Source organism: Pseudopodoces humilis, chromosome 1, assembly GCF_049639895.1.
Source record: "Pseudopodoces humilis isolate 2021_Gansu_Grassland_sample_001 chromosome 1, ASM4963989v1, whole genome shotgun sequence".
NCBI classification, from domain to species: Eukaryota; Metazoa; Chordata; class Aves; order Passeriformes; family Paridae; genus Pseudopodoces; species Pseudopodoces humilis.
In genome coordinates, this window is record NC_142200.1 from 3,046,650 (window position 1) to 3,335,007 (window position 288,358).

A 288,358-nucleotide genomic window follows, 5' to 3' on the forward strand; every position below is an offset into this window, starting at 1 on the left:
TGCAACTGAAGCTGGGTAAACCATTGTCAGCTTCACTCCAGCCAAGTGTGCCTCAGTTTACAGGTAGATTGGACATTAGGAAGAATTTCTTCTCTGAAAAGGCAGTCAAGATTTGGAACAGACCGCCCAGGGAAGTGGAATCGCTGTCGAGCAGCCAATGAAAGCCACAGAAATCAGTCTCCAGGGCTGCCAGACAAAATGGAAAAGTTGATCTCACTGATTTTAATTAGAATGTAAATTTCTACACCTGAGCCTTGGTCTCTGTTCTGCAGCCCATGGAATGACCTATGGAGCTGCAATCAGATCTATTTCATCTATTCTAAGGTGAGAGGAAGCCCTAGACTTCACCAAGTTCATTGACTCACTCTCCATCACTATAAAGATTTGGAGGGACACAGTCCAGGTGTAGCAACTTGCCCTGAAAATCTCCACATGTCATTAAATGTCTCCTCCCTCTGGCTATGAAATCAATAAAAAGTGGTCAGTACCTATTGAAAACTCTTTCACAGATATTATGATTTCTTTTTTTAATTCTGCCCATATCACAAACCTGGATCAGGCAAACTAATGGTAATAAGTGTTCCAGAGGACTGACTTTGTCCCTGGACAAAAGAAACAGAGTAATCCTCAGACTTCATTCTCATTCCTTCCACAACCTTTGTGTACCACTCATGTGTCTGCAGTCTTGTATCATTTTCCCTTTCAGTCACTTATTTTCCAGGTTGAAGATTCCTAATCTGCTCATTTATTCCAAGCTGGAATTTATTTATTTATTCTGAGGTTCTGCCTTATTGCTCTGCTCTGAACCTTTCTTAGTTTTAATACAAATGGAATTACACACTGTCCTTTCTAAAATCATTGGTGTGTTCTCCCCATTTTCTTTTAATCTGTTTTTTTGGGAGACTCTTCTGAAATATTTAGTTGCCCATTATCCATGAGGTAATTTTACCTCTCCTTAAGGAGGAGAAAGTGGCAAAAAGCCAGTCTACATCATGGCTTTCATCACACAGACAGAAGTGTGGTTAGAAAAGCATAATACACAAATTCAGATAACAGTATTTGTATAATTTCAGTAGCATTGTTAACCTGTGAGATTATAAAATCAATACAGTCAGAGACATGGATGATAAACTAGAGAGCCATTTCGGGAACAGCTGGTTAGTGGCTGTTTGTCCCTGAATATTCCCTTTCTGATCACCAGGTTAATGGTTTTGGAAATCAGGGGTTTGCTACAAAAACAGGAGGATTTAAAGGAGGTGTTTCATAAAAATAAATCCAGGACAAGATTTAACCACTGATTCTTTACTGGGCACAAATTCTGGGATGCCAGGCTCCAAAGCTGTTGAACTTCCTTCGGGAGAAAAAGAAAAGAGCAAAGTAAGGGAAAAATATCAGGGAAGAAGCTCATCTATACATCCCTGATATTTGCATATGAGGACCAAGGGAAATGGAGGCAGAGGCATGTTGTGATTGAAAGCAAGATCCTGTAACCAGAGAACAGCTCCTCATGGAAAATGACAAAATAGTGCAGAGGGAGCTGGGTCTTTACTGCCACCTTTGGATCCAGCTTCAGTGGGAGTCAGAGCCAGGTTCCAGCTGACAGGGAATTTACAAATTCACTTCATTTCTCAATGTGAGACAAGAACCCCCAAAACAACCTTCTCCTTACAGGCATCCAGAAATGAAAACCGCAAGAAACTGCAGCTGGCCTGGAATTAGTGATTTTATTGCATTTCAAAAGTTTTCATGCCTTCCTGAAAACTTGGTGAACACGTTGGTGAGGAAAAAAACCCAAAAAAACTGAAACAAACTACAACAACAGCAATAGAAAATCCAAAAACCAAAAACACACAAAAAAAAAGTAGTGGATGGCATTTAATATGAAAACACAGGAATGTGGCTTCCCCTTGCATCCTCTCTTCCCTTTCAGCATTGTGCTCCCCATTCCCAGCATCGCCATCGTGGCACCAAACTTGTCCCACACAGCTTGATGGAAGACACAAAGCCACCCTGAGAGGGAGTTTGCTGGAAGATCCACAGGCTAGCAGGAAACATTGTTCATTCAGCTGAAAGGCATAGAGCACTCCAGAGGAGGCAGTTACTGAGAAAAGGTTTCAACACACATGAATCTCTGGCCAGCAGTAAAATGGGGAGAAAGTTCACCCTGAGCTGAATTGATGATGTGGATGTTGTTCCCAGGTCAAAAAAGCAGATCAGTGAATGGGACTTTGGAGTGGGAGTTTTAAGAAAAGCCAAACAGTGCAGAGTCAAAGAAAAAGAACAGGGTGGGATATGGGATGTGGATTTGGAGGATATTTGGGAGTTTTTGTGCGCTGGCAGACCCAAATATTTCTGTATGTAAGTGCTTGACTGATCTCACATGCTGAAGGGTTGCTCTGGCAACCAAGGGCAAGGCAAAGGCTCAGCCCACCTGGTTCCTCCTCACTAAATGGATCCTGTGTTCATTACAACTCCTTTCACTTCCACTCAGAGCTGTTCCTGACTTAACCTTCACAGATCACTTCTGAGCAAAGGGGGGAGATCGCTGGGGAAGGGATCATTAATATCATACTCATAAAAATACACAACACTGTATAAGGGACCTGAGAAGCTGGCACTGCTTTTCCAGGGTGTTTGGTGGTCTGGTATAATCCAAGGCAAATTCCAGTGGGCTTCTGTTGCAGCTGGGAGAGCTCAATCCAAAACAGTTCTTTCCTTGGATGTCTTACACTCTCCATCCAGAAGATGAAGATGCAGTCAGCAGTAAGTGTTCAATTCAGGGTCAGAGACAGGAAAAATATTCCACCCTTCAGAATATCTTCCAGTTTCCTGTAAATGAAAGTCAGCCCGTCTCTTACCCTGTACACTTCCCTCTTTGCACCATCTTGCTTAAATATTACATTATCTAAATAGTACTACAAAAATGCTACAGACAACAAATTATATAATTATATGGTTAATACCTGTCCCTGATATATCCCCAAACTTAATCCAATCCCTCTGAAGTTCCTCTTTTCCCACTCACGCCTCTTTCTGCTTCCTCTAAGACCTGGGCACCATCAAACTATTGGAAAAGCAACTGGAAAAACAGTATTTTCTAGATTATTGGTAAGAATTGTATGAAAAGGGCACCTGAAACGTCAATCGATGTTCATGTGGGGATTCACTGATTCACTGGAAATGGAGCACCTGGCAGTTTTCTTCTGCAGCAGGGCAGCAAAGAGATTGTCTGAATATAATTAGTTTTAAGTCAACTTCCAGGTGAAATTCACAAATATGAAACCAGAAAAACTCCTGGCAACTTCCAAGCCCCTACACAGATTGCAAAAACCTGTTAGCAGTAAAATAAAAAAATGCTGAAAAAGAAAAAGAATGTGTTATGCCCAACCCCCTTGATTAAAATTATTATTGTGTTCCTAGGTGAAAATCTGGAAAACCAATCAGACAAAATCAATAAAACAAAATATCTCATCTTGGGGTAGAGATCTAGAGAAGAAAAACAGCAGCCAGAGAAACCAAACTAATGAGCCAAAACCAAACACCTCAAAACTTCACAGTAAATATAGAAATCTTAAAAAGACACTAAGAAACTCAAATGCAGCACACGTTGTAATGTGTTTAATGACCTTAATCGTGTTTTTATAAATTGATCCATTAGACTTCTCTCAAATGAACGTAGCACACAACATTGTTTTCCCTAATTATGTTCACAATAAATACTTAAAATGTGTGACATTTTCAGCTACCTAAATTTATAGAGCAAAAATAAAGTCTGCATTTTACAAAACTTAGAAAAATACAACCCAGTGAAATTTATATCAGCTCTGACTGAATTATAGAGTAACCTGGGCCCAGCACTGAGCTATTTGAAGCAATCTGGCATTTGTTCAAGACATATGTCAAATTCCTGGAGGAAAATGTGTTTATGGGAAAGGAAATCAGAAAATTTCCACCAGGAATTAAGGCCATGGAAGCAGAGATCAGTACTATATCTTTGGTTTCATTTGCTTAGCAAGGAGTAACAGCTTCTATTTTATTCCATCACAGCAGGGTCATCAATAGCATCTTTTTACTCCACTTAGATTCCTTTTTGCCTGTTGAGGCGTCCTAGGGATTCCCAGCTATTTTCAAAATGATTTTGACTAATTGCATTAGGCCCCATGTTGGAATCTTAAATATATTGTAAATAACTGGAGTTTTCATGTCAGGGTATAACATGCTCCTGCTTTCAGACCTTATCTAATGACGCTTGGTTGTTGATGTTTTATTAATAACAGCAAGTGCAGTGGTAATTCACTGATTCATCATGATTTCAAGGGAGAGGCTGCATGCCCAATGTCTGAAAGTCCTGCTGCAGTGTTTGGACACTGGAACAGATTCCCCAGGAAAGTGGTCACAGCCCCAGGTCTGCCTGGGTTCGAGTGTTTGGACAACGCTCTCAGGTCCATGGTGGGACTCTTGTGTCCTGTGCAGGGCCTGGAGTTGGACTCAGTGATCCTTTTGTGTCCCTTCCAACTCAGGATATTCTTTGATTCTGCACTTCTATGAATCACCTTCTTTATCCATTTGTCCCCCCTTCTTTTTTTGGCATAGATGCCTTAACAGACTCAATATTCTGAAACAGAACATCATTGCACAACACAATGTCTGAGCTGAGTTTTCCTCTCAGCTAAATCACCCATGTTCTTCTGAGATGCATGGAAGGAAAGGAATGGTCACCTTCCTGAGAAATATGTTGGAGAAGAGGTGGTTACTCTGTGGCTGGACCACTGGGGTGCTTTCTGTGTTAACACAAGTGCACACACCCCCAAATAAATTCCTTTATAATGGTCAGCTGAACACCAGAGTGCACACTGCTCTGCATATGCACAGCACCCTTGCACACGACCCTGTCCTGAATCTTTCTTTCTCCTGAACTTTTATGAATGGGGAAAACTGCCAATGCAATTAAAACCTTGGCTCCTGCATCATCCTTTTTCCTTTTCCAAGGGCCAAACCACTCGCCTAATCAGAATTCTGCTTGCTACTGCTGTTGAAAACATAATTTTATAAACAATTCTCCTTCCTGGGAGAAAGGAGAAAAGGCTGATGGGCTGCAGATATGTAAGGTCATCTCAATCAGCCTTCCAGTGCGTACAGGGAGCAGAAAGCTTTTCAAGTCAAGGACTCTGAAAGCTGCTTTGCCATGCACCAGGAAGGGAATAGCATTTGAAGCATGGGTGCCTTGGTTATTCAGAATAAAATGAAAATTTCTCTGTAGATTCATCCAGCTAAGCTAAAAAGCTCATTTCAGAGTGTCCTGCTGGTTAAAGTAAAGTGGAAAGTTCTGACTCTCTGATCCTCTGAGTTGGTACCATTTAAAGTGATTGGAGAGCATGGCCTTTATTTCAGAGAATGATCAGTCTCGGTGCTGCTCATGTTGGGATGAAGACTCATATTTATCATGGGAGGTTTTCTGAGCTTTGTCTAGCTACAAATTCTCCTTCCTAATCACAGATCATAATCTAAATGTCTCCTGAGTGGCTCTTTCATCACTCACAAATTCCAATTCTGAATATGCTAAATTCTTCAGCATTGTCTCCAGCTGCTCAGAGGTTGAGACCGGAAAGGCAGAGCTGAAATGCTTAAAGAGGCACTGGAATTCCTAATTGTGCAAAACTCAGGTGATTTAGCATGGGATTTCAGTGTGTCCTGCACCTAATTCAGGCATTGTGCTCATGAAAGGTGGAGTTTTTCAGTTCAAATAATAATCACTCTGGTTTCACTAAGACTGCATTCATTACAATAAAATTTATGTCTTTATTCTAGTGCCAAAAAGCTGGAGTTTCATTGCAGTTAGAGGAAAATCCAACTTTATAAAAAATACTTTTGCCTCATTAAGCACCAAAATTTCATCTTGTTGCCACCATCACAGATGTTCCAGTGGTCAGTCCTTGGGCTGGAAGGCACAAAAGGACCTGAAGTGGTCACAGAGATGACCCAAAACTTAGAGGGGAGAGTTGTCATTCCACAGCCTTCAATTGGCCTTGGATCAAATTCCCTTTTCCTTACTCACATCTCCCCAGATATGCCTGGTTTCTTCTCAGGGCATGTGCTCTTTCTAGGAAAATGTTGTACTGCTTGAGGCCCCACAACATAAATAATGTTACAAACTTCATGAAGCCTTAGGGAAGTGAAGAATTACACCAGAACACATCAAAAGTTGTAGGCAAAGCAAGACTCTCCATTCTCATATCATTGAAACCCATCATCTTAAATTTATATTTAGTCATATTAAAAGTAACAAATGCATTCCATTGCATAATTAATGCTGGCCTTGAGCAAAAAAAGTTTGGGCAAATTCTATTTTCTCCTGCTGTGCAAAAGACACTGAAATTACATCTGGTGGAGTTTTCCCCACTCTGAATTTCCAAGGCTTGAGAGGAATCTCAGTCATGAACCTGTTGACACGTTGGGAACAGTTGTAATTGATGACTCTGACTCCCTCCTCTACTCTGCTCCTTCAAAGCAATCTGCTGGAATGGACGTGCTGCTGGAAGCACAGACCTCTGATGATGTATTGCCTGCCTGCTAAAGGTTGTCACGAGGGGGCACTCAAAAAATAAATACCTCTGCACTTCTCTAAAATAGCCATTTTCAGTTTGGGTTCAGAAAGTCATTTGATTTCTTTTCACTTTTTTATATATCTTTTTTTGTTGTTGTTGTTTAAAAGAGAAAGCACCAGCAGATGCCTTTTTATAAAAAACAGGGAAAAAACCCACAAAACTTTCCTATGAAATAGATTTTATTTTGCCATTTAAGTGTGTGTTCAGTGTGCTGGTTTTGCCTCTTTTCAGAACTTGGAGACTACACAGTAACATTTCAGTCCCAATGAGTGGGCTTGATTAAATGTTCAGAGAGAGATTTATGCTAGCAGACTTCAAACCCACAACTTTGTCAAAGCAGTTCCTGGTTACATATCACCATAAAAATATAAAAATTAAAAATTTTAAAAAATAATCATAGAAATAAAAGACAAAATGAATAAACACCAAAAAAAAACCCAACACACCCACACCACACAGAGAGCAAACACCACCTTTCAGCTAAATGCACAGATTTATAGACGTAGGAGTTCACAGCATTTTAGGATTTTACAGTGACAAGGGAAGGAATTTCCTCTTTTTAAGCCTATTTTTCTTCTTTCTCTCCCACACTCTAAGTCTACATCCAGCAATTACTTCAACTCCTCTTCCAGAACTGGTTGTAGGAGGTGAACCTGATTTTAACTCAGGTCCCACTTCCACACATGGGGTTAAGAAAAGCAGTGTGAGGGTTCACCACCACCACAAAGCCACACCGTGAGACAGGCCAAGCTCATCTCTTCCCAAACACAGCATTTTTGGATAAAAAGGAGCAGCAATAAAGACAGCAAGGCAGAGAGTGTGGGGGACACAATGCTGTCACTTCACACCAAGGAGCTGCTTGAAGAGGTCCCATGGGGGTTTGGTGTTTGAAGATAAAGTTTAGTTTTGATGCTGACGTGGCCATGTGTGTGTGTGACCCCTCACAGGGTGGGCAGGGGGTCACAGATTTTGTCCCTTGAATAGCAAATTTCTTGGCAAACTGGTCCATCCTCTCAGGAAACTTCCAGGAAGGCATGACCTCCTCTTCTCTGGGAAGAGCAGCTCCCAGATTTCACCTTGTGGTGAGTAGACACAGAAATTGATTTCTTCCATTACTGAAGAAGAGCTGAGCATTCCCAAAGGATTTCCTAGTCACACTGTCTGAAATGCCCTAAACAATGGAAATTCCCTTGGACTTAAAAGAATAATAGTCTAACAGCTTTCTCTTCTGAGAACTAACCTCCTATTCATCCACCACTAATTTCCTCTCAGGTGTCTTTCAATGTGCAGTAAAGACTATACACTTCAACAAATGTTTAGATAAAGTTTCAAAATTATCAGGATTTTTTTTATTCTTTTTGTTGTTGTTATTGTTGTGTTTTATGTTTTTTGGGTTTTTTTGTTTTGATTTATTTGTTTTTTTATTTTGTTTTGGGGTTGTTTTGTTTTGTTTTGTTTTGTTGTAACTGAGTAATTTCTAATAAGTTCATCTCTCATTAGAATTTTACCAGCCAGCTTGATTTTATTTCAGAAAATAATAGCAGCTCTGTAACTTCAACAAATTAGATCTTATAATTAGATTTCAAGATAATTGCTAGAAAAATGATTAAGAAGTTATTCTGGGACAACTGCTGGAAATCAATGAGGCATAGAGATGTCACTATATTTTCCATACATAATCGGTTAACACTTTGAAGGTAAAGTTCTAATGTGTGTAAAACCACTTCAATCTGAACTGAGAAAAATTATAAAAAATACAGCACACTGCGGATAAACATTACATAAATTTATTGCATTGTTGTAATAATCAAGGTAATAAAATTTCATTGAACTTTTAACTAAGTAACGTTTCAGCAGCTCACACTGAATAGAGGAAATAATGATTTTCTGGCAGGGAGTGAGTGGGAGGTGGGAAGAAAGATATTTGACTTTATAGATATTTAGGATAATCTAAAAAAGAGCCCTGGTAATTTATATAAACTGATGAGGTAAAACAACAGGATTCTTATAGTGTGGCAATTATTAAACTCAATTTCAGTAACCCTGTTGATGTTGATTCATGGACTCAGTAGCCTGTGGCACAGAAGAAACCTCTGGCTCTGATAGATTGAATTAAGACTGGAAAAGTGTTAAATGAAAGATATCAAGAGGCTACTGCTGGAAAATGCAGTCCTGTGTCTAGAAGGACAATGATTTGGAAATCTGAATGTGCTACACATGCAGTCAAAGTAGCCGTGACTCTTGTGGGCATTCTTGGAAGAACTTAATGCTCCCTTGTACTCAGATTTTGTTTTTAACCCCTGGGCATTTTCTAAAATCTAGATATTGGCTGGTGGAGTAGTAAAATCATAGGATGAATCAGAATGATTCATAGAATGGTTTGTGTTCAGGCACCTGAAAGCTCTTCTTGTCCCAGCCCCTGCCATGGGCAGCGACGCCTTCCACTAGACCAGGCTGCTCCAGTCCCCGTCCAACCTGGCCTCAAATCCAACCTGGCCTTGAAAGCCTGGCCTACTCCAGTGGAGAATATCAATCCCAGACACTCCCAAAGCAATGAAGACTTTTCTGCTATGCAATTGTGCAAGTTACCCAAATCTGAATTAGTTCACACCTCCCTGAAATGTAGCTGTGTCCCGTGTGCACCCTGGCTGTTCCTCAAATAATTTACTTTGGAAGAGAGTGAAACAGTGAAGCTGCAGACAAGAACTGCTGCAACACGTGGGGACATCTGGCTTTCCTGAGAACATGCTGTGGAACAAGATGCAAATGTGTTCCATACCTCTTACAGATCTGTTCTTTATCAGACAAATTGTTTCAATTTTTTTCCCTGTACAATGGGAATAGACAAAAAACACAGACATAAAAGGAGTAAATTAATGCTTATAAATCTTCTGTTTATCGATGAGGACATGAGGGAGCTATAAGCTAATGTTTGTTTTCTGTGTCTGATGGGCTGAGAATATTGTTTCCTAGCCAAGGAAGCAGCTCTGCTAGACAATGGAAAAACAGAAACTTCACCATTTTTCACAATCCCTTAATTCATAAACATCTGTGGCCACAAATCAAGCAATAGCTCACAACAACAATAAAAACTCCTCTCTTTAGATTTCAGAGGCTATAAAACATGAAGTTTGCAAGAAAATAGATAATTTATCCTCCTTTGTTTGTTTAGATTGGAGAAAACACAAGGCCCTTCATCTTGAAAGAGCTAAGTTGGACAAGACTTTTTTTCTTCTTTCTTCTAACAAACCAAAACCAGAAGGGAGAAGTTGTTGTGTTATAGGAGCCATCCAATGCCTGCAAAGGAGGTTGCAGAAAATAGAAATTTTGGATTAAATCTACATGTTACTGGAAGGATTTGTGCTCAGATCTCTGTGAAGCTACAAGGAAATTAATTCCTGATTCTCCACAGAAAAATGTTTCAAACATTTATATTTGACAAATAATTCAACCCTTTCTTCCTGTCTGTGCATAGTAAAGGTCAATACCCCACCAGCATCTGATGTGCAACATCCCATCTCCAGCCTTCAGATTCCAAGTTTAAGTGGCCTGAATCATGTTGTCTAAACTGGATTGTGATCATGCTTCTTTTTGCCCTTTCTCTTTTGGCATCAGAGTTCTTTAACTGGATGAATGCAGACCACTACAAACCCCCAAAAAATCACTCTGACTAGTAATGCACATCCTAAGTCTCTGGTATTGGTATCAAATCAATATCCCATCATATTAAATGTTGGAAAAATAAGCAATTGTACTCGGGAAAAGAGGAGGGTTTTAATGAATGAGGTGGTGAAAACATGTACTGCCACAATGACCACCAAGAAGGAGATGGGAATTCCCTTTGTATTTCCCTCCCTTCCATTCGAGTGAGGGGAAGAAACATAAATTCCATTCAAGCACAGGAGAGCAGAGCAGTCAGCAGCTCCACTCTGGAACAGACTTTTGTCATACAGAGATCAGGGGACAGAGAAGAGCAACAACAGACCAGAATTCACATGGAAGACTGAGAAACATGTCCTAATCCTGATTTTACTCTAAAGGATGACAAATATGAGAGGAAAAAGTGATGGAATATACTCGTGAACATTATACAGAAGGCAGACAGCGGTAGTTAATTTTTCTTACTTCACCATATGCGAGAGGAAAACCTTCAGAAGACTGAAAGCTATAAAATTTAGAACTGATCAAGTACATTTTTTACTCAATGCATATCTGAGCTGTGAATTTCATTGTATGAGGTGCTGTCAATGTAATCTGCTTATCAAGACTTAAGAAAAATATGGGATATTTTTACCCCATGTATATAAATAATTTTATAGCAATACATGTAAACAGAGTACAAATGTTTTACTGTCAGAAATAAAAAGAATGAAGCTGAATTCATACAATCATCAAAAAATCACAGAATGGTTTGGGTTGGAAGGGACCTTAAAGATCATCCTATTTCAGTCTCCCTGCTATGGGCAGGGACACCTTCCACCATCCCAGGTTGCCCCAAGCCCCATCCAGCCTAGTCTTGGACAAGACCATCTTTGCACAAGATGATTGTGATTCTTAAACTTCCAGAGACTATCTCTATATATCTAATATCTAAAATGTATACTCCAAGTTCTATATGATTAGAACTGAAAAATAGCTGAAAATACCCCAGTGTTGGGGAATACTACAACAAAATCAAATTTAGATGTCATTTTTTTGGGTTGGTTTTTCTCCTTCACAGTTTTTTGCTTAAGGACAATATTTGCCAGCATAATAGTTACAAGGAGTCCATTTTAAATCATTATTTATTCTCCTAAATTAACATTACCACTTTTCTATAGGTTTTCCTGCTCTTTGGACAAGATAGTTCAGCTGTATACACAAACCTCTAAAGTCACCCCAACACCTCACAGCTATGGCAATCAATATATGTAGTTTGACACTAAATGTTCAGGACTTTAAAAATTATTCAGAAAATCCTCTCTCTCAAGTGATATCCCTTTGGTCAGAACTGGGTTTTGACATTTTTAATACACATCTCTAGGTGCTTAACAATATTCTCCATCTAAATGATGTGAGGAAATACAACTAAGTTTTAAGAACATTCATATAGGGAAGAAAAGCATTAAATATCTTCTTAAATTACATGTACATTTAGCATGTTAAAATTCAGCTGTCTGATGAAGTGCATTACTCTTGTTACTAGGATTTGATCTACCCTAAGGACATGGACCCTTCTGGTAGATTCAGAATGGGAGAGCTGATACTAAAAAAGGGTATTTCTGCTGCTGAAGTCTAACTTGTCTAATTTAGAACTATGGATAAAGTCTAAGAAAGTTTCTAGGCTCTATCTGCAGGCAATGCAGATAAAGATGAACACTTCCAGATGGCAGCGTGTTCCAGTCTCAGGCAAGGTGTCGGTCTCTCCTCACTGACTGCAAAGAGAGCTCGAAGGTAGGGTTTTACGTGGGTGTTTTCTCTGTTGGGCATCACCTTTTAAACAAGCTTCTATGTGCTCCTTTTTAGAGTTAGAGTCATGAAATTATTAAATTGTAAGTGCAATTTATCTTACCTCACACAGGATGCCTGCATTTGGTCAGAGGAATTTTTCTCTCCTGCAGACTACACTGATGTCGTGTGCTGTCCTGTTGAGCTTTCCAGTCTTGCTCTCAAGGATGTGGGTTCTTGGAATCACAGAATGCTTTGGGCTGGAAGGGCCTTAAAAGGTCATCTCATTTCACTTCCTTGCTGTGAGCAGGGACACCTTACACTAGACCAGGTTGATAAAGCTCCATCCAACCTGGCCTTGAGCACTTTTCTTCTCTGGGATGAAAAATCCCAACTCTCCCAGCCTTTCCTTATATAAGAAGTGTTCCATCCCTCTAATCACCTTCATGGTTCTTTTGTAATAAGTTATGATAGAACCAATAGAGTCCAGGAGACACTTCAGCTCTGCTCTGAGAATACAGCCACTGCCTGGTGGACAGAATTCTGTCCTTGACTGGGGCAGTGATACAGCTTCTGAGAGGAGAGATGCATTTGCATTTCCCTATCACTGAGACAGGCTCACCAGACCCTAAAATATCCAAGACACGCCAGCCCTTCTCAACCCATTTCCACCAAGTGGTCCTGGGGAAAACCATTTGCAAAATCAGAAGGTTGAAAGCATCATCAGAGTCCCTGGGTGATTTTGATTGCAGGGGCTGCCTGAGAATTTATATAAATAGGCAGCCAACCTGATAGTTCGAGGATGGTGCTCAGGATTAAAGCCAGAGTTTTTCCTAAGCGTAGACACAATCTGTGCAGAGCACACATTTAAAGTAAAAAATTAAAAGTATCAGACAAGCACAGAGAGCTATGAGTTTTGGACAAGTTCAGTTATTGATTTAACCTCAGGTGACCCACAGGACAAACCTCCACTCAGGTCAGCCCAAAGGCCACCAAGGAACTTCATGAGATCAATTGGAACATCTTTTAATGCTCACTGAAGGGAAAGGGAGTCAGTAAATTGTGGATTCCTGCGCTGCCTGGGACATCGCACATTGCTGCCAATAAACATGTTGTGGTGTGAAATACGGGATGGCGTGAGAATAATAATAACTCGGAGCAGAAGAAAGGCTATAAAAAGAGGGAAGTTGTTGTGGGAGAAATGGCTCAAAAAAACCCCAAAGTGTTCTTCTTTTTGCATGAACTTTTTTTCAGGTAGATGAATGGTCGCCATGTATTTGAGCAAGTAGGTATTTATGTCTCAAGGAAGGAGCACTTTGTGGAGGCAACAGAGATCATAATCATAAGTAGCCACACTCTGGTACATCATACAGCAAAACATATTATACATAAAAAATAAAATATTATAGTTCTTGAGTGTAACCCACCAGTATGGGTTTAAGATGGAAGATATATTTTTAAACAGAAAGACATATGATCTGTGTTTAAGGGCACAGAATGGTGCTGAAATCCACAGCCTGTGGAAGTTATACTTATGAATATTGTTGAATACCAGTATCATACATTTTGGTTCCATTTACCTGGCACAGCTTCAATTTTTTCTTGTTGTTGATGTCCACTCAGTGCACTGACTTTTGCTGCTTTCTGTTAGGTTAAAATGTAATCTAACATTGTGTGTTTTCTCTTTGTGAGTGTTCTCAAAGGTCATGATAAACCATATCCTAAATCCTTTAATGCTAAATGACATCTGTATATTTATGCCAGGAATAATACTCAGAAAGAATAAAAGTACTAGCTTTGCCTATGAAACCTATTCAATATGGATCTTAAGTACCACAAGGATTAGGGTGCTTTCAAATTTAATTTCAAGCAAGTAATCTATTGAAAAATCAAAATCCTATGACTCCAGAGAAAACTATTCCAATATTTTAACTGTTTTCTTATTGCAGTAACATAAAACTTGGATATATCTATATTAACTCAGGTTACAGAAGTCTCATGAGGTCATCTGCTCCAATGCACAAGGAAAAACAGGGTTGGCTGGTTAATATTAGGTCAGGGCCCAAGGCACCTCTATTACAGCAAAAACAGCAATCCTGTTATAAAGTGTGCAGGTAATAATCTCTAAAAAATAGCTATAGTGGTTACATATACATTCTGTTATGTTGTCACTTTCAAATGGAAAACTTTTCTATCAGAAAATTTCAAACCCCTATTATTCGCTTTCTCTTTCAACTGAATGGATGGTAAGAGCAAAACAAAAGAAGATAGAAAATGAGGAAAATTTAAAAATTGAGAAAAGGACGCATTTGAATGCCTAAATCTCCTTATGAGTCAATCAAAGTATCTATGATGAAAATTTGTCTTTTCTGAGACAATTATCTTGTTATCTACAGGTAGTTTAGGTGTTCAGAAGGCAAACAGACAAATTCCTGCTACTGCTGCTCAAACTTGCTCAAAAGAAACCATGTGCCCCATGTGTATGAAATTAGAAGGAGCAAATGCCAATCCCCTCCCACATCAGAATTCTTCTGTGCTATTAGTAAAGGTAAATCAGTGATTCAGTTTCATGTCTGTAATTTTAGGAATGCTGCAATCCTAATAACTGGTACAGAGTAGCAACAGAAACAGAATCTGTAGTTGTTGCTTAAATGTGACACAGATTTCTGTAAGACAAAAACAGTAACTTCCACTTCTGAGCCCAAAAGAACACAGGAAATGACAAAAAAGAGTTGGATGGAAAAGTCAGTTATAAGAATGATGATTTTTCCTGTAAGCATCACATGTTCCAGGCACTCAATTAAGGCATTAGCTGAGAAATGTGGAACAACTTAATTACTCTTGCTAAAGGCTTAGATTCTCTTTGCAGGCTATGGTGCCATGGGCTTCCCTGCACTGATGGTTTTGTTGAGCCTGTTTAGAGGAAAAATGCAGGCAGGAATTTAACATCAGGATTAATAATATTTATTTTCATATCTACCTAAATAAACAAAAAAAAATTAAATTCTCCAAGGGAAAAGTTTCTGTTTCTAATAGGCAATAAAGTAATAAAAATATGCTATGATTCTTTAAAAAGGTATATTTATAATATAAATACTCTTAAAAAAATATGTTTCTATAATATATATATTTATATCACAGGTCCATTTAGACTATAACAATGTTATTTAATGTGTATATATATTTTTATGTAATACATAGACTTTATATATAGTATATACATAATTATAAAACATCTAAAATATATATAAATATCTATAACTCACAGAGAAAAATCCTAGGTTTTTAACCCCCTTCTGTAATATTTCAGAAACTGAACTGAGGATGCATCATGTGAGATGGATGTTTGATCTAGTTCTGATTAATTGTGGCAAAGTTTCTGAATAAAACTACTTCATGTACTCAAAGTAGGAATGTCTTGCTTATTTTTTCACCTTAAATAGTAAAGTGACTGCAATGCCTCAGAAACCAGGATTTTCTGGAGCCTCTCTGGGCACCCTCTATCCTGCCAGTTCCTTCTCCAGGATGTTCCAAATGAACAGAGGGAAATTGTTATCCAGCTGCTGACTTCCTCCTGCAGTGGACAAGGAGGGATCACAGTCCCTGCTGCAGAACAGTTCTTTGAGACTGCTTTGTTTAGAAATTCACCAAACAGGGAGAAAAAGAATGAAAAACTTTCCAAACTGTTCAAGTTACCGATTTGAATTGATACTTCCTGATAATGAGGTCGACTTATGCATCAGGATATGCTTGAACTCTTTATTTTTCATTTTGTGTTCTCCATTTTTCCAGTACCATGGAGGGACCATAAATACACTAAATTAAGAGAATAATTCTTATACATGGGAAATTTTTAATTCACCGAATTGTCTATCCTGATTTATGGATCAGGAGAGAAGAACAACAGAGGGAACGGAAAGGAATTACTGACTGACTGTAATTAGTGCATTTTCAGTCAATGCACAAGCCTTAATACTGAGAGCACTCCCTATTAGAAGTATTCACTAAAAAAAACAGTTAGTGTGACAGCTTTGGAAAGTGTCTTTAAAGTAATATTTCCTGCAGATAAAAATCTGCGCATATCTGAGCACTGAAGATATTTTGAGGTGAACTGGGAAGTGAAAAAAAGACAACTTAATTCAGAGGCCAAATGGGTACTGAGTAAAAAATATATCCAAGCAGAAATCTCTGAATATTTTGACAGAAGAAGGACCAGGTACCACTTTGCTAAAATTTATCCTAGATCTGCAAGTTTCAAGCAGTAAATAAAGGGTTGTTCTTCTGTCATCTGAGTACTTTCTCAGCCAGGTATTTTTGCCATCTGGAGCAAGCCTGATTGCCCATGATTTCTACCAGACTTTTATCCCTCTGTGCATGTGTGTGTTTGGACTTTGGAATAAATTTTGCACTTCTCTCCACAACTCAAAGTTCTTCTAGAAGAGAATAGCTGGAATTATAACAGCTATTCTCTTCTATTTTTTATTCTATATTTGAGGAAGCCTGAGGAAAACATGCAGACTTCTTATATGCCACTGGAAGCAACAGAATTAGCTGCTCCCTCAGAGCAGAAATAACTTCAAAGTCAAATAAATTAAGTCCTAAAAGCACATGTTCAGCAGGTATCTGACCAGTATCTTCATGGAATTCTCTTCATGAGAATTCCCATCTTTTCAGGGCTGTTGGATGTAGCACCCTTTGAAGAAACATGCAAGGAAACTTGGATATTTAAGACTGAACTATTACCTTAGGAAGAGGAAATGGGATATGGATAACTCTCCTATGTCATTTTCCCCTGCTCAAACAGAACATCAATGATTTGCTTTGGCACAATGTGGAGCTTCTGGAGTGGGTTGCATTAATCACAGTTTTGAATTATTTGGTGATACCCATAAAATATTATAAATAATAGCTGAACAACTGTGCCTTGATTTATTGCCTGAAATCCCGACAAAGTGACTTGTTCTCTGCTAAAATCCTGGCTGTTATTGCCCTATAAAATGGGGCTCCTATCTCTCCTCTGTAATTTACTGACTGCCTAAAATGAATAATAGAACAGGACCAACATGTGACTGCCATCTCTGGGCCCTGCTCTGCAGCCCTTGTGCTAGCACAGCTGCCATGCAGGCCATAATTAAGTGCCACAGGAGAAGACTCCAGGACTGATAAAGTGAGATTCATTTCTATATCACTGGTTTAAAATACATATGTTTGACAGTGCCAAGACTATTATTTTCCCTTCTGAAGGAATAGCATTGTTTGTAGAGGGTTTAAATCCAGGGCACTGTGTCTATGATATGCACGAGGGTGCTCCCCTTTTCCACAGGAGTCAGCTGCAAGGAGACGGAGAGAGGAGAGAGCAAAGACATCTCTAGGGTGTATCCTGGGCAGTCAACTTTTATTTCTTGTCTGATCAGCTGAGAAAGCTGTCCTCCTCCCTTCAGAACCCCCGATGAAAGTGCTGCAGAGTGGAAAGATGCAGCAGTGGTTCTTTATCAAAATGGAAGGATGGATGCTGTAGCCATCTGCTGAGTCTGTCAGTCAGCTTTGACCATTTCTTCTGTTGGCTGGTTCAAAATGGAGTGTGTTTCCTAAGATCAGGGTGATCTTAGGAATTGGAGACCAATATTAGAATTCCGAATCACCTTGGTGTAAACCAGTACAAGAAAGAAAGGATGTGATTCAATAAGAGAAGAATAAAACACAGTTGAGTTTGGGCTTAACTCTGACCTTGCCCAAGTCACCAAAGGGTGAAGTCTTTGGTCTCATTTGATCATCTGGATCCCTTGGAATAGATGAACACTGACTCCTCCAGGAACTGAATCAGTTTTCCCACTTAAGTTACCTGTTTCATGAAGGAATAGCACTGGCCTTTAAGATGGGTAGTTATTTCCAGGATGACCACTGAGACAAGAAGCTTGTTAAAGCAGATGTTGGATTCTGTCTGCTCTCGAGCTGGTGGTGACAGAGCAAATAATTTCCATTGTTTTGGAATTTAGGAGATATAAGTAAAGAAGTGGAACTCTGGGCAGCAGTTTGTCAGCAAAGGATTGGGGGATTAGAGTGGATCAAGGGCTTAACAGGAATCAGTGTCAGGCTGTCACAAGGAAGGGAGGACGTCAGAGCTGGTCCTTCCATTCCCCTTAGCACTGGAAAGCTGTCAGGTGAACACCTGCATTCATTTCTGGCCACTGAAATCCCATAAAAATGTAAATCAACTGGAAAAGGGCCAGACAGCAGCACTAGGAGAGATTGGAGGTCTACAGCACACAACCTTTAAGGGAACATTGAAAAAGATGGAATTGGTTTTGCTAAAAATCAGGAGAATCAAAAGAAAAGATGTGATAGCAAAAATTTAGTTTGACCTAAAAGAAATCTCACAGTTTTTGAGGATAGTTAAGTACCAGGGAATGCTGTCCATAAGGTGGATGAATCTTGATCACTGGTGATTTTGATAAACTGCACATCTACATAAATGTGAGTTATGAGATCATTTTGAGAGGTGGAACAGTTCAGTGATGCCTTTGGAGGATTATATTCTCTGGGGAGTGAAGCAGAGTTTTCTTTATGCTGTGTTGCCAAAACTTTTTATTAATTCACTCAACTAAGGATGTGTTCATTACTAAAAGTTCATTTATTACTTTTAAACCCTTTCCCTTCAGCCTGTTCTCCTGTTTCCTTGCACACAGGAGGGTTTGCACTAGTGTTTAAAATACTTGTGGTTTTTTTTTGGATTACCACCTTCTAACAAACAAAGATTCCCAGAAGCCACAGCCCACAGGCTGGGACTACAGGACATCTCAAACAGCATTCTATACCTGTCTTACTGCAAGGTCAGAGTCAGTAAAAAACATAAGAGCCTCTTTCCATCAGTGGTATCACACACATTCTGAACTTCACCACGTGCTAAAGGACTCCACTCAACAGAAGACTAAAACCTCAGTAATTGGGTGGTGAATCAGGTTTCACATTTAATCTGTATATATAAAAAAGGTGAATGCAAAATTCCCTTCTCATGCCAGAAATATGGCTATTTTTGGACTTTTATTGCATTTTTAATCCCTCTAAATATTTCATCTTTATAGATTGTATTATTTATATATTACGAGCCTTGTCATCCCCTCAAGCTGTGCCAGGACACCACTTCTCCCTGTACAAAATAAATTGCTTATAAAATTTTTCTTCAGGGGAACTCAGACACAAATAGCAATGTTCACTCCTTCTAAGTCACAGATAACAGGCAGATAAATTGTTGTTCTTAGCACCTGTATTGAATTTCTTGCCCTGAAGGATCCACATTCCTGTGCATACTAAGGTGGCTTGTTATAAAACGACAACTGCTTTAGGAGAGAGCTGTCTCACCTAACTTTGTACAACTAATTTTGATGTGCCTAGCCTAAATTAGTTACCTAGGTTCCCCAAATACTCAGAGGAGAAAGACAAGCACTTCCAGCAGGTGTTTTAGCACAGCTGATCTATGTTATCCTCTGGAGATGCTTGACAGAGAGGCAACCAACTTAGACATCTTACTTTATTTCCTAAAGTGTTCTGGGAATGCACCCAAAGCTTAAAGAAAGATTGTTCCTTAGTTTTGTCAGATGGTTGGGCATGTGGGAGTGAGTAGTTATATTAAGGTTTCACAGCTAGAAGCTCCCAGACTATTGATTTTAATGGAACAATGCGAATTTGTCACCTAAGGAATCCAGCTCCACCAGCTTTCCTCTTCCATGTCTGACTCTTGCTGGATCTTGTGCATCAACTCATGTATCTACTCCATGAAGAATTTTTTGTTTCAAAGTTAGACCGCCACAAATCAGGAAATACCAAAAGTAAGCCTAGAAAAGCATCCTTAATTCTGCTATTTCAATCTTCCTGACCAATTTACTTCCACAATTAACAAATTTGGTCAGACATATTTGACAGAAAGGCCAAAATGACAGAGATTCACAAATCACAGGAAAAGGTGATGAGAGAAGAGAGACCCTATCAATGTCCCTGTTCAGAGAAAGAAGCAAAATGTTCTCATTCTTAATAAGAGAATCCATCCAGGGAAAGGACTTTGTAAAAATCTCAAACATCAAAAAAGACTTCATCAGCCTTTATGCTTTATTAGATAACCAGGAATTTAGGACCCAAATGAAGTAGAAAATCAGTTTCAACAGCTTCCCTGCTCTAGGCATAGCCTGTTTGTGCATGTTTTCCATGTTTGTCCATGTTTTCCATGATTGTCCATGTCCAGGAATAACATTGCTTCATCTTGGAGTGAGCCTGGCATTCTGCAGAGAGGTACAGATCCAGATTTCAGCAGGCTTTGAGAAGTGAAAATTTCCTCTCTTTGAAAAATATTTTCCAGGAATTTGGATGTTGAGGCATGTTAAATCATGGTGAGATTAAAGCTGAATATCAGTGTAGAAAGAGTGAGGACCAGGTAGCGAGACCATATGATGAGAGACTAAAAAAACATTTCCTGCTGTTGTCATTGCAGCATTGCCTTGATTGTGAGTGTGCAAAATATGCAAAAATTGAAGATATTAATTACCAAGATGGGTGGTTGGGTGGTTGTATCTGGTGTGGCCTCTGAGTCCCACAGTTATGCTTCTTCATCAAGTCATTTTTAAGTCAGTGTTATCTATTAATTTTACCCATCTTCTGTAAAACTCCACCTCAGCAGGAGTCCAGCACAGCCTTTGCTTCTTGTGCTTCTTTGCTCATACAGCATTAAGTGCAAAGTCCTGAGCAAATTCCTAAACCATGAGATTCACTAAGTATTGAAATGGATGCCTTTGGCATCTGAGCTTGAATAATTCTTAGGATGACTTATTTGGGCTGCTGACTTTTGAAAAGTTTTACAGAGTTTAGAAACTGTTAGAAGATTATTCTCCTTTAGTTGTTTTCTTTCAGCCACCCAGAAAATAAAAACTGCTGACTTTCAATCAAGGTCACTGGTGTTTCCAGTTAAAACATTTAGTCTCTTCCTGCACCCCAAATGACATCAATTCCTTTATACTGGAGAAACTCTATAATAATACTTACATAGAAATCATTTATGAGTAGCTGAGGTGGTCAGTGGCTCTTTTGCAAAGTCAGTAGGTGCCATTTGGAAGGCAAATGAGAGCCCTGAGATATCCAAAAGACCAATGAAAGTGATCCTGGTCAGTGGAAAGTTGAATGTGAGTCAGCAGTGCCCTGACAGTCAGGAGGAACAACCCTGTCCTGGAGCCATCAGGTACAACATCACCAGCTGGGCAAGGGAGGGGATTGTTCTGCTCTGCTCTGCTCTGCTCTGCTCTGCTCTGCTCTGCTCTGCTCTGCACTGGGGTGGCCTCACCTTGAATATTGTGTGAGGTTTTGGGCACCCCGATGTACGGAAGATATAAAACTCTTAGCATACAAAGGAGCCCACGAGGATGGTGAAGGGTCTGGAGGCGAAATCATGTGAGGAATGGCTGAGGACACTCGGTCTGTTCAACCTGGAGGAGACTGAGGGGAGACCTTGTTGCAGTTACAACTTCCTCCTGAGAGGAAGAGGAGGGGCAGGCACTGATCTCTGCTCTGTGGTGACAGTGACAGGACCTGAGGGAATGGCCTGAAGTCATGTCAGGGAAGGTTTAGATTGGATATTAGGAAAAGGTTCTTCACCCAGAGGGTTTTTGGCCTCAGCAACAGGCTCCCTAAGTGATCACTGCAGCAAGCCTAACAGAGCTCAGGAAGTGTCTGAAAACTCATTCAAGCACATGGCAGGATTCTTGGAACTGTCCTGTGCAGGGCCAGGAGATGGACTTGCTGATCTTTGTGGGTCCCTTCCAACTCAGTCTCTTCTATGACTCTATGATCCCATGATCCCATGATTCCATGATCCCATGATCCCATGATTCCATGATCCCATGATCCCACGATTCCATGATCCCATGATCCCACAATCCCATGGTCCCAGGATCCCATGATCCCAGGATCCCACGATCCCATGATCCCAGGATCCCACGATTCCATGATCCCATGATCCCACAATCCCATGATCCCACAATCCCATGATCCCACGATCCCACGATCCCAGGATCCCACGATCCCATGATCCCACGATCCCATGATCCCAGGATCCCATGATTCCATGATCCCATGATTCCATGATCACATGATCCCATGATCCCACGATTCCATGATCCCAGGATCCCATGATTCCATGATCCCATGATTCCATGATTCCATGGTCCCATGATTCCATGGTCCCATGATCCCATGATTCCATGACTCTATGAAATAAGGTCTCCCTGGAGCCTTCTCTTCTCTAGGCTACAAGACCAACTCTCCAAACCTTTCTTCACAGGACACCCATTCCAGCTGGATACAGCCATCCAGGCAACTCCCAACCCCTCAAACAATCCATCCACCAAACCCAAACCTCTCCATCTTAATGACAAGGAAGCTGTGCTTGACTGTGGAAAAGGCCTTACAGTAGCTGAGGTAGACTAAATCAGCTGCTCCTCCCTTATCCTCCAGTCACTCCATTAAAGAAGGCAACCAGATTAGTCAGGCACAATTTGTTGTCTGTGAAGCCATTTTGGCTGTCTCTCATCACTTCCCTGTTGCCTGGAAAAAAGTGATTATATAATTTTTATATATTTTCACAACGTTCATTTAGAGAGGCCTGTGAAGTGTATATTTGTCATTACTTCATTATGGTATTTACATGAAAATGATGTGTGTGGTAGTTCTTTTGGTTTGATTTGGTTTGGACTTTCTTATTTTATGCAAGTAAAAGCTATTTATTTTGGGACAATGTGTGGCTCTTTTGGAAAATCACTGTTTCACCAGCAAAATTTTATTGAATTTTTTTTTTTCTTTAATTAGCTTCCAACTGAAATGTGAACATTTAGTTGCTAGAAAGCAAATAACAGAGCTCTTAATTTTCAGCTTTTTAGTGGAAAACATTTCACAATTGCTCCTAGTGCTGTCATGCTGCCTCTGCTCATAAAATTGTTTTTTTCTCTTAATTCCAAGGATTGCATTAGCAAATAAAACTGTGTAAGAGCTGTTCAGCTGGATCAGGCAGCAGTCCCTCTTGCCCAACATTCAGTCTCTGAGAGCAGAATGTTATAGATGTTGATGGAAACAGCATCAGAAACAAGGCAAGTATAGATTAATGTTACTCTCTGTACAAATCAGAGATTTACACCTGCTCAAGGAGTTGATTGAATCTGAGTCACCAGACTTCACAACTCCTGAATCTCTTTACTCTGTGAATTGGTCCTAACCCTTGCTGAGTCTCTGTATACATTTGCCTTACTTAACAGCCCTGATGATAAATTCCAGAATTGAATCATGCATATCATGTAAAACCATGTAAATTATTCATTTTATGTAAAACTGCGTGAAATTCTTTCAGTTTTTTGCAGTCTGCTGCCTGTTCACTTAAGAATTTATGCTAAAGTGAGGGAGAAACTTGCATAGAGAAGAAGGGAAGCTATGTCCAAGTAAATGCAGAAATATCTGATGATTTTGGTCATTGTGAGATCTGTACTGGGATTTCCTATGAGTGTGTGTATAGTGCCGTGCACAAAATGTGTTTAAAATTAGGACTTTCTGTCATGATTTCTCACTCTTTGTCTTGGTGCCTTCCCTCTGCAATCTCAGAATATTCTAGGAAACCTAGCAATGATCTGTCGAGCTCTCTAACCTCCCTTTCATGAACAAATGCATCTGCTCCAACAAAGATTTCTAACCTTCAGCTGTTTTTTGCTTCATCAACCTTCATTTTACTCTGGTTCATATCAGAAGCCTTTGGGCAACTCTCTCAGGCACAGGGGGGGATTTTTGGGAATGTTCTGTGCAGGGACAGGGTTTGGACTCAATGATCCATGTGAGTCCCTTTGCAACACAGGATATTCTACAACTCTCTGATTCTGTGATTTTATACACCCTTCCATTGCATGGAGTTGGACTAGACAATCTTTAAAAGTCTCTTCTTACCCAAACCATTCTGTAATTTTATTATTCTTGCAATGCCATAGTCTTATTCTGGCATATCCATGGGATTTTTCATCAGCATAGTTCACACAATTTCCCTGGGCAAACAAAGTAACATTGATCTGCTAAATTGTGCACCTTGGACTCATCAGAGCGAGGGTGCAGCAGGTTTTCCATGCACAGAGAGGTGCTGCTCATGGCAAGATCTCACTGGATGAACTGGCACCCTGGTGAATCCGGAATTTTTGTAAATATTGGAAAGTTCCTTAAGATTATTTGGCACCCCTAACTTCCCTGACTTTCCATAATGTACTTGTGAATGTTGTTTGCAATACCTTAATTTTCCAGGCAATTTTAGGCACATGTTATTATTTAACTTTATAGTTCAATATTAATTATATTATTATGCAACTGTGGAAATGCAAATATGAGATTCCTGACACTCTGAGGATTAGCCAGCCTGTCTGCTGTATAAATAGAAGTATCTGGGGAACTGTTTTGTCTTATGATTTTTGGTAAATGGCTCATACAAAACCAAAGTGCCAAAGGTTGCTCCTGGATTTATGGTTCCTGAAGGAATCACTTTGTGTCTGCAAAGCATCCAGTTAATGGAGCAATTTCTCTCTGAGCAGGGACATTAACAATTCTCTCTCTTTCATTAGGCTATTTTCACAAAGTGTTTAAGAATATAATGTTTGTGACTTCTGGCTCTCTGTTAAATTTGTCTGAAATTGGCCCATATTGCAAATACAGCTGAAGACAACATTACTTACAGATTACAATGGCCTGAAGATGAAGGAGGGCAGGTTCTGACTGGATATTAGGAAGAAAGTCTTCCCTGTGAGGGTGGGGAAGCCCTGGAACAGATTTCCCAGAGAAGCTGTGGCTGCCCCATCCCTGGAAGTGTCCAAGGCCAAGTTGGACAGGGCTTGGAGCAACCTGGGATGGTGGAAGGTGTCCCTGCCCAGGGCAGGGGGTTGGGACAAGATGGTTTTTAAGGTCCCTTCCAACCCAAACCATTCCGTGATTCTTATTTTGAGACTCAGCTCCTGGTCCATGTCAGGGCACGGTAAATCAATAATTTAGTTGGTCTATCTGCCCTGAATTCAATAAAATTTAGTGGGGATAAGCACAGTGCAAATCTTTGCTCACATCATGCAATGTGCTGCTATAGCGGTAACATAGAATAAAAACTATTCTAACTAGTAGAACATAGAAACTAATAGAACATAGAAATTATTCCTCTTTCCCCCTGAAATCCACACTCCAAAACTGGGTAATTTTAAGTGGAAGGGATGGCTTGACAACCCTACACACATAGGACAAAAAGAGGAAAAGGAGGAGGAAAACCAGCCATGAGTAAAATTGACAAGACAATTTTTCAGCAGAAAGTGCAATTTAATCTAAACACTTCAAAGAAATGTGCCCTATTTCTGTGGCATTTTTAACATGAAAATGATAAAATGAACCATCATCACTTCATCTTATAGTTCTGACAAAGTCAAAATGTTTTCCATTCAATAAAGAAAATGCTCCTTTAAATTTCCCTCTGAATGAATAGTTTAACATCACCATTGTATGGAGTCCTTACTATTGTGCAGAAAGGATTGAATAAAATATACTTCACACTAATGAAATATAACTAATAATGCTAGACAGCATTTTTTCATGTGAAAAAATCTACAGGTTTTTGGGTTTTTTTCACTTTTTAGTAATCAAACTTTCACATCTTGAAATTCTGGCAAAAAATACTTGGGGTTTGATCTGCTGGTGATGCTAAACAGGTATGAACCAACATGCTGCTGGAGGATGCCTCTTCTACCAGGTGACAAGTGACAGGATGAGAGGAAATGGCCTCAAGGTGCACCAGGGGACATTTGGACTGGATTTCAGAACAAACTTCCAGGATTGGAACAGGCTGTCCAGAGAAGTGGTGGAGTCACCATCACTGAAAGTGCTCAAAAAAATGTGTGGATGCAGCTGCTGGTGCTGTGCTGCCTTGCACTCGGTCTTAAAGGTCTTTTCCAACATTACTGGTTCTATGATTCCATGCCAAAGGTGATTTTCCTCCCATGGCAGGAGCAGAAGGCTGAATCAGCAGCACTGTGAGGTTAATGCAACATGTACTGGGCTCCTCTGCCTCACAGAAAGTGAGACAGCAAAGATATTTCACCCCAGTCTTTTAAAAGTGCCCCCAGACTGTTCTCCAGCCCTCTCCTTTCCTTCTGCTCCGATAGCAAATGCAATCAAAATATCAGCCCTACCAAAGCGTTCCTGGCAGTTAAAGGAGGAAAATTAAGCACTGAGGACAGGTTTTGCTGGTTGTGTTTGAACAGCAAAGCCATTTCTTTATAAATAAAATAATGCAGCCTCAAGCTGTTTATCTGAACATGATTGGAGCCAGGGGATTTATATGGATACCCCCAGTTATAAATAAATGCTCTGGGTTTTCAACACACATCAGATTTTGTAGTCATGTAACTGATCCCTCTCAAATAAGAGGGACATTCTGATAACCACAACTCTCATTGTATTTTCAATTTGGCCATTATTATTTCTTGAAAAAATCTGAAGGAGACAATTGCAATAAATGTGATGAAAAGACCATTAGTTACAGCAGTGAAACCAACCTCTGAGTAGACTGGGCATTTAACTCCTGCTGCAAGTCAAAACTGCCAAAGGTAAGCTGGGTGACAATTTAGGCATAATTGCTGGGAATTACCATTTTTTTAAGAGGATTGACAGCACTGGCATGCAGAGCTCTGCTTTCACAGTGTGCAGACCCTGCCTTGCAGTCTCATATACTTCTTTGTATATTTCTACTTATGAAGGAGAAAAATGATGAATTGACTGCCATGGTTTAATCCCTGCCACAATTACCAGGCAGCCACTCACTCACTTTCTCTCTCAGAGTTGGATGGGGAGAATCAGAAAAAGGCAAAGGGTTGAGACAAGAACCAGTAATTGAAGTTATTATTATTATTATTATTATTATTATTATTATTATTATTATTATTATTATTATTAATATATTATATTATATTATATTATATTATATTATATTATATTATATTATATTATATTATATTATATTATATTATATTATATTATGCTGATTTGAAATTGACATAATCATTATTATTATTATTATCATCAATAATAATAATAATAATAATAATAATAATAATAATAATAATAATAATAATAATAATAGTAACATTTCCTCAGGCCCTGACTCTTCCAAAGAAGTCTGTGTGCTACAGGAATGTAGAGTGCCTGCAGGTTCTGAAATTCCTATGTTTGTGTCCCCTCCCAAACTTTTGCTCTTCAGTTTTATTTACTAAATATTTTGGCTCTTTCTCTGGGTTTTGTAAGTGTGTGGGAATACCAGAAAAAGTCTTTAAAAAAAGGCACTCAAATGATGTAAGGGCATATGGATTTTTTAATCTGCTCTCGTGGGAATAGACGAGGGACCCTGACACTCTCAATCGTTTCTCTCTTCTTCCACAAAACAATCAAAAGGTTTTTCCCTTTAATATTGCATTCATCTTAAATTAGGTATCCATCTTCCAGTTCATTGCAGAGCTGTGCTATTGTGTGGAGGAAAAAAAGGGGTTTTTTTTTCAGTAATCATTGGGAAGAAGGAAGACTCAAACACACAAAGATACAAACATGCAAAGCTCCAGGAGGGAGAATCAATTCTTGCTGAAGACCATTTGCTCATCCATCTCTGTTTGCCAGGTAATTTTGGCCTGGGAAAAAGTACTGTTAGCAAACTGAAACTGCATTACTTGCTACTGTTCAGGGTGAATAATGTGGCCTTCTAAGGCCAGGGTCATTATCTCCCTGAGCCTGCTTGTGGCAAGGCAGAGGTAAGAAATATAGTGTCTATCTAAGAATACCAATATTTTCAATTCAGATGTGGTTTATATGAAACAGAAGCCCAGTATTTTATGGAGTATGTCATCATTTCCAGCATGCCTTTAATATTTGCTTGGGGCTGGCAGAAAAACTGATACCATTGAGCCAAACGTTAGAATTGGAAAAGTTAATCACAGCAGCGGTTACACTTTTCCATATTAATCACAGGATATCCACCAAGGATAACAGGCAATAACAAAAACAAAGGAGCCCAGTATCAGCAGGCCAGAGCCAGGTGTTAGAGCTGAGCTCCCCGTGTCACCATCGCTCAGCAGGAAATATTCAAAGCACCTGAATTCAATCCTAGCAGGATTCATCCCCACTAAATTCAGATGCCCACAGTGTAGGTGTCTATGCTGAACCAAGTTATCTGGGATTGTGCTGTAGCTGGAGGACATTGTGTCCACAGAATGGCAGGAGCACAATTCCTCTGATTCACTTCCTGCGTTAGGAATTGAATTACACATTAAGTCTATCGATTCTGTTGCGTACAAACTCAACTAAGGCAGCTCAACAAAAACACCAGCGCAGCTGGAGATGCCCTGAAATATCCCTTTGGGGGTCTATTTGATGGTCCAAAAGAGCTTGGGTCTCTTAAAGGTCTGTGGTTTATCAATCTGAGGTCTCAGGTGCCTCAAGGCATTATTACCAGATGCCAGTGTTTCCACAACTGATTTAAACTCCAGCTCTTCAGTGGCAATAAATGTAGCTATGGGTGATTTGTTCAGATGTAGAAAGGTTTCAATAAATGGATTCCACCTTCTCCTTCATCAGAGGTATTGTCACATCTTCTGTCAGGGCATGACTGAAGGTTTGTATCTCTCACTTCCCACTTCTCACTTCTCACTTCTTACTTTCTCTCCAGTCTATCAGAGAAAAAACATGGAAGTTAAATGTGCCACTTAATAAGAATGATGGATATTTTCCTATTATTTACTATGGGGTGAAGTTGAAAAAATTACAATTCTTCCATGACTCTTTAATAAAATACCTACTGTTCTCTCCCATTCCCATTCCTCTGCAGGGAGCCAAAGCTTGTCTGTCTTAAATATCAAGACATCCTGATTTACTTACTACCTTCTTATTATATCATTGCTGTGAAAATCATTCAGTTGAGTGGTAATTCAAAAGTGGCCCAAAGTAGTTTTGGTCAATGAGATTTTGACTTTTCCATTGGTGGTTTATAAAGAGGAATTGTTTACCTCTTTGCTGGACTGTAAAATAGTTGGAACTTCTGAAGGGGAAAAGATCCAAATAGCAGAATTATCATTCTCTCATATGAGTCAGTCAGAGGTTCCTCTGTTTTCAGCTTTCATTTTTTTAGCAAGCACTGGAGAGACTGAACCAACATCGTGACTATGTTGTTGAGGAAATCATGAAGCAGATTCAGAAGAGAAAAGTACTATAGCAGCACTGCTAATTGGGGTACTGACAGCTACTAAATCCCTGACTGTTGACCTTGCCATTACTTTACAATGGAGCTACTATAAAAATAAAAAAAAAAAAAATTAAATGTTGCAGGTGTCATCCTCAATTTTTAGGTACATCCGGGGATGGGGCAGCCACAGCTTCACTGGGCAACCTGTGCCAGGTTCTCACCACCCTCACAGAAAAGAATTTTTCCCTAACATCTGATATAAACCTAATCTCTTTCGATGTGGAGCCATTTCCTATATCCTGTCACTGCAGTTCCTCATGAAACTTATTGTGATCTACATCAGGCCCTTCTCTCCCAGACTCTCCCAGTCCTCTTCTGCTTTTAAGCCTGTCCTACCTCAAGGTTATCTCTTCTTATTTTGTCCTAATACCTAAATACTTAAAATTTAATTCATCCTTTGAGAAATGCAGGTAAATCTCTGACAGAGGTGACCTGCTAGATTCAGAGTCCTGCCTCAAAACATTGAAGGAAATAAAATATCTAAATCAAATCAGATCTATGCAAATCAGATAATCTTGATATAATTTATTTCGTAACAGAGTTGGATTAGGATCCATAATCCTATTCTTAGGAAAAGACTATTTAATTGAATACATCAAAATTTCCATAGCAAGTGAAATAGAGGCTCCCATTTTGAGAAATCATAATTCTATGTGACATTACTTGTTTCCTGATTGAAATGAAATATATTAGCACTTGAGCTGTTCAATTTCAGCTCCTGAGACTGTCTCAAGAGCTGGAAAGATGCTGATTGTCAATCCCAGTTCTCAGAAAAACTAAACCAACAAGGATCTGATACTGTGGACGTGGTTTATTTTTCTTGAGATTTTGCTGCATGCTCATATGTTGCATAATCTCTCTGAGGAGTGCTGGGTTTGCAATAAATCATTATCTTAAAACCATTCCTGCAGCTGTTTCAGTCCTGTATCCTCCTTCATATGTGATACCTGACACATGGGTTTCATTCATATGATAATTTTGGGGTGTGGTTGGTAATATCAGGAATATTAACCACTTTACCCCACAATTATGTCTCCACAGGAAAGTCGTCATTATTGCAGCAGAGTTGGCTTCAGCTAAAAAACCGGGTAATTTTGGATTTCTGGGGTGAGCCAACTATCTTCCTTGCCTCTCAACTGCCATTTCAATGCTCTATTGAGGTGGAAAAGGGCTGAAAAAAGCCTGTGTGGTTTTATCCCCCTACCCCAGAGCGTGCACTGCACACCAAAGCTCACTTTGCATTCAGCCTCAACGTGTCACTCTGAAAGGACTGTGTCAGCAGCCTTAATTGCTTGGCTGGTGCCACAAGACTGATGGATTGTAGGCTCCTGCTTTTCTAGAGGAGGGATGAGAACAGATGGGATTTTGCTAATTTAAACTTCTGTACATGTTTAATGTCCTATTTATCTCTTCCAGTGAGCCTGAAATGGTAATAAATGAAGTAGATTTTTACTGAAATCTGTTAATGTCGTGAGAAGTGTTTGTGAAGAACAAAAAGCTCTATTAGCCTACATTGACCTGCAAATAAACAACAGGCTGTGAGGAGTGGTTACCCACTTTCTAATTTGCTTAATGGCCTTTTAATGAGTGGGCTTATGGCTGTACAGTAAATACACTGGTCCAGCACCCCAGAGTCCTCTATTCAGGCTATTTCCTGGAAATCTGAGACACCTCCTGTTCTTTCTGTCCCTCTATTTTTCACTCGGATAAGCCTATAACAATACACCCTTAAACTGTTTTTGGGCTGGAATACAAATAAGAACACCAAGACATTCCTGTTACAAGTCTCAGACCCTCAGTGGCCCGTTCAGGGCTACCAGATTGGTTTTCCCTATCTAAATCTTAAATCTAAATCTCTGTCTAATGAGTTCCTGTACCTAAAGTGGATTTCACTCTTCATATGGAAATGCAGCCCATTTTTGTCATATAGATATTATGATTTACTAAATGTCTTTGATGGATTCAGAGCTGTGAAAACCATAATATAATGGAATCAATGTTGTCTGGGAAAACAAGCAGAGGAGGCTGCACACACCTGGAAGAAAAGGATGGAAGCAGTTAGGGTACATTAAATTTGCCAACTGAATCCATAACACAGTTTTAGCACAGATACCTTCTAAGATGTTTATTTATCCCTTGGAAATAGAAATCAAAACAGAGTTTTAATTCTGCCACTACTGGTTAAGGTGTAAGGGAAGCCACCCTCCATTTTGGTCTGTAAGAACCTTCAAGGATCCTAAATGTAATTACATCTAACAGGGGAAAATAACAGGAGAAAACATCTTTGCATCAGTTTTACAACGCTAAAAAAGTTTAGGTGAATTCCAGATTGAATTTTAGGTGATAAAAATATTTTTAAACTTGGGCATGTTTATTAGCAAAGTGTAGCTTATCCTGCAGGTTTTTAGGATTTCAGGAAAGAATTACAGCTCGTAGTGCCCTGACTTTATACACTGTAGGCACAAAAATCACACCATTGGCCTCCTCTCCTACAAGTCACACTTTTTTTCTGGATTAATTACTTTTTAACTGAAGTAAGACCAGCAGTGTTTGAACTCCTGAAACTACAAAGCCCTTTTTACATACTTTGATTTAGTCATGCAAATTAGAAAATGTTGGCTCAAATAATTTATCTGAGACCACACAGTCAAACAGTGACACTTTCAGGAGTAGGTAAATCTCCTAAAAGCCCCAGCTTAGTCCATCCTCCTACACACAAATAAAAAGCATTAAAAAATAGCATTCAAATTACCTCAACAGGTAATTTATTCTTCCAGGCCTTACTGAGCACATTTGCTAATGATTTAGTTCCAGAACACTAAACCAAAAACACTTAGCAAGAGCAAAAAGTCTGCAAGTAAATTAAAGAATAGCAAGTTCCAGTTAGTCTCCTAATAGAGTCAATGATTAAATGGCTCCTATTTAAGCAGCAACAATACCAAACTCTTTTATGTAAAATTGTAAAGGCTGCTAGATTCAACAAGCTTTAGACAAAAGAGGAAAAAGGGAGAAAGGAAGTATTCTCTCATCTTATATGAAGTGCATTTCAAACATTTATGTACAAAAGTTTTTATTTAAAGGACGGTAATGGCCTGGCACAGATTGTCCAGAGAAGTTTGGATGCCCACAGATGTGCAGAGAAATAAAGGTTTCAACTTTTCCTTTAGTGGTTTGTTTTCTCATCTGAAGCTCATCATTCATTTTGTTTCGTATTTGTCTGCAAAACACAAATTTTGGGCTTTGTGAGATCAAGCACAGTGCATTGAGTGAAAAGTGGGCAAGAGGACTGATTCAAAGGCCACATTATTACAGTCAGAAAAGACTTTCTAAGATGAAGCCATTCAGCAGCAAAGATGACCAGTACAATTAGAGCCAAAGAAGTGCAGAAAAGTCCATTTATGTTTGTATGAGTTCAGTGACTCTGCTAAAAGTAGAGAGACGTTAGAGATAAATCATGTAATCCTGTTGTATGAGACATGTCTTTACAGGCACAAGAAGAGGAAGGCTAATCTTAATAAAACAATATTTAACATAGTAAAAAAAAATGTGTAATATTGCCATTAACCGTAAGTGTCCAGCAGAATATATTTTAAATAGTTAAATGGAAATATATTGCTACAAACTTTAAAAGAAAAGATAAAACCTGGAGCTGGAATTCATTCCATATAACTTTAACCCATATAACTTTATTTGCACTAATTATTTTCACATTCAGACAGCATACCTGAAGAGCTGGACTGTTTGGATGATTGATAGCATGTCATGAGACAGACAAATCACTCTCCTTTAGATAGTGACTGTAAAATATTGGAATAATCCTTTACTCTGTAGTGAATAATGAAGAACAAAAACAAATTGAAGGGAATTTTATGACCAACAGCAAGATAAGTTTACCATAGCTTGCTTCATTAGCTAGCAGGAAAGGGTTTGCAGCAAATAGGTTCATTTTTTAATATGAAATTAGAGAACACAAAGAAACATGTAAGTAACTGGAAGTGACAGAAGAATAGATTAGATCTCAACTCACAGATTTCACAAATAGTCCTTAGAGTGGTGAACAAGTTTTCCTGATGTCCAAACTGCAGAAATCAGATTGAATAATGAAGTTTTGTTGGAGGTGGTGGGGGAAGGATTTTTGCCTCATTAATCAAAGAGCCTCTGTGTACATATATGGATATTTGCAGTTTTGTTCATCAAGTGGGGAAACCTGTTTTCTGAAATTCCATCTGTTTGTGCAAGTTTTGCAGGCCCTTTTTGGAGTAATTAAGCATTGGCTGCTGATTAACAGTGAGGTTTGATGCTGTAAAGAGCCTCTGCTTCCTGCTACCCCCGAATTCCTGATTACACCTTGGGATGCAGATTGGCCTCAACCACCAGCCTGAGTTCACTCTCTCTACTTGTTGGAAACTATATAAAGTTTAATTTTATTTTTTTTTTATGCAATAAAAGTCATTTTTGTTCTGCTTTGTGCTGGGGGAAGGGAACTGAAGCTCCTTTTCAGGGGACTGTTCTACCAGGCGAGGTCTGATGAGCTGAACATCTCAACAGCCTGGGGGTAGCACAGAAGATACACAAAAGATAATGACCATTAATGAGCATTAATGAACATCAACTCCAACCATCACCCCTGGCAGGGTCCCAAACACCTGGTCTGGGTAAAGAGAAGTAAGAATGAGAACCTAATTAGCATCGGAGGCAAAGAAATTCACATCCAGTAGGAACCCAAATACTAAGAACTTTACTACGTGGGACCAATGAACATCAAAACATTGGATTTCACAGAGTTTTGAGTGTATAAAATATGTGAAAAATCTACTAAAATCCATGTGTGATGGAAGGATTTTCTCTGCACAACCCAGGCAATGTGTGGATGAAATTATTTCTGTTGCACATCCTGGCCAGAACAACACCCTGGCCAGAATAAATGCCTTGATTCTCTAACACTAAAAATGTTGTTGTAAGGTTTTGGGGTTTTTTTCCCCCACAGTTTCAGTGACATACTTATTTCAGTCCCTTTGTGCCTCTGAAGAGACATAATGTGTCTGCTTAGTTATTCATTCCACTTATGTTAGACATCCATCTCAGACTGGGATGAGTCACCCTCTGGAATTACAGATCCCTCCTGTGCCATGGCTGAGGAAGTTTGAACAACTTGTTGGGAATTGTTCTCTACTTAAAGGGGAACTTTTCTAGGCTGCAGCCATATGTGTGTGATCCTCCTATTGCCTGCAATCCTTCCAGGCTCAAAGGGATTAGAGCAGATGGAAAGATCTGTGTTTTCCTCTCTCATCCTCTCCTTAGAAATAAACTGACCATGGACATGTCTGATATCACCCAACAGCTCACCAGGAAGGGAACCAGCAGACCCTGTTTGAATGTTTTCCCAAAGAGGTTAAAAAGTACAAGATATCTTCAGTAAATAATGATTTACCAGGCCTTAGAGTTGATCTCAAGTAACTTCCTCCTTCCGTGTTATTGGAAGAAAATTGGAAATCCTGAGGAAAGATAAATAAAAAAAAAAAATTTAAAAAAAGCCTCACAATAATTCCCTTTGTGCAACAGCAATCAAACCTCCTATTTATGCCCCACCAAAGTGTCTCAGCCTCTTGTTGAAAAAGTGGACAAAAATTCAGTACCATTTCCACAGTTAGGATTTCACCTATGTGCTGAGACTACCAACAAGAGGATAATTATGTGCCAATTTACACTTGCAGCTTTTATGTTGTGAATATTTCTTCTGCAGTTCCTAGTTTTGTTTCAGCAAAAAAGTTGATGTGTGATAAATATTTTGAGTCTGTTTAGGTCTAGGCTGGGCTTGAATCAGATGTCTCTGATGAAATTTCCTACCTCTCAACTAAGGCTCAGTAAATGTTGCCCACAGCATCAATATGATTGCAATAAATGACTCAAGTGAATGCCCTCAAGCACCACCAAGACAAAAAGCAGCTGTTCTTAAAAAATTCTAAAAATATTTTGGTTATTCTTAAAGATGAATCAAGGTCCAAAGGAACAAGTTCTTAATTTAAATTGAAACTCATTGCAGAAAATGACTGATTGGTTACCCATTAGTCAGAGTTAGGAGATATTCCACTTCACACTAAGTTTACTAGATTGTTTTCCACCTCCTCTGATTTTAGGTGTTTAAGCCTAAAATAATTTGTCAGACTTTGTTTAATCAAGACAACTTGAGATGGACTCAATACTTTTACAGACTGGCACCATTTTGCCCTTTAGAGATAATGACAATGACACTCTTATCTCCATCCTGAACAAGTTCTATTTCACCTTAATATGAAGCTCAATTAAGAAGTAAGTATAACTAAATCAGTTGTAATGAAATATTCTGAGCCTACATCTATCCCCAAGATTTAAGTACAAAAGAGCACTAATTTAAGATTATAAATTATTTATACATTTGACATGGTTTCCTATTAATCAGAATCAGAACTAGAGCAATTTGCAAAATTCCTGTGGCATCTATTAAATATTTTCTTCTAAGCAAGTAAATGAAAGAGATTTACTAATTCCAGTAGAAATTTCATTGGTATTGGGTGAGAGATGCTAAACACAGGGGGATATATTAAGTCTCTACAAAATGCTAAATATTCCTCTGATCTCTGCTAAATTAATTTAATCCCTTTTTGTGTGTTTTAAAGCCCATCAGATTTTATAAACATTGATATAATGTAGTGAAAAGCAACTATTTACAAATAAAGGAAAAAAATCACAGGGATTTGTTTAGCATGACATCAGTGTCTCACTGGAGTTAAAAATTTCTGATCTTCCTTTTCACTGTGACCCTAAACCTGCCTCTAGAGGCTGGTTTAACTGAATATTTTGGGGTAGGAGACTGTGCCTACTTTAGAAATATCTGGGATTTGAATAGCTTATTTCTGTCATAACTATCTCTATGAATTTATGGATACCTGAATAAAATCCATTCAGACAAGATTTAGACAAAGTCTCTGAGCTGAAAAACACCATTGAACAATGGTTTAAAAGAAAATTTCTGAGCTTTTTGGACCATCATCATCAATGTTCAAATTTCCTGCTGGATCAAGATGAACTTTTGACATAAAATGTTCAGTTAATGAACTTGTTCTACTCAATCATCTCATAGTATCATGAAAAAATAAAATCACAGAATCACAGAATTATGGCCTGGTTTGTGTTGGAAAGCACCTTAAAGATGATCTAATTCCAACCTCCATCCATGGGCAGGGATACCTTCCACTGGGCCAGTTTTTTCAAAGCCTCATCCAGCCTGGCCGTGAGCACTTCCAGGGATGGGGCATCCAGAATTTTTCTGGGAAATCTATTGTTGTGTTTCATCACCCTCACAGCAAAGATTTTCTCCTTATAAATCAGCAATTAATTAATATCTGGTAAAGCTTGTGCAGAACATAAATCAGGGCCTCCCTCAGCCACCATGAGGAGTGTGAATCTTGGAGCTGCATCCATTCTCTGTCCTGTCTGTGCCTTTGATGTGCCCTGGGGAAGCCAGCTTTGTTCATTTGGTTTAGAAATCCACCCTCAGTTGCTGGTCATGCTTTTTTGACCTCCCTTTGTTCTCTACTTGAGTTCTCATTTTGCCAGGAAGAAAAGCTCATCCTCTCCCATTTTTAGATGTTCACGTGTTCTTTATAGAGACATAAAAGCTTTATGAAAGTCACATTTTGGAACATGCTCACTTCAGCAACTTTGCACAACAACCTTAAAATGCATGGTAACAACCAAATCTGATTCTACATTGTAGTTCTGCTCAACAATTCCCCCAGATTTTCATTCCGTTTCAAACTCTTAAGGGAACATGGTGGAGTTTTCAGTCCTCCTGAGCAGGAAAACCGATCCAGAATTAAACTCTATGTCCATTTGGGCCAGTTGGTGACTTCAACACAGATCAACATAGAATCACAGAATTTTTAGTTGGAAGGGACTTCTGGAGATCATTTAGTCCAACCCCCTGCCAAGGCGGGAGGTGGAGGTGAAAAGTTACCTCCTGCAAGAAGAGTGAGATTATTCCTGCACAAAACAAGTGGAATAAAAGAAACATTGACTTCCATCTTGGCTAGAGGAAGGTGGGGATGTTTCTTCCAGCTGTCTCCTTACCATTTCCTCTTTTCCAGTGGATGGATAGCTGAGTTAGTGATGAGTCTGAACTTCCACCAACTATAGCACAGAATTTCCACGTAATCCAAAATCAGAGAAGGCTTTCCTGGAATTCTTGCTGGTATCTGAAGCCACTTAGAAATGACTGAACTGCACTGTAGGAAGGGAGGGCAGGATGGCCAAGCCAAGGGCTGTTTTCCATTGCCCATATCATGATTCCCTCCTTAACAGACAGAACATGACCTTCACATCGCTTGGTGGGAATACCATGCACTGCTTTAGGGAAATGCTAACCTTGGGGAAACAAGAAAACAAAGAAAATCCCAAACAAAAGTCTATTTCCCCTTTGCTTATAGTCTCCCAGACTTATTTAGCTCTATCTAGCAAGAAATGGACCAAATGTAAAATTCAGTATTACTTTATGGTTCTCTTATTTGTTTTAATCAGCTTTACAGCCCTGTGGTGCCAAAGTATCATCCCAACTTATGCATTATTTACTAGTTAATATCTCAAAACAGATGTCTCTAAATAAAATAATTTCCTTCCTCTTGCTTGTCATGCCTGAAGGCCAAATCAAAGGAACAGAGCACCTCTCTGATAATGTGCACTGCACTCAAATCATGACATCAGGGTCACCGAGCCTCTGCCAGAGCTGGGTCCTGGGGTATTGAGAAATTTGTAGCTACTTGTGTCTCTCAAAGTCAGGGTCAGTGTTTCTCTGCTCAGGGCGCTCTCATGTCTCTGCCTTTCAAACAGCCATTTCAGCCCTGCACACCTTCTGATTTCAAGGATCATCTATTTCTTGCAGGTGTCTGTGGCATGAAAGTCCAAGTGTCACGGGATGGTCTGGCTGGGTCAAAAATCAATTTTGTCTGGAACTAGGCAAGTATCTATAAGAGCAGGCACAACTCTGCGATTAACCAGTTTAAACACATTTAACAAATGCATTTAACCATTTATTTGGCACACTTTGCCTTATCTCTGTGCTTTTGAAGCTGATGCTCGAGAGTTCATAAAATATTAGAATGGGGTCTTTATGCTTTCTTCTTTTCCTCTGTGGTACCAAGGTTTAACTCCAGACCACAACTAAGCACCAGCAGCTGCTCATTCCCTCCTTCAATTCTTTTTGGGTGGGAAGGGGAAGGAAACCAGACAAAGGTAAAACCTGTGGGCTGAGAAAAGAGCAATTTAATAATTGGAGTAAAAAAAAATAATGATGAAAGGAGATATTAAAGAAAGAGACAAAAATAAAATTAAATTAATAATAACTAGATGATGGACAATACAATTACCATTCCAAGAAGCAACTGATCCCTTTATGCCAGCTCCCACACACTTTATATACTGGGAATGGTGTTGTGTGGTGTGGAACATCCCTGTGGCCAGGTCAGCTGTCCTGGACCTTCTTCTTCCCAGCTCCCCATGCAGAACACAGGAAACTGAACAGCCCTTGATTGAGGGTAGACTAAATAACAATTAAATTATCAGTGTGTTATCAATATTTTTCTCATCCAACACAAATAATGATGTGTCTCTAAGTCTGTCAAACACTGGGACTGCAGGGAAACATGTCCTCAGCTGACAGGGGCTGATCCTCTGGAGGACTTTGATTTTCAAGATCAAAGTCATGAATGGGGTTGGCATTTCACTGGACCCAAAACAAATTTGAGCATGTGATGGAGGGATACAGGACAGATAAGTGAATTTTGACTTTGTCCACAGGTGGAGTCTTTGCCCTCAGCTTTAATTAACTCTGAGAAGCACATGTGTAAGGCAGGATTCTGTAGTTTTCCATGAGATCTGGATTTTCTGTCCAGATATGAACTGAAATGCACAATTTTAGGGATTCTCTGAAAGGAGCCAGAGAGAATTTAAGACTTGTCTTTGGTAATTTGATTGTAGGTGTTGATTTTTTATGGATTTATTCAAAACTGAAAGTTAATCTGTAGGACACAGAACCCATAAAATTATTTTCTTAATTTTTTTCCCCATTTATGTATTTTTTTCTGTCATCACTTGCCTTATATTCCCATAGTCTTTACAGAGAAAGTGGGAGTTTTGATAGTGTAAAGTGAGTAAATAGAAAAAGGGTAAATAAGTGTAGTAGGAGAAAGGTTAAGTTTCTTCAGCAAAGGATCAACCTCCCAAACTCTCTAATTGTATCTAAATGAAGCTTAAGATGAGATATCCTACAAGATATTTTCACTTACATAAGATAATTTAATCTATGCAAGACTTGGTTACTATACACAGTAAAGAGGACTCCCAGCCTGAAAAGGTTGAAATTTGTGGAAAAGAAGGTCATGAGTGGAACAAATCAATTAATCCTGTCCCTATTTTTTAGGATGAGGCCTAAGGGAGTAGGCACAAGTAGGCCATGGCCACTCATATGACCTTTGCAGGAGAAAGAGGATGCTTGTGGGGAGTGCAGAAGATATTACACTGATTTGGGTGGTGGTAGGAGGTCAGTGTTAATAATCTTGGTACTAAAAAGGGGAAAAGACAAGAAACTACTGCATGAAAGAGCATTTGGTCACAATAACCCCTGCAACATTATAGGCTGGTGACAGCATGGCTGGACAGTGCCCAGGCAGAAAGGGACCTGCTGTCACCTGGTGACAGCAGCTGAACACGAGCCAGCCGTGTGCCCTGGTGGCCAAGAAGGCCAATGGCCCCTGGCCTGTGTCAGGAAGAGTGTGGCCAGCAGGAGCAGGGAGCTCATTCTCCCCCTGTACTCAGCACTGGTGAGGCCACACCTCGAGTGCTGTGTCCAGTTCTGGCCCCTCAGTTTGGGAAGGACCTTGAGACCCTTGAGTGCATCCAGAGCAGGCAATGAGGCTGGAGAGGGGCTGGGAACACAAACCCTGAGAGGAACGGCTGAGGGAGCTGGGGGTGTTTATCCTGGAGAAAAAGAGACTCAGAGGTGACCTCATCACTCTCTACAGCTCCTGAAAGGTGGCTGTGGGCAGGTGGGGTTGGTCTCTTTCTCCAGGCAGCCACTGACAGAACCAGAGGACACAGTCTCAGCTGCGCCAGGGGAAATATAGGTTGGATGTTAGGAAAAAGTTTTTTATAGAAAGGGTGATAATGGAATGGAATGGTCTGCCCAGGGAGGTGGTGGAGTCACCATCCCTGGATGTGTTTAAAAAAAGACTGGATGTAGCACTTGCTGCCATGGTTTAGTTGAAGTGTTGGGGCATGGGTTGGACTCGATGATCTTGAAGGTCTCTTCCAACCTTGTGATTCTGTAATTCTGTGATTCTGTGAAAATAACATGAACAGAGTGGAGACAGCTTAGACAAATATATACTTTATAATCTACTGCTTTGGGTACAGAGGACAGCCTGGAGTGATGTGCCAATAATCACAGAGCAGAGAGAAAGCAAGGTTAGGACTAATACCCTGCTGAGTCCACGGCCAGAGCTGTATCCACACAGTCTTGTGCCCTCAGCCACGCTCTGCATCCCACCATTTACATAACTTCCCTGGAGATTTGCTTGCCTCTGCAACACCTGACAAAGCACACAGTCTAAACTTTATGAAAATTCACACAAGAAACAAAACTCGGCCATTTCAGAGTTTAATAGCTTGCTGGAAAGGGTAGGAAAATGTTAAAAAAAAACATAAAAGCAACTCTCAGAGTACCTAGTCACTAAGAGCAAATTATATAATTATGAAAGAAACAAGACAAAAACTAACTAAATTTTCACAGATTTCTCAGCCTTACCCTTGCCAGCCTCTAATATATGTGTATCTCTAGCAATCACCTGGCAGTTACCCACAGAATTCACAGAATTAAACAAATTACAAATGAGTCCAGGATGGGCAGAGCATGCCAGTCTTGGCTCTCCAGTGAGCCACATAATGCTCTGCAGCATTTGGCTTCTCTCAGCAGATCCATTAGTCAGGGTGGATGAACCTCATCAGCTGAGGGGAATGCACACCAGGAAGCGTGCTTGGAAGAGTGGAGACATTTGACTTTCATGAGAGATGAGGAGAAACAGAACTCTGGCTGCTCTGCTTTGGCCTCTCTCCCCTCCAGTGGCATCTATGCAAACGCAATCCGGTCTTCAGTCTCATCCAGAGTGAAGTCATCTCCCCATGTTCTGTCCTGGTCTCTGTTGTGCATGTCCAGAGTAGGCAAAGACACCTGGAAGGGACCCAAAGCAGGCCAAGGTGATTATCTACCTAGTTCTTGCAAAAGAACTGCTGGGAATTCAGAGGATGTTGCTGTTGTCACTGTTCACTCACCAACCAGGGGCAGAAATGATCACAGGTATTGGGGAAAAAAGCCCTGTAATTTAATAGAGGTAAGATGGAAATGTCTAGGTTTCAAGGACTGTATTTCAATATCTCTCCTGAGTCAGTTCAGCCTGATCTGCCTCTGGAAGCCACACCTGGCTTTTTTCCTGAGTTGCTGTTTAAAGATGGCTGTGGGAAATGTGCCTGTCAGATGCTTTTGGTCTCTGTTGAGAGTTGTGTTGCTCTTTCTCAGCCTTGCTAGAGCGTTTTTCCTCTTGACCTTCCTCTTTACAGAAAGTCCAGCACCACCAGAGAGAGAAAACTGATCAATTTTTGTCTCTAGCCATACTTCACACACAGAAGAAGTCTCCAGTTAGATTGGCATTTCATGCACACTTATGTATTTATTGACTCTTTCTGAACACTTTAGCAGAATGATTTAGAAATGGTCTCCAGAAAGTACTGACCTTTAATTATTATTATGGTTATTATTAAAAGTCACTGTTAATCACAGTGGGAGACAAAAAAAAAGGAAAAGGAAAGGTGTTTGTGTGCTTCTGTCATATGGAAAATATGGGATCATGTATTGGGAACTTCAGAGAGATGGAGAGAACATTCAGCAGTTGCTTGATATTTTTTTACAACATTCTGCACCAATAACTACGTTGTCATTTCATCATCAACTAAAATCAACCAGATACTAATGTGAGATATTGTAATCCCTAAAGTTTCCTAGATCTGTTTGCCAGGAGTGCTCTGAATTGTTTAGAAAGCAAAAATGACTCTCTGGGGATAGATAATTTAGTCATTCTGAACACCAAAATGTTTCTGACTGGTCTTCACAGGACAATGTATGGGTTGCCAGTATCTAAAAAATAAGAATTGCAGTTATACTCAGAACTTGCACCTGAATCAATGCAAAAAAATGGAAGGAATAATAAAGTTCATATGAGAAACCCTTATAACTGCAAGGTGGAGTCCATCCATACCATCTATTCTATTTTTCTTTCTGTCTCAAAGTTAGGTGTTTATTGTTACTTGTCAGCCAGAATCCTTCTCTGGTCAAGAGAGATGAATAGGCACCTACAGAGGGTGAGTCACCCAATCTATCTTAAGAAAGGATGAATCACCCACTAGAAGTGCATTCTTTTCTCCATCTTCAGTTTCAGATCTGAAGTGTGAGAACTGAATGATGTGTTTAGGTTTTTCCAACTGTGTAAAATGACATAATAAAATTATTACCCCTCCCTACAAACTCTGTCTTGCTTATGTCTCCAAACAAGCATGATGACAGTGATAATGTTCTGCTCTGGAGGGAGAATTCAGTTTAGCTTAGAGACTTATTGTCCTCATTGATGAAGTGGCATGAATCCCATGCAAACTGTTCACAAAATTTTGTCTAAAAGTTATACATACGTTTTCAAAGGCTATAAAGATTGCTTGGAACACTTTTAAGTGTTTTTCTGATCCAGAAAGCATTTATCTGATTAGCTCTCTTTCTGGGAAACTTGTCTAGGCTACATTAACATTTCTTATCAAACTTTGCATATGATTGCCATGAGATTCAATCTGATTAAAAATAAAATGTTTTGAAAGGCCTTTGCTTTGTTGTTTTTTTCACCCTTCCCCCACAGAATGGAAATTGTTTTCTGTCCAGTTTTGAGTAAACAGCGTAAGAAAATCAGGGGGAAAAAAGGTGTCAAAGAACATGTCCTTTAATTCATTAGCAATTCAAACAAACTCAGAAGCTGGGATTACAGTTTCTAATATGGAAGTAATCCTCAAAATGTTTAGCATACATGGTCTAACTGCATCCAGTATTCTTCAAGATCATTCAGTTCCACCCCCTGGCATGGGCAGGGACAACTTCCATTAGACCAGATTGCTCTGAGTTCCATCCAAACTGGCCTTGAGCATTTCCCTGGATGGAGCCACCACAGCTTCTCTGCAGAGCCGGTTCCATGGCCTCACCCCGCTCTGAGTAAACAATTTCATCCCAATATCTAATCTACACCTACTCTCTTTTCAATTTGGAGCCATTCCCCCTGGTCCTGTCACTATATGTGCTAGTAAATAGTCCCTCTCCATCTTTCTTACAGGCCCTCGTCACGTCCTGGAAGGCCACAATCAGGTCAACCCGAAACCTTCTCTTCTCCAGGCTGAACAATCCCAAATCTCCCCGCCTTTCCTCACAGCAGAGCTGCTCCATGCCTCTGATCATCTTGGTGGCCTCCTCTGGGCTCATTCCAACATCTCCACATCCTTCCTGTGCTAGGACCCCAAAGAAGGAGGCAGCTCTGCAGGTGGAGCCCCAAGAGATCTAAGCTTCAGATCTGTTAAGCACAAGAAGAGGAAGTGCACAACACAAGTGCCAAGCAATTCACCGTAAAGTTATGAACATTCTTCTTTAGTTGATTTTTTTTGCCTATCGTTAGGCAAAAAATGAAGACTGAACTGGAAGTACAGCTGAGTTCTTTGAGACTTGTTAATGAAAAGGACGACAAGGTTCAGCTGGTGAAAAGTGACATATTTCAACTGGCTCCGTGGGTGTCATGTCAACATGTACCATCTGAGATCCTGGCACAAAAAACCAGAGATATTAAGATATGGCCTGTTCTTTCATGCCGAAAGCCAGGATGCCAAACCAATGAAAAACCGTGGAAAAGTCATTAAAAAGCATTTTAGCACTTTGGAAACCAAGAGACCACATTAGAAAGTTTAAGTGGACTAATTACTTGAATTACATTTTGTTACAAACCTAAGCTGGGCTTTTACAGCCCTGTATTTCAGTCCTTGCTGTTTCTTGCTAATGAAGTTAGCTATAAAATAAACAGGATGATGCTCTGGTTTTTACTGACCTGCCAAACATAAAGACTTTTTACAGCTCAGAACAGGGGCAGAATGCAGGGGATGAGGACTGGAGTTAACAAGCTCTGTGAAAACTTGTCTTCTCCAAGCTGTGGGGAGAAGCAATATTTGTGCATACCACAAAAATTTGGCTCAGCTCACAGTCAAACACGTCTGTCCCCCAATCCAGCAAATATGCAAGTCATGCTTTGGCGCTTGTCCTGATGCCAGATGGTTACATGTGTGACAACACTAAAAGCAGGATTGATGTGATCTCTTAGCAGTCAGCATAAGGAAGGTTTAGTAGGATGAAGAGCTGGGGCATTTGAGTTCACTGTGTCTGATAGAACAGATCGGGGAAGGGAGCTGTCTTTATCTGCAGCAGCAATCCTGTGACATTGCATTCTCACACAGCACTCTGAAACACTGTGCCTGGTCACAGGGTCGTGTAAATAGAGCCACACTACTAAAATCTGCTCCTCAAAGCATAGCTCTGCTTATGTCCAGTGATATCCTTCCAAATTCCAGTCATAAAAATTCTTCTTAATATCATAAAGAGCAAAACGGCTGCAGGGAGTGCAGGGTCGTTTTGCTTGGAGCAAAGGATCTCATTTGACAGGTTTGGAGGATTTTTAAAAACACAGCTGCAGTGATCTCAGCCTTCAGCTATCAGGTGCAAGCAGTGTAAAAACTCATTCTGTCCATTAATGGGTTGATCACCACTGATGAGTATTTGTGCTGAAATACAGGTTTCAAGAACATCAGGATCTTTTTGCTCCAGTCTTCCCACAGAAAGGGTAAACCTGTTAATTGCTGGGCGGTATTTCTGTTCTACTCTGGACAACAGGGTTCAGCTGGATGATTAGAGTGATTAAAAAATAAAAAGCATCACCTGATAGAAGTGGCTACAATCATTAGAAGTGCTGGTATGGCACAAAAGAAACCTGTAGAGGAAAATCTGACTGAACTGGTTTTTGGGGAACCTCTAGAAGAAATTCAAAGGTGATTATCTGATTGTGATTCATCTGATTTGATCACAATTACATTTATTTAGCTATTGTTTTTTAAAAAGCTCAGGAAATTGCTGAGCCCATACTCTGTTCACTGTACTTAGAGATTTTCTGTGCATTGGGATGTTTCTTTACAGAGAATTTTTCTTTGCAGAGATTTTTTTTTTCAGTGTCACTGAAAACAAATTGAAATTCATTTCAAAACTGATGTTCAGACCATTTGCTCTTGTTTTCTTTTATTGACCTTAACCCTAAACCCTCCTTCTATTTCATAGAGCCAATATGAGATTGATGATTTAGGGCAAACAGAGAGAATGTCACAAGCCACCAAAACAATTTGTTCTGAAGAAAGAAATGAACTTAGAAAGCAGTGATAATTGTTCATCTTCCAGTAAGTTTGGGGAATCAAGACCATGAAATTAAATCTTGAATTTATAGGCAGCCCAGATGAAAGTTCTAAATTGTTTATTAAAAATAAAGAGAAATTTTATTTCACAACCTCTCTGGATAGATTATTTCAGTTTAGGAAGCTATCCAAGACTTAATGCATCTTGCATTCTCTGTGAAAGGAAATTTGCTCAGGACAACCTGCTTGTAGAAAGAGAAGGAAAGCAAGAAAATGGCCCATGTAGAATATTACAAGAATGTTGTGCAGAAATTATCAGAGAGATTAATACGTGGATGGGTGTAAAAATGCATTCAAATGCTAATTTTCTTCCTCAGACTGCAATGCATAGCATACACCAAACCAGCTGTATTCTGCTGTTCATTATCAGCAGACAATTAATTTAGTTCAAATGCAGGCAGGAAAAGTAACTCCAAAACTCTTCAGGCACACAAAAAAAAGAGATAAAGAAGTGTTGTATATTGCATATTCACCAGAAGTAGGTACCACCTGGAGCAATGTGACTAAAAACATCTTTGCCTCATGATCATGTTGGGGTTGCATTAGAAGGAGGTGTCTCTGGAAATATTTGCCAGTTACAGAGATGGAATTTGCCTCAAGGCATCTGCTTGATGATATTGATCACTGTAAATGTCCTGACAGGGAAAAACAAGACAGTAAAATGTCTTGGGTTAAATGCCACTGCACATCCTGCAGTGAATATCCTCTCCACCAGTGCTCAGCTGGATGGGAGGGCACTGTTTTGAATCCCTGCAAGTACAAAGTGAAAGTTGGGTGAAAGTTTTGGCTTCAGGGCTGAATGAACCTTTCCAGACTCACCAAAGCTGTGTCTTGCCCTTGCTTTCAGCTGAGAGAAATTGATGCTCTTGTCTCAAATTCAGAATTTCTGAGTTCTCAAGAGCAATGACCCCCAAGAACATCTTTCTACCATAAAATTACCAGAAGGGATGGTCCTTGGGATGCCGTTCCTGAAAGTACCATTTTAATGAATAGGTGATTTGAGGACTGGCAAGATATAGTCTGTTTGAAAAGAGAGTTAATCTAGACACTGAGAAGTTCAGAGGTTTAAGTTCAATTTCTAATTTTTGCAATCTTTTTATTCCAGGAAAGCAGCTGCCATTTAGATAAGCAGCCCAACAACCTGATGATGTGTCTGAACAGACACTTCAGAGGAATGTGAAAAAGAAATAAACACCTCAAAGTGAAAACATTTTCCCTGCAGGTAAAAAAATAAGAGTTGGATGGAACATAAGCTTTAAAGTGTTAGAGCTGATTAGTTTTTTCTCAATACTTTTCATTTAAGCACTAATTATTCTTTCCAACCCTTTCAATGTTAATCCATTATTAAACGGGTTAAAGAGGCACCAAAAAATTCATGTCAGACTTTATAACTGCCAAAATAAGACTCTCAGAAAGAGGTTTTAGGAGCAAGAAATCTAATTAGTTCATTGGTTAATGAAGTAAATCAAAGGAGATTGGTTCCGTAGCCAATCTCATTCACTGCTTTCACTAACTCCTAAACCAGGGTGGGATGTTTCTCTTCATGGCCTGGTTATAGGCCCTGTGCAAAGCAAGAGGAAAAATGTAATTAGTGTCTGGGCTAATTGGTGGCACGTTTTGTGACAGGCTGCGCTGACAAACACATTGTGATGTAGCACAGTGCCGGATTACCTCAACCATAGTATGACACAGCCCTTTATGTTACAAGGGGGAAAGGAAGGAATGTTCCAGTTCCCATTGTATTCTGGTTACAAAAGGTTGCTGGAAGCACTGTCCTCTGATCATGTTTGGAACTGTCTCCCTGTATCTGTGCTAAATTGATTTCTTTATTTGGATACTGCATGTTTGCTGCCATTCTACGTTTCTGATAAATAAGAGTTTGAACCAATCTGCCAATTTACCAAGGGTAAATCATTTTCTCATCTGGGCAAGCTTACAGGTGCAATAATGCAACTGAGTCCAAATGGGGATGGGGTTCAATTTCATCTGCTTAAACAGTCCTTGTTCAACCAGCGATCTCTCATCCCAGGAACTGGAACAGCCACCCACCTCCCCAGCACCACTGACAGAGAATTGAGGAACAAATGGGTAGTGACAGGACAAGAGGGAATGGCTTTAAACTGAAAGAGGCCAAGTTTAGATGAGATGTTATGAGTAAATTCTTCCCTGTGAAGGTGGTAAGGCTGTGGCACGGATTCCCAGAGGAGCTGTGGCTGCCCCATCCCTGGAACTGCTCACGGCCAAGGTTGGACAGGGCTTGGAGCAACCTGGGCCAGTGGAAGGTGTCCCTGCCCATTGCAGGGGGTTGGAACAAGATAATCTTTAAGATCCTTTCTAAGCCAAACAATTCAGTGATTCTGTGGTGATTCTATGATTATGAATCTCTTGTATTTTTCTAGTGGAAAAGCTCTCTGAGCTGGTATCACTGATTTTATCTTTCAGCAGAACTGGGCTGTGGAAAGGCAGTTGGGACTTAGACAGAACCAGCTGTTGCCTGGCACTACATATATTCCAGTGGATGGAAGAGGAAGCCCAAGATGATGGCTATGGCAACCACATCACTGCATGTAGAATAAAACAGGCAGCTGTGGCATAGAGTGGTATAAACACAACACTTATAATGGACCTTTGATCCCTTTTTAGAAAGAGATGCTTCCCAATCACTTGGAACAAAATCCTATCAAGCCTGAACTAAATTCTGCTACCTGGGAGCAAACCTTTATCTCACGAGGCTGGAGTTTGGGTCTGAATAGAGCCATGGGTAGGATATTAGTGGGTAATTTCTATACAGAAATGACAAGCACACTGGAAATTTTGCAGCTTGGCCTCCAGAGAATTCATCAGATTTAAGTATTACTGCGGCATTACATTTGAGTGAAAGGGCAAAGAGAGGGAGCATTTATCTTATCAGAATATTGACTTACTTGCAATACTGTTGTTCTGCTTTCTGGGGATATAATAACACCAATTCGTGTTTGCGTAGCAACAAGGTAAAGGTTTCTTTTTTAAATGTGTTGTTCCGCTCTGAAAAAGAAAACCTAACACCATGGCAACACACAGTGATTCCTCCATCAAATATACTCTCAAAAAGTGCTTTGCTAGATTTAGGAATTATTACTAAAAAGAAGAGAGATATTAACAAGCTTGCTTCCCAGCTTTGCAGCGGTATATATACAGATATATATATATATATATATATATGTATATATACTCACAGGCATTATTATCTCCACCTTATTTATTAGCTAATTATTTATATATGCATAGACTCCCACAATATTCTTCCTGCTAACCCTCCTGCTCTTTCACCATCTGTCCTTCACTTCCAAGAGTAAAACTGAATTAATTTTTTTTTTAAGCCTGCTAAAATACTGTTAAAAGCAGACAAGTTCCACCCATGTGAGCTTTTAGTTAAACAGCATGTGTGAGTCTTTATGAACCGACCTAGGAATAAAGTAGGCAATATGTGCACATCTGCACCAGGAACAGCAGTTTCTCCACTGGATCAGTACGTGCTTCACCTTCCCTTGCAATCTGTGACTCAGCCTGTGCCTTGTCGTGCCGGTGTCTGCACAATTCTGGGACCGGATCAGCCAGGGGTTGTGGCAAGAGAAATAAAAGGGTTCCACGAGGGTTACCTGGAAAATAAAGATTTTAATAAAGGAGCAAAAATAACAAAAGGGGTAAAAGCTGTACATGGTATGGGGTGATCCACAAAGACCCTGAAATGGGGGAAATGTAACAATATATAACCTTTGTAACAGAACCCTGAACCAATGAACAACTGCATTACCATATATGTAAAACATTGCCAACCAATCATTAGCAAGAACTCAAAAAACATTACCTTATATGGACCAATGGCATTAACATAACCATTCCCATAATCCCACCCTAGTCTTCACAACCTGACCAGGTGTTTCTTTCCTAGCAGCCCATCTCCCATGGCCTTGGATTGATGCCCCCTTCGCTGTCAACCAGAGCCTGCTCCCAGGCTCCAGTCTCACAACTCCCACAGTGCCTCAGTTTGGAAACTGGAGATGACAACTACTGAGGAAAACCAGACCTTTCAAAAGCCTGGATCTCCCTCCAGTGACTGACTTCAGAAAGTAGCAAGACCAGTGGTTTTGAGACATTTCAGATTAAAAAATAATCCCGAGAATCTCCAAATGAACAAAAAGTATAAAAATCCAAAAGAACAAAAAAAACCCCAAATACCCCCATATTAAAAAGAAAAAATCAGATCTTTATAGCTCTTTCTTCTTTTAGTAAATTCAAAAAAAAATTCTTAAAAACACTTTATTTAGTTAAACTTTAATAGCAAACTACTATCACATTCAATTAAAGAGAAGTTTCTCTTATTTAGCATGCATTTCTCCCCTCTATTTGCATGTGTGGGGAGGTGATTGAACCTCTTTATTTAAAGAGGTTCTGTTATTTAAAGGGCTTCTTGCTAATTGAAAACACCTCAGGAACCCTGAGCAGCCTGAGATAGTGGAAGGTGTCCCTTCCCATGGCAGTGTGGTTGGAATGAGATGATCTCTAAGGCCCCTTCCAACCCGTTCTATAATTCTGTGATTTATAGCCTGGCTGATTTTGGCTGCTGTGGTCTCCCTTTGAGTCACTGGTTGGATGTCACTAATTTTACATTTTGATCAGCTCTGATGGGGAGTCAGACAGACAAGTTCAAAGCAGGACAAATGAAGAAGGGTTTCAGCAGTGACCTCTCTGACTAATTACTCAAAAATGTGATTTCCCTCCAAATGTTTGCCACAGTCTGGTCAGAGCCTCCCTGATGGTGACAGGTCAGCCCCCAGCCAGGTTTTCATGATGATTTTGCAATCAGTTCCAGCTTCACAGCTGATGCTGCAATCAGATCCATCATGCCTGCTGAATATCGATCATTGTTACTGACAAGCAACAGAGGGGAGCAAAATCCAAAGATAGCAAATAAGAAAAATGGCCCTGTCTAGAGCAGAATTTCCAGGCCTTTCAAAAGAGAACCATGGTACTGGGCTTTCCTTTGCATCCTTGTCCCTTCTCTGTCAGTCTTAGCTTTGAATTACTGACAAGGGAAAGAAGGGGAAACAGAGAAAAGAAAAAGAAAATAAGGCAAGAAAATTGAATTTTCCTGAAGCTAAGCAAGTCATGCAGGAAACATGTCCTAAGAAGTGATCATAAATAACTCTTCTTTTTAATGTTATCCATTTAGAAAGATCTTTTATGGACCATTCATGTTGTTGCTTGAGGCAGTTGTTCTTCTGGTAGGTATAGCTATAAAATGCATATGTGGTGGAAGCAAAAGGACTTTTTTAATTATCTCTATTAATGAACAGATTAATTGGCAGTTTCAACCCCCATATATATGTATGATCAATACTTCCAGCCAAGACTGAGCTGACATCATCTCCAATCAAATATCATTAGACAAGGCCAACCAGTTTCAGGGTTTGTACCCAGCTATTGTCAGGAATTCTGAAAAGTCGGAAGAAACCTCCTCTCCATGTAAACTTGTCAAGCAGGAGGCAATTCCACAGTTTTATCCAAAGCTGTATTAGCATTTGAATTCACTTTTTGCAACTGTGTAATCCCCCAGAATTCACAGATTCCATTAAAACTAAAGATTTGCCACATTTCCAGAGGCAATATTTCCGTAGGGATCAGATAAAAACACTGTTTAATATAACACCTGGCCTTTTACTGCAAAGATGTTTGCATCAAAGTGCTGCATATTCAGTGCATTTGTAATTTTTAATCATTGAGTTTTTCCTGTACTGAAAGTTTTATTCATCTAAAAGAAAAAACGAGCGTGGGAGTTATAAGGAGGATTTAGCCTGTCTTCTGAGTCTCAGTTGGAAAATATAATTCGGGATTTTTAGGAGAAACTGCTCTTCCAGAAAGATTTAATTCTGTGATGTATTGCTTCATTTCCCTCCTTCTATCTTTAGGTACGAGCCATCTTCCTCTCCTCCACTTAAACCAAACAGGTTTGCTTTTATATATGTATAAATATGTGAATATATACAGATATTTACACTCCACATAGTCATCCCTGATTCATTTTATAAAGCAACAGAGAGAAATCTGCCCTTTCAGGGTGAAAATCAGATGAACTCTTTTGCACAATGACTTTAAACCAAGATGCCTTGCAAGTCATTGCACCTCTCTGACAAAAAGTGTTCCAAAAACATGTGGAGGTAACACTTGAGGATGTGGTTCAGTGGTGAATGTGACTGACAATTGGATATGATGATCCTAATGGTCTTTTCCAACCTGAATTATTCTATGATTCCATGAAAAAGGGAACCAGATTCCAGATCACTTATTGAATTCTACATTTAGTAGGATGAATGTGACTGGGCAGAGTAAAGGACAGATGGACAGAAAGTTATTTACAGTGGTCTTGGGAGGAATTTTGGCTTGCCTTAGTCTTCTGCATAAAGGGCTCCTGTTGCTGTATGGTAAATAAAATGTGAAATTTAAAAAAGTAGGACAAAGGGTAAAATCATGTGAGTTGCTTTGTCTCATTGCTTTACCCTGTGCCACTTCAGTCAAGTTAATCTCCTGTAGGGCTTGGTGGATTTTAGGCAAGGTTTAAGCCAGTTTTGGGGTTAGGGTTAAGATTAGGGTCCTGGGACAGGGAGGGGCCAGGAAGGTCTGAGCAGTACCACTGAAAAGTAGTGCTGGCCTACACCAATCCCTGTGTCCTACCCAAAGGAAATTGCACAAGGTGAGAGAAGGGTTAACCAATACAGACCTGAATTTCTTTTCTTTCTACCTCAAACTAATACCTGGTCCACCCTAGGATATGTATCTCCTTTCAGGAGACACTGTGGATTCTTTGCTGTAAATCAATGCAACTTCTTATTTCTTTCCCACAAAATAATTTCTTATTTCAAGGTATTTTATGGGTGCTCTTAACTATCCTGGTTTTCGATGACAGGTTACCTCCTTAAATCTTCTTTCATCAGCTGCCCATTCTCAAGACAGTATTGTGACTTTTTGGGTGCCACCATTTCAAGGAGCTGTGTGCATTTCTCTCCTGAGAGTGGAAGTGTGGCAGCTGCTTTAGCTGTTGCTGTCTAGATGCAGAATGTGTATTTATACATCTATAAATACACCAATGGGTGCTAATAAAGCCCAGCAGGAACCCAGCTTCACAAGTTCTTTGGAAAAACAGGAAAACAAAACAAAACAAAATCAATTCGTGCTTTCAGAGCACACAAAAATATAAGATTTCTGCATTTGGGAGAAGCCAGTTTCAAACACTGCTCCCATCCAAAATCGGTTCCTAAGTGTGGTATAATCTGCCTGACACCCTGCAAATACACAGAGCACCTCTTTTCTGTCTCTCTGTGCTACCAGGTTGTGCAGTTCAGCTCTGCCATGACCTGCCTTTTAATTTCTGAACAAACAAGGTCAAAAAAGCTGGCAGCAGGTAGTTAAGTCAGTATAATAGGATTTTGATTGCTTTCCTACACCAGGGGAGTATACAGGGAGACATGTACATTATACTTCTGAGTGAAAGCACAAGACCTATTTCAAGGTTTTCATTAATTGCATTTATCTTTAAAGATAGGAATACCAAGTGATGCTAAGGTAAATAATGAGACCTTAGCTTCACACACTGAGCTGCAATAAACAAGCAGCCAGCACTAGAGCCTGCAAGAAGAAGAGATTATTTTTCTTTATTTTAATGGGGAGGATGACTTGTGTATTTCTTCTGGACCCAAATATTGCAGAATAATGCCTTGCTTTGGCACTGCAATTAAAAGTAAAGGTACCTTATTCTGCAGGAAGGACAGGGAGGCTCCCTCCTTGCCTACATCTGACTCCATGCTTGGCATTGGCTAAAATCTTATTTTAAACATGACTAGGAACACCCAGAGATCTACAGAAGAATCACATCCACACTGACATGAGGTGGCTTTGTTTGCATTTATTCCACTTCATTCAGAGCAAAACATCTGCTATGATGGCTGTCCCACCCCTGGAAGTGTTCCAGGCCAGGCTGGACAGAGCTTGGAGCAACCTGGGATAGTAGAAGGTGCCCCTGCCCATGGCACGTGGCTGGAACTGGATGGTCTTTAAGGTTCATCCAACCCATTCTGTGATTCTCAAATAAATACAATATAAATGAAATAAATAACAGTGATGGAGGATCTTCCTGTGAGTGTTCAAAAAAAACCCAAACAAACCAAACAAACCAAACAAGCCAAGCAGACACTTTGCAATGTGGTTGCAATATGGTTTAGTGGACATGTGGTATTTGATCAAGAGTTGAGCTTGATGATCTGGGAAGTCTTTCCCAACCTCAAATGATTCTATTATCTCTTAAGTTCTTTCGTTTCTAAAATTATTTTTTTCCTCATCTTAAGCTTGCCTTAGGCTTTATTTCTGTATTTTTCAAGACTATGAGAACTATTCAAAAATCTTACTGAGCTGGCATCTATTGGCCTGAAGTTACAATTCCCTTGACAGTTGCAAGATCACAAAGAAATATTTAGGATCAGGCTTCGTTTTAATTTACACCATTAACATTGCAAACTCCCCACTATTTATCTTGCATCTGGATTCCTGTCTGAAAGAGAGTGGGGGAGAAGTTAGAGGGCTGGAAAATGCAGATGAAACAATTTCTGCTTTAGCTGTTGCTTCTTCCTTGTTCCATAACCTCAAGCAAAAGGATTCAGCTCCCTGTGACTCAATTTCTTCTCGTTGTAGCACAAGTTCTGCAAGGTATGAACTATTTTCTGCAATTCTACAGCAGGCAGAGCAGTAATATCCCATTCCCACATCAAGCCTCCAGATATGACACCGTGGTGAATAATAGTGTGAGAGAAATCAGCTCAAAACCACCTTTTTTTTTTTTTTTTTGTTTTAAAAAGAAAAAAGTTCCAATACCTCCTTGGCATTTGTTTCTGCAGTTTAGGAAACATACGTTCCACAGTGCACCGAGCTGTTTCTAATATGCCCAGCTGTGCAGGTTGATAGGCAAGAGATAAAACCATGCTGCTAATGAAAAACAGCTGCTCATTAGTCAGGAGAAAACTGGTTAGGGTGTTTAGAGATACAATTATTTTTACTGTTCTTGTCCCTTTTACGCTTATACAGAAATTATATTATTATCAAATCATGCTAGACGGCGTCTCAGGTTGAGCATTTTAAAAATGAATGTGGTTCATTAACAACATGATGAATATTTAAGCAGGATTACAGAGCATAATGAACTTCCTTTAAATTTTTTTTTCTCAAGTAGAAAAAGCCCAATAAACTTGCTAATATTTCACTGGTTTGTGTTGTAATTAGGTGTGCAGCATCTTTTTCCAGATTCCCGAACATCTTCTTTTAATGCTGACTCTGAATTGCAGTCTGAGGCACAGAACTGGAAAGCTGCAATTTTTTAATTTTGAACATTAATCAGGTTGATACCTGAAGTCACTCACATAAGCAGTAACCTCATCAGCAGGAAACCCCTGACAAAGGAAAGGAAATCAAGCCAAATGCTCAGTACCTCAAAAGTAAAACAAAACTGAAACCTCATTCTCTGAATTACCATTTTTGTGACCTTATCATCACAAAATTAATAATTTCTCAACTGCAAAACATTTTAATCTTTAAGATTCTTCTAATTTGTTACAGAAAAAAAAGCTGAGAAAATCAAGTAGAAAGAAACAATTGAATATTGTTATTTCTAAATATTCCTTTAAAAATTCCTTTATAAATCTGATTATCTCATTGCCAGAGACACATTTACTTAAGGTCTGGACCTTTATCCCAAGAGATTTGTTGTGGAATTTGGAGTCTTTTTGCCATGAGCAGGGTGGGCTTAGCACTTCTGAGCTTGCTCTGATCAGACAATCTTCAGCTCAATTTACTCAGCGAGGAAAAGCAGCAAAATGAAAGAGAAAAATAAAGGAGATTGATTTAAGATCTGCCTGAGAGCAGTGGTGGAGTCACAGTCCCTGGAGGGTTTTAAAAGATGTGTTTAGGTTGCACTGAGGGACTTGGTTTAGTGGTAGCTTGGCAGTGCTTGATGGTTAAGCAGACTTGATGATCTTAGAGGGATTTTCCAACCTCAATGGTTCTATGCCTCTAAAAGTCTCTGTGGCCAAATATTTCTCTTGTGCTCTCTCCCTCTCCAGACTTACAGGTGGAAGGCAGGGATATCCCAAGACTGAATTTTACGGGCTCAGATATCCACATTGGATGGATCAGTAGAAATCTCCTAAATGAGATAAACCTGACAGAAAACATCCATATAAAAACACCTTACATCAACCTTAATTATTCGATACCAAAAAACTGCTTTTTTTCCCTCTCATGAAAAGATTAATTCAGGGAATTATTTCACTGGCACATCTTGAAGAGGAAAAAAACGTTATTTCCAAGTTGTCTCCAATAACAAATCAACATATCAGGAAATATGCAGAGCTTCCCTCTTTGCTGGAAAGATCAGAACTGGAAACAGTTCCACCGTAATGTTAATTCATTTGGAACATTTGGAATTTACCAATAAGTGTCTGCAGCAGAGAAGGAGCGAGGAACTGTATCATGAGCAAAGTTCACTGCTAATAAGTGTCTTGAGGCAAATCCTTTTTTGTCCCTTATGTTGTAGAACAAAATAAACAAGAGAATTATCAGAATTCCAACCCAGGGACAAAGTCTTTGTGCAAGATGCTCTACAATCATCAGTTCAAAAGAAGCTTACAGTCCTGGGAATTTAATAGACTAAGTAGTTAATAAAAGACAAATGAGTAGAGATGGAGACCGGGGAAGGATGAGAAGGTAATGTTTATCTCGAGACAAAAGATTATAATTATAATGTGCTGACAAGCTCTTCAAGTCAATTTTTTCAGTTTCATAAGAGTGAAGAATTTTGAAGCCTAAAGAAACTGCTTTTCAGATGTGGAGGGAGAGTTACTGCCCCCAAATAAAAGCCTAAACAGTAGAAGGCACAAATCTGGGATGGCAAGTGACATCTGCATGGCATTATTGGGTTTTACCTTGGCTGTGACTCACATGAGCTCTGTGTCCCCAAGTGTTTGATGCATCACTGGCATCTCATTATGTGACTGAACTTCTGGTCTTTGGGACCACCTCAGCAAAGTCCTGGGGCTCCTTCACAAATGTCATCAGTTTGCTGTTGCAGGGTGGCCCATGGGACAATCCAGCTGCCCTGGGAAAGAAAATGCACTTTCAGAGTCCATCCTCTCCATTGTTACACAGTCCTGCTTAGGTAGAAACACAGGTAGTAATTGTGTGCACGTGTGCAGCACACACATCATCCACATCTACATCTGCTTATGGTAAATATTTCCACCAATTGCCAAAAAAACCCTCACTAGACTCATTCAACATTCAAACCTCACCTGCACTTGAGAACCTGGGACATTGCCCAGAGGAAACCACGCCGTGGTTGCTGTCAGTTTTCCCTCTGAGTGTTGCCTCTGTTCTCTGCTCCCAGATCAGGTCTCAGGTGAGTTGTTCAGTCTTTCACCACATGTGCACAGCAAGTCCCCAGGGCTGGCACCCCCCTCATGCACCCTGGAAAAGAAATCCCCCAGGCCAACAGCACATGGTGACTCAGACACCAGAGGATGCTTTGGATTGGGGTCACACATTAATCAGAACAACAAAAAATAGATGAGCATAATTTTGAATTATATCAGCACAAGCTACAATAGCTCAGAGTGGGGAGCTGATTATTGCTCTGCTACTTACTGAAAAATGTCATGCTATTTATAGTGCTGAGTAAATAGCAAATTACAATCATCTACTTCAGATCCATGCAGTGTGTTGCTCTCCAGGTGGTCTCCTCTTGTGCCCCTGTGCTGTAGGGAAGTGGTCAGAGACCATGCTAAAATCTTGGCACAGCCATGGCCAATTGCAAAAACAAAACAATTAATTTTGCTAACTCCTGGTCTCCAGGGAGAAGGAGGCTCAAGCCTGGCTTTGCAGAATTATTCTGCCGAGATGGGACAGGTTATTTGCCCCTTTCAAATGAGAGTAATAAACTTTATAGCATTCAAAATAAATAATAGTGTCATACTCTGATTAAACACCTCCAACAACTTAAATCACCTGATTAAAAACCAGAAGAGGGCTACAAGAATTCTGCAGAGGGACTTTTTACAAAGCCATGTAGTAATGGGACAAGGGGAATAAATTTAAGGTGAAGAGAGCAGGTTTAGACTGGATATTAAATAGAAATTTGTCACTGTGAGGGGGGTGAGGCCTGGCAGAAGTTGTGCAGGGATTCTGTGGCTGCCCCATCCCTGGAAGTGTCCAAGGCCAGGTTGGATGGGGCTTGGAGCAACCTGGGATAATGGAAGGTGTCCCTGCCCATGGCAGGGATGTGGAACAGGATTTTTCTTAGGTCCCTTGCAACCCAAACCAATCTGTGAATTCCAAGCACAAACAAATTTTGGGTATATTTCAATATTTATTTTTGCAAATTTGTAACTTGATAAAGTAGAGGGCTGCAATTCTCTGTATGGTTTCACTGCTGGTTTAGTTCTGGAACCTCCAGGAGTTTTGCAACTCAGTTTTCCTCATTATCTCCTCTGCTGTTCCTCTGTCCCAGGTTTTACATCAGGGCTCTGTATCAGTAAATTGAGTCTATCTTGGAATAATATATTGACTCATCTAGATGTTAGCCAACTTTCAAATTACTCAAGTTGTGTTTTGTCAGTGCTCTGAGGGTTGTAGTCAGTCCATCTCAAGCTGTAGCAAGCCCTTGGGGATGCAAGGGATGCAGACTGAGAATGAAAGAGAAGTTACCAGGCTCTAATATTTCAGGGAAATAGGCAGTGAAAGATGGGACAAAAATCCTGGAGAGGAAATAAATGTACCAGAAGTAGAAGGTGATAGTAGGAAAAATTATTAGACCCTGGAGAAAAGCTGGCAAAGCTCTGTTATTTGCTCTCTTCTGTTTTGCCATGCCAGAGGTGAATTTTCATAGGTCATGAACGCTAACAGGAAGGAGAAAAATTTAACTTAGGCTGAAATAACCTTAGAGAGCAGGTAATCTGGGTTTTCACTCCATCAAGCAGCTAAAATTCAAGCTGATGTTTCCCACAGGCAATATCTGGAACTGCTAAATTGAATTCAGATTTACTAGATTGGTACCAGGATTACAGCTCTGGTTTTTTCTTTCCAGAAAGACTTATGTCATATTGCTTTTCCCTATTCATCTCTCTTCACAAATCACTGTCCAAAGGGGGAGGAAGTACAGTAACTTCTGTGCTCTGAACATGACATTATGTGGAAATTTCCTCTTTAAAAAGTACCTTACAAGCAAATAGTGTACTTAAATAAGGCTTTTCCAATAATCACATTTGTAGGCAAGAAAAGGTCAGAGATGGAAAGTATGAAGAGCACAAGGAAGTAAAAATCCCTGGTTTGTTTGTTTGTTTACACATGTAGAATTTTGAACATATCAGCTGGAGACTTCATGAAAGAACATAACCTGATTTGTAAAAGAAGTAGCTTTTTGCAAAAAGGACTGCTAAATGAAGCTATCATCTTTTCCCAGGTGGATTATATTCTATATTTGTGCTCCCAGAAAGGGAACAGAGTTAACCAATCTCCACAAGCACACTTCAAACAAATGGTTTTCAATCTGGTTTTAAATACTTGCTCCTGGGGTAAAGTAAAACTGTCTTGAATTGCAAAATGAGGGCATTGAAACAGAAATATAGGTTTTTACTCCTTTCTGCAGTAGTGGCTTTGACATAGGAATGTAAATGAAAGGCCAAGAAAGAGGAGTTTGTATTCAGAGCCCTGGTTTGTGTTTATTGTGAGGGACTGGAGTGCCCACAGTGTGAACAGTTCCTCGTGGCAATGCAAGGTCTCATGGCTGCAATGGCTGGATTTTACTTCTGAAAGCAACTGAGGACTAAACCCCCAAGGGGAAAAAATAGGTAGGAGCACAAAATTAGGCAGTTTTGTTGAAAATATTATTTATTTAGGCAGTGAGTCATGGAATTCTCATTGGAATATCTTTGACTATTGATGTGCACTTAATAAGGATTCAGTGACAAGATCCACAGGACCAGAGGAAATGGCTGCTGATCTGAATTAATGTTTTTTATTTTATTGTTTTCCCCAGGGAAGCCCATGTTGCCACTCTAGTACTCAGAGGAAAAATGTTACTTCTGCCAAGTTCTTTAGCAAAGTTGGAACTTTTCACCCTAAAGCTCTCCCTGGGGTAAATCTTTAGGGAGCAGCTGCTTTCATCTTTCTCTCCTGTTTTCTACAACCTTTTCCTTTGCAATTAGTCCATAGTAGTCTCCAAAATAAATGAATTTGTGTTATGTTCCCTGCTCCACCCAAGCTTCAAGCTGGAAAGAGGAGCTTGATACATCTTACATTTGTTTCCAAATCTTCCAAGTGCTACAGAAAGGAGATGTCTCACACCACTCCCTCCCTCCGTCCCTCCCTCCCTCCCTGCTCCACTCCTCCACTCAGGAAAAATACACCTCCAGGAAAGATACTGTGCCCCTTATAGGACCAGAAAAGGAATTCTTGTTAAACCTTTCTGGATTGCACTTTAGTTTTCCTCAAAAACAGGGGAATTTTGGCTGCCTTGAGGCTCATTCAGTCAGAGTGAATCAGCTGAAGGTGCTGCTGTGAGCATTTTTGCAACCACGAGACCCTTCCCCATCTACGGAGAAATTGCTCTTCCTCTTCAGGAGAGATTTTCATGGAATCACAGAATGGTTTGGGTTGGAAGGGACCTTAAAAATCATTCAGGTCCAAACCTACTGCCATGGGCAGGGACACCTTCCACTATCCCAGGCTGCTCCAAGCCCCATCCAACCTGGCCTTGGACACTTCCAGGGATGGAGAAGCCACAGCTTCTCTGGACAACCTGTGCCAGGGCCTCACCACCCTCATAATAAGGAATTTCCTCCTAATACCTAACCTACACATCATTCTACTCATTTTCAACACAAGCATTATGTTTTTCCAAAATTATGTAAATAAAAAGGGTATTTTAAAAAAACACTTTGTGTCTGTCCAACATTGTCCATTTCTGGAGAGCAATGCTCCCTACACCAGCACCATCAAAACCTTGACCAAAGGGATAATGCCAGATAACAAAGAGTTAAGAAAGAGGTAAGGACACAGGTGAGTTCCAGTGACATTTCCCTGATGGATAGTTTAGGGAGGAGCCTTCACTTCACTAAATCTAATCAGAGTTTGTTTCGGATTCAGCTCTCCTACTGACTTAACAAGCTGCTGGAAAGTCTAATAAATATTGACATGATCCTTTTCTCTTTGTCAGGTCCTTCTGAGAACTCCACTTTATAGCTCAACGATGCCTCCCTGTGTTGCCTGTGTCACAATGTAGAGGGAAAAATCCCATGGTCAGCACCCACTTCTACATGGAAATTTAGTATTTCTAAATTTCCTCCAGACAGTTTAGCTGAAGGAGTCATGAATTTGATTTCAAGCAGAAAGGACTTTGAACCCCATTTCACAATGGCTATCTGGTACCTGGCTTGGGTTTTACCCTCCCAAAAGGATAGGACATGGTGTAATTGCAGTTAATAATTGCAATGGTTGCCCTTTTGTTATTGCCTACTTACTCAATATGATTCCTCTTCCATCATTCCACTAGAATTAAAAGTTAAATTAACCCTGGTGACAGAACAAGAAAATTCTTGTTGCTTCTGTGTGTGTCTCAAGGACTGGAAAGAGAGTTGACCAACGCAGGGAGAGAGCAGATTTTGTTTTGAACTTGAGTTTTATTTACTGATGCTTTGGAAGGTATAAAATACAGCCACACATACATCCATAGGTTAGAACAGGTTTAGACTCTCAGCTAAAGACTATTCAGTGTCAGTTTGAAAGCCTGATAAAAGTTCACAGTATAACAAGAGAGAATAAGTAGACTGAAATTGGAGTGAGGAACAGCTCAGAAGAAAAACACAATCTGTGTAATTTTAGGTGAAGATTTAGGGGGAAAAAAAAGAATAATCACTGACCATTTTACAAGACCTTGGTAATTCCCCTCCTCTGGTCTCACCTGTGTCCTGAAGCCCACCCTCATGTTTATTTCTTCATTCTGTGCCTGCCAAGACCTCACTCAGCCCCACAACACCAGGTCATGCCACACTGTCTTTGGGGTTGCAGCTCTGGAGCAAATAAGGGGTTCTTTGGAGACCACTGGAAGGGGATGTGATCTGCATTTGAAAATCACAGATCTGTGACCATGCACTCCCTTCTGGCTGACTGCAAAAAAAAATGGCTTTTTCAGGTGTTGGTGTCTTTGCAGAAGGAGGAATCAGCATCAGTGGGATGGAGGGAATCTGGACAAGCACATTTGGGTAGAGGGAAGTTTCCCAGAGTGTCTGTGGACTTTTCATCCCTGGAAGTCTTCAAGGCCAGGTTAGATAGGGCTCTGATCATCTTAATCCAGAGAAAGGTGTCCCTGCCCATGGCAGGGGGTTGGAACTAAATCATCTTTGAGGTCTCTTCCAATCCAAACTTTTCTGCCATTCTATGAGAAAAGGAGTTAAACTTCGAGACGTTAGGTCTGTACTTGTGACATGACTTCTCTGTTCTTTCATGTGCCAAAGAGCTTTGGAGCACAAAACTAGTGCTGTGTGTCTGTTTCCACCTGCCAGAGCAGGACCAAGAAACACTGAATGAAATGATGCTGCTGAACTTCCACAGTTTTTAGGTGACACAATTAAGTGCTGCTTCTTCTCCACGGGATGTGTGAGAATGAAGAATCACACAGATGGCCAAATCTCTCAGGTTCTTTTGGGGGTAAAATAAGGAGAAAAATTCAATCCAGAGGTTATTTTATTGCATAACAGTAGAAGTTTGTGTCTTCAAAGAATTCAGAGACTGGAGGAACAAGAAAGGGAAGCAATTTAATACTGAGAAGTGCCTCAAGCAGTACATCTTACAAAGGTGTCTTGTAGTGGCACTGGTCTGCAAATGTTTGGCCCTCTTATAACAAACTGCTGAGATTCTGTGCTTTGATCTCACAAGTACTGACCCTTGTTCATGAGTTTCCAGCCGATAAGATGCCTGTAATAATCCAGCCCCTCAGCCCAGCCCTACCTGAAGAATAGACTCTCCTACCTGTGGAGGGGGTGGAAACCAGTGGAGCTTCCCATCCTCCCTTGAAAGTCTTAGTTTTGATCACCCTTAGTCATTTCCAGAATATGCAGGAGGTGGCCCAGCAAAAGCAGTTCTAAAATCAGCTGACTGCTAATTAGAATTACCTTTGACAAGCTCATCACTTTACCCTCTTGTCCCTACTTAGAGAGGGGACACGTTGGGGTCCCCATTGCTGCCCCTGCTCCCTGCTGATGTCCATCCTACATCTCTCACTAGACACACCCTCTAGGGGTTGTATCCCCTAGGATAAAAAATCCTAGCCCTAGGATAAAAAATCCTAGCCCTAGGATTCACCCCTCTTCTCCTGACTGTAATTCCCAGCCCAGCAATGCTCTCTGTCTCTGTTCCCTGGTGATGAGTGTTCACAAAATTACAGTGAAAGCTGCAGACAGAGGTCATTTTTTGCTCTGCCTTCTACACCAGAAAAAAGCTGAGATCCCCGTGATGGACTACTTGGTTTAATGTGAGCATGAGGCATTTTGTTTTTCAAGTCCATGAAGTTAAGAGCCATTAAAAGGCAGCTGCTTATTGACAAGCTATCAAATAAATTTGGAACGCATCCTGCTGTGTAGCCATCTGATGAAGCTGAATGGGAAAGCTAATGACCCTCACGCTATACTTGCCATAAAATACGGCCTTTATTTCAGCACTTGAGGTTTATTCTGTAGTGGGGCAAGGAAGGAAGACAGAATGTATCCCATTTTGCTCCAGCATGGAATTACACATGCACATTTTGGTTACAAACTGCTCAAAAAACTTGTTCTGTACATCCTGCCGTGTGCTCCTCCTGCAAGCTCGAGAGCAAAACAAGCTGTGGCAGGCAAAGCAGCTCCTGACTTCCATGAATTATTTGGAGTTACTCCTCAAATACGAGCTGGAAGATCAGTTGGGGGATATCAGTTAATTAGCTCTGCCAGTTTTCTCCTGCTGAGAAGCTGACACAGTTGTTATAAATAATTCAGAGCCTTTTCATGCTCCCTGTGCTGCAGTGGTGTAACTATCTGTGGAGTTTTGCTGATAGTGACATCTCAGGCTCATGTGACTGGCTGGGATAGAATCAGATATTTGTTTTTATCAACAGCACTCCTAACATGGCATTACTTCTGTCCTCTGATTGGATGGAAATAACTGAGAATGTGATTTCCAATAGTGAAAACACATTTGGAAATAATCTTCCTGGCACAGGCTACTTTTTTTTCTCCTTCTTCTGTATTGCACCCAACACAACAGCAGCCTGACTATGCCTGTAATGATAGCAAAATTCAGATAATAATGTTGAACTGAAATATTATCTACCCCAAGTGCAGAGGGTAATCCTCTGTTTAAACTCTCAGAGTGAAGGATGGGAGCCGTTTGTTCTTGCAATGGGGCACATTACAGGCACTGCAAACCTTCCCCACTATTTGCTGAAGTATTGACTGTTTTCTTTAACGCTGCTGCACAAAGCAAGAAGCAAATACAGTGAAGGCATTGGGCACATTTTACCCAGGGACACTGAACTTAAGCTGACAGCAAGAGCAAACACTCAGGTGTAACCCTGCACCTGCCTCCAACCCCATGCACTCAGACAATAATCCTGTAATTTAAGGCCATACATTTCTGATTTCAGAAGTCAGCTCAATGAAAGACCAACAAATCAAAGTGTCCATGTAAAATGACTCAACAAACTGGAATATTTTTATATTTTATGAATAACATCTGTTGATGAGAAAGGTCCCTGTGGCACTGGAAGCGAAGGCAAACACAGAAGTGAGATTTTGGAGTAAAACTATTTCTAAGAGCAGAAAGAAGGATGGGGAGGGATAAAATCCAAAATATTTCTCTGTCTTTGTTAGCCACTGACACTGATGTTGCCTCAAATCTTCCCCATCTTCCCTCATTCACATGAACTTTTCCTGATTATGGAATTATAGAATAGTTCAGGTTTGAAGGGGTTTTTAATATCATTTCGTTCCAAGTCCCTGCCATGGGCAGGGATCCCTTCCACTACCCCAGGCTGCTCCAAGCCCCATCCAGCCTGGCCTTGGACACTTCCAGGGATGGGGCAGCCACAGCTTTTCTGGGAAACCTGTGCCAGGGACTGTCCACCCTCACAGGGAAGAATTTCTTCCAAATCTAAATCTATCCTCCTTCAGCTTAAAGCCATTCCCCTTGTATTGCCATGTCAAAAGTGCCCCTTCAACGTTTTTGTTGTTACCATTCAGGTCCTGAAAAATCAAAATAATCCCCCCAGAGCCTTCTCCAGGCTGAACAACCATAGTTTTCTCAGCATTAAAACTTTTTGCCAGCATTCAGTGTTACTACCCCTCTAAACAAAGACACAACATATGTTACTGTGCATCTTTGAGCTGACAATAATCAGTTTATATCCATGTCTGGATGAAAGAAAAAGGAAATATGGTGAAAGGCAAGCGAATTAGACTCCTTTAAACCCCATGTTCAGAAGAAAATAATAATCTCCACAATTTTCCAAGCCATTTGCAGGCAGCAGCTGGGAGGTTTACATCAGGGAAGGAAAGTTATACTCAAAACATATCTTGCTTTCCACACATTTTTCCCCCAGTATGGATCACCAGCCACAGGCAGGGATGTGCTTGTGAGCGCTGCACCAAGGGCCACCCTGATATCTGCTGTTCTCACATGATGCAAAGCCAAGTTGGTGCTGAATTAGTGGTCTTCCAGACTCTATAAAATCCATCTCAGCCAGCTGTGGCCATCTAGGCAGACTTTTAGGACCTTGGCTATTTCTCACATGAGTACATGTGGTGTCTGCAGCAAAATCATCAACATCCACAAACCACCTCAGGATCCTCTGACAGCCAACTAAGTCCACCCCCTTCGTCAGCTGAGACTAGGGAGAGATTCCTGGTTTCCTTAAGTAGTTCTGCATGTTTTATCAAGACATAAAATCACTCTCTTGGTGATTAAATCTATCATAACTAAAATGGGAGCTTAGATTTAGACACCTCAAATCAGATGGAGTGTGTTACCCATCACCTTATGTAAGAAACAAGGAAGAATTTGCAGAGATCAAGATATCCCAGCTTTGAGGCTTTGCAAAGGAGGCATTATCCATGTTATATTTATTTGGTGTTCTACAAATCTTGCCTGATTTTAGTGATTAATTATATTATTGTTAATGATTATTTGTACTGGAAGGCTGGAGAGGGATTTTTTACGAGAGCATGCAGCGACAGCACAAGGGGGAATGGCTTCAAGACAAAAGAATGTAGATTTGGATTGGATATTAGGAATAAATTTCTTATGATGAGGTTACTGAGGCTCTGGCACAGGGTGTCCAGAGCAGCTGTGGCTTCCCCATCCCTAGAAGTGTCCAAGGCCAGGTTGGATGGGGTTTGGAGCAACCTGGGGTAGTGGAAGGGGTCCCTGCCCATGTCAGGGGCTTGGAACTGAATCATTTTTGAGTTTTTTTCCATCCAAAACTATTCTGTGATTCTCTTTGTAAAAATGAAGAACATTATGAGTCTTCTGACCAGTTATATGACTACAGAAGTGGAAAACAAAGGAGGCTAAGAATAATACCCTTTAAAACCTGGACTTTTGGTTAACAGGATGAACTGCTGAAATCTGTCCCTGCCTACTGAACCTTCCGTGTCACATCTAAAATGCAATACTTTAACTTTCCTGTAAAAGTCCTACTTTGGGCTAATTTGAGATACCAGTTCTTGAGAACTGAATATTTGTTTTTACTTCACTGCAGGCTGGTCAAACACAATTCAGCTCTTTTTTTGGGTTTCCCCCACGTCATCGCTCCTCAGGGCTGTCAGGGTGAGCTCCTGTTGGTGACCCTGCACTCAGTCTGATCATCTCAGCCCTGGAGGCATCTGGAGAAAAGCTCTGCCACTTCCCCGAGCTCCAGGTTGCTCTGCTCAGTGTCCCAGCAGTAAATCTGTCCCCCAACACTTGGCTGCTCTCTCCCTCCAGGCAGAGCAGCCCCTGAAGGAAGAGCACTTCCCAACATCCTTGGTTTTTGCCAGAAAACAGCCCGAGTGTTTTGTGCCTCTGCTTTGTGCCAGCTCCAGCTGTAATGGCTTTGCACACCCTGGTGCCAAAGGCTGGAGATAAAACTCTGTCCTGCATGAATCTAAACCAGTAACCACATATATTTTTATGATAAGGCAATGTCTCCACAAATAAATTGAGGAGATCAGACAGCATTTTCCAGCACTGAGGCCAGAAATGAGCTATGTTTGTACAACTAAACCTTTTTATACTGGGGTTTGAAGTTGTTGCATCCAGACTGACCACTGGGAAGGGCTTTGGGCCTGTGCCAGCCATCCATCAGCATCCAGGAATTATAAAGATAGTGCCCAGGTGAAAAACCCCACCAGGGATCATTGTAAAAATGTTTATCAGGAATTTCCAGTGCCCAGCATTGTTTCCTAGCAGTTTTATTTCCTAGTGTAGCAGTAGCCCCCTTATGGCCTCACTGTGTGGGGGCCTGGGCTCTGGACACCCTGGTAGCAGGTGGCCTCTAACACTCCATGTTTGTTTGAAAATAAATATTTCACAGTGGTTGCAACCACAAGCTGAGTTTTCATGCGCAAGGGGTGGAGCTGGCCTGTGATTCCTATAAAACTCTGGGCTCCAGGAGCTCTTGGTGACTGTAAATTCTTGCCAGGCAAAAGGAGAATTTCTGAGGAATGAGGGAGATTATTTTCTTTTATAGATGCTTCACACACTGGGTGTTGCCTTCAGAAAACACCGCTTTTTGCATGTAGAACATTAAGTGATCAAAGCATCTCTGAGCAAATGGATTTGCAAGTGCACCCAGTATGTTGCTATGCTATTAACATGCTGAAAGGCCCTTCTGTCATCAGTTTTGTTATAGCTGATTGGAATTAAAGCTCTGCAGAGTCAAACTTTGAAAGAAGGTGGCTGCTTATTTTATTTCTTTTTTTTTTTTCTTTCCCCACAAAATTATGCTCTAGAAACTCTCATGGTGATAATTGTTAAATAACGAAAATATACAATAACAATTCAGCTCTCCCCTGCGTCGTGAGCTTTATATAGCACAATATTATGAATATTCTATGCGATTTTTTTGTTGTTGTTGTTGTTTTGAATGTGATGGAAGTGTGAGGTTATCTTAACAAAGCACAAAGTGAGCCATGAATTGTTATTTTTAACCTCTATGGGGGGATGGAGCAAATAGCCCACCCACCCAGAAGGAAACAGCAATGCTTCATATTAAACCTAATTGTTTCCATGGGATTTTAGGGCTCAGGGCACGGGAACAATGAAGTTCCAAAACGTCACTTCATCTTCCCACTTTATAATCGCTCATTGTACAGCTGTTCCCCTCACAGTGTGGGTGGCAGATGCCTGTAACAGGGCTTTAGAATCTCTAAACTTGCTAATGAAAAGTGTTTAATCCCTGCTCGCCACGGGCAAATCCTTAATTGGTGAGGCTGCTGGTGCTGCAGGCAGCGTGTCAGGAGCTCTGGATGCACACATTCAGGCACCATGGTTACCAGGAATGCTGGGCATGGGGAGCCCAAATCCCAGGATTTCATCATCACCAATGCTGGGGGGATAGTCAGTGATTTGTACCCTTGCTCCTGGAGTGTGCTTCCATCTCCTCAGCGAGGCAGCAGCTGAAATACCAACACAGCCCCTTGGAGCTGATTCACTCCTGGTTTGGGGCATCATCTTTGCACACTCCATCCCCAGACTCCTCTTCTGCTGCCTGAGTCACAGCACTGAAATCGAGCAAGATGCTGAGATCATGCAGAAAGCTAAAAATCCTGCTGGTGGAATGGCAATTATGATGTGCTGGGTTGGAAGGATCATGAATTTCCAGCAGCAGCAGGATGGATTGGAAGGTGCAGATTTTCCACTGAGCGTTTCAGGGTGGGAAATTGAGGGAACAGAGACTCTACAGACTTGAACCTGGGGTGGTTTCTTCCTGAGAGGTTGTATCCTGTGCATCCTAAACTATCCTCCAGGGGTTGCTTTGCCCATGAGACAACACAAAATATCCATGGGAAGGGGAAGAAATCTTTTATCTTGTACTTCAATGAGTTGTTTCTTTCTAACCACAGACACATCTCCAGCTTTAACTTATTTTTCAGTTCAGTCACCACATACAACATATAAATCTATCTTTGCTTTGAATTAAAAGCACCAGTGAGGAGAAGCAGTTCCAAAGGTTGGGATTCTTGGAGCTGTCCTGTGCAGAGCCAGGAGCTGGACTCTATGATCCTTGTAGATCCCTTCCAACTCAGAATATTCTATAATTCTATGATCCCCACATAATCCAGATGGAGGCATTTACTCCAAAGGCACCTAAAAATGGGATGTGAATCCCACCCTCCCTGTCTTCACTGCCAAATAATCTTATTCATTCTTTACAAGTGACTCCCTCTCGCTCCTTTTTTTTTTTTAGACTCGTACATATTTAAATATTTTAAGCAATATGAAGCAGCTCTGCCAAGGACCATGAGAGCTGAAGTAGCATGGGCTATTTTACAGCTCTGTGAGAATAAGTCTCTCTTCAGACCTAGATGGGAATTCAAGTCCCCACAGTCAGAAAATAGTTTGAATTCCATGAACACCATCCATGAACATCCAAATTTATGTATTAATATGCACTGGAATATCCAGATTTCACTGGTATCAAATAAAGCCTGCCACAGCTACAATAGTTCTTAATTTAGCATTTATTTATTTATTTATTTATTTATTTATTTAGCTTGACATTTACAGGTACTTACCCAAATTTAGATGAGCCAGTTAAACCCAGCTTTACATAATCTTAATTAAATGTGATAAAAATGCTGTGGAATCAGAAAACTTGTGCTGGATTGCCTAGCCAGGAATAATCACGTGCTGGGGATAGAGATGCATAGATAGACATGCAGCTACATTCATTCCCTTACCAAAAATGATCAAGTGGAAAATAAGGCAAGCTTACAATTCTATCACAGATAATATTTTATTTTTTTTTCCTTCGGAGCTCAAGAGAGTATTTCTGGGAATAAACTGAGAATGATAAAAAGTCCTTTTCACTCTCTGATTATTCTTTACTGATATAGCATCTAATATAAAAATAGCCCATAGCTTTTATAAAATTCATCAAAGTGATGATTTTTGACAGAAATCATTTCTGAATAAAGTAATGTATTCTTTTATTTACAGTCAGGATTGAAACAAGGCAGAAAAAACCCCTCACCAAAACCTTTTATAAAACCCACAAGTTTCACTGCAACAAAATTAAATGATACAGATTTGACACAGGAGCAAAAGATGTGATAACAATATATGTGCATTTTTTGGGGATGAGGGAAATGAAAGAATGAACTAATTGCATTTTTATCTTAAAAAGAAGTTAATAAATTACCATTTCAAAGTGGGATTTGCATATTCCAACACTTTGCAAAGATTAGCTCTTTCTTTGATAGTTTTTTTCTTTCTCATTTTATTATCCTGCCTTTTGGATGAGATACTCAAACAAGAAAAAAAAAAAATTCAAAAATAAATTCCAAAGCCCATTCCTTGCAGTCATTAAAAGGTCCTGTGGCACTTTCCACAAGAGCTGGAAGTGTTTTAAACATCACTGTTCTGGCAGAAGTCCAACTTGGGTAATTACATTCCATCCTGCCTCAAAGAAATCTTTTTCTCAAGCTATAATTTCATTTCGAGACACTGTTCCACACTTCTCTGCCTGGAAACAATTGCTCCATGATCTCAGCTGCCACGCTGCAGGCAGGAAATAGCTGCATTTTAGTGCAAGGAAGTGTTTTCTGGAGACTCCCTGCCATTCAGCCTCCCCACTGCACACCTGGGTCCAATCCACACTCCAAAACCTGCTCCCAGTGTGCACCTGGGTGAAGCCCTCAATATTCCAAATAAAGGTGATTTCTATAGGAAGGATGAGGAATAATGTGCTGCATTTCACCAAAGGACAACTGCAGTCATTCGTCATCTGCTGTACACGGGCACCTTATGGGTGCCACGGTTTGCAGCAAGGAATTTAGAGGTAAATAGAGTTGACAGCTTATATCACAAATTTCCTCTAGGATAAAACATCGTAATAAATGATTCACAAATGCAAAATGGCCATGAGACTTTAGAGAAAAATGTTTTCCTATAAGCATAAAGTGCATCATTATATTATGTTTGATTTCTGTCACAGGAACTGAATCCTCTTCACGTTGAACAGGATGAGAGGAGATCTCCCCGTGTCTTTTCAGATTGTCTCCATGGGATTCAAGCTGGAGGTTCTGCTCCTCATCTGCATAATTTTTTCTCTCACAGAGTGGCAGCACCATGTCTAATGGTAAACACTTAAAAGATCTATATTTAAAGTAGGTTTGAAGAGCTACTCTGCTATCAGCAAACCTGCCCTTCCAAAAAGAGAACGTGAGTATATGAGTATCCTTGAAGTTCTTGTAGATTAATTATGCAAGATCCTGGGCTCAGCTGAGGTAAGTTAGAGTCAGAATGGAGAAAATTTGAATGTGACTCAAAACATGGGGTGTTAAAATGAAAAAAAAAGGTTGTGCTGTGGGACAGCATGAGTAAATGGTGATGAAAGCTGCCTCTCACCCTGAAGACAGGAAACCACACAGGATTGTGGTCCTGCCCTCTCTGGATGGATGACTCATAGAGCATTTTATCAGTCTACTTAAGGGAAATTATCTCCTGAGTCAGAAATGCACCCTCTGATCCCAAGGTCCTGCAGACAGCTCAGCAAAAACCTCTGGCTGTGGCATTCCTCAGCCTCCAGAAATTTCTGCCATAGAAAAGGATTCAGCACCTAAAGCATAACACAGAAACAGAAAGAAAGATTTTCAGTCTGCAACAGGTACTACATCATAACTCAGCTTTATATTTTAGGAGGGAATTTTCCTTTTCCTGGATGGGACTATGCCAGGAGGATTAAACTCTGACTTTGCGTGTTTGGAAAGAGATTATGTCCTTGACTTGATGTCACTATTTCCTTTCCCCTTAATTAAGCAAAAATCTCAGAACAGGGGTAAGAACGAGAGAGAGAGCAAGAGAGAGAGAGAGAAAAGAATTAAGGAGAGCTGACCGGAAAAGCCAAGCAGTTAAAGTCTTTTAATTTAGTATTTAAAAGCTTTCCTATGAGTCTGCTTCTCAGAGATATGACTGTTAAAGAAAATTAATTTTTCTACTTCCAGCCAACCAGAATATATGTACATATTTATACACACCCACAGCACGGACACACGAATGTACAGAGAGGAGGAGGAGGAGAAAAATTTATACTGAAAAAGATGTTGAAGTTGTATCAAAAGAATGAAATGCATAAAGAAATTTTCTGAGAAAATCCATTTTGTGAATCCATGCCTAATCCCCACAGAACACCCAAACACACACAGAGAAAGGTAAAGAATGAAGCAACATGGCTACACTTTAAAACATATTCAATTCTTGGCATGTACACTCAACAAACTCCTCCAGGCTGTAAATTTCCCATTTGTTTTTAAAACACATTTTTAAATAATCTATTTTACCACTCTGTTAGGAAGATAAATAAATGGTTGTCCAAATCCCACCAAAACCCAGCACAGGCATCTTTTGGTGGAGCTGTGAGTAAAAGATTAGACCAGACTTGAGTGGGGAAGGAGCTCACTGAAGAGTTTTTGTAAGAGTTTTATCAGATATTTGTGATGCCACGTGCAGCTTAAATCTAAGTAAAACCTTTGGGGAGGGAGGGAGGGAGGGAGGTCAGAAGAAAAGAAATCAGGGGTTGATTGCTTGGCTGATATTCCGATGCTCAGGCCATGAGTGTTTCTTTCTCCAAGGAAGCCTTGAGTTATTCTGAAGTCCCTCCAGCCCATGCAGTCTCATGAGGGTCCCTCTTGTGATTGATTATTACAGATTTCATTGATCAAAAAACCTTCAGAGAGTCAAATAGCTTGAGTTGTGAGAGATTCCTGGAGGTTTCTGGTTCAACCTGTGACGTGGAGTAGGGACAGCATCAAAGTTTTATGCAGCTCAAACCCCTCTTTGTTACATTTTGATTCCATGAGAAGATCCAAATATAGGCAGAAGGGAATAATCTCTCCCTTTGCCCTAAGGCATTTGGGTATTTATTGCAGCTGATTGACTTCTCCAGCAGTGATTTCAAGTTAATAAATAGTTTCACACATCAGTCTACACACAGACATCCTGCATCTGAGGATGGAGGGACTCGTGCATAAATGAATGAATAAATAGATGTGATACCTGTTCCCTTATTCTTACACACATCAACACAATTATTCTCCACAGTTTGGTTTTCCATCCAAATGAAAGCAAGAGAGGCTGTGATGACCCAGGGTCACCAACAGACCAAAACCCTGTGGATTTTTGGGGTGACATGGGTGGATTGGGGAAGGCAGCACTGAGCTGGCACTGCCATCCCTCACACTTGTGGCTAAAGGTCTCCTACCAGTTTTCCACCATTTACAAAACTCACCAGCTGTGGCCATGATGCTTCTCCTCTGGGAGGGTTCAGTCCCTAAATCCATCTTATTATCACCTTATCTGGAAATGCAGAATTTCCAGAAGAACTAAAAAGCACTGAGTAAATAAACACAGCACCTACAGGAAAGAGAGACAAGATCTGGCTTTTTCAAAGAGATTTGTAAATGTAGGTCACCTATTGCTGGACTTGGAATGGTTTCCATCCCAGCCTTTTTCTGATAATTTTTTTGCTAGCCCCTGTCTTTCTCCTTTTAGATCTTGCTTTTCCCAGCTCCAGCCTGCCTCTTCCCAGCCAGCTGTGTATATGGAATAACACTGGGATATGCTGGCAGGGAGCAATTTTAAAAATAAACATGGTGATATGCACCAATAAGACACCACAGGCTGCCAGCTCTTTTCTGGGTGCTAAAGATTTAATCACGACGTGCTGGTCCTCTTTGCCTTCTTACCAGCTGTTACAGGTGCCTGGATTTCACCTTTCTTCCAGCTTTTTCTCAAGGTAAGTAAAACATTATCCTGGAGATAGGTATATTCAAGTATGTGAGTCTCACTGCATTAAAGGGAGACATTTTTATTTTTTATTAACTCTACTAATCAGCCAAGAAATTATATATAAACTAAGCTACAGAGGCTACAGGGAATTCTAGGTTTTATCTGGTACTGTGTTTGCCTGTAAAATGATTCCATTCTGGGGAAACCTGCTATGGTTTTGATTTTAAGCAAAGGTTGTGTTCATTTTGTGATCCTGACAGCTTTATTCCACACAACCCCGGGATTTAGTTCTAATCCTGAACAAAATGATTTTTCATGGGAGAGAAAGAGGCTGCAGCAATGAGGACAAAGCCCTGGCCTGCAGCAGGATTTTTCCTCAGGCTCATTAAGTGACTTGGGGCAGGACCCTCCGTGGTAGATTTTATAATGGATCTCAATTCACTTTGATCGTGGTGTGATCAGATGCTCCTAAAATCCCTCCATACTCCTTTTTACCAGACATTTGACTACATGGGTTGTGAAAAAGTAGAGAATGTAAAACAGCCCCATTAAGACTCCTGGACCCCAGGAATGTTACACATAAAACTTGTAAAGTTGGGCTTGATGATCTTGCAGGTCTTTTTCAACCTTAATGATTCTATGACTCTCTGAAGGATAAAAATGAATCTTTACAAACTCTCTAATGGCAAACGACTGGAAAAAAGTTTGTTGGGAGATTCACACTGAGAAATTCAGGTCAAAGATTGAGTTTGGGACTGAGGTGCTGTGTTAATTTAAACAGACTCTGCCCTCTTTACACACATACCTCCTTCTTCAAATGAATGGCTTGACATAGGATGTCACAGCAAAAGATTTATTAAATCAATTTTGAAGCACTACATCCATAACAGAAATCACACTCCATGCAGCAAGTCATAGAATCATGGAATGGTTTGGGTTGGAAGGGACATTCAAGACTATCTAGTTCCAACCCCTGCCAGGGGCAAGGACACCTTCCACTTTCGCAGGGTGCTCAGAGCCACATCCAGCCTGGCCTTGGACACTTCCAGGGATGAGGCATCCATGGCTTCTCTGGGAAACCTGTGCCAGGGCCTCACCACCCTCTGAGTAAAGAATTTCTTCCAAGTATCCAGTCTAAACCTACTGTCTGTCAGTTTGAAGCCATTCCCTCCTGTCCTGTCATTCCACACCCTTCTGGAAAGTCCCCTCTCCAGCTCCCTTAGAGCCTCTCTAGGTACTGGAAGATGCTCTCCAGGCTGAGCATCCCCAAATTTCCCATCCTGTCTCCACAGCAGAGGTGCTTCAGCCCTCTGAGCATCCTCATGGACTCTTCTGGACTTGTTCCAACATTCCATGAAACCTGAATATTAGTCCCTAAGAGGAAACAGCTGTGAGCTTATGCTCCTCTGATGATGTCAGAGACAAAGGAACAAGCTGAGTAGATTTTACTCAATCTGCCCTTTTTTTTTAGCTTTGTAAACTCTACTGTTAATGGAAATCATACAACAATATTATTTCCCCTGCATGAGGAAAGAGAAGTGGGATGATTTCTGACAGGTCATTAGGCAAACATCCAACCCCAGTGTTTTATCTTTATGCTTTGAAAATCCTTGTTCAGTTCTTAAAGGCATATGACAAATGAAGCCAAATGACACTTTTCCTCTCCCTTACTGTCCCATACCTGGGAAAAGAAGTCATTGACAAAAAAAAAAATCACTGACATCAGAGACAGCCTAGGAGGCAAATTGTGGGATTCAAATGTTTCCCATATAGAGCTAAGAAAGGGAAGATGAGCAAGAAACCACCTTTGGTTTCTTTCGTGTTTTTCAATAATGAGCTATTTCTACTGGCCACTGAATTTAGAAACATTGTAGATCAACAAAGATTCAAAATATGTTCCATATATTTCTTCTTCAATGCACTTGTTACAAGTTCTTGAGTTGTAGAATCAGACCCTCAGCTGTTGTAAACTTGTGTGACTTTTCAGCTCCACTGAAATTTGGTTCACCTGACACATGTTCAGTACCAAGGTACCACATTGCACAACCTTTTGCTTCAAGAGCTGCTTTAGTGTGAAGTTTCTGGCAGTTTCATGAAACCCTCAGGGTAACAACATCTAATTCTCCTAGTGCAAGCCTGTATCACCCTACTCCTTGTAGATATTTATCAAGCATCATAAAGCCTCATTTTGGCTCCTTTTTACCTCATTGTTCCCACCGAAAATCAGTTTCTGGAACATGAGTGTGCTAATGATTAGGAATGTTCTTCTAATTGCCAGCCTAAATTTATTCATGGGTAGTTTAGTCTACAAACATTGCCTCTGCATTTATTTTCTTATTATTACCCCTTCTTGACTTTGTATTTAGTTCAGAGTTTGCAATGAACACTCTCTCTGTTTTGAGCAGCATTTAGAGAAACCTTCTCTGAGCAGGAGCTCCACTCTGAGCACACAACTGGGACTTCACTAGGTGCTCAGGAACCTTCTGAAGTGAAGCTTTAAAAGGTGGGGTTGTACCAATAAAGGTAAGAAAATGTTCTCCACTAAGTGTTTTCTCCCAGAAGAGCATAAAAAAGTGAAATAAAGCAACTGGAGCTTGGGGAAAGGAAGAAGATACAGTTTCTTGCTGTTCTTTCTAACTTCTCTTAGTTTAACTTTGGTGCAAGTCACTGGTTGTTGCTAGGTTAAAAATCTTTCATCATCCAGCACTGGGGCACCCAGCACAGGGAGGACATGGACCTGTTGGAGCAAGGTCAGAGGAGGCCATTAAATTGATCAGAGGGATGGGCCAGCTCTGCTATGGGGAAAGGGTGAGAAAATTGGAATTGTTCAGCCTGGAGAGGAGAACGGGGAGAGACCTAAGTGCCATCTCTGGGGTGACCCAAGTGCCATCTTCCAGTACCTGAAGGAGCCGGCAGGAAAGATGGAGAGAGATTATTTACAAGGTCCTGGAGTGACAGAACAAAGGGGAATGGCTTCAAACTGACAGAGAAAAGGTTTAAATTGGATATTAGGATGAAATTCTTCTTTGTGAAGGTTCTGAGGCCTTGGCACAGAGAAGCTGTGGCTGCCCCATCCCTGGAAGTGTCCAAGGCCAGGTTGGATGGGGCTTGGAGCAGCCTGGGATAGTGGAAGGTGTCCCTGCCCATGGCAAGGGCTGGAACTGGATTTCTTTAAGGTCCTTTCCAACCCAAACCATGCTGTGATTCTAAGATCTCCAGTTCTATGGTTCTACTGGAGCTGCTGCTACTGGCCCATGTCAGAGAAAAGTTGCAAGACAGGACAAACCTTAGGTCCACGGTCTGATCTAAGTGAGACCATTTTTGTAAAATTAATTTGTATCAGCAACCTGGTCTAGTGGAAGGTGTCCCTGCCCATTCCAGGGAAACTGGAACTGGGTGATCTTGAAGATCCCTTCCAACCCAAACCATTCCATGATTCGATGATTGGCTTAAACAGTTAAACCAAATACAGAGGAATTATATCCATTCACATCAGAGATGGAATTTTCTTTCAAAAAAGAGCTACCAAAAATCAAAACACTTGCAGGTAAGTTGTCCACTATTAAGGAAATAAGAGACATTTTTTGTTTGATGCTATTTATGCTTTTCAAAGGATCATAGTTTGTAGGTTTGGTCATAAATAGCACTTAGTTAAGACCATTCTTTTTATTACAGTCCAGGGAAAGATGTCATTTTCATATGAGTTATCCTCCAGAGGTGTCTGGGAAATAGAATTTTTGTCCTTTGGGAAGTTTCATCTTCTCAGAAAGCAATTTTCATTTGTCAAAGAAAATTTCAAAATTTACCACACGGTCTAAATTGCCCATCCAAACTGTTTCAACCTTCAAATATTTCAATTTACAAAAGCTGGATATTACAGCTAATCCACAAAAAGAAATTATGTTAAACATAATTTTGATACAAAATTAGAATGATTAGAATCATTTAGCAAAATGAAACAACCCTTATAAAATTAAATAGCATTGGGGATTGATCTGTTTTTACAGTTCAAAATTGCAATGTTTCAACAAAAGTGTTTTTTTAATGTAAGAAAAAATGCTTGAACAAAGACGTTTCATCAAGCTCTGCCTGTCTGCATGGGGACTAAGAGATAAATAAACAAGTGCCAAAATGGGACAGTCATTTGCAGAGAGCTGAAGAATCCCAGAACATCCTGAGCTGGAAGGGACCCACAGGGACCAAGTCCAGCCCCTGGCCTTGCACAAGTGTATCAGGATGCTTCACCCTGGATGCTCTGGAATGTGGTCAAGCAGCTCAGACAATATCCAATTTTCAGATCTGTCAGTGTGGATTGAGAAGGGCACCATGAGCTGGGCTTGGTGTTGATCATGCTAAAATTCTGAATTAACCCTGAATGAACATCCTGATAAAAAGGCAAAGATTTGGCAGGTGAGCTGCTAAACTGACCTGGAGGCACATGACTGGCAGTCAACACCTTTAGACTACTGAAGTCTGGTCCTCTTTCATTCTGCTAGGTTCTTCTAATATATTCCACCTTGGAGTGTGTGGAGATACTTCTCTTGGGTTTTGGGGTCACCTACCAAGGATACTTCTCAAAGTGGAAAGAAAGAGACCTGCCCACAAGCGTTGATATGGTGAGTTAAATCAATCTCTGCCTAATATTTTCTTTTGCTAGCTTTAATATAGTTGCTTTAATAAAACTGTTTTAATATAGTGCACTATATTATACTATACTCATCTAGTAGTTCTAGCTTTCATACTGTGTCATAAATAATTCTGATTAAGATATTTTTGTTTAATCATTTATCATAATTTATTTTTATACAAATTTATCTGATGTGCCATCATTAAAAACTGGGAAAAAGTTTCAAAACTTAAACCACTGACAGTCTGAGGCCAAGATAAGATCCAGCTGCCCCCAGGCTCCTCTCTCTGGGAAGGAGTATAGAAAACCAGGGAATCCTCTCTACACCTCATTATTCAACATCAAGGCTTCTTTAATAAACTTTTCTGAAGCTCCCACTCCACCCACGACACATAGTAAAGGACGTCTTCTTTTGTCCTTCTTTTTCATCCTGAACTTCTAAATACCAGTGTTGGTGCCCTGGCTCTCTCTGGGTCACCAGTGAAAGCCATCGGTTGGGTCTGGGTTATTAATCCACACAAATCTGCATTTCCCTCCCAAACTGGCACAGAAAATAATCCACAGTACTAAATTTGTCCAGTATCTTATTTGAAACTCACAAAACCTACTGAAAACCTGTTTCAATCACCACCCATTAGGGAACAAACCTATTGTCAGGTGCTTATCAGGAGCTGACCTAAATATTTTGCTCAGAGCTTTATGTTATAATTACTTCAATATTCCTTCTGTCTGGGAAAGTGACAAAGAGCTAAAAAGAAGTCTTTAAATCTCAGAATGGGGAAAAAATATCCCCAACAGCCCTTTTTAGTCTCATCTGAGTCCAGACGGGTAGAATGACAGTGATGCTGTAAGGTAATAATCCCTACCTCTAAAATCAGAGCAGGTATCAGTGGAATTTCCTCAGGTGACATCAGGCATGGAGGTTTCATTAGACCACTTCAAGGAGAAGGTCTTTAGCTGTCATTTTGATGCTTCTGTCACAACATCTTTTTATTTTATAAGTCATTTCATTCTCTTTGTCAGAAATATCCTTTTCCCACAGGTGATCCAGACTTCCTCAGGAAAAAGTGGAGGGGATGCAGCCCATTTCCCCTTGGTGCAAATAATGGAAGCAGCTGAAAGCTTTTGGGTGAGAGGCAGCCTAGGGCTGCTGCACACCACTTCTGAATGTACCCTGGGGTGGCATCTCTGTGTGATGAAGACTGGTACTCTCTGTCTTGCTCTGTGAAAACACCCATGGTGAAAGTATCTAGTACAAAAACTTATTTGGGACACAACAATTTGAGACCTTTTAAAATAGACAAGAGGAAAATTACCTTGTTGCTGTATCCTTGTCGGGATGTAACCCCAGGTACTGAGTGACTTGGGCAAGCTCCAAGTCCATGAAAAGTTCAGATAATTTCATGAAAATGGATCCATCCTCAGTGCATGACCAAGTAATGAGAGGCTGAACAACCCCAGCTGTCACAGTCTCCAGAGAGGTGCTCCATCCCTCTGAGAATCTTTGTGGCCCTTCTCTGGACCTGCTCAGACAATTCCACATCCTTCCTGTGTTGGGGGCCCTAGAGCTGGATTGGATTTTACCAGAGCAGACCAGAGGGGCAGAATCCCACTCTCACCTGCTGCCCACCCTGCTTTGGGTGCAGCCCAGGACACATTTGGCTTTCTGGGCTGCAAGTGCACATGGCCAGGTCACGCTGAGTTCCTCATCCACCTGCCTGCAGTGTCAGCATGAAGCTCACAACCCAGCTGGTTAGAGTTGAAGGTACAGCTTAGAAATGCAATTCAGCAGCTGGAAGAGGCAGATGAAATAAGCTGAGCCTTAGACATGCTGGTCTGTGAGGACTGATTCTGCAGAGTCCTGCTTTCCTGGGGGACTCGAGATGCTACGTGCAATTTCATGCACATTTCAATATTGAAAGGGAAGTTTTCCTTCAAAAATACGTGTATCAGAAACTTCAGCACTTCTGCCTCTGTGGAGAGTGTTGAAAGTACTCTTTAGACTGACTCCTCACTCAAAACCACTTCTGGTTGAACTTTCTGAGGAAAAAGGGGTTTTTTTTACTTGCTCTAATTAACTTTCTGTCAACCACTAGAAAAGCAAAAGGATAAGTACTTTTTTTTTCTTTTTTCAGGAGAGATAAGGCTGAGAAACTGAGAGCAAGGCTTATGCTGACAGGCATTAGGCACTGTTAGACTGATCTATCAGCCTGAATGATGATGGTCCTGTGGAAGCAGTGAACACATCACCACTTAAAGCATTTAAAACTGATCTGGACACAGCCCCAGGGGATATTCTGGCAGAAACAATCCCAGACTACATTGAGGATTAAAATATGTGGCCTAGTGATGCTAGTGTGGGAGTATTTTGCTTTGGGGTGGTTTCTGTTTCATTTTTAAGGGTTTTTTTGTGCATCTCTAAATGCCAGGAGCCACATGAAAAGGAATACTGAGCTCCTGCACCCATCACAGAAAAACTCTCATCACCATGAATTCATAACAGGCCCAGAAGAGCAGAAGAAACCCTCCAATGTGGGGTTAACTTCAAGCATGTCAGACATCCCAGTGGAAGATGTTTTATCACCAGATTCAGCTGAGTGTGACACAGAACATTTACTAAAGAAACTGAGAAGAGCAGACAGATTAATCACTCTGAGAATGTCTGGGGCCAGTTTTCTGAACATGCACGTTTTCTGAGCATTAACACCCCCACGTCATGGCCTTTCCAGGCACAAAAAACACTCCTTGCAATGAAAGTGGGATGCAAATTTTGGATTCAGCTTAGATAAAAAAAGACACAGATACACAGGAATAATTGACACCGGTACTTTAAAACACTCTAGGTAAGAACAGCTACCAGGGCACTGTATTTTTCAAGAATATTATGATTGCTCTACAAAGAGTCCCAGAAAAAGCAGTAGTCCCAAATCTAGCTGTAACAGGATCAAGTTCCCAATCTCATTTTGTTGAGCTCTACTCCATTGCCTGAAAGAAAGGAGAATGAAGCAGACAAAAGGGTTTATTTGGTGAGGAGCTGCTTGTGAAGGAAATCTGATTTAGCCTGGTGGCACCTCAAGACAGCACCATATCACCTTATAGCTGCTATTAAGACAAGAACATTTTCCCCTCTAATATTCACAGGTTTCTTTTGCTCATCAAGGCAGTGATGAGGCTGGATAAATAGTTCATGCAGTTTATATCCTCTGGCTTCATGGTGGTAGTATTTGAAAAGGCCTCACGCAGAAGACAATGATCTCTTTATCAAAGCCTTGACTCTTTCTGTTGTGTGAGAAGAAATATCAACTCATATAATGACATTTGATTCATGTGCTCACCAGGGCCAGAGGAAATACAAGGTCTCTTTGTATTATTTATCCAGAAATACCTGGGGAACCTAAGGGGAGTCTGTATCTTCCAACATCAGGTGGAAATGTGTCATTGTTCTACTGGAAAACATGGCAAAGTTTAATTAAACCTCTCAGTCAGGAAAAGAATCTGAGGAATCTGCTGTCTGCAGAAGAAATCTAAGTCAAATAAATCTTCTGAGAGTAGAGAAGATAGTTTACCTAACTAATGCTGATCATGCTTTTGCAGTTTTTAGATTAATTTAGTAGGCCCTAATTCAGCTCTTTCTTCAGTAGCTGCACACCTTTAGGCATTTCAGCATGGTTGTTGTCACACAAGTGTATAAATGCTCTCCTAACTCAGGATTATCACTTAATTTGGTGTTGAAATATTGTACCTCTGTGGGCTTTTTTTCTGCCTTTTCTGATTTTAAAGCCTGTGGTCACTGCTAGTCAGAAGAGTTTCAATGCCAGCTGCGTAAAATCTAAAACCTGAGTTAGGTTTCTGCTGCTTGTAAATGAAGAGGGAGCCATGAATCACAGCAACAACCTTAAGTACTTGCTCTGATCACTTCATCATTCCTGAGGTTGCAAAGTTTTATGTTATCTCCAGTAAAGGCAGCACTTTGGGTTCATCAGCCACACAATGGTGCAGAGTTTTGGGTACTAAGAGTAAGCTCTGGGTCAAGTTCACAAGATCTTTTAGTTATTTTAAAGAAGCAGATGGTGGAAATAATAAACTTCTAACACCCTTATTTTGAAATTAATCCGATCACAGGTGTATGAAGTGGTACAATATTACTCTTGTGCTGATTTTCATCAACTCCTATTACTACAGTTACCTGAAAGGAGGTTATAGACAGGTGGGAAGTCAGTCTTTACTCCCAGGTAACATGAGACAGGATTAGAGGAAACAGACTCCATTTGAACCAGGGAAAGTTTTGAATGAATATTAGAAAAAATTTCCTCACTGGAAGGGTGGTCAGACATTGGAATAGGCTGTCCAGGCAAGAGATGGAATCACCAACCTGGAAATGTTAAAAAAATGTGTAAGGTGCCTTGAGAAATGATTTATTGGTTGACCTGGCAGTGTTGGGTTAATGGTTGGACTCCGTGATCTTTGAGATCTTTTCCAATCTCAATAATTCTATGCTTTACATACTATTTACCTATCTACTCTCCAGCCTTCCTGATTCTCTTCCTACTGGTGCTCCAGGAGGATTTTTCTCTCACACATCCCCTGTTCCACCTGCCAGCCTTGCAGAGATGTCTCAAATATCCAAATGTGGCTCAATAAATGCTGATTTTCAGACAGACCAGTAAAGCTCCCCACACAAGGGCTGGTAGGTCTGGACATTGTGAGGATGTTCTGAGTAAGAGGCACAGAGAATCCTGTATGGGAACTATAAAAAAGTACATCAGAGCCAAATTCCCACCTTTTTCTCACTGTTTGGTGCCAGTAGCAACACGAGGGGGGAGGATCACAACTCATGACATGTTATGGACAAGGTGAATGCTGTCCACAGCTCACTGAGAAACACTGCGCTTTCTGCCCACTCAGCAATTAAAGAAAACCCATCTTTACACCTCCTTTATTGATGTTAAAGGGGAAAACTCAGTGGAAGCTCCTTTAACTCCAGCAGTGCTGTGGTGCCTGTCCTGAGCTCACAGACTGAGGCTGTTCCCTCTGTCAGAGAGGGGAGGTCATAGATTCATAAATTATGAAAAAAATATTTATCCATGATTTTGTCAGCACTTCAGCAATGAAGGATTCGGTCAAATGAGGCCCTCAGCAACCTGGTCATCCCTGCCCATGGTGTGGGGTTGGAACTAGATGGACTTTAAGGTCCCTTCCAACCCAAACCAATCCTTTGATTATATGAGAAGGATTACTAAGCACGGTGTCAGCAAAGGACAGATTTGTTGGAAGAGACACTTTTGAAACTGCCACAGACAAAAAACAAAGAACAAAAAAACCCACAAAAACAAACAAAAAAACCCCCCAACAAATCAAAGCATACAAACTAAAAAACACAAACTAAAAAACACAAACAAACAAAAAATCAAAAAAACCTCAAACCAAAGCAAAATCCCAAAATAATAAATCACCATGGTAGAGCTTTTTTTATATATTTGGAGGGTGCAGAGCACAATTCCAGGGTAATTTAACCTTGTAGCAGCAGTGGTCTCTCCTCCAAAGAGGAAGGCAGCAGTTTTCCTCTAAGCCTTCCCACACAGGTGCTGCCCAGGAGGAAATCTTTTCCAGTATCCCCTTCTGAGTGTTCTTCTCTCTCTACTGACTTGCAAACAGAGATGGCATTTAGAAAACAGCATTCCTGACTACTCACAAGGCCCTTAAAGTACCTGCATGGCTCCTCATTACAAAAGTTGCTTCATTATTTCATGCCCTCAAAAGGGATGTAAATTTTCATCCTGTCCTTTGCCATCTCCTGAGATCAACACATCAAGAAAATTGAGGGGTGGTGGAAAGGAACAGCTGAAATACTCTTTCCTTTTACTTGCTCTGATGTTGTGAGGGTGTCCAGTTTTTCCCAGTTAGGATATAATTTGCCTTTATTGCTGGAAGATGCTATGGGTGTGTATCCACACCAGACTAACTCTGGCACTAGAAGATGCATGTCAGCTCCAGTCAAAGTCATGCAGCATCTGTAGGTAAAGAGCAATAACAAGGTAATAAATCTATGGAAAAGAAATGCCATCAATTAATGTGAGGTTATAATGCCAGAAAAATAATAGAGCTTAACCTCCAACATGTGTTGAAATAACATCTGCCTCTGTTAAAGACACACTCCTGGGCTGGGTGGACACTGATATCAGCCCACAGGAATTTTTGCACATCCATATCTAACTCCTAAATAAGGATATTTAACATTTTAATAAGAAATCAACACAGATCAGATGGGGCAGTTGTTGGTCAGCAGATAGCTCCTGTCCAGCAATTAGAATGCAGGACTATTTTTAGCATGGTCTGCCTGTAGTAGTCTTAAAGATTGTCTTTCGTGCTTATTGTGCAGTGACCTGGAAGAAATTCTTACTGATAAGGCTGTCAGAGGACCTATGAAGAGGAAAGGATGAATAATGTGAACTCTCCCCAGGGAAGATATGACTCTGAAAAAGATTTGTCCCTACCTCACCCAGGCTGAAGAAGCAGAAGATGGGGTCTAACCCTTGCCTGGCTTTTCCTTCAAAGAGCAACTAGCTCTCTTTATTTTATCAAAAAAAGGAAAGAAATGGCTTAACAGGGCCATGCAAAAATTCAAATGTGAGCAAAAGTTATGATAGTAATGCTGACTTCTGTAGAAAGGATAAAGAAAAAAAAACAAAAAACAAAACATTGCCTTAAAATGTAGACAAGGCCAATATGATATTATAATAATTGATCACCTGGACAATGTGGCAAGTTCTCTCTTGTCAGATATTTTAATCTACAAATGTATTTATTGGTGAGTTGTGGTTTTGGTTTTTGTTTCCTTTTCCCCAAGGAATGTATCCTAAAAAAAAATATATTACACCCAGTTTTGGCACCCCCAACACAAGAAAGATGTGAATCTGTTGGAGTCCAGAGAAGATACATGAGCTTGATCCAGGCACTGGTGCTCCTCTGCTATGGAAACAGGTTGGGAAATTTCGGGATGTTCAGTCTGGAGAAGAGAAGGCTCCAGGGAGACCTTAGAGACCCTTCCAGTGCCTAGAGGTAGATCTGGAGAGGGGCTTTAAAATAGGGCATGGCCTGAAAGGACAAAGGAAAATGGCTTTAAACTAAAAAAAGGTAAATTTAAATTAGTTATTAGGAAGAAATTCTTCCCTTTGAGGGTGCTGAGGCCCTGGCACAGGTTGCCCAGAGAAGCTGTGGCTGCCCCATCCCTGGAAGTGACCATGGTCAGGTTGAAAAAGGCTTGGAGCAACCTGGGATAGTGGAAGGTGTCCCTGCCTGTGGCAGGAGGTTGGAACGGGCTGATCTGGAAAATGTCTTCCAACTCAAACTGTTCTATGACTCTCTATGACTCTATGACTCTGATTCAATGAATTTGTGATTCTGTGAGTCAGACTTCCATCAAGGGAAGTCCTGCATTTTAGAGGTGGCCAGAAAAGAGAGTAACAGTCATTCTCTGTGGCTTCTAAATAAAATTGGGTTTTTTTTCAAACTCTCTTCTCATCAGCTGCTTCAAAGCACGCTGTGAGGGAGGCTGGTTCCATCAGAAATGGGACATGCAGAGCAAAGGGGTTTGTTCCACGGCACTCAGGAATCCAGCAGCAAAACTGGGCATGTGCCCTCATCTTGTGCATCCTGCTGGAACCTTAATCCATTCTGTCTCCAGACTGCTCACAGGAAAACCCAGCAATGATATTTCACGCTTGCCCTAGTCTCCTATATCATTAACAAAGGAAAGAAATCTTTGCTCCAGATGCTGGCAGCTGAACTGTGAGGGTGAGGGAGGAGCGGAATTACACCCAGAAATATCAACTCTGCTTTGATGGATCCTTGTACCACAAGGGAAAGCACTCCTTCATATGCATTTCTGGTTTGCAACAGCCTTGTGCTTATTGTTTTTTAAAGCTAAAATAACCATCAAATAGGTTCAGAAGTTCAGTTTGGATGCTTAGAAAGCTGAATCTCATTCCAGAGGAAAAATGAGATGTTGGTCATGCAGCCTCACAGGAGATTAATTTGTGCAGAAGTAGTAAAACTTCATAACACTAAAAGTTAATTTTTGTCAGAACTGAGTAAAACATAGAAATAAAAAACTTAAATCCTTAAGAAGTGGTCAAATTAGGAGATGCAGATTTTTTTTTTCCTCTTCTGGGACTGGAAATAGTTGTTATGGGTATGTAGTGCTCAGACCAAAAATAAGATGTGACATTTTGAAGTGCATACAATCTGGTAAAATATAAAATATTTAATAAATATGTAAATTGGTCAAGCTGCTTCCCCAAGGAGGAAAGTTTCAGTCGTGTTTTACAGCCCTCATTCACTTACACAAATACTTTAAGAGGATCAAGGATGGATTTTAAATGAAGTTAAAGTTTAACGAGAAATATATAATCCTTTAAGGAAGAGATATTGTCATCCTCATTTTTAATTTCTTGCAAGTTTTAAAATTAAGAAGTTGAGGGAGTAGCCTTCTGAAGCTTTGTGTGTGCAAACTAAGAGAATTGCAGCAGCTCACCTGAATCCTTCAGTCAGGGATGTACCAAAATTGACATTGACAATCATTCCTTGAGGAGTTCTAGATTTTGCTGAGGATATATGAATGCTCACTGCTCATTTTTTATATATATATATATAAAATAAAAATTCTGTGATAGACAAAACACAGAAGAGGCTAGAGAAAGTTTTCCACACTCTTAAGCCAGCCCTGACATCAGCCCTGCTTTTATGTTCAGTCTCTGGAAGCTGTTGATGAATTGGAATCATAGAATGGTTGGTGCTGGAAGGTATCTTAAAGATCATCCCATTCCAACCCCCAGCCATGAGCAGGGACAGCTTCCACTACCCGAGGGTCCTCACAGCCCCATCCAAACTGGCCTTGGACATTTCCAGGGATGGGGCAGCCACAGCTTCTCTGGGAAACCTGTGCCAGGGCCTCCCCACCCTCACAGGGAAGAGATTCTTCCTAAAATCTAATCTAAATGTACCTTTCTGCAGCTTAAATCCATGAGTCAAAGAGAGTTGTGTATGTCATGTCCAGTAGCATTTTCTCATGATGAAGGTTTTTTAAAAGCCTCTTATAATCCTAAAAAAAAAGCTGTGAATACTAGGTAAAGAAAATAGAAAAGAAAATAAAAAATAACCCAGAAAGCATCTTTGCACTGGGGAAACCCCAGCAGAAGGACATACTACATTTATATTTTCCTAGATCCGGGCACAAGGAAGAATAAAAACAAATACACCTTGAGAGTTGTTGGAGTTGGAGAGTGTTTAGAGCTAATAAATGAGTTGTTTGGAGTTGGTATCAGGAGAAGGCAGAAATTTCCTTTGACATCACTTTGCTCCCACACTTGTGCATTGCTCTGTTGATTTTCATCTTGTTTTTTACACTAGAAATTAATGTTCTTCCCGCTTCATGTGCTCACACTTTGCATGCTGGAGAGTTTGATACAAGTTGATAAAGGACTTAAAAACCTGTGGTGTTCAAAATTTACTTTTCTCTCTACCAGGGAGAAAAATAACATCATTTTATCATGTTTCACTGATGTCTGCGCAGAGACGAGCATTCTGCCACCCTTGACAAAGAGGTGTTGTGGTGCTGAGGGAGGTGGAATAGAATAGTTTCTTTTATTCAAAAACCAAATTAAATCTGTATGAGCATCACCTCATTTTCACAGCACAGCAGTGAGATTTTCTTACCTCCTCTGACTTCAACTTTGCTGGCCTTGAGAGAACAAAAGAAGAAAATGGAGAGTGGAAAAGAAGGACTGTGAGAGCAGATGATGACAAACCCATGAGCAACTTTATTTTTCTCCTCAAAAGCAGCAGTTCCACAGAATCCATTTCATTGCTGTCTTCATCAGGTTGCTGTAACACCGCGGAATGCTCTCAGGAGTGTGGCCTATGTCCACATCTAAGCCACACCCACACATCCATACATACTTACTAAAAATAAAAATTTCTGTGGTAGACAGAACATAGAAGAGTTTAGAGGAAGTTTTACATACTCTTAAACTAACCCTGCCGACAGCCCTGTCTTTATGGTAATAAACCAAATCCCAGTTTCTTGACATATCCACCCCAGCCAGAATCCCTGCCTCACCACCATATCGACCTGTTTCTCATCTTTCACTCTGAAATCAACAGTCAGACACAATTTCTACAGCACAACAGTGAAGATGAAGCTTGGTGCTTCTCCAGGTGCTATTGCTGCCAGATTCACTCTCCCTACCCAGCTGCACAAGATCAACATAGAACCTTCTGGAAAGTTTCAGCTCCCTTCACTTTAGCAGAACAAAAACAGTTCATACGAAGTGTTTGGGCAGCTGAAACTCCCCCAGGTATCAGTGTGGAGAGACAATCACTTCTGGAGCAGAGACACAGTAGTAAACACATGATTTTCCCCATGGAAACCTTCTCAGACTTCAGCTGCTGCTGAGGACTAAATTAAGGTTTAAGTCTGACTATGTATCTGTTACCTAGCCAAAGTTCAGTGTAATGAACCTAAATTCAAGTAATTTGCATGAAATGTGTTCTTTATAACTAACATTTTGCTACCACCTCCTTCAGTCAGCATAGAAGTGTGAGCAATAATTAAGACAACGGGCTTTAGTTTGGTGTTTTATTAGTATTATTTTGTTTGAATTCTTATCTTTTCAGACCTTTTCCCTTTGAAGAGTGCCAAAACCATCTTCTCTGCAGTCACCCACCCTTTCCCTGTGTCTCACCTGTGCCTGTGCAGAGCAACAACCAAGACATTTCCTTTGATGCCATTGTAGCTTAATAGCAAGGGGAAACTAGAGAGAGTTGTACAAGTGCTTCTCCTGAAAATTAGTCCCACAGGCTGGCAGTCAAGCAGTTAAACCAGGCATGGAAATGGTTTGCAATCTGTTCCACCCGTCTCTTAAGCTCCCATTGTCAAAGTGGATTATTTTTCAGTAAAACAGCAGCCCTCGGGAATCAGTGTAATTAAAGACAACAACAATGACAAAAATTTATTGTTTTTAAATATATCTCTGAGCTACTGGGTAAAGGGAAAGAGAAATCTATTGCAAATTACAATATTTCTCCTTACTATTCACACTTATCAGTATGTAACCAGTCATGAGCCAAAGAAGCTGGGTTTGATCTCCAGTACTTGAGACAGCCTTTGGTTTTTAACAGGAATCCATCCTTGGTGTTTATTCATGGGGATAACAAAATGTTCTTTACCACTGGCAACTGCTGGGAAGAGCAGAGAGGGTGCAGCTTTCCTGGGCTGCTGGACCACAAAACATCCCAGATTTAAACGAGTGTCTGCCACGACCTTCCTCAAGGACACCTCACTGCAGGAGGGAGCAGGGATGCTGATTTCTTGGTTTGCCATGTGTTGGGTCCCTCTTAATGGGATTTCATGTCAGTCCCAGGAGTCTGGGGGAGGTTTAATGAACATAAAAGGCTAACCTTCCCTTCTGCTTTCCCCTGAAATCCACTGCCTCTGCTCTAGGTTAGCCTGAACACTCAGAACAGTCAGGATGATGCTTTCATGTTAAGTTAAACCCTGTCTTTGGAAGGAAATTTGCTGTTCCCTAAGCAAGGAAATAACTAGTGAAGATAGAGAAAAACTGAAGAAAAAAAATTTAAACTTCAATTTTATTTCAGTCACCTTCCATCATATGAAATCTTCTCCTGTGTACACAGTTGAATGTCCTTTTTGCCATTTTTAATCACCAACCTCAGAAAGAAGGAGAAATTAATAAAAACATTGGACTTGATGATCTTGGAGGTCTTTTTTCAACATCAGTGATTTTATGATTGCTTTCTGTGATTCTATTCTATAAAAAATAAATCCACCAAGATGCATGGGAGGCCTCTCCTCACCCAGTCTAAGAGCTACAAGCCACTAGGTACTGGGAGGTGGTATGGACAAAAAACACTTTCTAAGGGCTAATTTCTCCTTAAATTCCTGCCCAACCCACTGCTGCAGGTCAGCCTCAGGAGCAGGGTGCTGAAGATCAAGATCCATTAGTGCCACTCAGTATTTTTTGTGTTATTTTCCACCCTCAACAGATTAGGTGTAAAGCTGATTTTTCTCTATTGGTTCTGCAGGAATTTGGATGCTTCCAGCAGGATGTTTTTGGGCGGTCAATAATGCCATGGCACAGCTTCAGCAGGAGCTGAGGAACATTTTTATGCTGTTGTAACAAGAGATGAGAAATCAGATAGAGATAACAAAATGAAGCAAAACAAATTTAGTGAAGACATGAAGCCCGCAGCATCTGATTCTAAGAGGAACAGATCATCACTGCTCAGTTTGAACGGCCAAGGTTATTGGGGTAGATTTTCCTGCTGAAGGGACTGTGGTTCAAAAGGAGAAGCAAAGAGCAGAAAGGAAATGTGAACGTTTTAAATCCCAGCTGTGTCTCTACAGAGGATCCTAGAATCACAGAATGGTTTGGGTCGGAAGGGACCTTAAAAACCATCTTGTCCCAACCCCCTGCCCTGGGCAGGGACACCTTCCACTATCCCAGGTTGCTCCAAGCCCCATCCAACCTGGCCTTGGACACTTCCAGGGATGGAGCAGCCACAGCTTCTCCTCACCACCTGCACAGGGCAGAATTCCTTGTCTCTTCAGACAGCAGGCAGCAGATTAACTCCTATTTCTTCATGGAGCCATGTTGCAAATGGAATTAACTAAACATCTGCAAGGGAGGAAAAACCAGCAAAATACCCACCTACATATTCCCTAAAAATGCAGCAATCTCTGATTTTCAGAGCCAGCTTATTTCATTGACTTGTTTTATAGCTGCATTGACATAAGTTTGAAAAATACAGTCCTGTACAGGAAGAAATGACTGGGAGTGGGGAAAGCTGGAAATCACTTAAATCCACTTTGCCACAGAGAACTTTCAGGCATGGAAGAAAACCTAACAAAATGTTAATGAGTTGAGAATTTAGTCTTTAATGTTTACATGATATTATAGCAAAGTGCTATTCTGTCTTTCCTGATGGCAAAATAAACTTGCAAGACAGTCGTTTTCATGGAATCACGGAACCATGGAATATCCTGAGCTGGAAAGGACCCACAAGAACCATCAAAATCCAGCTCCTGTCCCCTTTTCAAGGAAACTGAGGGGACAACAGCCACCATCCCCCACCAATCTCTTAATAAAGGCATCTTTTTGTGCACAGTCCTGCTCCCATGTAATTTAAAGATTTATGAGTTGTGATATTGTCCTCCAACCCCTCAGCCTGCCTCAGCCTGCCCAATTTAGACAGTTGTGGAAAAAATAGCACTGTGTAGATCCCTACGGATAATCCACCCCTCCCAGATTCTGGTGCTCATTTGGATATTGGCTCCAGTTTCAGCAGCAGCTGTGGATCTGTTCCCAGTAGTCCAAGAGCAGGAAGGCATTCAGACATTGGAACAGGTTGTCCAGAGAAGTTGAGGATACTCCATCCCTGTGGATGCACCTCCACCTTGGAGATGTTCAGGTCTAGGTTGGATGGGTCCCTGAGCAACCTGATCAAAGTTGGTGACATCCCCTGACTACAGAGGGTTGAAATAAGATGATTTTTCAGGTCCCTTCCAATCCAAACCATTCTATTATTCTGTGATTCTGTTATTCTGTGATTCTGTGACTAATATACCATATATGCACCATAAGACATATATAACATACTGAATTATTTATAATATTGCATTATATAATATATCATTACTGTGTTTTTTTGTACATACATAGATATATGTATAATGTATAGCATATCAACAAATAAAACTTCAGCAAAATAGGGACTTCTCTGGGAGAATAAACCAATATTTTCTTATCATAGTGGCTTTGATCTGTCATATTTCATAATCCCTTCTTTTCACTTGTTTCAATATTTTTTTTCATGAAGAAATTGAAGAACACTCCAAGTCTGACAGCTGAGTAGTGCACTAGGCACAACCCCACGTATCAGGAATTTACATATGGTTTCCCTAAGGTTTAATTAAAAAAAAAAAAGGGAATTCACAACTATCACTTGCAATTCTTTCAGCATTTCTCAGCATTCCTGGATTCTGTCACTGACCTGGGTCTCTGGTTCAGCACAAAGCCAGGAGGAGGAATGTTGCCAGCCTGGCTTATGTCAAAGGACCCCAGCCCAAACCCTGTGGTCTAGAAAGAGATGACAAGAGCCTTTTAATGAGGCAATGCCCAAGGCCACTCATCCAGCAGGTGTAAATCACCAGCTGGGAATTTGGCCCTGAATGTACAAGTTAATACATAATGCCAATATTTAAAAGTATTTTATTCTGTCTCAACTAATTGCTAAATGAAATTCTAGTCAAAAATTCAAAGCAAAAGGCAACACCACTACAAAGCCTTTTTTTTTTACCTGAGTGGCTGTGCAGGTGTTCCACTCTCCAGAGGATGGAAATGTTTGACAGCAAAGGATATTTGTGTTGGCAGGATCACTTGATCCATGTTTCAGGAGCCAAATTGAAAATGTGTTTTCACAAGGTGCAACTGTAGATCATTAGAAGGAACCAATTTCTGCAGTTGCACAAGTACTTCTGAGAGAGAACAGATGTATTAATTAAAATATACCCTGAACCTGATAGAAATATATTTGGGGATAGGAAAATTCAGTAAAGGCAGTAGATTTTTGTGTTGCCATCTTTGTTAATGGTCCAAGACTGTTTGGACTTTGCTGTTTCTTCTGCAGTGAAAGCTCTACAACACCTTTCTCAACATTCTTTTTAGTAAAGAATCTCTCATCTCTCAGTGACTGGTCTCATTGCAGAAGACTCACATCACCTAAAATGAGCAATCCTCAGAGAAAAGAGACATTTGAGGCATCCATAAGTTTCCCCAGGAAAGTGACAAAACAGAAATGCAAATTTCTGTTTGCTGGGAGTGAGTCCAACATGTTACAGCCCTGCAAACACCACCTGGAGCAGGGGATTTGCTTGAGGGAAGTGATGGCACCCAGAGGGACCTTGACTAGCCCGTGAGAACATCATCAAGTCCAAAACTGTGGTCACACCACGCAAAGACAGACACTTGAAGAACAGATCAACCATAGGCACCTGCCCAGTTAAAAATTGGTGTTAAAGGGTGTAAACCAAAGCTGCCCAAAGCCTGTGACCCATGACCAGCACTGTCAATCCCATTCCTCTGTGCCACATGACCCATGGCCAGCACCACAGTGACCACTGGATCCCTAAAGATGTTCCATCATTTTTCCCCCGTGGTGATGGCATCAGTCACACCTGGGAGCAGGTTTTGATTTTGCAGCATAAAAAGAACATTCTCATTAAGGGAAATTGGACTCACACATTTCCTAGCACTGTGTAGAGAGACACCTTATTTCACTTTTTAACCCTACTGTCCATGACAGTAATTCTCAAGGACTCCATTATCCATGTCAGGAACAAATCTCTGAAGAGAAAGATATTCAAGTATGGCAAATGAAGTGTTCTTATCATATCAAGAAAATAGAAAAGGAACTCAAGCATTACTAACTTTGTAGAGCTCAAGCCATTTTGACATAATCAAAGGAACCTCCTGGTATTGCTTCCATTTGATTTGGAAGTTGGAAATTTATTTTTTTATGTGAAAAAATACTGTTTAGTGTTATTTCCTATAAAGAAGCCATCAGCCTGTACTTCTTTAAAAAGCCGCTCAACATTTCTTTTCCTTACAGTAACATTTACTTGATTATATTTCTTAATATATTTATTTATTGTCCTACCACATGCCTAATATAATATTCAGGATCCAATCCATCTTGCCACAACTTTTAAGGTGCTTATCATAAGCCTTTAATACTATCAAGTGTTTTAAAAATGTCTGATCAGGACAAAAATCCCAAATACCCTCATTAAACATGTGCTTTTGAGTTTCAGATTACCTTTGTCTGCTTTCAAAAACTAGATTGATTTTTTCACAGTATTTCTAAATGCAGCAAAAATCTATTGGATAGATGAGAAAATTGCTTGTTAATTATCATTGTTAGCATTAATGATAGTGATTAGGTTCTAGAAAAGAAACATCAGACCATCTGAATCATAACTTGTGAATCAGAGAACTGCATTGATGAAAACTGCTATTTATTTTTAATCCTCTGTGACAGTATTTCACTGTGTCTTAATAAAATTTGTGACTTTGAAATCCAAGCACCAAGAGAGTTTTAAAAGTACTTTTCCAGCTGAGTTTTTTCTTCACAGTCATTTGCTTCTCTGGCACTTCCTAAATTTGTCAGTTCTCACGGTGATCCCATAAATGATGGAGACCCCCAGAAGTAAAGGTGAGCTGATAAATCTGCACTGTGTCACTTTGAACCTTTCCAACTCATGGTCCTGCCTTAGAGAAAGTCCTTTCTCAACAAACCAGCAAGGCCCAGACTTTAAGGAAATCTGGACATCTGAATTTCACCAAAATATGCAATGTCACAGTTGCAGGTGTCAGCAAACTGCCAGAGAATGGAGGGAAATGTAACATTACTTATGTTTCTCTAGGTGTTTATTATTAGATATGACTAGAAACTAAATGGTGAGCTCCATAGTTTGGTGTCATTGTTGAACTTGCTGACTGGACACTCTTCCTCATCATCCAGGTAATTAATGAAGCTGTTAAACAGGACTGGACCCACTACTGACCCTGAGATCCACGATCCTTTGAGACTTTGTCCCACTGCACAGCACCCTCCATGTCCATTCAGCCAGTTTTGAATCCACCTCTCTGCCACCTATCAGCACCTTTTTTAGGAGGATCTGATGTGAGACAGTGCCAGGGGCCTTCCTGAAGCCCAGGTAGGCAATACCCTCTCCTCTCCCCCCACCTGTTCCCTCTCTCCCCTCACCTCCCAGGTCAGTCACTTCATCACAGAGCTTTATCAAGTTGTCAAGCACAACTTCTCCTGGCGAAGCCATGCTCTCCCCCTGATCATTTCCTCCTCCTTAATCTGCCTGAAATGCTTTTCAGGATCAACTTCTCCACCACATTCCCAGGAACTGGGGTGAGGCTGACCAGCCTGTTGTTCCCTGGATCCTCCTTTTTGGCCTCTTTGAAGGTGGGCATTTTATTTTCTCCCCTTGTCTTTCAGCACAGCTTCCAATCACCAAAATCAATCAAAGATTTTCCCCTTGTGTCCTTTGGCACAAACTTCATCTGTTGGCTGCCTTTTTTGGAAGGTCCAGTGGACCAAATCCATAAATTCTCTATCTCACTTCCTTTTTTAACTGTTGACTTTGATGTTGAGACAATCATTATTTGGGCAGCACCATGCCTTGTTGTATTGCCTGACACATATTGTGACCACAGTTTAGTTTAGATAATGTGAGCATCAAATAACCTGCACCTTATCAAACACAAGCCAGGAATCACCATGAAAAAGGCTAAAGGAGCTCATGGGAAGTGGAAACCTTGCCAGAGAAGAAGAAGGTTACGAGGAATAATGATTTTAAGACAAATTTCCATGGTTTCCAACCATGTCTAGCAGCCATGTTACTGTTTGTATCAGGGATCTGTATTTTTTTATTTTTTTCTTCTTACAAATATCATACTATTAATCAGTATTGCAAAAAATGGTGAAAAGTTTACTAAGTGGTGATTGAACAGAAACTTTTCTCAGGTTTAGGAAGTTTTCTAACACAGAACAAAGGGCTCTGCCAGCAAATTACTTTCACACAAGAGACAGTGGTTGGCAGGAACGCAAAAAAACCAAACCATGGCACAAGAAAGGGATTCACAGCGCATAGCCTGGAGTCCTGAGCAGTTATTTTAATTTAAAGGACTAATTAATTTAAATTGTTGTCCTCCCTTTTTGTTTGTAAAAATGTCAAAGTCCAAAGCAGCCTGAAGTAAAATCTGTCCATCATTTTGCAATTCTCTTTTCTGTTCTTTAGCTGTGCAGCACTGGTTTTCAAACCTCTGCTGTCTGCCTTGCTTTCCTTTCTCTGTTAGAACTCCAGTGTGGATGTGCATTTATTTCCATTTTTGGAACCTAATCTCTCTGCCTGGCTGTGATTTATCACCACAGCTGGTCCAATGATAATTGTCCTGTTTCTTTTAAGCATACTTTTATCTCCAGTAGCATTCACTTAATGAAAGCAGAGACTTTGGGTTTGAAATATGTGTTGGGGATGGATGCATAATGAATATTTATAGATATTTAAAATATTTAGAATGTTCAGAAAGATGTTTAATTTTTTTTCTCTTCAGCATAATTCCATTTTTATAGTGTTTTCAATACTAAAGCATTTTTGGTTTACTTTGGCATTCATCTAACTCTATTGTCCTTTTTCCATGGGTCTGTTTGACTGGACATTTAAATAAAGACTGAGACTACTAAACAAAGCAGAAATGTTCCTCAGCTCACAGGAACTCTAGGAGGCAATAAGGTCAGATGGATTTTAAAGTTTCTTTCTCCTTTTTAATTATTTATTCTTAAGAAAATTTATTCTTAAGAAAAATTTTCACATATTTCCATAAATGGCCATGGAAAATGGTAGTTCTGCAACTGTGGCAGACTCACAGTAAATACAGAGTAAATGCTGAGAAAACTGATACATAAATTCAGATATTCCAGATACATAAATTTAACTACTTTATTAAGAGCAAATGGTTATGACTTTAAACAATTTCTTTATATAGGACTTAAAACTTGAGGGGTTGTGTGTTTTGTACTTGGTTTTTTATTTTCCTGATTTGTGAGCAGGATTTTCCTGACCTCAATTTGACACTCTGGAAGTGAGATACCTTAGTTAATGTAGCCCTGCAAATTAATTTTGTCATTATCACCAGAGAAAGGATTGAGCAGAATTTGCTCTGGAGATCTCTGTGCCTCACCAAAGGTGTGTGGACAAATAGTTGCAAGAGACACCCCACTTTTCAATTGCCAAAATGAGTTAAGTCAGTCCTGGTAAGAGCCCTGACCCAGAAATAATATTCTCAGGGATTTTAAACATTCTGTAGACTTCTGATGAATAATCTTGTTTCCAAATATTATCCTGACTTGATGTTAACTATTTTTTTATGAGCCACAATACCACAAATGTAATAAACAGTTAGAGCTGTCCTGACTACTTTGTGATAAATAGTCTCCAATTCAAATTTAATAGAAATGCATTTTAGATTGAAAAGTGCAGCACACTCTAACTAAACTCCAGTGAAATTCATTATGGGTGCAGGATTTCAAGAATAAGGAAAATTTTTATATATTGATATTTATTGACATTAATTTTGACAACTGCATTAGGTGTGTATAGCTCAGTATCCTCTAGATAGTATTCTCTACATTATACAGTGTAGATAGATAGAGAGTATCCCCTACATTATATAGTGTATTTTACATAATATTATTACTTATTAATATCTAATACAGTTATGAATATAAACACGGACATGCAAATGTCTGATGTAGCCAGAGATACCTTTCCACCTGCAGCTGGGCTGAAAAGCTGGAGGCACCTCTTCCCTCTGATACATTCTTTGATTTAGATATTTTTTCTCTTTTTTTTTTTCAAACTACTGAATCATTAAAATACAAAAAAAAAAGACAAAATCACAGCACAACAGAAAGGTATTTGTAGCAGGGTGGCACTGGACGGTCCCGTGTGATTTTTCCCATTTATGACTTTATTTATCCTCTTCTACCACTCCTTTGGATGTGGTGGTGGTTGTGGTGGATAAAGGAATAGAATCACAGAATCATAGTTGTTAAGGCTGGGAAAAATCCTTTAAGATCATGAAGTCCAAATGTCAGTCCAACACCATGCTCACCACTAAACCACGTCCCCAGATGTTTTTTTGAACATGTTTTTTTGAACACTTCCAGGTAGGGTGATTCCAGCACATTTTTGGGCAGCCTGTTCCAATGTTTGATCACCCTTCAGTGAAAAATTTTTTCCTAACAGCCAATCTTGGTGCAACTTAGGGTCATGCCCTTTTGTTCTGTCTCTTGTTACCTGGGAGAGGAGGCTGAACCCCACCTGGCCACACCCTCCTGTCAGGGAGTTGTAGAGAGTGAGAAGGTGTAATCCTGATATTTCTGAGTCTGAAAAGGTTTTCAGCCTGCCAGTGGCTGATTTCTTTCCAAGGGAAAGTTTCTCGGGAGAGTCTTTCTCTCAAGGACAATTTCTGTAAATAATTTATGTTTCTCAAGATAAATCTGTACAGCTGTGCTGATTGTGTTTCTCTTGTTCCACCAGTGGGACTAGAGAGGTGTTGCTCCCTTTTACTAGTCATGTTAAGTCTGCATCGGAACACCTTATAAAAGGTACTAAAAAGTAGACAATAAGTTCTTCTGATCTTCTTCTTCTGCCTTTGAACTGGTGTCAAGCATCTTTATTTTGTGTCCAACAGCAACAAGAAGGTTCCCCTTGAACCTCCTTTCCTCAAGCCTGAACGACCACAGCTCCCTCAGCTGCATCTCATCAGACTTGTGCTTCAGACCCTTCCCCAGCTCTGTTTTCTTTCTCTGGACACACTGCAGCCCCCAAAGTCCTCCTGGTGGTGATGTGTCACTTTGGAGCTGTTGCTGAGTGAGTGCTGCCACCTTGTCTCTGCCCACAACTGCTCATCCCTCCGGCTGAAAAGCGTGTCAGAAAAGAGCCACCAGGCAGAAGCAGTGACATCCCTGCTCTGTGAAGTGCAGAGCAGTGAAATGCACAGAGGAGAGGATTTAGCCTGTAAGCTGTTTGTCTCTGTTGTCATTGCCATTAATCAATCCGTGCTTAATGCCATTTCTTTCAATTCACTAACTCTCTGCTGCCAAATCAGTATAATCCTGTTCTCCTCACTGTTTGTGTGTGTCTCCTGACTTCACCTCCTTCCTGCTGTCTCTTCCTCTCCTTCCACCCACCTGTCTCCAAAAAGCCGTGGGAGGGGCAGTTTAATGGAAAGACAAATATTTTATACAAGAATCTAAGGCATTGGTTTGGATGCCAGAGGCTCCTTCAGGCATGAAGCATGTGGCAAAATGTCTGGGGATAAAAAGATAAGAATATATAGAGGAAAACACAATTTGTATTCCCTGGATGGAGCAGGGTCAGCACACCCAGCTTCCCACAAACACAATCTAAGGGGGGCTCAACAGAGGATGGAGCAGAGTGGAGACCCCACAGCCAGACTGTTCCCTTGCAGGGGAGGGAGCTCAAGTGGAATTCTCCAGATGACAAACCCCACACAGCAGCTGAAAACCAAGGCAAATAAAGGAGAATGTTCTGCTGCTGAATCAGCAGCCCATGAATCATGACAAAATCCCTCTGTTTGGACTGACACACATCCCCACCCCAAAGTTATCTCAGAGGTACCTATCCTGTGATACCCATCCCCAAGGTGTAACTGCAGTGAGGATTCTCCTCAGTCTCCTCCAGGGTGAACAGACCAAGTGTCCTCAGACACTCCCCATGCAGCTTCCCCTCAAGGCCCTTCACCATCTTCGTTACCCTCCTTTGGATTCTCCCTAACAGCTTTACATCTTCCTTACACTGAGGCACCCAAAACCACGCACAATATTCAAGGTGGGGGCTCCCCAGTGCAGAGCAGAGCAGAGCAGAACAATCCCCTCCCCTGCCTGGCTGGTGATGCTGTTCCTGATGCCCCAGGACAGGGTTGGCTCTTCTGGCTGCCAGGGCACTGCTGACTCACATTCAGCTTCCACTGACCAGGACCCCCAGTCCTTTTCTGCAGCACCAGTCCCTGTGCAAGAGAGGACAACCCACCGTGATAAACAGGTCAAATATAATTTTCTAGAGGAAAGGGGGGTGTAAATGGATGATCTTTAAAGTCCCTTTCAACCCCAACCATTGTGTGATTCTGTGATTCTGTGATTCTGTGATTCTGTGATTCTGTGATTCCCTGATATGTGCAGTCCTTGAAAGTGTGTTGCTGCTGTTGTAAGCAAGCTGTAAAACTGCTCAGTCCATACCCAAAGATGTCCAAAATGTTTCTGAGTGAGCAAGAACTGAAGAAAGTGGATAATTTTCAAACAGAAGAGTTAAGCATGTGTCATCCTAGGACATATTTGTATTTATTTCACATCTTGTTCTTTTTCTCTAAAGATGTCCAGAACATTAAAATTTTTCTGCTGGATTTCGCTTTTGGCAATGAATTCCAAAGAAATTTGTGATAAATTCCTACCAGCTTATATAATATTATCTTTGATTTCAAATCAAATCTACCAGTTCTGATCCTTTTCTTAGAGAAGAGTCTTAAAACTCAACATATCAGAATTAAATTTACAGCTGATTTTGAGAGATGTAAAAATATTTTGAGAAAATCAGTCAGGAATTGTAGCATTTTCTTCTTGCAAATAAAGGTGGCTATTGTTTTAAATTATATAAATACCTTCTTTCAAAAAAGTTCATGGAATTAAATTTCCCTGGTATAGTTACAGGAAGTCACAGGGACACAAAACACTAACAATGCTAAAGTAATTTTTTTAAAAAAGCACAAAGGAAAACAATTCCTCTATATATACACATTTACTAGAAAATGTTACAATGATGAGATACAGGGAATGAACAAATTTCAGACTAATCAGAGTTCCTCTGTTCACTTACCTTCTAAGGCACAAAGAAAGGAAGAATTTAAATTACAATAGAAGTAGATTTTAAAAAACATAGAAGTTCATAAAAATTTTAACTTCCTTAAAGGTAAAATCTCTTTCTTATACAAAACTATACCATTTACATAAACTACGTAAAAACTATACTGTGAAGGTAAGAAAATATAGAAACTTCCTAAGCAAAAGATTTATCCTGAAGAAGAGGAAAGCTAATCTTTATAAATAACTGATAGCAGTCCCTGAAAGAAAATTCCTTTAGACATTTATAATAGGTGAGATGTCAGGTGATTTTCACACAGGTGATGTACTTTTGTCTGAAATTATTGCATCAGCAATTTTTGCAAGAATATAAAGACAAAAAAGCAGCAGAGCTTCAGATGCCTTCCAATTTTCCTATTAGGTATCCTTAACAATATTAATCTTTTACAAAATCTGCTTTTATGACATTCATGATGATTGTATTGGGGACACACTGTTTTTTTGTCCCCCTGATATTAACTCTTCCAAAAATCTCACAATTAGGAGATTATTTCACACCACCTGGTCCTTGATGCCCCATGCCCACACTGTTCCTGTACAGTTCACTGCTCAGAAGAAGGAAAAGGAGAGAGGCCTTGTCTCCAAAACAATATCATCCCATCAAGACCAAAACAAGAAGAAAACCCAGCAGGAAGGAGAGGAACAGAAACAATCATTACCTTGTTTAATTTTGTTTGTTTTCTTTCCATTTTCTCTATGTCTATTTGTACAATGGGCTCTTGTTGTATTTTGGGTCCCAGTGTCTGATTTCTGACGCCCTCACTTGCGTCTGTCACAGATTTGCAACACCCAGGGCTGGACAGGGACTTTTCACAAGGAGAAGGCAGGGCAAGGAGGAGTGGCCTTAAACTGGAGAAGGATTTAGATTAAATATTTGGAATAAATTCTTTATAAGGGTGGTGAGACACTGGTACAGTCTCTCAGAGAGGTTGTGGACTCCCCATCCCTGGAAGTGTCCAAGGCCAGGTTGTGTGGAGCTTGGAGCAACCTGGTCTAGTGGAAAGTGTTCCTGCCCATGGCAGGGGGTTGAAATAAGAAGATCTTTAAGGTCCCTTCCAACCCAAACCATTCTGTGATTCTATAATTCTGTAAATCTGGAGGCTGCTCAGTGGAAAAGGAGAAAATCTCTGCAGAACATGGGTCTGTGGAGGTTGAGGGCAAACACCTCAGCCCCTCAGTGGGGATGTGGTGACACTGATTAGTGCTGTGCTTCCTGCACCTGCAAATTGGAAATGGAAATTGGGTGTGAGAAGTTAATAATATCTGTTTAGCCAACCCTGTTCATAAATGGCCTGTCAAAGGGTGTTATGTCTAATTAGTGTCTTTTCTTTTTACTTAGGGTTATTTTTTTTCTTTTCTTGTTTGTATGTGTTTACTGAATGTTGACAACATCCAACTCTCCCCATTTTAGGAACGCGTCACTTCGAGTCAGCATCTGCTCAGTGTTTCATTTTTAGCTCAAGAACATATTGGCCTTCAGACACAAACAAGTGAAACCCCAACATCTGAATCTATTTCTGGGAAAGCGTGCTGAGGGATGGAGCAACGAGAACATCTTTCACAGGGTTTATTAAAAATCAATATGGATATTTTTTTACTCCTTCCCTGAAGTCACAGCAAGATAGGGAGTACTGTTGCTCCAGGCCAGTTGGATATTTGGCATCCCCACCCTGATTAAACTATATCCACTTACACAAACACGTGTTAATACTCCTTCATGCCTTGATGGCTTTATCTTATATCTTTGTCAGATTTCTGAAGATTTATTTCTCTAAATGTCAGAAATCATCCCTTGACCAACAGCTAAATGAATTACAACCTGGTAATCCGTGTCGAGTTGAGCTGAGCACGCTGTATTTCAGCAGGAGAGAGGGAAGCTGCCTCTGATGGTCTCATTAGAGTTCACCATGTCAGCTTTGAAAAGCTCCTCTGCTGACCTGAGCACTCACACTGCTGGCACACGTGGCTGCTTAAAATAGACTGAGCCAAAGTTCATGGGCAGCTTTTTAAAAAAGAAGAAATGAAGACAGAAGAATAAGAGGCATCAGGATAAAGCCAATAAGAATGTTACTGCAATTCTAATTTCTCTTTTTCAGTCACTCTTTAGGGGGTTTTTGGCCTGGTATTTTTAAGATCAGTGTCTTGACATAATGGCTTAAAAGGGGTTGAAAAGCTCCAGTTCCAACTATGAAAGTTGTGGTCCAGATTCTTAATTTCTTAATTCTGAATTTAATTAATCTTAATTTAGTCAAGACATGTAATGCTGAGTCTAGGAACTTCAACATGCAAAATGAGGAAGAGGCTGCCCAGGGAAGTGGTGGAATCTCCATCCCTGGTACAAAAAACAACACGTGGTTGTTGTGCTTGTGGACATGGTTTGGTATGGTCTGGGAAGCACTGGGTTAATGGCTGGAATTTATGATCTAAGAGGTCTTCTCCAACCAAGGAATGTTCTTTCTGAATGGAAGAGAGAGATCATGCAAAATGCATCTATTAGCAGCACTAGTCAGCTACAGAGAAAGATGGGAGAGAAAATCCCTGCTCAAAATGCACAGCCCAGTAAAACCTGGAGAACAAAGCAGGTTATTTTGCTATCCAGGGTTGACATTAATTAAGTGTTGACACAGACTAATTTTTTTTTCCTGGATATTTATCTTTATGCAGGTGGATAGAAAGATATTATAGTCAGCTCCCTCAGGATACCACATGGAAGCAATCAATCCAGTTCTTGCACAATTTATCCATGCTTCTCTCTAGCTCTCTATCCTATTAAAACAAGTGTTTAAAAAAAAGGTCCTCCTGGCTTTTAATTGTTTTGGGTCACTTCATGTATATTTAGATGTATGTTTTTTTCCTTGGGTGATCTCTGTGAGTGCATGAATCCATCACATCCCTAAAAAAATTTCTCCTATCTTTTGCTAACCTCACTGTGATGCTGATTAATTTCAATCAACTTAATCTAAGATGGCGAAATATTTAACAGACATGGGTGGCACATCATTGTTATTAATGTTGTCAGGGCTAATTGGAGTGTTGTTGCATTCTAATACTGCCTCAAGTTTGTCAGCTTCTTTCAAATCCAAATAAATATGTATTTATGTATTAATCCAAATAAATATGTACATGGATTAGGTCACAAGTAAGCAGTGCAGGTAAAGAAATAGCATTTCAAACCATGTCTCCAAGCATTTTTTTATTGTACCAACATTAATAATCTAAAAGGAGATCTTTATTTTCCTTTTTCTATTTCTTTCTGCTTCTGCTGTTTTTCAAGTAGGCTTTTTCCCTTTTAGACTCATAGAAAATGAGAAGCTGGAGGCACCAGATGTTTTACAGGAATGTGTTATTTCTTCTACAGTGACAATTTATAACAGATACCCTCTCCTTCCCTTACCCTCTTCCCAATTGTTAATCATTTGGCACTCTGTAAAAAATGACATTTTTACTTTACACCTCTGCATGGATAGTCAAAGATCCAATTCAAGACAGTATGAGCACAGGTTTACTTCACTTCCTTTGAGCACAATTCTGTTTAAGACACACTTAACTTTAAGAACATAGTTAAGTCTCTCACAGCACTTTGTTGCAAGTGGGACAGAGAACAAAAAACCTTAAAAAACAGACTTAGCAAGAGAAATATTTTTGAAAATGTTTATCTGAGTGTATATGCACTTCAGTTTCCTTTTAATTAAAGAAGGGTGAAAGAAGAGCAGAATTTTTCTTGATAGAAATAGTGCAGCTGAGGCCTGAGCTATTTGAAGTTTTTTTTTATTTTCAAAGACCATGGTGTGCAGTTGTCAGATGTTTCATTTTCTTTGTTTACTTATTATTACCATGACACTTATTTATTTTGCTTCTGCAAAGTTTTCTCAAAGAACACAAAAGTGTGAGGGTTTTTTTTAGTATGTAGTTCAAGTTGGAAGGGAAGGACTGGAATAAAATTTCCATCCCTGAGCTGTAACAGTCATACCCATTCCAATCATCAAAGTCTGCCTTTGAATCACCTATGCCGTGGTTCATAATTTTTAAACAGAACGCATCTTTTACAATATTAATAAAGAAAGAGATAACCAAAAGATAAATCAAGATATAGTAGCTTTACCGTAAAAGAAATAAAATTGGTTTGAAATGTGGATCTCATAAAAGACCCCAACTTTTCTGGTCTCCAAAAAACCCAAAACTCTTTTGTTGCAATCCTTTGAATATTCATTTCCCATCCAGCTATCCTCTTTGGTGGGATAAAAAATAGACTGAGATCATATTCATTTATTTTTGAACCATAACAATTAACCCCTTCTCCTTCAAAGTGTGTATTTCAGTTGAGTTAGGAAATGGAGAGTACATGGACTGCCAGGTCTTGAAGATTTTATCAAAATTGTTCCCAAGTATATCCTGTCTGTCTCAATGACTGATATTTTATAGTATGCCATGGGAATTTCTTTCTTTCTTTCTTTCTTTCTTTCTTTCTTTCTTTCTTTCTTTCTTTCTTTCTTTCTTTCTTTCTTTCTTTCTTTCTTTCTTTCTTTCTTTCTTTCTTTCTTTCTTTCTTTCTTTCTTTCTTTCTTTCTTTCTTTCTTTCTTTCTTTCTTTCTTTCTTTCTTTCTTTTCTTTCTTTTTCTTTCTTTCTTTTTCTCTCTTTCTTTCTCTCTTTCTCTCTTTCTTTCTTTCTCTTTCTCTTCTTTCTTCTCTTTCTTTCTTTCTTTTTCTCGCTTTCTTTCTCTCTCTCTTTCTTTCTCTCTCTCTCTCTCTCTTTCTCTCTTTCTTTCTCTTTCTCTCTTTCTCTCTCTCTCTTTCTTTTCTTTCTTTTCTTTCTTTTCTTTCTTTTCTTTCTTTTCTTTCTTCATTTTCTTTCTTGAATGTCCTTTGTCACATGGATGCACTCCTTGCATCCTTAGTTAAATTTTAGATTTTCAAAGAAACCATCCTGGTTCTGAGGATAGCAGGAGAAACACATTACCAGGGAATACCTCACAAATATGGAGAGGGACTTTAGTTTCTGTTATTTACATCCATTACAGCAATACTTGGGACAAGAAAAAAAATTCCCCAGTACCACAGATTAGTCCAAATAGCACTGCCCATGTCCAAAGTTAATTATTATTTATTTCGTGCTGCTTCTTCCCATTAGTTTGCATCCTCCATCCACTCCCTGATTCCAAGTTATGAAAGCCAGGGGCAGTGTCCTGCTGTAAATGGGTAGGTATTAAATACATAAAATATCCTCTCAAGGCATACAAGAAAGGCAGCATCTCTTAACTCCTGCCTTTGAATGAGTTTTTGATTTGAGACAACCTTTTGCCCACTTATGGACAAGATGTCATCAATCAGCTGTTTGGAAAAGTCCTGAATTTCAGAATCTCTGTCTTCTTTCTCCCGCCAAGCAGCAAATAAATGTTTCTCTAAACACACTGTTATGAGAAAACCTTGAAAGTTTTCTGGGATGTGATTAAAAGTCCTACATAAAGCTGGGGTGTATCAAAGCTGTAAATTCTTGATTGATAAAATTATGGGAGTTTATACTGCGACAGTTCATATAGCAAATTTTTCATTTGGTGCTTTTCAAGAGGGAATTACAAACTCTAATCCAGCAGAGCCCACAAAGATGGATTGCTGCCTTGGACAGATGAGGCCACACGTTGCAAAAGCTGGGCACAAGTTTGGTTTCAGCAACCAAGCACAAGGACATGCAGTGATAGGACAAAGTGGAAGGGTTTTAAGCTGAAAGAGGATAGATTTGGATTTACTGTGAGGGTGGTGAGGCCCTGGCACAGGTTTCCAGAGAAGCTGTGGCTGCCCCATCCCTGGAACTGTCCAAGGCCAGGTTGGGCAGGGCTTGGAGCAACCTGGGACAGTGGAAGATGTTCCAGCCCATAGCATGGGTTTGGAACGAGATGATCTTAAAATCCCTTCCAGCCCAACTCATTCTGTTAATCTGTGACCATCCAAAGGCATCTTATTTGGCACACTAACAGAAATTACACAGATTAATCCATCCATCCATCCATCAATGACATTGCCATCAGCACCTCTTGAAAGCAACCTGCATTCTTTCCACCTCAGTACTGTTCTATCTGCACATTTAAATCCTCCTAGGGAACTGCCATTTGCAGCATCTGCAGAAGGTGGTTATGTTTTAACCTTACTGCCTCCATTTCCACATACCACTAATTTATTTCATTTCCCCATTGCTTTTGCAAGCGTGTTATGTTCTTTGACCAGTTCCTCTAACCAAACTAATTTTCCCTACTTCACTTCTACGAATTTTCCCCATGATAATGGTTCTGAAAGGAAAACATTTGTTACAGACATTAGTTGATCTCAAGATTCATTAAGTCCCAGAGGACTTTCACCAAATATTCCAAAGGCATAATGGAGAAGATGAGTCTGAGATAACTGAAACATAAATGGAATTGATAATCACTTTGTACTTAAGATCACATCCCAGACCTTTTGCTTGTGCTTTCAGTGATATTCTAGGAAATGCTCATTCTACTGCATCTGTTCTAGTTCTTTGCAACATACTTGTAAAAAATATTTAGGAAGTTGACTTTTTTAATTTTTGTGGGGGTATATCCTTATCTTTATCCATTTATCCACCTTCCTTAACTTTATAAATTTAAAAAAACATTCAGTATATCCAGAAAAAAACATTCTTCTCTAGCAACCATTAAAAAAAAATGCTTAATAACTGCAGACACCTCCTCTTTTTTGTTTATGGCTGAGTTAACAGAGACAAAACTTCCTTCTTAGTTCTGAAATTGCTATGATTTGTATTTGAACACTAATTTGCCTTAAGGTCCCTTTAAATCAGTTGTTCTTCAGCAAAATACACTGAATTATCAGGTGCCCTGGCCATGAATTTTGGTAGCTGGGCTAGTCATTAAGAGTCATAAGAACTTGAAGCACCCAGACACAATCTGTTCTGGCAATCAAATTTCAGCTCCCATTCCTGTTCTGTGTCATTCTGGCTCATCACAGCTCTTATTCGCTGACCTCAAACAAGAGTCAGAAATCTTCCTCCTCCTCAAACAGTTCTTCCTGTGTTTCTTCAGTTTTGCTTCAGTAGTAACGACAGCTTGAATGCAGCTTTGTGTGATGTCAGAATATTGAGTGATTGTGTCTCTGGAAGGATATTTACCTATTCTGGATGAAATTTGTCCCAAAAATAACTCACTGCAAACCTAACTACTCTCAGTGACACAGTCAGCTGACAACAATAAATTGAAGCTCTGCCTTTCCAGCCCAGGGTTGCCCTCATGGGACACCAGCCCAGCTAAAAAGAACATGGAGCAGGGTGTTTCTGCTTGGTACAGCTCTGCTTCTTTTCAAGTTTTCCAGCACTCATAACCCAGGAAAGAGTGGGAAATCAGTGTCTGTCAGGGGAAACAAAAAGCAATGATTATATGATGGTGAGGATGCCAGGTTTGTTCTCCTGGCGTAATGCTGCTGTGCTGCATCTCCTGTACAAGATAAGATGGAAGCACATAGGGCATTAATGGATTTGACTGTAAAAAATACAATTTTGAAGGTTTGTCTGAGTTCATTGACTCCTGCAGGCTGTCAGGCCAAAAAATTCCTTGTGCCAGGCACTCTGCTCCTCCTGGGTGAGAACTGCAATATTGGAAACCTGGTCCTCAGATGGAGACAGGCAGCCACCAGGATATTCCCCACTGTGCTTGTCCTCACTGCTGCAGCAATTCCTAAAGGAGATCTGTCCTTCAGAGCAATGATAGCAGAAGATTGGAGGCACTGGAAACTTGTCCATCATCTCTATTTTATCAAATGAAATGTTTCAGGAAGCATGTTTCTTGTAATACATTCATGCTAAATAAAGCATTCATGTGTTTCCACTTTTTACAAGTGGGGATGAGCACAGTGACAGCAACTCTGAGGCTCCAAGCTGTCTGAGGACATCCATATGAATCTGCACAATCCTCTCAAGTATCCAGGCTAGGACACTACCTAAAAGTGATATTTAACACACCATCTGAATCCATTGCTCCATCTTAATTTGTTTATCTGGTACTTCAGTGGTTCCCTTGGAAAACTGCATGTTTAATATCCCCTGCTTCATTTTACCAATACAGCAGAGAAAAATCTCTCACAGACACCAGCTTCAGCTCATCAGCTCTCACTTAGAAGACATGAGTTTTCCACCCTGGAGATTGTTTCTGCCACAGCTGCTCCATCTGTTCTCATTTCTCACCCTAAAAACAGCTGTGGAGCAACTGCCACACACAGCACCTCACTGGCACTGCCTTCCAGCAAGTGAAAGGTTTTGGGGACAGAGGCAGATTCTGATGGGACCCTTTCTAAACTAAAATCTTTGTAAAGCCAGGCCCGAGGGCCACTGCCCTGGAGTAAATTCCCTGACAGATTTATGGAAAAAATATCATCAGATTTTACATTTAGGAGAGACTTAATCTGCTGCCTGGGTTGAGAGATAAAAGGAGACCAAAGGAAAAGTTGCAGTAGGCAATGATGACCATAAACCTTTTATAAAGAATCTAGGCCTCCTCTGAGTTATCTTTTGAGATACAGATGCACAAAAATGTCATTTTGGAGGTGGATGCTGCAGCCTGCCATAGTGAGGCAAAGAAAGGAGCTCTTATCATTGTAAAGTGATTTTTTTGCTACAAAACACCAGTGAGATGCCTGATGGCTTCATCTACTCATCCCACTAACTAAACTGTAAAGTTTCTTGACCTGATTGGTGAAGCAAATTGTTAGGCAAATAAACACAGCAAGAAACTCCACACCTCCTTGTGCGGATAAATAGCTGCCTCTGCAGTGGGGGAGAGGAGAGGAGAGGAGAGGAGAGGAGAGGAGAGGAGAGGAGAGGAGAGGAGAGGAGAGGAGAGGAGAGGAGAGGAGAGGAGAGGAGAGGAGAGGAGAGGAGAGGAGAGGAGAGGAGAGGAGAGGAGAGGAGAGGAGAGGAGAGGAGAGGAGAGGAGAGGAGAGGAGAGGAGAGGAGAGGAGAGGAGAGGAGAGGAGAGGAGAGGAGAGAGGAGAGGAGAGGAGAGGAGAGGAGAGGAGAGGAGAGGAGAGGAGAGGAGAGGAGAGGAGAGGAGAGGAGAGGAGAGGAGAGGAGAGGGGAGGGGAGGGGGAGGGGAGGGGAGGGGAGGGGAGGGGTAGGGGAGGGAGGGGAGGGGGAGGGGGGAAGGGAGGGGGGGGAGAGGGGAAGGAGGGGAGGGAGGAGGGGAGGGGAGGGGAGGGGAGGGAGGGGAGGGAGGGGAGGGGAGGGGAGGGGAGGGGGGAGGGAGGGGAGGGAGGGGGGAAGGGGGGGGAGGGGAGGGGAGGGGGGGGAGGGGGAAGGGAGGGGAGGGGAGGGGAGAGGAGAGGAAAAGGAGTCATGAGATCACAGGATAATACAATTGCTGAGGTGATTTTAAAAAAAAATCAAACACACTGATGGATGCATAACTAGACAAATAAGATTATAAGAGAGTGGAGACAAAAGCAGAGAGCACACTGAACAGGACATGTTTTTGATTATTAAAGCAAAGCTTCTCTTTAGATTTCCAGCCCCCATCTCCCAGTTTTCTGCTGGTGCTTTCTCAGTTTTGGAGAGGTTTCTGTGCTGTGTTTGCCACAGAAAGGACTGAACATGATAAGCCAAGGTTCACATCTTTCTTTAATCATGAAAAGCCCTCTGAATTCCCTCTGCAAGGTTCGTCTCCACCAGCACCATGGAGCTTTACCTTCCAGCCATCACTTCCAGAGCCTCTGTGTCCCTTTTGCACAGGATGACCACAAAACCAGAAACTGAGCAATCAGACCACAGGATGCCAAGTGCTCTGGAAATATCGTAGAGAGAGATCTATGTATCAATAAGAAGGCAAATGAGAAGATAAATTTGAGCAGGTAAATAGTGACAGGGATATGGCTCTGCCTAAATGCACAGATTGAGATGGATTGAATTGTTGATCCTGTTAACTATTGCCTCCACAGTAATGGATATTCAGGTCTCTGAAAAGGCTCTTTTATTAAATATCATCCGGCCATATTTTCCATATCTTTTCCTTTATTTATCTTTCAACAACAGTGGAGGAGTAATTCATAAATACAACACAAGTTTTGCCTTCTGTTTCCATCAAGCATCTGCGGCAATAACCCCAGTGATTAACCAGCTCCACTACTGGCACTCTGCTGAATCCAAGTGCTACCCAAAGTCGTAGAACAAGCTAAAAACCTTTCACCATTAATCATTCTGATTAACCTTTAATTAGATGGCCTTTTGAGACTGGTCAGAACACAGTCTTTCCCAATATTATGCAATGTCAGAGACTGGATCTTGGCCTGGTTTCAATTAGAGAAATGACCTAATAGCTTAATGGATTAAAATTCACCCAGACTGTCAGGGTTTGGATATTGGCATCTGACTTGAAGATTATTTGTGGTTATATCTGGCTCTAGGTGACCTCATGGCTGGGTTTTATTTGAATTCTTCCTCAGAAGAACTGTAAAGAAGACTGGTGCACCTTTCTGTCAGCCCATCAGATTTCACGTTCAAAATACAGGAATTCCCATTTTCACAGGATTTTGTTCCTTACATTTCCTGTTGTAGATGAAAGCTGAAGGCTGAATTCAGTGACCCAGCTTAATGTCATTGAAACAACCCCAGAAAATATGGAAACAACCAGACCCCTGGTTTCTCTAGTGCCCAGGTTTCTCTAGTACCCTGAGACTTATGTCTCCATTGACTGCTTCCCACAAATGCATCTTCAGAGAGGAAAATAAGCAGGCACAGGCTGTGAGGGACGAGAAATGACAGCCCTTCATCCTCATCTCTTCTCCATTCTCTAATGTTTTTTCTTCCCAATCCATCCTGACCCCTTCTTCTCTCTGCCCTTGTGCCCTCACTGATAAAGAACTCACCCTTAAGGGGTTTTTTCCCTCCATTTGTCCCAGTTTGACCATAGCCATACTCAAATTTGATATTTCTGATACCATCACCTGTATAATCCCAGCCTGCTTTAATATTACTGATACGGATCTCTAGGCACTCTTGGCCTTGTAAGGTCCCAAAGGTCTCCAGCATTTCCCCCCAGTTAGTGCTGGAGTTTGGTTTTCCTTTGGTTGTCCTTAACTCCACCTGTGAAACCTGGCCATCCACCATGATGGTCCCTGTAACTTTTATATGTTGCTCACTCTGTTATATTTTGCAATTTCTCATGTCATGTCCAAATTTTCTAGTCTGTTCAATAATGCCAGGCTAGAGCTTAGTCATCTGCTTAAATACCTTAATATCTACCATCCTTATGGCTGTATCCAACAGAGAAAAAAATTAAAAATAATTTTTTTAAAAATAGGAAGAAAAAAAGGAAAATGTGGGGAAAAAAGGACAATATGATGAATTGTATAATGTCCTGCCAAGGTGATAACATGGGGAAGAACAGAAATTTTTTCACACAAGGTCAGCTTCTGGGGATGTTTCCTGCTACACCACACTCTGTGGGATGTAGAGTCGGTAGTCCTGGATCAGACAATGATTTTTAGAAGCAGAGATTTTAATGCCAGAAGGAGCACACACTGACAACATAATCTAACCTCACATGTCACACTGTGCACAGCTATTTGCCAGGTTTCTGCCACAGAAAAGCAAGTGGGTGTTTAGCTGCAGCACTGCCTCATATTAAAGCTGTACATTTTTTGAAAAGATATCAAGAAATGGAAATTTTATTGCTTTCTGTAGTGGTTTAACCACTGGAACACACCCTCCTTGCTTTATGAAAAGAAGTATATCCCTCTGTTGAACCTGTCTGATATGAAAATTGTGGATTTTTCCAAGACTTAAGCACCCCTATTAAGCCTGCCATTTTCTGCCCAGTCCCATCAAGTCAGTTCTCACCAGTTTTCAGGAAGCAAACTGGTATTTACAGGTACTAACTGGTATTCACTTTGAGACAAACATCTTGTGACTCCTCCATGCACTTTCTCCATGATTACACATCCTTTATGAGTGCCTGGCAAACCAGAAGTGTTGTGACATCCCAACATCTGCACTTTCATGGAACACAAGTCCTCTGTTTATCTCAGCTAAGCAAAATTCTTTGAATAAACCCACGGGTGATGTTATCTTTTGACCACCATCTGATTGGAAACACATTTTGTTCCAGATTTTTGTTTATAGCAGCTGATTTTTTTTTTTGGTAAGGTTTTTTTTCAGTATTTTGTTGCTGTTGTTTTTGTTACTTGGTTTAGAGGTTTTTTTGAAGTACCACATCCTGGTTTCAGCTGGAATAGAGTTAATTTTCTTCCTAGTGATTGGCACAGTGCTGTGGTTTGGATTTAGGATGAGAATAATGTTCAAGATACACTGATGGCTGTTGCTGAGCAGTGTTTACACTAAATCAAAGACTTCTCACACTCCTCTGCCAGAGGAAGGTTGGGGGTGCACAAGAAACTGGGAGGGGACAGAGTTGGTTTGGCTGACCCCAGCTGCGCCAAGGGCTATTCCAGACCATGTGGTGTCATGTAAATCAATAAAACTGGCAGGACTTAGGTGGCAGACACTGCCCAGGGACTGGCTGAGCACCAGCCAGTGATGAGCAATTTCATTATATATATCACTTATTTTATATAGTCTTTTATCATTATTATAATTTCCCCTTCCTTCCCCATCCTACTAAACTGTCTTTTTCTTAACTCACAAGTTTCACCCTTTTTTTTCCCACTTTTTTCCCTGTTCTCTCTATGGGAGGGTGAGTCAACAGCTCTGTGGTGTTTAGCTGTGTTCCAGGTTAAACCACAGCAAACTGCTTCAGTCTCTCCTGGGAAACTGTACTGACCCCTGTCCATGCAGCAAGGGCTGCATTTATGCTGCCAACACGTAGGATTCAGCATTTGATGGTCTTAAATCACTTTTATACGTATTCTACCTACCAATGGACCCAGACTACACAAGTGTCCTGTCCTAATCTTTACTTTCCTCTTAGAAGTCTTTTTTAAAACCACTCACTTCATCAGCAATGGGTTTATAAAGTCTTGTGAAGTCCACAGCCTTGCTGACACCAGCGCTAAAATAATCTATACAAAGACAGTAAATAAATCCAAGCATTGGATTAGATGTTCAGCTGTAAAACCATGCTGTGTGCTCTTCTTGGTTTTAACCTTGAATGGTTCATAAATCTCTCTCGAGACATGGCTTTCCTTTCATTTTAAGGTGGCAAACCATTCCATGTTCTGGGAATGCACATCCCTCTTCATTTGGCAATAAAAATCCTGTCCTTGACTAATGGTACCCATGTTAAGAGACCCCATATTCTGTGAATAAACAATCTGGTATTGTGCACCCCATCAATCCATACACCATGTCCCAACTATTACGAGGAACAAGGTTGTATTTTACTAGCAGCACGAAATTAGGATGGCATTGGGTCAATAGCATTAAAAACCCAGTGGTGGTTGTAGGTCCAGCTGCTGTTTTCCCAGCCAGGAGGCAAACTGAAAATCCACTGGCCAAAGAAGGTGTGAGTTAAGCACTCCCATTTATTCACAAAGTAGTCTGTATTCTCCTATCATATCAGAATAAAAAATACTCTTACTTCCTCTCTTAAAAAAAAAAATAATAAAAATTTATTCTGCTTTATTTCTCAAAACCAGAAAGTTAAACCAACAAGTTTATCTCTCATCCTTATCCATGGCTGGAGTATTGGAATAAGATTTTAAGCTCCATTCCAACCCAAACCATTCTGTGACTCTCTGATTCTGGGAATGAATTTATGTCTCATATTAGTCTGCACAGGCAAAGAGTCAAAGTGTTTGAAATACCTTGGTTTCACAATGATGGTATCCATCCACTGGAAAGGCTTCTCCAGCTTTTTCTATAAACATTTCTCTGACTGTGTGTGTCTCTCTAATCTGTTTTAAGTGATTTTTAGGCCAGGCTGGCCAGCCATGAGTGCACTGAATTAAAAGAGGAATGGAGGAGGTTCTTTAACAGAGGAAGTAGCAAGTGAGGCTGAACCATTTTATTGCATGAGGCTGGGTGTCCAGGTATAGTAAGAGCTTTAGTTTGGGCAGATCAAACCACATCAGGGTAGGTATTAATCAGAATAATTTTGTGTGAAGCAGAGTAATGAGAAGGATGGGCTGTTGTACCGACATTATCAAGGGAGCAGTGAGCTTTGGCACACACAGAACAATTCAGGTTGAAAAGATCTTCAAGACCATCAAATTCAATGTTTAACCAAATAGTGCCAGGAAGTGTCACATCTACTAATTTCTTTGAACACTTCCATGGACGGTGACTCCACCACTTCTTTGGACAGCGATTCCACCATTTCCTTGGGAGGCTCCTTCCAATGCTTATCCACTCTTTCAGTAAAGAAATTCTTCTTAATATCCAACCTGAACCTCTCCTGGCACAACTGAGGCCATTTCCTTATGTTTTGCTGCTTGTTACCTGGGAGAAGAGGCTGAACCCCCACCTGGCTACAACTCCTGTCAGGGAGTTTGAGAGAACACAACCAAGAGCCAGATCTGGACCACGCAGACATGAACCAGACTCTTGGCTCTTAGACACAGTCACCGTGAGCCTTCCAGCACAAACATTGGTTTGCATACTGACTTCAGTTTGCTGAAATCCTGCCACCCACTCACTGGGGTGACAGAATTCTTAAAAACTCATTCTTATGCACAACTTTGTTCCAATTCTTCATTTTCTGAAGGCCAGTGCCTCATGGCAAACCCAGGCCCACATGGCAAAGGGGTAGAATATTTGTATGGCTACGTTTTGAGGAGAGGGAATGTCACATTGAGCAGAGAAAAGGAGAAATGAGAGAAATGAGAAATGAGAAAATGAGTCACAAGGGAAAGGCTCCATTTAACTCTCACTATGGTGGTTTCTCCAGCTGGATGGTGGCAGCAGAATTTAAGTAGGAAGTTTATGGGTGTCAGTCTCTTGTCCCAGGTAACAAGTAACATGACAAGAAGACAAGGCATCATGTTGGGCCACAGGAGGTTTAGACTGGATATCTGAAAAAATGCCTTCATGGAAATTGCTGTCAAGAACTGGGACAGGCTGCCTAAGGAATGGGTGGAGCCACCATCCCTGAAAGCTTTAAGGCACATGTGGCACCTGGGGACAAGGTTTAGTGATGAATGTGGTGGTGGTGCTGTGTTGATGGTTGGACTTGATGATCTGAAAGTTCTTTTCCAACTTTAATGATTCTATGAACACTTTTATGAAGCTTCTGCTGCTACGACTGCACTTTTGTCTCAGGAGTCAGCATCTCTCAGGACATAAAGCACCACAACTTGGCCTCACTGCAATGGGACACTTAATGCACAAGTCTAATTTCACTCTAATGAGGGCTAAATAACAAAACACAGCTGGAGACAGGCAGGGGTGTAGAAATCGCTGTGCCTTAGAGAGCTGCAGAAAGACAAATATGAGCAAGACCAGACATTCATAATATTCTCAGAAATAAATTTTGTTCCAACCAAGCCATTTCCTTGTCACTTCTTTCCCTCATCCCAGAGAGAGATTTGTGGTGTGATGTGTTGGAATTGATGCCATGTTGCTTTGCATCACTCATTGCCCTGCTCAGGAAAGTGTAATTTCTAAGCTATAAATATTTCTAGTGAAGAGATAATGTTCTGGGTTTCTTCCCTTTTCAGCCACTGAGGTCACTAAGAGCTACCTTATTTATCATCCATATTTCATCTGCCAACCCTTTTGTTTACTGACCTTGAAAGAATTTCACATGAATTCATCAGAAAGGCATGTCCTTTGCTACTTTGGCATTTACTTGTCGTTAATAGGGCAAATGTGTGAAAAGTATTTTTGAAAAGCCCATCCCCTTTCATACATTTTGGGATCATAATTTTGTTTCAGGGCTCCCTCTTTAATCTGTGTTATGTGTTTTCCATGGACAGAGGTCCTTCATCAAACCAGATAATTTTATTTGCTGAGAGATGCTTTTGTGCAAAACCTGATGCCTAATTTATGAGATAAGCTGGACTGACAACAAAATGACCTTCTCCCTCTATCTGGTTATTAAATTGTTTGTGATCTAATAAAATGCTGGTAATACACTCCATTTCAGCAGGGCTTTAATTTCCTACCTGACATTTAGATTAAAAAGTGTGTGGATTCAGGGAACAGATTTGTCACAGTCTGAAACAGCCTTGACAAAAGCTGAGCTCTACTACCCACCAAACACCTCGGAGGGAAGAGTGGTGTGCAGCCCGTGACTCTGAGAAGGTAAAAGACTCAGCAAGGCAGGATTTCCCTCCTCTCCACACTCCTTTAGCTGCTGGATGACAGAGCACAGTAGGGAGGCAGGGGGACACGTCACACAGGGAGCTGCCCTGGTCCTGGCTGTCACCTTCACCACTGCTTTTCATGAGATTGAATAAAAGCAAATCATAATTCTTTCTGTCACCCACATTAAAAACAAGTATTCCTGACTAATTCTGGAGCAGGGCTTTGTTTGCCAGCCAGAGGACAGTGATGCATGAGCTCTCTCCCACCTCTGTCATTCTCTGGGTATCCTCAGAGACAGCATCATCCCATTATCCAGCCCCTCTGGCTCTGTCAATGCAAGCACACAAGGAAATGCTCGAGCCTGTTCTCCACGACTCCACTGCCTTCCTCGCTCGCTGCTCTCCAGACAAACATGGGCTCAGGAGTGGAATTAACCTGTTACCTCAGAGCAAGACACATTTTCATGCTGGAGGAAAATAAGATGTGTCTTCATACCAAAATGACTTTCTGAATAACACCATGTCTTGCAATATTTCAGCAAGTGTAAAAGTTCACTACACTTCCAATACACTGAAGAATTCTCTCTGAAAAATCTAGATTTTCTTACAGAAGTTACAGAATGAACTGGTTTTTTAGGACTGTATTATCATGAAATATTATTTTCAGCAGGCAGAACTCTCCACCAAGAAACTGTTCCATGGATCTCTAGCTTACACTGAATCAAGAGATGTTGACATTCTAACAGTTAGCTTCTTAAAGAAGTCTGAAAATACAGCCTTTTAGTAAATGGAGAGGAAAGCTGAGTGGGAAAAACTGAGAGGGAAGAAGCCTCACTAACACAAAAATACCATAATGTATCTCAATAACTGTGGAAACTTGCCTCAATGAAACCTTAAATTTCTCTGACTCCTTCAGTCTTCACTCAGACACTTATTTTATGTCACTGAATTTGGCAATGCTTTCTGCAAAAAAGAAAAGGAAAAAAGTTTAGGAGCCTGGGTAGCAAAGGTACTGTGTAGGCGAAAAGGAAAATGAAAGGAGAGCTGGGTCTTACTTCAGAAAGTTTATGAAGCCCTAATTACCGTGGGCACCCACGGTGACATAACTCAACCAAGAGCTCTTTGAGGTTCGCTTCTCATTACAAGATTCTTCTGCTGAGAGATCAGGAAAGAAGAAGAAAAAATCTTTCTAAAGTTTCAGTGCTAGCTTTTATAAAGAGATCTTCTGCCTTAAGGTACTCTGGTACCATTTCTCAGGTCTGTTTTGAGTGATTGCTGTAACTGTATATTCTGGTTTTTGCTTTACTTCAAACCTGCTTTAAATCTCGATTGATTCCAGAATATCTCATTTTTTCAGTCTTATTTCTCTGCCAAATCCTCTTATAAGGTTTTATTTCCCCACCCTGGTTTTTTATATGTGAGTTTAGTTAATTCAAAATAAAATAAGAAATAATTTTAAAAGGCCAGTATGTAGCTGTGGTGGTGCATCCCACCCTCCTCAGACCAAAGTGATCTGAAATCCTCATTAGGCTTTGGCACTGATGAACAGCACCTGGGCTGAACCTCTCTTGAGCTTATCAGAAACACAGACTGCTTCTAGGAACTTGTGCTGTCTAATGAGCTCTGCTTTTTAATGAACAGCCTTGGAAACTTATTTCTCTTGCCTGAATAACAACTCAAGTGCAACATTTTTCTCATGGAACTTTGAAAAGTTGCCAACCTGAATTTTGGCCAGGAAGGAAAATTGCTGTGGCTAGAGCCCTCTCTTGCAGCCCTATAAATAGAGATTCAGAGACCTTTAGAGTTGTCCCGGACCACAGAAGGCTGTGACCATCATCTCCATCTGAGTGGACACCTCTCAAAGCCAGTGAATTCTCAAGTTTGCTGTACTTGGAGGACCAGTGAACAATGATGGATCCTGGGCTGATCTCAAGGCTCAACTCTTCACCCACTGAGAAGATGTAGAAGCATCAAATGTGAGTCCTTCCCTGACTCTGAGAGGTGTTATTCACAGGTTTATACCTTGTACGTACTCCTTTAGGTCTGTGTGCGTGCAGTGTGAATACGTTATATATATATGTACAATGAATGTTCTCAAAGATTCTTGATCACTTTAGATTTGTAAGTCAGGCCTTTATAAGTGAGTTACTGTTGTGCTTATAGTAAATTCTATAGTATATTCTACAGAATCTTGTGTTAAATGGTTTGATTTAAGCTATCAAATAAGTGCTGTTGATTTTAAGTGCTGTTAAATCCTTTAGGACTAAACCTTTAGTCTAAACCCAAGTCCTGGGCTAAGTTTGGCAAGAGGGTCCACTCTGAACTTTGTGCCTGAATGGGAATGGTTTTCCTTATTCCTTCCACTTGTTGTTTTTTGCTCTTAACCTACCTCAACTGTCTATATCCCCAAAAAAGTAAAAACATTTGCTTTGTACAAAAGTCAGATTTCCACTTTTGTTGGGTCCTGGTCCCTTGCAATTTCAAGCTGTCCTCACCAGTTCTCCCTCACACTGATAAGGTGATCAGGGTTATAATACAGGCATGTTCAGGTAGAAATGTACAGGTTTTACATTCCTTGGACAAGCAGAATTCACAATAACAAAGCAACATGGCACCTGTGGTGAAACTTTAGGATTTTGCCTCCATATTTGACTGGATTTTAGTGGTTTTTGTTTACCCATCCAAAAGTATCACCCCATCTTCAGGACAGATCTATCCTGGGCATCTCTGCCAGGGGAAGAATACACCCAGAAGCTGCCTGCAGCCTTGGGAAACCAGTCTGCCCAGCTGGCCCAGCCCCCAGCAGCATCTTATCCCCTTTTCAGGCTGATGTGCACCAACAGCTCAGCTCCCTCATCTCCGTAATTCAGTCATGATGCATGCAGACAGTTCCTCCTGCAATTCCCACCTGGTTGTCTTATCTCAGGACAAACCACATTTCCCATCAGAGACTGAAAAGGAAGGGATGGTGTGTGTTTGAGGGCTGGTGGGGAGGATGCATGGGAAGAGCTGACTCCCAACTTTACACTGGTCCTCTGTCTTGTGCTTAAAATCAAACTTTATTCCACACATCATGGTATCCATGAAGCCATTCCATAGAAATACATCAGCTTGGGATGTGAGCATCCTGAATCTGGCAGGAGTCCACAGATGAATAAAGGGGTAGTACCTGCAGCTAGAAAGACAAAGGAAAAAAGGCTGATTAAAGAAGTGTACTCAGTCCCTTGAAGGCTGTTTTAAGCCTTTAGTTTGAGGGGGTTTTGGCAGTGTTCTTAATCTCAGTGAATCTGGAGGATGAATGGCACTGCAGGAGGAGAGCCCTGGAGCCATGCAGGTGCTGATATGCTGGTTCTGCATCTTTTATCAGGAAAGAGACTGAGATGTGCATTTCTGGTGAAGACAACTCACCTCCTCCTTTGTTGCTGCTCCTCTCTGTCTGCAGCACCGACACCTCTGTCTGGGAATGTGTGAAGCCAAGATTTTAAACAGTCTTACTTCATGTAGGATTGCTTAGGAATTCTGCCCTTACATAGAAAGGTATGAAAGTAATCCCAAATCAGATCTTCCCAGTGACAGAAACATTCAAGGGCTCATCATGATGATCAAAGAAGCATTGCATGTATAAACATATATAAACACTTTTACAGCTACTTTACCTCAGTGTGAACTGACACAGTATTTTGCCTTTTATTCAGGTCGTGTCAGCATTGGTTCAGCTGACACAAGAATGATGGAAATAAGAAGAATGTGTGTAAGGCTCATATAATGCCGACACAGTGTCTCACCTGCTTTGATAATGCAATAAAAATCAGAGATCAAGGAAACCTAATAGATGGTACAGTAGATGTCTGCAGCTTTATTGCCAGTAAAGGTGAGAAGCAATGGGGATGTTTCTCCCCCTTTCCATGGTCAATTATTCCATGTAAGAATAATGAGTGTCCTCACTGTTAGGGCATTTACTGTATGATTCATCTCACCTAAGTTTAGATGCCTGGATTTTCAATCTATTGCTGAGCTTGTCACCCTTGACTTCTTCTATAGTAAATGGACAGAAATAGGGGTTTTAAGGGTTCCATTCATTTGTCCTGTCACCTGTGTTAGACCTTAGGAAGACAGGACTCTCATCCTTAGCTCAAGGGATTATATTCATTATCACTCCCCTATCTGTCAGGAGAGCTTAGGTTAATGGGGATGTCAGTGTTTAATGATTTGAAGAATATTCTTTTCTAACCAAAGATGTCCTTTGTTCCTCTCCCCATATTGTTATGACCTCAAGTCCATATCATACACCAAAGAGCACTGAATTTTGAGGAACAGATGGAAAGAAGGGGTGACCTTCTTCCTTAGGACGAGAACCACATCCTGGGACTGTCTGGCCATTTTCCACCTTACAAATCTCCTGCTATTGAAAATGAAGTTAAAAAAAAAAAAAAAGCAACATGCTCAGTCTCTCTTGCTTCCTTGGATATCTTGGTTTTATGTTGAGTTTTGTCTTTTTAAATATTTAAATATATAGTTTTTAGCTTGTTATGAGCACTGGAATTTTTACTTCATGTCTTACGGCATTTAGGGGTTCACACAGTGAACTTTCCAGGACCCAAAATCTATGGCAGAATTTCCATTGAGCAGAGGAGGCTGAACACAATAAGCAGCATGGTCCCCTCTGCTATTTTGGTGTGAATAAATTCAAATTTCAGCTCCTAAATTTTCAGTTTTTATCCCAGGAACCTGCCAACCAAATGTTCCCCACCAGGTATCCCACCAGTGGTGCCAACATTTGCATTCTCACTTCTTATCCTCAGCTCCTAAACTCTCACTGGAAAACATTTCCCCAGTCTCCTTCAAGCCAAGATATGCATCCTTACCAAACCAAGCGTGGCTACCTTTAAAGTCACCCTATTCTGTGTTTTTTTTGAAGTCAAAGAGGAAAGCAGCACCATTCATATACATATCCTATTTCATAGGAGATGTATTTGGGAGTCAGTGCGCCGGGAATTTATTCTTCCGTCAGCTTTATTCCTTTCAGCCATTAAAGCGTAAGTGGTTTTCACAGGGTTATGGCATGTTTGGCAGTTTGGTGCACTATAAAATATAATTTATTCACACTCATATTCCTTAAGCAATTCAGATTTATTTGTGTGTTTGTCTGTTTGTGCATGCATTTTTCCAGTGGTGGCTACACATTCACAAAGCTGCTTCTTTCCTCACTTAATCATCTCATCTCCAAACACTGATTCCTCTCTCTTATCTTCCATGATTTAGTTTCTAGTTTGTTTTTTTTTTTATTTTTTTTTTTCTTTTAAATTTAAATTAATGCAATGCTGCTTAAAAGACCTGGGACTGACAGCCCTGAAGGGAGAATGCTGCTGTTTATCAGCAGGAAAAGTGCACTGCCAGGAGCTGCAGCCCAATCTAATCTGGAAGGAACAAATGCAGAACAGGTTGAATGCCCAGATTTAAGATCTGTTACCAACCAGTCCTTCATCTCACTAACACTCCTGAAAAGATGATTCATTACTAAGACTCTTAAGCATTGATAATTAATGGTAATGATTATGATTTAGCTCTCAGAAGAACTCGAGTTTTGTTTTCCTCAGCCTCATTTCTTTCCCCCTCTTTTACATATCAGAATATTTTTCAAGCATTTTGAGGCCATAGAAATGAAAGTTTGGCCTTCTCACCCCCACAGAGCAGAACAATTTAATGTCTCAGTGGTTGTGGATGTCCAACACTTCCCATCAGTGGCTGCTGAAGATCCCTGTCTCTATGAGACCTTCACATTGGGCAAAATAAATCACATCAAAAAATATAATTACTTCACAGACCAATGGTCCAGCTGGGCAGAATACTTTCCACAAAAGGCAGGATTGGATATTTTGATAAACACACAGTAAACAGGCAAATAACAGGATAATTCTTACCTTCTGGCAGGTGATTCCTGCATGCACAAGTTACATGGAGATTTCAGTATTTAGCAGCCAGTCACAGATTTACCCACTAGTCTGTTCATTCCCCTTCAAAATGGCTTGAGTTTTTTTTTTTTTGTATTTCACTGTATTTTGGGGGGGAAGAGAAGCATAAAGTCACTGAGTGCTTCCTGAGAAATTGCTTCTCTTTGCTTGGTCTGATTGCTCCACTGCCCAGCCCTAAACAAGAATCACTGAATCATTAAGGTTGGAAAAGACCTTAAAGGTCATCAGGTCCAACCTTTGACCCAACTCCACCATTCCCACTAAACCATACACAAAGTGCCCCATCTGCTCTGTGCTTTGAACACCCCCAGGGATGGTGACTCCACCACTTGCAGTGAGCAAGACAGTGAATAATTGTTTCCTGATCATAACAATTTCCATCATTCATAAGTTTATAAAGCTCTGTCACATCATTCATTAATCATGTACTTTCCGGTTGTCTCTTTTCAAATAAGAGAAAAACCAAGATTCTAAACTCTCTCATAATTTTCCAAAGGGAAGAAAATGTGATCTGAGGACCTCCATTTGGGAGGCATTTTCAGGGACAGAACCATTCCCAAACATCCTGAGCAGTTGTGATGCTGTTTGGCAGTGTTCACACTCTGTATAATGCCAGTTGTGATGGTATTAACAGGTGTCCTGAAAAAAACAGGAATAAAAAGTCTGTGTACTTGAAGTGTTCCTGTTGCTGCTTGGATCCACAAAACCCAGTACCCCCAAGTTCAGACTTCTGTGTCAGGCTATTTCAAATAGTTGTGACTTCTTTCTTCTAAATGCAGGAAGGCACATTCAAATTGCAAGGGGATTTTTTTATAGTGAAATATAATTTCCTCTTAGATGTCGAACTAAAACTTGAATTCTTCCTCTCTTTTTCTGTTATAACCAGGATCATAATGTTGCCATCTCTAAATTCAAAGATACACACTGAGAGATTTATCAGGGTGGATGTATTTAAGAGTGCAAATGATCAGAGTGAGTGGCATATTTAGTTCTGGTGATCAGTCTGCTGGAGGACAGCAGCCTGTGAGCCACACGAGCACAGCAGCTCTCTCAGTTTAATGGCAGTGATGCAGTAAAGGCATCCAGGTTCAAATCTGAGACCAGACATGCCTGAAAGGAATTGTTGCTGCCTGAAAAACTGCACATCAGATGTGAGGTTTCTCGAAAAGACTCTCACAAATTTAAAACAGCAAGGAAATTAGTTTTCTCCCTCATGAAAGGAATGACTTCCCATGACTTTTCCCTCCTGGCTGAAATGTCAATCCAAGTCTCCGAGATGAGAAAACACATACCCAAGGTCTATAAAGAGGAGGGGGAAATCATATACAAGATATCCTAGTATATTAAAAACCTAGCAGGAAACATTTGCAATATCCTGTAGAGAATATCAGAATATAACATCTGTGTGTGTAACCCAAGCTGCAAAGCCATGTGCAGGGGGCTGGCATAGGATCTTCTTGCAGAAAATACTCCTTTTTATCCCAGGGCTAGAACACAAATACAGGCATATGGAGACTATGCTTTTGAATATTTGCCATTTGAACTCTTAATTCCTGTTATTATGACTTCAAAGCCACCTGCCACCCTAAAGAGAACATTGAACAGTACAATGCACACAGGGTTTGTTTATTCCCTAGGTTTTTAACCATGATGGGTTTTGATTCAGGTTTGGAAACAGTTTAAAAGAGTGACCAAATTCTGTCTGCTTGAAGCAATCCCAGAGAGGATCTTGTTTTTCTCTATCCCCATATCTCTCTAGTCCAGAGACTGACCTGATCCCTCCAATTTAGCACATTGATGCCCATCTTGGTGATTTGTTTGCAACCCACAACATGGATTGCAGTATGGAAGTGCCAGACAGATAAGAGAATAAGACTGAAAGGGACCTTCTCAGTGAAGCTCTAATTTGGCTGGTAACCAAAACATACCAGGAGTTATTTGGTTCCTAAATTGTAAAAGAGGCTGTGATTGAGTGTGTAATCCCCACTGTCCAGGAAAGGATCACAGAGCTGCCAGGGCTTTCCTGTGTCCACTGTACATCTGAATTTCCTCACCACAGGGACCTGTTTCACCCATCACCCAGGCTGTAACCCCTCACACTGTCCTCCTCCTGGCCAGTGCCCCAGATTCATCCCACACTCCCTCTCCTGAAGTCTGGGATGTGAACAGCTCCAACTCCTTAAAGACCAGTTTAACAACAAATTTCCTGAGTCTTGTTCTTTTGTGGCATACTGTGTTCTCCTAAGTCTCTCCAGCAGCTCTGAGAATAAAAACCAAAGGGCTGCGGGGTTCAGCTTCCCAAAATTTCACCTTGAGCCAGATCTTTTGTCACAGAGTAGAGAAATGAGAGGCTATAATGTGGAGAAACCTTGGTGAACTGAATTAAACCTGGAGAGGTCTGTTTTGGATACCACCAGTGCAGATGATGTTGTGAAAATATTTTCCAGTGCTGGCTGATAAAAGATTTTCTAAGTGGAGGTCTCAGCCTTAAGAAAGTGACAGCCAAGTTAAATCCTCAGGGCTCTTATTCCAACAGGGAATGGTGCCATGATCTGTAGTGAGAGCTGGAAGAAAAAGGTCTCATGGTCCTGAAAACACGATATTTTTCCCCAAAATTCACAAAGGAAGACTGAATCTGTCATCATTTGCCCATATTTTGGCAGAAACTATAAAATCTTTCTCCTAGCCCAGCCCAAGCTGTTTTCTGAAATATGATGATTCCCAACCTCCCAGTGTAGGCTCCATCTCAAGAATCTGAAATTCTTCTTGTTCATTAGGCTGCAAATGGGCAAATGCCTCACTTGGTGAAAAACTCCACAGATGTGGGGAAAACTTAGCCAACAGATTTTCACAGTAATGATTTCCCCTCATCACAGAAACAAAGGCACAATTAAGGGACGGGAAACATCCAAATTATTTACTGATGATGAAAAGAAGAAAATTGGATTCATGTTTTCCAACTTCGAATATGGGAAAATGATGTTGCCCTGCTTTCTCTGGGCCACAAATCTTGGCTGTTGTCATTAGTCTTTTCATTCCTTCTATTGTTCTCTCAAGAAGCTGCAAATTGTCTATTTTCATCAGTAACTGAAACCACAGCAGAGCTGTTGCACTTAGAATAACAAAGGACTGGAACTATGAAAAGTTCAGTTTTCTTGAGGGGTTACAGAATGGCACAGAAGTTTAGGGAAATTTCCTCTGGATTTACCAGAATCAGAGCCAAGGTAGTAGGGATCTACTTCAGAAAATAAAATAAAATAAAATAAAATAAAATAAAATAAAATAAAATAAAATAAAATAAAATAAAATAAAATAAAATAAAATAAAATAAAATAAAATAAAATAAAATAAAATAAAATAAAATAAAATAAAATAAATAAAAACCAGGAAAATTTTTCTCAGGAAAAAGTTCCCCTTTAGAGTGTTCTTCAGATTTTGATTGGAAAAAAGAAAATTACAAGCTCTAGATTTGTCACTGGATGAAGAGGAGATATGCCTGGGCCCAAACTGTGTGTATAATCCATTAGGATCTGTTGAAGAGAGGAGAATGCAAATCCACAAAGAGCATTCCAACTCCTTTTCCCAGGGATATAAGGTTGGCAGCTGCTTCTAACTTTCCATTAAGAAAACTAACCCAGAAAATCCACGGATGCACTTTCTGAACACCAGCACCAAAATACTGCCACTGTGGAGATTTATTCATCACCCCTCTGGGGTCAATAAACCAACCAGGACAAAACCACACCTGCAGAGGTCAGACAGGAGCATTTCTTTGAGATATTGCTCAGCTGCTCAGGACACGAAGAGAAAGGTTCACCTGCCCCTAAATGTCAAGGTCTTGACCAAAGTTTGACTTGGCAAACAGGAAGTGCCAAGGTGCTGGTGATTTTTCACTTCCAGCATAATAAATCCTTCCCACTGTTTGTGAGATTCATGGATATACCTCATATCTCCTGCATATCAGAGGGTTTCCAGTAAGTGGAAGAGATCTTCATTGGAAGAGACACATCCATGTCCTCAGCTTCTGGTTCTGGTGCCACCTCTCTCCATGGATCCCACAAATCCAAGAGGAATCGACCCTTCTATCACAGGGGCTCTGCTGGAAATCTTTAAAATTTTTGTTCCCAGCTGTATTTATTATCTAAACAGGGCAACTGAAATTCAGCACCCAAAAGTTAGGGGAACATTTGCCTTCAATTATGTGAATTATGCATGATCCCAGAAATAGAAACATTTTGAAAATTGGCTCCTAAGAATTTGAAAAACCCTCAGAAGATGCAATATTGAACATAAGACAAGATCCCAAGAAGATATTTTTTGTTTTCTCTGTAGAACGGGGTTGAGTAAGGTTCAAGGATAAACTGGGATAAACTTGCTGCAGTCACTGAACAGGAAAACAGAAACAACATATTGCCTGTCTTCTTCCTAAATTATCATTATGTTCTGGGCACAAATTAAGTATGAATCTGAGGTTGAATGTGATCACATAATTAAAAACTACCTCAAAATGTGATCCCAGAGTTTTTCTTTGCTTGGTGTACTTGAGATTTTTACTGTTTGTCCACACAGAAGTAAACACCTAAAGGCAAAAGTAATGAAAATTAAAAGACCTCAAAAGTAGCCTGGAGATTTTTGTCAGCAATGACTGGAGACCAAGAGAAATCAAAGATGAAACAGAAACAAATGTGGTGGGAAGACAATCAGGAGATGTTGTAGGGTCCTTTAATGGGGACCCTAATTTAACCCCTTTAAAACCCCCTTTAATGGGGTTAGAAAATCAGAGCAATGAGGTTTTGTAGGGTCTAAGGAAAGCTGAGAGGACAGAGTGCCACAAAGTTAGGCCAAAGACTGTAATTTAATGTGGGCATCAAACTGAACCTTCATATCACGAGGAACTCCAGGACCTTGTCATCTGTCCTGGCTGGAGACCAGAATGTGCAGGCAAAGTAGTGACAATATGGACAAAATCATAACCTGGAAGTATGAAACCCTATCAGGAGATAAAGGCAGATCAATTTTGCTTTCATTTGGTCAAGAAAGAAGTGAACCCTTTCTGATAATGCACCAATGTACACTGGTCTCAATACAATATAGAAATAAGACCATTACAATTATATTAAAAATAATACAAAAATCATAAGTAAGTGATAGTAAGATCAGATTCATTCCTTCAATTTAGTAAAATTATAAGAAACAGTGAAATTATCTACTTGACCACTTTTAGGCTGAAAATTTAATTCCCCACAAAATAAAGTTCAGAAAAATGTGCATTTTCTAAACTGAGGATTTTTTTTTCCAGTAAGACTTGTTTGTAATCAGAAAGATGTTTCTAGGTGGGGATACAATGATGCTATATAGACTCATAAGAAAGGCTGTTCATAAAAGTGCAACAAAGGAAGTAGCCATGAAATTTTCATATTTCTTTCCCTAGAAAATCAGAACCCAAATAATTGATTTGTTGTCTTGGGTAACTATAATGTAAATTTTTATCAATAGTGAAAAAATAATAAAAAATATAAAATAAATAAAATAAAATAAAATAAAATAAAATAAAATAAAATAAAATAAAATAAATCAAGAATGGAGATTGGTGATTTTATTTTAGCTGCTGGAAATTGAAAGGGAAATGTCAGGGATGGGCTGAGCTAAGGACGTGTCAAGCTGTGTGACAGTGTAGGATGATCTTTTGAGTCATAAGTGTCAAACATAAAAAAGAAGAGGTTCCTGTGACTGGTGTGGGAATTCCCAAGGGAAGAGGCGCCAGATGAATTCTGTGAACTCATTTGGAGACTTGGGAAAACTCCTGAAGAACAAAGGATGAGCCTATAAAAAACAAACCAGAAAATTATGAAGAGACTTGTGAGAAGGAAATACAAGACCTAAAAGGTGTCAGGATTTCATGGACGAAAAGAAAGAATACAACCTGAGCAGCAAATTAATCAAAGAGTCTTTGAGAAAAATTTATCCCTCATTCTTTGTACATTCCTCTTTTATTATTGTTGTTGTTGTAAAGAAAATAATCTTCCAGAAAGTCATTACATCGATTCCCTGTCACATTAACCCATGCTGAAAACTAAGTTTCTGCCAAGGGAGACAATAGAATTGAAAGATTTGATTTCTCTCTCTCTCTCTCTCTCTCTCTCTTTCTCTCTCTCTCTCTCGCTCTCTCTGATTTTGATGGAAGCTATTCCAGCTCGGGTATCTTTGCATTATTAATTCTCCCTCATTTATTGGCTTCAGTGTTCTCCACCAAACTTGTTCATACAGATCCCAGGATCCCAGAATCACTAAGGTTGGAAAAGATCCCTAAAAGGGTGTAAAGCCCAATCATTAACCCAACACTGCCAGGTCCACCACTAAACCATGTCCCCAAGCACCACATCTACACATTCTTTGAACACTTCCAGGGATGGTGACTTTACCACTGCCCTGGGCAAGCTGCTCCAATGCTTGATCTTCCTTCCAAAGAATTTATTTTTTTAGTATCCAATCCTATTTTCTCCTGGCAATATTTGAGGCTATTTCCTCTTGTCCTTTCACTTGTTACCAGGGAGAAGAGTCTGACTCTCACCTGGTTACAACTTCCTCTCAGGTAAGTTTAGAGAGTGGTAAGATCTCCTTGAGCCTCCTTTTCTCTGGGCTGGGCCCTTCCAGCTCCCTCAGCCACCCCTCATCAGCCCTGTGCTCCAAGAGATGTTGGTATTTTCTGGGTTGTGGGCACAGGAACAAATCCTTGTGGCGCAAACACAGCTGTGGTGCCTAAGGAGAGTTCTTTGGGGACTTTGGAATGAGGGAGGATGCTCAGACTCATGGCCTGTAAGTGAGGTCATTGCAACAGGACACCCAAGACAGGACTTATCCTCAGGTATGGTGGTGCATACCTGCCTGAGTCTCAAAATCAAACCCTTCCCAGAGAGAAGCAATTGTTGCTAATACAGACCCAGAAAAGGTCTATTTCTTGAACAAAGATGGCAACATAGGCTACTATTTTTATCTTTGGATGCATATCAATAACTCTCCCTGAAAGGGGTTCCTTCACAGGTCCATTTGTTGTGCTGAATGTCACTTCTCCAGTAATGTCCATGCACCTGAACCCAAATCCACACCTTTGAACAGCCTGCCCTGTTTCCTGTAGCTCTGTCTCTCCCTCTTCCTCTCTGGTCGTTGCACATTACCTGAGGCTGTAGTTGAACTCTCTAGCATGAGTTTTCTGTCTGTTCTTTGCTATCAAGGGAACAGGCAATTTAGCAGTACAGCTGTTTGAAAATGCTGTGCTGGGAGGTTTTCAGCTTTAACAGCTCATTGCAGGGCTTGTTTGTTTTTGTTTTTTAATTACTTCTCATTTTGAAATGTGTGCTGCTCGTTATAATTCATCACATGTAAGGATATAATTTATCATGTTGCAAAGTTGAAATTGAAAAAAAAAACAACATACAGTTTCAAAACTTTCATTTTCCTTGTGGATTTTTTACTTCCTATTGTAAATATTCATTCCAGTCTGGAATGATGTTTTTCTTCAAAACAAATCAGCATTTATCATACAAAGGATATTGTGAATTTTTCTCAGCTCTAATAAGTGGATGGAGAAGTCAGTGATGACTCCTCAGTTTAAAGGGAAGTGGGATGTTTTAATCAAGGGATGGTATTCCTTTGCCAGCCATCATCCTGACCTGCATTTAGGTGCTGCTGTGAGAGAAAGAATGCTTTTTAAATTGCATTCACTGTCTGTTGCAATTGAGTATTCTGCAATGGCATGGGCACACTGAATTTCTGTATGTAACAGGTGACAATTGGTGCATTCACTGTGTGCTTCACCTTTGAAAGAGTGTAAACCAATCTCAACCAGTTTTCCTGCTTGGTTCTCTTCTCTTTCCATGTCAATGTCCTCTGTCTATCCTATTACAGTGCCTACTCTCATTTATTCTTCACTAGAAAGCTGCTGAAGTGTCTTGAGGTAACTCCTGTGAGGAGCAGCTGAGGGAGCTGGGTTTGTTTAGCCTGGTGAAAAGAAGACTCAGGGAAGGTCTTGCCACTCTCTAAAACTCCCTGACAAGTGGTTGTAGCCAGGTGAGGCTTGGCCTCTTCTCCTAGGCAGCAAGCAAGAGGATGAGGGGACATGGCCTCAGGCTTCTCCAGAGGTTTGTTTTGGGCACAGGAGGAATTTCTTCACAGAAAGGGGGTCAGGCATTGGAAGGGACTGCCCAGGGAAGCAGTGGAGTCCCTATCCCTGGAGATGTTGAAGAAACAACTGAATGTGGCACTCGGTGCTCTGAGCTGGTTGAGATCTGGGGATCAGACAAAGGTTGGACTTAATGACCTTGAGGTCTTTTCCAGTCTTAATGATGCTGTGATTGGATTCCTCCCTTGGCTTGTCAGTGCTTTGCCCTGGATGTAAGCATAGCAAATGAACAGAGTCCTTTCCCTGGGAAGGCCACAGACACTGACAAACAAGCCCTGACAGCTCTTCCTGCAACAGATTGGCACTTCTTTGCTCTGCCACTCTGCAGCCAGAGCAGGGCTGACAACGAGGAGCACAGGTTTGCAGTACAACCCTCTGTCAAAGCCCCTCTTCCAGCCCGCAGCCACTCAGAGAGAGCAAAGCAGAATCACCAGATTTCACACTGACACAGGCATCCATCCTCCAGGCTGACAGCCAGGGGATAGATCTGATCACAGCCTGGTGGCTGACAGAGGTGGCTTCTTAAACCACTGAGGCAAGATTATCCTGGGCTCCTTTGTCAGTTCCCTGCAGCTGCAAGCAGGGAACATTTTGGCAGGCAGCTTCCCTGACTGCTCACGCTCTGTCTCTCACACACAAACACACATTTGTGCACAAGTGAAGGAACCACTAAGCAGATGTACACACAACAGCTCCTAAACTGTGTTTTCATTTTGCAGTCACAACAGTCAGCACCACGGAAATCAGGCATTGATCAAAATTATTGAACAATTAAGGCATGATAATGAGCATCTAATATGGCTGCTAATGTTATTACAGTGCCATATCACTTGAAGCTGTGCTGCTGGGTGGTGAGGCAGGATGCTGGAATATTAAGGACACCTCTCACTCCTGTGCTCATTCAACATATTACAAAAATGCAGTTAAGTGAACCTGGGGAAGAACAAAAGCAAAAATTGGAGATAAAAACGTCACTAGCAGTGCCACCAATTGTCCACACAAGTGGCTTTCCAACAAATAGGTACCAATGTTTGTTTTGATGCATTACATCTGAATAAGGGATAGAAAAAGGGGTAGAATTTTACTTCCAGACAAGGAAGTTCAAGGGTGTGGGAACAAAAAGACAAGGAAACTGAAAATACAAGTGACAATTTATATGCAAGCAGAGCACAGGAAACAATTTTGTTCATTCCACTGGCCATGATCCCTTGACTGTGGATAAGGTTTGTAGGATAGCGACAATCCGCTTGTCTTACAAGTGTAAATACTGCTTCAGGGAATATTTGCAGTTCAGAAGAGAGTCTCAGGTTTGTGTGCAAAGCATAAGGAATGGGGATTGGCTCTGCTAATCATGCTCGTGTAAAAGTCAGGCACATATGTAGGAGAACGTGCACGTTCAAAGGTGCCTGTGCTTCATTTGCAAATGAAAAGTGTATCTTCTTTCCATATGTAACGTGCCAAACTGAGAGGATCCAAAAAAATCCCCAAAACTCTGCCTGTCTTGCACTTCCAATGTTGTAAAAGCTAAAAAAGTGTTGAACCTTCTTTCCAAATGTGTCTCTAAGTACCTTGAGTATCATCATTTCATGGAGCAGCAATGATGCAATGGAGGGTGACTCAACATTCAAGCATCATTTAAGATCATGACTAATTTCTTTAAAATTATATTTTCATCTTCTCAAGGGAGAATCCCAGAGTTAAGACATGTAAATAACCAGATTTATCAAGGGACTGTTTTACTAAGTTGACTGTGTCTAAAATTTAGTACTGGAATTTTAAAGAGTTTCACCATTCTTTAGCCATGTAAAGTGTAGGTGACTCTTGGTCCAGTCATGTATGTTATGGCTGATCACAACTAAATTTCAGTGTTTAAATCCACTTTAAGTGAAATTCACTTAGCTGAAACTTGAGTTTTTACCTGTAGATATGGATCAGTGCTTAAATGTTTGTTGCAGCCAGTGGAGAACTAATCAGTCAGAGCAGCCCACTGCATCCAATAATCTAGAAAACCACTAGGGACATAATTAATGTGTATAAAAATATCCTTTTGAGGTTGTTCCTCCCCTCTGGTGTGCTCTGGTGAGACCCCACCTGCAGTGCTGTGCCTGAAATATTCTCCAAATACACCTTTGCATCAACTGAGGGAGGTTCAATTGTCTCAGCAAAGGTGACCTGGTGCTGGGTGAGATGCCCTGAGATTCCTCTTGTGGATTCCTGAGGTATAAAAACATCCACGGGAAATATCCCAGGTCCTGAAAATTCTGTCCTTTTGGTGCCAGGCTGGATAGATAAAGATATATATATATATATATATGTATTCAGGGCAGTATCAGGTTTCTTTAGAAGCTGTGAACTTGTGCACATTTCAGATGCATAAAGTATTTAGTGCCACTTTTGATGTGTTAGGGTATCCCTCCTGGATCCAGTCAGTGCAGAGATCCTATGTCAGATCTGCCAGTTTCCCATGGAAGGCCTTAGTTGGGACCAGATATCTATGGTGATTAATAGAATCAATTTAGGGGGAAATTTAGAGGGAAATTCACCTGGCCAAATACAGGAGTTTGTTTTAGGATGAGGTGAATTAGCCTTAAAATCCATTAACACTACTAACTCCTTCCCCTTTAACCATAAATGCAATCCATGGTGATCTCATCACCTATAATCACCTATCCCAAGTGTTGTTAATACCCACATTTAATTAAATTCATCATAACAAAACTAACAGGACTCTTTTTTTTTATTTTTTTTTTTCATACAATTTATCTTTTTTTCTGTTTTATTTTGGTAATTGCCTTGGCTTAGGAAAATACAGAATTTTTTTCCTATAACTGGAGTCCTTACATCTTCTTGTCTCTGGGAACCACAGAACACACAAAAAGTAAATTACTTCCTTGGAAGAAGAGATCCGATCTTTTTTTTGACAGCTCTTTTCTCACCTCATTATTTCTCCATCACAATAAGTAAAGCTGTCAGATTCCTGACGGAAAGCTGCAAGGGAAGCATGTTGCAAGCAGCTGGTCTTCACAGAGCTGTTGATTCCCTGCTCTCCCCACCCTGTTCCCAAATGTAGAATGCACAAACAAAGCAAAACAAGGCAGAAAATATATTTTCTTCTACCAGTGCAGGTTTGCCAAAGGAAAGAGGAATTTCACTGACATGTTCACAAATGTGGGACTAGAAATACAAAAAAAAAAATAAAAAAAAAATAGATGACTGGATGATGAAAAGGATGATTGGTTTTGTCAAGCTGGGATCTAAGGATTCGTGTCATGGATGGGTTGCCCTCCTTCCCCCTCTTGGCTTCTGGACATGGGGGTTTGCTGGATGTCCTTTGAGATCCACAGGTGGAAAGCAGTGTATAGGACCTAGGAATTACGGGATCATTCCCTAGGAAGTATGGCTGGTGCTGGATCTAGAAAAAGAAGTTATCACAGAATCATAGAATGGCCTGGGTTGGAAAGGACCAAAAAGATCATCTCATTCTACCCCTCCTGCCCTGGGCAGGGACAGCTTCCACTGCTGTTACAGTGTGTTATATATGCCCTAAGGTGGTTTGGGAGGAATAAATGTGGGAAAATAGAGGTATAAGGGGTCAGAAAGGGCAGGCCAACTGCAAACTTGGCACTCACCTGTTTTCTGAAAAAGTTCTTTTTTGTCTCCTTCCCTATGGATCTGGTCACTCTCCTCTAAAAGGCTCAGAGGGTCAGATTCATCACATTAACTGTTTGGTGTTCATAGCAAGAAGCAGTAAACAAACAGCTTTTAGATCAAATTTTCTCCTTTGAAGAGGAAAAATCAATATTTGATATTGACATGGGAAAACCATGTAGCTGCCTATCTGCTCCTGCCATGTAAATTGGGTCACTTTTCACACCACTCACTCTTAAGATAAATGATGATTACTTGTTGAGCCTTTTAGTCCCAGCCCTTTCTCCACAACTATATAATTATTAATGTCATTCCTGAAATGTCTCTATAGGAACTTTTACAAAAATAATCACTGAGGTTGTTGACAGTAATTTATACATGTTTAAGCTACCAATAAATTTTGGAGTTAAAGGAAGCCTACAGCAAGGACACTCCCCATGCTCTGGCAAGCAAATAATTTAGGGAAACTATTTGCATAATCAACATATTATAAGGTATCAGGGCATCTCTCCTTGTTGGTCTTGGTATTCCTCTGATGTCATTATCAAGGTAGACATGACAAATAATATTTTATGTCTATGAATGATAATCAGCATTCTGCAAAGTATATATCTTTATTGATTTGATTAAAGGCTTTGATCTGGGAAATTACCAATTAATGTTATCTAAATTAGTCTCTGTGGGTTTGGACAGAGCAGCGGGAAAATAATTCTCTCATAAAGTTAGTGATTGGACACAAAAGCAATTTGTTTAATCGTGCTAAATCTGAAAAGAAAATATTCAATTTGGAGGGTTCCTGCAAGTCAGTTCCTCATTAGTCATTAATGACTGCACTTCAGCCCCACTGTCTGAAATTGCATGTGCACTTTAGAGAGGTTTAATTGAAAAAAGACAGGGAAGAAAGTCTTCCCTAAACAGCTGAGAGTGTGTGACAACTGGATCTGCTTCAAAGAGTGAGGACAGAGCAGAGCAGTTTCGGAAAGGAACTTGCTGACCTGGCAAGGAGGAGTTTGAGCTCATCTTGCTGGGCTGGGGACAGCAGCAGCCTGGGGTAATCAGAAACCATGGATGAGAGGAAGCAAGCAAAGCACAGGGCAGAAGAGGATGATACTCTCCTTTGAGTACCTGAACACACCCAGCACGACAAACAAACAGGAGGAATGAGAAACCCATGTGCAGGTGCAGAGCTGTGACACTGGAATTACAGGGATTTGGAGGAAGCTAGCTATGACACTGGAATTACAGGGATTTGGAGGAAGTGCTGGAGCACTGTGGTGGACAGGGCATTCTGCAGGGAGAGGCAGGGAGGATGGCAGCAGGGTTGTTTTCTCTCACCGGTTCTACTGGGGAGCAAGCTGCAGATGGGTCAGCAGAGCACTCTTATGAGGAGAAGCTAAAAGAGACTTACAGAATCACAGAATATCTGAGTGGGAAGGGATCCATGGTACAACTCCTGGAGTCCAGCTCCTGGCCCTGCACAAGACAACTCCAAGAGTCACACCATGTGCCTGAGGGCATTTTCCAAATTCTTCTTGGACTCTATCAGGCTTGGGGCTGTGACAGCTTCCCTAGGGGGCCTGTCCACTGCTCAACCACCCTCTGGATGAAGAACGTTTTTGTAATATCCAACCTAAACCTCCCAGAAATGACTTCAGGCCATTTCCTCAGATCCTGTCACTGTCACCAGAGCAGAAATCAGTGCCTGGCCCTCCTCTTCCCCTCCTGAGGAAGCTGTAACTGCAATGAGGTCTCCCCTAAGTCTCCTCCAGGCTGATCAAACCAAGTGACCTCAGCTGCTCTTTGTATGGTTCCAGCTCCAGACCCTTCACCATCTTCTTTACCCTCCTTCAGATACAGTCTAATAGCTTAATAGTCTTCATATATAGTGATGCCCTTTTTATATTTTTGACCTGAAGAAGAGGAGGCCAAGGGGTAAATAACTTAAATCTCCCCAATATTTAGTGGTGTTGGAGCAAAGGCAGATACAGGTTCCTTTCAGAGATGCCCCACTAAAGGCAGTGGTCACAAATTTCAGCTTGGAAATACATTTAAAATTTCAGTTTGGAAATATGTTAAAAAAATTCTACATCACCAGAATGGTAAAGTACACATTTAGGGGCTGGAGAGCCTGTGACATCTCAAATACTTTCAGATTTTGCTGCACAGCCAAGGGGAAGGAGGTTTACCTTGGAAATCAGCCCTGTCACCAGCAGAAGTTTTAATTAGGGAACTCCAGACACCCTTTCCAACCTAAGTGATTCTTTGATTCCTCACTGGCCTGCAGAGCAACTCAGCAAACAAACATTATTTAGAACTTGGATCTTCATTCATAGCAGCGGTACCACTTGTCTGAAAGCTCCAGCAACATATTTTGCTGCTCAGAATCTTGATACTTTTAGCAGTGAGTAAAACACAGGCAACCCAGGAAGTGGAGAAAAATATGTCTAAATAAAAAGTTTTGCTACATATCCCCATCTCACCTCTAAAATCCTCCTGAAGCTATCCTCAGAACAGGCATTAATTTATATCACAGAATCACAGAATTAACCAGGTTAGAAAAGATCTTTGAGATCATCAAGTCCAACCTATGACTCATTGAAGTCTCCTCATTTTGCATGGTTGTAGTGAAGGTATTTAAAGACCAAAACAAGGCTGTGAAAGTTTTTATTGAAAGAAAGCAAAATATTCCCTGTCTGTGGAATGGGGGAATGGAACTAAATGATCTTCAAGGTCCCTTCCAACCCAAACCATTCTATGACTCTGTGAAAATACACATAAATTTCCGTGTTGCTTGTTCTAAATGCAATTCCTTGCCTTCAAGAGTTTATAACCAATAGTAGCACAGAGCTATTTCACACGGTGAGTTGAATCATTTCCCAGATGCTCCTCCTGAGTACGAAATAAGTTGTTTGATGCTTTTCTCTTTTCAGCTGCATCCTGGAAGTCACACTGAAAAATATAATTCACTCCAAAACTGCTGCCAAGAAGGACTCTGCATGAACCCAGTATCACAAAGGATTCTCTCTGTTGCAATTGAACCATTAAGCCCAGATCATTGGCATGGCTCGGTGTCCTGTGCAAGCTCTTCCCTTAACTTCAGGGAAAGACCAGTGAGGATTTAAGGGTTCGGTCTGTTGATTCTCATGTTTATTGCTACCATTACCAGCCTGGAACATGGAAAACCAAATCCAAGCCTCTTACTGCCTGGCTTTATCTGCTACAAAATTCTGTGCATCCCCTTGGCTGAGAATTTGCTGGATTGGTTGTGGGGGTGTTTTTTTTGGAGGAACTTGAAAGTGAGCGCTGTATGAACGTTCTTGGGACGCAGCTGTTCGTTAGCACAAATTACCTCTTGTTCTGACCACCTCCCCCTCCAAAGCACCTACTGAGACAGGGAAGGGAAGATATGAGCTTTGCCATGGCAACCCAACACCTTCTAGTGAAATTAAAACCCAAATGGAAAAGGATGGCAGGCTCTGTTGCAAACGAAAACCTCACTTTTCCTTTCAAATGAAGCTGATGGAAGTTTTAGATGTGTCTTGAGGTATTAACAACTAGTCAGAATTTTTTGTAGAGACAGTGAGATGAACAAAATAATTACAGCAGTGGCAGTAAGACTGGTAATAAAATGAGCAACTCTCGTTGAACTTGAAACTATCATTAGATTGACTGAGGAGATCAGCATTTGGGCTTAAGTACCTAAAGCAGAGTCCCTGGCTCATACAAAGGTATGAGAAAAATACTGTTCCAGTATTTCAATCTTTTTAAATAGCAGCAGAGTTTCCCACTGGGGCACAGTTTGTAGAGGAAGGAAATGCCTCATTATTTTGTTTTACAGGGTGTCATTCCAGACCCAAAACCAGGCAGGATTACACTTTTGCAGAGGAAAAAGATAAAAATAGTCCTCGCTGCATCAAAGAAGGCAAAAATTAGACTGGAAAACAAGATGAGCTTAGGTGTGGCTCACTGGCTTTTTATCTGTCAATCTGCTGTTTAGAACATAAGATATGAAGAAATGCTCATATCTCTGTCCTGCTTAAGATTTTGTTGTTAAGTGACTTGGATTGTGAGGGGTTTGATTTCAAATCTTCATTTGGACACCCTTTTGAGCTGGTTTTGAAAGGAAAGGCAACCCAGCTACCATACCCTGGAATTTCTTCTGATTGTTTCCTGTCTCACACAACCTATTTTATACAAATACAGAGAATGTACTTAGGCCCCAGAGATAAATATACAGTGCCATTTTTTACTTCAGTGTTTTTCTCTTCCTCTCTTAATGTGGTTTTATTGTATCCTGGACTATAGGTTTTTTTCCTGAGAATTTTCATGTGTCTCCATTCTGATAAATTGCTACTTTCAAAAATGTTTGCATATGATTAAAAATATTCCTGAGTAGTTCTGCCAGTAGTTCCTGTTCTGAAAACTGTATGATCTGCACCACTTTCATCAGTGGAAGCAACAGTAATTTAGAAAAAAAATAAGTTCATATTAGGGCTTTCTCTTCACTGACCATCTGGGAATCTGTGTCATGCTTCTTCTGCTTAATGGAGGGTCAACAAATCCAAGATATTACAGCCAGATCTCACTGCAGGCCAGGATCTTGAAATAAAAGTGGAGCCCAGATTTTGTTCAATGTGATTTCCTCTAGTGCATGATGGCAACTTTAAAGCTAATCACTACAACTCCCCATCTTATGTCAGTGATCCTTGAGCATCTCAATCCTCACACAGGATTCCAGACATTCAAGAACTCATAAACTTCATTCCACCCTTACCAGCAAGATGGAGCCAACTGCAGAAGAGACAATGTGGGATAAACTTAACACCCATTCCCTGTCCCCTTGAGCCAATGGGGAGGAGGAGATAGGAAAAATCTGGAGTGAAGCTGATCTCAGGAAGAAGGAAAGAGAAGAGGAAAAGAGTTTTTAAGATTTTGTTTTATTTCTCATTTTCCCAGTCTGATCTGAATGGGAATAATTCAAATTAAATTTCACAAGTCTAGCCTGTGACAGTAATCAGTGAGTGATCTCTCCCTGTCCTTATCTCATCCCACAAGCCTTTCATTATTCTTTCTCTCCCCTGTCCAGCTGAGGAGGGAAGTGATGGAGCAGCTTTGTTGGGCACTGTGTGTCCAGCTGGGCTCAACCCATCACAAGGTCTAATAAAAAGTAACACTTTCCCAATAAAGACACACTGATCTCGCTTGGAAGACTCCACCTCTCAATTTAGCATGGTTTTTAAACTAAGAGAGGAGAGATTTAAACTAGATGTTAGGAAGAAATGTTTTACTGAGAGGGTGGTGAGACCCTGGCACAGGTTGCCCAGAGGAGCTGTGGCTGCCCCATCCCTGGAAGTGTGCAGGGCCAGGTTGGATGGGGCTTGGAGCAACCTGGGGTAGCAGAAGGTGTCCCTACTCATGGCAGGGAGTAGGAATGAGATGATTTTGAAAGTCCTTTCCAACCCAAACCATTCTGTGATTCTACAGTTTGTCTCAAAAACATGGAAATTACTCATGCCTACAACCCTCTGATAAAATAAGGCTGCGGCTCAGACAGGGACAAGGAATCTCCAACTTCAGAAAAGATTTTTGCACTCACAGTCCTCCAATTATCCTGATTTGGCCTTGCATTTCAACCACCAGTTTTATGTTTCCTTCAAAAGAAATTCAGTTTCTGGTTAATTGGGGGGTGAAGCTCTCTAGACAGCATTTTGCAACGACAGAGATCTGACTGAAAGGATCAGGTTCTGAAAGAAATAGCTGCAGCCTACTGAGAAAGATGCAAACATGTGGGTTTAGAAATCTCATTTATTGTTATTCACCCAAGCTCCTCGTTTCTTCCTCTAAAGGGAGCTCACACAAAGCTCCTCAAGTGTGTGGGCTGGAACAAAACCTTCAAAAGCCTTAACGAGGTTCTCGGAAAAAGTTGGTTAGGCTGTTTAGTCATAAGATGTTTTCATCATACACTTACATTTTCATTTAAATGAAAACATTCTGAAATAAGAAAAGGAAGTCAAAATTTTGTTTGGAAAGGGAAAATGAAACAGTTGGAAATGCACTTTCGGTGCAGAAGAAACAATTTTTTTAAAAAGCAATTTCAAAAGTTAGCATGTATTGAACCAAAGTTTTTTCTTTTACAATTTAATTTTCTTGGAAGTTTTATTGAGATGGAATATATTTGCTCCATTTCCAAATAGTAAAACGGTTGGAAATTATGGAATTTCTCTAGGTGGAATTTCTTTCCCTGCCTAGCTCTGCTTTGAGGGAGGAGGAGAAATGCAATTTTCCTTGAAATATAACTTGTATGACTTGTAGGTAGGAACCATTCTTGTAGGTGTTGCAATCATTATATCGGTGTCTACATGAAACATTTTTCCTTCTACTTGAATCCTTCTTTTATGTCTTCCTCCTATTATAATCTTAGACACTGTTTTTTCCTCTGGCTGTGTACTGCCTATCCATGGGCTGAATGTGAAGCCATTAAACTCCTCTATATTATACAACAGAGTTTTTCAGACTTGAAAGAATTTACTCAAAGATGACAACAATCCCTTAGATCCCTTATAGGAACTACAGTAGAGTAAAATAATTCACTGAGCTGGCACCTTACTTTTAGCATCTTGACCAAAAAAAACTTCCACTAAGAACATTAAACTGTAGAAAATATAAATAAATGGTGCTAATATATGTTACAAAATGAGGCACATGATTACAAAGTACAAATCTTGATGGTATTTATTGTGGTATTTACTTGTCATGGCACCTGCTTCTCTGGGTGTAGATTCTTCTGTTCTCTAAGATTGTAAGTCTTGTAGTAGTCCTATTTTTCCACAGACTCGGGTGTGTCTGGAACAAAACACTCCAGTACTAAGTGCCTTTTGGTAATACATTTCATAATAAATCTTAAAAGCCTCAGCTTCACCTTTGCCAGAAAGTATTTTGGGAAAGGTTGCCAAATTGCTGCAATTTGAAGAACATGGCTTCCATTTAATGAAATCTGAGGTAATATTGAAGCACATAATCATGTGGAAAATGCACAAGAATTACATTTCTGCCTTGGAACTGCAGCCTTAAAATGCAGTCAAAAATCTGAGAAAAAGGAAAAACCAAGAGAAATGTGCTTTGCTTACCTCCAATCTCCATCAGACAAGCAGGGTCACCTTGTATTCTGCTGGAGATCAACACCCCTGCCCTCAGCTGAAGTGCCCATGTATTTAGACTTTCATTTTTCCTGTTAAAAGCTCCCACGAGACAGCATCTGCATGAGAAATGTCTGACATTTATTATTGTGACACAAGCCACAGTCCACAATCTGCCTGGCAAAACACCACGGAGAAATTTTTTCAAGAGATCAGGACCAGTCTCGAAGCTCTTTTACAGCCCCCAAAACAGGGGCTACACCCACAGAAACCAAAAATATTCTTGGCTTAAAGTCTGCAGTTCTTGACTGTCACACTGACTTACTTTGAGGAATGAAAAAACCAGAGTGTTTATTTTGGGAAATAAATAAAAGGGCCAATCTATAAAATAGACCTGAGCTGTTCATGATTTCAGCACGGTTAATTACCCACAAATACATCTCATCTTTGTCCCTGCCTGCTCTTCAGGTAAGTCCTAGGTGTTTACTGTTCATTAAAGGTTGATGCTAATGGAAAATCTACAGCCTATCACTAGGATAAATACAAAATTTTGGAGAGTCTTGTAGCCTAAGCAGTGCTAATATCAATAGAAACACAAGAAATCACCAAATATGCTTAGGAAAAAAACACTGGGTGCCTCGGGCTGAAAAAGAGAAGTCTTACAAAAATTCCTATCTAGAGTGTAATAGCATCCCATGTTTAAATATTTGGGTTCCTAAATATCACTAAGAAATTAAGGTCCTGAAAAAAATTCACCTGTTATAACACCTTCCTGCTCCTGCTGTAGTGGTTACCACAATCCCATGCAAAGCAAAATTTATTTTGCCTGAAATACATGGAGATTGAAAATCTAAGCACAGATGTGCACTAGACTCAGGTGTCATCTTTCAGAGAACTTTCTCATTAGTATATATTATATCTATAAATGTTTAACTGGAAAAAACAGGGACTCTGTTTTGCTTCCTCACTTCTCCATTTGTCCTGCTCAATATACAAGTTATCATTTCTAAGCAAAGACCTGTATGAAAGCTGCTGAAAACACTGCATATAAGTTCTGTAAATAGCTGATGTTAGACCAAGGGTTGAGTCCAAGCCAGTAGGATCACACAAGTTTTCTACAGTCACAATTTCGCCACAGGTGATGGAGATAGCTGGGATCTGAGGTCATCTGCATGAAACCCCCATCCCTGTCCTCAGAACCTACAGTGAGCCATCACTTTCCTTCACTGATCTCCTCCAAAAAGCAGCTGCAGCGAAGCTTGAGAAAGAAGTACCGGATTTCCAGAGTTTGCTACATTTTTCCTCATCCCCTGAGGTTAATTTAGGAGGTGATGGAAGTTTAAGGGTTTAAGTCTCTCCCACTCCACTGCAGCACCGTCTTCTTCAATGGCACTGCTGAAGTACCAAGTTCAGACTTCATCAGCCTCAGTGCCCAAATTTTAGTCAATTTTAATGCCCAAATTATACTCAAAAGAGGTAAAGACCTGCATCCTCTTTGTTGTTAGCATGTCCTGAAATGTTTTCCTTTATCTCCTGGACTAAATGATCTTCTCTTTCCTGCTCCATCTTTTTGAAGTTAGTGTCACAAAAATATATGTCAGACATGAGCGATTTAACTCTAACTGTGATGAGAACCTTTAATTGACTTGAGTGCTCTTTATGAGAGGGATGTATTTGTTTTATACAGATTCTCTGCCTTCAGTCAATGTTTTCTTCCAGCACTCAATATTTATAGTGGAACCCCTTGAGGCTTGGTACAATTAGAGTCACTACAGGGAAATTATACCATGAGGCACACATTTTTCCCAGCCTCTCTTAGGATTAAGCAGGCAGCTGACACCAAACAGACAAAATTTGCAGTGCATCAAGCTGCCTTTGAGGAGGTTTGGAGACTAATTTTCTGTTGGCAAACTTCTGTGGCAGAAAACTTCTACAGAAACAAAAGCCGAGGAGAGGATTTCTTTAGCAGTGGTTGAACTGAGCAGGAACAGGTTGCTCAGAGAAGTCGTGGATTCCCCATCCTTGGAAATGTTCAAGGCCAGGTTGGGTGGGACACATGGCAGAGGAGTTGGAATTAGATGATATTTAGGGTCCCTTCCAACCCAAACCATTCTATGATTCCATGAGGTCACATTTTCTGTCAGGTACCTAAACACAAAAGAAATATTTGGCTGGAATTCTGATGCATGAATTCACATGCAGGGGTGCAATGCAGCGAGGAGGGGCAGCAAACTGCAGGAGAGGATGAGAAAGGACAGCATGAAGACACCCTTGTACTTCTGCTGCTGAGCCATCTGGTCCATATCTAACCAAAAAAAGATGTATCCAAGGCTGGAAACAGATTCCAGCTCCAAGCACAACCTGGAGCACTCAATGTCACCAATGTTTTCTGGGATACTGAGAGCTCCATCTTGGGAAAAGCTTCCAATAGCTCACTGGCTCACCCAGCAATTGTGAAACTCTTCCAGGCTAGTTTCAGAGTTCTGGAATTCAGGAAATTGATAAGTCTGTCAGTTATCAACATTTTTCCATGAGTTTTCTGCATTTGAGACAAGATTTTCATCAAAGGGGATTGCTCCATATGGAACTTTACCCTTTTGGGTAACAAGATCCTGTGGAATGGCACTGAGACTTCAGCCAGGGCTGGCTGAGAAATCCCTAACAGGCAGTGGAAAGGCTGCTGCTGCTTCTAAATTGTTTTCTCAAAAAGAGAAAGTCAGAGTTTCGGCTTGCTTAGTTTAAATAATATTAGACATAACTAAGGGTGAGGGAATATCTATGAATGTGACTTCTGCCAAGGTCTCTATAATTTTTACAATATATATAATTTTTATTTCTATATCACACTTTTTGATGGCAGGGGGATTACTTTTTATAAGCTTATCTGATGATTTTCTAGAAGTTATTTTTCATTTTAAAATACAACAATTCCCTAGTAAATTCCACTAAAGCTTTGACTGGCAGTGAGAACAGTTTCCAGCATCAAAACCACTTAGCTCCATTAACGGGGAGAAAAAATAGATCTCCATGTAATATTAACACCCCAAATTCCTCCTTTTGCAAAACTAAAATAAATGCAAAAAAAAAAAAAAAACAAACCCAAAATGGCAACCATTTGCAAAAATTTAAGCTCAAAACCATTTGTACTGAGATTGAAGAGTATTACAGAACACTCAGGCTGTATAAAGATGAGTTTTGTCACACAGCAATTCAATCTAGCTTCAAATTTACAGTATTCATGGAAAACTAACGAAGATATTTTATTCTCTGTGTGAAAAAGGCAAATGAGAGCCCATCTCTGCTTCTGGCATTAAACATCACCACACATGTGATGATAAGTAATGAACAAGACAAGTATCCAAGGTGATTGACTGCAAGGGTAGGTAAATGAAGGCAGACTAAAACTGAGAATTGAAATATTTACCTAAACAACCAAAAGAAAGAGAAAAAAATAAGAAAATGTAACAAACCTCTCTGGCTGTCAAATGCTGTGAAATCCATTGTAGGATGATGAGAGTATTTAGAATATAGGAAGCATAAAAGCCAATGAGAGAGAGAGCAGATATGCAAGTATAAAAGTGACAGGTGAAAAAATTTATTGTGCTTGGTAAATCACTTTTATAATTGATATAGATTTTTATTAATTTTTAAAGCTGTGTATTTATGCCAAAATGAATTGTCTAGGTGCTAAAATTTGTGTTCCATCCCTCATTATTATGAAGTGGGAGTGGGAAGAGCCAACTCAATAAAGCGCTGTTTCTGCTGCTACCCCTCCCAGGCTTCATTTCCCCAGGATGGCAGGGAATGGGATACCTTGCAATAAAAACAAATGTTCTCAAGCTGCTTTTTATCTTCCCTGTTTTATTCCTAATGTTTCTTGATTGCTGCAGAAAAGACACATTTATTCAAAGGTCACTGAGAAAGCACAAAAAGAGTAAAACCTCCACATTTGCGAAAATCCCCACTGTGTAAAAGCATCCTCTGAGAATTACCCATCAGTGAAATTTCATTTTCTGGAGGGATTTGAAGTGATGCTAAGCCTTCATCTGGCTTTTGGCCTTGTGGTGAGCTTTACCCTCTTGGGAAAGTGGCTCTGACGTCAACTGAATCAGATGACAAGTTTTAGTCCATTTTTTTTCCTTTTTACTATTACTTTTTGAGCATTGTGTTAAAAACTAGAAATCTTCAGAAACTCAAAGTCTAATTTACCTGTTGTAGTCACATAAATTTACTTAATCACAGAAGAACTTCGATGTGTATATATATATATATATCTATAACGGAAAAATAGTTATTATCTTTTCTTGCATCACAGCTATATGGAATCTTACCAGAGAATCATGGAATAATTAGGATTGAAATGGACCTTAAAATATCTCATTCCAACCCTCTGCAAGGAGGGACACCTTCCACTATCCCAGGTTGCTCTAAGCCCTGTCCAGCCTGGACTTGGACACTTCCAGGGATGGGGCAGCCACAGCTTCTCTGGGCAGCCTGTGCCAGGGCCTCACCACCCTCACCTTGTGAAACACAGATTTTTCTTGACCCTACTTTTAATTCTCCTTACATCCCACTGACACACAATAACCTTTTAGTTTTGCCAAACCAACAGTTTATGGGTCTTAGCAGTGAACTGAACCATTCCAACAGTGGGAAAATGAATTCTCACAACTCTATGTTGCTCCCATAATACTCCTCTGTGCTACTGAGTGCATATCCCCAATAACAAAATGAACTTCCTAAATCAGTATTTATTTTTTTTTTCTATCCAAAACCATGACCTTTTCTTTTTCAGAAGATAAAGAGAATCCTTCCAACATACAATTTTAATGAATATCAAAATTATCAACATTCCTCTGCCAGCTGCTGGCATTGCTTTTAGCAGGCAAAATAGTTCAAGGAAGAGTCATGGATTTATTTTTCTCTTTCAATTTGCAATTAAGAATGAGGGTGTTGTCACTCAGTTTCCAGTGGAGCATAAGAATGACATGGCAAATGGAATGTTTTGTGAGTTTTAGGTGGACTTACACAATCTGATTAGAGTTTCCACATGGAATTACTCATCATTAAACACTCTTGATCCATTAAAGTATCCTGAATTTCTCCAGATGAATTTATCCTCTGTTTAGACCCTGTCTAACAGAGACAGGCTCAGCTCCTGGTCTGTGATTAGGGCAGTAGACAGACATTATAATCCACTGGAAATATTCACTTTCACTGACTCCTGAGGATCCTTGGATGTCCATGTTCCTTAGACTGGTACCCAGATTAGACTGGATGGAAAAAGGAAATCAGTCTAATCTCATCCTCAATAGGTTTTTTTTGTGCAAATCTAATTGCAGTAGAGTTTGGTACAATATCAGAAAGAGATCCAAAGTAGACACAATTCTCTTAAAACTATGGAATGTCTAGAAGTTGATGAGAAAAAAAAAGCATATAGTAAATGTATTTAGATATAATCTTTATAATTGAATAGATTTTAAAGCACATTAATAGCTGATGAGAAAAATGTGATATTAGCTCTTTATCCTCACAGTGAAGATGAAGAGAATTAAACACAGAAATATTTGTGTTAATCTTCATTGTCTTGCATTTTCTCAGATGAGACACCTTAATCTAATTATTATCTTTGATACAAAAATTTCATCTTGTTTTTTCAAAAGTATTCTGTCCCTGCAGATTTTGGTTTTTTTTCTTTGTTGGAGTCAAAGGTAGAGATTCTTCAAAGTTTTTCATCAAATGAAAAATCCAGAGAGGGAATGAAAAACTTTATAGGAAGAATTCTCCTGAGGAAATTGAAATACATTTCTACAGTGGAATTTTATTTTTACTCTATATAGACTCCAGGACTCTACTTGTGTACTGTAATAATTTTCTTTATAGGTTATCCTTTCAGCCAAAATTCCCAGAAAAAAAAAAAGTGCTTCCCAATGGATTTAGTCTCAGACACTCCTTTGCCTTCTAGTCCATTTCACACACATATGCAGTCTCTGTCAGATTATTATGGAGTAATAATCTGATTATTACACACCAAAGTCTGGTGGTGTGACATCAAGGACTTTGTGATTTGTGTGTGACAACTACAGCAGAAAATCCTCCACAAACACTCACTGGTCCTATCACAAAACTATTTCTCCCTTGATTTGCCCATTTCCTTTAACCCTGCCTTCATCCCATGGGGTGATCAGTCAGGTAGAAGAGTCCTCAGAATCCTTCTTTTCCTGATATTTCATCCATGAATCAGTGATTTTACTCTGTGAAAACATCAGCCAGCAGTGATCTCCCTAACATAGTACAATCCAACTAAAAACTGAGAAGTTGAATATCAATGAGTAAAACAATTATAGCCTTTTAAAAATTCAATTTTTGTCTTTTAAAACATGAATAGAATAAACATATATTTGCAAATGTAGTTGACCTATAATCACTCTCTTTTTTTTTTTTTTTTTTTTTTTACCATTATTTTCAGAGTCTGTGCTTTCATTTGGAAAGCTCAATACTGATAAAAGTCACCAGGACAAACGCTGCTTGGGAAAATCAATTTTGTGGAAATTTGGATGAGAGCCAGACAACACTGCATGTACTGAATGACCTAAGTGAAATTTTAGATGTCTCAGTAAAGTTTATGGATTCAAAGGTGATCTGGGACTATAATTTTTCACTTAGTTCCCAGTCCACAAGCGTCACCTGACTCCCATACCTATGCTTATACTCAGTAAAAATACCTTCCCAACACTTTGTAACAGCTCAATGCCCCAGAAAAAGCTGGTTCCTCTATCCCAAGCCCATCCATGAGGGATGGTATCTCCCTGAGCTTCAGATCCTGAAGGAAAAGTCTTTTTGATAAAGAGACTCTTTAACAAGCTTTACCCGTAAGGACAAGGGTCAGAAATTTTAAGCTGACAGACGGCAGGTTTAGATGAGATATTTAGGAAGAAATTCTCCCCTGTGAGGATGATGAGGCACTGGACAAGGTTGCCTAGAGAATTTTTGGATGCCCCACCCTGGAAGCGTTCAAGACCAGGATGGGGCTTGGAGCAACCTGTTCCAGTGGAAGATGTCCCTGCCCACGGCAGGAGGTTCCAAAGACGATCTTTAAAAGTTCCTTCCAACCCAAACCATTCCATGATTGTTGGGAAAGAGCCCTTGGTTAAACCACATGGCTGATTTGCCTCAGAGCTGTGTTCCTCAGCAGCTCAGATGAAAAATAAAACAGGGACGTTTCCATGGAAACCCTGTCTTGAATTCAGCTAAGTTCATCAAGCCTAACAAGATTTAGAAGAAACACTTCAGGGCTGATGAATTGGTATTTTCCCTGAAACCTCCTAGTAGAAGCCCTAGAAATGTACATAGAGGCCTTTATGGTACAACTAGGCCTCTTTTAAGCGTTCAGCCACGGCTTTTGCAAAACAGAAAGATGCAGTGAATCAGTCACATAAATATTCAGATTTAGCTCCACTTGCACCTGTCAAAGCTTCTGCTGCCTTTGCAGCAAGTGAGGATCTGGCCTGTAACTTGGCCTCGATGGTAATGCCAAGTATTTCTTTTTGTTCAGGTTTTCCAGCAATCCTGTTGCACTGAAATCTGCTTGTCTATTCTTAGATATCACCACCACCACCTTGCTGTGAGATGAAAGTTTATCCTGCAGGTTTATTATGCTTTGAGAAAACAAATTACTTCCTGACACTCACACGTCTCTCATTTTCAAGACCTTTAAATGATTCTCTCATTGACTTCCCAATGTTCATCTTCTCAGCATCTACACGAAGCTGACAGCCATCAGAAATTCAAAGAGGTGCTACTTCTGCTGAATATTGAGAGCTGGAAAGTGATATTGTATCTAATTGTGAGAAAGAATGAAGGAGGGGAACTAGTTTTCCTGATTCATCCACTGCAAACAAACACACCTGGAAAAGTCTGTCAAATGCAGCTTTTTCACTTCCCAGCTCAGTGCAAAGCATGATATCCAGATACTAAACAGGGAGACGTAATGAGAGGAAAAAAAAAAAAGAACATGAAATACTGAGACAGAAACTCAGATTTTAAAAAAAACCCAAACTTTCAAATAACTAATTTCAAGATTTTTTTCCAATATGATAATTGCTTGAAATGCTGAATCTATTTCAACATCTCTACATGATTTTTAGGGTCCTTTCCAAATCAAACTATTTCATGACTCTATGATCTCTATTTTTAATTCCTCCTGTTTGCAGCACTCCAAGCATACACAGATTATTTGCAGCTTCTCAAACTGGAAGGGGAGCTCAATGTTTTGCTCAGGAATAGTCAAACCAAGGGGACACCTCATCCTGGGAGACTTTTATATATTAATCTGGCAGCAGCATTCAAAATAGTCTTTCTATTCTCATTTATCCTGGAACCCACTTGAATGCACAACAACAGACATGGGAATATTACTTCTTGGTAACTAGGACTTTTTGTGTGTGGTCCTTTTAGAAATGCCACCTTTAAAAATCCTCTCCTGTCTGCTTTGCTACTGAAATCTTCTTGATATTAATACAGTGCATAAAGAACTCTGTTTTGCAGCACGCCTACTTGACTTTCTTGGGGCAATGTACCCACTTTTCAGGTATTTCTGAACAGTGGCTCTTTATTTGCAAACGTGTACCAACAGAGTACAGATTCTTTCTATCCTTTGTTTGTGTCCTTTCTGCTGGAAATGAATGAATGTAAAGTGGTGTCTCCTGCTTTTCCTTTACAATGGGGGACAGCTGCCTCTTGGTAAACAAGCACTCAGATGCCTTGGAAAACAACTCCAGGAAATGCTGTGCAGTTGTGAAAAATATACACCAACATGCAAGGCACCCTTTCAGCCTCCCTCTCTCCCTGTTAACCAATTCAGAACACACTAAACCATCAAAGAAGAACATTAAGCATTGGCTTAGATGGGAACTTTTATGCCTTGTCATTATCTTCAGCTTCCAAAGCTGGCAAGCAAGTATGGAACAATAAAAAGCAACCAACCAACCAAAAAAACCAAAACCCCGCACACCATCACCACCACCACCACCAGCAAAATCCCATGTAAACCAAAGTAAAGAAATAAACAAAAGCAAATTTAAAAGCCCCCAGTGGTCTGGTCAGAGTTCTTTATGTGTAATGCTCAGGGGATATAGACATATAAATGTTTTCTCTTTTTCAGGTAGCTTGTAGTAGAGATTGGGTGATGAGAAGGGCATTATATTTTACCTAGCAAGCCAGTATCTATGCTAAATATAGAAGAAAGCAGCCAAAAAATTAACATAATTATTCTTTACCTGGCAATGCAGTATGTGTGCTAAATATAGATGAAAACACACAACAACTAAGTAACACGATACCATATATATTTATGTATATATATTTGTACTTCAAATCCCACAGCTTGAGTTCCAGCTGCCTTGAATGGCTGGAAATTTTAAACAGGATTTTGATGGAAATTCTTCTATTTCAACTGTCAAGGGATGTAGCAGGTCAAATCCCAAGCAAAGCATGAATGATAAACTTCACTTGTGAAAGCAAGGACATGAGGAAAAGAAGAAGGGTAAAGTTCCTGGATCTTTGGGTTAACCAACCTAGGCAGCAAAAGTCTCTCTTGTTGTTCCTAGAAAAAAAAAGTAGCTCTAACCTTTGGTTTTGAGTTCCACTCACTTCTACATCCCCTCAAAATAAGTATGTTTTGGGGGAATATTCACTCAGATATTTAAAATGCATTAACTGTTATATAAAAGCAACCATGGGAAAGCATATGACAAGCAGATCAGCACAAGACACATTACAGGAAATACCTCTTTTTATTATTATTATTATTATTTTTAGCAGTTCTCTAGAAAGATAAGGAAGAATTAACATTGCTTTACAGCCAGAATACTGAAAGGTGCATTTGTGCAGCACAGTACAAACCCTGAGCTGGGCTCAAAAAGGGCAGCAGGTCAGTAAGTGCATTTGCTATGGCAAGTTCAGGGGTGGAGGTGTTGCTCTCAAATGCAGATTTGCTGCAATCCACCCATGACAAAATGCAGATCTGTGATGTCCCACCTTTGCAGGCAGACCCAGCATGGCTGAGTCCCTCTGTGGCAGAGAAGGTCAGAGTGCAGGAGAGCAGCCCATGGCTCACCTCTCATTCTCAGGGGTACAAACTGAAGGCATTTCCCTCTGGATAACCCACTACATCTCCACTATGAGCACACAGAGAGTAAATGATGTTTTGTTTAAAGAGAGAGAGGTGAGATCCTCTTGCTCTGTTTCCAGAAAGGAACATCAGAACCTGTGGCAAGCCTCATGCTTGGCAGCTCCATGTGCCATATCCTAATAGGATGCAAAACACCTGCCTGGCAAGATCAGGATTATTGGAGCTGAGCTCATGCATTGCATGGCTTTTTCTAATGAATCCCTCTTTAGCATATATTTATGCCAGTTGACAAAGTGAAAGAAGCAATTCCTTTAAATATTGAGCATTCATACGTAAATTGCAGCCTAGTAGAATCTTCTCCTATCCAAAAGGAATCCTTTATCTATTTCTGTTATATAAGAAAAGCAAATAATTTCTTATCGGTTGACTTTGAAATACAGGCAAGTGTTCAGTAGGAGTATTATGAAGTGTCAGCTTTTCTACAGCATTTACTTTTCATGCTCTTAATTTCTCATTTCATTATCTCGTCTTATTCTCTTGCCATGTCAGTGTTTTGATTCGATGGCTTCCATGTGACAAGCGCTCTTGCTGTGAGAGCGATACAAATGCGGCTTTAAAAGTGGTACAACTTCCTATTAAGGCAGAGGCCCTTCCTCAGGAATTTCTTAAAGCTGCAACTGAGACAAGGCATAACCAGGGAAACTGATATGCACAGCAGGCTAAACCCTCCTGCAGTCCCTGCCATGGACTGCTCTGAAAAACATTTCTTTGTGCTCCTGATTTGCAGAGGTTTGATCTGTTATTGCCCTGGCAAGGCACAAGTGGCACATCACACTTTTATCTCAGACTGCTCTCACTTCAGCCAGCAAGATGCTCAATGGCTTCTTACAGAAAAAATATCATAATAACTTTAACACCTGAAGAAAGAGCAATATTTTTTCCTTGGCTTTTCCTTGAGGTCCTTACCCCAAGCAGAGAATGGAAAGTACAAATGGGACAGAGTGTGTTTCTGCCAGTGATGGCCAAGTTGACATCCTTGAGGCAGGCATCCAGGTTAGTAGTGGCCATCAGGAATCTCAAGGCCATGTCTGCTGCTCTCAGGGGCAGTGTGGAAAAAGTAAGGCCTCAGTGGGTCTCGAAAAGGCAGGACAGAGCACAGAACCTTCACAGAACAAGGATGAGTGTGGGAGGTCATGAAGATGCTCTGCAGGCTGGGACACCTCTGCTCTGGAGCCAGGCTGGGAGAATTGGGGCTGTTCAGACTGGAGAAGAGAAAGCTCCAGGGAGACCTCAGAGCCCCATCCAGTGTCTAAAAGAGCTCCAAGAGAGCTGCTGAGGGACTTTGGACAAGGAGCTCAAGTGACAGGACAAGAGGGAATGTTTTTAAACTGATAGAGGGAAGGGTTAGATTGGATATTAAGAAGGAATTCTGTTCCAAGAGGGTGGTGAGGCCCTGACACAGGTTGTCCGGAGGAGCTGTGGATGCCCCATCCCTGGAAGTATTCAAGGCGAAGTTGGACAGGGCTTGGAGAACCCTGGGAGATTGGAAACTGTCCCTGCCCAAGGCAGGGCGTTGGACTGGGTGATCTTTAAGGTCCTTTCCAGCCCAAACCATTCTGTGGTTCTAAGTCTGGTACCTCTGTGTTAGAAAGGAGAGAGGAATGAGTAAAAACAGTTGAACTGATTATAAGTGTATCATGAGTAACAGACCTGGAAGAAAAAAGTCATCTTCTCTGAAGAACTCCTCTTGACACCAAGAATCAAGGAATGTCTTGCTAGAGAAGAATTTGGGAATTTTCCTCTTGTTTAGCAAAAGATACATCAGAAGATCCAGTCATAACCTCTCTCTTTTCTGGCTTTATCCCCTTGCTGCATCACATTTTGGGAAGGAAGTTCTACAAGCATTACATACAGGGACTCACTTTAGGAATTCCACTGCACACAAGCGATGTGAGAAAGAACTGCTCACATGGAGCAAGCAGGACCCTGGAAAGGGAGCAAAGTGCCTGACCCAATGGATTCAGTGGCATCAGGGCAGCCCCCATCTGTACCACAACTCCCTTTGTAGGAATGAGGAACACAAGCTTTCATCTCTTCAGAGGAAACTTTAATTAGCATAATGGGAAATTGCACCACTGGAATGAGCAGAATCATTTGTGTATATTCCAGCTGTATTTATGCTGTGAGCTGACTCACAACTCAGAGCAATTCAACTCCAAGATCTCCTCATTTGCCAATCTAAAGGAGGAAAAGACCAGATTCCCTAAGCAGATGAGAAGGCTGGAAGATTTCCTCTTGTTCTGCAGGGCTGTTGTCACTGACAAATGCTGGGGGCAATAACAGACACATGATGCTACCAAGGCTCAAGGACAGGCTTGAGGAAGGCTGTGTCCACCTCTGGTGTTCTCAGCACAGCGAAGGACACGGACCTGATGGAATCCAGAGGAGGCCACCAAGGTGATCAAAGGGCTGGAGCACCTTTCCTATGTGGAAAGACTGAGAGAAATGGGATGGAGATGAGATGGAGATGGAGATGGAGATGGTGAAGAAGGAGAAGGAGAAGGAGAAAGGAGAAAGGAGAAAGGAGAAGGAGAAGGAGAAGGAGAAGGAGAAGGAGAAGGAGAAGGAGAAGGAGAAGGAGAAGGAGAAGGAGAAGGAGAAGGAGAAGGAGAAGGAGAAGGAGAAGGAGAAGGAGAAGGAGAAGGAGAAAGAAGGAGAAGGAGAAGAAGAAGGAGAAGGAGAAGGAGAAGGAGAAGGAGAAGGAGAAGGAGAAGGAGAAGGAGAAGGAGAAGGAGAAGGAGAAGGAGAAGAGAAGGAGAAGGAGAAGGAGAAGGAGAAGGAGAAGGAGAAGGAGAAGGAGAAGGAGAAGGAGAAGGAGAAGGAGAAGGAGAAGGAGAAGGAGAAGGAGAAGGAGAAGGAGACATGATTTTCTGAACCTATGAGAGTTTCAGGCTCCCAGTGGCTGATCTGTTTCCCACAGGAAAGTGTTTTCAGAAACTTTTCTCTCTCAACAACTGTTATGTAAATAAGATTTTTGTTCTCAAAACAATGACACAGATGGTCTGAGAGTGTCTTTCTCTTCTCCCACCAATGGGATGAGAGGGGTGTTGTTCCTTGTACCAGTCAGGTTAACCTGTATCGGAACACCTTATAAAAAGGGTTGAAAACCCTGAAATAAAAGCTTTTCTCCTCCTGAGAAAATAAAACCTCTGCTGCTGTGATATGAACCCTCGCTCTCTGCTTTGTGTCCTCTAGTGACACAGAAGAGCTGTGGATTCCCCATCCCTTGAAATGTTCAAAGCCAGGTTGAATTGGGCTTTGAGCAACCTGGTCTAGTGGCAGCTGTACCTGCCCATGGCAGGGGGCTGGAACTCAATGATCTTTAAAGTTTCTTCCAACACAAGCTATTCTCATATTCTATGATCTTTTAATCACCTCAGAAATCCTCTCAAAAATCACTGCAGTGTTTGATTGTGCCCTGTGGTGTGAGTCAAAGGAGAGGGCGGTCAGAGAAGATGCTGAGAAGCCACCAGGCTGGGATTCACCTCTTGTAAGAGCACATGGCACATGAGGACAAGGAACAGCTGAGATGGAGCTTGCAAATGTCCATCTGGACACCTCATACTGCTGTATGTGTACACAGTGTACACACTGTGTCCTCGACATATTCCCAAATTCTCCATTGATTTATTCCTAAAAAATTATTCTGATAAAGGCTGCACATCTTGGTGTGGATGGTATTACCAACTGAAATTGATTCAAAGATACGTTTTTGAAAAATTATAGTTACATATTTCAGAGTCAAAATATTTCTTTGCTCACAAACTTGTTCTTCCACTCTCTTTGGCATGGTGAAATGGAGATGCTGTGTCATATCCACCTCGAAAAGATATTGTCATCTTTAGAGGTGGAAAGAAAGAGATGAAAAAAGAGTGAATTTAAGCCATATCTTCAGATTAGCCCTCTGGAAGTTAAGCACATGGCTTGAAAACAGAAGTGTCTTTTGCTTCTGTCTTATTTTAATCACTCTGTTTTCATTTTTACAAACTTAAGACTTATTTTAATTAAAACAACATACTTTCTAATTAGAAAAATGATTAGGTTAATCAACAGCTGTTCAATTCAAGTGGCATTCTGGAAATTAAATTTGTAACTCTTCTGACTGAGCTCAAATACCAGCTCAGTATTTTTAGTTTTCTAAATCAATATATTTGGGAATGGATAAGTTAGACTACTTATTGTAGGTTAAATTCTTCAGGAATATTGGCTGGAGAAATTATGTGCATGACTGAATTCATGTATGCAGATGGAAAATTATATCCTTCAAAGCAAGAGGATGTGAAGCTTGTTGATGTGAAACAGGGATTAAAATCATTTGTCTGATCCAGGGAATTTATCCTGTGTGTTGATCCTATCTTAACTTTGTCTCGATTATACGGATACACAGCCATTTCCACAGGGATGAAAAATTGTTCATTTCTGGTCAATTTGAAAGGAAATTGTTTATTTGTTTGTAGGTCAGTCAGTGAACTGAAATACCCCTTTTCTTGTGCAATCCTTATTCTGTGTAAAACAAAACCAAGGCAGAGATGCTTTGATTTCACAGAAAAAGCCACGGTGTAACAAAGCATAGACAAGAATCTGAAGTAATAAGGTAAGAAGTGGATCAGGACGTGACAGAAAAGATGTCCAGGTGAAAAATCAAGGAACAATGCATAACATAAAATCTCTGACACTCAGCACAGACAGTTAATGGATTGAAGAACAACAGTAAAAAAAAAAAGGTTTGAAAAACACTTCTCTATTTTTGCAGATTTTTTTGTCCTAATAGAAAATAGCTGAAAAATGGGAAAACAACAGGAAGGTTAAAGAAAAAAGAGAGGGGGTGGTGACAAAAAAAAAAAAAAAATACTTTCCTTAAAAAGAAACTGTTGAGCTGGCATATCTGGTGCCCCATTAGCACTGGGAAACTAATTTCTGAATAACCTCTATTTATTTGCCTCACTTATATAATAAATAATTTCAGCACTTGGTTTCTCATGTATAGTCTGACTGCTGGGAATTCATGTTTTCCTGAAGGCCTGCTGGTCATTGCAAATCTCCAGTAATAGTGGGTGTTTATACAGGGATTCTTATTCCCCAGAGAAATTCTTCTGGTCTACGCATTTTTAAGGAGCTCAAGGCTCTGTGAGTTATTTTCAGAAGCAGGCACATAGGCAGGGCTTCCTTAGTCCACACCAAGAACTCACTTCTTTGTTATTAAACATGACCAAAAAAAAAAAAATAAAGAAGTGGAAAATGCAAAGAAAATCTATTAAAATGGTTATGTTGCAGTGCTGCCATGAATCAATAGTTTCCAGGGTTTCCTGATTTTGACTAAACTGAGAATTATTTCCTGACTCTAGTGCTTCAGGCCCTGGACATTCTTCTTAGGTTAGAGATGTGCCTACAACAAATGAGAGCAGCACTGACTGTAAAACCATTGGTTTATGCCCAACAGTGACCACCTCTCCCCCAGATTTGTCAGTCTCAAACATATCCTACCAGAAAGGTTTGGAGGAAGCCTCATTTGAGGGTTTGTTTAGTCAGTTCTTGGGGTTTTTTTATAGTTCCTGGGAAAATGAGGGGCTTTGAGCTTTGCAGATTCACCTGAGATTGCTCCTGACAGCAAACATAAGGAAGATAAGAGACTTATCTTTGCCAAAAAAAGAAAAGCTTTAGGAACATGATAGCAAAATTGGAAATAAACAGAGAAACATAAAAACCAGTGAAAGGTGAAGTGAGATTATACTGTCTCCTTTTCTAGCTGCCGCTTTGGATTGCTCTGTGGGACACCACCGTGTTGGGATCCAAGGTCATGGTCCCTTCTCCCATCTGACTGTCACTCCTCACAACTGACAACCTCCATAAACATCTTTCCTCACTGACACTCGAGGTTTTCTGTCTATAATAAGTTTCACTGAAGCTTCTCAGCAGACTTTAAGGATTCCCCAGGCTCTCTTGTAGTTTAGGAAACCTTATCCTGCTGCAAAATTCTCCAGCTGCTTCCTGTCTGCCACACATGCAGATGGAGCACCACTGGTTGAAGCAATGATAGTTTCACTTTGATATGCAGATAGAACATTTGTAGGGATGATTCATCCTCCCCCAAGGACTGTTATCTCAAGAAGTCAAGGGAATATCACTTTCCTTCTTCATATTACAAATGAACACATCATTAAAGTTTAGTTTGTAGTTCACCACCCTGGACACAAGGAAGAAATATTTAGGACAGGATGCTCAGACCCCTCCCCCTGCAACCCTCTTCCTCAGCAGGGTCGTTTTAGGGCTAGGAGCCATGAGAATATTCAAGAAGTCCCCTTCCCTCCTACATCTGCCAGGGAACCACTCTGCACCCCATGAAGGAGATTTCATGCACAATCACATTAATTTATTAAGTTTCCCAGCAAAAATGATGATGATGATGATTGATGATGATGATGATGATGATGATTGTGATTATGATGAGCACTATGAGAATGATGAGATATTTGAACAGTCCAAACCTGCTTTGCTGATGACTCAGACCAGGAAACAAAGGCTGGCAAACAAACCAACTTCACTGGCAGTAACCTGCCAGCCTTCTGAGAAGAATTATCTTGAGGGGAAGGTGTGAGTTGAGGAGGAAATAATGTCATAGAACCATTTAGGCAGGATCAATTTGTCCAGCCATTAGCCCAGCACTGCCAAGGCCACCACAAAACCACGTCCCCAAGTGCCACATCTATGTGTCTTTTGAATCCCTCCAGGGATGGTGACTCCACCACTGCCCTGGGCAGCCTGGTCCAGTGCTTGACAGCCCTTTCTGTAAGGAAACAGTTCCTGCCTTATTGCAAAAACAGAGGTGTTTTTATTCTGTTCAAATGCAGTGCATTCATCAACCACCCAGGGATGGAGGAAACCACTGAAGACAAATTTTCAGAGTTCCATCAGATCACATGATGGGTACATGTGCTAGGGTGGTAGACAGGAGACCTGAATTATCCTCCTGGTCTGGCACTGCTCTGAAAAACCCAGCTGTGGAAAGATCTCACCTCCTCTCCTAACACGTGTACAGAAAGTGAAAACTCTGTCTGACATGAGTAAAATCTTAGATTCCTGTCCTGGTCAGGAGTCTTCTAAATACAAATAATAAGAACAATCTTTACATGCCTGTAAGAAAAAATATTTATATGCTAGAAAAGATTTCAAAATAGGAGAACAGAAATCTTGTTGTTTTTCTGCTCTCTATGAAGCAAATCAATGAGGTCAACAGGAAAGAGCATCATCCAACTACTCTCATTTATTCCTGTTTTCCCATCTGCCTACACTATAATTACACACCAAAAAAACCAATAAAAATACATTGATAGTTACTAACTCTAGCATTTCTAGCTTTGGAAATGCTACAATGGATTTTAACTGTTAGTGAACTATTAATCCAATCTGGCAACATAATTTAGATCCCACATCACTTTATGTTATCATTCATATAGTTTTTAACCATAAAAATGTCTTTTCACTTTCATGTTTGGGAAATTCCACCAGGAAACCTGGTATTTGATGATATTTGCTATTATTTGATGATGGGAGAAGAACAGTGAGACTTTCAATCATATTTTTCTTATATTAGGACCTAAAACTGTGTAAACCCTTTCCATTCTGCAAAACATGATCCCACATTGCCCAGGCCTATGGATTCCACAGGTTCTACATTGAGAACCACAATTAAAACTCTTCATCTGCAACATTCAATCTGCTGTAATCCAGAACTCTTAGTCCAAAGAAAGTCCTGCCCAGCTTTTGGCTGGAAGACATCCAGAACAGACAACATATTTGGGAATTCTGCTTTCAGTGTTAGTCTAATCTCTGAGGACCAGCACTTCGTTCAGATTTAGACTGGTTTTTCAGGGACTAAAAAGCTCTTTTGAAATGCTCACTGGAAGCAAAAGGAACAGAAAATACCCAGGATTTTTCAGAAATGTTGAAACAACTGAAATATTTCACTAACCTGACTCCTGAAAATGGGAAAACCCACTTCGATTAAGTTTTCTAAATATAAAAGTTAAGAAGACATGATCTGCTAAAGCAAATGCTGGTGGAGAAACATTAACCCAAGAATAAGAGGTTGTTGTATATAACCAAATAAATATCAGTGTTTAGAACAGAAAATCTCCACCAACCTTTCCCTCTGGCACCAGTGCTCTGCTGTTGGGATAACACTTGGTACAATCCAGTAATCAAAACAAAAAAGGTCTCAGTGAGTAGTGAGCTCATTCCAAAATTCCTTGCTCCCTTGTTCAATCCCAAAACTGATGTTATGAAGTCCTGGAGAAAAAAAAGAAAAAAAAAGAAAAATGAAAACAGATTTGGAGACTCAGTCACAGCAGCATTAATTCTGTGTAACACAAAACTATCACAGCATTCTCATTATTCCTACAAGACTTAATGAGATTAAAGGCTGTCATCTTTCTGGGTCTTTATCTTCATATCTAGAATTCCAGAAGGGAACTCAGCAAATTCAGTACATGATAAAAGGGAATATAATGCTTGATGATGTCACCATGTAGTTAAGTAGGAGAATATTTCTACTTAGGGAGAAGAACCCACAGGCAGAAATGGGTTCAATCTACCCTGGTGCTGAGCTGAAAATGTCAGATCCTTTTTATCTGCCACACTATTCCAAAGCCATTTGTTTTCACTTCCAGGATTATTGATCCTCATCAGGAACTCAGCACCAGGAGTCTGGACTGCTGGCTTGGCACAGCGTGAGGTGGAGAAAAGTTGAGTCAATATCCACCTTCTCATGCAAATAAAGTCAGAGGTTTCAGAAGAGCCTGTCAAGGTCCGTGAAATGATCTCCACCAAGACATAAGGATCCTTGAGGGCCTTACAGGGTTCTCAAAGTACAGACCTCCACCTACATAAACACAGGAGAAAATCAACTGAGCCTGTAAGGAAATTCTCTGCTGCCTATATAATTATTCTTGGAAAAGGACAATAGAAAGAAGGAAACCAGCACCAGAGATATTATTCATACTGAACTACATCCCTTAATACACTCCTAGGGGTTGTACTGATGTTGTAACAACATAAACATTAAAGCAGCAGAATGGATTTCCAAGGGTTTAACTTCGTGAGTCAAACCTTTTACTAACATCATCCTTCTGGCAATTTTCTTGCTGTAAACATTGTAATCAGAGTTGCACTGGCATTTCCATTTCAGTCTCGTTCCCCGCTGCTGGTGAGCTTTCTGATGGCTGTTGACATAATTTAGAGCAACTCTAAATTATGATCCAAGCTGTTCTCACTCTCAGCTGGCCTGTAACCTGTACAGGAGTGAGATTATGGGAAATTAGCTTCTCTTAGCCCTGAACATCCCATTATTTTCCCCGCCCCTTGGAAAGGTAAAATAATGACCTTAATTTTATCAGCATCTGAATCAAAGTGATTGTTTCAAGTTCATTTATTCCATGTGTCACAAAGAGAAATCTGAGGTACAGTGCACATTGCACATTTTCTTCCCCTGGCTTGTCTTATCTCTTGTTCACTGCCAAGTTGTCCAATGCAAATAAACAGTGTTTTCAAGGGGAAAGTCAGAGAAGAAGTGTTGTGGAGTTGATGGATATTTACTTTGACTTTGTGACTGGAGGCTGAACACAGAGCAGGAAATATCTGAACAACCTAGAAAGGAATACACAGTTGTCATTTCTCCAGTCACTGGCCCAGGTGATCTCATTAACAGGAGCACGTTTTATCAGCAGAGATTGTTGCCGTAATGTCTTGATCAAAGTAAACGCTTCGCTGGGTACACACACACAGTCAGAGCCAAATATTCCAAACAGCCTGGATATGTTACGGTAGAGCTGAAAGAATTTTACCTTTTTCTGCACTATTAATATCCTTCCATCAGCTAATGCATTTTTCCTTCTGTGCTCAGAGATGCCTCAGCAGGGAGCACAGATTTGCTGGAGGCCCTCAGGGTATCCAAAGCTACAGAGGGAGTAGAGGAGCTTCTTAAAGACATGTAGTTTAATTTAGATAAGTTAAGATGACTTAACTAAGGTGAAGACAACAACACAAGGTCAGTGCAGGATATAGGGCAGAACAGCACTGGTCAATTCTGCCTTGAGAGAAATGCCAATTTCTTAAAGGTCTATTTGCTTGTTTCTTCTTCCAGATAGTTATGACTTAATGAAATCTGAAAATGGGAAAAGTTTATCTGTTTCAGAGATTTATTTTTTTGTAAAATGAGTCTAAATGCACTCCAGATTAGTCAATGACAGCTGTTTGAGCACTGGGAAAAATGAAGCCTCTCCTGGCTCTATCCTTAAGTGTTGCAAGGAGAGAGGAACTGGCATTTTCTTGCCAAAATGTCCTTTCCCTCCAAGATTTCAAATGGTGCTCCTTTATTTTTAATATGGAACAAAACCAAACCTTGATGCCTTCACCTTTTGGTAGAAGACAATTCTCCATTCTGGGCAGCATCTGGCCTTGCACAGATTAGGGGAGAGATGGTTTCTGTGAAATGTTCCTTGCACAGCCATTTTCACAGCCAGCCTTGACCATGCTGGAAGTCCTGCTCTCTTCCAAGTAGGATCAGGGCTTAACCTCTTTGTTCTGTGCCCTACGTTACTTCCACATGACAAGAACCTTCTAGGAAGGTCTGTAAGGGAAATTTTTTCAAGAACTGGCACTGCTGCAAGGGGTGTTGGATTATCCTCTCCTTCCATACCCACAAAACCCATTCTCAAATGTGAGCTTATGACCAATGACCTCCAACAACTCCTTTTGTATTTGTTGGTCTCTGACTCCAGGAAATCTCTCCCTTCCCCTTCAAGTCGATTTGCTGGAGTTTTGTACTCAGAGGAACATCTGAAGTCAAGATGTCAGTGCTGTCATTATCACTCCAGGAAGGAAACTGCCTCCTGTGATGTGGTCTATGATAAAATGCCATTTCTTTCATTCAGTGATTTGTATTTAGTTTACCATTCTGTCTCCTTTATGTGTCCATTTGCTTCTATGATCAGCATTTAATAAAATCTGGCAATGACACAGATGGTTTTGTCTGCATCACTTACTGTTCAGCACCTGAAAGAAAATCTTGAATGTAAGAGCATCAGACGGGGAGCAAAAATAGATCTCATTTTATTTCTCACCTCTTAGAAATCTCTTCATTATTTCCTTGTTTCCAGCACTCTCATACCCAAAGGCTCTCTATTTGTCACCACTCAAATGTTAATTTTATTAGACTATGCTGCACATGGTTACTCTCATATAATCCATTGCTTACTTGTTTCCCTCATGTATGACTAGCTTTTTCCTCCAGATCCTTATATAATACTCAGTAGAGAAATATTACCATATTCTGGGTGTTTGGGTAACTAATCCTCAAACTCTGCAAGAGACTTGGGTATTATGACCATTTTATTAACAAACAGAGAAATGAGACCTGCAGGTTTCACTGCTCCTCTGCCCGTGAATTTGATTCCAGACAGATCAAGGGGCTTGTGATGGGTTTGCTGCTTATGTGACCAAGATGGGAATTGAGTCAACATTTCCTGGGGCTGCATCCTGTGCTAATCCACAAGAATGTTTGTTTTTCATCTCAGTGATTTAACATGAAGCGAAATGCGACACGATGGCTCTGTGGCAGACAAAAGAGAACGATCCCAACCACACGTGTCACAGTGCTGGTACAACACCAGCGAATCTTGGGCTTGATGGACTTTAAAGCAAAACTCAAATAGGTGTGGATGGTTATGAGAAAGTTGAGAGGAAACAGTGATTGAAATTCTGCAGAAAATGCACAGAAAATGTGCAGGAAAAATATTTCTTTTGCAGGGGTGTGTATGCCTAGAAACACCCTCTTCTTCCCTGGTTCTTTTGGTCACTTGGGATTTTCTAAGGAAAAAAAGAAATATACCTGGAAATACCTTAACTCTTCCCAGTTGTATCCGACTTCAACACATAACAAAGCTTTCCATTCCTCAGTTCTATAGAGATACAGAATATATAGTTATAAATCAGAAGGAATCCCTAATCCTTCACATGAAGGTACAGCTTTTATACACTAGCAAGGAATCAAGAGACTGCTCTGACTGACATGCGGGAATAAATCTGCTTCTCAACATGAGTTACTAGAAGGAGGTTTTGGCATCTAAAGCAGAAGTGTGGTCCCTCACAGAGCTTTGGGCTTCCTCTCCTCCTCCTGTTTGAATTCATTGTCCTGGGGTGGTCTCCTCCCAGATGGGTCCCTCCCTTTGACTCACTTAACCCACAGCTCCTCTGAAGGTGAGACAGATGCACAGGAGAGAAACGCCTGAGGATGGAGCCCACTGTGGTCATGGAATTCACCACTTCCTTCAGAAGATCCACATCACGGAGCCTCTCTCAAATCCATCTACCAAGCCATCAGAATTCCCACTTTTGCTCTGAATGGACACAGTCTGCCACAGTATGGATACAATTTCTCTGGCACAAAGGCCAGGGGCACAGCCTGAGGAGGTGGGCTGCTTCAGCCTCACTCTGCTGATCTGGCCAAAAAACAGCACTTCCAGAGGCCTGCCATCATCTGACCCCATGTAGGAATAGGCCACATTCCCACTAATTACCTTGTCCTCTAATTAAGAGAAGAACATCTGACCATAAAACATATCCTCAGAGACTGGGCCCAATAGTCTCTACCAAGAGATGAAAATAAGGAAACAAGACAAACATGGCCACTGTCTGCAGTCTTTTACTTTTGTAGTCTAACAAATTCCATATTTAATGCATTAGAGATGGTAAAGAATACAACTCCTGACTATTCACTGCATTCCCAGATATTGCCTGACATGACTTTGGCCATGTTATTTTTCTATTTTCAGTTTTCGTAAGTCCTGTGGCAACAAAGCTCCAGACATCCATAGCCACTCTGTTTAAATATACATATAGAGTTACAGAACCATAGAATATCTTGGACTGAAAGGGACCTTAAAGATCATCTCATTCCAGCCCCTTGCCATGGCAGGGACATCTTTCACTAGACCAGGTTGCTCCAAGACCCATCCAACCTGGCCTTGGACACTTCCAGGGATGGGGCAGCCACAGCTTCTCTGGGAAATCTCTCTCACCACCCTCACAGGGAAGAATTTCTTCCCATTATCCAATCTAAACCCACCTTCTGCCAGTTTGAAGCCATTCCCCCTTGTCCTGTCACTCCATGCCTTTGTAAATAATCCCTCTCCATCCTTTAGTGTCCGTTCCCCTCAGGAACCAGAAGATCACAACTAGGTCATCCCTAAACCTTGCCTTTTCCAGACTGAACAATCCCAATTCTCTCAGCTTTTCCTCACAGCAGAGCTGCTCCATCCCTCTGATCCCCTTGGTGCCTCCTCTGTACTTGCTCCAACAGCTCCAGGTCCCTCCTGTGCTGGGGAACCCAGAGCTGGAGGCAGCTCTGCAGGTGGGGTCCCACCAGAGTGCAATAGAGGAGCTGAATCACTTCATTTATGCACTTTCTTATGTTTGTTTGTTTGTTTTAAATCCATCTCCTTGATCTCATCCACCACCATTTTTATGACAATAATCTTGAGGATACCCTCCTCAAATTTTTCCTCTCCAAACTGAAGATTCCCCAACTTTATATTGTCACCATGAAGCAGCTTCTCCTTTCCATCAGGAAAGTTGAATTGTTCTCCTCTGCATCCTTTTCAGCTGTTGATTTGGGTTTTTTTTTCTTTAAACTTGAGTTGGTTTGTGTTTCTGCATGATAAAAGTGTGTTTTCCACAAAAATGTTCAAACTTGATTTGACAATCCTAAAAGACAGGGAACACTCAGCTTCCCTTGCTTGTTTGTTGCAGTGACTAATGGCCCCTACTGCTTAAAAATGCCAGTTATTAGTGTTTGCTTGTCTGTCTCTGCCTGCTGCTCCTTCTTGAAATGTGTTTTTCTGGTAGGTTGAAGGTACTCTTTACCACCCAGCATTTTGTCTTTGCAAAAGCCTTTTATACCTTGTGTACAAAGCACTTTCCAGGCTTTTTTTTTTTTTTTTTTAACCTCTTTTTCTTCGGCAAGCTGAAACAATTGAGCTCTTTACTTTGATGGGTGCCCAGCCCTATATCCAGACTGAAAATCATGTCTGAGCATCACTTCCAGAGCTGGTGTCCTCATAGCCACGACTGTGGGTGGGCAAATAACATCAGCTTGTCTTTTGTGCAGCCAAGATCTCATTAGCACTGTTTTCCCATTAGCTCTGCAGCCCAGGGAACACTAAATAAGTGGCTCATCTACAGTGCTGTGCAGGTGCTTTCCCCTGACTTGTAGGTCAGGATGTCCTCTTTATTCCTAGATGTATAACCATGCCTTCAGCAATCACAAATGCTGGTCTTCTGCAAGGGATGCAAGCCAGAAGCTCTAGGCAGCTTGGAAATTTAAGTCTGAACAATCCACTATCTCTCTAATCAGCTGTGTCTAAGAGGCAAATAATTAAATTATAACGCTGGTCAGGAGCTCCCTTGGGAGGCTGGAATGAAGGTAGAGGCTGGTTTTCTTCTTAATGGGTGAGCACTCTAAAGTGTGCTAGGAGTCCAGGAGGGCTTTCCAGCCTGGCTCTTGTTCTTAATTCATCCAGTGACTCATGAGAACAGGACTCTCAGCCCCACTTGAGGCGAAGGTGCAAAACACTCACCCTTGAGATCCCACTTGTCATGAGTATGAGCAGATGGATGAGGCACACAGTACATTGACACTGCAGCGTTTTATTATGTGCCTCTGTATTAAAATTCCAGGTACTTATGTAGCTTTAGACATTGTCACATAATGGCAGGAAACTGCAAAGTTTCTGTACTTTAGTGAGAGTATTCAGTGGCCAGATTTTGGACTGAATTTCTGCTTGTAGTCTTTTTTGTTTTGATCCAGGTTTTTCATGTCCTTGCCTTTCTTTTAACTTGAGCATTGAAAGGATACACCTTGAATTGCTGAGAAGATACATCTCTTCTTGTCCCTCTCTCTATGTGATACAGAAACAAGATTGATGGTAAATTGCCAGTGCTCCTGAACAGAGATGAAGGTTTAGTTTTCATTTTTGTGCATGCTTCTGTACAGGCCCACGCACTACTAAACCTTACAGAAGATGGAAGTGCTCTTAATCGGAGCAGAAAATGTGGAGAAAAATATTACACAGTGTAGCCAAGAAGAAAAACTCTCAGTGGCACTCAGTTTAGGAGACATTTGTTCTGTCCTCCTTTGTAGTTTTTTTCATTTTGACTCTTTTTGTTGTTGTTGCTGTTGTTCAATTTTCTGCAAGAAAGCAATTAAATTAATAGAAATTGATTGGTGTATCCACAGTTATGTACAGGGAGGTTGGGCTACACTGGGCACATATATCACAAACAAACTTTCCTATCGTGGTTTCTTACTGAAATCATTTATTAAAGTCCACTTTGGCTTCATTCTGGTCCAAGTTTTACCGCCACCACATCCAAGCCTATTCTTCAGCCCCTTCTCCAGCTTTTGCTTTCACTGGAAAAAGTAAAAAGTGTCAATTCAAGACAGAATGGATGCAAGGTATAATAAACAGAATAAAATCAGACATTGTTATTTCACTCCACAACTTCAAACAATTTTATAATCAGTGATTTCCACCTCACAATAACCTTGAGAATAAGGAATATTATTGTCCTTGGACAAATATTTCCCTGAGGATGACAGAAAAGGATTTTTCATGTAAGCCAGCATCACAGTGGGACTAAAATAAAACTCAGGGGGCCAAACAAACATAAGAAAAAATTATTTCCTTGTAAGATAATCTCGTGGAGAGACACACACCATCCTTGCTATGCAGGGTGGGTTGAAGCCTGTATCAGAAATTGCTAATTATAGCAGCCAGCTCCATACTTGTGATGTTATTCAGCTGCATCAACCTCTTCCCATAGCCTAATCCTATGTAGAAAGACAGGTTACTTTCCTAAGTGCACCCTGTGACTTTAGATGTGTTTGCCTCTGGGCTGTTAGTCTGAGCAGAATAACTCCTCAGTCAACCTTTTCAGTGGATTGCTGAGCCCCACTAAACTAGTAGTGTCCCTGTCAGCTCTGCACAAAGCTTTTTCTGAGGAATTGTCAGCAAAATGTCCTTTCCTAGCAAGCCCTTGGTTAAATCAAAGGCAACAGGAAGGATTGGCCTAAGAGATTCATGAGCAGGAGCCGGGTGAAAGGAGAAAGAAGACAAGAGATTGTAGATGTGAACATAGAGAATGTTTGGGTTGGAAGGGACCTTAGAGATCATTTCATTCCACCCCCCTGACATGGACAGGGACACCTTCCACCAGACCAGGTGGCTCAGAGCCTCACCCTGGCTGTGAGTACTTCCAGGGCTGGGACATCCAAAATTCCTCTGGTCAACACTACCCAGTGCCTGCTATCTATTTCCCAAAGGAACTCTGCAGTGCTGCCATGAAAAACTGACAGGGGGTATCTTTTGCTGGCAAGCCCTGGCAGGAAAGCCAGATCAATCCCAGCCCAGGGCTGTGCACCTCATCTGTGGCAGGTGTCTGTCAGCTAAACCCACTGTTTGCTTATCCTGCACCTCTCTGCTCCACTGCTGCTAGCGATGGGTTCCTGAAGATTACACTGAAAGACGTCTCACAAATGTGGCACGAGGACTGTTAAACTGCTCTTGGTACAACACCATGTGCTTAAGAAACATCCAATAATCAGTGAGGGTGTTAAAGCATTTCTTGGCACAGATTGAATCAAAGCTTGGGTCCACTGTGATATTTTGTACAGTTTCCACTGGGATTTGAGGCAATCCTTTCCCTGACAAACAATTAGAGAAGACACATGAGTGAATCCTTTTCCAGCCTGCTCCTCGCCAAGGCATGAAGTCAATTACTGGTGCCACAAATCTTGGAAATGGCAGATTTCCTAATCCCAGAGTTTAATTCTTGGCATTTGTTTCTAAGCAGGAGGCAAATAAGCTTGATCAGTCTTTCAAGCTGCTTGTGCCAGCATCCAACAGGCAACCTTTATTTCGACATGCAAAGTCTCACACAGCATCACAGGCAGGAAAAGCAGGCCACATTCTGAAGGGATCAGGAAGATTTCTCCCCATTGAATTAAAAGAGGATAAAGACACCTCATGCTTTCCAGCAAGGGCTCTCAGAGGGCCAGTGTAGAAAACAGTTACCACAGCTACAGAAGATTTGTCTGGCCCCATTTTACTGTTGCTGATTCTCTGAGAACAGCACAGGGTAGGAGTCCGGATCTGATCAGAGATGTTTACAGTAGTTGTCACTCCTGCACCCAACCTTGTCCTGGTTTCCAGCCTGGATTATCATAATCCAAAACTGTTGCTTTTTTAGTTGCTTGCAGTAAGTGAATAGGAAAGAAATGGGACTAATCAGTGATATTCAACACAATATTGGAACACATTCAGCCATAATCCCTCGGTGAGTTCAGTCTGAATACCTCAAACTCATTATGCGGGAATGTATTTCACATTTTTGCCTCTTGTGTTCTTTGTGGTGTCCCAAAGATGATAGGACACCATGTCCCAACCACCTCTTGGCAGAGCAGTTGACTTGACTGTTCCTCCACAATTTTTTGATTAAAAAACCCTAGACTGGTTTAAACACGTAGATGATCTTTTCTTGCACTGCACTTGTTATCAGAAAAGGATTACAAATATCCAGACAACACATCTGGCAGAAAAGAGGAGGTGGAAAATCCTGTGAAGGGGCAGCTGAAGGCATTATCTTCTTCAACTGGAACAGCTGGAGGCAGAGAACAATGTTCCTAAAATCTGAGTGAAAGACTGCAACACTTACACTGCTGAAATGCTCAAGAGGAAGCAACGTTCATGAGTAAAAAGAAAAAAAGCAAAACTGAAGCCTTATATTCTTATGAAAGTAGAAGCTTCACTGAAAGGGATTCAGAAAGAAATGTCTGTCCCATGGTTACATTTTTCTCATTTCCCATAAAACGAGTGCATGGGTTAGAGGTGTCTCTTGCCTTGATTCTGTTCTGGTTTATGCACATTGAATTCACTTTGCAGTTTTCTTTGGGAAGCACTAGCAAGGGTTCACTTTTTTTATACTTAGCCATCTGTATTCACTAAGTTAGCAAGCAAGTAAAGTGAGAATTATGACACTTTATGCTAAATACATGATACTTGATGGCTCTGCACATGGCATATGGCACTTCATGGGGCTGCACAGGGAGACTTAAGAAGAAAGGCAAAGAAGAGACATCTGACACAGGATAAGTAAAAGAGCAAAAGTGGAAAATCTTTTCTAGAAATCAGAGAATTAAAAGAAAAGTAAAAAGAAAAAGAAGTAACTTTTTCATTTTCAAATTCATTTAAACTCAGAGCTTGCTCACTCACACATAGCAGTGAAATAGTGAATAGATAAAAAGGCTCACAAGCTTTATCATTCACAGGGCAGAAAGGGTAAAGTCTTGGCCCCAGAAGGATCAGAGACACCTTTAATGCAGCCAGGAGTTCCTCAAGGATGACAAACCATAATTTCAGAAACAGGTCAGATGTGGGGCCAGACCTGCAAAGACCCAAATCAAAGACTAAACTCAAATAATGAAAAAGAAGGGAACAAGGAGAAAACTTGGAAAACACCAATGTGGGGAAAAAAGGCATTTAAAAGAGACAAAGTAGACTCTTTAGCACCAAGAAGCACCTAACTTCCACTATGTAAAGTTACTGGTTTGAGAAATCATTTGAGATTATCTAAGTCAAAATATTATCTGTGTCAAAAAAATTCACAAACATAATTAATTCCAGGGAATTTTTGGTGCAATTTTACCATTTTTACCATTTCCAGGGATACTGGCAGAGAAAAAAATTATATTTCTAATTTTAATTTTAATCTACCATTTTAATGGTACAGTCAGTTATATTCACTTCTTCCTCATGGACCAAGATCTAAACCCACAGAAAAGCAAGATGAAAGTGATAACAGGGATTACAACTCTTTCACAAGAAATGTGTAAAGATGAGGAAAAGAAGTTCATTAGGGATGGATTTATTGACTGTATTAAAAATGAGCCAAGAGTTCAATGCTGCAACTGTTCATATTTATTCACAAAGGGAAATGTTCTCCTGTTAGTAGGAGGTGCAGATTTGTGGTTGGAAAGTGCAGTCTGCTGAGCAGGGAGTGGCTTCACACAGGATCAGGATGCTCAGAAGGAGATTTCCCAAAAGGAAGCTCCACCTCTGGAAGTGTCCAAGGCCAGGCTGGATGGGGCTTGGAGCAACCTGGTCTAGGGAAAGGTGCCCCTGCCCATGGCAAGGGCTTGGAATGAGAGGATCCTGAAGGTCCCTTCCAACCCAAACCATTCTATGATTCTGTATTCAACCCAAATCTCTGGCAGGAGAATTGCTGTAATCCCAAAGGACCTCAAAAAGTCATTGGATGGAAGAACTATGGAAGTATCACCTTCAGAATCACTCAATTATTTTCCTTTATTCTCCAGTGCTTTTTGAGGTCTTTCTGGGGCCTGACCTACTGCTCTCCCTTCCCTTCAGTTTCTGCATATCAAAAGTATGTGCTCATCCCGAATTTTCTTCCATCTTCCTGGAATACAAAAATATAGATTCTTTCCTCAAGAATAAAACAGGAGGAATTAGAAGCTGCTTCATCCTGTTGAAGGTGAGATCATTTCCACACTTAGGAAAACTGCAGCTCAGTGACAGAGATTTCATCACAGGGTAGGACCCAGGGGTGAAAAGGTTCTTTTTCTCCATTTGAACAGGTCACAATCACCTGACTTTACCTGCAGATTGCACAGCTTTTTCTGCCTTTTTTTAGTACAACCATATTAAAACCATTGAAACAACACAGCAGAAGCAGTAAAATCTCTTGAAAAGTGACTTAGATAAACTTGCTAAAAATAAATGGCAGTGTTTTACCCCACTGGGTTTCTATCTACACGTGCTCAGTGCTGTTTCATGTTTATGCATCAACAGATCCCAAAAATAAACAAGTAAGCAAATGGCAGTTTATTTGGTGTTGAAAATACCAGATGAGAGGGATATCAAAAAGAAAACTGCTTCCTCCAGAGTGTCCTGAAAGACTGTCAGGATCTAGGATCCTGCTGGAGATGCTCTGGGGCAGACTCTGAGCAACTGTACATCCATGAGGGGTTCAGTCAAAGAAAAATCTGACCTCAGCACATGTCAGACCAGTCCCCTGTGCTTTAAAAACACGGTCCAAGGTTTAAATGCTGTTTTCCAGAAGGAAAGTTTGTATCTTATTCCTTATGCTACCAAAAAGCAAATGGAGGGGGGAAAATAAAAATTAAAATAAAAATAAAATAAACAGACAAATAAATAAATTGGCAGACCTTAAGGAATAATTTTGCCAATGACAAAGCCATTGGCTCTTCCTCAATAGAGCAGATTTTTAGGCAATTTATGTAAAAGGCATCAGAAGACAGAACACAACTTATCTTAGAAAGATTGGATCTTGAATGTATTGAGGAATTCCAAAATAGTTAAGAAAAGATTACTGCAGCTTCAGCAGCTCCCTCAGCTCAGCAGGAAAATTTACCTTGTTGGTTTTGGCTTTATTTTTTTCATAAAACTCCAGTTTCTATGAACCACATTGCTACAAAAGAATCTCTGTTCTCTTTTAAAAATAGGTAAAAACCTATTTCTATTTCTCCTGATTGTAAATAGACGCAGAAATTGACTTCATAATTGCTTAAATATGCCACAGATAGAAAGAAAAAATGATTTTAATATTTTCCTGGTCTATTTGGAAGGAAGAGCTGAAGTAAATTTCTGATATTTAGCTGTGAAAATGTCACTACATGCACCCATATACACAATAATAATTGAAAATTCAGTATTTACTGAGAAAATTTTAGGAAAATAGTCGAGGAATATTGGAAAAACATCACCAAGACAACAATATTTGTGATAACATCAGACAAAAGAATTCCTGCAATATCAGGTTTTAAATACCAGATATGTCACATGATAAAAGCCAAATAACAGCAAAAAAACTGTTACAGCAAGTGAAATTAAAAAGTCACACCTGTAAATTTTTCTGCCTGTGATCTTTTCATCTTTCTTTTCTTTCAGCTACAGTAACTGGGTTTAGTAATTTCCAGGCCTTGGCTTAGGAACTGGAAGACATTAAAGAGTGGAACTTACGTGTTGTCCAGAAATCCCCCTAGATAACTAACATGGTTAAATTAATTTTCATTCAAGGCAGTAATTTTCTGGATATTGGAAAAGTGGGATAGAGTTGAGCAGATTTTTGGTTTTGATTTTGTTTAATTAAACAGGTAGAGAAGTCTGAGGATCACGATCTTCAAAACAAAATCCTCTGATCAGAAAAAGCCATTATTGGAATTTTAGACTGCGTATGAAAATATTCAGTCACCTTTTTCTCAGAAATATTTTTCACATACAGGACAGAATTTAAATAGAGGTGGATGACAGCTCAGGAAAAAAATCAATAGCAATTTAAAAAATGATAGCTTAGAGTTAGCATAGAAAAAGCTTGCCTTATTTGATTCAAGGCAGGAATCTGAACTTAAGTTTTCCCCATAAGAGGTAAATGCCCCAACAACTAGAGAATCAATCAGTCTTTTGTGATGAAAAATTATAACAGCAGAAGTTGCCATCTGTTCAGATGCAAAATTGAAAACAAACTGTGAAGCTTCGACTCTTTAAAAAAAAGGAGTTGCTGTTTTCTAGTCCTGATTTTGTAGTTTCAAATATTATATGGTATGATGAAGACAAAATTAAATGTATCTGTGTTATTGTGAATTTTTATTAACATCCCGTAAACTTTAATATAGTTGACACAGTCTCTTGTAGGATTCTCAGGTCTCAAGAAACAGAAGGGAAACAGCTCCTTTGAGGGACTTTTTTTCTCCTCACTGAATTTATCAAGACCATGACCAAGGTTGATTTTCTTTTAGTCCTCCCCTATACAAAGCCACGAAGTGTGATTGGTACTGGCCTCACACTTGCCAAGAGACATTAATTAGCCACTGTGAGCCACCTCATCTGTTGATTTGATTGGGCTTTACCAGGAATTTTTCCACTGAGTGTTGGACTATTTTTGATATAACTGTATTTTAGACTGATCTCTCTTGCCACTCTAAAAATAAAGAATGGCTTCACCTTTACTGAGATACATCACATTTAATGAAAACAGGGAAAAAAACAACATTTAGGCCTTCTGAGTCTATTCTTGGCTGACATTGTTTTGTAAGTTGTACCTGGAAAGGAGCTTAAAGTCTCTGGGCAAAGGGAACATGATTCCAGCTGGAAGCTTAAAGACGTTTGTTTCGTATTTCCATTAGACTGAAGTTTCATTCTCTGTGATGAGGGAACCCTCTGGTTCTGATACCTGATATCTCAACATTATTGTTGTTCCACAGCATGGGTGAATAAACTGGTTTAAACCTTCAGAGGAATTTAAGGCTTCTCTAAAGGAGGTGGATATTAGTTAAATTCTTCAGGCAATTATCTTCCTCACTCATCTAGAGAGTTCAGACAGTGCTCTCATCTCTAGAAGGATACAGAACTGAGGGCTGTGGGTGAAACACTGATTTAGATGCACAGAACCAAGATTAGAACCTAATTTTTTGTAATTTGGAATATTACTGCCTTAGCACTTTACTAAAAAAAAGGTTGCATTTGGACAATTTTTAAAAGAGAGACCTGTGATGGGAAGAACCATAGAATGGTTTGGGTCGGAATGGACCTCAAAGATCATCTTGTTCCAATTCCCTGCCATGGGCAGGGACACCTTCCACAAGACCTTCCATCAAAGCCTTTTCCAGAAACGCCCAGAACAGCTTCCTCTGTGGTGCCAAGAGCAGTGGGGATCTTTGTAAAGGACAGCTGCTTCTTGCTCCCCTTCTCTCATCAGCAGTTCTTGTCCCTACTGCTGGCATCTCCACACAGGACTGAAGGAATGGGTGGCTTTGGGCAAATCCCCATCTCAGGATGTGTTCCAGGCCAGGTGGGAGAAGGCTTTGAGTAACCTGGTCTGGTGGAAAGTGTCCCTGCAGGGGGTTGGAACTAAATGATCTCAAAGATCCCTTGCAACTCCAACTGTTTTAGGATTCTATGAAAAGTGGGGCAGGTGGTCACAAAAAGAAGGGAGAGGTTGTTTGTTAAGGAGAGGCTGCCTGCTAAGAAGGGTGATCACAAAAGGCCAAGCTTGGATGAGCAGATTTTTCTGAGATTCACACAATAACAAATGGAATTGCCTGCAGAAGGTCACCTTTGCACTGCTTTGCCCTGTGCAGGAGGCTCTTTCTCCATCCACTGAGAGACCATCATGTCTCTGCTCTCCCTTCACTAACACAGCCTTTGTGACTATCCCTCGTCATCTTGCAAATCCTCGCATCAGCCCCAATTTAGCAAGAGCTTTGGCACAGCTGCACTGCTCCAAACACCTTGAGTCCAGCAGGATTCAGACTGAGCTGAAGATATAGTGCCTCAAAAAAGAATGGTTATAGTATGTTCACTTCTAGAACACCACTGTATCAGCCATTACAGGATAACTGTAAATAAAGCTCAGGAGGATCGATCCAGCTCAGCTCAATCAGCTTATTGATTTAAGCTATAAAAAGAAAATAGCACATAAACAGCCCTCTTACGTGTGACCCCACCACCAGCCCGTGGTGACTGACAATTCCTGGGTGCAAACAGCACATGAACTTTTAGCTGGTGGTTATTGCACCCATTTGGGTTTATGGGTAACTTCAGAGTTTCCTTTAAATTACACAATCTCTCCCTGCCTGTCTTGAGGGCCAGGCGAGTTTATCTGCATGTATGTCATGTGGGCAACTTATTGGAACCATTTTTCATGGCTTTGTGGTTTTCAGGGGAAAATAGGGCACACAACTATCACAGAAGTCACTGATATCTGCAATAAAAACAGACATCAAAGACTGCAGAAATATTTTTTAAAATAGCAGAAGACAAGGACATAAGCTAATGAGCAGCTTGGTAGTTGCTCAAACCCAAGCACTAAAATCTCTAGGAGTTTTTCTTGTTGCTGGCAGGATAAACCTTTATCATAATCAGCACACTACCTAAAAGCAAAGAATAGCCAGAAACAGCCAAAGCAGCACATGAGAGACAAGCTGGACCCAGGCCTGCATTACTTAACACAGACCTAATCCTGTCCTTGCAGATTTTGTAATTTTGCCAAGAGTAAAGGCTTTTCCTTTTCCCCTGGCTCTACTCCGTGACCGTGAGCACTGAAGAGACATTGCCCCGACTCGTGTAAGGGAAGTCTTTTCTTAGCCCAAAAGAAGACCAAAATAGGCAGAGGGAACAAACCAGTCCTGTCTGAACCCTGAAGAGAGAGCTGAGGAACTGGACTTTATCTTCAGAAGATACCATCTGAACATCACCTGAAGTACCAGACCCCAACAAGTAGGGCCCATGGGCCTTTAAAACTGTTATTTTAGCACATTTCTAACCCTGCCATCCAGGGAGGGTTCCCCTGACAACAGACTCTTGGAAAAGCTGCTCTCAGCTCCTTGCCATGGTCAGTGAGACAAATGGATGTTTCCACGAGGAAGACTGTTCCCTTCTAAAGTCTTTATCAATCTTTGGGTGAAGAAATCATCACATTTTTATGGAAAGACCCCCTGTGCCCAACATCACTGAACTGGCTGGTGCCAAATCAGCCTTTTTAAGTGAAGAATTTACTTTCCTTTTCCACGTTCTGGTCCAAGAACAGGAGACACTTCAGACTGGATCACATTTTATACCAATCTCACTTTATGCTGGATAACAAAAATCCCTTACACTGGAAGGACAGAAATACAGCTTGCCACTGCATCACTGCTAAATCTGTGGGGCCAGCCCAGGGATGGTTTTTTAGATAAATATTTGGAACTGAGGTCCCAGCACCCCTTGTCGTTTAAAACAAACGGTGTCCATCCAGTAGTCAGGATGAGGGATGAACATAAAGTTCAGCATCTTCATGGAATCCCAACCCATCCTAAGAAACAATTTGCCAGGACATGCATTTCTGGGATAAGCTGCATTCAATCTTCCATGCCAGAGTTGTACCACTTCATAATCTTTCTTTTCCTTTGGTCTAGAAAGGTTGTCACTCTTTCTGAGGGTTGTAGGGTCATACAGCAAGTGGGACACTTGTATCCAAATTACCTTCTGCCACGACATTTTCACTCCCTATGCAGACAGGAGCTGCCGTGCCATTGATGACACTTCTCCAATTTGTTGATCATCAAGCCTGCAGAGAAATTACTTCCCTGGTTCCCTCACACATGGTCATGGCATCGTGCAAGAGCAGAGAGAAAGAGCTGAGGCAGCAGACACCACAGGGCTCACATCCCCTTTGTCATGTTGTGAGCCAGCAGGCGCCAACAGTGGCACTAAGGAAAAATAAAGTTTTCTTGGCTCATCCAAAATCCCTCCACCTAAAAGAAGAAATCCTGATTGCAGTCGAAGTCAAGATGGTCAGAAATGTCACAGAGTGCAGCAGGAGCTGTTGAGACAGATCTTGAATTGCATGGGTTTGGGTATCAGGGGCTGTCTGCAAGAGGAAGGGCTGTCAATGTCACCAGAATGTGCATGGGAGAAGCAAGTTTGGCTGGGAGAAGCAAGTTTGGCTGCTCCCACTCTGGGCCAGACATCATAAACCTGAATGTCAATTCCTGAAAAGCCAGCTGAGCTAAGGATGTTGTGCTTGCCCCTGACATCAGCAGCAGGATCCTGCTAAGAGAACTGCTCTGCCGGGCTGGGCTGGGCATCACCAACCCAGCAGCTGAGCCAGGGCTCATTCCACACAAAAACACAAATCTTAGACAAAATTTCTCTTCTGATCTATTCCTTCCTAGCAGCTTGCAAGGACTCACCTTCCTCCTCTGGAGACACAGAAGTGGGGGAATTAATGGGATAAAGAAGCCAGTGAGTCCCAGAAGTGTGACAATCTTTCCATCTTTCAGATGAGAGAATGTCTTCCCTGGACAGGATGATCAGTATTCTCAACAGTTAACATGGCAGATTAACTGGTTTACTTCCATGAATGGAAAATACCAGAGAAGATGATTTAATTGATTTAATGGATTATAATTAGATGGTAATAGTTATGTGTGTGTATACAGTGAGTGCAGTAGACCAAACATAAAAGGAAGATTTATCATCACTAAGATTTCTCTGCTGATCATTAAACAGGGATAGTGTTGAATGTTTTAGTCTGTTTCATATTTTATTTTATTTTATTACTTTATGCTACTGATTTTTTATTTGATTTTTTTAAATTATGTTTTCATGGATAAGACATTTTTCTTTTTCCTTTCAAATAGCAGCTCATAAGCAAGGTCACAAAATGCAAATTTTAAGTGTTGCAGAGCTTATTTAATGCCTGTTCACACACATCCACAGTGTGTCTAAGTGTGTACGATGTGTACATGCACACACAAGTGTGCACCATTAATCTAAGGAGAATTTGGTTCATATTATTCATAAATACTTTCAATAGGAATTGAAATACAGCTTGCAATGCACAGAAGTATTATTCCTTACAGTGCATGCTAGAAAAATAGTTTAATAAAAGGGTTTGATAGCACATTATAAAAAAATCTATTATTTTTTTCTGTAAAGAATATGTGAAAAAATCTTGACATATTACATAGTTTTTGAAATCTTCATTTTTTTATGGAAAGGAAAGCCTAAGACAAGTAGGGATTATCCTAGAAGCAAGATATGAGTCTAGAGCAATGCAAAGTTCAGTCAGTTCCACCCCTATCAGGTACTGCAAGGGCCTGCTCTTAGAGCCCAATTTATTTTGATTTGATGGACTTTGGAAAAGGAATTTTTAATTGTGAAAATGTGGATAACAACATCTGTAGAAATCCATTTGTGCAAATATAAAAGAAGTAGGAAAGCAAGAAGGGCTGGGGATTAATCAGGAGCTCCAATGTCTACATTCATCCCCAGACCATTGTTGGATTTAGGGTACAAATCCCAACAAATCAAGGCTCAACTTTACCACTGATCTCTAAATTGCCAGGTGTTTTGGTGGACAAGTATGGATCTGGAGGGAACACCCAGTCTGTCAGAGACTGTGATCACGTGGACCTCAATTGTCTTTGAGGATCTCCCTTTAATCTTGAGGTATTCTGATTCTGTATTTCACTTTTCCCATCAGCTGTTATAGTGAAATGGTCACTGAGAAATGGTACTACTAGAAAAATAAAACAAATAAACTGGTTTCCTTATCCAACCAAACAAGCTTCCCAAATCTCTGGGAGCTCATTGAGACAAACTGGTCAGAAAGCAATTGAGTGTGTGAGGTTTGTTACTGTAAAAGCAAAATTATGGGCTGAAACCGTACCTTTGGTCAGTAGTTATATCAGCAAGTATTTCTTCACCAGGCACCTTAGTGGTATCTTATCAGCTTAGTCTAAGTCTCTCTTCTTCAAAATTTGGATATACATTTTATTAATGCAACAATCAATAACTAAATTAATTAAATTTAATTTAATAAAGCTGTTTGCACTGTTGGGGATGTAAAACGGACCAAAACAGCAAATACAATGCACTCTTCTCAGTGGCTTCTGAACATTCCTAAGAGGAGAATTCTGACCTTGCTGGATAAAAAATTTCCATAAAAAGGGCAGCTCCCCTTCTTCCCTCCTTTGTAATCTGGAGAAAAAAGAGGATTTCTTTCCCTTTATATGCATCAGGATATGAACACAAGAACCCTTCACCTCTATGCATACATTTGTCTTACTATTTTTAACCTGGTGGTAAATTTAAATGAAATTTGGTGTAGGGATGGGGAGTTCAAAGGTATTTTCTTGCATGATTCATGAAAATAAACAGCCAGGAAGAGGGGAAAAACCCTTATTAACTGCTGCATTGTAGGAAAACATAAACTGTGAGCACAACTCCTGCTATATATTAGGGAGTCCACACAAGAGAGAGCCCTCAAGTCAGAAATTTATAGAAAGCCAAGATCAAATGAAAAATGGAGCAACACAATCAATGAAATAAAATAGTTTTGCAATGTTTAAGTCCCCTATCTTGCTGGCAGAGCTGCACCTACCTTCAGCAAAGTTTTTTATCCCTCCAAATGGCCAATACTTGAAGAGTGCCTGTACAGACAGAACTTTCCAAGATTGCATTTCCAGCCAAGGTGACTTAAACCAGAGATAATGCTTTTCTCAGAATAGGGCTTCATGTGAATTTCCTGCTATTACAGTCAAAAAATAGTACAGAGCAAAGAAACAAAAAAAAAAAAATCCTGAACCTCGGGGAGTCCAGTGATGATACAGTCACAGCTCATGCTCTGAAAGCATTTTCAAGGCATTCCAGCAAAGTGCAGGGGAACCACTGCCTTTTTTTTTTATTTTTTTTTTTAACAGAGAAACTTCTGTGCTACAGAAAACAAGCTGAGACACTTGCCTTTACCAAGCTGGATGAAGACTTTTGTAGGACAGGCAAGAACTGAATGCGGACAGCTCATCCCATTTGTAGACAGCAAAGCTGCCACCCACTGATTAAAGAAACTTCACTCCCATGAATTTTGCCCAGATGTGAGGTGACAGCTCTCAGCAGCATCCCAAGCCAGCCCAGGGCCAGTTTGTGGCTCCCCTGCACCACAGCCCACGGAGAAGAAAGGCTGTCTGATGGGATAGCCTGCAGGGAAATATCCACATCACCTCTGCCACAAAGTGAGGGATAGCAGGTGTCTGAGCAAGACAATATTTTGTTATTCTGGTTTTCCAGCAATTGTAACCCTTAATGGACAGTTCCTTTCCTTTCTGTCACTGTAAATCACTTGGAGCACAAAATAGCAACCATTTTCTTCAGCTCCAAGGTTTCAGCTGAAGGAAGGGAAGAGGGAGACAGCAAGAGAAAAGGTGTGATAAACTTTCCATTGCTGTAACAGTTCAGCTGGCCATGCAAAGTCACTGGATTTCATCCTGTCCCATATTGCTCACTACCCAGTTCTGCAAAAGGCCCTTTCTCACTCCCAGTGAGGCCTCAGAGAGCTGCTGCCCTGTTGTCCTTGAAAAGAAAAAGCCAAGAGTGTTGGGCTGTCCTTTTAAACTCCTCTCAGAACTCTTCCTGTGCTTCAGAGATATAAAAGAGAATGACAAGCACTGGGTAATTGTAAAAGTCTCTGGGGCACCGAATGTGAAAGTGTTCAGTTCTTTTCCATAGGATCAGGACTGACGAGCAGAGAGACGTTTTTGTGTTCGGACTTAGGGTGTTTATTTTACCTTATCAATATTACATTTTTACAGACAGTAAATACTCCTACACACTAACCTAACAAGCTACAAATAGTGACTTCAGGCTCTGTCCACAAGGCCTTTTAAGCATAAACCATCCAATTATCAAATGCCAACTAATTTATTTTTACTTTTAACCCAACAACCAAACACCCGTGTTCCACACTGCCAATCACCCAATACCACCCAAAACCATGAAGAAGAAGAAAGGCAAAGACAAACCAACACCCAAGAACCTCCATCTTGTCTCTAATTCGCCACTATATCTCAGACTCTAAACTCTGTATTTCTTACCCAGTGACTTCACAGAATTGTATCTAATTCACACATTCACATTCCCAGATTCTCCACTCAGTTTTAGAAACCTTCTCCATGGTCTTAAGTTAAGCCCAATATTCTCTCGAGTGTCTGAGCCTGTCAGCACAGATAAAGGGACATTTTCTGTGCCTGGCACTCCAACAGTAATAAGAGCCTTATCTCAGAAAAAAATGGAGTAAAAATGATTCTCCAATGGGATCACGGAATCTTAGAATTGTTTGGGTTGGAAGGGAACTTCAAGGCCATCTAATCCACTCTCTTATCATGGGCAGGAACACCTTCTACCATCCCAGCTCCTTCCAATCTCTTAAACATCTTCAAGGATGGGGCATTCACAGCTTCTCTAAACAACCTGTGCCAGTTCCTCACCACCGTGACAGGGAAGAATTTCTTACTAATATCCAATGTAAAACTACCCTCTGTCAGTTTGAAGCCGTTCCCCCTTGTCCTGTCACTCCATGCCCTTGTCCAAAGTCCCTCCCCAGTTCTCTTGGATTCTCTTTAGGAACTGGAAAAGGCTCTAAGGCCTCCCTGGCACCTTCTCTTGCTGCCATTGTTCATATGTGGACAGCCTGAGGTGTGCCAAGACAGCAGAAGCAGACTGCAAGCAGCAGATAAGGAAAGGTCCTTGGGGAATATTGAGCTAATCCTGCTGGCTTTGTTCCTGCCCTCACCATGGTTCTTTCCAAGGGGAAATGAGTGGAGCCAGCAATCATGTGTTGGAAAGGAAATAGGATCCTGAGAGAGGAGGTGGTGTTTGGGGTTCTGCTGTGTCTAAGGAGGCAACAGCACCACAGACCTGCGGGACAGTGCCTGATCCTCCCTGGAATCAGCACAGCCTGGCGTGGCATCAAGCTAAAACATTGCAGACTTGAAGACTGAGCTCAGATGGGTTGAAGAATGAAGAATCAACAGAAGACTAGCAAAAATATTGATTTTCTTTTTTTAGATTATGATAAATAATAGAGGCAAAGTCTCAGAGAGAGCAGTTTTAATCTCTCTTACTCAAGACATTTACAGAAAATTATGTCCTAGTCAAGACATTTACAGCAAAAGAAATTGAGGCACAGATGTGGGATGTGATCAACCTCACCCAGCCAGTGACAAAATGAGGACAACAACCAGGTCTCCTGGCTGCCCTTTGTGATGTTTGGGCCTCTAAGGTGGACTATCCTTCACTTCACCAAGAAGAAGGGGTCTTTGCAGCCCCTATTTGCACAGCTGGTCACTCCACCAGTGATGGGGCAGTGTTTTCACACACACTCCAAGCTCCACTGAGGAGCCAGCAAAAATCCCGGCACTAATCATTACCCTTCCTGTCCCAATCATTACCCTGCCAGCAGTTTTGATCTCCAAGGGGACCTCCTAGGGCAGGTATTTTGTATCTGTTTCCTTCCTGCAGCATTCATTTTTCTTATTAATTGCTAATGGCTGAAGGAACGAGTTAACTCTGAGGATTTGCAGGCATTAATTTTTCATCTGATTATTAATATGCTTGCAGCAGGTGTTGGACATTTTCTATTTTAGTGGTCTCAGAGAATGGTAAAGGATCTAAGAACCACTTATCTTCATTTAAACCTCTGCCTGATGGGGAAAGTGGGAACTGAGAAGGGATTTTGCATAACTGCAGTATATTTGTAATATTCCTTGCTTCTAATTCTGTAATTGTAAAGACTTTATCTCATTATAGTCATGTTTGACTTTGTTCCTTTTCCTTTTGCCTCCACCTTCTCTTTCTTTTCATTCTTTTTCCCGTTGCCTAAACACGGCTGCAACAAATATCTTCAGTACATTATACATATTGAGCAAATAGATCTGTATGTATTGTTTATGTGTTATCTCCTTAGTAACTATTTTCTCTTTCAAAAAGACTTCATTCAGCTCAGTGCAGAATCTGTGTGTAGTCTGAGCACCCAAGGCAGTCAGCAGAGAGAAGTGTCAGCAGATCCATGGCATGAATTGGCTCCAAAGCCATTGACAAGTGCTTAGCAAAAAACAAAATACATTATTTTCAGGATATGGCTGGTCTACAGTGGGAAAATTAAGTCATTCTGAGTAACTTTCAGTGTATAATTCTACTTATTCTGGGAAAATGAACTAACCTTTGAGGTCAGTTTTACCTGCCAGTAACTTCTTGCTGATCAAGAGCCGAGCTTGGGGCAGTTGTATAAAGCCAAGGAAGGATTACGTTGGATATTGGGGAAAAAATACTGCATCTAAATTGTTGTAAAGTATTGGAAAAGGCTGCTCAGAGCAGGGGTGGAGTCACCATCCCTGGAGGCATTTAAATAGGTGTAGATGTGGCACCTAGAGACAGTTTAGTGGTGGCTTGGCAGTGCTGGGTTAATGGGTAGACTCGATGATCTCACAGGTCTTTTCCACTCTTAATGATTCTGTGATTCTAACTTTAGATCCCAGCCTTGGATTTAGACTAACTACTCTAGTTTAAAGTATCCTGTTTCACCCTAATTAAGTGTTTCTTGGGGATCTTCTAAATATGAAGATGGGTTTTAACCCTGTTTTGACAATCTTTGCAGTAAAGCTCATGCACCCTGAATTTCTCAGACTCCACACAGTGTTTCCCTCTGTGGGGCTGTTCCTTGCCCATTTGGGTCTCCACTGGAACACAGACACTGAATTAAACCTGCCTCAATATTCACTGTAGCACGTTCCTGACAGCAGTGGGAACCTTTTCCTCTGCCTGGCACTAAACAAACTGCCAGGAATGCAAATGACAACCCCCCTTTTCATTTTACCTTCATTCCCCAGTGTAAGCACTGGATCCAAACATCTGTGCTCCAGGGATATCTGACAGATCTCAGCACTGGGCTTTGCATAGCAGGTGAAGCCCTGAAGTAGGTCAGTGTGGATCAGTGAGTCAAGATTCCATATCTCTGACAAATCCTTTAAAAAATCTTGCTTTGTGTCCATAATGTTTGTATATATTTAGTATCTACTTAAAAATGTTCGCTCTCCTAGAGCAGGGTGGAGATTGATGCCTTTAAAGGCAGCCAGAGCAGCTGGTGAATATGCTGAGTTAAGAGTACCACCAAGAGGCCAGTAAGGAGATGGCTGAGGAGGTTTAATTGCATTTCACCAAGAGCAGAGAGGCCCCTTTAAAAAGAAAAGTGAAGGCTGGGAAAGAAAAACTGGGAAGTAGGTTTTTAATAACCAGTTGAGCCCTTCTCTGACATTATTTTGTGGCAGCAGGATTGAAGAATGGCAAGGAGACAGGGCCATGCCTGCTGTATAAATAGTGAAGCATAAATAGTAATGCAGCAAGCATAAAGAAATGCTTCAGTGGGCACCCTGCATGCTGCTGCTGCTGCAGCACAAGGGGTAGTCTGGACATCCCCAACACTAAAAAGCCCAGGTTTCCTGTCACATCATCAGTAGAGAATACTCCTTTGCAGGGTAATCAGGTCAGACTTTGTGCTGTACCATTGCACAGGGTAGCCACAATTATCTCAATAAACAGCAGCTTTTTTAACAGCAGAATTTCCTTTCAAGCAGTGTTTTACAGTGAACATCTCTCCTTTTTTCCACAACAAAAATCAGATCAGCTGAATGTGGCCAGAACTACAAAGAAAACTAAAATTTCTCAACATAAATTAGCTGAGAAGCCACCAAATCTGAGTATTTCCAAGCCCACACTGACTTAATAAGGGTGAGCTCAGCACTGCTCTAAGCATGATTATGTGAGGACCAGGATGAGGCTGCTCAGCACGTAACAAAAGAAAATTCCAAAGCTGGACCTATACTAGCAATAAACAGTGGCAGAGCCACAGTTAAACACTCAAAGTTAATCACTCAAAGTTAATTACCTGTTCTGCTAAACCAGTCCCTGGTGCTGCTGCAGCCTGGAGTAGCTCTTAGTCCTGCACAATTCCCACACAACTCCAAAGCACTGACACAAGACAGGGACTGTTCCCAACAGGCAGCTTGGCTGCATCAATCCTGTTTTGGGCAGCAAGACAGGTCAGTGGTGAGGGCATCAGCCCAGCTGTGCTCAGAGAAAGGTTCTAGGTGTGATTTCTGAGTGCTCCTGGAGCACCTACAAGGAGCTGAGAAGGGTGAAAGTCTCAGTGGAATGACTTAGGGTGTGCTTGGCACTCTTGGCTCCATGTGATGAAACTCTTTGAGAAATTTACACAAAAGGGTGGTTAACCAGTCCTCAAAGTTTACCCTGCCCTAGAGCAGGGTGATGGAGTAGATAATCATGTTAAAGGAGCCTTTAAACACTCTTTTCTCTGGCTGTAAGATAGATTTTGTGGAAGTGTAAGTCCATTGAAAGTAACAGAGAATAGTCCCCAAATAAGCTTGCATTGACAGTCCTTCCTCTGCTCTACAGAGTGGAACTTTTCTAGTTGAATAGGAGGGGGAAGACAAAATGACCCTTTGGAAGGACTATGATACCAGATGTACAGAATATACATAATCAATGCTGCAATTAAACACAAAAATTGGGGAATAAACTGATGAAGGAAAGGCATCTGGATTCTGCTATAAATGGACTTTGAAGAGCAGCACTAAGTCCACTGGATATGACACCTGAGTTATGTTTGATTGTGCGTGCTGTGCACAGAAAGGATTTGATTCATCACAGTATGACTCCAGTGTTATACTGGGATACCTGCAGGAGGAAAGTCAGATCTAAGTCAAATTAATCCAGAAAGGCAGAATTCAGAAACCTGTGCCAGGCACATGTAGAGATGTGTCTGTATCCATGAACTTGAGCCATGTGAGTAATCTGAACTTTATGAGTCTCCAGTGCAATGGACTTTTTCTGATGGTAGAAGCTGTTATAGTTCACCTATTTGGAATCATAGAATGATTTGGGCTGGAAGGGATCTTCAGGATCATGTTCTTCCTTGACATTGGCAGAGACAGCTTCCACTATCCCAGACTGCTCCAAGACCCATCCAACCTGGCCTTGGACATCTCCAGGGATGGGGCAGCCACAGCTTCTCTGGGCAACCTGTGCCAGGGCCTCATCACCCTCACAGGGAGGGGTTAATGATTAATTAATTAATTGGCTTAATAATAACCAATTTATATCTACCCTCTTCCAGCTTAAAACCATTCCCCCTTACCCTATCACTACCTGCCCTTGCAGAAAATCCCTCTCCAAAATCAGCATTAGGTAATTTCTCCCTCCCTTTACTGGGAGCAAAGGAATTACTGTGGTTAAATGAACTGAAGTCATCCAATAGAGAACAAGTGACTGCTTTTTGCTCACATTTCTGGTCCCAGTAACTGTGACCAAAAGCACTTGCCATGACTCTGGACTTGGTATGACATCCACAGCTCGAGAATTAGCCCATGTGCTTCCTTCCCAACTTTCCAAACTCATCACACACTTGTAAAATTCAACACTCAGAAAATCTGAGTGTCCCAGGGAATCCACCTGGAGGGAGGAATGGATGTTTGGAACACAGGGATGTTTGCTGTTCATGGGGGAACAGGTCTGGCAGGGCCAGACACACAGCTCTGGGACAGGGATAAGGCAAGGAACATCGTCTGGAGTGAGTCTGTGAGGGAAGAGTTTCTGCTCATCCCAAAAATGCCAACAGCAAAGTTCCTACTAACTTTCAAAGAGGCTGAGCTCAGCTCTGGTAGCACAGACAGAATTAAGGAAATCCCATATCCCTGTTTTGCCTTAAGTATTGGTGCCTGATGGTGTTTGGGATGCACTGGGCACTGTGTATTTGCTGCTCCAACAGCTTTGAGGTGCACATGGTGCCCGTCCTCAGCCCATACTGTAGAAAAATTTCTGTAATGGTGAATAATAAAGAGACAGAGGAACCCTGGGGACAACAGCTCTGTTTCCCTGCCCAGCATGTGATTTCAGAGACCTTGGAATTCCTTGAGAGCTAAAGAAATTAAAGCAGGAGAATTGAAATATGCCTCTGTAGGGCACCGAGGCACCGAATGCTTTTGCTGGCTTGTATTTTTCATCCTCTGTGGCTGTTTCAAAAATCTCTTTAAATATTAAAGACAACAATATTTATTTTAGTGATATAATGTGTACAGTGCAGTGAGATTTCCATTTGTGTGTTTAGCACAAAAACCAGTTTGAAGTCTATTATATAAAAGTATTTTTAGACTGGAAAAGCAAAGAATGTTGGAGCTTTTTAGTAACTCAGCTTTCTGGGTTTTGTTAGGGGCTCTGCCATGTGGATCTTCTCCAGGTCTAGATTTAGTAGGTCACATTTCCAGACTGCATAGGTGAAGAAGGAGTCCAATAGTTTGGCTTCACTGACTTTCTATCCCAGTGCCTTGACAATAGGAGTGATCTGAACTCAAACCCTGGGACAACAGTGGAGTGAAAAAGACATTCACAGTTCACAGAGAAGAAATCAATTGAAACTCTCAAAAGTCACACTCTGATCTCTTCTAAATCTATCTTTAAATTCAATACTTTGCTGAAGATGTCCTTACCTTCTTCCACCAAGTTGCCAATGTGTTGAACCAACATTATTGTTTTAGATACCAACAGATAATATTAGATTATCCAAGTCTAATATTCTACCTCAGACCAGGTCCCAATTATGAATTCTGTTGATAGTCCACTTCAATATGTTTCACTTCTTTGCAATATGGATTTGCACAAAGAATCAGGTCCATACAGACCTTAAAAATAAAGCCAAGGCAACAGCTCTAGGCTGTGGTGCCAGATGAATACAAGAAAAACATCACTGGAATAAAATATTTTCTCCAGTCTTTTTTCGTTAAAAATTGGTGGTAAAGACTTTTAAAGATTAATTCACCACAACTTCCCACTGAAAGGGAAGGCAAGTGATTATTGATATTGTCTATCTCTTGATCTGCTGAGGCATTTCCTCCTGCATTAGAAAGAAGAAACCTTAAAGACCTGCAAGATAATTAATACTCTTCCTTTGCTCCAGAAGGCTTTTGCTTCTTTGATTCTCTTGACTATTCAAGTACTCACTGATACAGCAAAAAAAATTATAAAAAGCTTTGGTCTAGAAAATCTCTCTCCATTCCAAACTTTCTCCTTTGGAACTGCCTCACCATCTGCTCATAAGGATCATCTCTTTTGGCAGAAGAGAAAAATGGGGATCAGCAACCAAAAATGATTTTGCTGCTTGGGGTCTTGTGTCCTTGTCATGGATGTTGTGACACACTTCACTCATAACAGGGGAGTAGCAATATATTTATCTTTATAAACCAGAGACTTAACAGAGTTTGATAGTAAATGGGATGGTGCTTTAACAAGACTGGGTGGCAAGGTATTCTTGATTTTTTACTGCACAGAGGACAAGATCAGACAAAACTGTGAGGGACACCTTCCCATTGGGTCACAAGGTTCAAAGAGGACTCCTCTATGTTCTAAACAGGGTCAGTTGTTTATGTTGAAGCATTACTTGTGCATAATCAGTCCTTCACATCACTTAGCTAAGATTTCAATATTTCAGTGCTTTTACTGAACTCACTGAGTATCTCACAAAATAAGGATTCTCCAATCTGGAGGAGTAACCTTGAGAAGAGTCCCTGCTCAAGGGAAAGTCATGATGCGCACCCTGCTGATGTGCAGGAGAGCCCAAAAAGCTCTGGGCTGTCCATGCACGAAAATAACTGATTTACGGTGATATTTGCACACTGACTACAGAATTTATTTTCTCCCACACTTGGCTTGAGCCAGACCTTGACCAGCACAATGTCTGGGGGAGTGAGGGTGCCACTGCCAATCCTTGGCTGTTTTGTTGTTATCTGTCTCCCTGAAAGCCACTATGAGCTGGATCCATCACAAGCAGACACATCCCTAACATCCATCACTTGAGAGTAGTTATAGGAAATAAAGGCTGTGGAAGAATTCAAGCCAGAATATGCTCTCCTTCCCTCTCAGGACTATAAGGATGAAGATCTGATGCTATGCTAGTATTAAATGGGTATGGATTCTGTTGGCAGAAAACGGCTGGAGAGAGAAAAACAAAGTTGGTGAAAATACATAGATTTCCTATATTTGGGTGCTGGACTAGATGACCTTGAAAGTTTCTTCCAACCAAAACTATTTTATGATTCTGAGATAAAAGCTCCTGTGATAGCATGAAAGGTTCAAACACACCAGGAAGTTAATGCAGGGTAAAAGGTTTCTGTGCATCAGCTGACCTGAGGTAGCTGCCCCTGTGTGTACTTTCATCTTGCAGTAAATCTGAGTTAATTTGAGTCACAGCAGCCCTCTTTCTTTAAAAGAATGTGAATGATTCAAACAACTTCACATTTGCTACAGGCAAGAAGCTTGTGCATGAGCTGTTGCCACGGAAACCTGCTCACAGATCTTAGCACAAAGGAAATATCGTTACTGTTTCATTAATTACTGTATTAAAGCAAGTCACCATCTGAGATCAATGCCTATGGCACTCAGTACCCAGTGAGAAATACTCTTTGTCCCACAAAACTTCTGATCAAAAGAGGGAGCTTCTTTTCAGCTTTGCAGGGAAAAAAATATGTTTATTTTACAAAGTTAAGAATTGAACCAGAGTCACATAAATCAAAGTCAACCCACACTGCAGGCAGATCAGCCAAGCTACTGCCAAGGAAGTCCAAGGCTGGAGGTCCATGGGGACTTGTGACAGTGACAGGGGTACCAAGGGCTGCCAGCACACATCTGAAAATTAAGCCACGAGCTGTGTTTCTGGGCTTTGTGGGTTTTGTTTTTGTACAGAACTGAGCTCTGTAACTGCAGTAGCAAATACAGTCTAATAACCAACCAATTTCCTATAATGGCACTTCATATTTCAACCTCTATTCATTTTCTTCTCATTGCAGCCAGGAGGTAATGGCACTGTTTGCTCTTCACAGCAGAGATGCACCCTGGCACATCGTGCCTCTGAGAACAAAGCACAAAATTGAAGTTGGTAGAGTGCAATAAGTGACATTTTCATGGCAAAATGGGGTTTAGCCATCATTTCAATTATCACAGAGCTATCATGTCAGTGATTTCAAAGAAATGGGGTTTGGACCTGAGAAATCTCTACTCCACCTGTCAGGAGAGGTCTAAAAGGCTGCTTGCACCCTATCAGTGCTGCTGGGAGCCAAGCTGATGCTTTCCCAAATGTGGCTTTCAGGTAAAGTTAGGAAGCTGCATGACTCCACAAGCCTCAAAACCTGCTTTCCTTCCGTAAGAGACTGGCAAAGAGATTTTTTTTTGAATCAGGATCTTCATCTAATGCTGCTCAAGAGTGGCCTGCAAAAGTCCACGGTGGAAAAAGATATCCCACTGAGAATTTGCTGAAACTGAGAAATCCAGAGTTACTGTGTGGAGAATAGTGAAGTGGCACTTGTTGGTCAGGAGGGAGAGTGCCAGAAGGTCCTTTTACTCCTCTTGTAGATATTACAAATTCCTCTACATGGATTTACAAACAATAACTATAAGTTTTTCTATTGTCTTAGCAGCACTCTGGGAGGTACTTCAGGAGTCCTTCAATTAATGAGTGAAAATCATCATCATTAATGCCCATGAATCAAAAGCCTACATGAGGCCAACTCCTGGTGTAGAAACCAAGAGGAAATCTGTATCTCTGATTCTTAAACTTTCCTCTGAAATGTCCAGTTCTGACTAACCTGATAGAGCACAGCACAAACTAGCAGTGCCTTAAGTCCAGTCTTCTTACACTGATGTTTCCTACCAAAATAAAAAGGGAAAGAAGAGATCTTTGCCGCGCCGTCATTTTCATTGCAAAGGAATCTGCAAAGATGTCTGTGCCTTCAGGATCCAAAGGACACTGAGAAAGGTTTGGCCAATTAATTCCAGACTTGAAGAGGCAAAACTGTGTCAGCACTGAGATTATGAGCACCCGAGCTATCCAAGCTGGCTATCAGCTAATTACCCCTGCAAGTGTGTCTAGCCAAGTTCCTGGACAGGGTCTGTCTAAGAATGTCACAGCAAGGATGTGAAGTGTGTCAGAGTCCCATTCCTACACCTATAAAAATTCACCACAAAGTCTGGATGGAGCCACGTTTTAAAGGCCAATTGATTCAAACAGTTGGGGAGAAATAGATCAGGAAGGAATCCTGAAAGAGAAACTCCACGGGGAGGAGAGGGAGATATCGATGACAATGGACTTCCATGTGTTCCGGAAGGAGGGAGAGAGTTTCTGGGATGGCTTGGAGAAACAGCATTTCTCCGGGAAAATTATCAAGTACAGGCAGTTTTTTCTAAAACAGTGACTGCTACTCACTCTCCACTTTAAATCAAATGCTTCTTTTCTATACTTTTTGCAGACTTATATACACTTGCTTTACTTCTCCAGTGTCACACTGTTGTTTCTTGGGTCCTTCCTTCCCACTTTTGCATCTTTCCCTCCTGTTTTTTGCATGTCTGTCTCTAGACCCCATTAATATTTCTGATTATCTCATTTTTATCATCACTTTTTAATACTTAAAACTTACGTGAATTATTGTAGCAGCCCTGAATGAAAATAATCTATTAGCACAAAAGAATTTTCTTTGGACAGTTAAAATGAGTAAGTTAAACTAGAGACTCCAGTTTTCTCAGTTAGGCAGTTGGGTTCCTGAAGTTAAAAAAGGTTGCACCACAGTTCTAATTTTGCCTCCTCCTTCTTTCTTCAGGGCTTTCTATGGCTGCTTTTCTTTCCTGAGTACCTCACAACTCCTAATGTACCTTTTTCAAAGTTTTTTCATGGACTGTGGCTGTTTTCTAAAATTCATATTATCCTATTTCTTCATAAGTCTATGAAGCATCATTTCAGCCATTAGAGGAACACAGCAGAATATGCACTGTTATGTCTATCCTCAAGACCATTATTTAGGTAAAAATATCAACGGAAAATGTGTAGTTTTCAGTAGTGATCATTTATAAGTGAGTGAAATTGGTGCCTGCAGCATTCCTGTCTCTGTACTACAGACAAAAACAAAGTTCAGAGTCTAGTGGCAATTTAGGCATTCCTTTACCAGCTGCTCTGTCTGGGGAATGAAGAAAAAAGACAGTTAGACCATAAAGAGTTGGCTAAATTGAAGAAAGATGGTTTTTCACAGTGTACTGAAAGGATTTCTTCCTCCTCCAGGGACTGCAGATCTTCTTGGCCTTCCAGCACAACCTGGCAATAAAGGGAAGAAAACCCCTATTGTGAGGGTTTAGCCAGGTATCAGGAAAATTTATCAGGCTCTTCTAGGTGAATTCATGTCTTCATCACCTTCTAAATCAAACCTCAGGGTATATTCATTATGAAAGATGTGACTGATTAAATGCAGTGGTCTGCAATGCTGGCTCCTCCACCTGAGGAAGGCAGACAGCAAATCAACAGATGCAACAGAGTGGGTGACACCACCCCTAACACTGACACACTTTTTGGTAAACTGAGTTGAACCCAACTCCACTCTGTATTTTAACTGGCTCCTTATCAACCAGAACAGGAGCTCTGGCAATTTAGAATGATGTCATGTATACATTGGAAGTATTTGAATTTTGGGAAGATAAATGCCATCCCATACACATCTTTGTGGATGGGTACACGGAGTAATGCAGCACCATTCAGACACAGATGGGGTTGATCAAATATTCTCTGTGAGGCAGGGAGGTCACAGCAAGTGGAAACACAGAGACAACCATCTGTGGGAAAAGGAGCAGCTTTAAAGGCAGCTTGGGATTTCAGCAAGATGCACAAGTCAGAGCTGGCACAAAAGTCTCCCATCCATCCATCCATCCATCCATCCATCCATCCATCCATCCATCCATCCATCCATCCATCCATCCATCCACTGAAGGGCTGGATCACTGTGTCTGCTCAGTGCATTCTGAGCAGCAGCCATGCAAAAGGGGTGAGGAGGAAACATCTGAACTTCACAGGTGTCTTCTGAAGCATTTGCCAAGGAGCTGGTTGGGATGCACAGGCTCAATCAAATGTTGCTTTCACACGTACACAACACTCAGCTACTGAAATTGCAGGGAATGGCAGGCTGGCCCAAAGGGAAAGGCTCCTGCAAAGTCACACACTGTCCTTCCTCTGGTTATCTCCAACCCCATGGCACCTCTTCTTTTACCCTGACCTTTACAATTCCCCAGTTAATTCTCTGTAGGTCCCAATAAATCGCTGGATGAGGTCCTCAGGGCTGAGTGAAAAGAGTTTTTGTTTGGGGTTTGTTTTTTTTTTTTTTTCACTTGACCTAAAGTAAGCTAAAACAAATTCCCTGTGGAAATCTATTTTTCATTCAATAGCACCTTGTTGTCCCCAAGGTAGACAAGTCAAGCCTTGTTTCATAAGATCCTTATTCTAAACAGAGGAGCCTGCACTGACTCAGAGAAGACAAAGGGAAAAACAAAAACTCATTTGGGCATGAAAGTCTCTATTACAGTAATGCCACCTAGCATCAAGGCTCTGCTGTGCCACAGCTGTGTAGGGACTCTTTAGAATAAACAGGACATCATCATCTGAAATCTTTTATCCATAAATGAAACAGGGGTCCAAACACAAGAGTCTGTATTTAAACACTGTAGGGGTGGAGGCAGATGTGGGGTTAAAGGATGTGTCAGGACAAACTGCAGAGTTCTACCCTAGAAAGAGACCACCAAGACTGAGAAGCTAAAGGGCTATCCAAAGTTCTCAGCAAAAGAAAGTACTATTTTTAAAAATTCCTTATATGCCGTTAGTGAGGAAGGTAATGGTGGCATTAACTTTTCCTTATACTGCTTTAAAAAAATATATAAAGAAAGAAACTATTTTTACTGGGAAAGTCACAAAGAGTAATATAAATAGTAGGGGAAATTTATTATATAATGAATTGCCATTAGCAAAATTAACTTAGAGGAAAGAAAAACCTGATAAAAAACTTGTATTTATGTGCATGTATACAATTCATAGACAGACACAAATATACATATATATATATATATATATATATGCATATATATATATACATGTGTCTTTGCTTACCTTTCTGACAAAAAAATCTACAGACAGCAATTGCTAAGAGGTGCTATGAAAAGACATTGGCTATAAAGGGATATAAATTCTGACATGAGAAATTACCAGGTTTATCTAAAGGTGATAATAACAGCTTACACCACATCTACATATTCTCAGCTTTCATGCTGGCTTGTCAAGCAAAGGCAGGAAGCATCATTTCACTAATTTAAGGGATAAAATAGCAAAACCTAAATAGGGAGGAATGAATAAGAAAAGTGACAGAGGAGATGAATGCCTCACAAAAACCTAACATTTGAGTAGTTGCCTGCAACTCTGCTGTCCTTGAACTTGCTGACAGTTTCACAAGCACTGCAAATTGTTTTCCTGCTGCTGTGCTGGATCCAAAGAGAAATGAGGCCATGGCCATGATCTTGCCAGACTTTCCTGTTCAGGTGGGAGAATCTGTGAGGAGATTTTCACAGTGGATAACCAACATCAGGAGACACAGAAATTGAGCACGTATTTGCTGACATCCTGGATGCAGTATTGTGCTGGGTGGACCCTGGCTGGATGCCAGATGCTCACCAAAACCTCCCTCTCTCCCCTCTTCAGGTGGCCAGGGAAAGAAAATCAGGGTAAGGACAGGGAAAGATCCCTCAGCAATTGTCAGCATGGGCAAAACAGACTCCACTGAGGGAAAGTAGTTTATTATCAGTCAGAGCAGAGGAATATAACCAAACCTTAAAAATGCCTTTCCCCTATCCCTTTGCTTTGTCCCAGGCTGAACTCCACTCCTGATTTCTCTACCTATCCTCACCTCAGTGGTGTAGAAGAAGAGAAAGGGGGGTTGTGGTCAGTTCATCCCATTGTCTCTGCCGTTGCTTCCTCCTCATAGGCAGAACTTCCCACACTCCTCCCCTGCTCCAGTGTGGGGTTCCTCCCATGTGAGACAGCCCTCCAGGAACTTCTCCAACACCAGCCCTCTCCATGGGCTTCAATTCTCCACAAACTCCTCCAATGTGGGTCCCTGCCTTGGGGTCAGTCCTTCAGAACTCAGATCCACCACAAATTCACAAGTTCTTCCAGCATGGGCTCCTTTCTCCATGGCCCACATCAGACAAAAGGGAAGCTGCTGCAAGGTTCTCACAGAAGACACCACAGCAGCCACCCTTCAACCAAAACCATGGCCTCAAAACCCAACCAAGTTCACGTACACACTGGGCAAAGGATGTGCAGTGAAGGGAAAGCCAAGACCAGAGGCTATCAAGTCATAAATCAACCTTCAAAATAGGCAGGAAGGAGGATGGAGGGGATTACAAGATGACCAGCATTATTTCCTGGGAAAATTACAGAGCAACATTTCATAAAATTTATTTACAGGCACCTAAAGGACAAGAAGATCATTACATGCTGCTGAGGAGAGGGTGAAAGAACTGGGATGGTTTATCTTGGAGAAATTAGGACTTTGGAGGGACTTAAAAGCAGCATGGCAGTCCCTACAGGGACAAAGCTGTGATTCCAAGTAAGAGAGGCTGAATTTCCCAAATCTATTTCTCTCTCAAATTTCATTTTTATGCACTCCTCTGTAAGACTTCTAGGACAGACCTAGAGAAGAGCTGTGACTCTGTAAAACTCAGGGTTAGGCTCCATTTTACCAGCAATAGGGCCCAACATCCCCACCTCAGAGGAATGAGGAAAGGAAAGAACTGTACAAGGCAGAGAGAACACTTGGAAGTCTAAGATAAAATGTCCTAAGGTCTCTCCTGCCTCAAGAGGCCTTGGCATTCATTCCAAGCAAGGCTTGTTGAAGGAAGAAAATCTAGTTTTAGGCTAAAAAGAAGCATGTTCTGCTTGTCCCTGCTGCCTTCATGTCTTCCCAAGGTTTTCTCTCAGTTTTGAGTTGCTGGCCTTGCCTTCTGCCACTACAGCAATGTGCAGGATGAAGTGTCACCAGACCTTGGCAGATCCATACACATTGCATGGTGTCAGAAGAACAGACCTGCTAAGGAATAATTGCTCCTGATAGCCTATTGACTTTGATTAGGAAACACACATTAACATCTCTCTTCATTTAAGCCTCACTTGTAGAAGCGAGCCTCCTTAAGTGTTCTGTTGTCTGGGATATTAGACCAGGAATTAAAAATGACAGGATGGACAATTTTGCAGCAAGTGTTTAATTAGGCAATAAATTAGAGTCCCTGAGAGCAGAAGGATCTGTGGCATCTCTGTCCTTTTGAAAATAAATCATAATGTTTATCCAATGTACAGCACCCCCTTATTATACACTACAGATGGAGCTCCATGCCCTGTGCTGCTGGTTTTGTTAAAGCCATATTGACAAGGAGAAAAAAAGAGTTTATTAACATCGTAAGTGTTTTCTGCTGATGGATCTGGGGGACTTACAGTATACATCCTCTTCCAGGATTAAGTTATGACCCTTCCCCCAGCCTTGCAGGACTCAAATCCAGCCATTTCACGGTGTATTTTCCCTGCCTTTGCCATATATTTATGATTTTAGCACTTCTTTTTGAGAAGGATGAAGTGCTGGAAATGCTTCTCAGCTTCCTGAAGTTCCAGTGGGTGGGATGCCAAATGTCAGATCATATGCTGATATTGGGTATCAGATTCTTTGGTGGCTCACTGAGTTCTCCAGTGGGAGAAAGCCAGAAGTTTGTAGCTCAAAGCCATGCATGGTCTTGTTTTCTGGCTGAGCTGTGTGTCCTGCACTGGGGTCTCACACTGCCATGCTGGCATGAGGACAATGTCATGGTCCTTGGCCAAGAGCAAAGGATAATGCAGATATTGTGGCAGGAGAAGAAAAAGGGCAAATCATTAAGTCTCATGGAAAATGAGGGAAAATGGACAGCTTAACAACTTGATGTGTCTTTCTTTAATTCATCCACAGGCAAATTTTTAGGTCATTCAATTGTCTTTCAAAATTTTCACCTTCCCATCTAATCCATCCTTCCTTCCTCCCTTCCTTCCTCCTTCCCTTCCCTTCCCTTCCCTTCCCTTCCCTTCCCTTCCCTTCCCTTCCCTTCCCTTCCCTTCCCTTCCCTTCCCTTCCCTTCCCTTCCCTTCCCTTCCCTTCCCTTCCCTTCCCTTCCCTTCCCTTCCCTTCCCTTCCCTTCCCTTCCCTTCCCTTCCCTTCCCTTCCCTTCCCTTCCCTTCCCTTCCCTTCCCTTCCCTTCCCTTCCCTTCCCTTCCCTTCCCTTCCCTTCCCTTCCCTTCCCTTCCCTTCCCTTCCCTTCCCTTCCCTTCCCTTCCCTTCATTTTTCCTTTTCTTTTCTTTTCTTTTCTTTCAGTACATTTTCATATGCAAAAAGAGCTGCTTCTGTATGAAACACCATCAGGGTTCATTTGTACAACACAGACATGAAGTTTCTCATTTTTTTGGAAAATGTTACCATTTTCCCAAACCAATTAACCCAAACAAAACTATTTGCTGGATTTCTCTCACTTCAGGAAGAGTTTTGCTGAGTTTCTTTTGAAACTCTGTGTAGTAAGGTAGAGTGAGATGTTGCCCCCAGACTTCCCCAGACATCTGCATACTCAAGATGAAGCTTCACATTGGTAATTCCCCCACCACTGTGCTTGTAAAAAGCATTGCCTTATCCCATGGACCTTATTTAATCTCACAGAGAAAACTGCAGGCAAGGGATATGTAAAATCAAAGTAGTACAGAAACTGTTTTGACTAACACTTCTGACAACTAAGAGCTTGCAAGGAAGAAAAAAGTGATGCCCAAAGGCAAGAAAGGAGCAAATGACAACCAGAGTCCATCTTTTATATGGGAGCACTGGGCCAATACTCAAAACTCTCCTGTCCCTCAGTAATCTGTAGCATAGTCCTGAGGGTATTTTACACTCTCTTCCCTTTGTGAATGAGCTCTGCTGTGCGTGGCTGCTGAAAGGTTGCTTTAACTTCTGACCACACAAAGCCACTGCTCATCTGTGGACCTGATTTTCCTCATCTTGCATCTCTTTTTTGCCTGGCTGGTGTGTCTGAACACAGCATGCTAAACCTGGACTCCCTGGGCAGAGCAGGTTTTAATTGATGGGTTTGAAATGTGAGATTAGAAAAATAGAGCCTGAGAATAAGTCTGTCAAAATGAACAGCACTCACTCCATGATTACAGCATCCATCAGTCTACAGGGTTAGCTCTGTGTTTATCATTTTGGAGAATGGAAAGGAAACACATCAAAAAACCTCCTGCCACCAAAAATCTTGGTAGATCAATCAGGTTGGCAGAGACTCTGCACATCTCCCTACCACAGCCACGTATGTGTGGTAATTCCCAGACAAAAAAGTACTGTCAGGAATAAAATCAGCAAAATATCTCAGTAATTAATGTATTTACAGAGTTTCTTGTGCTGTTCCTTTAGCAGGCTGCAGTTACTGTGGCTTTGCATCATTTATGCTGATGGTTCAAAGGATGTTTAGTGGTGTGACACACTCCTGGGACGGTGGGTCTATTACACACCACTTGTGTGTGCAACAGCACAGACACAGTCTTATGTTCCTAATCAGTCAGCTTGCAGGCCCCTCAAATCAGAGATGACATGGGGAGGGGGAGCAAGGATTAGATGTTCACTTTTCTTTCCAGTAAAAGTAACAGGAAGCAACCAATTTAGATAGTAAATGGCAGATTAAACAAAAACAAAAAAACAGCATAGTCCTTCCCATGGTTAATCTGTGAAACTTCTAGTCATAGGTAATAAATAAATGCTGGAAATACTTTACTAATCTACAGCAGAGATTCCCCCCATGCAATCACTTTCTTGCAGAACCAAGCACATGAAGGAAGAAAGGGTGAAAAGAATACAGAGAAATGTATTTTTCTTAGGTCAATACCTCAGAGGTACACAGAGAAAAGAGGATGAACATAAAATCTAGGCAGGTGCACCCAATACTATTAAGGCATCTGCTCATGCAAATATTGCATGCCCTTATTGTACTTTACAAGTCTTGTTACTGCATTGTGAACCAGAAGGAAGCGGAAAGATGGGTAATTCGTGTTTCATCTATAAAAATAAAGTGTCATGTTGCTGGATCAGCCAGGCCCAGTTGCACACTTGGTCAGTGCCAAGATGAATATCTGCCTGCTGCCTCCTTCATGGATATTAACTTTCAGCTGAACACCTTTATCTGTGAATTATAGAACACCTTTATCTGTGAATTATGGAACACCTTTATCTGTGAAGTACACACCTTGCTGTGGACCAGGGCAGGAGTGGGGTTGGTGAGGGCAGCACACAAAAACGTGGCTTGCATTAAGGGGTTAGGAACCAAAGAGGAACGACTTGGAATTATACAGCTCCATAAACTGATAAACTGGACAGGACAGAGTGGAAATCATCTATGCACTTGTGCATTTCAGAATGGGAAGAAAAGTCAGGAAAGGGTCTGGAGCACAAGTCTGATGAGGAACAGCTGAGGGAGTTGGGAGGGTTCAGCCTGGAGAAAAGGAGTCTTGGAGGGGATCTTATTGCTCTCTACAACTCCCTGAAAGGAGGTTTCAGACAGGTAATCGGTCTTTTCTCTCAAGTAACGAGTAATAGAATAAGAGGAAATGGCCTCAAGTTGCACCAGTGGAAGGTTTCAACTTCAGGATACCAGAATATTAGAAAAAAAAATTCTTCTCTTGATATCAGGATAAATTTTTTCCCTGAAATTGTGGTCAGACATTGGAATAGGCTGACCTGGGAGTGGTGGAACCACCATCCCTGGAAGTGTTCACAAAATATGAGGATGTGGCATTTGGGGATGTGGTTTAGTGGTGGACTTGGTAGTGCTGGGTCAGTGGCTGGACCCAATGCTCTGAGAGGTTTCTCATCCCTAATGATGCTCTGATTCTATGATGCAAGCTGAAGATTACAATAAAAAGAGAATTGTCTGTTTTTCAGCTGTTAGCATCAAGCATCAAACCTGTCATTCAGCAATCCTTTTGATGGAACAAGAGCTGTTACAAGAAGAAAAATAATGAAATGTTGTTTTCAAGATGATGTTTAGGGATAAAGAAAGGTTTTGTTTTGTTTCTTAACAAAATCTAAATGAAATGACACATTCTTGTGCCAGAAGGAACAAGATGTTCCTTTTGATCAAAACTGGAATATGGCATTTTATGTTCAGATTATTTTTAACTATTTTCCTTTCCTTCTAAGCAAAAATAATCGATTCCTAAGTGAAAATATAATTTTTGGCTAAAAAAATGTTCTTTCAGGAGCTGTGAAAATTACATTTTCTCTTTACACATTTTGAATGCTGTAATGTTTACTGAAGTCAATCTGTTCACTAATAATTATGGTCACCACGAAAGGTGGGGGAGTTTTGAGAATTTACTTTTTAGCAAGAAAAGTAAGTTACTTTCTTTTCTCCTGCTTAATTGGACAGCTTTAGGGTCCTTGTTTTGCCTTCTATGCCTTAATTTTGCTCATCTGAAAGACTGGGCATTGTATTTACTCATTTGTTGTGGGGGGGCTTTGGAGGTGATAAATTGTGCAAGAGTGATTTAAATACTCAAAGTGTCACGTAAAAAGCTACTTATGCATTCTGGGGATCCTTCCAGCAGGTTTCTGAATGAAGAGTAGGTGAATTAAGCCCGACCACCCTCTCCTGACAAAAAGGAATTGTGTCAGTAGTTGCATCACGTAATCTGTTATACACAATAAATTCAACCTAACCCCCTGTCCGTGCTATTGCCTCCATTCACAAGAGCAAATGGGATTCATAATTTCCTTTATTCCTGTTCAGTGCCTGGAAATGGAAGTTCCTGGGATTCGAAGGAAGAGAGCTGCATTCTGCTGCAATAATTCTCACTAATCTACCACAGAAATCATTTCAGCTCTGCACATGCTGAGGAAAACAATTATATCATTTCAGTGATTTATTAAGCCAACGAGCAGAAGTAGCACAGCAAGGCTGAGTATCTATTGCCATGGATCTGGGAATTATGTTTTAATTAACCAATTTCTCTAATACGTTGTCTAAGCTTCCTAGAGGGGAATTGAAAAAATCCTAAGTAGCTGCAAGGCTGAAATACCCTCTCGACATTTGGTGTCCTTGTTGTGTTTTGGTCTGGCTTAGAGGATGCTGCTGGTGACAAATGCATATTGATTAAGCAAAGAATTGGCTAATTGACACACTAAATGAAAACTTAATATATTCTGCTGGTGGCAGGGGGAAATATTAAACTTGCTCACAGTCAATTGTTATAAAATATTAAACACAAATATGGAAATAGAAGGAGAGGAGAATAAGGATTATCCTGAATCAGAATCTCTGGAACGGGGCAGGATAGCCACCTGGAGCCTGGGAGTTATGAAAGACACCACAAAAACTGGAATATTTAAGAACTTTCTACATGTGATTGCCAGTAAACATCAACAAAACTTTAATCCATATACACAAATGATTAAAAAAATCTGCCTGTTCTACCTGTGGCACATAATTTATTCTATGAACCAAGGTCTACTGTTGATTTCTCTTTGCCTGCTAATTAAGCCTCCCCATTTCAATTCCAAACTCCTTTGAGAAGGTCTAAAGCTGCATGCTGTGCTTGTGTAGCTGTCTCTGCAAGAGGTCCCAAGTGGGTCCTCATCTTTGTTTCATACTGCAGCAGAACTACTCCACAGTATAAAGAACAGCCAGACGTCTTCGCTAGTTTCTAAATATTTAAATTATATTCACAAGTGTAAGCATTTCAAGGGAGGTTCAAGTTGGATATTAGGAAGATCTTGTTCACTGAAAGGGTGTTTAAACATTGTAACAGGCTGCCCAGGGAAGTGGTGGTGTCAAAAGTCCTGGAAGTATTCAAAAAGTGAGTAGATGTGGCACTTCACAATATGGTTTAGTGGGAATGACATTGTTCGGTCAAAGGTTGGACTTATGGTCTTGGAGGCATTTTCCAATTTTAATGGTTCTATGATTCCATGATTCTATGATATTGCATCTCTTCTGCCTTTTAAGCCACATTTTTCCAAGCAACACAGAAGGGATATTCAAAGTTACTTTTAAATACATCCACGTATGGGTTGTCTAAAGCTTTGGGTACTTTGACCCAAAAAACGTGAAGCACATTTTGGGCATCTCTGAGACTTAGAGCTGAGCAAACCATAGAGCCTGAAACAGTGTCTGCCATGGTTAGGAGGTATTTTCCACAAAGTTTTGAAATATTAGGCGGCAACATTAATTTAGAGCATTGAGTTCTGAGCTTTTCTCCTTTATCGTGGCAAATTTAATGCAAACTGGGAGGATAAGGGGGAATGGCATTAAAATTAGAGTGGGTTAAATTAGGTAGTAGAAAGAAATTCTTTGCTGTGAGGGTGGGGAGGCCCTGACACAGGTGACCTGGAAAAGCTGTGGCTGCTCCATCCCTGGAATTGTTCAAAACCAGACTGGATGGGGCTTGGAGCAACCTGGGAGAGTGGAAGGTGACCCTGCCCATGACAGGGAATGGAAGAAGATGATGTTGAAGGAATCCCTTCCAACCCAAACCTCTTGTGATCTGTGATTATTCTGGTCTTTCCCTGATGTCCTGGACAGACATTTAGCAGAGGTTTGTTTGCAGTACGTGCTCCAGACACGAGATGTCACTGTGTGATGCAGAGTATCGCACAGATGGTCCAGAGTGTGGTAAAAATATTGAAAGAAGGTGGAGCCCGAGCTGTGTGGACCAGTATTTTCTGCTCTCTTTACTGACACTTCCTTTAGAAACTCATTTTGTTGAAGAAACATCAGCTAGGCACATCAGTTAGTAACAGTGAGCTAAAGTATGACCAATGAACTCCTCTTAAAACAGTGCACTTAACCATTCCTCCAGATTTTATTAATGTAATGGGAGGTTTGTGCTTGGCAAAATGATGGAACATAAATCCTGTACTTTAATCTGAAGTATTGCTTTCTGAATTAATTGCAAAGATGCCACTGTGAATTATAGAAATTGATGAAGCTGGTATTTTTAGCTTAATAATTTTCTATTGGGAAATTGCATTTACCTCTAATCACAATCATCATGCAGAAATAACAATATAGTTATTAATAATTACAAAAACAACACAATATCAATTTAAAATATTAACCAGGAAACAAGTACATATCACATAAAAATGAAGATTGATTAATAATTACAGCACAAGCAGCCAGGAGAAGAATAATTGCAAATTATTTTTCAGCAAGTTCTTCATGAGCAAGCAGAGCTATGGAGGTAGGAATAATTGTAGGCATCATCCCAAGTGACAACAGCCCTTTCTACCCTGGAACTGGACTGGTCTCAGCTTCCTCCCAGCTGTGTCCACACAGGAACCAAGGACAGGATGAGTTATGGAGCCTAAAAAGACATCTGCTGCAGAAATGGCCCTTGCAGACACCCACAGGGGAGAAAAGGGGAGAAATTTAATTTTCACTATAATTCTGGCAGTGTTTTCTCAAGGCAGTTGAGTATTTTGTGTGTTCCCACACATAGCCCTGACTCTGAGCTTTAGCCATATGAATTTGAGTTCCTGACTTTTCCTGACTGTCTTGCTGTGCTAGTGGAGAGAGGTTTTTTCCCTTTTTTTTCTTTCTTTTCTATTTCCAGTTGTGTGTTCAGTCTGTGGGAAGTTAAAACAGCTCCCTGGGGTTATCCACCTTGGAGAATACAGATAAATCCAAGGGGTTAGTGACCTTATATTCAGAAACACTGAAGTGAGAAAAATGTGACTGTGCCACATCCTCCACTGGATCTGAGTTTATTTGGGGAAAGACATCCAGACACCGTGGTTAGTTTTACTTACCCAGCCAATAACAGCTGATTAAACTACCTTCTGTAAGTGTGAATGGGCAACTTGCTCTTCCTAATAACTTAAAAAGTAAAAGATAAAATGCCCTTCATCTTCAAAACAAACTGAGCAGCATCTCTCAGGAAGAATCATCAACCCTCTGAACAGCCACAGTGCTCAGAAAGGGTCTGAGAAAGGTTTTTGTACAATCTGGTGAAAGTCTCTACAGAACTGAACAAGGATATTTCCCTGATTTTTCCTATTGAGGTAAAAATGGAGGGAGGTGCCATGCACCAGCCAGGGAGCTCCGTGTGCAAAATGAGCTCTCTGAGAGAGGTAAAGCTCCTGCACTTACTCACAGAAGTCTGAAACCCTTGATGCATGAGCATGAAAAGTGACTTTCTTCTCCACACAGTCAAGAGGATGTAATTCTTCCTTAACTAGAGCCTGGCACAGCAAATTAGTTCCTGCCTCAACACAGGGCTTCAACATTTCACAGGTAACAGAAAAAAAAAAAAAAATTGCTTTAATCTATATTTCCTTCCATACCAATTCTTGGTAAACTGAGATACTGCACTTTTTTTCCTACTCATCTCCTACTATCCAGGCTCCCTCTCACCTTTGCACCATCACATTTTTAACTGAAGGAGAAAGTAAAAGTGTGGAGTTTCAGCCTGCTCAGTGCTAAGTCTGGAGCAGCATTTTTCACCCAAAGAACCAGAAGAGTTGCGCCAGTCTTCACTGGGCAGGAGAAACCCCATGAGAATGACAGGAGTTTGTGATATCTGTGCTTGGAGCTGATAGGAAGAAAAATTCCATTGCATGCCATCCCAGCTGAGATGAGCATTTGCAGGGCAGGTGTCCCATAGAAATAACAGTCACAGAATGGTTTGGGTTGGAAGGGACATTCAAGATCATCCATTTCCAACTCCCCGCCAAGGGCAGGGACACCTTTCACTGTCCCAAGCTGCTCAGAGTCCCATCCAACCCAGCCCTGAGCACTTCCAGGGGTGGAGCAGCCCCAGCTTCTCTGGGTAACCCGTGCCAAGACCTCACCACCCTCACAGGGAGTATTTTCTTCCCAATATTTATTCCAAACCTGTTCTCTGTCAGCTTAAAGGCATTCCCCCTTTTCCTTTCACTCCAGGCCTTTGTCCAAAGTGCCTCTTCAGCTCTCTAAGCCCCTTTAGGCACTGAATGGGATTCTAAGGTCTCTCCAGAGCCTTCTCTTTTTGAGACTGAACAACCCCAGTTCCTGAGTCTTTCTTCATACAAGAGGTATCTCATCCCTCTAATCTTCATGGTCTCCTCAGGACTTGCTCCAACAAGATGCTCTTACAGTGAGAATATTTTTCCATTTTTTATCCATCTCCTTTCCTCACTGTTTTTTAAACTCTAAGCCATTCAGTACAAGGACAATGTTCTGTCATGACAATGCCTTCCTAGAAAATCTTCAGTCTGAAAATGCTCACAAATTACTTGAAAGCAATGGCAAACAAGGACTCCATCAGGCAGTAATCTTTGCAGAACAACCACACTCTAAATTGGGTGATTTTGAAGTAACCTTACAATCCTCATGCTCAGATGTACTGATTTCATCTTTATCTTTCTTTGAAAAAAGAAAATGAGGAGTCTGTAAAAATGCATTCAGATGTAATATAGACTCAAATGTTTAATATTCATTGGGTTTTGCAGAAGTTTTAATACTTCTGAGAGCCAGGTCCCTGCTCACTCTCACTCTCTGTGCCCATTTCTCCCTGTAAGCACATCTGAGAAATTAGTACAAAGATGAGGCACCTTGATATCCTAGAACACTTCAAAAAATATCATTCCATTGATTCCCCCAGCAGATGATATGCAATTCCAGAAGGATTCTGAGGCCAAGTTCCTTTGTGAAGAGCTCTTTCAGCTGAAAACTTGGCATTCTAACTAATTCTAATTCAGTAAGTTTAAAAAATATGTGTGAACAGGACAGAGAAGCCTCATAGCAAAGACTCCTGCCAGGAACACTTTTAGGGGCCAGCAGAGTGACTCTGAGCGTTGATGGATGGATGCTCACTTCAAGATGCAAGCAAAAATCATTTTAGAGCACATTGCATTATAAACCAGCTTCCACCGAGCTACTGTATAAATCACCTCAGAAACTGGGTGTCAGCCCAGGCTGTGGAAGCAATTCAAAATCAACCTGTCAGAGGGATCCCTCCCTCTCCTATCCAGAGATGGATGTGAAACGAACCAGGACTGATGAGTGCAAATCCCTGCATAAGTCACTGTGTGGCAAGAGGCAAATGGTGTGTCAGCAGGGAATGGCCGTGTTCAGAACCTCGTGTGTATCCCCAGCATCTCTGGAGGATAGTTGTGTCCCATCAGCTCTATGGAAAAACATTCATTTTCCATTAGGAAAAAAAAATAAAAATTGCTGTGGTCATAAAATGCAATATTCCTGGACAAATATGAGATTTGTCACTCCCGACTGCTCTCTCTTTGTCACTCCCGACTGCTTCTGGAGTGGCTTAACTTTGTAATTCATTGAAAAGCAGATGAAATTTTGTTTCAGTCTGGAGTGTACCCAGGCTGCTCCATATTCATTCCACATTTATGGCTGGTTTGCTTTTTCTGCTTTTCATCTTCAAATTGTTAATGCCCATTTCATGCCTGACATCTTGGACTGGAGAAAGCTGGTGCTGCCATATTGGGACAGACTGGTAAATACATCCACAAATTCTAGCTACAGCCTAGTTCATCCATCACAGACTTTTCCTCCCATTGACTAATATTTGCATTATATCATCAAAGAACTTTATAATGGAATAAGGTAAATTTTTTGGTTTTAAATGTCTGTTTGGGGAATCAAATTTCCTACTTACAGAAGAACAGAAGTAGGAAAAATTCCTGCCCAGAGGAGCTTACAGATAAAATACATCAAGGAGAGAAGGGTGGTGGGTTTTTTTCTTAGATTCCATAGATGATGAAAAGGCACCCAGAAGTACTAAGGGATGAGACAAAAGATGGACAAAGATGAGAACTGTGTTCAGTCTTGCTGAGCTGACTTTCCATCCCACTCAAAAGAAGAAAGAGGAAAGATTTCTCCATTTCTCATCTTCAAGCTGACCAAAACAAAAAAAAAAAGAAAAAAAAAAAGACCCCACTGCTTTTTTAAAAAAAATATGTTTTTCTAGTGAAGTAAGTGCACTATTCCCCACTTTTTTAAAAAAAAAAATATATATTTAGGGTAGGATTCACATACAACTGCTTTTTTCCTCAGAAATTTCAACCAACTTCTGAATTAACAAGGAAAAAATAGACAGAAGTGAAATATTTGTTTTTCACAATATATTTTTTAAAGGTTCTGTTCTTTCTTTTTTTCATCTTTAAGAATGGAGGCACTGGGCTGCCTACAGGTAAGTGCCCCTCCTAATTTTTCTGCAAATCATAGAAAAAGTAGGAGGCATGCACAGAAACAGGAATCATTCCATATGTTCTTCTTGCCCACTCAATCTGCCACCAGGTCATTTTATCAAGCTCATAACTGCATCAGCCTCTGCCTTGAAAAAGAAAGGTTTTTGTCCATTATATTTCTTCAGTTTTGCCCAAAAAGAAATACTTTGTACATTGCAACTCTTCAGTTAGAGTCCTAAGTTCATAATGAGAACATATTTTTCTGTTTAATAAAAAAGTGGTTGTATTTGCAAAGTTCTGGGCACCTGATGTTTGCATCACCTCCATGTCTTCAGCCCTGCATGTCTTGATGTGGAAGATGACTTAGTTATTGGTGACATTCTCTTTTTTCAAGCAACATTTCAATACGAAGCTTAAATACATAATCTTACAGCCTTGAAAACTGATTCTGCAGGGTCAGCTGTAAGGAACAACTTCAAAGGGATGTGAAAAGGTCAACTTCTATCTCAGGGCTTGGCTTCAATGAATTTTGTGACCTCAGTTAAATCTCTCCACCACCAAATGTCTCTCTTGCTGCCCCTGCTGAATAGGGGCAGCAGCATAGCCTTCACTGAGAGCTTGTGAGGACAAAACCATGGATCTCTTGGAAGTGAGAGTGATGAAAGCAAGTAAAAGGCATTGTAAAACCTTAAGCCTATGTGCCAGCATTCCCAAAGGTCTCCTGCAGTGCTGACCTGCTCAGAGCTGCTGCTTCTCCCCACAGCCTTCCCTGCACTGTTCTGCTCCTGAGATCTTTCACCACCACCCACCGTGTTCCTTTGGTGGGGGTTTGGCTGCCTGGTACCACAGCTGAGCTTGCTTTCTCCCCAAACTGAGCTGTTCACAGTGGGCAGCAGACACAGATCAAAGCTGTTTCAGCAGCACAAACAAACCTGGATCTGGTGACAGCAAAAGTTTGGGGTTGTGCCCCAGGAGGGAAATAGAAAGCTGAAAACTGGTGACAAGGCCTAAAGGGTCAAGTATGTGGTGCCCACCAACAGAAACAGTACCAGGGCAACTTCCACTGGGATTCTACATTCTTTTTGTAATTCTTCCGTCCACTGGCAATTGTGACATGCTCTTGCACAGCTCCAGAAGGCTGAAATGGTGAAACCTCCCAGTTCAACCTCTCAAGCCACGACGAAGTCCCTCCCTCAATGACTTGCTGGTTTTCTCTGTGTTGTGCTTCCGGAGAGCAGCAAGTATCTTGTGTTCTGGTCTCTGAGCTGTGGCCATGTACCTTTGCTCTGGGTTTTGCGTTGTTCCACTTGTCAGCCCTTCAAAACAAAAGATCATTTAATCAGAGAACAGAATATCCAGAGCTGAAAGGAGCTGGAAGGGACACACAAGGATCACCAAGTCCAATTCCTGGCAGTACTGTTGGCTTCCAGATCTAGCAGGAGGACAGAAATAGCAAACTGCTTTATGGAGACAAAACTCACTATACACAGGGAAAGGTTTCATTTTGGTGCTCTGTTTTTCCAATAAGAAGTCACTCTGCTCTCTCTGAGTAGAAAACAACTTCCCAACCAGTGACAGCTCCAAGTTGCAACAGTGACAACTTTAAAACAGTGTCATTCACTTTTCAGGCCTGCAGCACTGTGCATATCTACATATAAGCATATTTGTGTGTAGATCTGTGGCGGTGTGTTTTTACTGTTCATGGTTTAAGTGTTTATACCAGTTGGTTGCTCCCAAATACGTTTCCCCCTAAAAGGGAATGGTGCCTTCCTGAGTTTTCCCCACCTTTTCCCCTATGTCACTCAACCTGAGAGCCTTCCCTATCTTCCAGAATGGTCCCTGTCAATCCCCCTCCTGTCCAATCACCCCAGGTTCCCGGTTGCCCATCAATGTAAACCCTGCCCTTTATTCCAGACCCTTCCCTGTCCATCTCCTAACCTTTGAGGCCCCATTGGCCTAGGTGACTGGTCTTCTCCACCCTCTCATCCCTGTTGGTCCCTATATTGTACTCTCCTCGCCTTGTTCCTCCCTTTTAGACTCCTCATTGGTTGGTTGATTGTACCCTCCCATCAATTTTGAGTTGTACAAAACCCTGACCCCAAGAGTGTTTGGGGCTTTTTGGTCCCTGATCTCCCTGGGGAATAAAGCTCTCTGGGATTCATACCAAAGGCTCCTCTCTTTCCTTTAACCCCTGTCCTCAGCAATTTCCCTACTATCAAAAGCCGTTGAGTGTGCCAGTCTGACCCACGCACCTCTATCAGCCGTGTCCCTGACTGCGTGGCTTTCGGGGGACGGCCCATACATCTGCTGCCGTGCTGGGGGCTAGCCTGGGCTACCTGAAAACTCAAGCACGGTGACATACATATATATCAAAGAATCACAGAATGGTTTGGGTTGGAACAGACCTTCAAAATGGTCCCATTCCACCCCCTACCATGGGCAGGGACACCTTCCACTATCCCAGCTTGCTCCAAGCCCTCTGCAGCCTTGAACACTCCCAGGGATGGGGCATCCACAGCTTCTCTGGGCAACCTCTGCTGGGGTGTCACCACCCTCACATGGAAAAATTTCCTCCTAATACCTAAGCTAATCCTACTCTGTTTCGATTTGAAACCATTCTCTATCTATCTTCAATTCCCTCTGCACTCCCCTCCACAATGAAGGATATCTCCAGCTCTCTCCACTCAGCAAAGTGTGTCACAGACAATCATCTGTCTCTGTCTAAAGATTAAAATGAAAGCCTCAGAGAGTGCCTTCTGGATAACCTGTGGTAAGTCCCACTGGACAATCTCAAGTAGAGAAGCTGCCTGACAAAATGAAGACAGCCAAACAGTGTCTGATCTTCAGGAGCCGGGCAGTAAATTCGAATAAATGAGATCTCAGTTCCCAAAGCCACAGTGGTATTTGTCATACTCCAAGAAGCTCACTGGTACTGTCTGGAGACTACCTATGAATGACCAGGCTTTGACATCTTGGAGTGAAAACTCCTTGATTATGGGTTTTTTCACCGTAATATTGATCTGCTTCAGCTGAAATTAAGGCCAGAAGGCCAACAGACAAACAGACAAGGTGATGTTGGAGCAATTTTAAGAAGTTTTCTATAGCATCATATAGATTGGAGAGCTTAATCCCCTTCTCAAAAAAAGTATTTGGGGTTTTGTCTAGGGGACCATAATGCCTCAAACATCTGACCTTCATTGCCCATATTGAGCCCCAAGTTGGTTCCTGAACTTCACACACACAAATTGCTGCAGTGTCTGGGATTATCACTTGGGCATTCCATATGGCCCAGGCAGTGATGATTTTCAGGATGCAGCATTGCCTGTGGTTTTACCTCCTTCCAGGATGCAGATGTGGCAGTAACCTGCTACCTGTACCTGGCCTTGAGGCTCACACATGTCCTGCCACCCCTCTGCCCCACACAGAGGTACCCCCAACAAATCCGTGCCAGCAGCTCAGACATTGGTTCTATGCCTGCTGTGTTCAAAGTGGTGCTGCTCTCCACCTCAGCCTCCTGAGTGAAGATTTCCCAAACTTTGGCTGCTAAGAGGGGTAGAACAGGACAGGGGAAGGGGGAATTTGCAGACAACCACAAGTTTCCCGTTTCTCTCGGCCTCTTCTCTGCTATCAGTGGAAATGTGACCTGTCTGGTGTGTGAGGCTGCCCCATTTTCTCAGGAAAAACTGTCCTTGACTTCCATATTGCTGAGTTCCCTCTCAAACTAATTGTGTATCATCCACATATGCTGGGAAATATGGTCACAGCTGAAAGAAACTAATGACTTCTGTTAATTCTGCTAAGTGAAAGGCAAGGACAGCTTGTTAATGAATGACTAATTGAGATGTAACTTAATAATTCCTCATCTGAATTTACTTGGATTGCCAGCCACTTCTTAATTTTCTTTAGGGAGACCAGACCTGAGAATGCATGTGACAAGTGTTCTGCAGCCATTAAAGCAACTGAGTTCAAACGTTCTAAAAATGAAAATACAAAACCACAATAAATAAAAGCCCTAATTGGCTGAGAATAATCACTCCTGAATCTGAGTGCTTGAATTTCCATCCACCACAAAATTCACATGTTTCTATTCCTTTCCCCTGGTGTCTGCAGGTGAAAATCTGAGCAGCAGTAATTTTGGAAAAGAGGAGTTAAAGATCATATCACTGACCTTATGTAAGAGTAGAGAGGGTAGAGTAAAGGCCACCTGTGACAGCTTAACTAGAAATGCAGGAATTATTCACACATTTGATGTATCTCTTAATTACTGGCATGGGAATAAAACATAAATTAGTTATTTTTGTAACTTTCCAGATCTAGAGACTGAAACAAAATTACTTCATTTTCTGACTCTGTTACAGATTTAGGGGTACCCTTACTTACACCGTTTAGGCCAGGATACATCTACTAAACACAGATGTCTACACCTGACTCACCTGCACTCTCTTTACAGATGAGGAACCGGGAGCTGGCTCCCCACACAGTGGAAGTGGTTTTTCATGGGATCCGTCCCTCTGATCAACTTGATGCCTCCTCTGGACTCCAGAGCTCCAACGGCTCCATGTCCTTCCTGTGCTGGGACCCCAGAACTGGGTGCAGTTCTAGAGGTGGGGGCTCACCAGAGCAGAGGGACAGAATTCGCCCCTTACCTGCAGCTCACACTGCTTTGGATGCAGCCCAGGACACATTCAGCTTTCTGGGCTGCAAGTTTACAATTGTTGAGTCATGTCCAGCCTCTCATCCACCAGCATCCCCAATTCCTTCTTGGCTGAGCTGCTCTTGATCTGTTCATCCCCCAGCCTGGACTGACACCAGGGGTTGCCCCAACCCAGGCACAGCATCTGGCCTTGTTAAACCTCATGAGATTTCCATGGGCCCACTTCTCGAGCTTGTCCAGGTCCCTCAGCGTGGCATCTTGTCCTTCAGGTGTGTCAACAGCATCACTCAGCTTTTTATCAGAAGCAGATGTCTAAAATGGACCAGGTAAACAGTACCTTGGAAAGTCTTTCCCTCATTGATTGCAAAGGGAGTGTGATAAGATGTTGGGTTTTCAAGCAGGGCAGGTGCCCTGGCCAGCTCCAGCACAGTGGCTATATTCAGCCGGCAGACCACAACCCACAACATCAATGTAATGGATGGCGAATATGACGATTTATTGCAGGGAAACGTAACATTTTATAGCCTAGGTTCACTGTGTTCCCATCTGCTTACATCACACTTAGGTGCTATTGGCTAATTGCAGGAGGTTTTACTATCCTAACAGAGAGGGGTCTACTTGCTTTCCGTAACATCCCGAAATCTTCAGATCACAAGCCCTTAAACTACAACAATAAGACTCCATTTTCACACTGTATCCATGCTAAAGCAGATGAGCCACATCCACTGGTCCTACATCTACACATTTGAGGAGAAGGGACAATTGGTCATCCAGTGTGACAAGCCCACTGTGGTATCCCATGAGACACAACTCTCTCATCAGGTGCCACGTGGCTGGATATTGCCTGTTTCAGTGATGTGGTCATCTGTGAAAAACAGGAGGGACTTGGGGAAAGACCTTGGTAAGAAGAATAATAGCATTTCTTGGCCACAGCTGAAGAGTTCCTAGGAAAAATATGAGCCATCTTTCACATGGGCAGATAGTGATAGGATAAAGAAGAACAGTTTTAAACTAAGAGATGAGAGGTTTAGATTAGATATTAGGGAAAAAATCTTTAAGTATCATGAGGCACTGGAAGTGGTTGCCAAAAGAGGCTGTGGACTCCATATCCCTGGAAGTGTTTAAGGCCAGGCTGGATGGGGATCTGAGCAACCTGGGATAGTGGAAGGTGTCCCTGCCCATTGGAAGAGGGTGGAACAGGATGATCTTGAACAGCCTTTCCAACCCAAACCATTCTATGGTTCTATGAACCTATGAAAAAAAAAATGAGCCCAGAAAGAAATACAAACTTGCCTCAGGGGCTCTTGGGGTGTATTGTTGTTAATGTTAATCACGTTTATGTCCTCAATGTCAATTAAACATGAATCCAAACCTACACTCAAATGGCTCCATCCATCCCCCTGGGACAGCAAACAGGCACACACCTCAACAATGAAATGAGGAATGTCACCCCATCTATAGCTGGAACTGAGTTAAACTGTGAGCAGACTCAGAACTGATTCTGGAGAGGAAACTGTACAAGGAGCAGCTGAAATGGTCTTTTCAGCCTGGAGGAGACTGAGGGGAGACCTCCTTGTGGTCTTCAACATCCTCATAAAGAGAAGAGGAGGGGCAGGCACTGATCTCCTCTCTGAGGATGAGGAAAAGCCCTGAAGTTGTGCCAGGGGAGATTTAGGTTGAATATTAGAAAAAGTTTCTTCACCCAGAGAATGGCTGGGCACTGGAACAGTTTCCCAGGGAAGTGGTCACAACACCAAGCCTGGCAGAGCTCAAGAAGTACTTGGAAAATTCTCTCAAGCACAGGGTGGGATTTGTTGGGGTCTCCTGTGCAGGACAGTGGTCACCAGTGTGTGATATCCTCAGATGTCCCTTACACTGCCATAGAAAGCACCTGGTCATGTGGTGAAACACATCATCCTCCTCTTATCAGGAACTTCAGCAATTCCATTGTAGCATCAAACAAAGCTCTTCAAACACAGCAAAAGGAAAGTAAAGAGGGGGACTCCCCACCCTGATAAAATAACATCATTTGTGCATTTCAAAAGCATGTTGTTCTGGGACTCCTAATGCAAAAATAAGAAATTAATAATAATGGAAATGAGAAATTTAAGGGACAGGTCAGTTCTCAAAGTCAACGAGTGCCTCATCAATCACTCCATATTTCCTTTCTTTTTTTCACTTTTTGGCATCACCAGTCTTTTAAAAAAACATTAATAAATGTCACTAATGGACTACTGCTGCATCCTGAAAAAAAAACCTCATTTATTTGTGCAGGAAATGTCAATTAAATTGAGATAGATACTGAAATTAATAAGTACCCAGTAAAATGTAAAGTGCACAATTGATTTTAGATCCTCTGTTATATGCACAGCATGTAATTACCAGCAGTAAATCTAAAATGAAAATATAGAAGCTTATGAGATGCTTCAGTGCAGTTGTTCATTTAGATTCACATAAATTCAGGGGACACACATTACAAGTGCCAGCACTAGCATGAAAGGACTAAGCTATAACTACAACCTTCATGGAAGGAAAACGAGAAAAATCCTTCAACAGCAGAAAAAAATATTAAAAAAATATACAATTCTCATCTGAGAAGGTCACAGTCTTGTGTTGTTGTTGATGGTGGGGGTAAAAATGAATATATAAGTAAGACATCTTCCAAGATACAAAATAAAAATGCCAGGAGAGTCAAAGGTTAAGTTTTCATTATTTTCAAAATATAAGGGAAATTGGTACATTGTAGTGCATCTACAACAACTAACAGCCAAATTCATCTGGTACGTTTTCCTGCAAATGATAGTTTTGCAATGCAGTTTAATATGTGTTTTGCAATGCATTTTAATATGTGTTTTGCTTGCACGTCTAGTAGGAGACTTCAGTGGTTCATGCGAAGCTACACTTTGTTGTGCTGTGGTTTCATTTTTATACTGCGCTTATCACCCTGGTATCTGAATTCCTGACACATTAAGATTTCACTCACATTCTACACCATTTTTGCAGGCAAATTCTTTAGTCTCACAGTCTGCTTTCCTAAGCACAACATGGGCTTCTATCAGTGCTCTTGAATTTCTCTTGTCATCTGCCAGTATTTTGGAATAGTCTGTGTTGCGTAAGATGAGGCCTGTCCATAATATTGCTATTATATCATCCATTAGGGATGAGTCTGTAAAGAAAACAGAAATCTTTCTAAACTTTGTAGTTAATAAAGAATATCTTGAAGATCTTGGGGAGTTAAAATTTATGGCAGGGCTGGGTGAAACTTTCCTGGCACCTCTGCCCACAGAAGGCAGGGAGACGCGTTTCACCTGCTGAGGTCATTAAACTACAGACTGGTAAAAATCTTCAGCAAAGTTTGCCTTAAACAGCTGCCACATGTTGGAGGAGTTTGGCTTTGAATCCACATCCAGAGTGGATCCAACAGATGGAATTCAGTGGTCTTACACACATATCTGCAGTGTCACTGTAGATGGTGTAAAGGATTAATTCTTTTTTTCCACCTGCTATTCCAGAAAATCACATCTCTTATGTCCTGTGGCATATCTGTCAGGCCCATCTTAAATAGCTGAGTTTTTGAAACACAAAGAGTTTAAAATTAGGGTGGATCCTCCAAAAGGCCGCAAGCTACAATAAAACCCTGGATTTACGCTGTTAATTACTGTCCTGTTAATTACTGTACATCCATATCCTCTACTTTCACAACCGGGTGACTGAGGTATCACTACATTTCCTCTGGAAAGGCTGGGGAAAAAGTGTCCAAGAGCTCTTGAGTCACTGGTATCTTCACCCAACAATGGGTTTTAACCATTAGCCGAGAAGATAATCCCCATTCCGTTGGCTTCTATTTAATGGGAGAGGGTACACAGAGCGTATCTAATGGCATTTGGCTGCCACACTGCACAGCTGAGGTTGTCTCACAGAAAGAGGCTTTCTCTCGCTGGCTTCTGGTTTAGAGCAAACACATTGATTTAGAGTGGATTATTCTTCTGGGAACATAAAAAGAATTAAAATCTCCAAGAACCACAGTGGTTCCAGTGCTTGAATGGGAACAAAAAAACCTTAAACTCAGTATCTACAGTTCATGGAGAGATAATTCAGACACTTAAAAATATGAATAATAGGCTTGGCATCTATGAATGCAGACTTCTGAAGATTTTTAATAAGTTCTGGCCATAGACGTTTTATGATCAAAAGAAATATTAAGTAAGCATTGAAGATCAGCTATTCTTTACAAAGCTGAAATATTTTTCAGTCACTCCAAGATTATCTTTGTAGTTGCCTGCTCTCTGAGTGCTGACAAGCAAATACGTCAGAAGAAAGGGTTTCAGGTGCATATATAAAATTTTCTTTAATCCTCCTAAGTAAACCATGGTCATTCAGCAGCTATCTTTGAAAAGAGAGTAAGAAACATAATTTTAGAAGGGAGTTGTGCATTAAGAGGGTGCCTTTGGAGGATATGGGCAGAGCAACTGAGGCCAGGAGGTTGGAGTCCATTGGTGCTTCGTGTGTTGAAACACTGCCCAAAACAGTTGGGTCCCAAACTGAAGCACATCCATAAAAACAACTCTAGGAAAGTGACTGTGATGGTGAAAAGGTCAGCTGGATTATGTGTAGATATTTTTAAGGAAGAAAAAAATCCTTAATTACCCATGCTAACTGTACCTTCCTGATGCTCCCTCCACAGCATGTGCAGGATGAGGCCTCTGTGGAGCACCTCCACCAGCAGTATCAGCAAGCTGTGAGAAATGAAAATAAGGAATTATGTCTTCTTAACTGAGGAGGCACTGCACCGGAACTCCAGCTAGCTCTAAGGGGTTCTTTCGCACTCCGGCACAGGCGGGCACCAGGAGTGGGGAATCACTGGGGAGTTGGCTTTTTCCTCAGTGAAACCTCCAAGAGTGGGGAATCACTGGGGAGTTGGCTTTTCCCTCAGTGAAACCTCGAGTCTTAGGCCACCCTAAACTCTGTGGTGCATGGCATCAGGGGTGGAGGCAAGAAAGTAAAGGAGTCTCTCTTGGATTGAAATTCCCAGGAATGGTTTTATTAGGTCAGAAAAGCAAACAATCCATACTGGAAGGGATCAGGTCTGAGACAACCCCCAGCACTGCTGTGCAGGAAATTAACTACAGCTCAATCTCCAGGGGAGGGTACAAACCGTGGACCAATGGGGAATCTCGAGGGGAGGAGTAAGGGGAGGGGATCACAAATTCAGGACCAATAGGGATACCCAGAGGGAGGGAACAAGATACACCAACCAGTGGGGCCTCGAGGGACAAATGATTGATACAGAAGAGTCTGGAGGAAGGGGTGGGGTTTACAATGATGGATAGGGAGTAGGGGCAGGGCTAAGGTGACTGGCAGGGAACATTCAAGAAAAATAGGAGGAGTTTACATAACTGATAACTAGGAGCATACCAGTACAATCCACGGGGGAAAACAAGAACATACAGACAAGCTTTAACGAACTTTAGCAAAATAAACACACTACAACACTTAACATATGTGCCCATCATTTTTCCTGGCTGGACATGATGTGCCACTGAGTTCTGCCAGACTTCCAGGGAAAACATCAGTTTGGGCATCTCTAATAGGCTCTTAGGAATCATGTAGGAATTTAATTACCCCTGAAATCTGTATCCCTGACTCAAAGTTGGTGGAAATCCAATAACACTTTTAAAAGGTGTTCAGTGAGGCAAAATAGGGAACCTGGATAAAAAAAGGACAATATCAAAACTAATCTTGTGTGACATATCTGCTGTTCAGCTATCTCAGTAAAACTTCAGTCATATTTATTCCCAATGCATATGTACCTGGTCTTTCCAGGTATTGCAAAAATTTTTGAATACTATGGTAGGTGGGGAAGCAAATCTTCCTTACTACTCACAAAGAACAGGAGAATTTAAGATTTGACTTCCATGTAATTTTTAGCCAGCCATTTCCCTGGATCTTCTATAGGATAAAATATAAATCCAATCCTGAAATCAGGATCTCAGAAGATGGGAAGCTGACTGAATTATTATGGGAATGAAAGAAATATTATCATCATCCTACTGTGAACAGAGCTCCCACCTTCCAAACCCAGCCACTACAGCCACCTAATATCATACTCTAGCCTTGTATAAAACCACATTTTTTTGCATACTCATTTATTTCCCCTACGTCTCCTTGCATATCTCTGTCTCAGTCTTCTGTTTTTTCTCTTTTTTCAGAGCACTAGGGTCAGGTAATTGGGACCTGAGGAATTAGTGCATAACAATCCATTTTTTCCTGTTGATTCATGGCAAACCTGTGGCACTCAAATTGCATTCTGCCAACCAGACCTGCGCTGTAGGGGCTGGATAATAGAAGCATGCAGGTGTATGCCACCAGCATCCCTATTGATTTGCCAATTGGTCCCCAAGAGACATCTTGGCAAATATTCCCCCAGCATCCGAGAGCTTTGCCTGATAGAAGCTAAAACAAGCTTAAAAAGAAATTCTAATTTCTGTATCCTGCACTGCTTTTAATTGCAGTCTGCCTGTTCTAAAGCTAGAGGGATGATAACAGCTAATGTATTTTCCACCTCAGAGGCAAGGTACCTTCTTCTGTGCATCTAAAAGACTGGAATTATGATCCTGAGAGAATTATAAATTATAGCAACTTCTTTTGCCCAGGGTAGCAGAGTTTTCCAGACCTCTTCAGTGTAATTTCATAAAGATTAGCTGTTTTAAACCAGAAAAAGTATGAAAGAAAATTACTGGGGTGGACGCTGGCCAAGAATGTCTCTGAAAAGGACTGACAGTTTTTGCACGCTTTCTTTAAGAAGCAAAATTTGTGTTCCATGCTCTGTGTGTTTTTCTGACGATCTTTCCCCTTTTTGGACAGAATCCATCTGATTCTGATCAGGTCTGATCAGAGGGAGAGGTCTCAAAGTTACCAGGCTGTCAGAAGTTTAATAGAAACCAGGATCTGTGATATGAGCTCATCACCTTTCAGACACATGGAACCTACACAAGAAAGAGATGTTATTAAGGTTCCTAAAGCTTCAGAATTTGTAGCTTCACGTTAAACATCTGAGAATGCAAAAACAGGACCTCCCACCCCTGTTCTCTGAGCAGATAATCAAATCAGGGCTTCCTCAATTCCACCACCCAGGGCACAGTTTGCTCTAAGAGCATCAGAATTAGTCACAAAACAAATCACCTGCAGGCCCACTTACGAAAAGGAAGCTATAAAGAGATATAAAATAAATTTGTTATTAAAGCATCGGATATTGAATGAAGATTCTGCTCTACAAAATATTCTTAACTTGACAGGTTTGCATCCCAAATAGTGAAAAGGTGGTGGAGAGAGGAGTCTGAAGAATAAAGATGTAAAGAAACCAGCAAGACACTGTTTTTAAGCAGTGACATCAAAAGAACCAGAAACTATGTTATCTAATTAATAAACTCACACAAAACCAAACAAAAAAAAACCCAACAGCAGTGCCCCAGAAACTCCCATTTTGGTTCTCCTGCAAATCAGTTTTGTACTGTGAGTCCATGGCCATCGAGTGACCAAGGATAATAAACCTGTGTTCAAACACTAAATGCATTTATAGTCTATGGCAGGAGTCACCTTATTCTGCTTAAGATGACTTCAGGGTAAACTTCTCAGCAAATCACCCCAGGCTTCCTTGGAAGTGATTTAAATCAAGTTAATAAGGCTGAGGATCTTAGCGAAAAAAAGTGTACCCATCTATTTCAGAGTGAGATGAAACACATTAGGAAATCCACTATATTGCAGAAACCAGTGTAAGCAAATTTATCCCACTCCTGCATCTGTCTGTTCTAGGACATGTGGACCTGCCGACACCTGCAAGATAAAGGAACAACTCCTTTTCTTTGCCTGTCAGTTCTTGCTGACAAGACTTGGCCATTTCACAAGTGCTCTTTGTGTCAGTTCTGAAGGTACAAATTCTGCTCTATGTTTCCACATCCCTGAACTCCCTCTCTGGATGTTTTATAGCAGTCTGAAGAGTTTTCTTATGTTTTGTCTCCTTCTCTTTGTCAGTCAATATCAGAAAGGTGTTTAGTCACATCAGCAAAGTGATCCATCATCTGAAGCATCCTCCTGGCAGGAAAAGCCATTACATTTATTTTCCTAATGCAACTAAGTAGACATTAATATCAGTAATTACTTTTTAAATGCAGACTGACTGATTCCTCTGAGTTCATATCATCTGCAGACTGCTCTGAAAATCTTGAAACAGTCTTGAAATAATACTGACTTTATCTCATTATTTTCTATCAGAAACAGTTCTGAGCATGGACAGTGCTTTCATTCATCCTTTCTTTACACGGGGCTGATTAAGGACATGAATTTGTCGACATGAGAAAATTCTTTTCATAGTCACAATTGTATCTGGATATTATGGGGGAATGGCTTTAAAATGAAAGTAGGTTTAGATTGGATATTAGGAAGAAATTATTTACTGTGAGGGTGGGGAGGCCCTGGCACAGGGTGCCCAGAGAAGCTGTGGCTGCCCCATCCCTGGAAGTGTCCAAGGCGAGGCCAGATGAGGAGCAACCTGGGAGAGTGGAAGGTGTCCCTACCCATGGCAGGGGGTGGGAGCTAGAGAAGCTTTAAGGTCACTCCCAACCCAAACATTCAATGAGTTTTTTATGCATGTCAAGTACTACTCTCTCCTCACGAGATTTGGGAATTCAGATTCTAATTTATCAGTTCACCTATATTTGTGTGGCCAGAATTCTCATGAACAAAATGTACAAAAGTTGGATGGGTTTGGAGAAATGTCCATGGCTTCTGAAAATCTGATTGGATGAGAATTGCTTCTAGCATAGAAAAGATGGGGGAAAGCTGCTTCTTTACATTAGATTCTCCAGTATAATGGAACTAAAGGTTTTTATGGGCCTCCCTCCTTCCCTTCCCTTCCCGCATCTTCCCGCACCTTCCCTCCTTCCTTCTCTCACCTTCCCGCACCTTCCCTTCCTGCACCTTCCCTTCCTTCCTTCCCTTCCCTTCCTTCCCTTTCCTTCCTTCCCTTCCTTCTGTCCATCTGTCCATCTGTCTGTCCATCCCCCTCAAGTTCTCTCCTTCTCTTTGAAAACATCCTTTTAAACCAACCTCTTCAAACCAATCTTCTGGCTTTTCTCGGAGGAGAGGATCTCTCTCTGTGTTTTCTGGATAACTGTTCAATTATTACCCTCTTTTCCCATGGAAATGAAGCCTAGGTGGTCTCACTCCCGCTGAGTATTTCTGTGTGTGCACCACCAATAACTTCTGACCTCATTAAACAAAATTATAGAAAAGCCTGGAGCCTCATAGATAATTACATTTCATGAAGGCAGACAGAACTTGCAGGCACTGCCACTGCAGGAAAATAAACAAGCATAAATCTTGGCATAGATGGGAAAATCCACATGGGGGAGAGCCTTTTACAGATGCCCCAAGCACAAGAAAATCTTCAGTCATAGTTTAAACCTTGCTTAAAGCCAAAGCAAATCTACCACAAGACACACATCCTCAGGCAAAGAATTTTAATTTATTCCCAAAATCCTTAAGTAGATTGTGGGTCAATTCTGTGTGATATCTTAATTAGGTTTGTATGTGAGCTAAAAGGCAATAACAAAGCTTGGGCCAACAGATAATGCACTAAGCTTTCTTCGTTGATTTAATTCTGAATCAAGAAAGTATTTACAATTTCTTGGTAGTTATTTACTTGTTTGTGTGACTTCCAACTCACACAGTGATTCTCTCTCAAAATGACCTCAAATCTCTGGCTGTTCACATACCTTTAAAGTGAACAATATTTGTGTACTCTGGTCTTAGCCAGAGGTTTATAGATCTCTACCACCTACCCCTCCCAGTCTCCATAAAGACAACTGTTAAATCTCTCCTTGGTCCTGCTCTCCCTCTACCTCTGAGTCAGGACTATCTTTCCATTTGTCAGTAGGATGACAGCAAAGGAAATTGCAGTAAATTCTCATTGAACCCTCCGTATGAAATTAACTCTTGCTCAGGAATTTGGAAATTACTGAAAAGTGAGTTTTCTCAGGAAAATCACATTTTTCTGGTCATTTAACTTTTCTTCTTAGTGACCTGTCAAAGGCAAAACAAGGGGCTGGACAGTCCTGTGGTGCTTTGATGGTCTTTGTATTTAATTTCTCTTCCATCTGAGGGTGGTAAGGTTTTCTGTGGACTTCTTTGTGGAACAAAGTCTCAGTCCCAGACCTCAGCAAGGATTTTTTCCCACTGCTTGGTGCAGATAAGAATTCTCTAAGGTGAGCAGTGGAAAAGCAAAGCTTGCTGTGCTATTTCCTATAGAAAAGAGACAGTAATTGCTGGATGTTTTCCCATTTTCCTACTCATGTAAAATTTCCATTATCTTTTTTTTTCCTTTTTCTGGGGGGCTTGCACTGCTGTTTATTACCCAAAAAAAATTGCCCAGTTTCCTTGACATGGTGCAAACCACTGCATTTTTTCCATTCAGCTTCTTTGATGTGTTTTTTTCTTGCTCAGTTTAGGGGTCAGCTATTCTTTCTCCTGTTGGGATTTGCTTTTCTCACCTATGAATTACTGGCTTTATTTATGTGGTAGTGTCAGAGGGTTCACAAATACGGAACTTGTTAAGATTTGTGTGCGTTTATGTGTCCCTTTTCTTTAGATTAGGACAATAAAGATGATTATTAATGGTGCTCCCCCAGAGCAGGACTCTAATCTGGCACAGCCTCCTTCAAAGGGAACAGCAGACTGCAGAGAACAAGATAAACTATGCTCACCCTAACTCACTGACCTCTCTTTCTTCTGCAAAAACTACCAGCTTAAGAAAAATCTTCACAGTCATAAATCACCATCACTCACCACTGTTTGGAAAGAGCTGGATGATTTCGGTACATTTATCATGGTTTAAGGAATTTTGACATGTTGTTCTCCTCTGAATGTTAAAGATATTTTCTTTGTGGTTGTTTCCTTCCACCACACGCACACATTGCAGGAGGTTGCTCAGAAAAGTGACAATATCAATTGTCAGGGGGGAGAGGGGACACATTGTCCATGCTCCTTGAAGATAAAAACATTGGAGGAATTTGACCTTGACTGAAGGAGCTTCCGTGGAAGATTAGAAAAATAACAGCTCGCTAAACAGGTGCCAGGTCATAATTACCACTAATGGCCACCTCATGCGTCATTCCAGGCACCTCACAACAAAAAATGTTATTTTTTGACAAAGCTGTTGGCAACCACACATGGAAAAATATTAAGGTTTTACCCATTATTTTCTATCTTCTGTTTTTACAGACTGAGAGTTACTTCACTTGACTGTAAGTAAATAACCCACTGAAGAAAGGCAAGTAGTCCAAAAGTGAGAAAAATGTTCATTTACTATGAAACTTTTTGTGGATAGTAAGATTTATAACTAGAAGGGATAAAATAAAAAGAGATTTCTGAAGTATTGATAATTTTTTACGTTTTTTTCTGCCTGAGTGTGAAACTGAAAGCCCAAGGAATATTTGCTTAAAAATGGAAATCATTAAAAGTGTAATTCATTTGATTATTTTTCTCATTTGATTATTCTTCTCTTTAATATAAAAAAAAAAACATCTCTGTCAGGTATAAACATTTTGCTTAGGCTTGATTCATTGAATTGAAACGAAATACTTCCAACCTTTTTGATTTGACCTGAACCTATTTACAACTTTCTCCTGTTAAACTAAATGGTAAATCATGAGTCCCTGTCACTAAAAGTATTTATGGGATATTAGGTTTCAGAAATTGCTCCAGCAGCCATTTAAAAATTTCTCCAGGAGCAGAGAAAAAAATATTGACCTATTCTTCTACAGAATCATACTGCAAGGAGTACTTTGAACGTGAATGTCACAGCTCTGGCAGTCAGGATGATTTTAGATTAGTTCAGCTGGGGCAGAGAGAGGAGTATCACACAATGGGATGTGGAGTGCTCTTAATTTGGTTGTTTCAATTTCAAATCCCACACCAAGGCTACCTGGCTGCACCAGCACAGCATCCAGTGCTGCCCAAAGTGTGAGAATTTCAGGAGATCTCTGTGTGGAGCTTTTCATAATTTAAGGAGGTCTGGTCATCACAGCCAAAGGTGTCTAAGGCAAGTCTTTGACCTTTAACTCCAGTGGAAGTTGTCCTTGCCCATGGCAGCAGGGTGAAGCAAGGACGATCTTTAAGGTCCATTCCAACCCAAACCATTCTATGACTCTGTGATTTTTCATGTGAAACAGCTTCATTTATTTCATAAACATATGAGAATCAAGGAAAGTTCCAATTCCAGCAAGGTTTCTTCATATGGACACAAATGCTTGAAATTAATTATGAACGCCTTTTCTACTATTGCTTTCTGTCTGCATTCTGCTGTCACTGTAGCACAGAAAAAAAATCATTTAACTGGAAAAAAAAATCCTCTGTTTAATAGGGAATAGCTGTTTTGAAGGTTTAACTATATTTTGTCATTTCACAGTGTTTTCCTATGTTGAGACAGCTTTTTACATCCCCCTAGACCTTCCACCTTTAAAAAACAGGGTCTACAAAAAAACAATCAGAGAACATCAGTTTTTCAGCCTCGCTTGGAATTACTCTCTTCTGACACCACAATTACTTTTGATGAAAATTTCTGTATGGAAATTGATAAATAAATGATATCTGGCTGAAATATTCACAGTGAAGCTTGTTGAAGCACAGGATCTTCAGGGGAAAGCCTTAGGATGAAATACAGCTGCACGATCTACAGCAGTGATGGAGTTTTTTAAGGTCTAAAGTACATCTGTGAGAGAGCTCAGAGGTGGACAAGGTTTATCTCTCTCGTTCAGTGCAGCTGCACAGTCTTGGCAAGGGCTGAGCTGGCTCAGGGGGGTCAGGACTAGTGGTGGATCCTCAGTTCCATGCCCAAATTAAATCATTTCCCTGAGCCCTCTTTTTCTGTGTTCCCTTTGCATTCTGCCCTAGAAAAGCTTCCAATGGGACGAGATAATAAAATAAAGGCATATTTCTGTGTTATGAAAAGTACTTTTTTCTCTAAAAATAACTTAGGACAGACAGATAAAGCCCAGAATTACACCAACAGTGCAGCCAAAGCTGCAGAGTCACCTTTTGTGTTGATCAGGAAAAACCAAGGGCTGAAGCTGAACCATCCACAGTAACTGTCTCCAAGAAAGAGGATGAAAAGATACTTCCATGAGGGATGAAAGCTCATGGGGTCAGAATTCACAAAAATGTTTTTTTGTACATGAGGCTCAAAGCCACCTTCAGTCAATGCCAGCTCTGCAGACAGAAACATTTCTGAGAGCAGACAGACAAATTCATAGGAGTATGAATATATTGACTCATTAAGGTTTGGACTAAAGACATGCATAAGTCTGGAAATTAGCAACAGTTTGAAAGAAAAAATTATATTAAAACATCATCAGCCAAAAGCAATATCACCACTGTAACAACAACCAGATGAAATAGATAATGGAACTGAGAAATCATTAAGCAGTGTGAAAACAGATCCTCTGGATAAAAATGAACTCTTAGCATTACAGACAATAATTATCACTCTTCTCTAATGCCCTGATGCCCTGACTTAACCTTCTTCCTGTTGTCAGGCACAAAAAAAGTCCAGGACCAAAATCCACATTTTGATTGAGTTGCCTGAGTGAACAGAAAATACTCATTTCGAGGAAATAAGGTGAAATCAACAGCATGCTGAGAAGCAAAGACAATAGAAGTTTTCAAAATCCAAGCACTAATTCGGTTTTGAAAAGAAAAATAATTTTGAATTTGCATAATCTTGAACTAGAATGACTATATCTTAGAGAAATTGATTAAATTTTCCTGCAAATTTTCCTGTTTCTACTCTTATAATTGTGGTAAAAGGCCAAGCAAAGTATTTCTTAGGTAATTTATTTAAAGGATTTAACGTCTTCTTCATATTTGCAAACTGCATTTAACGGCTTCTGATTTTTTGAAATTTCTTTGCAACTTAAAACTATTTGATCCAAACATGGAGTAATAGGACCTGGCAGAATTCTCAGAAACCAGTAATGGCCTTGAAATTTGTAAATTCACTTATTTCATTGTGCATTTGGTCAACACACATTCCGTGGCAGTGCTTATGATGAGAATGAAGCTTTCAAGATTCCTTTCTAAATATTTCCTGTCTAAATGGAGACTCAGAAAATGTGAGATGGGGCAGGTAGGCACAGCAGGTGGTGATATCTCTATGTAATCTAATTTCTGCGATTGATTTATTATGTCAAAAAGTAAATATGGAAACTGCTCTCTGCTTGGGGTGCTGTCCAGGATGCAGAAGAACAAAAATCTGCCTTACTGCCTACTCCAAATACAAGAGTGAAAATGCAGTCACAAATATGGTAAGTGACCCCAATAAGCTGTCTGACTGTTGGACATTTTCTGTAGGTCTAGGTGAAAAAGAGAATCTTCAGGAGGATTTGAAGACCAGTTCAGGAGTTGCTGATAGCACCTTCATATGAGCAAAGAAACTGCACAGAAACTGTTGAAAATTAGGCAAGGAGGGTAGGAAAGCCATTATCAGGGTTCAGCAGATTATGGACTGGACGTGTCAGTAGCACAAAGGAGGTGACAGGCACTGAAAGTGGGTAAGAGCAGTTTATTTCTGGCTTCCTGAATAATGTTGTCCAAAATCTTCATTTTTTCCCCTCATTACTCTAATGCAAGGCAGTGCAAGCATCCCAACAGAGCCTGAAGGAGGCGAGGTGTGCAAGCTGAGACCAGGCTGCTCAGGGCACAGGATGATGAAAAAACCCCTAGACTCACTTATTCTTCTCCAGTTGGAAAATACTAGATGTCATGTCCACCCATGTGTCTTGATGGTGTGCAAAGGGTAACAAATTGTATATAATTTTTCAGGAACAGGAATGATGGAGATGATATGATGGGATCTGATGGAGTCATGGCATCAGAAATTCATTATGACTGACATTTTTATTCTGTGTTTACATCCCATCACTAATCATGGTCCCTACTCCTGAAGACTCACCAGCTGTAGAAAACAGACCAAGACAATGTGCAGGCCCTTCCCCAAGAAACTTTACATAGAAGCCACAAAAGGTGGGTGCAGCAGGATCACAGATTCCTGGAATGGTTTGGGTTGGAAGGGACCTTAAAGATCATCTCATTCCAACCCCCTGCCATGGGCAGGGACACCTTCCACTATCCCAGGCTGCTCCAAGCCCCATCCAGCTTGGTCTTGGACACTTCCAGGGGTAGGGCATCCACAGCTTCTCTGGGAAACCTTTCCAATGCCTCACCATCCTCACAATAAAGAATTTCTTCCTAATATCCATAGAGGTGAGGAAGGAATATCCCTGGCTTGTCCAAATTCACTCGTCTGCAGCCTAACTGCCATCATCCAATTGTGAATCAAAAGGGATTAGAAAAGAGGAGCAAGGTGGCTCCATGGTTATTTTACAGAGACCTCCCTCCAAGGGCGATGCATTTGGAAGAAGATACAAAGCTGCCTTCAAGGAGCCTAAAAATCAGTCAGCAAAGGCATCATTGACCTCATGGGTAAAAGGAAAGAAGCTCCCTAAAAGCCTTGATGGGTCTGGAACAGTCCTTACAGATTTTGGAAACAAACCCAAGGCTTATTCACAGGCATGTGAAGAAAGCACTAGATGTCATAGAGAGAATGATTTAATTGCTTCAGTGTCTCTGTGTTCCAATGGGGGTAATGTTCTTTTCCTCAGAGGGATGTTGTGAGTGGGAAACCCAGACACTAACAACAAGAACATGGATATTGGGAAAAAATACCTTTTCTTAAAGAGTGATTAAGCATTGGGTCAGGGATCTCAGGGAAGTGGTGTAGTCACCATCCCTGGAAGTCTTAAAAAGCTGAGGAGATGTGGCATTTTGCAATATTACGGGCATGTTGTTATTCAGTCAAAGGATGGATTTGATGATCTTGATTGCCTTTTCCAGCCTTAATGATTTTATTATTCTATGAAATCTGCATATTTTGCAGCATTTTATTTGTAAATCTGGTCTCCTACACATATTAAATCAGGTAGGCTCTTTGGGGGTGGACACTGTAAAGTAGTGACCTTACAACTCACAGGAAAAAGCTTCTGGAGAAACATAGCACCATTTGGAAGGACAGAAGCAAACAGTGGAGGAGGGAAAGGGGAGAAGACTTTGGAGCTGTTAGTACAAGTGGAAGGGGCTGGAAGGTGCAGCTATAAATGGCTCTCTAACTACAGAACAATTTAGTTTTACAAGCAGAGTCCTCTTCTGTTATTGCCCAGCATGGAGTATGTGATGGAGTAAACATTCAGTAAAGATTTGGCAGCCTGGCCCCTCTCACAAGAAATATGACAGGGTCGTAGGTTTCTTTGTTTTGTTTCAATAATTGGATTTTCTGGGCTCTGAGTGCTCCCTTCTGAGGCGTTAGGAACAGACGCAGGGGTGGAGGAAGCAGGATAACAATTTCAAAGGAGCCATCGTTACTGTGCCTGTGGAAATCCGGATCTGCATCTCACAAGGAAAGCTCAAAGGCATTTCACAACTTGCACAATTCCATGCCTAACAGGAGCTAATCTCAGGAGCAACACCAAACTTCGTGTTTGGAGGGTTATTTTTATTTTAATTTGTCTCCCGAGGCAGCCTCATTTGAGCTGAGTTTTAAGGACAAAGCGGAGGACTTTAAAAGTGTCTTTAAGCCCACAACTGCAATACCTGCTACTACCTAAATCTCAAGTATTTAATGGTTCCTAAAAAATATATTGCCTTGTTAATGCCTGCAGCAAAGCATGCAGTTTATGGGGAGCGAGCAGTAATGCCCCTTTAGCCATCTGGCTAGCAAGAATACAATGGGGTGTTTGATAACAGCCATTTTCGTGTCTGCAGGAGATGGCTGCAATAAAAAGAACAAACAAGCACATTTACAGGGGGCTGCAGTTGGAGACCGAGCCAGACAAGGAACCATAAGAAATTTAATGTAAGTCTCTGCGGCCCAATCACAGACAACTTCATTTCTCCTAAAGTCAAATGGAGCTTGATGCCTTTGGTTATGCAAATGGATATTCCCACCCTCAATGAAAGTGCCTGAAGAACCTTGAGGGTCTCTGCCACCATAATTTTCAGTTATTCAGGCAATAAGAAGATTGGAAGATTAACTTGGAAAAAAAAACACCAGAAGTCATGGAAATAGCACCAAAGCAGCAGGTATGGTGGAACTGATCACCCTGCACTTACTCCATGGTCCTACATGTTTGATGGAAAGACTTTAGTGAATTTTGAATAAAAGACAAAATCAGCAAGTCAAATTAAAGCTATTGCAGGGCATAGGTGGATTGGACAAACCAGGAGATCTAGAAAGGACCTGAGCCTCCAGCATGATAAGATTAGATATTTTGAAAAAATCTTTATTGTGAGGGTGATGAGGTACTGGCACAGGCGGCCCAGGGAGATCGTGGACTCCCAGTCCCTGGAAGTGTTCAGGGCCAGGCTGAATGGAGCTTGGAGCAGCCTGGTCTAGTGGAAGGTGTCCTTGCCCACAGCAGAGGGTTGGAATTGGATGATCTTAAAGATCCTATCAAACCCAAATTTTTATGTGATTCTGTGAACACATAGAAGATCTTCAGCACAGTGATAGAGCTGGAGTTGAAATTTCAGCAGGATCAGCTCTAACCTTTCTATCACTTTGTGTGGTATGAATGTCACAATTCCTATCCAAGTCACGTTTTTATGAAACCACTTTATTTCAAGACATACTGAACTGCTGTCTCCTTCCCTGAGCATGAAAATCACATAATATGATTTCATTCCTCTGCCTGTTTGTGCACCGGTCACACAAAAAGTTGTGAAACTACAACCAGGCTTTTCAGGCTTTTAAACACGCAAATATAAACTGCTATTAAGGGTACATCACATTTCCTTGCTTAGTGCCTGGCTCGTAAAATGTAATAGCTCTACAGTCTTTCCAGCATTCAAAGTAAAGTTTTTCCCTTAAGCCCTAAAGGGAAGGAGAAATTTATGTCACCTAATCTCAGCTACCTAAAAATTAGCCATGTAATCTAAGACAGTCATCTCTGTTTTAGCTGATGCAACAAATGGAGCATCTCCAGAGCACAACTCATGCAATTGTAAACCAGGAAGAGAGTCAGCTCTGGGGGGAAAGGCCTAACTGGAGATGTTTTCATGTGCATTGGGTTACAAACCTGACTTCACTCTAGAGTGGTTTGTGGCACATTTAGTTCCCCAACCATGGGAACTTACTGGTGTTCCAGGCACTACAGGGTGTCCCACAGAGCCTTCAGAAGGGTGTGATCTCCTCTGTGTCATATTTCCCAGCCCATGTGTCACCATAGGGCACCTGAATGGCACCAGATGTCCGTGTTCAGGAAACTGAATAATTCACCAATTTCCTGGTCAGCAGAAGAGCTTTTCTGATTTTATTAACACTATACCCATTGTTTATAATGAGATTTTGGACACTTTGTCATCACTTACACATGGAAATCTAAACTGCAGTTATTTAATTTGGGGACTGAATCCTTCCCTAATATTCCTGATGTTCATGGATGGGTCTGGCTGCGGAAGCACATTTATCTTTTTGCTTGAGCAGAAGAGAATCCAGACAAAGAATTTTGACTAAACTCCTAATTTCTTAAGAGCTAAATCACAGCAGGTATAAATTTGAGTAAAGGTGCTCATGGTTTTGATGTTTGTTTGGAAGTAGAGGATCTTTAATGTCCCTTCCAACCCAAACTGTTCTGTGGTTTTAGGAAGATTTTGGCTTCAAATAACAAAACAAAATAGTAATGAGGACAATGATCTAATAAATGATTCTGCTGTTCCAAAAACAATCTTTTCTTCCTTATAGCTGTTTGGTTCTCTGTCAACAACGTCCAGCTGGTAATCTCACAGCATTTCATTCACGGACTTTGATGAAAATGTCAAAAAAATTTTTTCACATAAAGGCAGAAGCTTCACCATGAGAAGAATCTACTACAGTACAGATGAGCAGGAGTCCAAAATTTACATCTTCAGATGCCAACATTGTAAATCGTAGAAGCAACATAAAGAGTGGAATTGGATATGCAACTGAGTGTAACAGTATGGCACCGGCATAAATCAGAACATAAACATTATGAAACAAAATATTGCTGCTTTGCTGCTTGAAATAAGTTGTGGATTTCACTCAGCTTATGCTGTAAACAATGAGTGCAGCAGAAATGACAAGTGGAGAAAGCAGAATAAAAAGGTGAAATGAAGCTCTAACTTACTTCCTTTTACTTTATATGTAATTTTCCAGGAACAGAACCTGGCTGCCTGTAAAGCAACTGGATCCCCTGACCCCAGAACAAATTACATTTAGTTCAAGTTATGGTTATATGGGAAGAATATTTGTGGCTAAAAATGCTTGTCTTGGAACAGATGTTGAGTTAGCCAAAAGAAATTACTAATTTTAAGGTCAAGACAATCTTTCACTCTTTAAGGTCAACACAATCTTCCACTATTGAATAGAGAAATCTATCACTGAGTTTCAATTTTGACATACTGAGTTCACTATCTTGATTTATCTCTTGCTTACAAACAGAAACATAATATTTGGCCACTGACTTCTCATGCAGCATCATTCCAATATCTGCTGACCATTTGAAATCTAAACCCATAATTGAAGTTTGGAGGTTTTTTTCAGTCTCAGGCCTGGTTAACAACATTTTGCATCTGCAAAAAGTAAATTTTATCACCTCTTCCAAATAATAGCACCTCTACAAATATTTATTTGCATCCTCCACAACAAGGTGCAGCTTAGAAACAACCAGCTACCAACACTTACGTTAGTTTTGAGCTCCTGGGGGATAAGTTGCCTTTATTGGGAAACAATGTTTTTATCTCTGCTGCACTGAATTGTTCAGTTTGGACATATTCTGAGACATAAAATTCAGTGTCTCCTTCAGGACACAATTTGGGAAAGACATCAGCTCCTGAAAGTTTATGTTTTTAGACAGTCTCTCAGCCTATTCTAGTCCTGATATCTCACACATTGCTATATCTCAGGTTATCTCCTGCATCACTGTAATAGGTCTATATTTCATAAAACACAAAGTTTGATTTCTGCAGTGATTGATACCACTATTTATTGTCCATTTGTGAGATGACTCTTCTCCTTGAGCTTTAGTGCTGTAATCAGAATGAAGGAATGCTTCTGGTTGAAAATATTATCTGCCAGTGAATGCTCTTTTAGGATGGCCCAAAAAGATAGGTTTAGCAGTAGGGTAATTTACAGAAGTGGAAATAAATGGAAAATGACAAAAAAATAAAAAATGACAATTTTTGTCAGGAAATGCAACTTGATCAAATTTCCCAGGACTTAAGACAGCATTAAATGGGGTAAGGAAAAATAAATAAATAAATAAATAATGAAAAAAATAACTATAGGCTCGGATGTTCATGTAGGATATTCATGTAACAATATTTTTCGTTGTTCATGCTGAAAAAAAGAAATAATTGTCCAAATGATTTCCACCCTCTCTGCCCTTCCCATTATTCGAGTGGCCACCATAACAAATCTCAGTAGAAGGAGGACCTCAACCCACTACTGGTGTCTGCATGGACATGGTCTCTTCTTGATATCAACTGCTTTTTTATTGAGTATTTTTATAATCTCTAGAATATATATTTCATCCCTAGATACTCCAGATCTTTCACAAAGAGAAAACTCTTTCAACTCCTTGGCTGGCTTGATTTAACCCAGATTTATTAGCCAGAAAATTCCTTCAAGGCAGTTTGGTAGATTAGAGCAGTTTCACTCTGTGGAGGTGCCTGAATGGAGAAATTTGAGATCCAAATTAATAGGTCTTAATTAGTGGCAACTTAAATCTGAGAAAAAATGATCACTTGTACATCATTTGCTCTTCCTGGAGTTATTATCTTACATCATGTCTGCATTAAGTACTTAACTTCATTATTTCATCAACACACTCAGTTCCAGCCATTACCAGCAAATGTGGTCAGGTCATGGAACAGATCTTTAAGTAGAACAGTTGGATGTTTCCTAGTCTGCAAATCCCTTCAAACATGGGTGTCCCATGAGTGTTTCAAAAGAATGAGACCATCTAACTCATTAGTCTAATAATTAGCATCTTATAAGAGACATTCTGCAGCTCCCCAGTATTCTAGAGGTACAGCTGAAATGTGAATTTGTATTTCCCAGGCATTTAAGTCACTTCTTTGACCGGTATCAAACAGACTGAGTGCAGCTGGATGGTTTTGAGCCTGCACAAATTCATTGCAGATAACAGGCATACTTTTTTGTCTTAAATGAAAGGAATTTCGTGTGCAGATCGCAGTATCTGAATTAGCTCCTCAGCAATGCTGTGAAGGTGGGATGTTCATGCTGTACTCAGGAACTGCTCCTGAACACATATAAAATATTCATCATTAAAGAAATCAGTATTGTACCATGAAAATTACATGAAATGAAAAAATTGAACACTTGAGGTGTCTGAAGGAAGGTACCTATATGGTTGTGATCCAGCTGCCAAAATACAAAAATATGGAGTCATCATGTCCCACCTACAGCACTGTGTCCAGCTCTGAGGCTCCCTACACAAGAAGTACATGGACCTGTAGGAGAAAATCCACAGGAGACCATGAAGATGCTCTGGGGGCTGGAACACCTCTGATATGGAGAAAGGCTGGGAGAGCTGGGGATGTTCAGCCTGGAGAAGGGAAGGCTCCAGGGAGACCTCAGAGCCCTTTCCAGTGCCTGCAAGAGAGCTGGAGAGAGACTTTTTCTAAGGGTAAGTGGTTATAGGAGAAGGGGGAATGAACTTAAGCTGACAGAGAGTAGATTTAGATTAGCTATTGGGAAAAAAGTCTTTACAATAAGTATGGTGAGGCCCTGCTGCAGCTTACCCAGAGAAGCCGTGGACTCCCAACCCCTGAAAGTGTTCAAGGCCAGGTTGGATGAGGCTTGGAGCAACCCAGTCTAATAGCAGGAGTCCCTGCCCATGGCAGGGGGCTGGGATGAGATGATCTTGAAGGTCCCTTTTAATCCAAACCGTTCTGTGAGTCTGTGATTCTGTTTGAGTTGTAATAAGGTAGTCAAAACACTGATACTGTGCTGGCAGACATCTCACAGGACACACAAGAGGCAGAAGCCCTCCTGAAGCATCCAGTGACAGAAAGGAGATAAGAAAGGCAACTCAACTGGTATTAGATGCCCACAGGAGTAACTGAGTCCTATATTTGCCATCTGTGCTCCCTTTATACTTAGTGGAGCTCTGAAGCTGCCCCAGTTACTCATGGACAAGGGTCACACCATGGATTTGGAGCTGGAAGTTAAAACACCAGACAAAGGGAACATTAGACTTTTCTAGAGTTACCTTGGAATAGCCCAAAAGACACTAAACACCTATATTTCAACAACTGAATCCTGCTCCTGTCTTTGATTTTACATTGCACAGAAGATACAAAGAGTTTTCCAATTCCTCAAAATAAATCTCCCCTAGAAACAATAACTTCTTAAGCAAACCCTGGAAAACACCAGGCTCAGAAGTTACCAACGGATGCAGATAAAGAAAAGACTTGAAGTGTGGTGGGAAAAAAAGGGCATTTTCCAAACTGGCATTTGTACACACAAATAAGCAGCACTTTGATCCATTCCCATGTATGTCAGCTGCACCAAGACACAGGAACAGCCAGGGGCTCCTTTCCAAAAGAATTCCATAGTAATTCACAGATGCCTATGACCTCAAAGAACCTGCTGAGCACCTGAGGCAGCAAGTTCTACACCTGAAGCATTTGGTAATGAGGTTTCTACAGAGATACAATTTTAGATGCTCAAGCTGAAAACATAGACATTTAAAAAAAAAAAAAAAAAGAAACCTGGCCTGGACCACTGCCAAGAGCTGCTCCGAAACTGACTCTAACTGTTCCATTTACTCTCATGATAAATAGGATGGTTTAATGGAAACACTGTACACAAAACTGTACTGCTCAGGTAATTACCTTGATTGAAACAAGTGTTTTTACACTGAAAGCAAAATTTCCCTGGAGTTAAACCAAACCTCAACAAGAACAAGACCTCTGTGGAGATGCAGTCATATAAACAAGTTTGTGTGCTAATTATTTTCCTGTGGTTCTCTTAATGAGTCACTTGCTAGAGTCCACTGGTCACAAAGATGATTATTTTAATGATGATTCATAGAATTTGGGTACACATTGCAAACACCAAGTGCTGCAGCAGTTGCTATGGCAGGAAAATGTGTGTGGTTTGTTCCTCAAATAGCGGAGTAAATAATTGCATGACAGCTTGTTCCTCCTCCAGAGGGTCTCCCAGTGTTGGAAATTGTCTTCAGGGAGCTCGCCACATTCAACATTTCCACCCACTGTTTTTTCCTGAGCTTGTGGATAAAACCCTTAAACACTTGTTTTCCCATGCAAAGCTCATTTTTTAGCTTTTTTATTTTTTCCCCAGCACTGAAGACTTAGAGTTTGATTCTGGTCTCTTTTACCTTGGTGCAAATCAGGAGTAAATCTCTTTTTTTCAGTACTACCAGACTCTCCAGCTACAGAAAACAGCAGACAAAAAGCAAATCCTCTCTCTTCACACAGGGCAATAAGGAACAAGGTGGTATTTAAGACAGGTAAAAAATACTCAATTTTAACAGGGTTGGGTTTAGTCCTGTCCCCCTTGAAAAGTACATACATATTATAGAAAACTCTGTGATTTTGGCCTGACTGTTTTCTAAATCCAAATTTTGGATGTATTTTTAAACTGAAAGTGCTGAAATAAGACAACCATCCCTACGGCACCAGGAAAGAAACAGCATATAATGAAAACGAATTTTAAAAAGTATATGAGGAGATGAATTCCTGGTAGTCATCCCTCCTGAGCACCCGAAATTAGCAGCCAGAAAAAGGAATAAAAAAGTGACACATAGAGCTGAAAATCTATTTTAAAGGGGAGCATGTTAAAGGGGAAAAGGAACAATGTGGGTTAATCTGATGGAGGTGGGTTTTCTCATCACCAGGGATTGATAAACCTGCCAAGGAAGGTAGCTCTGCTTAACAGTTCACTTCACTGAGGCTCTTAAGCATCTGCTTTATCTGAAGGGTCTTTATTCTAAATAAATGATACTTCTCCATACGGCAGCTATTTGCTCACAGATTGCAATGTTCATTGCCCCAAAAGAAGCGGAACAGAGAGGCTGAAAGCTAAATCAGACTTGATACAGCTATAATTGGTATTAGGAAACTGCAGAGGGGAAAGCCTTTCCGGGGGGAAGATAGAGATGATGCCAACCCCCTTCACGTGGTGGGTTGGAGCCCAGAACCAGAAATAAAGGATCACTGAATAGGACAAGGGAGAGTAAAAATCCCTCCCTGGGAAGAAAATGTTATGGCAGCATCTTTGAGGAATCACCCTTGACGTGATTCCCCTGAGCTGTACAAGCTTTTAGCAGGTTGTTAAATCTCTGTACAGCTCATGTTCACAGGCCATTAATCATCCTTCAATTAGTGGAGTGCAGCTGAGATTTTCTCCTACCTGCTCGGTGCCCAGCTCCTCAGGAGGGACAGTTCTGCTGTGGGAAGATCAGAATCTGGACAGCTGTGCTGGTTTGGGCTGGGCTAGGGTTAATTTTTTTCACAGGAGATAATAATGGGGCTGTGTTAGGGATTTTTAATGAAGACAGTGCTGATAAGACAGAGTTGTTTCTGCTATTGAGCAGAGTTTACAGAGTCAAGGTCTTTTCTGTTCCTCACCCCACCAGTGAGTGTGCAGGGGGTGCACAAGGAGTTGGGAGGGGATACAGCCAGCACAGCTGACCCTGTGTGATTCATGGGATATTCCAGACCCCACTGCACCATATTTGACTATAAATCTGGGGGAGAAGCAGGACAGGGGGCACATTTGGAGTTGTGGAGTTTGTCTTCCCAAGCCACTGCTATGTGTGATGGAGCTGGGGGATGGCTGAACACCTGCCTGCCCAGGGAAAGTAGTGAATTAATTCCTTGCTTTTCTTTGCTTGCATTTGCTTTACCTATTAAACTGTCTTTGTGTCAACCTATGAGTTATCCCACTTTCCATCCAATTCTTTTCCCCATCCCTCCAGCAGGGAATGAGCGAGTGGCTGTGTGGGGCTGCATTGCTGCCTGGGGTTAATCTACACCAGCCCTTTTTGGCACCCAGCACAGGACTTGGAGGGTTCCAGATAGCAACAGACTTGATTGGCATATGCTGGATCGAGCTGTTATTGCTGTTTAGCTGTTAATTGACAGCTCCTGTGCTTGTCATGGGACTCGTTTGCCTGTCTATTCAAGCCCAGTGCTTGTTAGTGGCTGCTCTTTTCTTCCACTGCTCGCTGCATTGCTGCTCTGCTCCTCATCTGACTGTGCTGGGAATGCTCTGAGAGCAGCAGCAGGGATGTTCCTGCCCTGGCAGATGGCCAGGGAGTCACTGCTGCTCCTGTGCTGCTCCACTGGGCAGGCTGGAACTCCAGCATGACAGTGACCTGTGGATGAGTCCACATGGGAGCGGGACCCCTGAAATGTCTGTGGCCATGAGTCAGCCCAGCCAGAGCAGGTAAATCTCGACATGGCTGCGTCTGTGTCTCTGTGTCTCTGTGTCTGTGTCTGTGCTGCAGGTGTCCCTCTGAAGGGTTTGAGGCCCCAGGGTAAGTCCATGCTCCATCACATAGACCTTGAAGCATCAGTGGCTGTGCACAAAGTCAGGCTGGGGGCAGAGCAGAAAGAAATTAAAATCAGCAAAAAATATGTATTGGTAGTTCTGTGCTATGAGATGATCATGTTAAAAAAGAAAATACAATTGGATTCTGCATTGTTTTCCCAAGCACTGATCATTAGAAGGTTGGACCTCACAGGTTTTGGAGATAATTTGAAGCACACATGAAAATTCAGCAGTAGTCTTCTACCAGGGTTTGCACTGAATTTGGCAGAGAGGTCTGCATGGGTAGGATATAAACTGTTTTCAGACCTGCCACTGGTTTTGCATCCTAACAAACATTGAAGACAAGATGTGTGAAACTGACAGTTCCAGAATCTGGGAAAAAGACCACACTGCAACAATGATGATGAAAGTAAAGAAGCATCTGCTGCTATGGCTTGAGCAGCAAAACTGTTTTCACAGCTTTAAAGAGAAGGAGGGGGAGGCAGAGCCCTGGTAGGAGCCCAAAACACCACAGTGAGAAGGTGCACAGATGAGGAGAGAGGCAGAAAAGGCTGCAGATGTGGCAGTGCTTTGTTTGGCATCCACTAAGACATCACTGTAAGGAATCAAAAAATGTCAGAACCTGATGCCTGCAATCCCAGAAAGGAAAAAACAGCAGCTTTTCAGCCTGATCCAAACATGGGCTCCCCACCAGTTGAGGCAAGAAGAGTGAGTAGAGACACCATTCAGACAGTGCACAGCATATGGTTGAGACCCATGGCCTCCCATCAGGCTGAGGGAGCCAAAATTAAGCTCCAGCTGGTAACTGAAGTAGACTGAGATGTTCAAGACCTTCCTCTTTGCATCTCTGAGCTCTTCAGCAGCCCATCAGAGCCCAAAAGACCCAAGGAAAAGCAGGGAGCAGCAGCCACAAGAAGGTGAGGACAGTTGCCACCACAAAACAGCTGCTGAGTCCAACATCTCCACAGGTTTTTAGCCAGCAACAGCTGCTCATAAAAGTGAAAGCTGGTTCTTTCTCAACACCAAGCCAGAAGGAGACATTTTGTGAAGAAGAGGTATTTGGCCAAGGAAGAATTTAGCTTTGTAGCAAACACACAGGCAGCCACACAAAATTCATATTTGCTTCAGTCTGATGTTGATCAGAGTGGTGCAAGGTATGTGATCTCTAGAAATAATAACAGGATAGTAACATTCTTACAGAAATATAAATTTTTAACCTGTATCTGACATCTCATGGAAATACTCCAACCATTGCCCTGAGTTAGAAAATAATAATTCTAATTGTGTGATCACAGAGCCTTCCTTAGGTATATTCTGAGATAGATGACAACAGAGAGGACAACTGAAAGAATCACCAGTTTCTTCATCCTCTGGAACAATTCAAATACATTAATATATTTCATATAATTGTAAAGGTTGGAAAACCTCTGAGATCATCACCAAGTCCAGCTTCCAACCTAGCAGCCTACCATGTATCCCCTTGACTCTCTTTCCTCAAGTGCCACATCCACACGATTTTTGAGAACTTCCAGGGATGGTGACTCCACTGCTTCCCTGGGCAGCCTGTTCCAGTGCTTGACAACCCTTTCTGTGAAGAGACTTTTCATTATATGCAATCTAAATCTCCTCTGATGCAACCCGAGGCCATTTTCTCTTGTCCTGTCCTTTTCTTAGATTTCTGGTAGAAATTATGCCATGTGCCCATTTGCAGAAAAAAAAAAAAAAAAACAGATGGGACACACTATTGACAAAATCTGGGATGGCTTGATAATTTAAAGTCCTCAAAGCTGAGCAAAAATTCTGTAGGGTTTTCAGGATCTAAAACTTTGAGTTGGGTGCTAAGAGTAGATTAAATTATTGTCTTCTTGAGGTGTCTATTTCCACCAAACCTACAGGGACACCAGACAGCTGACTTAGAAAAAGCTCTTAGCTTTTAGCCAGCTAAAATTGGATGGTATAATCACCTAACACACTCCCCAGCCATTTTATATATCCAGCCCTGCTGACAGCTGGGTCTGCTCTAAAGCACCACAGAAAAATGATACTGCAGATCCTTGAAGAAAATAATGTCCCAGCTAGTGATGGAAAGGAACACCATCTGTAACTCTGAATCTCAATTTTGTTCTCATTAGATCTTCATTATATCAGCCATCATTGTTGTGCAGAGACCTGTATCTATCCCCTCTATATTCACCTGCAAGCTATTTCCTTTAATTGCTGTGCACACAGAAAATCAAATGTATTCTAACAACGCTGATTCATTGGCTCAGCTGTTAAATGCAATTTGTGCCTCTCTCTATACAGTTTATTTATTTCCCATCCCTGCACCATCTGAATGCTTCCCAATCTTTTCTGAAGTTAACCTTGCAAATATCTCCCCAGCTCCACAGGGCAGATGTGGAAGAACAGCCAAAATCTATTCCCTGTAGCATTCTCCTTAAATGTTTAACTTCCACTGAAAACACAAGTGTACAGACCAGCGTCCTAGGGATACAAAAAACAGCACAGACTAGTATTTGTCATACCAAGAGATGAACTCTTGGCATGTAAATGTCTCATGGGGGAGCTCTGAAGTCAAATAAATAAATTGGAAATTTAGTTTGAATTGGACTTTGCCTAACTTAGCTGCTTATGTGACTGCCCTTCTGTAACTAGATCAAACTCTTTGGTTGCTTCATTAGAGGAGTGGAAAGAATATAATGAACCTCTAATTGTGCTGCTGGGGAAAGAAAAGATATTGCTGATAGTCACTGCTGAATACATGTTGATTTCCTGGCACGTAGGAGAGCATTTTGCCAGGATCAGGCAGTGAGTTGTGCAAATCTTAGCAAGAGACTTTATGTTACACAGTGTGGCAATAATATCTTGTCCTTATGTAGGATTATTTGTCAGATGAATTTCAAGAGCCCCTGGGTAGCCCTGAGAGTATTTCATTTTAGTTTTTTTTCTTCTTTCAGAGCTGTCTTCCATGTTTGTCATGGGATGACATGGCAAACCCTATTCTCCTCAACATACCCTATTTTTAGGCTGCCTCAGCGACACAGATTCCCAGAATTCAACATCCAGCCATCAGTTTTTCCCATCCTCCCCATAAAATCAGAGAATCCTAGAATGCCCTGAGTTGGAAGGAACCCACAAGGATCATCAAAGCCCAGCTCCTATCACAGGTTTAGCTAAAAAACATGAGACTTTAAATAATGGTAAACACAGTGTATTTCTGGGGGTTGGTCCTTCTTGTCTGCCATCTCATGTCTGAATTTTTTATATATTTAGGGGCTGCTTGTGAGCAGCTTTCTAAACCAGAAGTTTTGTGGTGCGTTGTGTGAGCAGAGGAACCAGCAGAGCATTGTTTATGCAGGTCCTGTTACAAGTTGTGAGGGCTGGGCTCTTGTCAGGAGGGACACTCATGGAATCTCTCTGCTCAGTCTAACAGCTCAATAACATCTCTACTCTTCCACCTATTTTAATAAAAATAACAGGAAATTAATATCTTTGAGACCTCTGTCATTCCATCAACTGTGGTACAGACACAGAAGTCACTTGGGTGAGCAGATAGCACAGAGCACACAGAGGAGACCTGATCCCAAATTTATTTATTTATGGACTTTGCCATTTAAAATTAACCTAACACAACTGCAGAACCCAGTGATTCTGGGAGTCATGAATCAAGTGATTGTGGTTAGTTTTTACTCCAGAATCTTCCTGGGGTGAAAATGTGAAGTGAATCTCTGGGAACAGAAGTACTACTTTTATTTCAGAAGTAGCTATAAGTGTCCAACTATATATATTTTTGAAGCTATATCCCCTTAAAGATGTGCAAATATTTCAAAACAGCACAGCCTCTTGATTTGATGTGCAAAGCTTTCAGGTTGACAAGGAGAGGAAGCTGCAGGTACCTGTAAACATAATAAAAAATGGCTTAAATGGAGCTTATTCAAGGTAGGTGTAGTGAGTGTGGAACAAATTTCCCACAGTTCTTTCAATCAGACCAGTAAATGCATGGTACAAATGCACCAGATGGTGGAGCAACTGTAGAAAACAAAATTATTGAGCTTATATCCCAGTCAGAGGGAAGAAGACACAATTAGCAGAAAAAAGGAGGATTTTCAAGAACCACAAGATGTAATTTAGCTTGAAGGAGTGTTCAGGGTTGGTTGTAGAAAGTGTTGAGCTCTCTGTTCCTCTTCATTTTAGCACTTAAATATTCCTATTCAAAACCAGCTGGGATATGAAGGTGAGAGGGAGTTTTTCTGCTGACCTTTGCATAACAAAAGTAAAGTAAAGGATATCTGATATGGGCAAAGGGAAAATAAAATGTAGGAGGAAATAAAAGCTTTCACAGACAATGAACCACTTGTCACAGTGGAACAGACTCTCACAAGGCACCACTGAAGTAAGAACTGGCCATTTGCAAACCCCAGTGAAAATCATTTTCCATGGATACGGGAAACAGCCAAAGTTTTGAGATTAAAAACAAAATTTTTTAAAAAAAGAACTTTAGCCAAATAAAAGCCTTCAGACTTCAAGTCTTAAACTAGACTCTACCAACTCAGAAAAAAATCTCTGTGCCTGACCTCAGGAATCTTGTATCAACATCCAAGGATTTGTACACTTCCTTTGTAGTCAGGTTAACTGGAGGCAGACAATGTTCTTGCTAGATCTTGAATTTGATCCAGGGTGACAATTAAAAATCATCCTCATCAGACAAACCCATGACCTGTTAACTGACTCAAAATCCCAGATCAGAGAAGGATTGTGGAACCGAGGCATAAACCACACCGTGACTGACATAATGAGTTTTCATCAAGAGTCTCTCACTTTTTCTTTTCTCTGAAATATCTTAACATTAATTAAAGCCTTTTCTCTTTTTATCTTTCTGCCACAAGGCATGATCTGTTTGGATTTGCCTTGATATGATGCTGCCAGCAAAAAGCAAAAAGAAAAGTATTTCCTTATAGGAAATGTCAGCAGAATTATATATCTCTCAGGGGAATAAGAATACAGAGGCGAGTGTTGTCAGGGGAGAGGGAACAGCCACCTCTGCTGTCCCTGATGTCCCTGTGCCACTCTCTCTTATCTCTGTTGGTGACAGATGAAGTCAAACACTTTCTCCAATGATGTGCAGAGTCACATGGGATGAATCCTACCAGGAACAGTTCAGTTACTCTGGCTGGTGAAATGTCCTTTTCTGTATCACAAACAGAATGTGGACACCATGGAAAGGAACGAGCTGCACTCCAGCCTGCAAAACTCTCTAAAAAATTAAGTCCTTGTTAAATCAAACAAAGAATCATAGAACCATGGAAGATTTTGAGTTGACACAGACCTTACAGATCATCTCATTCCAAACCCCCACCACGAGCAGGGGCAGCTTCCACTATCCCAGGTTGCTCCAAGCCCCATCCAGCCTGGCTTGGAACACTTCCAGGGATGGAGCCCACAGGAGTGGGCAGCCACAGCTTCTCTGGGTAACCTGGGCTGGGACCTCACCACCTCCACAATAAATTTCTTCATAATATCACTAAGTAATTGATGAGACTGTTTATATTCTCTGCCTACAATGTAAATGCCAACATATAACATCATTCTTGTGTCTCTTCAGACTTCTAAAAAATTCAGATTAAAAATCCCTTCCTTCCACCACTTGTTGAGAAATTGTATCCTTTCAACAATATCTCATTCACATTTATCTTAATTTGTGCCTGAATAAGCACTTACAAAATAAAGCCTCTTTTGAACACTTTCACCTCACCTCTTTCATTTGGGACTATGTTTGCTCAAACGAGCTCTCACAAAGTTTTTAGACCTATTTGTGACCCCAGATTTGGTCTCAGCAGTTTCTAAAATTTACCATTTATTTTCAATCTGCTTTCCCTGCTTAGTAAGCAAACCAGTGCTCTCACCTCCCTACTCTTTACCCTTCTAGATTTTATTCATGGTGCTTTTTGTTTCAGTGAAGGTCCTGCCTCCCTGCTGGTCTTTATTTACTGGCAGCAGCAGCAGTGTTGTCTCTGCTAAAATGATCCCTGTGCAAGGGCCTGATCCTGTCCTTTGTCAAGATGGATTTTTGAGATTTCTCACCAAGAGAAATCTGAAAATACGCTTTCCCCCAAAGAGTGATGCAACTTAGATTTTGTTCAAGATGAAAGCAGATGATCCTTCCAGCAAAGCTGAAAAAAAATAATAGTGGCTGCTTCTGCTTTTGTGATGAGCTGGTTTTCAGACAGAAGCCACAACCAGAAATTATGTTTTCAAGCAAGAATTTTGTAAGCAGGAGGAGGTAATGAATGCCTTCACTGAGCTCTAGAAAACTCATATGACTAAAAGTGTTTTCTGACTTGTTCATAGAATCAGAATGGTTTTGGTGGGAAGGGATTTTAACAACCATCTTGTTCTGGTCCTCCCTACCACAGGCAGGGACACCTTCCACTATCCAGGGTTGCTCCAAGTTCATCCAACCTGGCCTTGGACACCTCCAGGGATGGGGCAGCCACAGCTTCTCTGGGACAGAGGCCATCTGGGTTACTACATAGCATCTCCAAGGGCAATGGTGTTTAGGCACCAGAATTGCAACCAGGTTAACTGAGAGCATAAAATCATCCTTGCTAACAGCACATCCTCTTGCTGTGGTCAGTTGTCTGATCACAGAATACAAGCAGACATGACTGCAACATAATATTTCTGGGCAGTGGAATGAGCACAGCTTGCTGTGGTCCTGCAGCCTTTTAGTGTCACCTCTACTATTTTTTGGGACACAGTTCTGGCAGTAGATGCTGAGCGCAGGGGCTGAACAGAAAAAAAATCCCCCTGCCCTGCAAAGGCTTAAATCCTCACTAGAGGCATGACATTTCTACAAGAAATCCAGTCATAAAGCCAAACCATGTGTTGGTTCTATGTTTATCAGCTTTCATCCCGACTTTCTTTTTAAGCAGCTTCAGGCTGATTTATCAGCACCTCTGTCAGCCTTTTGTTCCAAATTGCCCTTTCCTCCTCCGCTGACTACAGAGGAAAACTCACCTCCTAAGGCTAAAGCTAACCTTCGCCAACTAAAACTGGTTATAAAGAAAAAAGGCCATGATATGGATAAGTTAATATATTTTTAATTCATCTCTGGCCACTTCAATTAGCTGCTCTCAGTGTAGCCTGTATGTACAGGGAGCTCCATCACTGGCAGAATTCTTGGTGGTGTATGGAGATAAAAGATAACTGGTTCTTTCTTGATTCTTTCCATTGTTCTTTCTGATAATTTCTATATAGGAAATTCAGAAACACTAAAAGCAAGTCTCTGCTTCTGCAAAGTCCCTCAGTTCAAAGTGTTTTAGGCTGATCAGATATTCATGAGAGTGGTGCCAGACTGGTTTATGCTCCTCCAAATCATTTGAACTCAATTTACAGAGTGTGGATGTGTGAGAGAGAAAAGATTAGTCCAATTTTGCGCCATTAGCAGCACGAAAGATCTGAGAGCTGCGTGTTGGGCGATGATTTGTCTTAGTTTGGAAATACCTGTGTGTCAGGGCTCCTCCAAGACGGTGCAAGGAGATGAGCCAAAGGTTGGGGAGGAACACAGAAGAAGTCAGAGGAGAATGGGGGAAGCCCTTTGCTGAACATCACTCCTTCTCCACTGATACAGAATTCACATCCTCTGAAAGTGTGTTTAATAAAAAACTGGCTTGTTCTTGGTCTCTGTTGCAAAGGGGAAATTTCAGTAAAAACCAGCTCTTCACAGGGTTTAAACTTGAAAACAGAATGATTGAAATGCAAAGAAAGTTTAGGAGACTTTTCCTTGGTGTGGGAATTTAATTTTCAGTCTGTCATGATATGAGAAGTCATATCAGGGCATTATTAACAGTCAGCACCAAATATATTTCCTAGTACTGATTAACAGTGTGATTCCCACACTGTCTAAGATAAAAATTCATGAGATCAATTCATGTACTACAACTGCTAAATGGCTTAACAAGAAATACTCAGTACTGGAAAGAAAATTTCCTCCCAGGAATGACATGGAAAATGGACAGTGAGATAACCAGCCACCACCACAAGTGTGGCAGCAGGCAGGACAGGTCACTGACTTGATGGACTATGACAGCCACACTCAGATCTGTACAAAAATCACCTTGGATCCACCTTCTTCTTCAGGAAATTCCAGCTGTGGCAGCATCCTACCCTTGATTTATATGAAATGCACTGCTTTTCAAACTCTGCTTCTTCAAGCGCTATTTATAGCATGCAATTTAAGGAGACAGGGAGTGAAGAGAGAAGGGAAAGGTAGGAAAGCTATTTGCAAATGAGTCATTCCCCAGGAATGCTTTGACAGGCTGTCAGCAGAGATCTGATAAAGACATCCAGTTAAAATACCCCACTGTGGTTCCAGGTGAAGGAAGATTGACGTTCTGGTGGTGTGCACAAGGCAAACTCCACCCAGGAGATGTTTAATCTCTGTGGGAAGTTTTCATACAGCCTGAATGATTCCAAAGTCATTCTGCCTTCTAGCAAATAATGAACATACACAAGAAGTAAGTTAAAAAGAAGAAAAAGAAAAAAAAAAAAAAAAGAAAAAAAGAAAAGAGAAACCTACTTGGAATAATAATCTCCCCCACCAGCATGTCGTGTCAGGCATGGTTAGTAATGAAGTGTGTCTTCCAGTACTGCTCTTCAGTCTCCACAGCACAAGATGTCCAATCATTAAATATTCCCATCAGAAGAAGCCCAGCACTTCTCATGGAAAGCTCCTGATACAGAGCCTACACTGTCCTCTGCTTTACTCCTAATGGTTATTCATGATGGTTCCTTGACTCCTGTCTTTCCTGACTTAACATTTTACAGATATTTGTAGTATTATTGCATTCTTCCTTAGCTAGAATTTAAACCACAGACCACTCCAGGAAACCACATCAAATTTTCCAGCTGTGTCCTTTTGTAAATACCAATAACAAAACACCTTGACAATAACAGTTTTGTCACCTGCCCAGGCCTGTTGGGTTTGTGCCTCAGTTTCCCCAACCTTCAGCAGTGTTCTGAAGACAAGGCTCTTATGGACCAAACTGGATTCCTGTACCCTTGTGAGCTTGGAAAACGGATTGGCAAATATGTCCTGGCAATGTTTAACTTACTGAAACAGGTTTATTTCCTGTCCCGCCCTGGTGCCCTTTGTGACTCTAAGGACCAACTCTCCCACATCTGTGTTTTCTTCAGGGACATATCCATGTGTTATTCTAGGGTGTGCTTTGACCTCTGGAACAGCCAGTTCACCTATTAAATCCACTGAAAAATCACAGAATCCTGGAATGGTTTGGAACCTTAAAAGACCATCCAGTTCTTTTCCGGCAGTCATGGGCAGGGACACCTTTCACCAGACCAGACTGCTCCAAGCCTCATGCAACCTGGCCTTGGACACTTCAGGGATGGGGCAATGGTTCCCAAGCCTCATCATCCTCACAGTAAAGAATTTCTTCTGAATATCTGATCTAAACCTGTCCTCTATTGATTTAAATCCTTTCCCGTTGTCCTATCTCTCCATGCTGTAATGGGGTGACTTTACCTTTAAGATGGCTTTGAGAGCTAAGGAAGTTGAAGCTGCTGGAGGCTGATGGGAGTCTTTTCTCCTGACCAATTATCGGTCTTTTCTAAGAATTGACAGCAGTTTTGACCATTGAAAAGTGAGATCAACTTGTGAACACCACCTTAAAATGTAAAGCCAGAGCTTTCTTGTTCTCTTTGGTTTCTGGCTTCTGAAGAGGTAACCAGGCTCTGTCTTGGCCTCCTCCCCTCCAGGCCGGACAAGGCCGCAGAGGGCGGTGGGAGAGAAACGGAGCCGGCCGGCCTGACTTGGTTTGCAGTTTCTGCTGCTGAACTGAAACCTGACACCATGAACATCTGCAGCTTTCCAAGACTTTAACTCTTTTATTACCTGAATGAGACTTAAAGATTACTCCTTTTTCCCCAAGAGAGGGGAACAGAGAGAGAGGGATAATCAACATGAAGAAAACATCATAAAACCATCAAAGACAGTAAAGAGTTAAGTTTTAGATGGAGAAGAGAGAATAAGGAGATGCTTTATAAGCTGAAATATTTTTCTGTCAAAGCTATGGAGATGGACAATAGTGTTCTGAAAAAACTCCTTTAATTTATGACAGAGTATATTGGGAGGAATGGAGTGTTCAAAATTTGGATTTTGAGCAAACAGTGGAGTGGTTGTAATACAATGAGGTGCTGGAACAGAAGGAGAGAAGTAATAGTTGAAGATTTAGAGCTGCTTGAGGCAAAGAGAAAACTTCTGTTTCCAGGGAGGCTCACGGAGACAGATGAAGAGAACTTTTGCCTTTGAATAACTCATCCTTAAAAATGACATCCCTAGACTCATGACCCGTAACACACCTCAGAGTGATGTGAAATGGGAGGAATGAACTGATGATAGATTTCCGGGCAGCTGGCATCAGAGAAATAGAAAGCTATAACAGAAGTAGCTTTCTTGTGAGAAACTCCATAGATTAGCAGACGAAGACTTCTGTTTCTCTACAAAGGCTGATGAAAAGACTCTAGAAAAAATTGAGACTGTTTTAAACACCAAAGTTCCAAAGTTTTTTTGTCTCTATGTTGTCATGTGAACAAGGGAATAGTTGAGTAGTGAGGGAGAAAAGGGCTTTCTGGAAGTTTTATTCTGGTGTTATTCTTGTAGTTTTGTTAAACTTCCTTTATTCCTTTTAAGTTTTAAGCCTGTTTTGCTCTTGTTCTAATCCATATCTCACAGCAAAAAATAGGTAGGTTTTCTAGTAATTTTTTAGTTACTGCTTTAAAACCACAACACATGCCTTTGTGAAAAGTCCCTCTCCAGCCTTCCAGACTTCCCTTTTGGCACTGAAAGGTTCTGTATATTCCCCCTGAAGCCCTCATTTCTCCAGTCAGAGGAAGAAATTTAAGCATTGAAGCATAACTTCTGGTAAAGCTCGGAGTAACCAATTTTCTTCTTAAAACTCTCCTTGTTCTAAAGGAGAACAGGTTTAAGCATGTGCCTTTTTTACTTTTTAAGTGAACACATACTAAAAGCAAAGGACAAGCTTTCTGAAAGGAAGCTGGTGTTAAACCTGTGGTCTAGAGGTTTCTTTGCACAGTCACTCTGTATGGACTCACTCCATTAGGAAAAGAGACAAGAGCTCACCTTTCTGCCAGAGCTTCAGGACCCAAATTCAGAAAAAAAACCTTGTACAGAGCCTGCACTTCTCAGCATCTCAGCAGAAGTTATCTGAAGTTTTTCTAATCCAATTCCTGGTGCTTTAAGTCAACTGTTTTAAGGAAATGGCAGAGTGCCAGAGATGATAAAGACCTATCACAGGGTGAAATAACCACCAGTGGCCACACCAATGATGATGTATTACAAGCCCAGGGCACATCTCACTGCCACACATGGCTGTTCTGGACACCCCACAGCATCTGAAGCAGCCCTTGACACCCCTGCTCACATCCCACACTGCTGAAGGTGAAGTTTGTTGTCAGCACCACAAACATACAGTCAGAATTTGTCTCAGCTCAAGGATACTCAATTATGCATGGTGGCATTTAAGCAGCATACAGGAGGCACAGAGATTTTCCAAATCAACAGAGGAACAATGATTTATTATACCAAAACTGCAACAAGCTTCAGACTATCACATTGTTAACGAGTGTATAATACACACTTATGCAGGACACATAAAAGGAATTCATCAGGCCTCCCTTGACTCTGCTGAACGGTTCAGCAACCTTGGGTTGAATTTACAATCTGTCATTGCCTTTCAAAATGCCATACGCAAGGGGAGGACAGAGCCTGTGGAATTGAAGTGCCTGGAGAGGAGAAAAACAAACAAACCAACAAACCAGCCAAATTTGATCACTTTTGAGCCTTTGATGTTGTTGAATAATTAATTTTAATTCTCCACACTTATTCTCAGGCTACTTGAAATGGTTTGATGGATAAAGAAATGTCAAGTGAAAAAATAGATTGTGTGCTTTAGCCTGCTTTCCTTGATAGGCCCCACAAAATGAATTAAAAGTAGTGCCAGACTGCAGTTACACTAAACAGCACACTGTTTAGGATTCAAATTATAATTGGATGCATTACCCTCCTTACAAATTTCCTGCATTGTTCTTTTGCATTGGCCTCGTTCCTCTATTTTCTTCTACTAACCCTGCTTTAAATAAAAAAAAATCAAACAGAAAAAAGGAAGATGGTAAATCCTGTAGACAGTTTCTATCTTACGCCCAACATTTCCTGAGCTCTATTGAATCTGTCTTTAGAAAGAAGTGTAAATGTAAATGACTCGATCTTCTCGAGTGTGGCCCGGCTAGCTCAGTGATGAGGTTTCTCTTCACTCGAGTTTCGAGCCAGCATATGTTTGTGGGGTTCACTGATTTTCTTCAAGAATCCAAGTCTATAGAGCGAGTAAAGAAATCAGGGGGGGACTCTCTCTCTGGTTTGCATTCCACAGTTTATTTCTGTGAAGGGGAATCCAAAGGATGAGAGACAAAGGATTTGGGGTTTGGGGGGGTCTCTTTTAACAGGGTTTCTCGGAGGGAGGGAACATCAGAGAGGGAACCAATTATTTTTCTCAGTTAGTACATCTTACAAACTTTCTACAAATCAAGGTTACACACGCCAAGATAAAAAATAACAGACACCAACTTCTTCAAATGCCCACAAAGGTGTGGGAGTATTCTCCACAGAGGGGCAGAGGGGGAGAGAGGGGGGGCCTGGTTTCCTGGCAACACAGGGGGGAAAGAAAGGGAAGGCAAGGTAAGCATGCCCTCTCAGCTTCCATAGTTTAGAGGCATTCTGGGACAGGAAAAAGTTACAAACTTCCGTGTTGGAAAGAAGAGTTCTCTTCTCCCAACCCCGTGCTTTCCTGGGCTAAAAAAACTTCAAGCAGCTGGAAATGCCAGCGGGGTCCTCTCTTTACTCTATCCGGCCTCTCGCCGTGGGGCTGAGGAGAGAAACTTCAGTAACCATGGTAACCTGACGCCAGGTAAACAGGAGAAAGAGAAGCTGGGGGGGAATCACAACTAAAAGATGGGAAAAGATACATTTCAGGCTATCAACTACAACATGTAAAGAGATCTGTGGTACCTACTATGGGCCAGATGACATGTCCCACCTCACTTTCTGGAGAAGATTCTGGAAGTTTGTGATATTAACTAAAACTCCTCATGGACAGACAGAGTCTCTGGGATTTATAGGAGCTCACATTGTTCTGTGTCCCCATCCACACACAGGGTTCTGGTTTCCACCTGCATGAAATCACTGTGCATAGGCCAAGGTGGGATGAATTATGCTCTGGCCCCAGTGTGTCCCTGCATCCCACAGGCATTCCATGAGTTCATCCCCTCCTTCCTCCAGGTGTATTTTCCTTTCAGAACACCAAAGCACTGCTCAGATTTCTAGCAGTAGAGGACACCAAAGGGACCAATTCAGCAGATATTTGAAGAGAGAAGCCTGTTCAATGAGTTAATACTGTTATGCTCTTATATGCAATTTACAGATGTCCTTGCTGTCCATTGTGAGAGCTTGTTATCCTGTAAAAATTCATGTAAACTCTAAAGATCCTCTATCTAGATGTCATGGTTGCACTTTTTCAGTGCCCTCTAACTGATCTTTTGTGATTTGTATTCATACCTTTGAGGTCTCTGGCAGAATCATCTGCTTTAATTTCAAGTGTTGTGCTTACAGTTACAACAGTCCCTTCTAAATTTCTTTCTTTTTTTCAATATTAGTCATATAAGGACAGCTTTTATCCAAGAAAATACATGTCAGGAGCCCTCATGATCTAACAGCTGTTCGGCTGCCCATTTCCTTTGGACCCAGGAATGTTCATAGATAAAAATATGTACACATTTCTAGATATGCAGATTTCCATTTCTGTATATAAATAGAGTACAGATATGTGTGATATTACACATAGATTCACTTTATATTTATATATGTGTCTACAGTGTGTAAATATACATTATGTATACATATAAATGGAGTATATATATATATAGACATTTAAGTGTATCTAAGGACTAAAATATTCTTTAATAAGAAATAGAGACGTGAATAATTGAATGTTAAAGGGAATGGAAAATAATAACAGTCAAATGGAAGTTTGGGGTCACTGAATTCAGAAGGCTTCTCAATAAGCCCCAGGGTGTTTGGGATGGGGGAAGTTAATTAAGTCCATCAGGCACCAAAATGGGGAGAATGAAAACAACATATGCAATATGCCAATAGAGCATTTAGAATAATACTTTAAAGTGAACTCAGTGCATGTTTTTTCCATTATTCATAAGATTTCCTTTTGTCTATTCTATCTTTTTCCTTTCAAATCTTTTTTGGTTTGTTTTGGATAAACAAGAATTATATAAATCAAATAAAGGAGGATGGGAAGGTAGCAAGACACATCATAACCCTCACCAGAATCCAATAAAATAGAGAATATATGAAGATTGGATCAGATTAAAATTTATAGGCAAAATCATTATGTGGAAGGAAGTAAACTGTAATATTCCTTTGTAATCCTGAGCCAGGAAGGAGGAAAAGTTTACTGTAATATATTGCTGAAATACCTGGGGCAATACCAAGAGCTTGTGAGATTTGTGAGGTGAAAAATATTGCATCATAAGAGGTAGCTATCACCTCTTTTTGTCAGCATGTACCAACATGCCTACGATATATTAGAAAACAGAGTCCCAGGAAAGTTCTACAACTGTGACAAATTGTAGAAAAAAATATGTTTATACTGATATGAATCAAGGCTGAATGTGAAGGCACAGGAACAAAACACCAGAAGAAGAAGAGGTGCCAAATGGCATTTGCTGCTGACACCTGGGGCAGCAGGTCATCAAGATCCCAGCACACAACTTCCTGCAATTTCTCCTGACAAACAGCTCTGGAGCAGAGACAGTGACTAAATCCTGATGACTTAGAGAGGTGGATCAGGATAAAGAGATTAATCACTTTCAGCTCCTCATTGCCACAATGAGACATATCCCAAAACAACAGCACTCACTTAAGAAGAAGCTGTGAAATGTGGGGAGGGTCTCAAAAGTTGATTTCCTTGTCTTCCACTCACTGCAAACACCCAGACAGATTCCCTGGAAACAAGTGTCTTAATGCCTGAATTATGGACAGGCTGTTTAAAACAAAAGCCTCTTAGTGCCCATGAGTGTGAGAGACTGAAATTAGTTGTGTTTTATGCAAGTTATTCTGTCTCTGTGTGAAGTGTCCCATTAAACTACACTGCTACCAGAGTGTTGTGGTATCATTTCCTGCAGGACTCTCTCAGGAACCTTTGCCTCCAACAATGTGTGCTGGTGGGAGGAGAGAAAAAAATTAAATTGGGCAAAACAGTTAAAAATTAAGAAGCAAAAGCAAGTCATATTTTTATATAGGGCACTATTGACTAAAACAGAGAATGAACTCTGAAGTTTTCCTGATCTGACCCCTCTTTGGAATATGCTGATGCTCAAGAGAAGTATTTATCTGAGGGCTCAGTTTCCTGCATTACCTGATTACCTAATATCTCCTGGCACTTATCTGCTGCCTTCCTATTCACAATGAAAATATACTCACGAATATTGGAATCACAGACTAGATAATGTGATTTTGTTTTTCATGTTTGGATAATTTCCTGATGCATAGATGTTTCAGTGAAAATAATCACATTCATAGAATCACAGAATGGTTTTGATTAAATGGATTTTTAAGATTATCTCATTCCAACTCCTCTGCCATGGGCAGGGACAGCTTCCACCATCCCAGGTTGTTCCAAGCCACATCCAACCTGGCCTGGAACACTCTCAGGGATGGGGCAGCCACAGATTCTCTGGGCAACCTGTGCCAGGGCCTCACCACCCTCACAGGGAAGAATTTTTTCCTAAGATAAAACTACTTTCTTTCAGTTTGAACCCATTCCCCCTTGTCCTACACCTCCAGAGAAAAAGTCCTTCCCCATTTTTTCCCTCATTAAGCACTGGAAGGTGTTCTAAGGTCTCTTTGGAGTCTTCTCTAAGCTAAAACCAACTTTCTCAGCCTGTCATCGTATGGGAGGTGCTCCATCCCCTGATCTTCTTCATGGCCTCCTCTGATCCACCCGAGCTTGTCATGTTGGTGAAGGGCAGACAGAGAAGAGCAGTGTGCAGATCCACACAACAAATCCTTGACTTCATCAAAAATCATGAAACATCACAAATCCTTGATTTCCCTCAAGGATTGAAACCCAGCTTTCCCATTGATCAGGGGAATGATATGACAATTTTGGTAACTCGTCCAGGCACTGCAACTCTAGAAATATCTATAAAAATATATAAATGTGATTTGGATTGAGGGAGAATCACACTGAACTTTGCCTCCTGATGAGTCCACTTTCTGAGGAGAGCCAGAGGCATTAGCCTTGCTCTCTTTCTTTGTTTCCCTTTCATCCCAGTCCACCACTGCTCATCTCTTCACCTACCACAATATGTTGAGAAACAAATTTCAAAAGCAGAGGAGATAAAAGTTGTTTTGCTCCAATCACAAAAACAGGATTGGCAGGGTAAGGGGGTCATACAGCCACAGGACAGGTCATCCCCACTAGATGAAGGTGGCAAATACGTTCTTGAATTTCCCCTTTCTTTCAGTTTGTTTTTGTTCTGTTTTCCTTTCCACATAACGAGTCAAGCTGGCAGGTAGCAGAGATAATTCTGGCTGACAGAAGCACAACAATACATTTTAAAACTTCCACCCAGCTTTCTCTGTTTATACATCTAATAATCACTTTCTCCAGTCCAAAGGTGTTGGCAAGTAACACACTAATACTTGAAGCTCTTACATCTCCCCAAGTGCAAACCAGAATTAAACTGAAATAACAAAAACTCAGAAAACATGAAGACTTACCAGCAAAAGTTTGCCTTCACACACCCTTTTGATTTCATTTTTGGCTTCAAAGGAAACAGTAGCAACAGGGAACTGCTAAATAGAGTTTGACCAAAGCAGCCTTACCTATTTAAATGTGAACATGATGGCAGCAAACCACTCACTGGAACAGTCCCAAAAGAGAAATGTCATGAGCCTTGTAATAATTTAAAATTACAAATTACTTGGAGCTGGTAGCTTACCCAATTTAATAGTGGAGGCTAAAACTGAGCACAGATTGCTGGAGCTATCTACAGTTATCCACCGGATTGTCAGGCAGAAATACGTTTCACTGACACTTGCTGTTTGCTCTAATATAATCTCTTATTGACCACCTGGCATTGCCACTGTTTCCTCCTGATTTGCACAACATAAGAATTTTGGAATGGTATGTTCACATACACACACACTGAGAAAGCCTCAGCACATCTGTTTTCTTTTGTTAGGGGTAAATAAATGATGATCATTAATGAATTCTTGCATAAATACATTGCAAACCCATTTCTTACTTCTCTATAGGGAATGACACTCATGTTCTCGTGTCTGTGAAATCCAAGAAATCTAGTCTGAAACCAAGATCCTGTCAGAAGGCTCCCATTATTAGACACATGCTGATGTGCTCCTCTCCTGAGGAACTGGTTTATGCTGGTTTATTCCATTTCTGAATCTGTTTTTCAGAGAAAGGTGGCTAGACTTATGAGAAGGGACATTGTGGAAATTAGGAAACCAAATTTCCTTTATGAACTCAGCCCCCCCTAGGTGTTGCCATTTCTTTATATGAATGTGCCAGTTTCTTGAGCTGTATGGTGGGAGTGACAACAATCACCTGGTTCACAGGGTGTTACTCAAACACTGTACTCATTAGTACATTCTTTGTCCAGGTCTTCACATTCTTGGCTAAATCATCTGCGCAGACCTGGCAAAATAAGGTTTGCATGGGGCACTCAGTGCCATAGAGCCTCATATCTGGGCAAGATTATCCCTGTGCACTGAAGACATAAACTGAAGACAGTTTACATTTAGGGATATCAACACAAACAGCAAACCCTGCACAGCTCTCAACCAGACCTGCTTTCACACCTAATTGTGTAATACACCAAACCTCATCAGTGTTGCTGTTGTTTACAAACAAAAACAATTTTGGCAGATGATGAAGAGACAGGAGTGGGATTAAGGAAGAGACTGAAAAAGATTTTATTTCTTCCATGACTCATTAATTAACGCTGGTGCAGAGCAATTTCCTGAGTGTAACTGTGAAGTGGCCACATCACTGTCCCCATTTCCTTATTCCAACAGATGGATTCATGTCTGGATTCAGAGCAATGAGGAGCACTGGCTGAGACAGGACTGTGCAAGCGACACATTCCAGCAGAGCCAGACACAACCATCTGCCCAGAAATAAAGGGGCTGATGCTTACTGAATATGAGCCCTGATCCCATGGCATCAGCACATCTGCACAGGCTTTAAGAATAACACTCTGCAATCCATAGCTATGCTGGGAGGTGCTTTCATTTCCACATCTGGCCAGATGCATGATTTAAGATTCTGTTAAGAGAAAGAGAGAAGTTTGGATAATGTACAGGACACCAAATATTTTATTGTGTTATAAGACAGGAATCAAAAGTGTTTTGATTATAGAAAATCAATTTGTGGAGGGGAAGTATTAAATGCAACTAGGGCTCTCTAGTTTGGAGAAGGAATGCAGATCAAACCCTAATGGCTGGAAGCTAAACCCACACCATTTTCTATTGGAAGTCAGTAATCACTTTTTGTAGGACTGAAGATGATTAGACTGTAGCAAATTCCCTGCATGAAGTGATGGATTCTTCATTTGTCACATCAAACTTTGATGTCATTTTAGTCCAACACAGATAAGTGGAGTCAATATTGGGCTATCAGGGTGAATTCCAGTGGTAAAACAGACCTTTGATTTGTGAATTATACTGAGCCTGATGTATTAGAAAAGTGAAATTTAATGGAAATGCTTCCAGTTTCTAGAGTGAATACTAACAGCCCAAAGAACAATTCCAAGAGGTTTACATGCTGTGTGTGGGCAGAAGGCATTGCTTTCTGTAATGAAATGTCAGCTCCTTACAGAAGGAAGAAAATGATTTTCTGACAATCCTTTTGTCTTGCACTGACTGTTCGAAAGTCAGAGCACTGTGCACTGCTCCAGTGCCACGCAGCTGTACCTCTGCCCTAGAATAAAGGCATCCAGTGACTACCCTGTCAAACACCAGGCAAAAAAGCCATCCACGAGGCAAGCTCCTGTGCAATTCTTTTGTCTCATGATTTATCAGTTTAAGTGGCTTGTTCTTCCTTTGTGGCTCATTCTTAGTAATCCAGTTCCCTCAGTTTCTGTAACTTGACCTTTTGCAGATTTCTCAGCCCTGCATAATGGTGCTGGAACATCATTTTCCCACAGCTCATAGGACAGAGCTGAAGAATGAGAGAACTGCAGGTGATGATAAATCTGTCAGTTGGCAGCAGTGAATGTTTATAAATCTTCATGAATTTAGAATACACATTTCTTGTTTCATTAGAGAGTGATGATTTAAAGATTTCCGGATTACAAGGAGACTAGTGATGTGTATCTGGACCCTGCTGACACACATCTCCTATTACATGGTTGTTAGCTATATAAAAAATTAACTTCCCAGGGGCAACACTTCCTGCAACAGCTGCTGAAGGAAAATCAGTGATGGGTAAAGGACTCTTCTATGATATCCATCAGAGAATTTAGACATAGGAAGCACCCGGATTTCTTCAATGACAGGGTGTATATTTTTGTTCTTGTTATGCAAACACAAAGAATATCATTAGAACTACACTAAATCTGATAAGAATATGCATCTCTTTTCCAGTAAAGATATCTCAACTTTTCTAACAAAGCTTTTCCAGATACCTTTAACATGGACAGAGTGCATTTTAGGCTCACTTGGGCCAAAATATTCCCAGTTAATTTCTCCTGGGAAATAACAGCAGAAGTCCATGTCAAACAACTCAGAAATTTATAGCTGAAAACCTCAAAAGACCAAAATGATGTATTGGTTTTCTGGGTCTACTTACAATAACCTGGAATGACTTGTATGTTTTATTATTGGAATAGCAATGTGTGTGTGGCTATATATTGCTGATATGAATGAGCATTAGATGCACTGCATACACATCCACCAACAGGACTGAAATATATTCGTATCCATCACGATAAAATGAGAAATTGGTCCATACTGGTTTGGGTTTTCAAAGTAGAAAGAACCAATAAATACTTCCAGCAAATTTTGCTGAATGAGTGCTGAAACTTTTTTTTAATTTTTTTTTTTTAATAAAAACTTAAGCTGGAGTTTAAGGCACCAGATGGACTGCAACATGGGATAAATCAGGGAAAGAGGATTGCTAGCAAGAATGATAATAAATGGCATAACGGAAGCTGTTATGCAAAAAAGAGGAAGAAATGACAACCCACAACTTGTTTAACTGTATTCTACCTCAGCTTAACTATCAAGTTACATTAAAATGCACCTGCTTAATGTTAGAGGGTTTTTTTTCTTACTATACAGAATGAGATGTTTAAAATTGGAGCTGAAGGATGATCACCATTCCTGGGATTTACTTTGCAGCTTCTGACTGTCCTGCTATACTCATCTTGACAGGAATATAAATAAGTAGTCATTTTGACAGACTATTTATGCAGTAGAGCTGAGAAGTGATTCTAAAACAAAAGTCAAAGTTAAGTTGTTTGTTTCTTTTCCCAAGTCATGTTTATTTTCATTTGTTCCAGAGAAATATTTCTCAGATGATATAAATCTGACAGTAACACTGCCAAAATATCAAGCTCCATAGTTGTTGCTGTAAGATCATTGGAGAGTCACAATTACCCACTGATGAGGAGAGAGATCAGGCAAAAAAATGGTCAGGTAAGGGATGGATGAGGTCTATCTGGGTAAGTTGGCACCTAAATGGACTGAATCAGTAACAAGGAAAAGAAGGATGCTTTTTGTACTATCATCTTGCAAGTGCAGGCATCCCAGTGCCTGATTGCAGTCTATAATACAGTGCACAATTCTCAGAGATAAGAAAACTCAAGTTCATCACAAATATGAAAAATTAGACAAAGTGAGTGACCTTCAAAGTTTTTTTAGGGTTTAATTCCTACTGATTTCAGGCTCAGACACCTCACATTCAAATTTAGGCATCTATCTGAGGTAGTTTTTAGGGTCACAGAATGTCTTGGGAGCCATTTTAAAAGATTTAGAGAAAAGATTTTAAGATCCTTTAAAGAGATCTTAAAGCTCATCTCATTCCAATCCCCTGCCATGGACAGAGACACCTTCCACTATCCCAGGTTGCCCCAAGTCTCATCCAACCTGGCCTTGAACATTTCCAGGGATGGGGCAGCCACAGCTTCTCTGGGCAACCTCTGCCAGGGCCTCACTACCCTCAAAAAAAATAATTCCTTCCTAACATTTAATCTAAATTTCTCCACTTTTAGTAGAGCAGCTGCTATAGATACCTTCAGAGGGTAAGGAGTAGTAGACACTAAGATGATTAATTTAATCTCTACTTCTCTCCAGTGATCAGAGAGAGCTGGAGGTAATTAAGTTAATTACAGGGTCCCATTTAACATCTCATAGCTAATCTTATGTCTTGAGGCTGTGATCCCTGGCCCTTCATGAGGATCTGGAGGAAAAACAACAAGCTGAAGTTAGCACCAGCAGCCAGGAACAGAGCCCATAGCCTGCATGGATGCTCCAACCATTGGATCATCTCCAGTTCTCTGTATAACTGGGAGAGAAAGCCACCAGAGCCAGTCCCCAGGCATCACCAGATGCTTCCCATTCAGGGAATTTGTATTTCAGCATAAAATTTTCATACTGGAAGCTTGCATGCAGGACTTTGCTATGAAAAACTCTGCTCAAAGGCTCAAAAATACTTAAACCTACAGCTTGTTCAATTTCTGAATTTCCATCAGCAATTCCATACTTCTCTGAGGCTTATAGTAATTTAGCAGCACTATATGTAGTATTTCTCAGCATCTTATTGTAGACTTTGAGCTTCCCCAGATGCTGTTGGCTCCTGTCTGAAGTCTGTAAGGTGTTGTGCATTCCCCAGTCCCTCACCACTTGTTGCTGTTTTCCCCTCAGGTTTAATTGCTTGATTTTGCCTGCATCAAGAGAGAACATATTGTCACATCTGTTAAAATGAATTAAAAATAAGGAAGAGATGTGAGGCGCTACGTGGATGATTGTTCTGCTAATCATGCAGCTTTATGCAGCCATATGCTCAAAGGTTAAGAAAAGAGGCCAGTGAGATGAGGTTAAAGACAAGCAAGGCCTGAAGCTTGCCTTTGTGTAACCATAAGCCCCAGCAATGCACCAGACTGGGGCAGAGTGGCTGGAAAGATGCCCAGTGGGAAAGGCCCTGGAGGTGCTGGCCAACAGTGACCAAATGTGAGCTGATGAGGGCCCAGATGGGTAAGGAGGTTGCTGGCATCCTGTGTCAGCAATAGTGTGGCCAACAGGACCAGAACAGTGATTGTCCCTCTGTGCTGGGCCCTGGGGAGGCCACACCTCAAGTGATGTGTGCAGATGTGTGCTGCTGGTAAGGTGTGATCAGTGAGAAAGGCCTGTGTGAGAATTAAGGTGCCAAGGAGACAATCTACCAAAGTTGATAATGGGGAATTTATTTAACAATAACTGTGGGGTAGAAGGAAAGGGATGGGAAAGAAAATGGTGAGAAGGAGAGATGGGGTACACTGCGGTGTGGGATGGAGAAGATTGTTGGTCATGAGACATGACATGGGCTGGGGTGAAGTGGGGAAACCAAACAGGAGACAGTCCAGGACGCTTGGTTCCAGCGGCATCCCATCGGTCCTTCCCCGTCCTGCGTTTCTCTGTGCTAGGGCCCACGTGGCTCTTGTGGACATGAGGAGCATGGGTCGTTCATCAGGGCTTAACACCCTTCTCCAGTCCATGTTGCAGGTATCCAAGGAAGTGTTTTCTTCTTCACCCTTAGAAAGGAAGATCAGCCCTCATTTACCTGCAATGCTAAGGCCCAAGGAGCATTTCTCAGCTCTGAACCCAGCCTGCCTGTGGGCAGGGTGCAGATCCATCCCCACAGTGCAGCCCGGGCCTAAAGTCAGCTTCTGTGGGATTCTACAAGGAAGCACTGGCATCCTCCCTCAGGCAGCTCTCCCTGACCAGGCTGCCATTCTGGTGGCATGGGGTGAGGGGCTGGGGAAGGCAGCAGGACCTACCTTTGGCAAGGGTTGCCTCGGGCACCATCCATCCATCCATTGGTGCATCCCGTGTGTGACTCCCATTGGTGTTGCTGCTTCCCGGACGAGCCTCTGCTCTTGAGAGCTGAGTGTCCAAGGGCTGAGCCAGCATCTTTGGGCATCGTCCTGGCACTGGGATCAGTCCTCTCGCTGCCCCCGGAGGCAGCTGAAGGAGAAGAGCCGGTGCAGAGCCCGCCGGGCCGTCTTGGCGATGGAGCGCCATCGCCGTGGGGCCGGGGGCTGCGGGACGGCTGCGCTGCCGGCGGGGCAAGCAGGAGCGCTGCGTGCCAGGGGCTGGGCAGGCAGCGGGCAAGCCCCTGCCGGCTCCCCAGCCCTGCGGGGCTCTTCCTGGGGAGGGGCGGCCTGGGCACAGCCAGCATCCATCCATGCTGCGTCGGCCTCATCCACGGCAGGCATGGAGATGCAAACCGCAGACGTGTCTGCCTCTTCGGGCAGTGCCGTGGGGAGAGGATCCCTGTGCCCCTCGTCACTGACATCGCTGTCCGGAGGAGTAGGTGCTGGCTCTAACTCTTCATCTCGTGGAGGGAGAGATAACGGGCTGTGTACCTCACTGTCCCTCTCTCCCGCCGCTTCTTCTCGCTCCCACTTCTCCAGGAGCTCGTTCAGAAGAGTCTCCAGGGGCAGCGAGTCGTCAGAGTCAGAGCCCGAGTCTGCCAATGGGTCAGGGGACACAAGCTCTGAGGAGTTTTGTGTCTCCACTGCGGCGCCTCCAGTCACTCTGCAAGCGCTCTGTGGCACCCAGGGCTCTGCAGCTGGTTCCAGGGTGGGACTTGATGGATCCCTGAGGACGCAGCTGGATGCCATGGAGCTTTCTTCATTGTCCATGGAGGAGAAGATGTCTCCAAACAGCTCTGCATACATTTTGTCTTCCTCCAGCTTCTCCAGCTCCTCTCTCTTTTTCCGCATGAGGTGCAGCAAAGTGTCAGGCCCCAGGCACAGCTGCTTGTGAAGTGCAGTGTGCTCAGCTGGCCAACAAATTGCCCTCGCCTCACAGGGGCCTCCACACAAAGGAGAAGCTGAGAAGCCTGAGGTTTCCTCAGGCTCTGATGTGAGGAAGACCTTGCTGTGCCCCTCATCCCAGGGATCCCCAGCCAGGGCAGAAGCTTCTGCCTCTACCTCGTTCTCCTTCAACAGGGCAAGCGACGTGCTCTGCAGGGAGCTGTCCTGCTCTCCTTCAGCCTTTGTTGCTGAGAGCTCTTCCTCCTCCCGCTTTTCCTCTAGCTCCTTTAGGGAAGAGTCCCAGGGCTGGGAGTTTTCAGAGACAAAGCTCTGCTCTGCCAACTGGCCAGCAGACAGGAGCTCACAGCATGTTCCTGTCTCTTCTATGGAGCCTCTGGATGCACCAGACAGCTCCTGGGGCTCTGCATGCACCTCTTGCTGGGCACTTGGCTGCTCCTGGATGCAAGTGGACATGATGGACCTGTCTTCTGACAGGGATGGGCAGAGGCCTCCAAAAGGTCCGCTGTAGATGTTGCCACCATACCCTTCCTGCACCTCAACAAGCTGCTCTGTCCCAGAGTGCCCCAGGTGCTTCCCAGGAGCCGGCTGGGTCCCAGTGCGGAGCGGCAGGCCGCGTGCGGCTTGCACGGGACGCAGGCCATGGCCCTGCCTTGCCACTGACCCATGCCAGAGCCCTGCCTTTCTGCTCAGGGAAGGTGTTCCCTGGGCTCTGCCTGCAGCCACAGGGCCCCATGGAGAAGGTGGCACAGGCTCTCCCTGGCCCCTGGCCATGGGGCCCACAGCACACAGTGCTGTGCCTCTGGAAAAAGACACAGAGGCTCCTGCCGCTGCCGCTGCTGCTGCTGGCAGAGGGGGCAGCTTGACACTGGCACAGGCTGCTCCCACAGCATGTGCTGTGCCTCTGGGACAGGATCCAGAGGTGGCTGCTGCTGCTGCTGCTGCTGCTGCTGCTGCTGGCAGAGGGGGCAGGTTCACGCTTTCAGTGGACGCTCCTGAGCTGTGACCACTGAGCTGGCTTGGAGGTGCCAGTGTCAACTGAGGGCCATGGAGAGGCGGCAAGTCCCACACCGACAATCTCTGTGGCCGTGTGACACTGCTGTGGGGCACTGAGTGCCCGCCCTCCTGCCTGCGCCTGCGTGAGCAGGACCTGGTGGGGCTCTGGCACCGGATGGGTCTGGGCAATAGAGTTGGCCTGTCCCCAGGGATGGATGTGATGGTTGTCCAGGTGACCTGTGCTGCTGCCTCTGGCTGCCTGTGGCTCACCTGTGGGAAGCAGGAGGAGGAGTGGGATGGAGGCGGTGGCTGTTTGGGCACAGTGTCCCCCACATGCCAGTAAGTCCAGGCCTGGCCTCAAGGAAGCTCATGGCCACAGCAGCCAGACTGGTCTGGGTTCCCAGCTGTGCTCACTGTCTCTGGGACATTGCTGTGCCTGGGCCATTCCAGCACCGGCCTCTCCGCAGATCCAGGACCTGTGCCAGGCCTGGCTGTCTGTGCCCCAGGGCTTCCCCCAGGTCCCACTGCAGCCTCTCCCTCCATCCCCAGGCCTCACCTGTCGCTGCAGGTACAGCAGTGGCTGCCCCTCACAGGGCTGGTCGTGGGCATTTGCCTCCTGTTTCTTTGACATTGTGGAAGTGCTCTGATGAACACTGGCCACAATCACCCAGGGGAGCTGCTGCCTCCAGAGAAGCTGCTGCCTCCTCAGAGAGCTGCTCTCCTGGGAGTGGCCACTGCAGGGATTTGTTACCCCCACAGTCACTACACGGACCCGCATCACAATGGCCTCTGGGCACGATGTCACTGCGGATCACCAAGGCCTGATGGGCACGGCCACACCTTATCCCAGAACTAAATGAAATGCTAAATGAAAAAAGCAAGAATGGAACAAAGAGCCTCTGTGGAACTAAGTCTCATATGGTTCTCACTGTGGCCTGAGGAAGCATAAGGAGCAATCCAAACAGTCCTTGAAGAAGGACAACTTTTGCAGGTGTTGTTTAGGATCCTTGTTGTTTACTTGCAAGAAACACTCAAGGAGTGATGTTCCACTTGACCAATGACAGTGACATGTAAGTTTAACAACCAATGAGAGTTTTACCTCTCAGACCTTCTCAGACCTGACTATAAATGAAAATCAGAGATAATAAACTTTGCTGTCTTGTACAACCTGTGAGAGAGTCTGTGTCGTACTTCTCGCCGTTCCTAATATAGTGCAACACCAGAGGCCTGGCATTTTCCATGCAGCCACCCCTGGTCACAAAGACCTTTTTAAGGCCTTTGCCCCTCCACTTTGCCTATGCTTGTTCCTCTCTCAATGACCGACAGCTCTCTCTTGTCCCACCTTGTGTATTCCTTCCCTAAACATCCCCAAAGATGCCCTGTGCCGTGCTAAAGTGCCTTTCCCACACAGCCCACCATGTGTCCCAAGCCCTCGGCCTCCAACTCAGGTGGAATGACCATCAGAAAGCCAAAAGTTCACTTTGAATTTAATATGGCCACTATTGTGAAAGACTATAAAGAATGTGTTTTTTAAAAATTATTAATAAAAAAGGAAGGCTAAGGAGAATATTCATTCTTTATTCCATGGCGGTCAGGAGAGGAGGGCCAAATCTTGGTCAGGAATATGCCCGTGGGATCCTAGAATTCTGTGTCAGCCATCGTGTGGCTAGAAGGACCAGGGCTATGATTGTCCCTCTGTGCTGGGCACTGGTGCAGCTTCACCTCATATCCTGCATCCATGTTTTAGTTCTTTCACCCTGTGACTATATTTAATCCACATTACCAGCTCTTTGAGTGATAGTACAGTTATCTTTTGCCTCTTTGTCATAAATATCTGGCACACTGCAGATCAGAAGTAATTATTTGGTAGGTTTTCTAGTTTATGAGTCAGAATTAATGTTAATTATATAACATTTGCTGTAAACAGTTCATTGTATATGGTTTACATGTTGTATGGATATAGTTTGGTATCTCTTCTTACAGTATATAGAGGATGGTTATAAACAGTAAACACAATAAAGCAAAAATAACAAAACTACAATGGGATGAAGCATTATATTCAAAATTCTTCTTGCTGTGAATGGCCATCCAAAAATTGTTTCCTACCAGCAATATTCTCTATCTTTCTTCAGTCTTTTCAGGACATGGTGTACCTTCTCTGCATGACAATGGGTGGCAATCTGGGTTCTTGGGCAATTGGTGGGTTGTGAAGGAACTGAATCGTTAAAGCTACATCCCATAGGTTTGGCAAAACTACATATAGAGCTATTAGAGCAATCATATGTCTCTAGAGTGGTGTTTTCTGTAAACATAGAATCACACAGAGTTCTTACAGAGATACATCTATTTCCAATATATGCAAGTACAGTCTCAGGGGGTTCAACACAATGTCAACATCTTGTCAAGCATGAAGGCAAATGTCTTGGTCCTTAATAGTATTATTTTCACAAATAAATCCTTGCTGTTCCTGTCCAATCAGGCATCAACATCCATAGTTGGCTATTTGCTCCCATTTGGGGCTCATGTTCTAACAGATAGAGGACAGTTCCATTGTGATTTAATCAGCACAATAATTTGGTATAAGGCATGTACTGAAGCATTGAGTATGGTTAAAAGATAAGCTGTGGCTTTACCATCAGTGGGGTAATAAGTGTCATTAACTAGGTGTCACCAAGATTGGAAACTCTTTCAAAGTAAATGTCATAATCCCAAATTACTTTTTGTTTATTAGTGGTGAAGGGGTCTTCATTGCCTTCCTTTTTAATTGCTATTACAGCAGATTGCAACCACAGCTGAGAAAGACATGTGGTGTAAAATTTAACTATAGTTACCATATCAATTAGCAAAAATAAAGAAGTGAGGGTCTTTACCCTGTGGGTCAAGCTGTGTTGATGTGTATTTTGGGTTCTCCTTTGAGAAAGATGAGCAATCCTCCAATGGCTAACCTGATCTCCAGAGGACATGTGTTGGTATCACTGCTGATATCACAGAATCACAGAATCATTAAGTTTGGAAAAGACCTCCAAGATCATCAAGTCCAACCTTTGACTGATTACCACCATGCCAATGAAACCACAGCACTGAGGTCCACGTCCAGATTTATCTTGAACATCTCCAAGCATGGTGACTCTACCACCTCCTTGGGCAGCCCATTCTAATGCTTAACCACGTTTCCAGAAGAAATCTTTTTGGATGCCCAACCTGAACTTCTCCTGGTGCAGCTTGAGACCATTTCCACTTGTTTTGTTGCCTGGGAGAAGTGTCAAACCCCCACCATTGAAACAGAGAAATTAAGAATTAGGAATTAAGCATAAAGAAATGCTTGACCGGAAGAGAGGTGGAGCTGACAAAATCATATACTGCTCCCATAAGAGCAAGGGAGAAGCGAGACTGCAAGATAAGATAAAGAGCTAGAATACACAAACAGGATACAAGGACAAAGGCACCACAGGATAAGGGGATTCTTTGGACCCTTATGCCGGAAAGAACGGTATCCAAGTCCAAATAGTGGTCAAAGGATTAAAAGGAGCATGCACGAGAAGACAAGGTGAAAAGTTCAGCTAATAAGAAAATTGCTGACCTTATCCCAAAGACCCCCAAACGACCACCAAACTGACCAAAAATGAGCAGTGAGCAGCCAGAAAGGGGCGTGGAGCTAATTTTAATATGAAGCGAGGACAGGAGAGGTTAGGAAATGAATATGTATTAGGCATATTGTGTAACCCTAGTTTGTAAAGGATAAAAAGAGAAAGCCAAAGCTCAAAGGTGTGCATGCTTTCAGAGGGGATATCCCCCATGCACCTCAGCGCTGAATAAATTCATACCTACTCTTATAACTACTCTGCGAGTTATAGAGTTTTTCAATCTGCATGTCACCATGCTGTAACCATCTTGTCAGGGAGTTGTAGAGAGTGTTAAAGCCTCCCCTGAGCCTCCTTTTCTCCAAACTAAACACCCACAGACCCCTCAGCTACTCCTCATATGTCTTACTCTCCCAACCCTCCACCAGCTTTGTTGCACTATCATTCCTAGAAAAGCAAAAACAACACAAGTGTCATTGGAGTTTTACAGACAGGTCACCCCATAATGGCTCATCTTGCCTAACCACTCATTTTAAAGATGGAAGCCCCTTTCTCCACTTGGAATGTCTCTGTCCTGTCTCTTTGAATTCAGTCAAGTTAAACATTAAAAGTCTTAATGTAAGATCCACATGCTGCCATCTGGGAGGAACTTGTTTCATGTGGTCAAAACATCAAACCCCAAAATACTTTTGTTGTGCTTCTTAATCACAAAGTGAGTAGATGAATGTGCTTCTTGCCCGGGTGCCATAAATTAACTTTCATGGTTTGGTGAATAACACTTGCTCCGTTTTCTCTGGTGACTTTAACTCTCCTCAACCCAAGTCACATATCCTGCTTCTTGGCATCCTATCATGTTAATGGTGGAATTTGTGCTCCCAATCCTATTAGAAATTTCAGCTGATATTGTCAAGGACCAACTGGAATCAGAATTATTCTACTTTAATGATAGGTATAGTCTCTCTCTCTATATATATAATATAGCCTTATTATATAAAAGCCCTGAGCAGAAAAGCAAGCCAGATTTCTCCATTCACTTCATGGCACAGCAAGTTACCTGACTATTGCCAAAATGCAAGGCAGGGGCAGAGCTTCCTTTGCTACCTCCTAGAGGAAAATTATTGTATGTTATATGAATGAAATGTTCCCCTACCACTGAATATTACACTGAACATATTAACAGATGGGAGTCAGATCCTCCTTCGATTTACAGACAGATAACTCTATCTATCAGACAGATTCTTCTTTGGAAACAGCTGCTTTCTGCTTTTGCTCTGTTACCTCTCTTTATTTCTTCACTATATAGATCTCACACAGCGTTCACTTGACGTGTCATAACATACTGCAAATTACCAGACTGTCTCCACTGCGTTTCTCACAGATTTGCCTGACATAGTAAAACTTATGTCTTATTTTACATTAATTAGATCCTTATTTTTTTAAAAACTGCAGACAGAAAAAAAAATCTTTCTTCATTTTATATGTATATTCGCCCCCCACCGCTAGCAAATCTTTCCCATGGCCCATGCTGTAGTGAGAGGTGTGCTAATGACACACTTGTGGCTGTGAAACAATTCCATAAATTGCCTCTGGTTACCCCTATGGTCCAACTTGAATTGCTTACTTTTTGCTCCCATTGTTTTATGGGTTTTCTCATATTGGGATGAGAGGTGTGGGTGTTCACTCCCACTGTGAAAGTTCTTCAGTGAGCTTTCACAAACACTTTTAAACTGTTTTTCTGAGTTTCATGAAAAAGGGCTTCTGTCTGGGGGATTGACAGTAGGATTCCTTGACAACATATTGCTCTCAAGCACAAGTTTATCTTTAACTTCCCTCAGCCCTTGAGTCAGAGTTATCTGCTGCACCAGTGTCTTCTGCAAGCACTGAAAGGATAATCAGTGCCTTGCACAGGTAGAAAAAGCAAAGTTGTTGTGATACTAATGTGAAACTAATTCTTAATTGCTCTGAGCTCAGAGAAATTCGAGCTCCAGTTTGTCAACTTCTTTGCCTGCAGGACACTGTGTAGTGCCACAGAGCTCAGTTATCATGATACTCATGCTCAGTATTTAAGTATTTACAATACCACAAACATTTTCAAAACAGGAGGAACAGGAAAGTTTGCCTATAATGAAACCCTGCTCAGGAAAATGTCCTTTCAATTTTTATTATGTATAAGCTGATTCTTGAACTTGGGTGAGAAATGGAGGGAGGAAGATGAGGGAGGAACGTGAGTCTTTATCAGGGGATGAGGTGCCAGATTAGAGAGCCTTAAGTTAGTTCTGAAATGTTGATATGACTCTGGGCAGAGCTCCATGCTGTGAAAATACACAGGTGAGACCCAGAAAGCTGGCTAAGTGTATTAATTCTCATCCTTTGCTAATTAGTCCTGCAGTTAATTAGCCTTGTTACAGTATTTTTCCTGATGGGACAGATGCCTCTGTGTTCTGGAGTCATCAAGTTTGGCGCTGGATTGCCACAATAGTTTGGATTCATTAGTTGAGGTCCAGATAATATTTTTACTGTGCTTTCTATAATCTATTACTCCTACAGAACTAAAATAAATAATTGAGCCAGGAAGAGGAACCACCAGAGTAATGGGGCCCTTATGATTCTACTTATAAGGGATTGTGATGACTTCAATCACCAGAGTGAACAACTTGTCTGAACACTAGATTTCAAAATATTAAGCTTGCATAAGTCCAGTTTTCCATGGTTTTTATTAGATATTTGGTTCAGGCCTTCTCATTGCAAGGAACATTTTCCTGCTTTGAGCAAAGTACTTCCTGGTAGCATCAGGGTAGTCTGAAAAATTCCAGCAACATGCAATACACTGAAGAGAGAAATAAAGGGAAAAAAAAAAAAAAAAGAAAAAAAGGTTACAAACTTTTCTGAAAAACAGAAAAGTGTTTTCCTGGAAGAGTTTTCAACAACAAAGGCTCAACCCCTGACCTCAAGGTGGGTAGCCTAAATTGAAAGATCAAGTGTTGTAATGGAACCCTCTTATTAATAGGGTAGAAGGAACACATAGCCCAGAGAGGTTTTGGACTCCTGATTCCTGAAAACATTCAAGATTGGATGGAGCTCTGAAAAACCTGGTCTAGTTGAAGATGCCCCTGCCCATGGCAGGAGGGTTGGCCTAGATGGCCTTTAATTGTCCCTTCCAACCCAAACCACTCTATGGCCCTATAGCAGTGTGAAGAAGAAATGTCCATTTAGTCCTCATCCAGAACTTGAGGTCTTGGGCTCTGTGCTTTTTCCACTCTTTCTTGTTTCCTCAAAGCTTTTAGGTAGGTTCAGTTCCTCAAGAAACATTTCAGTGAGCCCTAAACCTGTGTTATCATAAGCCAAATAATCCTCGATATTGGGGAGGCAAATTCCCTATAAACAAGGCATCAGGGTCTGTTCCAACTGCCTGCCAGCAAGCTGTCACCTCCTCCAGCTGGGAAGCCTTTTCACCATCTCAGCCACTCCACCTTTAATCCAAGGGATCATGTCTCTGCTCACACCAGTAAAAAGGACCAGGTACACAAAGCAAGAGGCCAAATCTCCAGCCACTGCCTCTCCTTCACCTCAGCTAACACCTGACATTCCCATTGTCTGCAAGACACAGCTGATGTGGTGGGGACTATGAACATAAAGAAGGAAAATTACTTACAGCTGGAGCAATTGTCAGGCAGGAAGATAATTGAAAGCCAGCAAAACGATCAACCGTTTAATTGCTTACATTAAAGAAATGAATTGACAGCAATCAAGCCAACCTATAAAAAGTACTGAAAAAAAATGGCATGTGAGAAAATAGATTAATTTTCATAAAGAACAAGTAAAAACAAACTTGGAAAAAAATTGAAAACCCAAGCTAGTGTTGTTTATAAGCCTTAATCAATTTAAAACTCATTTTCAATGTATTAAACTTTACTATTTAATGTCTCCCAATGAATTCTGCCTCTGGCATTGTTCAGCAGCCTCACTGAAGCCTTATGCAGTTAAAAAAGATTAGTCATCAGCATTACCTCTGCCAAACATGCTTAAATCAGGAGGCAGTACCCACAATCATAAAGAGGGGAGCATTGAGAATTTTTTTAACAGAATTTTTCCCATCTGAGGGACTGTTGAATTCCTGGGAAGATTTTTTAGAGGCAAAACTATTGAGCTCTCAAAATTTGTGTTTTCAAAGCTTTTACGTTGGTCTTAGTATTGAATCTTTGCATAGAATCAAAGGCCAAATATCGGGAAGGAGGGAGGTGTCTCCATTTTCAGGCACCCACTGCAGTAACACTGCACATTCACACCTCTTTTGATTCACACATTTTTTCAAATCATGTACCTGAAAAGTCCTTTAGAAGACCAGCGAAGCCTTGTTTTGTCCCTAAGAGCAGAACCACATCTTATGGCATGAGGAAAAAAATTCACAGCACATAATAATCCCTCCTGAAATGTTTAGACCCAAACCTGAGGTGAGCAGGGATATGAACTCTAATCTACCAGTGTATAGTAATTTTTTGGAAGGTGTTCTGTGGTGAAATAATGGAAAGACAATAACTCCAGAATGGATCCTTGATATTTCACACTTCATTTTTCCAAAAAGAATATGGAGGCTTGTTCTGGGTTTTTTTCACACTTATATAAATCCCTTAAAGCATTTCATTTTTAGAGGAGAAGATAGATTGTATAACATCAGTTTTTCTCTCTACCATCAATTTTTCATTTCATTATAAAAATCTGATTTGTATGTGTGACTCTCAAAAACAAAAAAGGAGAAAATAAAAGAGCCTGAGTCCAGGGGCTCAGCTACTAGCTGCAATCCAGCCTCACTCTCCAGCTGACTGATCACAGGATGAAGTATCCCCCACCCAATGATTCCCCCAGCATTTCTGACATTCACACCTTGAAACTGAGTTATGGAAGTTCTACATAAAATCAATACTTTTTTTAAATTTTCTGACCTTTCATGGCTTCCCTCATGTTTTCATGCTCACAGTCTTGTTACTGATAGCTCATTGTTCTCATGCTGCAGATCAGACACTCTGGGTTTGAGCTGAGCCGTGTCCCACCACAGTGACAGCAGGGATGGGGAGCTAAGCACCTTTCTGAAAACACACGGTGATCTTGCTGCCCCTCCTCACGTGTTAATCTGGATTTTAACTCTGCATTTTGTACACCAGGGAGGTTTCAAAGGCAGGTCACCATGCTGATCAAAGGACAGAAAGACAAACCTGAGGCAAATCTTGAGAGAGGAAATGTTTAAATCAATGCTACCTGGATTAGGCTCATTAACTCTTGACAAAACTAAAACTTCTTTTTCTACTGTGGTACATTACTTGATAACTACATAGGATAAAATAATAAGTAAAAGATATTTCTAAAGGAAGAAGAATAATCAAATACTTCCCCTCTGAAAAAGTCAGGATAACAGAGTACTCCACTAAAACTCTTAGAATACAGGACTAGGAGGAACAATGTATATCTACAATTGCAGGTACCAGGTGGCAGAGGTTAAGTAAAGCAGTGAAATTAATTGACTCCATTCTCATATGACATAGGATGATATTTTCCCCTCTAGAGTAATCCAAGGACCAAACACCCAAAACACTGCAACATGTCACAGCAGAGTAGATCAAAGATGTCCCTCATTTTTCTTTCCATTTCTTGGACCCTAAACTTAGAAGCAGAGGCATCCTGAGTTTTGTGCAGAAAAGTCAACAAATACAAAACTTGCCAGAATCACTGCAGGCTGACATATACAGGTTGCTTGTTTCTAAATATCTGAAATGTTTCCCAGTTTTAGGCCTGATCAAGAGGTCACATGGCAGAAAAATGGCTTACTTCTCCCTTTTCTTACCAGGACAAAATTCTGTGTGGAAAAAGATCCATCTTCTTAGAAACCTGGGTCTAGAGTAATCCCAACCAAATCCCCACTGTAGAAAAAGACATAAAGGGCATAAAAATATCAATTTTATTTGCCAATTAAACCCACAGGGAATTATTTTCTGAATTCATCCTTGTGTTTTATTGACAGCAGTAGTTATGATCCTTATAATGGCCTTACAATTCCCTGTCTAGCTCTGAGATATAGTATATGCTGAAAGAAACTAATGAAGCAAAAGACACTTGATACCATCCTTCAAATGAGCTGTTTAGAAAATCCTTTCCAAAGGAAAAATAAAACAGCCATTTTAATAAATTAAAAATCCTGATGCACAGCTTGCTGGATGGCAGGTCCAATCAAGAGGGTTGACATGTCATGCTGTAATTACTTCCCAGTGAATGATAACATAATTTTCAGATTTGCCCTTCTTACTGGCGTTGATGCATTCAGGCAAAACAATATATCAATCAGCATTTAGGACCTACATGCCAGCTATGAGTCAATCTTCTGGGGCTCTCAGCTTCCCATATCTCATAAGAATATCAGCAGTGATTTGTAGCCTTTTGAGTTTTTCCTAATGCTTCACATCTCTCAAATTGGTCAGAGCCCAACACCAGAGCTCTTGCTCTGTTTCACGACAATCACGTGATTGGTATAGGACAGGTGTGTATTGCTCTGTATTCTTCTCATCACCATGTTAAGGCCAGTTTCTAATAGTCAGAAATGTATGGAATCCACTGTTGTGTCACACATTTAAGAGGTTTATGGCCTGGTTTATCCTCTGTTCATTTTCACAGCCTTTATAATCCCTCAGCAGAGCTGCTCCCAAGCTGAAGAATTCCATCAGTGGAGAAAGGAAATGCTACTGATGACATCTGTGAGGCCTTTGATTTGGTTCCCTACAGCATTCTTACCTGTAAAGTGAAGAGACATGGGGTTTTTTGATGGATGGGCTGTTAGGTGGGTAAGGAATTGGCTGGGTGGCCACATCCAAAAAGTTATAGCCAATGGCTCAATGTCCAACCCACTAAAGGTGGTGTTCATCGGGTCCCATACTGGGACCAGTGCTATTCAGTATCTTCATCAGTGAAAAGGACAGCAGGATCTTTGACAGTTTTCAGATGAGTAGATATACTCAAGGAAAATAATTCCATCCAGAGGGATCTTGACAGACTTGAGGAATGAGTCCATGAGAACCTCATGAAATTCAACAAGGCCAAGTCTGTGTCATTGAGAACTGAGGTTGTTCAGTCTGGTGAAGAGAAGATTCCAGAGAGAGCTTTAGAAGCCTTTCTATCTTTAAGGAGAAGTGAGAGACGTAAGAAAAATTGAGAGAGTTTTACCAAGGCCTGTAGTGACAGAATAAAGGACAACAGCTTTAAACTGAAAGAGCGTAGATTGAGTCTGACTAAGAGGAATAAAATTTGGAAAGACAAGGGTGGTGAGACACTGGCAAAAGTTTCCCAGATGTGGCTTCCTCATCCTGGAAATGTTCCAGGCCAGGTTGGGTGGGGCGTGGAAGTGTCTGGGATAGTGGAAGGTGTCCCTGACCATGGCAGTGGAATTGCACTACAGCAGAAGTTCCCTTTCAACCCAAAAAATTCTATCTTTTGTGATATCATATCAAATTATGAATGAGACACAAAGGGAAGACAGATAACAAATGGCCATGTAACCTATTATATATTACAGAAAAGATTTATAAATTAGATACTTCTACTATATTCCTGGGTGATATATTTGAGACAAGTGCTGACCACACAACTCACATTCTATCTCAACCAAAAGAGCAGAGGATGTCAGGTAAATTATACATTCTTTTTATGGAATAGATCACTAAAAAAAAATAGACTTTTAAATGTTTTGAAGAAGTGACAGCCAAAAGGAAATGTATGACCATCTTCCAAAACTGAGACACCCTCCAAAAGTTTTCATATTTCAAGATGCATGAAAAATCTCATTTATGTGAACTTTTGCTTGCTTTCATCAGGTTATTAGAGCCCTAATACTGAAGCAAGGGGATACTCACCTGAAAACTAAATCTCTGTACCTCAAATTTCATGAAATGTTTTGGGTTTGGGCCAAAATGCTTTGAGATTTTCTTTTTAATAAAAATTACAATAAACACCCTCAAAACCTATTAAACAAAAATATTATAATGTCATGATGTTTTGGTTTGGTGTTTTGCTCTTTTCCTCTCCAAAAATAAGAAGGATTTTGTGGGAAGAAAGAATCTTAAAATACATTTTTATTACAGTAAAAATTTCTGTGGTAGATAGAGGAAGATTTTATTTGATTTTTTTTTTTTCATAATGAGATAGTCTTACAAATAAATAAGCTACCAAACTAGCAGTCTCAAATTAGACCTTTCAGAACCCCATTATACCTAATTAAAATCCTTTTTGCAGGCTTAATAGAAGTTCTGGGTGTGAATAACTTTGCTTAAGCATATTCACAAATCTGGCTGCAGTAAATTACAGATGAGACTTCCCAGGAGCAGAATAAACCCCATCAAGACCCTCATAAACAAAATGCCAGCATCTGGAGCCAGAGAGAAAAGCACAGGCAGGATTGAGAGAAGAATTACTGATCTGGGATTAGCCTATACATCAACATCATGTAAGGTGAAAAAAAATGTCTTTATTTATTGCTTAGCAGCCTTCAGGGTGTGAGTGTCACTCAGCATTAGCATTCACCTTTATAACTGTGCTTTGATTTACAGCTCCACCCCAGCACAGAGGAAGGAGCCAATTACAAGTCTGGGGAAACATGGATGCATTGAGTAGATTCCCAGATGCTTCCTCTTCTCTCTCACACAGGATGCAGAGAGAGGGATTTTCTTGGCCTAAAATAGAGGTTTGAGGGTTAGGCTCTGACCTGCTTTATGAGATGACTGCCAGAAGAATATCATGGTCTATAGAAAATTGTGCTCACACAGGTTAAGCTGCAATAGGAAATGTAGGAGATGTTGGACACAAAGATGATGTTCCACGTTAGTCAAAGCCACACACAGCTTTGCCAAGGCTGAAAACAAAGAGTTAAAATGCACCAAGGCCAGTGAGGTGACAAGTTATCCATTTCCCTACCTGTAGTGAACAGGTCCATGACTACTTAGATATTGTACATCAGATCAAATCCCATGTTTAAGGTAAAACCTAAGTGTTTCCACCCCTCATCTCTAATGATATCTTTCCTCCCCTCCACTTTCTGGTGGCTTCTATTGTTTCTTGATATTTACTTCTCTTGGTTTGTTTCACAGTGGCAACCCAGGATCAGCTGGGGGAGGCTGAGCACTTCCGAGATCCAGCCTTCAGCTGAGGTTGGATACTCAAATATCACCAATGGTAAAAGCTGGCTCTTGAGTGCTCAGAAATTCACTTAATGTCCCAAAGCCGCAGTGTGATGCCCTGTTCAGTGCTGATCATAGAATCATAAAACATAAAATTGTTTTAGTTGGAAGGGACCTGCATCCAGATCCAAGCCCCTGCCTTGGGCAGAGGCAGCTTCCAACAGACCAGGTTGCTCAAAGTCCCATCCAACCTTCAACACTTCCAGGGATGGGGCAGCCACAGCTTCTCTGGGCAACCCGTGCCAAGGCCTCACCACCTTCACAGGGAAGAATAGTTTCCTGTTATCTACTCTAAATCTGTCCTTTGTCAGTATGAAGTCATTCCCCCTTGTCCTATTACTACATGCCCTCGTAAAAAATCCCTCTCCAACTTTCTTGTAGCCTCTTTAGGCACTGGAAGGGGCACCAAGGTCTCCCTGGAGCCTTCTCTTCTCCAGGATGAACACCCCCAGCTCTCAGATGGAGAATCCTCCAAGTGTACTCCTGATCCCATTTTTCTATGCTGTATTTGCAAACCAGTGTTGTTTGCAAAACAGGCTTGCAGCTTTCCATATTACAGATCCACGTCACTGGAGATGGATGGATGGATGGATGGATGGATGGATGGATGGATGGATACTAAATATGGTGCTCTGACTTTTGCTCTCTGAATTCAGAAGAGTTCCCGTGTCAAAGACCTGCCATCCCACCCAGCTCTGAATTCCCAAAGGTATTTGAGAGGTTCACTACAAATGGCACCTGAATATCCTTTTTCCAGCTGCCCAATCACCAGTAAGAATGGAACCAAGGAGATTTATTTTCTTTAGTGTTTATTCATTTATTTCAGTATCATGGTTATTTTGTTTATAAGAAGAAATACTGAAATGTTTCACTTCCACCATTAGATGAGAGAGGAGCCCCAGTCAGGTTGACTTTGTCAGAAAAATCAGAGATGAATCTCCACAGATTCAGGTGAATATTGTAGAAGAGCATTTTCCTTTGGTTTTAATTATTATTAAGCTAATGATCAAGGGATGCAGCTTTAACAGGTACTCATTAGATTTGAAACTTTTGATCCAATCCCTTTATCCTCCCACATACCCCTAAAGAGGCAGCTCCCAAGCACTCCAGAAAATCCCAGGCACAGTGACCCATGCATTACACCGATATTAAGAGTCTCACAGCAGCACAAACTTTATCCCTCCCTAAGGAGGAATGAAATTACTAATTTTTTCCCTCAAAGGTGATTCAGAGGACAGACTGTAGCAAAGGTTCTGTGCATGGAGAGAGAATTACTGCTAAGATTTTATTAGCACATAAACACAATGACGTTTTTGATGCCTGAGGCTATAGAAGCACAATCATTACAATGAAGACCATATTTCTTTCCATCTTTCCATGGGTCCTGTAACAACACACTGAGCAATCCATCTTGCTCGCATACCCTACATAATCGTAGATATATTTATTTCTTTGCTTCTCTCAATTAGCATTTGACCTTTTGAGCACTGCAGGTGTTCTGGGGTATGACAGCACAAACTCTGCAGCTTCTGCCTTCCAACACAGCCCAGGGGAGGCTCATGAACAGGTAAAGGAAAACCACAGCACCATCAGGTACCAAATTTCTGAGAGCTCCTGCGTGAGCCTCTACCAATGCCAGAAATAACCAAAAGCAGCACAGTGAGGATGAGTGGTAGAGGACTGGTGGAGTTTATGGATTATACACACTATTCCGAGGTAGAAAATATGCGTTTGCTCACTGACAAATCAATGCTGATATTTTTGTCATCCAAAGGTCATTCAAATGAGACAAAAACCACTAATTCATAAAATCACAGAACAGCTTGAGTTGGAAGGGATCTTCCAGATCATCAAGTTCTAATTCCCCTGATACTTCTTCACTTAGAAACAGTTGCAAATGCATACATTTAAAGATTTAGCAACATTAGGAAAAAAAACCCAACACATTCTGGGCTGCTGAGGGTTCAAAACACATTTAAGAAACACAGGGATAATCCTTACTGAAAAGACATGTAATAATTATTCATTATACTCTTTTTTTAGATCGTGCCCAAAAAAAAAGCAATTTTCTAAAATTTTATTTCAGCGTTTAAATGAATAGCAAATACCTCTGCACACAGTACTTTTAAATAAAAGTGCAAAACTGAATCCACTCTCAACCTCCATTTCGTTGATTCAGTCATGTAATGCACTTTCTTTTTAATTGAATGATTTATATAACTGTGAAGCCCTCTGTGAATTTTACAATTGAATATATCATTGATGATTTTCTGCAATGAGGCTTGAAGCTTAGAATTAAAAAGTTATTAGTATTTTCATTAGGAAAGTTCAAGAGCTCAGATACTGAAAACCAAATCCCAGAACCCACAGTAGGTTTGTACTGATTTTTTTTTTCCACAATTGTTCAGAATTTGTTCTTAGTTATGAATTATTTAAATGAAACCCTTCTACAGACAAAAAAAAATTCAAGGCCAGCAGAGACCACTGCAATCATTCAGCCTGATCTGCTTTGTAATGCAGATCACAGTCATCCCTTTATCTTCTCACTGGTCTTTCTATTTAGGCTTTGGTGTGCCCTAAACTCCTGTCCTCTGCAATACCTTCCCTGTCCTAATGCTCAGCACATCCAATTCCTACAGCAACACCTGGACTTACTAGGTCAGCAGAGATGAGGTGTTTTCCACCTACAGGTTATCTTACCCCTTGGAATACATTTTACGCTTCTCAACCCTGCTTTGCACCTTTATATTCCCCAGTAAGACAACCCTGCTTGTCAGAGAAAGGCTACTCAGTTGCAGTGAATTAGCAAATAATGCCCTTTTTTAACTGCTAAGGGTACTCAGTTAATAATAATTAATTGCAGAAAGGCCTGCTGAGGGTTTTTTCCCCAGAAGAAATTGATTCCCCTCAGGTGATGCCTCAAATAGAATCACAGACTCACAGAATCATCTGGGTTAAAAGAGACCTTAAAGACCATGTCCCTCCAACCCCTGCTATGGGCAGGGACACCTTCCACTAGACCAAAATCTGTCCAGCCTGGCCTCGAGCACTTCCAGGGATGGGACACCCACAGTTCTCTGGGCAACCTGTGCCACGGCGTCACCACCTTCATGGTAGGGAGTTCTACTGGTAAAGGGTGATCCATGGATTATTTACTGCCTTCCAGCCATATCTTTAAATGTTGAGTAAAAAGAATGTAAAAACTTCATCCTTGCAGAGGAATTTACCTTAATAATCTGTTTTGAGAGTGTGTGGCTGCATGACAGAGAAGTGAAGATATTTTCCAGTTTAATTGGGGCACCAAAAGCCCAGACTAAGACTGAGCCTGTGTCATGGATGGGTAGAGTGAATCGCTCATCCATCAGTATGCACGGACACAGTCATGTTCTAATGACTTTCCATCTCACAGTCACCCTTCTCCACAAGGGAGATAGAGATTAAAGAACTTTGTGAATTCTCATATTGTAATCATCAAAGGTATTCACTCTTGGCTGGAGCAGTTTTGATGTCCATAAAATGTTCGTGTATGTTTGGGGTGTTTTGTCCTCAGGACATAAATGCACTGCAGAAAAAAAAATCATATTGGTTGTATTTAGAACTTGACTTTGAATATAGGCTTTATCATAGGATCAGTTATAGAATGGTTTGGGTTGGAAAAGACCTTCAAGATCATCTCATTCCAACCCCCACCATGGGCAGGGACACTACCATCCCAAACCTCCACATTTTGCTGAATTGTTTCCAATTAAAAAAATATTAAAAACAAGAAAAATATTCACTGTTAAAAAGCCTTGAGTCTTCCTAATGTTCTTCCCTCAGACCTTAGAGTCTCAGAAGACCCTGGGTAAAGCACAGAGAACAGTATTCTAAATCTCAAGAACTATAATAACTTAGCAAAAAAATGGGTATGAATAGCAGAATCTTGGATTTCGCTCATCTTTGCACATTGAAACATTTGTGCTATTTGTTTTATTAACTTGAAATACACTGAGAAGCCTTTAAAACATGAAACTAAAGGTTGAGCTCATTCTCTGGTCCTCAATGATATTTCCATTTTACCTTTAAGGTTATGGTCTTTATACTGCTTTTTGTTTTCTTGTTGTTTAAGCTTGAGGGATCCACAAGTGCCTGACAAAATGTATTCTGTCCCCACCCCTTTTCAAACAATGATTTTTTTTGGAGGATGACCTGAGCCAACAGAATCCAATATCAGGAAGACCTAGTGCATTTTCACTTCATCACTCATGTCACTGAGAGATAATTACAGAATAAATAAGTCCAGAGATGAGTCTGGAAGTGATGAATGAATATAAAAACACCACTCTTTCCACTTTAACACTTTCTTTCCAGTTGGGAACAGAAGCCTGTGCTGTTAAACAGATGGTGGGAGACAGCTCTGCTTTGGGAAGTGTGGTGGGAAAGGTAACCTGGCAGAATATTTTGCCCACAAAGCAGAATAAGAACATAAGATCCCAGTGCAGCACAACAGCTGTAGCTGTGCTTCACATGGAAATCTTTCAACTTCATCTCACTCTCTTTTACTTTAGGTCCCGTCTTCTTTATCCCCTCCCTTATCTTCACAATTATAGATCGCTCCAACATCTATCATTTTGTTCAAAACACTTGTGCGAGAATTTAGAATTTATAAATGATTGAAAGAGAACTTCTAAAACGACAAATCAGGCTGCAAGCTGTCCTCAAAAGCTGAAGGGACCAGATTCTCCCTAGGTAGAAATTAGGCATGTTGGTGCCACCAACAGAGCCTCACTGATTTTCATCCTCTAAAAGTTCAAACCTTCCTATAATTCATGCTCAGTATGTATTTTCAGGCATGTAATTAAAGCAGCCCACCCCTTTTACTGCTACTGAAAGACTTCGTTTACAATCTGTTCATTATTGGTATATTGGAATTGTTATTTATATTTTTCTTATTATTTTTCTTCATGCACAAAACTCTAAATTTTTTTCACCAAGCACAGGGCCTGTGCTATCCTGATCTCACAACCATGTTCTGAGCTCAGTGACCATTAAGAGTCTGTTGGGAAACCTTGAAGCAATGACCAATGTTGGTTATTTTGGAATTCCTTTCAGTTCTAAGATGCTCTGAATATTCAAAAGGCACAAAATTCACCCACTTTCCTGGCAAGACTTGGATGTACTTTCCCAAGATATATCCTTGGATTTCAGAGAATTTGCATGTATTTAGTGTCCATTTTTCTATAGCAAGCAGGAAGGAAATTATAGTAGAAACACTGGAATTCCACAAAAGAGCTTAAACTCTCCCCAGAATCCAAAAGGAAGATTTGTCCCAGACCTTTGTTCACTGCAGAGCTTCGATACCTTTGAGTAATGAGAGTATTATGTCACTGCACAGGTAATTATAAGGAGCACATTGGCAACTGTTTATTTCTTTTTTATCTTGTATTATGTTTGAACTCCATTAGGATGCAACTGACTGTCCTGTAGATAACAAATAATGTCATTAGAGAGGCACTGAGATTCAACCCCTTTTCCCCAGAGAGAAGTCAAGCTATTGTCACAGCAGAGGTGGTTTCTTCTGCATTCCCAGGTGATTAATATTCATTGGAAAAGGCACTGCAGATGATCCCTTAGGAGGCAAGGTGATACAGGCTGTGAGAAATGAAATAAATAAAAAATGTGTCCCAATCGGAGCACTGTGTATACTGTCATTATTTTTATGGTCTTGGCACTTGGGTATCTGCCACAGCCACAGTGTAGCTTGAAAGGCTGAAAACCTGAATGCACAGGACAATATTTCTTATTCCACTGATACCAGTTTTCTGGTGTGACTGCAAGATTGGCTTTTTTCCAGTTTTATTTAGATCATTTAGAAAGCAAAGCAGAACAAGTAATGCTATTCTTAATTAGGATATGAGTGTCTGAGTGGGGAGGACTAATGAGATTATTCTGGTTACTCCTGACATCAGAGTATAATTGTACAGACATTTTTTTGGATCACTTCGGTCCATCTACCCAACATGCCTAATTTAAGTCAAAATGCAGATTTTTGTTGAACTCTGTCCAGTTCTCAGTGCAGCAGTTGGAAATAATACTGGGGCTGTCAAAGCATGGATGTGCACTTTGTTCTGCCACCTCTGATGGGACAATCTTGGAATAGAGAGATCCCAAAGTGAGCAGGACATCTGCAGATGGCAAGGTTTTAAAGAAACTGAGTGAAATAGACCCAAACTCCTCCATCAGAACTTCAGAACGAGATAAAAAGAAATAAAGAGTTGCCAATGTGCTCCTTACTAATACCTATACAGTGACAGTCATGCTAAAGATTTTAGCTTCTAATACATTTTTCAGATGTTTGTAGCTTTATAGACTGTTAATACATGATTATATAGCTCCAGGTATGTTTCCTACCCTTTCTTTTAGATATCAGAATAATAAGCTAACCATTCTAATATATACTTGGAATTCTGTTTAGTCTTAAGATTTTTTTCATTTTGTTTTCTACTAGAACTTAGAAAATATAAGAAAGCCCTTCCAATGGAGCAGAATCTGTGGGGAAATTATCTAAGCAACTGCTCTTCTAATTAGACAGTACTTGTTAGAAATGCCAATTTGTTAACTTATTTGAACACTGTAGCAAGTTTTGGATTCTTGATTTTAGGCAACAGGAAAAGGTACTTTGTCACCTGGTGAGGAGTTAATGACTTTGTAACCTTTCATTCACTGTAGAAAAGTCAGGTGAAAAACGGGACACCCCTTCCTATACTGTAATAGCTCCAGTAGGATTGATTCTTGGAAATTCTCAGAACTTCTGATGGAGGATTTCTAAATTGAAGACTTGAAAGACTCAAGTAGGAGACTGGACAGTCAAAATCAGAATCCAAGTGGTTTAGTTAAACCACAGTAACTTTGGCCTGAGACAGTGCCAGGCCTGTGGAATTACTGCTTTTCTATTCTTACAAAGAATCTGGCGTAGCCAGTTGAAATAGCAAATGTAGTTGATCCAGCACATTTTAAAGAACGTATTTTGATGAGAATAAATCTGGTCAGAAAAAAAAATTTGCTTGCTGTGTTTAGGCAGATCCATGGATGTAAAGTATCCATGGACATGGTCTTACTCCTCAGAAGTCAATAGAAAAATTTCTGTGGCCAGAAAGACACAGGAATGAGCATTTCCTTAATACTGAGCAATTCGGAGATTGCCCTATCAACATCAATTACAGATATGTCTTTATATGCAGAAAATTTTTCATCTTTCACAAATGAAAAGATATTCTTATTACTAAAGACATATCCTGTTGTAAGGAAGTTCCACATTTAGAGCTCCTTACAGATGAAATTATTATTGCCGTGGACAATTGGAAATGACTGTCTAAACTCCAGAAGAAATTATTATTTATGAACCTATTAAAATACATCCCACCCACAGAACGGGGCAGGATGTTGATTTTTCAGAAAAGAAAGGGTCATGACCAGATGATTGAGGAAAAATATTTTAATTTACAAGTTCTACCCACTTCTTTTCAATCCCAGTCCTCATGTCTTAATTTAATAGGTAACACATCATTGGTGAAGTCACCCAGAGCACACACAGTACAACCGAATCTTGTTATTTGTTGCTAAACAGAAAAAGTTCTTTGCCCACACCTGTTAAAAATGAGATAAATGTGTGAAGTGTAACAGAACTGATACTCATTAACAGCTTTGACTACCTACTTTACAACCTAAATAATGGAGAGAAAGGGAATAGCAGATGCCCTTTATCCATTCTTTAAATAGATGGTGAAGGAAATACAGACAAATTATATAGTTTTAATTGGATTTCCTCAGACTGTGTTCCAGTCAATAATTTTGGTGGGAGGAGAGGAAATCATCTCCTTAATGCTTTCATCAGCATTAATCACAGCTCATTTGTTTCTGCAGAGGCCAAAGACAAAAGATCTGGAAAGAAATTAGAGGCACCAGCAGCTTATGAGTTCAAGGATTAAATACTTGAGGTTCTTTTTGTTCTGCTGAACCTTTCTCCAAGTATTCTAGGAGCAGCAGAAAATGAGAAAGCAGAAAAAATTACATAACTACCATAGTGTGGGAATATTCAAAGGCATCTCACCAGCACCAAGCAACACTATTTCCTAAACTGAAAACATCTAAATTCCTGAAATTCTCAAAGGTCTCTTAGGCTGCAAGCACCTGGCATGTTTTCCCTCTATAATTCACACTACTCTGACTCATTGCTTCTGCAGAAACCACATGCTGTAGGCTTTTAGGTTTGACCCAATAATCCTTTTCTGATTCAATAGATATGGACAATGAGTGCAGGGTGCTAAGGTTCAGCACCTGTTCTCTTTTTCTGTCCCCAGGCTGTCAGTTTTTGAGGTCATGGCGTTGCATCCCTTGCACTGCTGTATTTTCATGCTGACAGGTTTGCATAACCAGAGGAATTGTTTGAATACAGAGCTGGTTGTCAGAAGCAGCATGTTCCCTAAAGAGGGAGAAAAATGAAATGTGATTTAGACACCGAGAGAAAGCTGCAGCAAAATGAGATAGTTCTGTTGTTTACTAACATTCATCAAAGGGATCACAGTGCTTAATTGCTGATTTGAGAACTCCTTTATTATATCATCTGCTATTCAGTGTTGGAAAGTACATAATAATTTAGAAAGGTCTGTTCACTTTGAAGCAGAAAACATGCACAGACTTGCATTATATTTAATCAGCATCTTCATTCTGCCATTTATGGCTGGACAGACCTACTCCTTCCAGAGCAGGTCTGAGAGAATATCCCTGTTCATCTGGAAGTGCTTGTCTATACTCAGAGTTTGTTATCATGTAAAACAGCTAAATATCTAAATCACCTTCTGGAGGAACCTCCTTCCCTCTGCTGATTTTCCAAGGACCATAGGGCAAATACACATCTCCTGCAGACATCTCAATTAAGTGATTGATTTCTCCTTCTCCACATGTCCAGAATAAAATTTCTCTTTGAACATGAAGCTTTGGTTACCTGGGAAACACCTATAGCTTTGTCATATTTACAGTAGCAGATGTGTCTCCAGGTTCTTCATAGCATTAGCTAATTAACTAATTTCTATCAATGCACTCTAATAAGTAAATACTGTAGAAAGGGAGCAGCTTGATAGTAAAATAAGAAAAGCACCTGGGGAAAAAAGGATCTAGAAGAAAGGGTTCTGATAGCAGGTGAGCTCCTTCCTGAAGCATGAAAAAGGTCATTTTTAGTTTATTAGGCCATCTCTCCTTTGGGCCTTAGAGTAGAATGTTTCTTCTTCTCCACCTTGTTTTATGTGGACTTTCAAAAGGCAATTTAGTGCTCTAAAGTCTATTCTGCTTCATATAATCTCAGTATGGTGAAGAAATTGTAGTATTCTGTTACTTATTCATCACTTCAGATAACTCAGGTGGTGGATGGTGTTTTCTTTCCTTCTTGCTGCCCTATTTTTAAGATCAATACCCCAACAGTCCTTAGCAGACTGATGCAGTCACTTTGAAGTTCTTGGTTTCTTAAATCATTTTTTTTTGTGTGTGTTTTGTTCCATTTTTTGCAATCTGTAGGGTGGAGCCTTTCACTTTTTGCCTGCTTATTTTATGTCCTCTTGTCCTCTTTTGTATCTGTTTCCCAGAGGACAGACCAACTGGCCTCTACTTTTTCAAGTCTTGCCAATTTTTGTCTGTGAACCTGTGATATTTGGGGGAAAGGGGGTTTGGGGGAGGGGTCACTTGCCAAAACAGCTCACATAGAAGTAGCATTTACTTTAAAATAAATAGTGTCTTCCCCTTTAAATGTCACATTAAATTACATAAGTCAGAAGGTAGGTTTAGAGTACAATACATCTGCTTTTCTAACTTGGTGGAAAACAAATGGTGTGGTAAAAGAAACTGCCCTTGTGAACTATGGAGGTGTTCCTGGGATTTATGAATCTTTGTCCTGCATTAAAAGGATTTTACCTGGCCTTAAATGCATATATCTGCCTATCCAGAGCCAAAAGAGAGAGCACAAATGAATAGCACTACATGAATCTTTAATGTGTATTGGCTTTGTCTCCCTAATGTATTTATGGCTGCTTCACTTGCAGCATTTTTCATAGAGTTTTGTAGGTAATTATGTTTAGTGGGCATTCCATCTTTCAGTCTGTGCTGTCCTCCTCCCTTGTTTTTCCCCATCAGTCCTGTAGAAACAAAGCCTGAGGCTGCTTAAGCCACATTTGACAGAGATGTAAATGTTTCACAGTTACAATTTTGTGGAATTTTACAGCTGGCCAAAAGGATGTGTTAATTAGTACCACACTCACTTTTGGGACCTGATTCATCTGGTCTATTCAGATATTTAAAATCCATCAGATACATCTGGCCCTAGAGCACTTATTTCTTGCCAGCTGGTATAAAATGAGTCTGGTCAATTAGATCACACTTAAAAATCTTCACAGAAGATAACTAAAGTACCTGAATCACACCCTTTGAGCTCTTTCCAGGATAAAATCCAAAAAGAAAAGGTAGCATAGGAAACCTGGATTGCATAAGGCATATACCTGGTTTCTCCTGTATTCCCTGGCATGTTGGGCTTTGATGTTTCCTGTTCCAGAGGCCACAGGTGCTTCATGGTGAGACAAATCATCCCAAAAAATTCTCTGTCTGCAATGACTGCATCTTCATCAGCTGTGGTGGGAACTGATAGCCACATTTATCCTAGACTGAATCATGGCCCTGGGACACCAGCCAGTTGCCTAAAAAGAGGCTTTTTTGTGATAGTTCAGACATCCTGAGGCATCTGAGATACCTCCAGTTGCTGTGCCAGTCTGATGTGATAAAGAAGATGCAACAAACTGAGTCTTGTTCCAACAGCAGTGTGAGGGAATCCTAGGAAATATTAGAAGACAATGTTTAGACGAATGACTCTGTGAAGAGCAGAAGGAAATCACTCAAGACCTTATGCCTTCACATGCTTTCCTCTGCCATTTAGATTCTCTTTCTTCCCTTATACTTGTCAGCTAACCCCAAAATCTGGTGGTGAGGACCTGGCAGAAGTTGTGAATCCCCCATCCCTGGAAGTGTTCAAGGCCAGGCTGGATAAGGCTTGAAACAACCTGACCTAATGAAAGATATCCCTGCCCACAGCAGGGGTTTGCAATTAGATGATCTTTAAGGTCCCTCCCAGCCTGAAGAGGGATCAGTCTACAAATCAGTCTATGATTTTGTAATTCTATGGTCTCTCTTCTGTTGCCTTATTCTTCTGCTCAGCCTCAGGAGTAGATCTCCTGAGGAGAATAAGAGTGTTCTTAGTCTTCCTTCACTCCACCTTTTGCAAAATCTATCCATGTCTTTATGAGGAGGACTCAAAAAAGTGTTTACTCATACTATCAGCCTATTTCAAAATTAAGTATTCAAATAATTCATTTTCCAAAACTCTAATCCAGTTTTATATGTCTAGTCAGAAAATTTTAAAACTCCATTTGGCTCTGTTGCTCTGTCACGCAGAGGTGGTGAATGTCCAGGAGCAGACGCATCTGAAATCTTTTGGCATGAAATATCCACAGAATTTTTCTGGATACAGATGTTTTTTAAAAAATCAAAGTGCCTTTCTGAGCAGAAATAAAAGGCGAGATTAATTAAATACATGGAACAAAACAAACTGTCTATTCTGTGTCAGATGACAGAAACAAGGAACATCTTTTGACGTTGGCAGAAGCACCTTTCTGCATGGCAGAGTAGTTCTACTCTGCCAACCCACTGAAATCTTGTGGAAAGGACATTGCCCCTGAGAGTCAGAGCTGCACGTCAAATCTCATTTCTCCTACAGAACAAAGCTTTTCACAACACCAACTTGGCAGCATAACCACCAAAGTTAACAGGATAGGTGTCAGGAAGTTTTCACTGAGACCAGCTGGGAAAAATCTGTGAAGTGGGAGCAAGA

The 288,358-nt window shown here is 41.0% G+C and overlaps 1 long non-coding RNA gene across 2 annotated transcripts; it reads left to right on the plus strand.

Moving 5' to 3' along the window:
- Positions 1 to 45,358: 45,358 nt before the first annotated feature.
- LOC148185000 (uncharacterized) lies at positions 45,359 to 50,732 on the plus strand. Of its 2 annotated transcripts, XR_015773484.1 has the most exons (4): positions 45,359 to 45,552; positions 47,072 to 47,188; positions 48,412 to 48,566; positions 49,898 to 50,732. It is a non-coding gene; the product is annotated as an uncharacterized LOC148185000 (long non-coding RNA). The 2 variants fall into 2 exon arrangements; XR_015773483.1 differs by lacking the exon at positions 49,898 to 50,732 and having other exon boundaries at positions 45,368 to 45,552; positions 48,412 to 49,887.
- Positions 50,733 to 288,358: the final 237,626 nt, after the last annotated feature.